The following is a 236,569-nucleotide window of genomic DNA, read 5'->3' as shown; positions in this document are numbered from 1 at the left end:
TATTTTCTTGGTTCTAGAAATTAATCACGTTTTACAATAAAACGAAATTTGTCTTCGATGTCACCGCTGTTATAACTTAACAGATTCTCTCAGTTCTCTCTGTGTTATTCAATGTTATTATATCTTCAATGTTTCAATGCTTATTTGATGTGATGATATCTTATTTTTGAAATTTCCTTTAAAATTCCAACGACCTTTTGGTTTTGTCAAATCATTTTGCAAGCAGAAATTATCATACAAATACTTGCATAAAGAACATTTTGAAGACGAATTATTTTATCACGTAACTGGCCTGTTAAATAATCTGATTTTCCATTCCCCTTATTGCCCATGGCATATCAAATTATTGAACTCGTTTGATGAATTTCATATCACATAGCCACTCGTGTTAGATCATCTATTTTCCCTACAGTCTTGTTTAAATACACCGTATAGTCTTGTTTGAATAACATAATAATAATACACCCAAAATACTTAGATGTTCTGAAGGATACATGTAATACATCTCTTCCATTGATGACACCATATAAATAAAAACTAATTCATCAGCTTTTAGCTCACCTGGTCCGAATTAAGGACCAAGGTGAGCTTGTGCAATACTGCACAGTCCGTCCAATCGACTTTCATAACCAGATCAGAGTTTAACCAAATTGGACTGGTAGCATCCTTATGGGAATGTCTTCCCACTCAAATTCAAATTCTTTTATTACCTTTGGCTTTACAACCAATTAGGTTTATACGGAAGCACGAGAATGTATTATGCAAATGAAATACATAATACATGAATTATGACATAATTTACTATACAAGCTACATGTATACCTTAACTTTCTCAATATCAATTTCACAAAATTTTAATGACAAAACAACCAATAACAAAGGTAGAAAGTATGTTAAGATTACCATGATATGTCTTATATAGCTGGCTAACTTCATCAGGGTAAAGGTATACATATGTTACATAGGAACCTGTGACCTGTTATACTCTAATTTGACTAGCTTCATATATGTATCCTGATATTGTTTTAATTTCAACAAACTTATTAGAACTTAGTAATTCGATAAGTTTAAACATTGATGGTTTTCGCTAGTAATATGGTTTAATATACTTAATTCTTAAATTATGCAATCAATATTACAAATAAATATAAAATGGTAGTTATCTTCTACATCTAGATTACATTTTTTTACAAAATCTTTGTTCTCTTGGTAAATTAACATATCTACCAGTCTCTATTGCTGAGTTGGCAGACGTAATTTTGAAATACAAATTCGATATTTGGCTGGAATATACTTAGTCAAATAAAACTGCTAAGTATGATTGCTAACTAGATGTATACTGTATAATGAGTGCGTTTTGAAGATGTATCAAATAATCCTCTTTAATATTGCTGATGTTGATAAAAAATTCTATGATCTTCCAAGCCTCACCAAAGCCTAACGAAAAAAGACAACGTTTAACATAAGACACACAATTAAAACAATGGTCTGTATAAATGTTACGTAAGAAGGAGTAAGATCTATTCAATAAGCCCGGTATTTATTTATTCTGTACTTTCTTATGCATTCAAATGGATATCGTCCAAGTTCAAAATAGATCATAGTAGTGCAGGTAGATGTTTTAACTTTAAGATTTTTTTGAGCTACAAGCGTAATTCATAATACTACAAACATATGTACCAAATAAATACAACTATGTAGTGGCATTAAAAATTATAACATATTGAAAGTAGTGCAAACATCTTCTTTCGGCCTTGCTCAACTAATTGCTTTTGAATGTCATTGAATTTATTACCATACTAATGTTTAACTCCTAGATAACAGAACTTGTAATCATCATCATCATTCTTTATTCCTCAAAAGTTGAGAGTACAGGGAAATGAAAAAAAAAGTTATGCATTGTAGATATATTGGAACAGATCTATTTACATTGAAAGTTCAGATCAAAGTTCTGTTAACGATAAAATCGCCCGACTACATGCATATTACTTTACATGCTAGTTAATACAGCTCATGTCACAACATCGTGAAAGTAGATTTCTGCTGACTTTTTGAGGAGATACGAGCAATCCTTTGTAAATTCATCTGACAGTTCATCATCTTCAAATTCGAAATTAGGAATTTTTGCTTTGAATATTGTCTGAAGCAAAAGTTCTTCAGAAAGGTTAGACATAATTACATATGGCTGGATACCATAATAATCAATCACTTTCGTCATAAAAGTATCTCTCAGTAGGAATGTTCTTGTACAGCTTGTTACAAAATGTCTTATAATGTCGTATAGTGGCCTATCACATAAATTACATATGATGCGTTGTTCTCCAGGAACACAGGTAATCATTTTGCAGATATACAGCACTGTTTTATTGTCGATATCCGCTGTTTGCAGTATGTGATATGGTTTATCATATGTGGAGTGAACATATTTAAATCTCACGAAATCACTATCGTTGTCCATTCTCTCATGAAGCGACCGATCTTCATGTATAGCTATAGCTCCTTTTACAAAAAGCTTCCATTGGATCTTTGACGGAAAATTTGCGGACTGGATATAGCATTGTATGAAGTCTAATAGATTGTACTTGGCTAAAATAGACACAATATCGGGGATAAAACCCATTTGCTTTGCTTTTGGTGTGTCTTTATACTTGAATAGTCTGCGTATAAAGATGCTTTTCGGAACACTAGTGGGTGTGCATTCGATAATATTACGTAAGAAGTACAATTTCCTCTTTTCGATTTCGCTCTGGATTCTGCGTACTCCAACTATACTTTCGCACATGTCGGATCGCGTAGATCGTCTTAGATTTAAAATGAGCTTAATAGCATAGTGCTGGAATGTTTCAAGCTTGCGGATATCACATTTAGTTAAGTTATTCCATAGTTCGCATCCAAATAGTATCGACGGAAGTATAACTTTCTTGTAAATACTAACAAGTGTAAGAGGTTTAGTGTGTATACAGTCAGTTCCCATGCGAGTGATAGAATGTAGCATGTTACGTCCTTTCTTGCAAGCGTTGTCAACGGCATCAAACCATACTACGATTTTCGTTTTATCAGTGTTTACCGCCAGCTTCCAATTACCTCAAAATTCATAGGAACTATCAATTTGGCTTTGTAGCCCTTCAACAGTTTCTAAAAAATTACAAGATCATCAGCCCGTATTCAAAGGCTGTAGCGCCACTCTGAATAAATGGAGTTTCAAAATCTGTAACGAAAATAGAGAATAATATATAGATATCCCAATGAATGATGATAAGCTGAAAAGTGTGCATCCGTTGGCGGCAAATATACCATAATTATCCGTAACTGATGATCAACTAATCTTACCTTAAAGGTGCTCCACCGACGACAGAGCATAAACGATGCTCATCATTTGAACAATAATTGCACAGGGGGCCAACTCAATGAAAATGGATGTTGTCATTCATTTTTGTATTTGGTGGATGGATTGATGAGTATATATGACCGTCATGTGATTTTTTTTTTTAAAATACGAGATTTGAAAAATTATTGAAAAATCGGGATATTTACTATAAAACAATATCCCGATTTTTAAATAATTTTTCAAATCTCGTATTTTTGGAAAACAAAATCACATGACTGTCATATATACTCATCAGTCCATCCACCAAATACAAAAAAATGTATGACAACATCCATTTTCATTGAGTTGGCCCCCTGTGAATAATTGGTGTTTAATCGTGTATATATATTATGTCTAATTAGCACAAAAAATGATATAAAATAATTTAGTTGGTTTTTGTGCATGCGCAATTAGTACTTCATTTTATATAGGTCATAGTGCCATGGATTTTTTTCGCTATGTAATTAAAGCGAATAGTCGGGCAAGTGACTGTAAAATCGGTAAAAATGGTATTAATATATCCGGTATAATTTCTTATGAATTAGAAAAATAAAACTTTCCGTCAAAATCGCTGTACATGCGAAGAAAATAATAATATCTATGGGAATCCTAAAAGTCCTCCCGACCGGCTATGAGTGCAGTTCAACCTTAACGCATGCGCAACATCCACCACTCTCCGTAGTAAACAAAACATGGCTACCGTAGTTTTGAACCAAAAGGTTTCCGCCAAAACAACCAACTGACTCACCTAAAATGCGAAAGGAAAGGCAATGGAGCAGCGACAATCCCAACAAATGACTCGGTAAACATTACGACGCATGGAGAGTGTTAATACAACTTGTTATAGTGAAGAGAACAGTTCAAACGAGCACGCGGCTCCGGACCGCTACTGTACGTACCTAGGCCTACTACCCGGTACTCCCTGCTCAGCTGATAGTGAGTGAGTCTTCGTATTTTGATCATTATGTAAATAGTCCCTAGCAGTATTTTTTCATAAATGAGTGGTCACATATGGTCACATGTTTCATACCTGTTCCCCAATCGCGTAAAACGTAACCCTGGGGTAAATAGCGGTTCTTTCGTGGGGCCTCTTTAGGGGTAATGAATGCCCTGTATATTTTATAAAATGTACCGTTGTAATGCATGTACAGTTAGAATGTAACCGCTAGTGCATTATCAAGCTAAGATTTGTTTCAATTAATCTATAATATTATGCTACCGGTCAATTCATACAGTTCTGATGTATATATTTATAAATTTTTAATTTGTAAATTTTTGTTCTGTACATGTTCTGGTAGTGTTATACACATACATTGTATATAGGATTTACATTGTAGGTTAATTGGTAAAATTGTATTGTATATGTCCTGATATACACATATACATATGTACATGTAGGTTTTAGCTTGTTCTTTAGATATATTTGGAGGACACATACAGTATTATTTCTGGTCATAATAATAAATAGTGTTTGTATATTTATTACAACTGTACCTGGTTCATGTGTATATGACAAACTTTACAGAGTTGAAATGTACTGCAGCCATGTATCATTTATAATTATTCTGAATTTTTGTTGGAACTATAGATAATGAATTTTGTATCTTTTTTGAAACAATATTTGATTCTATCAAATGCATCAGTGACACATTCACAACTTATAAAATGTTTTCTCTAAAATAAAAAAAAAAAACCTGTAGAATGAACCTACATTTATTCATTTATATATATTTGAAATTGATCATTTCAATTTTTGTCATATTCAACAGATATAAAAAATTGTTGGTTCTTTTTTTCAGGCACCATGCATGCATAGTGACATGAATACAGAAAGTTCATCCCTTGGACCTGTATACAAGTGTATGTATACATATACATACAATTAGCATCATATGAAGACTGATGAAGACTGAAAGTAAACTTTTCCAATATGGACCTAGAAGATCATGAACAGAACATTTAAACAGTATTCATTTATTAAATGTTCCTTTCAACTGTAATCCTTAAATAAAATTATGATGCAATACTTTTTCATTGTTTAACTTTGTAGAAATATTTGTTTATATTAGTCAGGCTTGTGAGATAGCTCTCAATTACTTTTAAAATATAAGGATTTTTTTTACATATAGCAATATAGATAGCATTGTCTTAGGATTTCTAAATTCTACTTTACAAGAGAGTAGACTCAACATATAAATAAAACCATAAAACTAGCAAGTTATCTGAAATGTTAAAAATCTTTTTGTCTGAACCAAATTTCACATTTATTGTCTATGTGTAACTTGTACATAGACCATTTATGTATTAATACTGTAGTAACAGTGATTACAAACACATAGACTAAAATGTAGTATGTAGTACTATGTACATCTGTCTTTGATTTTAGTTCTAAACAAAAAAGTGGTACCTATTGGGAAGTTGTGACTTGGGCGGAGGGTGAAATACTGAAGAAATAGCTACACATGGAAAAAAGAAAGATATACAGTACCATATGGATTCAAAGTTGCTCCAAAATCAATGAGACTAAATAACCAAAAAAAAAGCCATGTAAACCCCAAATATGCAATGACCAGATCAATGATAAAGCACCCTTCCACTTCCAGTTATCTGTAGCTATTTCTTCTATATTTCAACCCCCCACTCAAGTTACAACTTCCCATCCTCATGATTCTTCTGTCTTTTAGCCCCCCCCCCCACCCCCACCCCCCAACACACACATACCTGATTGATTGTCATGTTATTTCAGGTTCCTATTCAGGTATTATTCCTAAAAACCAAAAAGGGTATACACACTGTGTACTCTCAAAGGAGGGGAACCACTTCATTCAAAAATGGAATTTACAATTTCATCTTAATTTTGAAATTTTCAATTTAATTATTAATTACTGGACTATTAAAACAGTATAGAACCCCTCGGCTACAGACAAAGTACTGTGGTACACATTTCTCTTAATTAATTACTTTTCTTCAACTCAATCATCTTTTTCTCCAGAGCACAAAAAAGAACAGGAAACAACAGAAAAGGAAAGTAACATACATGTAGGCCTATATGTTTTCTGGAAATATATATGATGTGTTAATTCTCACAGCAAAGGCCTACATGAAGAATTAAATATTATCAATGTTTGAGAGAATTTCCTAGTTGTAATTCTATAGCAGCTACATGGAATGTACGTTTACATTGTACGATACATATACATCATAAAAGTTTCTTTCCTTCCAGCTGGACATTCATGTCATCTCTCTCCAGAACTCAAATATTGTTTACAAAAAAAAAAACAACCAGAGACATAGATAATTTAATTAAATCTCTGCAAAAAACTACACGAATAATTGAACACATATATTGTACTTGTAAAATATCTATGTATGAGCTAATTTATTTTCACATCTTTGACAGCTACATGCATGGACGTTCTATGGAACGTTTTCGTGTGGTTTTAAATGGGAAATTATGTTACGATTATTTGTATTTAACCTTCATGATTCGGTTGATGTAAAATACGACGAATGCGATGCTGCAATAATTGCCCCTTGCCGGGGCCCCATCTCTGCATCGGCCGAATAATTTGTGTCGATTTCCATGTACAAGATGCTTTTATCGAAAAATGATTACAAAGCATTGTCATTAATGTAAGAATACTTCATTTGCATCAAATGTATCATCTCAAAACAACAATTTGCATACCGCATTAGTGGTTTATCACACGAAACGAAACCGACACGACTGAGAAACACATGTCCATGTTGACATTTCCACGCAGCCTCGTTTTCAAAGAGTTTGGCGAATTTATATTTAGAACTGTGCTAAATTTACACGGGGCTTCCCCAAAATTTCAATGGTCAAAACTGGACACCGAAAGCAGAACTTGACCATCATTATGGTATACAATGACTTTTGGAAGGCCAAAGAACGCATTTAGACTGGTTTCCTTTGCCCGACTATTCACTTTAAGTATTTGGTTAGAAAATGGGTGGAGAAAAACAATAGAAAAGTTTTAATTAATTTTGTCGGAGATTTAGACCTGTTTATTATAGTTTCAGTTGGTAATCTATTAAAGCCGACACAAACACACTTATATGATGTTTTATAAACATTGGTAATAATATATCATTGGTTTTTAATGCTTTATATGTATATAAAATATAAAATATTTTAGAAGTCACTTAATAATGTAAAAATACCAAATAAAATGAGATTGAAGACTGTTACTTAGGGTCTTAACCATATTCATTTTAATACACATTATAAATGTTAATGTTGCAATACTGGCAAAATTATTTCAAGTCCATATGTTGTAGGTCTTGTAATTCTCAAAATGTTGCAAACTTTTAGTGCTCAGAATACCAAATTAACAGTTTTCTTATTTTTTTCTGTTTAAAGATTATAGTACATATACCAATTTGTATCTAGTAACAATGTTTGACCGAAAATCAACCATAGGAAAAAAATGTATATGTTATTTCTAACATGCAAAAAATATATCATTTTACTGGCTGTTAACGGACAACGGTTTAATTATTGGGTGCTCTTTTGTTATAATGACATACATCATTTACATTATAATGTAACATCACGCTGATCTAGAAATACCATCTTAGGATAAGAAAGCAGGAAAATTATACAATTATGATAAATGATGCATCCTAATGCAACTTTCAAAATATATTGTATGTTCTGTTAACTGAAAAAAAGGTCAGTCAAGTATCCCTTAAAACATTTTTAAAATTTGGAAATCATATTTGACATAAATTCACTTACTCTGTTGTAGGTAATTAACGCAGATGTTACATGTACATATAATTGATGTATACATGTATATAAGGTCACTTAACAGACATATATGGAAGACCTCGTTGAAATATATCACGTTTCGACAGGCAAAATGCTTATATTATTTCAAAGTTTTAATCGAATGGGTGTTACACTAAGTTGAAAAAGGATAATTCCTTTTTGATTTTACTGAATGGGAAATTAAGTTTCTTTCATATGAAATAAGTTTCAAAGAATCTAATGAGATTTATACCAGAGATTTTTGATATATCAAGGAAATCTTTAAAATTCTTGAAATCAAATCATTGTGAATTTAATTTCATTTCATTCATAGATTCTATTGTTATATTTTCATAGATATTAACAGAAACATATATTATGTATATATGTATCTGATATTAAATATGAACAATTATTGAAAGAAATATCAATCGATATACATTTAGATAAGTATCAACACAGGTAACTCTTACAGGTAAATTTACCTGTTGGCATTGGGACTGCTTTTAGGAAAAAGACTATAAACACTGTCACAACAAACTACCCTACAGGTAAATCCAAAATGTTGGCGTTCAGAGATACACCCCCTGGACCAGGATGTTGTTTACCTGTACACAACGCCATTCATCGAACTCACCCGTAATTTACCTGGCCGCGGGCAATTTGCTATTCGGTGGACTATATCGGGTATTTGCTATTGTCTTACTGTCAATCAGGTTAGGACATCCGTTAATTGGATTGTGATTTGAATTATGGAAACCCCGTACATCTATGCTCTAGGTTTTTTATTGTCACCTCCATTTTTAAATTGAAAATGTAAAAGCAAATGGAAATAAAATATCCCTGATCATACCTAGGAATATATATTACACATATATATGTCGTACACAGGTTAAACAATAATGGAAGTTGACTTATTCAGAAACAAAAATGGTTCTAAGAACTATTTCAACTAAAGATTTAACCTTAAAAATTATCCCACTCTAGAACTGTAATTACGAAATCGTGGCATTTAGAAATCTCGCGTAATTTCTAAGGTATTAGTAAAAATTCTAAGCATGTATTTTCACCGTTTAGAATCTACATGTATAGTCATACAAGAAGGGTTACAGTATTACCACACTAAATACACTTATTTAAATATCACTAAGTGTATTTTTGAAAAAGTACAAGATATTATATCTATTTTTAATGCCTGTATACAAGTAATTTCATTTTTCATTTGAACACTAAATGTGGTTACTTTTTGGATTATACGATAAATGTTCATATATCATACTATTAAATCTCGGTATGATATACAAAAGGATCGACAATGAATATACTATTTTAAGGATTTAATATAATTTTGAAATAATGAATTTAAATCTACACTTATACATATGTACTGTAATTTAGAAACATATATCAGAAATATCATTGATATATTTCTGCTTTTTAGTAAACGTTATGGATTAAGTTTCAAAGGCAACAATATAGATATACATATTATTTTCGGTTTAGTTCGGTACTGTTACTCCAATATAACATAACTGACAACCGTCCACATTTTATTTTAATTATAAACTGTGCCGTGTTTGCATCGTTATGGCAGAAGTTTGAAATAAAACACGCATTCTAGATATATTCATGCTTATTTTTATAAGTGTATAAATCCTTGCTTCAATTATAAAGTTAATTAAAAGATATCGACCATCATTCTATAATATGAACATGTACCTATTATGTACGGTGTTCTATTATTACTTACCAAAATACAACGTCATACCGATATAACACTCATCATCAAAATTTTAATTTTATTGCTAAATGAACCAAAACCTGTATCTAAATGGAAAGCATAAATGTTTATCTGTACAGTCGTACAACCTCGATAATCTGGATAATGCGTATTACAATAACCGTTCTAAAGTTTGATCCTATCGAATACCAATGTACTAAAACTGACTGCACACGTATTTTCTATATAACTGTTACATAATTGAATAGAGTACCGCTTTATTTTTCAATACATGTATAAACACATCACTGATACCTAGTTGCTAGTTGTAGTTCAATCAGAATAGATATCCTTGCATATCAATTGAGGTACATATATACGCGAATTTATAAGAAAATCCACATTGAACATTTTCCAAAAATCGTTTATGGTTATATGTAATCATACAGTTTATATTTATGCCTCTTTTCATTAATTAGAAATCACCTTTTGATAGTTCTACGGATTTATGGATAGTATTACAAAACTTTAGCAAAACGCTGAACAATTTCTCAGAATGATAGAAAACTTGATGATTATCATTGTTCGTCAGTTATAGTATAAGGTTCTCAATAGCATTCGCATTCTCACAATCAATTTGCAATCAGCAGAAGTCTATATTTTGTAGAAAAGTGATGCGCATTGATAAATATAGAAATGTATGCACATGACAAAAGTAAACATCACCAAAGTTTGCATGTTACAGATTTCTCTGTTACAGTGTAACATTTAAAACAAAATTTATCTCAATGAATCCAAATAATTACATTCTTACTAATAAATATATTTAATTGATTAATGTCACATATTTAGTAACTATTTCATGGATGATATTTTTGCGTTCATTAGGATGTTTCCAAAACAAATTGCGAAAATATTATCCTCTATGAAAATAGCCGGATTTTCTCAATGTCTAACATACAAATACAAACTGTATATGTATTTGACTTCCTTGTCACTGTAGAACTAGACTTTCGGGACATCGATACAGTTTAACTTTGGTATATATATATTATAACTGTATATGATATAAATAATTTGATAGATGAACAGGTCGTTACATGTATCATCCTATAAAGTTGAACAGTCTCTTGATGACATATTTTCTATATATAAGCATTATTAAATTGCAAATTGATTGGGTTCTCATAATCGCCAAAATGTAGAAGTTTTTATGATAATGATAGTGGTATATGTGTATTACTCTTGTTAAATATTTTGCAGCTTACATGTAACCTACAGTACCATGCAAAACGTATTCTATAATATCACGTATTTGTTTTAACCAATTTTTGAAACTGCAACAGACTGTAAAAAACAACTTGTTATGTTTACACTTCTCTTGGATGCAATTCTGTTTTTTAATCTTATTATAACGGTGAAATTTATAAAATATCATGAAAAAATATGCATTTCTTTCTGTCAAAATACATAATATATATATAGTACTGTATTATATATATATATATATATTTTCACTTTATTTCCCCACTTTTGACAAACTGAAGGTAGCTCAGGTAAACGAACAGAAGGTAAGCACAGGTAAGAATTAATATGGAACTGACTATATTGTTCTCCTATACTAACACTTTTCTTTGTTCTCTAAAAAGTGGGCAAATAGAGAACACACCCTAGGGACAACGTGATATAGTAACTATACAAATGTATATGGGGTCTTATTTGTTATTCGCTTTGCTGGTAGGCAGGCAACATACGACTATACCTAACCAGCCACATTTTGCATTATGAAATACCCTTCTCCAATTTACGCCCGTTCCTCTATTCCCTGGAAGTTCGGGAATCAAACTCATATTCAAGCTTATAACTGTCAAGGAATATTGCCCATTGAGCAGTGACTTACATTTTCAAGTGTTTTATATGATTCCTCAAGAAAATGTATAACCCTGTGGTGTATGGTTTTTATACAGAGACAACAAAAGTTCTCATTTCTATAGCAATATTTAATGTGCACAGTCTAAAGCAATTGAATTTTCTGTTTTTATCTTTTGATATTGACATCTGAAATTACCATGAGTCAAGAACATATCAGATATTTTGGATAGCATACAGCATGTAAAAATGTAAATGACCCTCAGGTATGTATCCTCTTATAAAATGATATGCTTGTATTAACAAAATTATTGATCAAGAAAACATTTCGCAATGTCAAGCCCACGCCACAGGTAACTTCATACAATAAACACATGTTCAATTAGGAGGTAACCACGGAATTCCTCAAATTCTCCATAGAAAAAAACATAACAGAAGTTAAGACATTAATGCAGCCTACCTTTAGAAATGATAAATGAATAAATAAACTGTAATCATTTATGTCAACAATAATGATGAAAGCGGTAAATGTTCATAGTGTGATGAACTTCAGTATTCAATAGATTGAGGTTATATACATGTATTTCAATGTAACCATTGGGCATAAAAGATGTAGAAGTTTCTTTTGAACAATATCAAAGCATTTCTTCTAATGGAATGGGATATTAATCTTATTTATCTTATTGTCATACACTATATATAATTTTACTCTACCCTTGAGTGAAAACATTGATTGTTACGTTGTCATTTTGTGTGCAAACAAACGTCTTCTCGAAAAATAAAAACTGACGTAACAATCAGTAAATGTTTTAAAGAGATAAAAATCTATTGATGCATGTATTATGATTGCTGAAAGCAAATTAAGAAAGCTAACGCCCTTATAATCCACACTTCATCCGTTCAGGTTTTCATGTCCAGACAATCCAGCGTATAAATATAAAACATATCATCTGGAGACAAACCGTGCGATGTCACAATCTGTTTATAAACACAGCTATCCAGAGGCACACGTACAACATTGAATCCCTCCAAACTTACCAATGTATACCCATGACGCCTGATACAAAGAGAGACATACACATCCTCAAGGTAAAAGAATGGCACATCTTTCGAAATTGTTAAAACCTTTTGCATTACCGCCATACTAGTAACATAACCAGTGCCTGAGCAGTATCCCGGGTACTCTTTCTGCGGATACTGTCGATAGGACGCGTACCATTTAGATCCACTTTCGCGGATTGGAAATGCGACGTGTTTACAAAACCCACCAACAGAAGTCTGAAGCTGTTTTTCATTACGTCTGACAGTTTTTAATAAATTGGTAACGTTGACGTACATGTCGTCATCCGTTTTCATGACAAATTTTGCGGACGAACAATACATGTTGGCCCATTTGAAACCCATCATTGTCTTTAACGTCAAATTGTTGTAGCTGTCTACAAAATCTTCCTGAACGATGTCAGAAAATTGGCTAACTTCGAGATCTACATTTTTTTGTTGTGCTATATTTGAATGTGAACCAAGCAGAAACACGTATCTTATGTTCGAAGTGTTATTGTTTGAAAGATCAAGCCACGTTTTTCGAATTGCTTCCCTCCTAAAATGATTGGCAGATGTTGACGATATCAAAATAACAATATCTATATTGTGTTGCTGACTACACACGGCCTTACTGACATGGATGGGTGTATAATCATGAAGGAAACAAGCTGAACAACTATCCGGACGAGCGAGAGGATCAACAGTGCTTGTAAAGGTTGTTGTAACAGTTCTCATAACTGCTTTTGTTGCTTTTGATTTTGTTGTTGATGATGCTGACGTTCTTGCAGCTGTTGTTGCTACAATATTTGCTGCCGGTGACGTTGCTGCTTTTGTTGTTGTTGGTATTGTTTCTGTTGTCGTTGTAGTCGTTGCATTTGGTGACGCTTTTGTTCTTGTCGTTGCTACTTTTGTTATTGCTGATGTTGCTGATTTTGTTACTTTGTCTATTGTTGTTAATTCTGTTTTTCCTTGTATCGTTCTCATCTTTGTTTTATAACTTGTGTCTGATAATGGCGGCAATGACGACGTTGATAATACTGTATTATTACCAGAAGCCCTTACAACCCCTTCATGTATATAAGTAACATTCCTTAAAAAGCGAGTAATCCTGGTGAATCCTTCAGGTGTGTTCGTGGTATGGTAGGTGTCTGAGATCCCGTTTGTTTTAATCCCACGGTAGATAATCCATGTATATACTAGTACACACGCACACAAAACCAGCATCATATTAAGAAGACATCTATTTCCTCTCATGACAGAATCGTGGAACAGACGTTACAAGCACAAACTATATATTTAAGATAATTTTCTTATCTTTTATAAGCATGGAACATGAAACAGTCATACAATATCACAGATAGGTGTTCTTAGTGTTCAAATAACATACTTTCAGATTCTTTCCTAGCACTTTAACACTTTGTACAAAAATATTTCACATTGACACCATAAGTATTGACTGTGTTTTATAAGCTTCCAATTCTGTCGAGATTTCTTCAAACATGTTCAATCTTTGTAAAATATGAGAAAGTCTTCATTCCTCAGTATAGTTATGCATGTCCTCTCTCGCTTGATACGACTGAGACTAGTCGCTTTCAGCGTAACACGTGTACGTTTATGTTTACACAAGCTTGATGTGTCTCGTTATCCAATACATTCCAATTACACAAAATGCTCTACCGCTTGCAATCATTTTAGATTTTAGGTGACATTTGATTAAACTGGTCAACATTATAAGGATTGTTAAACTTGGTTCATAGAGTTTGTTATCAGTTTTAAGAAAGTATATTCTAATTTAACCTGTTGTTGATGACCCGCGAAATCTCGAAAATATCCCCGCTAAAGAATATCTCTGGCGAATTCTGCTAAAAATTGTTTGAAATTCTTTGAATATTTTATGGTTTATTGCAAAAGTTATTTTTTTTCTATGAACTGCAAAATGTTGATGAAATAGAGATAGAATCAAGTCTTACTTCTTCGTGATTCAGCTAAATTATATTAATTCGTGTGTGGTTTCATTATTGTGATATAATGCTCCTGTCTCAAATAACATATAACGAACTACACTGCACATATCACTCTTGGAATTTAAAACAGATATTGAGTATTGATTCTCCCGACACCGACTTCATTATTTAATATATGATGCAGACTTAGTTGATGTTGCAGACTAACGACTTGAAACGTGTTTGTATCCAAGGTAATATCCGCTTCCCTTAATGTTCATTACTGTGGCGATGACCTACTAAGCTTAATCAGATTAATGTCTCTTTTTAAGCCGGACAAGGATATCCGCAATTTTTCGTTTTGTGTCCTATGAATTCTATCATAACAACAGTCCGAAAACAACCAAACAAACAACATGTTAATTAAATATTTGATTAAAAAATTCTGTTGTTTGTCTAAATAAAAATAACAGTCAGTCCTGGTAGTGATTCGCACACTGAACCTTCAGTACACGGTGCCATTTCTCAATCATCTGAGTTACAGAAACTTGATACTTTAATCTGTTCTTAGTTGATTCATTCGCAGTCTGGATGACCTATTGAATAAAACATTTTTACTAATCACATTTTTCTCAATTTTCGGTACGAGAACCTTTTTAAGGAATAAAATTAAAGCTGAATTGTACTACGCTGATTAAAATGAGCCATAGTAAAAGTTGATCATCTGATGCACTGCAATTAACAAATTACTTTTTCCCTAAGATAATTTATATATCAGATATAAAGTCTATATATTGAAAAACATCATATTTTGATATTTATTTTTTGATTTTGAAAACGGTCACTTTTAGATCAAAACGGGCCGATGGCACGATTTGCGCCATACCTCCACCTGTGCCATTGTAAAAAAAAATTCTGATACAGATTTTTAAAGGGCCAATTCAGTCTAAGAGAACATTAAAATTTGTACATATATCGGAAAAAAACCCAGTTCTAATGGAAATTAGATCAGTCGGTTTTACTTTGATATGCCAGAAAAGTCCATGGTGGTGAAATGTGTGTGAAATGTGCAAACTCGCTCGCTGTCCGCCATTACACATTGTGGTCGAACATCTTGTATGCCGAACCCTGTCCCTTGCTCGTAGAGTAAAGTTTCTTTTGTCTAGAACTGCTTAAATCGCTCTGACAGTAGTGTGTTTACCTTATTAGGTGTTTTATCTTGCCTCAAAATCATTTTATCACTTCCTCAGTGGTTGTGTAGTTCATTTATTTAAGGTGCGTGACTTTGGCTCGGGAATGGGTACAGGGTACATATTGTACCTGCTTAATCTTATTGATCAACGATTTGTAATTACAATGGTATCAATTAAAATACTAAGCATTGGCGTGGAAATTGTCAATATTTAATGTTATATGTTTCATAAGAAATGTAGAACAATACAATTATGCCATAGTTTGTTTTTTTGTTTATGTAAAAGAATTAACCGGAGTGAATTGTCTCTTTAAAATAGGAGTTCATACCGAAGTTAAAAATGGAATAAAAATGATATGATGATATGGCTATGTGCTTGATTTTCTGCTATTGTGAATCAAAGATGGTTGTATATTGATTGTAATTTTAACTATTATCATGATTGAATAACAAGCTGGAATGCTCATGAGGGCTTATTTGTGAATGACAGTCGAATTTCCTTCAACTACAATTTCAAATGTGACAGCTGACAACATACCAAATAAAGCCATAACATTACGTAAACACGACCCCAATGGATGTACGAAAGAAATTGCAGATACGACGGAACTTGACGATAAAACGCTATAAAAATTACAGAAAATAGATTACTGACATACTTGACGTTATCAATATTACAGCCCAAGATGTGTCTGACGCCATTTGTTTGATAAATGTATTTAAATAGGATATAATAAATGGCAAAAACTTCAAAGAAGGTAAACATTTAACAATCGATACATGTCTGTAGGACCCCTTCGTGAGTTTTTATATTAAAATCGCTGCAATCAAGGTTATCTCGATGCATGGGAAAATGTTAACTCTATTGTAAAAAAAGACGACCACGGTAGAGTTTTTAACTATCGTCCAGTATTTTAAATAAGTATAATCGGTAACGTTATCGAAAAGTACATTATAGATATGTTCATACATGTAACGTCCTGCGAGATTCACCTGACTTTGCTGAGCACCAGTCAGGTGATATTGCTAAAGCGTTAGACTGTGGAAAAGAGCTGAAAATCGTGTTTCTAAATATAAGTAAAGCTTTTTATCGTGTCAGACACAAGGAACTCATGTATAAACTATATAAATCTGATCTTAAAGGGGCAATTTTAAGGTAGTTCAAAAGCTACAATCGTAGTTTGTACCCCTTCAGTAATGCTAGGTTTACACTATGTTCCCGGCGGCCACGGCAGCCCCGTTTCAGACCACCGTGGACAAAACGTGATGACCGCAGTTATGTATGATGTACATAAATACATGTAGTTATGAGATAAGGGAGATAACTCCTATAGCTTTTTTTATCAATACATCCTATGAAGGTCATATCATTGATTTAGGTTATAGAACTTTCTAGAATTTAATCATGTATAAACAAATATGTTTGTAAACATGTTGATTTTAAGTAGAGATCTAGAATGATTTATTTCCAGAAAGTTATGTGTGTTTACTTGTTTACTGTTTTTAGTTAAATATTTCTAGAAGTAGAAGGTTCTCCAATATTCTTGAATTACGGTTTAGCTATATATACTCCAGCTGTCCAAGGCTAATCAGAACTGTAATGAGACCTGTAATAAGACATATTAAGAATTGTACAGCGCCATATAAGATTCTATTGGGAGAGCTATTGTGACTTTATCTGTGGATTATTACAACACTTTGTGTGGATTTATTCTTATTGCCTGGAACTTTACAAATCATCGGTGGACATTCAATTTCCTTGTGGATTTGTGATTATTGTTAATTTGAAACCTGGAAGGATCAAGGATTATACCAGGACATTCGCATACAGATAAGTAACACTTTAAATCATCGTACTAGTCTTGTACCACCACCAATTACTTTAGATATTGTAAACCATCTCTGTATAATATTGTATATATAATTAAATTGTGTTTTGAATTTAGCTGCTGGTTTCTCCTTTCTGTTATTCGTTAATGTAACAGAAATTGGGGGCTCGTCCGGGATCGATATTTTATTTGTGAATTCTAACTTTGAAAAATTAATTAAGAAATTTTCAAAATTTGTGTACAAACTTTGAGTTTACATTTGAAACCAACAGCTAGATAAACATGACTACTATGCAGGTAGAACAGTTTGTTAAAGCGCCATCCCTGGAAGTTCTTTTGCAAGTTAGTAAGAAGGATTTACTGTTATTGGGTAAACATTTAGGCCTTACTATCAAAACTAATTTGAGGAAAGCTGAAATTAGGAATGTAATTATAAGATATTTTGTTGACAATGGCAAATTTGACTCTAGTGCATTAGATAGTATAGAGGAAACAGTCAGTTCAGAAATCCAAATTAGACAAATGGAACTTGAACATGAAATGAAAATGAAACAATTAGAAATAGAAAAGGAGTTAAGAGAAAAAGAAATAGACAAAGAAAGAGAGCTAAGAGAAAAAGAAATTGAAAGAGAATTAAAAGAAAAAGAGATTGAAAGAGATCAGATGTTAGAGCTAGAGAAGCAGAAAATTCAAGCTGAAACAGAACTTAGAATGAAAGAATTAGAGCTAGCTTCTCAAGACAGTTCAAGTAATCTAACTTTTAGGGGTTTACAAGGAAACAGAGGTTTTGATGTCAGTAGAAACATTAGGTTAGTTCCTCCTTTTCAAGAGAAAGAAGTTGACAAGTATTTTCTGCATTTTGAGAAAATAGCTGACAGTATGAAATGGCCTGAAGATAAGCTTACAATGCTTCTTCAGAGTGTCTTGATTGGTAAAGCTAGAGACATTTATTCTTCTTTATCTGTAGATGAGATTTCAAATTACCAAGTAGTCAAGAAAGCTATTTTGAAAGCTTATGAGTTAGTTCCTGAGGCTTACCGCCAGAAATTTCGAAACTCGAGAAAGAGAGATGAACAAACTCATGTAGAATTTGCCAGAGAAAAGGAACAATTATTTAATAGGTGGTGTGATTCTAAAGAAATTGATGAGGATTTCGGTAAATTGAGGCAATTATTGTTGATAGAGGAGTTTAAACGTTGTGTCCACACAAACATAAAAACTCATTTAGATGAGAGAAAAGTTGAAACACTTAGTGAAGCAGCTACAATGGCTGATGATTACGCTCTCACCCACAAAGGCTCATTTGTTAAAAACAGTTCTCAAGACAAAAACAGTACCACAGGTACTAGTAAATTTGGTCAGCCTAGGAACCCAACCTTTAGTGGCCCTTCCAACGACAAACCTAAATTAGGTGATAAAACTAAGTCTGCTTCTAAAACAGATGATAGGGTAGGTGTGGGGTCTCCTTCTGGTCCTGTTTGTAATTACTGCAAGAAAGTAGGGCATACTATGGTTATTCTCTCCAGCGTAAGGAGCAAAGGCGTAAACAGTCAGTTCCTTCTGTGTTAGCTATGTCAAAGCCTAGTCAGAAACTTAGTGATATTGTGGAAGATTCTAAAGTGTCTGTTGAGATTAAGAGCTCAGAGTCTGATAGTGTCTTGGAGAAGTACTCTCCCTTCATTTCTGAAGGTTTTGTTTCACTTACTAGTGATATTACCAACTTGAAACCTGTGAAGATTTTGCGAGATACTGGGGCTTCTCATTCTTTGATATTAGATGGCGTAGTGCCTTTGTCTGAGGAGACCTCATCTGGTAGTAGTGTTTTGCTTCAAGGTGTAGAGTTAGGTTTTGTTAATGTGCCTCTCCATTGTGTTTATTTAAAGTCAGACTTAGTAACTGGGCCTGTCACCATTGGTGTTAGACCGGAACTTCCCATAGAGGGCGTGTCGCTCATTTTAGGCAATGACTTGGCTGGAGAGAAAGTTAGGGTAGATCCCTTAGTGTCCAGTATCCCTGATAAAACAGATGATGCTGAGACTATTCAACAGGAATTTCCTGGTATTTTCCCTTCTTGTGCTGTAACTCGTTCAATGAGTAAGAAGGTTTCTGATGTTGCAGTAGTTGAGGATCATTATAGTCCAGGGTTAGGTGACACTTTCTTGGCTCATGATAAAGAGGATGTCGGGAGCAAGTGTGATATTTTGAGCAATCCTGTAGACTTTGATAGTGATAGAGTTGTTCCTAACAAGGGTACTTCTTTGTCTGACATGATGAGTAAATCATCTTTGTCTAGAGAGGAGCTTATAGTAGAACAGGAAAAAGATCCTGAAATCTCCTTACTGTGTGATCGGGCTTTGAGTGAGGAAGACGCGGAGAAAGTCCCGGTTTGTTACTTCCGTCAGTCAGGTGTGTTGATGCGCAAGTGGCGCCCCCCTGATGTGTCTCCCGAGGAAGACTGGAAGGTTGTCAATCAAATAGTTGTCCCACCGAGGTATAGGCAAGATATTCTGAGTTTGTCTCATGATGTACCTATGGCAGGGCATTTAGGTGTGACCAAGACTTATAACAGGATCTTAGATCACTTCTTTTGGCCCAAGTTGAAACGGGATGTGGCTGATTTTTGTAGGTCTTGTCATACTTGTCAGGTGGTAGGGAAACCTAATCAGAAAATCCCTGTTGCACCTTTGCACCCCATTCCAGCATTTGAGGAACCTTTTAGTAGAGTCATTATAGACTGTGTAGGTCCTCTACCCAAAACTAAGTCTGGGAATGAGTATCTTTTAACTATTATGTGTGCTTCCACACGCTTTCCTGAAGCCATTCCACTCAGGAATATTAAAGCCCCTAACATAGTCAAGGCTTTGGTTAAATTCTTTACATTGGTTGGTCTTCCAAAAGCTGTCCAGTCGGACCAAGGTTCAAATTTCATGTCTGGTATTTTTCAACAAGTCATGTACCACAGCTCCAGATCAAGCAGTATAAGTCTAGTGCTTATCATCCAGAGTCTCAGGGTGCTTTAGAACGTTTTCATCAGACATTGAAGAATATGATGAGATCTTATTGTTTTGAAAACAAAAGAGATTGGGACGAAGGTATACACATGTTGTTGTTTGGCGTTAGAGAATCTGTACAAGAATCTCTTGGCTTTAGTCCCTTTGAACTTGTGTTTGGACATACTGTACGTGGTCCTTTGAAAATTTTGAAAGACAAAATTTTGGACGAAGATTCTAAAGTGAATCTCTTAGAGTATGTGTCTAACTTTAAGCAAAGGTTGACAAGGGCATGTGAACTGGCAAAAGAAAATTTGGCCGTTACTCAAACCAAAATGAAAACATGGTATGATAAAGATGCCCGTGCAAGAAGTTTTGATCCAGGTGACAAAATTTTGGCTCTATTACCAATACCGGGTCAGCCTTTGCAAGCTAGATATTTTGGACCTTATGTTGTTGAGAAAAAGGTCGATGATGTTAACTACATTGTACAAACTCCAGGGAGGCGCAAGAAAACTCAATTATGTCATGTTAATATGCTTAAGAAATATGTAGATAGAGAAGAGAGCAAGACCTCTCAACCTATTGCTACTTTGGCCTCTGTACCATCACAAAGTGAAAGTACAGCTGATATTTGTAAATTAGACTTAGATGGTGGTGTACAAGATGTAGGTTTAGACTGTGGTCTTAAGTTACGGAACTCAGATGTGCTCGCGAACTTGGACAAGAAACTATGTCATCTATCGGAAAAGGAACGCGATGAACTGAAAGATTTGATACTTGAGTATAAACATTTGTTTCCGGATACACCAGGCAAAACAGATGCTATCTATCACGACGTGGATGTAGGCGATGCGCCACCTGTCAAGCAACATCCTTACCGTGTCAATCCTTTGAAAGAAGAACACTTAAAGAAAGAAATTCAATACATGTTGGACAATGATATTATTGAACCAAGCAAAAGTGAATGGAGCTCTCCATGTGTTCTGGTGCCAAAGCCAGACAAGACATACCGGTTCTGTACTGACTTCAGAAAAGTAAACTCTGTCAGTAAAACAGACTCTTATCCAATTCCAAGGATTGACTCATGTATTGACAAAGTTGGCAAAGCCAAGTACGTAAGCAAGTTTGACCTGTTGAAAGGATATTGGCAGGTGCCATTAACAGAAAGAGCTAAAGAAGTGTCGGCATTTGTAACCTCACAAGGTTTGTACCAGTACAAAGTTATGCCATTTGGTATGAAGAATGCCCCGGCAACATTTCAACGTCTTCTTAACAGCGTGATATCAGACCTGGAAGGCTGCGATGGATACATTGATGACGTCATCAACTACCACGACACGTGGGAAGACCATCTACGCGGGATTCGTGAATTCTTCGAAAGACTCACTACCATGAAATTGACTGTAAACTTATTGAAATGTGAATTTTGTCATGCAACTGTTGAATTTTTAGGCCATGTTGTAGGACAGGGGCAGGTTAAACCTGTTCAGGCCAAAGTAGAATCAATTATAGATTTTCCAGCTCCTGGAGGCAAGAGAGAGCTGATGAGGTTTCTTGGTATGGCTGGATACTACAGAAAATTTTGTCAAAATTTCTCTGTTATAGCAGCTCCACTTACTGCTTTGTTAAAGAAAAATGTCAAATTTGTTTGGTCAGACGAATGTAAGTCTGCATTTGAGAAATTGAAAGCCATACTATCAAACTCACCAGTTCTGACTGCTCCAGATTTTAATAAACAGTTTAAACTGTTTGTTGACGCCAGCGATGTAGGTGTTGGTGCTGTTTTGATGCAAGAAGGTACTGAACAAATTGACCATCCAATTTGTTATTTCTCGAAAAAGTTTGACAAACACCAGAGAAATTATTCCACCATTGAGAAAGAATGTTTAGCATTGATTTTGGCCTTGAACCAATTTGATGTGTATCTCTGCACTACAGTTGTGCCTGTGTTGGTCTTCACCGACCACAACCCTTTGACATTCATTGGGAAAATGAAAAACAAAAATCAAAGAATTCTCAGGTGGAGTTTGACTTTGCAAGAATACAATCTTGACATCAAACATATCAAAGGGAAAGACAATATTCTAGCTGATGCTTTATCAAGGATTTAAATATTACTTGATATGTCAAGAAAGTTTCCTTTTCAAGAAAACTTTCTTTTCTTTAAGGAGGGGTGTGTTATGTATGATGTACATAAATACATGTAGTTATGAGATAAGGGAGATAACTCCTATAGCTTTTTTTATCAATACATCCTATGAAGGTCATATCATTGATTTAGGTTATAGAACTTTCTAGAATTTAATCATGTATAAACAAATATGTTTGTAAACATGTTGATTTTAAGTAGAGATCTAGAATGATCTATTTCCAGAAAGTTATGTGTGTTTACTTGTTTACTGTTTTTAGTTAAATATTTCTAGAAGTAGAAGGTTCTCCAATATTCTTGAATTACGGTTTAGCTATATATACTCCAGCTGTCCAAGGCTAATCAGAACTGTAATGAGACCTGTAATAAGACATATTAAGAATTGTACAGCGCCATATAAGATTCTATTGGGAGAGCTATTGTGACTTTATCTGTGGATTATTACAACACTTTGTGTGGATTTATTCTTATTGCCTGGAACTTTACAAATCATCGGTGGACATTCAATTTCCTTGTGGATTTGTGATTATTGTTAATTTGAAACCTGGAAGGATCAAGGATTATACCAGGACATTCGCATACAGATAAGTAACACTTTAAATCATCGTACTAGTCTTGTACCACCACCAATTACTTTAGATATTGTAAACCATCTCTGTATAATATTGTATATATAATTAAATTGTGTTTTGAATTTAGCTGCTGGTTTCTCCTTTCTGTTATTCGTTAATGTAACACCGCGAGACAACGTGAGACAGCGCAGAAGGACGTGATAGACAAACGTAAGCGGTCGTGAATACCGTGGATGCCGTGCGAGATTTTTAAACTGTCAAAAAAATTGCCACGGCAGTCCCGGTACAGATGGTGAACGCCACAGGACGTAATAAAACGAGATTGACGTAACAAAACGTAACAGTGCGTACGAGGCCGTAACAAAACTTCCAGACGGTCCGTGGTGGAACGGGCAGCAAGCACGTTCCCCGGAATCTCACGGTGATTTCAAGTTTTGTGACGTTCTGTTGAGTTTTGTCCACGTTTTATCACGGTTGATGCAGATTGGCTGCACGTTTTGTGCCGTTTTGTCCAGGTTTGTCAAGGTTTTGACGGTAAGCCAAGGTGGAAGATAGCCGTTTCGATGCGTTCTGTCAAGGCACATCACGGCTTGTAGCGGTTGAAAGCCCGACGTGATACGGCGTGTTGCGTCTTATTACGGTCTTACGTTGCAAGCAATATATGATGGAGTATCATTGCCTGGCATGGTACATATTTGCTACTTCATAAAGTTATTTGTATTAATAAATAGAAATAGTCATTATCAAATACATTTAAACCATCAAATTATACCAAAGCTATTATTGCGAAAGGCAGATTAAGTGAGAACCATTACAGAAAAAAAATTATTTGTGTAGAAACACTTGGATATAATAATTATAATTTTGTAATCAAAACGTGTTTGAAATGACATTTTCGGCAATAAATATTGTTTCATTTGCTCAAAAAGCCCGGCATCAGACTTTCATCCCTAGTAAGCCTTGGTGGACCGTGAAAAACGTATCGGAGCTTGATCAAAACGTCTAAAACGTAGCAGACCTCATCAGATCGTAACAGGCCTAGAGAGAACGTAGTGGAATCCTTGATAGACGTGCTAAAGCCGTAGTGTACCTGTAAGCTCCGGGAAGAGCACTTTCCCGTATATCCACGGTCCACCACGTAATCCGTAAAAACCCGTGGCAAAACTTCACAAGACCTAGCTGAACTTGAATACAGAGACAAAAATAGCCAAAATAACGGGGCTACCGTGGTCGCCGGGAACATAGTGTAAACCTAGCATTAGAAACAACGATTCACTGTAAGTAACAAAATTTCTAATTTCAGAACCATAGACTCTGCTGCCCCTCAGGGCTCTATCATAGAACCATTATTATTTCTGATTTTTATAACTAACATATGTAGTTACAGATATTAACAGTTAACAATCTTTCTGAAATCCATATATGGGCATCTGAATGGTTAGTCATGGGTAATGCTAATAAAATAGGGTTTTATAATACACACGTTCAAAGCAAATGTTTCGAAATAAGGTTGACTGATAAGTATGAATATTTACATAATTTATAACACCATTGTTTTAGTTATGTAAGAAAGTAATAAAAACATAAAATCAGCATAGTTTTGCTTAGAATAGTAGTAAATGTTACCCCTACCCCCTTAAAGTTCGAAGATGAAAATGCATTTACCCCATTTTTCAAAATGTTCAACAGATTAAACGCTTGACGGAAAAAGTTCAAACTTCTGATGCAGTTCAAACGAAAAACTTGCTATTTCTAAAATCAGCATAAAAATTGGAGTCAGTGTGTTTAATGTTTGTCCCGTTACAATATTATTTTAAAGCATTTCTTTGCTAAATATTCAAATTACTTGAAAGCTATATGTTCAATAGTTTTTCTTTAGTTATCTATTTATTGAAAACCATCAGGTTTGATGAATGAAGTTGTGAAAATCACTCAAATGGACAGACAAACATGTATGATGCCTTATAAGCATTAGTTACAACACAGAATCGGTGCACTAAAAAAACTGTTTTATGCCTTATGTATGTTTAGATGGAAACATACTTACAGAAAACACTTTACAGTTACAAATATCAATGTAAAACTGTGACATTGAATTGTAAACCACAACTACACGGTAATTTTCTTGGTCTGACCAGATGTACTCATCAGATGTACTCACCAGATGCACTGCTGCCAAAAATAATTTTCAGCTCTTATTTGTACTTGTAAAATTAATACCTACACATTGTTATTGTAATTTTCATAATGTTTGTAAGTTGTGTTGGTAAATAAAATATGAAAAGCTCTTCTTGATCCGTGAGTTTGAAAATTACGTCACACAAAACTTTAACTATACTAAAACGCAAAAAAAAAAAAAAAATAAAAAAAAAAAATAAACCAATTAGTTAAGATCTTACTTAAATGCTTAATATTTTCAACACAGTAAACGTTTAAAAACTACAGCAAAATAAACATGATGCTAAACAATAATAGTGTAGGCGATTTTAGTGAAGATTTTGCAGTAAGGCTTTCAAAATGCCGCCAAATTCGTCATTTTTAATTCGTGTATAAATTATTCTACCAACAATAGAACTCTATTGTTCTGCCACATTATCTATATGACAACATACTTCAAAAAGAGTCAATTATTTTTTGCAAAATAAATCCTTTTTATTAATGTTGAAACGAGACATCAACAAGAGAAGATTCTTAAACAACAAAATAAAACGAAATGAGTATGAAACTAATATTAAAGACAAAACTGAAAAAAAAATGCAACGAAAGTTCATACCCTGCAGGTAGGGAGTTCCTGCTGACCTCATCTCATGATCGTAAAAAGTGACCAAATTTGGGATCTTCTAAACCGACATTTTTACTATTTTGTCCATTATTATATATTTCAGACCAGCTTAATTAAGTACATGGATACGTTGCTCCCCAGACAAAGAGGGAAAATAAAAATGTGTGCGGTTTATGTTTCATAAAGTAAACAATTAGCAAACATAGACTTCGATCTCAAAAATTGAATAGACAAAATTGGACACACTCAAACATGAAACACAAAAACAAAGGAAAAATATCTGACACATGTGCTTATAGATTTGTATTTTGGATCTGTAGCATAAAACATGCTTCTTAAAGGGCTTCGTCACTTATTCAATTTTCATTGATTTCTTATGACGTAAATGGAAGGGGCACAACTGCGGTGATCCAGCAGGAGCAAAAACTTCAATTTTAACGTGAGATCCGCCGATGGTTCTAGGGAGAGAGTATAGCATGCTGAATACCTTTGGCTAGCGATGTTTCTAAGGTTCTAATAACAGCGTCACCGTATCATTACGTTTTGCTTTTATTTAACAAAAAGGACATAAATGTGTTCTAAAACATTTCATTTGTCTTACATATTTGTGTTTTATGGATGCTGAATCTATATAATATATGTTAAAACTAACTTGTAAAGGTTTGTTTTAAAAATAGGCAGATGTAGCCTGATGTCTAATCCGTTTGATGATTATGATATCAATTAGATCTTGTTGAAATTGCAATACTACTGTTTAAAGCTATGAATCAATCTTTAGACAAATCAGTTGGAGGGAGTTTATAAGTCGACATCAGTACGGGTCCGAAACCTCGCTCATATGGTTAGAGCCCGTGAGTAAAGAACTGAAGCTATCCATTTGGTGACCAAATACTTGGCCTAGCTAGGCGTCATGACAATGAATATTACTACATATGTAATGCAAGCATCCAATTATGATTATGAGACAGATTCAGTCAACACAGTAAATGATTGAAAGTAAACCTGCATGGCAGAGAACTAACACACAAACTATGTTGATAGTAAACGTAAGAATCCCAACCATCTGATAATTGTTTAGTCTGATGTACCCTGTTTAATACGCCTAGCCCTACCAGTATTGCGCATGTGCTTTTAATTATAAATTTCAGTTTAGATGAAAATGCCTTATGTTTTAATTGTTGATGGTAAAGTAAGCGCAGAATTTCGAATGCAATGTCAACGAACAAGAACTTCGGACTTGTTCACCAGCACGGAAGTAAAAGGTAAGGTGTTTTATTTACGTCTGCTAAAGTAATGAAATCTGGGTCATTGACCTATCACGGGGTGTAATAAGCATGACTATTTTATAGACCTGACATTGATCGCACGGAGAGTAATCTAGTCTACTAATAATATGATGTAAATAAGAAGCGAGCTGAGAGGCTTTCTCATTTGTATTCGAATGGTTGGCTGTAAACATTTTGAAATAAGAACAGCTTCCCATCAGAAGATCTATGAAAAACAACGAAGGGTCTTTGAATAAATCGCTTTATAATGTTCATCAAATGAAATTAAACTATTCCATTGCCATTAATGGCACTCGTACATTTATGAAATTAAAAATAAAATAATGTTATTAAAACCTATGAAAAGTGATTAGATTTTCATAAAGCTCGGTAAAAATTAACTTTCACATAATGATGTTTTGTGCTTTAATTAGAATCAACCATTAAATTAGATGACGTCATAGGAATAGAGACGAATGGAATTGAGTTGAATGCATCTACTGACTCATCAAAAGCTATAAAGCCAAATTGGCTGCGTAAGGTGCTCTATATTACTCGGAAGAAGCTGACATGGAAAGTGGAAACGTTAGATATATCGGAACAGTCAGGAGAGTGCCAAAGATTCATCTCCGAACTACAGACACACTTTAAAAAAAGTCAAACAATATTGTGTACATTGTACGTATATAATTCGAGTACTCTAGAGTTACATATATTTTCGATTTTTTTTCATTTTGTACTTTTCTAAATAATTGCTTACGTTAAGATTATGCCAATTGGATCGATTGGCCAATCCTAAAAGTAATTAATATGTTTGAACTCGTAACTAAGTACAGCAGAGATATAAAATCATACTCTTCTGAAGGGTGAGCATTTTGTAAATAATTAGTTCCTTTTTTGGGTTACTATATTATTAACTGGATACCAGCTATGTAGGATTGTAAGAAATGTAAATTTTGCAGTTTATGATCAGAGACCGAAGCGACTCCTGATGTTGGTAAACCCAATAAGTGGTGGTAGAAATGGACAAGACAATGCTAAACGAATAGTTCCTTTGTTTGAACTTGCTGGAATCACATGTGATGTAAAAGGGTGTCTCAAAAATACACGGACAGTTTACAAACTAATGACATAGGTTATGAGAGATTATTTGGAAATACATTTGCCATTTGTACCAAATTATTTTCAAATCTTTAATAGGCCGCACGTGATAATCTAAGAAGTTATTTTAAATCACATTTTGTTCCTGTAGTGTCATGACATCGAGATATCTCTGCGCATTTTACATCTGTCCTAAATGCTTAGGCAACACTATTGAAATAATAATGATAAAATAATGTCTTGTGTCGAAGACAAAATTTAACAAAAATAACATTAATTTCATTCTTTGTTGATATGATGTGATATCATTATAGTGTTTGCTGTAGTTTCAGAAAGAGTGAAACACCGAAAGACCGATAAAGGAACTATCTAACATTGTGCTTAACGAATGTGTTCAGAATGATTGAATAGTGTCGTCGGTATTTCGCGGTGCGGTGCGTTCACTGGCGATAATATACGTAGTATCAGGAACTGGATGTCTGCGATTAAAATAAGATATAAGATAATACTTTAACGTTACTTATGGGAATAGTATTGTATCTGGAAATGGTTGTAATTGGAACTAATTAGCATCCATTCTTCTAAACAGACGACTAAATTGGACGTGTCGTAAATAATGTCTGACATTATTGGCATTTCTTAGTGTGAATGTTGTTGCAATTACTTGCATGGAAACAATCATATATTTAATATTTTAGTAAAAAGTCAAAATTACATTTACAACTATGATGTTATCAAACCTCTTGACTTGATAATTTGCTGCAAAAAAGTTTCAAAACTGTACAGGCTGAAAGCCGTTCTTAAATATGCATTGTTATACAGTTGTATGTGTGTTCAGTTTAAGTACATGTATTTAAAACGGAATATTCCTTGATGCTTACTTCAATAAAACATGGACGTTTAAATGTTAAATTGAAATAATAAATATGAATATAAGTGTGTAAATATTCCTCAGAGATGTGCTCTTTAGAATAACTAGATATGATTTAATACAACACAGCATGTTCCTTATTCCTTAGTTGAGCATCTTTGAAAGCGATTACATAAATAACACATATTTGACGTCATAAATCAGGACAATATTATAAGAAAATTGAGAGGAAAAATTATATATAGAGAGAGGGAAAAATTCAATACATCAATAAGGAAAAATGATTAAATAGAAACTGACATCTTCAAAGACATCATGATATAAATGTAAGAATGTTTTCTAAATCTATAATTAGACTTAAAATTCGAAATTTATTTTGGATTTGATTGGTTGTGAATGTGTTAGCGTGTATTATTCAATTAATTCTGTGGATAGCTGTTTGACTTAGAATGTACGATCATTGCATTGCTCCCCTTCAAATATATATCCGTATACTTATGCGTATACGTATACCGCTTAATGAAAATAGCCCTATTGTAGTACCTGGAGAATGGCAGTTATAATGACATAGAAATGAAAGGTCATAAAACGTCAAACAAAATGTTTCTAAAAGGGACATCCCTTTGAAATCAGGATTGTGTGGAAATTGTTAACATAAAACGAATACTTAAAATCCATTAAACGTGTTATAATTCCTATCAGCATTTAAAATACTACCGAACGGGTTAAGGATGTAGTGTATGCTAGTATTTTTATTTGAATGCATGCTTATATTCGCGGATTTTTGCTGTGATTCGCGAACATGACGTATAATATCCATGTATATTTTATTATTCTAACTATCGGCGGAAAATGAGTTTGCTCCACGCCACGTGACCCTTGTACATGTACTATAAACATCAACATATGCAAACGATTGCCTATATAGTTAGCAGACTGTAATACGACATCATGTCGCTTGTTTTGACGATCAATGGTAAAGTAAACACTGACTGCCATATAAGTGAACAGGAACTTCGAATGTCTACACAAGGTCGGAGGATGTCAACAGGTGAGTAGAATCACGTGTAGCCTCTTATTTTGTCAGATACAAGAAAATTTGGCTCGATAGGACTTCAACACATATTACTTCGCACGGGGTGTAATATTCTCGTTTTAAAGCATAAAGAGCACTAACTGCTAACGCACGCCTAGTAACTTAGCTTTCTAATTATCAACGCATTGCTTTAGAAATGCTTCTTGCACTATTCAAAGGGTAAGCTGTTCGGACTGTCGGTTTTTGTAATGAAATACGAAATTGATAAGTATATATGGATCAGGTTCGCTCTTTCATCAGCGCAAACTCGATCACATAATGTAGAATGGACAGAAAATATAATCCACTAATCGACATACATATGTATTAATTTTCATGAACAACACTAATTATAATACGTTTTTAATTCATATATTATGCCTTTGTTGAAGCTTTTTTTCTGTTTTATTTAGAGGTCACCATTCGACTAGATGACGTCATAGGAATCGAGACGAATGAAAGTGAGTTGAATGTCTCTTCTGACCAATCGAAAGCCACCAAACTTAATTTACTGTGTAAGGTACATTACATTACGCGAGAAAAACTTATATGGAAACAGGAAACGTTGTTTGTAACAGGACAGGTGGAGGAATGTGAACGGTTCATCTCCGATCTACAGTTACACTTCAAGAAAGGTAAGCTACGTATATTATTATTATTGGTATGTTTTCATGGGTTACAATAAACAAACTTTTGTAAGCGATGATCATAATTTAACACCTTTTGTTATATCACACTGTTGGTTACCGTTATTGCATTCCCCTTTCCCCCCTTTTTCTCATAAATACATTTTACTGAGCTAATATTACGTTTGATTAATGTACAGTGCATGGCTAATTAGAAGTTGCTATTGGAACGACGAACCTTGAGATATCGTTTTTGTTTAGATTGTTTTGCTTTTCCAGGACAAAAACAATAATACCCTAAGACTAATAAAATTGGTTGCACTTAAAATGGTATTTAAAATGATAAAATTTAAACATTATAAAACGCACCATTTCGAAAAGGAGGGGAAGAGTTGGTAACATGTCACAGCTGATAACTGTATTTAATGTTGTATATTTCACAGTGCATGACACGCGACCTAAGCGACTACTGGTGTTGGTGAACCCGATAAGTGGTGGTAGATATGGACAGAGTAACTCTAAAAGAATAATACCTTTGTTTGAACTCGCTGGAATTACATGTGACGTAAAAGGTAGAATATTCAATTCTAAGTAGTTTAAACACATCAGGACATACATATATAGGCGAACATTGCATAATATCACCTATTTGCAAAAATATGCATTTTACACAACCTATTTATTTTCCAGATACAATACAATTCATTGAGGACTAAAATACCCGACTATACGATAGTTGTTTTCTTATTATGCACTTAGTGGGATATTTTTTCATTTTGTTTTGTATTTTCTCTCTTCTTTTCTTATTTGTATCTTTATTATTGATAATCAATGGTAACATAATGAATTCGACAATTGGACTGTTAAACGCGTTATCTGGTTAATTGCACGTCATACCAGTATCTGGTATGATAATATGAAAATATTTCAAAGTTACTGATTTATTTATAAATAATATTATTTTAGTGTCAGAAAGAGAAAAACATTTTCTGGAGATTGTTTCAAGATATGATTTCACAACCGTTGACGGGTAAGGTTCATTATCATTACATGTACTGTACGTCCTAACAAACGTATCTTAGTATAACTGCATATTGAATAAATATATTTTAGTAACAAAATAGTATTGATAACAGTGATATATATTTTCAATCTATATATACCATCATGCTCCTTCAATTGGAAAAGAATGTTATAAATGCGCCGCTCTTAATTTTAAATTACAATGCAAACTCACGTACATATCATTTTTCATACTGTAAACGTGAATATTTACGCGTGCGGAATATTTCTCTAGGGAAGCTAAACTGTTCGCGCTGCCATTTTCGCAATCTTCATCTATAATGAAATTATTCATATGTAAAATTTGCATTAAAATTTTGTTAACATACTCCATTGTGGAGATATTCGTAAAGATTTCTTTCCTACGTCATGATTAATTTCACTTTCACATTATGCATTTTAATCTAACTGATGCTTATTATCATAGAGAGAGCCGTCAATAAGGGGAGGAGTTGAATGCATTTCTCTGTATGATGCGTACTACACTAAAACACGGTTATAACGAACCTCTGACGACCAACAAAATCCCTTCGTTATAAGAATTGTTCGTGTTCTCATGATACAGACATAGAATAGGAAACTTGAGGAACGTAAATAACTACATTAAATCCACGAATTTGTTGTAAGCGTGTTCGTTAAAAACGTATTGTATTTGATTGAAAGTATCGTGATCTTCGGAGGAGATGGTTCGTTTTCGGAGGTCCTCTGCAACTTACTTAGAGTTACCCATGAAAAGGCGGGTCTAGACTACAATGATATAAACGGACCATTTACTACCAACCCTGTACCCATAGGTTTAATACCTTCAGGTGAGTCGCTTCCGTATAAGTCAAAAAAGATTTTTTTTTCTTCTAGAGTTTCTGATCGTTGATTGATTGTTCTGTATGGGAGTTATAATGTTCCGTGAATATTTCATTTTCACACATTGTAGTTATCCATTTTCTGTGTGATCAATTGAAATATATATATTGATATTTACATTAAGACCTAGCGTTTCAATAGACAGACCACAATATAGGGATAATAGTTTGCTAAAAATACAACGAAATTCTTATATCGTGGATCGCATCGTTCGAAATGCACTAGAATTGCTTACCAACAAACGATCAAAGCACAAGGAATATTGTAACATTAAACACTTAAAACTCCCAACAAAGTAAATGAATTTGTTTTCAGTGTAATTCCTAATAATAATATTCACACTGGAGTGATGTTTAAACGGAATTTGGGATAGAATCAAATCATATGACTTTGTTTAGTAAGATGTCTGATATAAACCTATTCTTTATGATATAATATTTCGTTAATTATCACAGTATAAGTACTTTCTCCCCTACATACGTTTGTTATCATAGAAGCTTCTTTTATTCATATATTTTAGGGACAGGGAATGGTATGTCTGTAATTGAATATGGGAATAACGATATGATTACTGCAGCTCTTCACATCATCAAAGGTACATAGACACATTTTTTTAATTTGGACCCATTCTTCAATTGACCGATCGCAAGGTAGCGTATATATGTAGCCACGCCTCGCAAACGCATGTGTCCCTATTCATTGTCGTAGCATACACAATACAAAGTGCATAGTCGTGTCCGTGACAAGGACGGTTTGATTGACAACTTTCAGCACTGGTGTTGAAGTGTCAACCTCATATGTTTGCTATATTGTATTTTGTAATTGTAATTTGAAATTGAAAGGCCGCGACGGATATGTGTCATTCACTTATGTCAATGCATTGTCGTACACATAAAGGGCAATCCTTTGATGTCATATCTTTTAAATGTTGAACAATACTTATTTTCAGTATACAGGAATCAGATTTCATATCCTGTTCATGTGTTTGTTGTCAGAATTAGAAGGTAATTTTGGTGAAAAAAATACACGTCATGAACATAATTATATTTTTAGAAACAAACCAGAGATTCAAATATCACCAGAAACCATTGTAGCGAAAATTGTTTCTATGGTTGTTTAATTGTCCTTGTTTTGTTAATTGTATACTGTGCCTTTTATTCGTTTCTACCACTGCTTTTCATTATACTTTCTGTTTTGCTGTCACAAGGGAACACGCGGAAAATCCCAGTAATGGCGGAGTACTGTGACGACGAGCTCTTGGGTTACGCCTCAGTGATTTCTGCCTATGGTCTGTTCGCCGACATGCTATACTACATAGACCAATACCGTTGGATGAGAAGAGCCCGTTACTTATGTTTGTATTGAATCATGAAAATAGTTCAATATTGACTCAAATATTGTCAACAATCATTATCTAGAGATCCCAACATAACCCCGAGGGTGAATTTAATTTTGATATTTTTTTTTTCGTTTTCTGGATATATTTCCTTTTATCCCGCCTCAGACAAGAATCTTGTATTCCTCACCCGATACAAGTTTATTTTCGACCCGATATTTTTCCGTATTAGGTCACTAACAAGCTGTGTAAATAATAGTATAGACTAAATCACCTCTATTGTTTAGACTTTTTATTACTTTCTTATTCTCTCTTTAGTTGGGATAATTTACTGGATGTTTATGAAATCTCAGAGACTATTTGACGCCGAAATAACGCTGACTGGCAGGTTTGTACATTCGTATTCAGATATTCTATTGTTCGGCTAGGTTGTAAAAATGTATTATGTGGAATTACGAAAAGCATACTAATTTTCTCCCCACTTATAAAATAGCTTGTTGTTGGCATTATCTCGGGAGTTGTTTATTTCATCTATGCATTTGATCGTTAATAAGATCGCATATAATAAATATGCATTCCATGTTTTATTTAGATTAGGATTTTTTATATACGAATGCCCTGGTTTCTTAAATAGAAATGACCTCTTGATTATTAGAAGTTTCTTGATTGAATAATGAAATTAAGCAAAGTTTATATTTTATGTACAACTTCTTTTATTTATTAACGTATTTGTTGTCTCATTCAGTCAGCTTTGTGAACGAAATGATGAAGAGGGGAAAACTACAGAAGGTATGCACGTCCGCCATCTTCTTTATCGATCTATGTAGGTCAGGGTAGACGAGTGCATGTTTAAACATTATGTTAACGTCAACGCGGTGATTTTTAATCTGCTCTGGAAATCAATTACTTTTTTTTAAACTATCAATTTACGTCATTTATGTACGGAAATAACGGGACATTTTGCTGACGAAGTAATGTCGTAGTTATAAAAGTCTTGGAAACTTGCATCATCTATCATCTTAGCTACAAGAACGTTTTAATAATGATATTATACATGTAGTGTATATGAATTTAACCCACGTTCTCTTTTATCAGTCAATAATATTGATATATGACAATATCGAAAAAAAATCCATGCCAAGCATCCTCAAATGTTCCATGTTCTAATAAAAAACATGGTACAATGATTACAGACGTACAGATTCCTTTCTTCACTAAAACCAAAATGATATTGGTAATAGGATTTGTTCAATAAAAAATAACTAAAATGTATCAGCTATTTTAACCTCTTCTTTTACCTTTTTGTTAGAAAAAATAGAAGGTGAGTTTAGCGCTGTAGGATTTATACCTGCTAAATCACTTGGAATATCAGCAGGTGAAGTGATTGTATTACTGTTCCATCAAACGCCAAAATCACACCTTCTTCGCCTTTTCATGACAATGGCGAAACGTGAAGCATTACGGGTGAGACAAATGCATGGTCAGAATCAGTGTGGGTGTATGTTCAGAATCATTATGTTCTCTCGTGAGATTTAATGAGTATTGAAATAAAAACACATTTCATCACAACATTGATATTATTAGAAAATGTACATTTCACTTTTTTGATCATGTGTCACGCTACGCAAAACATTTTATATAATATAATGTAAACCAACATTCTTTCGCCTGCGATTTATTTCCGCGAATTTCGCAATACAGGTAAATTCGCGAAACTTTATCTCCGTGAGTCGTGTTTTGTTCTTGTAAAAATGTAATTCAAAGGTATTTGCATTCAATTTATTTTAATTCTGCAAAACTTAATCTCCAGGATTTTACATGTTTAAAAACGGAAACCGCGAAATTTAGTAGCCGCGAAAGAAAGATGGTTTAAAGTATTCCTTTTTGTTCCATAAAACGAATGTGTTAACAATTTGAGGAACTGAAAGATTCTTTTTAATCAAAGTGAACACATGAAATTAGCAAACTTATCCATTTAAAGCCCCACTACATTTCCGAAACGGCTTTAATTTTTTTAAATCGAAATAAAAATCGATATTGATAATCAAAATGTTATTAGCTTACCGTTAATATTACATTTAACATCAACATCTGAACAATTTGATTAAAACAAATTAAATGTAAATTTTCACAACGCAGGCGTCTTATATTTCCCGCCGTCGTCCTAATTACCACACGTTATTTTAATATCACTACACCAGAAGACGAAACGGCGAAAACAACCTGTTTACATAGATTACACAGGGAATCTTAAATTGGTTTGATAGTGTAACCTTATCTTAGGCCATCATTGACATCCATTTTTGGTATGTTATTATTATTTTAAGAAACTTTTATTTTTTGTTTCGGAAAGGTAGTGGGCCTTTAATGATGTCTTTAAAAATAATTTAGAAATGTTCTTTAAATTTACCATTTACCGACTGATCGTATATGAGTTGTAGCAAGAAGATTACCCTACGATATTAATACGCCAACCCAATAGTGTAAGAGTGAAAGTTAACCCAAAGGATTTGGGGGATACCAATTTCCTTAATTACATCATGCATATTGATGGAGAAATACAAACGATGAAGAAAGCCGAATTGACAATGAAGTAGGTATTAACGTACATACATTTATGATAAAAATTTGATATCAACACCGATTCTAACTACCTATAGTAAATAGTCTGTGCTCAGATTTAAAGCAAATTATTAATTTCCCAATTAATGCAATATACGCAGACACTACATCATTGTGTCTACAATTTCACAGAAGTTTTGAGGAATATTTAGCTGAGATACTGTACACCAACTTCTATCGCGTTCTATCCTTTTTCGCGAACTTCGCAAGAAAGATATGTTCGCGAATGTTTATCTTTGTGAATTGATTAAGTTCCACAATTTTATTCAAAAGCGTTTGTTTTCAATTTTTCCAAAGAAATTGCTTACCTTACAGTATTCATTTCGTTTTAATTTTCATTTTGTTATAACATGATACTACAAACAAGTTTGTATAAAATCAGGTTGAACATACATGTATATCTCGTCTTGGGTTAATGTTTAACTTAATGAATACATGTACCGGGCATAATTCGGTTTGTTCTTTTTGGGACATGCAAATAAGTATGTATTTGACAATGTGTTAATTTAATCTTGGTTCAATTGATTTGGAGTTTAAAGCATAGTTTTGTTAAGATGTCAGTATTATATATTGACTCCCTCCCTTAGTAACTATAATATATTGCTTAAATCTACACCATAATTTATAATATCTATTCCTGACATGTGTGGTATTGAGAATGTTTCATTCGTGTTGACAGATCAATCCCAGATGCTGTGAATGTGTTTTCCTCCCTACATCTGTACTCCTACCCTGACTCACAACCCTCTGTATCAACAACAGAGTCGACGTCATCGTCTCGTGCATGTGCTTCAGACACCTGACGAGATGGACAGTACAGGTCACGTGGACCTTATCTGTACAATGGGTACAAACAATATGTCTGACGAAATAAAAAGACATAAATAAACTTCATAGTACCAAAATGATAAGCACTGCAAATATACGCCAAATATACGCTTATAAGTATTTATTCAAAAGAGAACAAAGGAGTTTGATTTTTATGACAAGAAAATTATGTCTTGGGCTCAAATTTCCCGCATGAAAAAAATTACTGGTCTAATGTTTATCTATAATAAATATTTAAGTCTTTACCTAAACAGGCGTATGGTTTTAAACTTTTGCGTCTTTATACTGTACCATTTTATTAGGTGCGATGTGGAATGAATGCATGTTGATTTAAAATACATAGGATCATTAATTAACATAATCTGATTTATCAGAAAGCATACTGATCACTTGCATACTTCAGTAGAACTCCATTTTTTGTATTTTCCTCAAGAAATTTTGCTCTAAAATATAATTGTGCAACTATTATTAGCCGCTCATTTTGTTTTTACATTTGCACTTGTTATTGCTTAAATTTGATTACGTGCATACAGAATTTTATTAACATGGTAAATTCCAATGACATTGAAAATGAACTACATTTGTATTTATATCAAATAATGGTTAACAACTCCATTTCAACCAACTGTTAATATCAACACAATTAGACCTTCAGGTAGTGCTTGTGTAACAACTCTTTAGTATATACATTACATATGACTATTAAAACTACAAATAAATGGAAATGCTTTGTTTGTTTTGTTTTTTTCAAAATCTTAAAAACAAAAACAAAAGTTGACACTTTATGGTAACAAATTGGTAAGCAATCCATATATATATATAGATATATGTAAGTAACACAATTAGTGCTTGTTGGGTATCATATTTATTTTCCACATGCCAGTTGTTTTTTGGGGTGTTTTTTTTCTCTATATTTCAAAAGATAAAAACGGGAGTTCTGAATGGTGTTTGGGGAACATCCGGTAGGAGAAAATGTTGATGAAAGCAAATTGTCCCACTTTCATCCTGAAATCAATGATTTATAAGTGACAAGAAATTGTCACTCGGTGTTTAGACGAATACGTCGCGAGCGCTTTTGTGTTTGTGCACTGACCGTGACGTTGTATGACGACTGATTTTCCTTTGATATCCTCCGGCGCTTCTTTTGTTTCGATAACACAAGTATTTGATAAGAAAGATGTTTTTTATTCCCAGTTCATAGGCGTCTCGCGTTGTGTTTTGTAGTGTGAAGAGACAGTAACCAATCCTTCTCACTTATAAATCCTTGTTGAAATGAAGAAAAAAATACACACGATATCAAACTTCCAATTTAATTTAAGCATGTAGCAAACCGCCGAAAGAGGTTGCATTATAAGTTTTTGGATGAAATCCCACTATGCTCTTTAAATTAATATCTACAAAGTTTTTCGAAATGCAATTTTAGTGTGAAGTTTCCGGTCACGTTTATGTTTTGTTTCAGTTTGCCTTTATAATGTGTGCTACTTCATAAAGATATTGCATATGTGGCAGTCTTTAATCTCTTTCATACATTTTATCGGTTATTTTACAAATGTGCGCTTCTTGCACCAGATTTTATTCAATATTCCTCTTGCTCAATCGATTTCCGATCTTGATTCAGTGTTTTCCTTTTAAACAATATGTCTCTATGCCGTTGGTATTATAATACTTCTATGACCAATTTCCTTTTTTGTACAAAAGGTGAGTAGAAAACAAAATTGATCACGATTATCATTTTTATGGTGCAAAATCGATCTACGATAACTATATTGTAATCTATGAAATCTTGAGTATATATATCAGAGTCGCAAGGGATGTACAACCACCATATCTTTTCTGACCTGGATAAATATCTTTAAAATTAGAATGTACATATTCGGGTGAACGTTTTTATCTATACATTAGTGAATCGACAAACAGATTTATTGCTGCGCAGGGATAGAATAGTGTTTACGCTACAGTAGTAGGATCGCCCTACTTTAACGTACGTGACATCGCCAGCAAATGGCTTCCGTATGTGTGTAGAGTTATCATAATAAACCATGGCGTTCACGTTGACTGTCAACGGTAAGGTAGACACTGATTGTAATGTCACCGAACAAGAAATTCGTACGTCTACACCAGGCCGGAAATCAAAAGGTAAGTATAGTCTCTCAAATATATTTAGAAGTCTACAGGACCATACAATCAGTTTCTGTTTTGACTCAGTTCATCTAAAAATAAGTCTTAATTTGACGCCGCACGGGGTGTAATGGATACGACTCTATTTATCCGAGCTAGCGCACGGATAGTAACCTAGTCAACTAACTCTTGATAGTCTATTCTAGATTTAGTTCTTGCTTCCCAATCGATAATATATTTGTTTGCTTCTAATATATTTTCATTGTAAGTGGTCAGTTCCAGAAAACGGAACTTGTCTAATAATTTATCTGATTAAAAGATGAAACAAACCACCCACTATATATTATATAATATGTTATAATTGAAAGGAAAGAAAATCAAAGAGAGGTCCAATCAAGCTACACGTATAAGAACATCCTTTCAACCAATATCACAGAGGACTCTGATATGAAATTTAGAACACGTTCATCGTACTTATCTCTGGTAGCAAAAGTATAAGCAAAGCAAATTAAGGCTCAAAAGATTTTTTTGTTTTCGTTTTTATTTAGAATTAATCATTCAACTAGATGACGTCATAGGAATAGAGACGAATGAAAGTGAGTTTAGTACATCCACTAACCAATCAAAGACTACGAAACCAAAATGCTTGTGCAAGGTACATTATATCAAGCGGAAGAAGACGGTATGGAAACAGGAAACCCTGAGTGTAACAGGACAGGCGGAGGAATGTCAACGGTTTATTTCACAACTACAGCCAAACTTCAAAAAAGGTAAACCAATGTAGTACCATGAATATATATTTTCATTAGGTACTGCAAAGGTAATGTTTTTGCTATAAGCTTAACCTGATTGTGCGCACAAATTGTATTACGTTAAAATATTTATAAAAGGAAAGGTTATAAAGATGCAAATAGCTATTTTTGCAGGTATCACATTGATGAAACATATAGCACGTTACAAACTTTTAAAAGTACTAGCTTTTTCACGCAAATTTTATTTCATTTTTTTTTGTAATTTTCCCATGAACAATGTTTTAACCAAGACTACATTTGCCACATATACATGCGCATTACTCCAATGTCCTTCCATTCTGACATTTTCCTCCCATGCACTAGAAATTACATTGTTTTTTATTATTATTTATGAAAAGGGGGCAAGGGGTATAAAAAAAAACAGATTGGAAGGGGGGAGGTAAAGGGGGATAAGGGTATGAAGATGGATGGTATATAGAGTTTAAAAAGCTGTCACATTAAATGAACCATGTAAGCATCTAGTTTTGTAAATATAATGTTTAATATAAAGAACAATTTCATTATCAATCCTATGGTGTATACAAGTTTGATCTAGTTTCCCAAAAATCACGGTTTTTTTCATTAATAGCAAAAGGAATAAAAAGAATATCCAAAAGGTTTTCAAAATTGGCTAAATAGTTCTGAGCTTCAGAGTATTTCCAAAAAAAGATTGTTTTATTTATTTACTTTGAAACATGTTTGCACATAGAATGATAAAAAGAATATGATAATTCGGAAGAAGTTGCATAGCATTATCAACAACTGCCACTCAAATCTAAGTCAAATTGTGTCTAAGACAGAATCTGTAACAGAGGATAAAACATATCGTTTCAATTGTTTGTTTATACATTTATTTTACAGTTTATGACACGCGACCTAAGCGACTACTGGTGTTGGTGAACCCGATAAGTGGTGGTAGATATGGACAGAGTAACTCTAAAAAGATTGTACCTTTGTTTGAACTCGCTGGAATTGCATGTGATGTAAAAGGTACGATATACTCTTAGTATACAATACTCTCTTAGTATAGCTTATTGGTGTCAGCAACAGATTGGTTTTATGATAAAAACGTCCATAATAACTAATGCAATGGCTTATTTAATGTTTTTTCCCCAATCGGCAATTTTGGATCTATGTCGACATTTTCAATTAAAATTACATTTTTATAAGACGCATGTAATTTTATGTTGTTAATGTAGTTGCAAAACAGATTTTACGATGTCTAGATGAAACGATTATGGCGAAACAAATCAAAAGTTTAATTTTTATTTTGAACAATGTTGTTGTAGTTTCGGACAGAGCAAAACACTTTATCGAAATGGTTTCCGAATATGACTTCACAACTGTGGACGGGTAAGATTCTGTAGTCAGTTTAATTTGTATTCCATTCCAGTGATGTATATACTTATTTTTAAAGTATTCTAAATCATGTTTTATCGTATAGAGATGAATAAGTGATTTTTATTCGATCATTCGATTCTTATATTGTGAGAAATTTTGATTAATAAATATTGATCAACAAATAAACTAGTATTATGTATATTATTAAAATGTCTGTATCACCTCATATATCTTTTGATCTCGAAATGTAACGAAGTAATAATTTATGTATTCTTAATTTGATCTAGACTTTTAACCCAACACGTAAGCAAAAAAGTAAAGAAATTTAGATCGGTTTTATCTTCTTCTCATTTAGTTCAAATATCTTATAGTAACGGTAATAACCTAATTTAATTGTTATACTACTTGTACTTAGTAATATGTAAATATAATTATTTTTATTGTTATATTCCCCGTGCCTTTGTTATGTTTTTATTCCAGTATCGTGGTCTTCGGAGGTGATGGCTCGTTTTCGGAGGTCCTTGGCAGCTTACTTAGAGTTACCCACGAGAAGGCGGGTCTAGACTACAATGATATGAACGGACCATTGACTTCTAATTCTGTACCCATTGGCATCATACCATCTGGTGCGTAGATCACATCGTCACATTAATTTGGTACAAGTTTACAATGAGGAGTTGTCGATGATGTAAATTGTGCTGATTTTGTACTACATACATATCTCAATTTTGTTTACAAGTTAGATCTTGCTTATGTTTACGAAAATCTGACGGTGTCAGGACGCTACGTTTGGATAGCAAAATTGTTTCATTGTTTCTTTCTCAATAAGTGTTGCATAATATTTTTCAGTGTCAAATTTTATTTCATTTTTTTTCAATTCTCCAACTAACATGCTGTACAGAGATATCCTTTTTATTTACATTTTGGTTTTTATCAAATTTATCCATCACTTTGAAAATATTTCCAAAAAATCCGCATGAAAAGTAAACGCAGCTGAATTGCACTTCAACTTGACATAGTAGTACTTTGGTAGTTTGTTTTACCTCCATGTAAATAGGGATATTGTGTAACGAATAACAATTTAGTTTGACAATAGATTAAACAAACTTTGGTATAATTGCAAATATCATAGAAATCAATACAGACTTGTCTATTCATTTCAGGGACAGGGAATGGTATTTCTGTAGCACAATATGGAAATTACGATACAGTTACTGCTGCTCTCCACATCATCAAAGGTACACCAATATTAATTTGGTGATTTGTATTACTGGTTTTAGTATTAATATTGCATGCTAGCTAGTAATTATTTGTAATACTAAGTAAGGATCCGGTATTTCTATTCAAGAACTGAAAAGGGGTATATCACTTCATTGAGTGCATCTATTTACATGGTCAAAGGTTCGGAGATTTTCTGTTCTTAATTTTTTTATGTTTAATTTTAAACCGTTTTAGTTTTGAAAATTATGTGTAATCATACTTTTTAAGTCAAAATATATGGACATTTAACAAGCATAAAGCATTGTTTGAATCAACATTCAGCCTTTGCCGTACACATTGTTAGTCAACATTAAGTATTCCATAGTAAAAGCCCCTGATACCTTTCAAAAGTTTAAATATATCACCTGGTCTTAATCACAAAACTACAATAAGCATCGCATTTTTGTCAAATTCTATGGAGGCTTAAATTCAATGGTTATGTAACAGGTCGTTTTAGATTTGTTCTTATCGACTGTCGCTTTAGTATTTCTAGGATTCAGAATTTCTTTAGTTATATTTAAATATTGTCTGCTAGACAATTTTGTTGACATTCATCGCTCTTTCACATTGACATTCGAATGTTATTGCTATGAATGTTATCATCACTAATGGTTATCAATATGTTATGTCACACTAAATGTTTTATATTTTCTCCAGGTAACACTCGGAAGATTCCTCTAATGGCGGAGTACTGTGAAGACGAACTTGTAGGATATGCCACAGTAGTTTCTGCCTACGGTTTATTTGCAGATATGATGTATGAAACTGACCAAAAACGCTGGATGAGAAGGGCGCGTTACATTGGTATGATTGCATTACTCAGATGTTTTTTTAATTCTTCATATATTTTGTATACCGTCGGAAAAATGGCAGTTTTTTCAGTAACAAGTATTATCATTTCTTAAATAAAATGAGGAAACGCAAATTCTTCCGGATATTTTGGCTTTTTTATTTAAGAAGTGGATTTATTTTCTCTATTAATTGATTTAATGTTAATTTTAAGTCAATGTTGCTTTTACTGTTTTGTCACCAGGGATATATGATTTAATTTATGTTTTCTTATAGTCATGCCGATCTACTCGATATTTTTCAAAACTCAGAGATTGTTCGAAGCTGAAATAACATTGACTGGGAGGTATGTATAACCCAAACAATGCTCACTTACGTCTTTGAAATATTTATCAATTCTAAAATGATAAGATGTGTATGAACAGATTGAATCAATATTTCAACGAAATATTTCAGAGTCGATACGGAATTAATTATCTCGCCCGGTTCCAATAATGTTTGATTTGTGTAAACATATCCTGACTTCGAATTCAGCACAATATGAAGTTTGGATAGTGTGTTCTTTATTTGGAGTGTTCTTCGTTCGTCAAATCAGTTATTGCTGCAATTCAGATAAAGTGCGTGTTCTTTTTTATTATTATTTTTTGCTATTATTATTTATCGTTATTCGCTTTCTTTAAAATTAATTACTTAAAAATCAACAACTATTTGAGATTCGTTTAGAGTATATCGGTAGCTACATAGTCCACTGACCTTTTCCGTTATCATTACTACATTATGTAGTTTTGACAAATTGATATTAAGATAAATTGTCATATTTGTCATATTGTATTTGAAATGGTAAACATGGCGTACTCTATTATAAGGCATATTGATATTGGTGCATGTAGCTATTAGTTCCTTTACTCAAGTTCATTAAACTTAAATCGCGGTATTAATTGATCCGTACTTATAGAAATCATAACTTGTATGTTATACACTAAAAATGAAAAATGGAAATGATGAAGAAAAGCAGTTGTTACGTTATGTTATTCCGTCTTTCATGTTACAGAGTTAGCTCCCTTGTGTATAGGTATCGATTGTTACGTCATTATTTTATAAGCTCAATTCACGACGTTGTCTTCGAAACGTATGACGTTACGCTCGCAAACACATGACGTCACAATCAATACCTACCTTACAGAGCAGATAACTCTGTAATATACAAATACGGAATAGCAAGTCGTTGTAAATATGTTCGTTGTAATCGTGTTTTACTGTATTCCTATTTCAATTACATTATGCATTACCTCTGAGCCCATTTTGTCTAACTCAGCCAGCTCTGTAAACCAGACGATGAAGAGGGGAAAACCAAAGAAGGCAAGCATTATTTTTTCATTTATATCCTTCAGACGTTTTTGTTGATAGTATGCATTACTGTTGTGTTCCCAGAGGAATGATTATACGGAATCCAGGACGGATGTCGTCCAGCTCCATAGAGCATAACAAATACATGTTGAATCCATATTGCCGAACTACTATATTACATACCATGTATAAATACACAGGGCGTGACTTATACAAAGAATCAAGTTCCAGAATTATCAAATATCGTCGTTTAAGTAAATACAATGTCACTGCATTAACTAACTACAATAAAAAACGTTCAAAACACAAAAAGCGTCAGGAAATGTCTATGTACTGACCACTCGCACGACTGTGTCATCTCACGTGATCACTCAGTTCAATTACCATATATGGAAGTGTTCAATATGTTTATTTTCTTAATGCGGTTGTATGTGTAAGTCATGCCAAGCCTTGTTCCAAACTATCCTAAATAGATTCGATAAAATGAAACTCGTTCAAAGTTTTTGTATCACCTGGAACATTGATCAGCTAAAAAATCCCTAGCTGCAATGTTATGGGTCTTTTTTTGTAAATTCAGAAACAATTAGCGGGGAGTTCAGCATGGTAGCATTTTTTCCTGCGAAGGTGTTTGGTATGACAGAGGGAGAAGTGCTTGTATTAATATTCCGACGCACACCTAGTTCACATTTTTTTCGCCTAATGCTGAATATGATGAAATCCGAAGTTGTACGGGTAAGATTTACATTCACTTCTTTGTTTATGTTTCTTATGATTTTTTTTAATATTTCCGAGAGCTTTAGCATCATTAAGATTAAAAATAAATATGCAGTTAATCTCGTTCATGATACGGTGTCAAGTGTTGCTGTGATGTCTTTGACATATCTCTTTGTGTCTGATAAACATTAGAATCTTATCAATAAAGATCTGAGAACACAACAGTACCACTTAGAACAAACACATTGGATTAGATTGTCTTCATTATGGTCTATTGTTTTTTTTAATTCAGAAGAGATGTACAACTCTCTCGAGTTACAGGAGTAACGATAATTATTAACCATTATGTTTAGGAAGAGGATTTCCCTACATTAACGATACGACAACCAAACAGTGTTAGGGTGAAGGTTAATCCGAAGGATTTAGGCGAAAACGATTTCCTCAACTACCTCCTTAACATCGACGGAGAGATACACACAATGAAAAAGGCGGATTTGACAGTGAAGTAAGTGTTGATGAAGATATATTATTTAATCTAAAATCAACTGACTGCCATTTCAAACATTAATACCAAGTTATATACATATGTTCCATCTCTCTTCAGTAATACTAAATAAAATATTTAATGGGGGAGTTACTGAAGATAAGAACTAAAGCATAATGTATTGGATTTAAACGAAAAATTATGTACAACTAATGTGCGTTTGCCATGAAATATATTTATATGTATCCATTAATATGTATCTATATGTATGAATCAGGATATAAATGATTCTTTGTTCCGAGAATACAAATTGTATGTCTTTTAGAAATATATGTTAGCATGGTTTGTCCCTCAATTAATCGACATTGATGTTTCTATTCTAGTTTTTCCATCGTGTCTGTATGTAAGCTCATCCTTTTTTCGTCAATTTAGTTTTCTCCTTGTGTTGACAGATCAATCCCAGATGCTGTGAATGTGTTTTCCTCCCTACATCTGTACCCCTACCCTGACTCACAACACTCTGTATCAACAACAGAGTCGACTTCACCGACTGGTGCATGTGCTGCAGACACCTGACGAGATATGAACACCATTGGTCACGTGATCCTTATCGAGTTCACACCGGTTGTGATGATTGGGTACGTGAAAGCAAAGAAGTGCAATTGAAGTCTCCAGATATCGGCGTATACATGAAAAATACGTTTCAATATACAACGGATAATTATACGATGAAAATTTTGACTTTAGGTTGTTTGATATGCCCAATAAGAAACAAAGAAGATGGCTGTCTTTCCCTTTGGAGGAAAACTCAAGATCGTCACAGGGATGGGCAACACGAGTCACGTGATCATTATCGATTCTCACCCGTTGTACCGATTGGTAATGCAATTACATTGTGGAAAGCAATGAATTGCAATTTATTGGCGTCCAAGAAAACTAAATTCCATTATACAACGGCTATTACGGTGAAAATGTTATTCTTCTCTTCTCTCCCATCAGGAATAAAGAAGATATTTGTCATTCAATTTGAAAATAATTCCATGCAGAAACACGAAAATAATATTACTGTCGGGATAGAAAAGGCATGATACCTGCCATATTATAGTTTCAATGTAGTTTACTAGTGCCATTTATCCAGATTTTTAATTCCTTATGCTTTACTTAGATATCGTGAATGGTATAGTTCAACAGAAAAATTACTGTAAACCAACTTTCTTTCGCGGCAATCATCGCGATTTTTATTTCAAAATAAGTTCGCGAAAATTAAATTTCGCTGATAGAAAAATTACATGTAAATGGAAATTCCTACCTGAAAATATGATGTACATGGAAATTTACAGAGGTATTTTATTTACTTTTCTAATTTTTAAATTTACTTGGATCGCGAATTTCGCGATGCAAGTAAATTCGCAAAGTAAATCCCAGCTGATATAAAGTTGCTTTACAGTATTTTCTGCTAACGACGTGATGAGTAGAGTAGAAGTTTACTATATACTTACTGTATTTATAGGCTAGATCAAAGGTTGTTACACAGTGTACCTGTTTTTCAATACATACATCCGATTTGAGCATTTTAACGATGAATTGATAAATACGCTAGAGTGAATCTGACAGCAATTACTGATTAAGTAATCAATTTTGATCTACAAATGTAGCTACTACTAATAATACCTCATTGGATTAAACAGCTGTACCAAAACTGATCGAATGGCATTTTTATCTGTGAAGTGTGTGTGTTCAGAAGAGGTGTTTTGTTTTAATGCTAGCATGCATGGCTTTTGACTGAGCCAGATAAACAGAAAATGTAATGTTTCACGTTTAACGCCAATGTTAGGTTAAAGATTACAAAACGTGACAATAGACATCATCGAAAATGGAATCTAAAATGTATCAGCCATAATATTTTGTCACCTAAAGGTTTTTAGTGAATCCCTTTATATATATATATATATATACAGTTGTATTGTATAAAAGGGGTGGTTAGATAGAGGACGGTTAAAACATGACGGTGCAATAGAGTATATAACTGCCAAAACATGTCTGTATAAGTACAATGTATTTTCTTTTAATATTATTTCTGTTTGTTTAATTCCATGGATTACTTTATCACTTGATTCCTGTTTTCCTGATGATTTGACTACCTCTAAAGATATCCTTACGATATAAATTGGTATATTTACATATGCCTCTATATAGTCAACATGAGGGGAGTTGCGTTCAAATTAGCGTAAACGCAACGACGTATGAATACAAACCCAAAGTAGGATCGGACTATTTCTAGTTCACGCTTCGGTAAGATTTTGCGTCATATGATAATCTAAATAAACTATAATTACTTAATTTACATTTTACCTTTTCACAGATGACAGATTTGCTTATAATTATTAATAAACTAAAAAACGATTTCGGTCTACTATTTGTCTCAAGACTGATCCTTAGGCGGCACAGCCTACTCGGTTGGCCTACTGTATGAAATGTAAACAAAGTTTCATCGTTATCGGATTCAAAATAATAATAAAGAGTTGTTATTAGATCCAATTAAAATGCATTTGACATCAAAACAGAATATGTATTCAAGCACTTTAACGGTAATAAACAACAAAAAGAATCGCTGGTCGAGTCTACAACCGGGGGCTTTCCTCAGGAATGTTCAAGGAATTCCATAGTTAAGTCAGTCACACACCATACAAACACTTGTCTATCATCCGTACAATAAAATAATAAGTCGTGACTATGAAATGTTTTGTCTATATCGCGTACGTAGACCGATACATACATTAGAAACATTCAGCATCTCAACAGTCATACCATTTGATCAACAGACTATTTCACAGTTACTTTCCTCGGTTGAAAATCAAATATGGCGGCTCGCTCCACTTCGGACCGCATCACTACCCTGACAACGATACCGGTAGTCGATCCGCCTCGGTTATCTCAATTTTTATTCAAAATGGACATTATTGATACATTATCAAATTGGAAAAAAATATACCAGGTAATTTAAAAATAATTAAAGGTGTCATTGTTATATTTCAAATCAAACTGCAGCTATAACATTCAGCAATCGGAACTATATCTTCGGTCATCCTGACTACCGTAGTTACCCAACTTAGCAACCATCACAGTTTTAAATTTGACGTAAAAGTAGACTTATTTATGTAAATATAAAGATTGAACAGTGTTTTGATTGCGTTAAAGGTGGTATGAACGCAATGGGATACAGACATATTCTACATGTAGCGCTAACGCGCTACATTGAATATGTCTGTATCCCATTGCGTTCATACCACCTTTAACGCAATCAAAACACTGTTCAATCTCTATATATTTACATATGCCTCTATATAGTCAACATGAGGGGAGTTGCGTTCAAATTAGCGTAAACGCAACGACGTATGAATACAAACCCAAAGTAGGATCGGACTATTTCCAGTTCACGCTTCGGTAAGATTTTGCGTCATATGATAATCTAAATAAACTATAATTACTTAATTTACATTTTACCTTTTCACAGATGACAGATTTGCTTATAATTATTAATAAACTAAAAAACGATTTCGGTCTTCTATTTGTCTCAAGACTGATCCTTAGGCGGCACAGACAATAACATGCTCGTCATTAGCCTACGCGGTTGACTTACTGTATGAAGTGTAAACAAATAGAGATTGAACAGTGTTTTGATTGCGTTAAAGGTGGTATGAACGCAATGGCATACAGACATATTCTACATGTAGCGCTAACGCGCTACATGTAGAATATGTCTGTGTTAGCGCTACATGTAGAAAATGTCTGTATCCCATTGCGTTCATACCACCTTTAACGCAATCAAAACACTGTTCAATCTCTATATATTTTAAACACGTTAGTATATGAATGCTTAGATGGCCATTGTCGACTTCTATATAAGACTCGTATGGCGGGGTGCTGCCGATGTAACGGAGAACGTTCATTCTTTCGGAACACCTTGTTTACTTAGTAAATTCTTCTTATGTAATGCAAAATTAAAATTGTTATTTATGATTTTATTATAGATTGTGCTTGTTAAAATGCTATTTTGATATACGCCTTTTTATATTTTGCTAGTGTTCAGCATATTCATTTACAATACAATATCAATCAAGTTCATTACTTATTTACCGTTTGATTTTGTTATTTAGTCCTATTGTTTTGAGTTTGTTACATACCATTGAGCTCGCCTAGATTTGTATGGCTGTTTAGATCTTACTTCAATGACCTAATTTCTTCCATTACCGCACCTCGGACAGAAAAGTCCCCAAATAATTGGCGGAGAGCCGTCACGTGGTGACCCCCTAACACTTTATATGGGGTCAGTAACTGACTATATAACTAATATTGTTTAATAAAACAAGTGTTTAATTATGTGATACTTAGTTACCTCAAATAATTTCACATTTCAGTCAGCTCGTTATTATACAAATGTACCTGGTATAAATATTACATTTATTATTGTTTATTTCCAATATAATTCCATCAGGAAATGTTATTACATTACTAATTATTAGTCTAGGAAAAGAAGTTCATATACATTTGTATCCCGTTGAATTAACGTCAAGGCCACGCCCCTGATGTTTTAAGAGAAATAATGCCATCAGTAATTTTCAAATGGGTCAAAGCTCGAGCAGTCATGGTTGTTTTGTAGACATTCAATCCCTATAGGTTTTCTCTTTAAAGCTGAAAACATGTAATGTAATTTTGGCATGCATGTGATTTTTGAGAATACATATGTCTAGCAAAGAATTTGTACCTAGATATATTTTAACGTTATATTAAAAAAATCATTTTTATTTTTATTTGGAAAAAAATTATTTATGAAAATTGCCAGAATAATCCATTGGAAAATCAATGGAATCGTACGTTTAAACGGATCTTATATTATCAAACAGCCTGAAAAATTAAGTATAAGCATTGACGTAACAATTTTTTTAACTTCATCGGGTTATAAAATCAATTTGTTTGCAAACTTTGGTGAGAATCCGGATTCACACAGTTTTTTCACAAAATTTCACAAATTTTCTTTCAAACCCCGATGAAGTTAAAAAATAGTGACATCAATGCTTAAATAACCTTATGTAGATTTTGTGTTTATACCCTGTAACTTACCTTTACTGACAACACAAAATTTATGATCATGACCATTTATCTTAATTCTGCAGTCATCATTTATATAATATATAACACAGGGACCTGGCACGACTTTTTTTAACTAACATATATATCTACTATATATTATAGTATCAAGGGTATGAACTCGACGGTCGAGAAAAACGGACTTACTTTTTTAAACCGTGAGTTTTTGTTTTTGTTTTATAATCGGACTCTATACTAACTAAGTTATTGCTCGAGGATACCTACGGAGTAATATACATTTGTATAGGCATACAAAAATCACTGGTATAAACAGAGTCTTAATCCTTGGCATATTTTTTTCTCGAACTGGTAGTTTTATATGAACAGGTGTATAATGCTTTTGTGGTGTTATGTAGCCGGTATGACGGCCCTTTAGAGAAGGCTCGACCGTATGATAAATTTCATTTGTCATTCTCCAAGAAAGTAATTATTGTACATCCAGATTCCGCCTTCTCCCTAACAACGGAAGTATGCTTGCAAAATCAATAACGCCCTTGACCCGTCTCATTGTAAACATAAAGCGTTCAGAAAGAGAGTCGGTGAAACTACCCAGGGACACAGGGACCTGGCACGATATTTTTACCCAACAGTATACATTATATATCAAGAAGCATTCCGAGAAAAAAATGAACGTGGAGGTGATGGTTAAAGTAAGTGAGCTACACGATGTTTAAATGGAGTTTCTACAAAGTGAGGGATGTAACACCTCCAAAGGAGATTGTGGATGAACACAGTTATGGCTACGGTTTACCACCACAAACGTGGATTTTGTGATTTCGGCTTGGTTTTTGAGGTACTATTAGAAAAGAGACGACATTTAATGTCTACCTAGCATATTTTTTTGTAAATTACTCGATTCATCAGGCCATAACTTGGCCAATTCCGTTCATCAAGCACTCATGTAAGACAAAGTATTAAGGTAAGGTATGCTTAAATGGTGTATAGAGTCCGTTTATTAAAAAAAATCACGGTTTTTAAAAAATATGTCAATTTTTCTAAACCGAGTTCATACCCTTGATACTATATATATATATATACTGTTGGTTAAAAAAGTTCGTGCCAGGTCCCTGCGTAATATAACATCTCTATTCCCTCGCATCTACTTTTTTATCCTGAAACAGATCAAAGACGAGACCTATATTTAATATATATTTAAAAAAATACATATTTTGAATTTAAAAAAAAAGTATCAAGCCCGCTCTTTATAGAGGGCAATGGACGATTTGCTATGCAAAATAGTTATTAATCTGATTGATTATCCTTTTATTTTTTGTTTATTCATTTATTTTAGGCTACTCTTTTTAATTAAGATAAGCGTGAAATATTGTATTATCTTTAAATCAAATTTTGAAAACGATTCGAGGTTGTGATAAATGAGGTAAATAGATCATTTTAAGCCAGCGCATTTGGAAGTTTTATTCATGTTATTAACTCTACCTATGATGACAATCCAAATCGCATGGATTAAACTTATGAAGCTCTGTTTTGAAGATGTGGGCTAAAAGCTGACGTCTTGCTTTGGTCCACTGAATATTTCCGCGAGTGTTTGTCCGCTGGCTAGACGACAATTTCGGTGGTGTATTGGATATATGAAAGGTCAGGCGTGGAAACGTAACAGGTACAATTCGTCATTCACATACATGAATATGATATTAATGTTACTTAAACTATTGCCAAAAATAAATCTGATATGATAATCCAAACTTTGTGAAGTCAACTTGAAATTTTTAAAATGACCTTCCAGTGAAATTTCAGATAATTTTCAAAGTAACAAAATATTTCGATATGTCGGCATTATTATCCTTAACAGGTTCGACTTCCCATCATGTAAAGTCGGTTTAGATTCCTGACGCTACGACGCCATGTGATGACCGATACCTGCCACCATACACCCTATTACATGTTCATTATCTATAGTAAATGTATATACACCTTGTTTGACAATTCGATAAGTGATGGATATTGTTCCTGCTAGTTTTTGCTTACATATATATCACGGTGGGGAATCACGTGGTCTGTAGTTGGTGTGTTTCACGAATCGAACTGGCGGCCACTAGCAGTTTTTCTAGAAAAGGAGGTAAGTCACTGAAAATACTCTTTGTATTGGCATTTTATAGTGACGGGTAAACATTATGAACGAGAGCACAGTAACCCATGAAATATTTGTTTTATTACATAATCATTTAATTACCTTTTTTCAATTGATTTTTTTATGAATACATAGTTGGAAATGTTTTATTCCCTCATGTATAGATTGGTGTAAACAAATCATGTAATAAATATAAATACTGGTGGTTAGAAATTAATGCCAGGTCCCCGTGAATTGAATATAACAGGTCAGCACCTGCTATATTGGTGGGATAAAGATAAGTTTAACAACCATGAACTATTCAACCAAATATTTTATTGTTCCAACATATGCAAATAAAATTATCTCAAAAGATCACCGATAAAATTAAGTGTATATAACTGTAGCTCTAAATCCATTTCTATGTTAATATGTAATCGTATTGCACTTAATATTCAAATCTGTAAATTATCAAGAAAGTACAATATGCTTATAATGTGCACTGTTACGCTTATATAAACTGTGTAATAACCAATATGTAAATACAAATGTACATGAAAATCTATATCTGTATTGCTTTGATGAAGTAACAACCGCATGACATTTAAAACATGCCATAAGCAATAATACTACAACAAAGTGTTTATCTGTAGGAAATACCAATTGTACTCTAGGTTATTCTTAGATCATGTAATGTTGATAACATAAGGCTCCTTTGTAACAAAATTTGTATAATAAAAAATGATTTTTCTTTTTTTTTCACAGTACAAATATTTTATTCCCCAGCTGTATATGATGTGTATGTATATACACATCAGTAATTTGGTGAGAGCTGCCAGGGTTAGGGTGCCCTGGGGTCGACTCCCCGAACAATAATGTCCTCGCACAGGAGGGCTCTCGCACAGCATGCATCAATTTAAACAATAAATATATTTTTTTAGAGCCATTATAGTTAAAGGGAAAAAAAGGAAAAACTTTTTAAGAAAATTACTTGTGTATTGAGTATTCTGTTCACATTAAGATTTGGAATTTAATTGTTTTGGATTAATGTTTGTAGTGGAGTGAATAAAATATTTGTATATACAAACAAAAACTAGCACAAAAAGACACACACACACACACACACACACACACACACACACACACACACATATATATATATATATATATATTATATATATAAAGAATTATAGACAATACACAAACAAAACAAAATTCAAATCATACATATTTAAGTACTACAACATAAAAACATCATACAAACATCGATTGGCATATTTCATGAACTATTCAAAAATATATTTCCAATTGATCCATATTTGATCAAATTTCTCAATACATCCATTTTTAATTGATAACTTTTTTCAACATTATATTTTGTTAACAAAAGCTCACTCAAACCTTGCATATCAATATTTTGTTTTTTCTTGATACAGAAAAAATATAAAACTTCATATAAAGAAAAATAAAATTGAAAAGTATTGAAAAAATTTCAGTCTCACCAAACAATATTGTTTCTAATTTAAATTCTACCACATCCTTAGTTTTTTCATATATTAAAATAATGAAATAATATAAAAAAAATGAATTGTCCCAGTTTTAAATAGTCAAATAAACAAAGGAAATTACTAATATTGGTATTCCCTGTGGTGGTACATTCAGGACACATGAAATCTTACCATACCTGCATGTCAAAACATCTCTTTACTCAACCTGGAGAGGAGAGACATGGGTAACAGTCTGTGTGCATGTCACAGCTTGGAAAAGCAGTGAAAACCCCATTTATCAACACAGTTAAACCTATCAAAAAAAACCTTTACACCTCTGATAATTGGATATTATTAAATAAACCTATTCCACAAATTAATTTTCAAAAACTGTCTTACATACCAGTCAACAGGGTAAAGCAGTCAAACAAAAGCATAACAACTCTGATAAATGTATATTATTACCGTAAATAAACCTATTCCACTAATTAATTTTCAAAAACTGTCTTACATACCAGTCAACTTGGTATAGCAGTGAAAAACCCTTTAACAACCCTGATAGTGGTTTAGAAATTGTGTAAATCACATACCGTAATTAATAATTCAATATAGAAAATACTATCTTCAAGATGGTATTTCTATGTCTTAAATGTACCACCATAATTTTCAAACTGTTCTAAAACATATTATTGCAGAAACTATATCCTTAATTATTGAAATTGTTTAAAACATTAATAAAAAAACACGCAATGATTCTACATTTGTCAATTTGATTTTTTCCCAACTACTACTGGCCAAAACAAATTTTCTAAATCCCTAGAGAACTTGTCATAATTTGCTAACTCCTATATATGTTGTCAATTCAGACTAGGTCCTTGAGAATGTTTTTTGCGGTAGGCTTCCATGTTCTCATCTGTCGGACGCTGAAGTATCCGTACTTGATAACGCTATAGCTTTGTTTACGTGTATGACCATATGCGATGCCTTCCTCATTCTCTTTGTGGGTGTGCACCAGTTTTTGTCCTGCAAGTGATAGTGGAAGAATACACAATGTATCTCAGATCTATATTAAAATGGGATTGATATTCAATGGAACATTGAGTTTTGTGACAACTACTCTTCATTCCAGAATGTTTCTAAAAGGTGTATATGAAAAAAACATAAATATCAACTACAAGAAAACAACATTAAATCAATGGGTTTTTTTTTTAAACTATCAATTAATTCTGATTGCAGTTATCAGTTACTTCAACCAGGAAATATAAAATATATATACAAATGAAGTAAATTTAATATGCCTGTGACAGGAAGAGTTATGAGCAGGACAGATATGGGTAATGGTATATCCCTACCCATTTCATAACAGGGCCATCACAAAAAAAGTAAATTAAACAATATGACAATGAAAACAACATGCACATTCAGGTTAAATTCTGCTGAAAAATACCTTTCTTGTAGCTGAGGTAGGCATTGTCTTCAGAACTGTTAGATACTAGAGCTTTGAGTGGTCGAGACTGTTCCAGGGGTTCACCATGTTTAGTGTATTGGGAAGGATCAATGTGTGAGATGTCCTGCTCCTTAATTTTAACTGAGACTTTTTCCTCTGTATTGTTAACCCATCCTTGCATGGTAACGCGAGGCGGTGGTGCATCATCATCTGAATCCTGTGGAGGACATGGAAGTTTCCTCCTGGGCTTTTTCTCAGGCTCAACAGGTTCTGGTGATGTTTTGCCGTTAAGTTTCTGCACTGTAGTAACTTGCTCCTCATGTAATACTGGCTTCCTTACTTTTCTGGCCTGTTGAGGATGATCCTGGCTTTCTACAACATCAGGTGTAGGGTACCTGTTTCTGACAACTCTTGAAGATTTCTTGTCGTCACCATCTTTATTTGTATCGTCCTCTGATTCCACAATGTCCCTGTAAACTGGTTCAGGTGCTAAAGTGCTCTGTGAGAATCCCATTTCTTTCAGCTGATACTGAAACCAGTAAATGTGCAGTGTTAAAAAATGACCATTGAAAGATATGTTTCATCTAAAAACAAATTTCATTCTTTCCCTTTTTCATAAAAATATATTTATTATTATATAACATTTCAATTATAATGTACATGTAATACCTTGTTTCAAATTTCCCATTTCAGCTATATCAAATTGTACTAGATCAATATAAGATAGCATTATATTTTGTGTGAACTTACAGCAATATCTGGAAACTTGAAAACATCCTCTTTACTCTTCATTGAGACTTTCCTCGGATCAATGAATGTTGGAGATAGCACAGACATCATGTCTAGTGTTGACTGCTCTTTGCCATTTCTGTAACCAAAACTCAAAACTTTAAAACACAGCAATATCAAATTATTTATATTGCATACTCATAATTTAAACCTAAACAAAATGTTTTTTGCAAAACTTTGAAAATTTAATGTTAATTTGTATCATATCAATGTTTAAGGTTCAAGATGCAATCCAAACAAACAATGTTGTCTTAATAAGTGATATTTCAAATACATTTTATATATAGTACCTTAAAAGCTCCTGGTGATTCAAGATTGATGCAAATTTGGATATAGCAGCGTTGCAAACTTTTACTCTTTCTTCTTCAAAGCTTTCAATTTCAACTGCAATCTTGGTCATACCCTGCAATCAGAACAGAAAAAAATGTATTAGTATGTATTGTATCTAACAAAGAACTTCACTATTTTACCGCAAGTTATATATATCACAAGAATTCTACCTAAGTGGATGTGTTGCCAGCATTGCCGTTTAAAACATTACAAAAAATAGTTATGTACTGTTGAAAATATTTTTAATAATTATGTGAAGTTATCAAGTCCCATAACTCTTGCAAATATTGACGGATTTTGAACAGTATCAACCCATCTGAAAACTCATTGATATAAAGCAATATACATAATTTGGTTGAAATCGGATAATAAATACAAAAGTTATTGTCCAGAGCGGAAACCAAATAATTATCTGTTTTGATGATTTTAAAGTCTCGTAACTCTTGCAAATATTGACGGATTTTGACCAGTATCAAACCCATCGTAGATCTCATTGATATCAATCAATACATTTGGTTAAAATAGAATAATAAATATTAAGTTATCGCAGGAAACCAAGAAATTGTCTGTTTTGACGATTTTAAAGTCCCGTAAATATTAACGGATTTTGACCAGTATCAAACCGATCCGAGATCTCATTGATATAAAGCAATATACTAAGTTTGGTTGAAATTGGACAATAAATACTAAAGTTATCAAGCGGACACCGTTTTTCCGAATACCGACAAAGTTATGCGTATGTGTCGCACTTGCGTTGCAGGCGACACAAAAATGGGGTTTGAATATAGAAATCAAGGAGGTGCTTACATTTTTCAATATCTGTGGGGCCAAAACAAGGATACAAGTTTTAATTGTCATAAAATATCACATAATTTAAAGAGATAGGGCAAACAGAACGGACTGTTTATATAAAATCCAAAGACGGAAGGTGGTAATTGAATGTCTTGAAGTTCAATGAAAATTGATATAAGACCAGTATAAATTAATTTACAGGATGATAATTGAACCATAACGAAATCTAAAGAGGGGTCAATAATACTGTTCATCATGAATGTATTTTATGTATCAGTTCAAATTTAAATTAGATTTAGAAAAAGTGTCTTTAAGATGTGACATTGAGTACTGACTTTTATGATGAAAATTACATCAGAATCTATGCAAATCAATTTTACCTTCAGAAGGTTTTTTCTACTTTCAGCTTCTTCTATGACCAATGCCTGGCACTGTTTGAGTGATTTGTTGAGCCGAGTAATCAGATCCTTTTCAACTCCTCGGAGAGTTCTCTGCTCCTTAATATCACGGGCTGATACTTCTACATCCATTCTAATGGTTAACTGTAGTGTAGCTTGGACAGTCTCAAGTTTCTTCTGGCAAGTTGTTTGTTGTTCACGTGACTTTGTCAGTGTCTATTTAAGATTAAACATTATAAGATAATTGCATCATCATTTGCATTAATTACATGCAGAAAATGTAAAATATAATGTTATCGTAAAAGTTTGTTATGGACATTAGTTTGGTGAAAGCATTTATTCTTTTTCTCCTTTTTTAGAAGGTGAGTTTACTGGAATGGTCATCACAAAAGAAGGAATATTGCTTTTTCAGGTCATCTGGTCTGGATTTGGTTGTAGTAGAGTCCAACCATCTATCAACAAAGAAAACAGTAGTAGTAGTATTATAAATATTAATTATAAATTGTGCATCATTTAAATGTGTATAGTTACAGTGTAAACATCATGACATATGGCATGCTTACACTGACCATGAGATCAACAAAATCATAGTAAAATAATTTTTATGCAAATGTTAGCTTCAATTTTTCTTCTCCTTACCTTTTGATCATTTCATATGGTCCATCAACTTCACGTAGTTTGGTAACAAAGTCCTGCTGGAGAGTGACAGAGCTTTTCATGTAAGCCTGGTATTTCTCAGTGAAGTCATCAAACATTGCAAAATTTGATGCTGCGAATAAAACAAAGATACATATATGTAGTGAATAAGTATGTAGTGATCAAGTGTAAAACATTTTTTTATATTAGCATCTTTTGCTCTTCAAACACTCAGTTCAAGAGTCCTGCACAAGTGTTTACTACTGTAGATACTAGATCATCATATACTGTATATCATGAGTATTCACGGTACATATTTTTTCACTGTCTGATAACAGTTAATATGTATGTATTATGACTAATCTTGCATTTCACAGGGATTTTATCACACAACATGTTTTCAAACACTTTTAGAACCATAATTGTTTACCTGCACTGTCTTATTTTCGCTTTTTTTAGCAATTTTATAAAACACTAGATAAGAATGTAAAAGTAACATACATTGTAGGCAGTACTGTAGAGACTAAAGGGAAGAAACTCTGGATAAATTTGATGAATTGTGAGAGTTCATGCACTCTGTCTGGTATTTTTTTTTCAGAGTGACTAAATGAATATCAACAATTTAGGTCTATCAAGACTTAATAGAAAGAAAAAAAAAAGTTAAAGAAATTAGGTCTGATATCATACAGTGACACCAGGTATAATCTGCCTATTTATTCATAAACCATTTTTAAACACTTTTTAGTCGATCATTATCTAAAAACCAATGTTTCTTTTTTTATCTTTTATTTACATAACACTAGGCAGAACGTAAAAAAATGATATAAGAAGTAGAGACTGTTAATAAAGGGAGGTTACTCTGTATGATTTGAAGAATTGCCAGATGCTTGGCATGGGAACTCGGAAGGACATACACAATGCACAACTGAGGTCTGAAGAGTAACACATAGTATGTTGACCCAGTAAAGGTCTTAGGCAGACGAAAAATTGATTTTGTTTTTAGAAATACCTCTTATAAATAAAGTTTGAAAACAGATTTTTTTCATGGAAACATACACGTTTTAAAGCACAGATGTACACTTACCACCATCATTTAGTGTTTTCAAAGTAGCATTGTTTTGTTTTTCCATAAGTTGCAGTTGGGATGATTCACATGCAGGTCTATCTTTGATAATGTGCTTTATCTCCACTGCTATCATGAAATGGTTAAGTGAGTAATAAGTTTAACACTAGACCATTATGTTGTCCTTTTCTTAAGGTCTTTGCTAAAATGTGCATGTGTAATGTAGACATGTAAAAGTACAAAATGTACATGTATCGCTACAATTAGTAACAAATTAAACTTCAACTATCATAATCCAAGATGGCTACCTATCGGCCATCTTGTAACCGATGTCTCCCAAAATGCATAATGCACAACAAAGATCCTAGGGAAACCTTCATGTGAAATTTGATACAGACTCCTTCAGTACTTTCTGATAAATAGCGGTACCAAGAATTGTTAACGGACGGAAGGACTGACGGACCACGGACGAAAGGCGATAGCCCACAGTCTGTTGATGGTGGGCTAAAAAGACTAATTTTATAATATGTCTAGGTTAAGCGGTTAAGATGAAAGCATAGCAGAATCCATTATACTACACTAGGGTTAATGACATTGTAAGAGGTGAAATGAAATGGTAACGTGACGCTACCCATATTGGAACACTTTTTTTAGGCCACAGCCTGGCTACAAAGTAAGGCAAAATTTACTGATTTTTGGCAGTTCCGCCAAGCTTCAATTTGAGATATTTTTTTCTATGTACATGTATATACTGTGCGTGCATACATTTTCCGGTTTCGTCCGTGTCCGCGATACCTTCTAATATTAGTGTCCAGAGTCCATTAAACGCTTGCTGAATTTTGATCAACGTAAATAGAATGCTTAACGGCAAAATGACATGGGTTTACTTGTAAGTCTGAAAAATGAGTGGTACGGGTAAGACATTTAAAGGTATGTAGTCTCCTATTTTGTGTTTAACCTCGAATTACTAAGTTTCTAATTTCTATTTAAAACGAATGGCTGGAATAGTCCATGCACAGGGCCTCGTTACTAATGATGATATATATAAGATAGGTCACGTCTGTTTACATACATTACACTATAATATGTAAACAGACGTGACCTATCTTATATATATCATCATTAGTAACGAGGCCCTGTGGTACTGTCGTATTCGTCAGCAAATGGACTTGGCTAATTCTAGTAACGTTCCTGTCGAACTCCAACATGTTAGTGGTAAAGCACGACTAACTACTGTTGTAGCGGAAAAGGTATCACCTGATTGAAAAAGGATACCAAAGGGATATCAGTCGTCGCCTAACGTCACGGTCAATGCGCAAACACAAAAGCGTTTGCCTGTTTGCGACCTTTTTGTCCAAATCCTAGCTACTGTTGTAGCGGAAAAGAGATCACCTTCTGACGGAAAAGTCAGTCAGAAGGTGATATCTTTTCCTCTACAACAGTAGCTTTCCAAAACCCCGAGTGGCAAATCCTTCTCACTTATAACAGGTTGGGGAAATCTGCCATATTCAGCTATATAGCTGATATCGGCTACTCTATCTCATAACAGCTACTATCAATAGCTCATTTCAGCTATTCGGAAACAATATGTTTGTCAACGTGTCAAATACAGAAAGTCGCACGTGCCCCACAAAATTGACTGTTTGAGTGATTTGCGAAGAATTTATCATTATGTTCAGATCAAAATTATGTGTCAAAAGTTTAAAGAGCAAAGTGCCAAATTCAAACACACCAAAATTTAACCACTCAATTTTGATGCAAAAGCACCAAAATATCCCGATTTACAGTATGTCCTGCACTTTTCACAGTTAAAAAATACATGTATCCCTAGAAGCACTAGCACAAGAATGAAAAAAGAGGACTATTATGATATTTAAAAGACCTATTCTTGGATATACATATAATATACAAATATCGACCTGTTTTCGGGTGGATATGGTGATTTATCAACTCGAGGAAGTGATATGACCCGAGGCCGAAGGCCGCGGGTTATCACTTTCGAGAGCTGATAAATCACCGTATCCACCTGAAAACAGGTAGATATCTGTTTTATTATATGGCATTTACATAATGTAAACAATTTGACTACATTTACTGGTATATGCACATGTATTTTCTCTTCATGATATTGAGCAACCCCTCTCCCAGATACTCAATAGTCCTGTTGAATAATTTTGAAGAGAAAAATGAAGGTTGATAATATCAATAAAATAGAGAAAACACCACGAAATACATTTTACTTATCATTTGAAAAATCTGACAAAAATGTACACACAAATATTGGCGGGGTCACATTGATTCCAGTAAACCTGCGGCTCCCCGATACATTTCCCTGAATAATGACGTCACAATAGATATTTGTTGTCACGGAAATTCCCTTTACGATATATTTGGGTACGACCTGGACCCATTGGAATCTTATATCAACCTGTGAAGTGATTTTAACGTCATTTTACATAACGTCACAATGCAAGATTTCTATATTTGGATACGACCTGGGGGTTTCGGAATCTTATATCAATCTGAGATGACGTCACAATGCATAGTTCTGAATTTTCTGGTGGATATTGTGTTGTATCGTGGCGGGAAAGTGTAGTTTCAGCAAATCAGGAGTGAGCAAAACACACAGCCATATAATAATATACAATTATGGCCCTCTGTGGAGGGATACAACTAGAATTGTCTCCCTGGAAAGAGTTATTTTCTCGATGGTGAATTAAGCCCAAGAGAAAATAACTCTTTCCAGGGAGACAATTCTAGATGTATCCCGACACATCAAAAAAGTAAGAAACAGCATTGCCATTGTTGGTTGACGTTGCAGATGACGTTAACTTCCAGTCACGTGCGGAGCTTCCAAGGTGTTATATCCCTTGGGTTATTTCCCTCAGGGGTTATTTCCCTGGGGTTATTTCCCTGGGGTTATTTCCCCGGGGAAATATCTAACTTATTCAATATCATGTGATCAAGTTTAATCCAATCAGAGCATTCTTAATGAAAGCGAGGTATAATAATATGGGTTATTAACCTTAAAAATCCTTTAAAATGTTGTTGGCTGAAGTGCATTTCTTATTACCTATAATTTAGTGGAAAAGGCAAGCTTAAGGCTATATATTAGCTAACCAATATAATCAACATAAGCTTGCTTTGTACATCCAACTTTAGTCATGTTATATCTGTCAATACCCTATTGCAAATAATAATTTCTTTTTTCTTTTTAATGCAGTGCTCTAACACTTGTATGATATCTGTATACAGTTTACTATATTTGTAGGACTTACCCTACAATGAGATCTAGTGGTGACCTCTTGAACCATTTCATTCATTAAACTTTCATTCATAAATTCCTTATTCATTGAATAATATTCCTTTGAACAAATTAGAAGGTGGCCTTTCATTTACTGCATTACCTGTAAAGCAGTCATGGGAAGAATGCCTTCTGATTGGTAGAATACACAGACTGTGTAAAGAATAAACAGACTTTATACCAGTACTCCTTGACTGTTGTCTGTGTATACACACAACCTTTGCACACTGGTGACTCCTCTGTCTAATTATAACTTACATATAATCTCTGCCCAACACTTTTGTTTCGGTTTCTATTTCACCAAATATTTGTTTTCCCTCCCTCTTGTTATAATTTGTTGAAATGATTTTCAGATAACTCTTAAGGCCCATGGGCCTCTTGTCATAAGTTTGTCCTCAAGCAAACAAATAACCTAAATCTTGTTTGGTTTTTCACAAAATCATGAATTTTGGTACAAATTTTGTAAATTTAAGAAACAAATGATGTCCTGGGAATCAAATCTATGGTTTATATAAGGTTGAATACAGTCTTCTTCAGTTTTTCACTTCAATAACTGGGATGAAGAGAAAAAATATTTTAAAAAAAACCAAAATCACTACCTGCAGACCCTTCATCAGATGACCTTATCATGCACAGTCCGGCGGAGTCTGCCATGCGTATACTTTTCATTAAAACGACTTCTTCTCAATAACTATAAGGCCCAGAGTACTCATATTTGGCCTATAGCATGCGGGGATGAAGGGCTATCAAAGTTGTGAAAATAAATGACCTTGACATACTTTCAAGGTCACAGGGGACAAATAGGCTAAAATCTTTCAACGACTTTTCCTCAATTACCATGCATATGAGGCCCAGAGTACTCATATTTAGCCTGTACCATGAGGGGGAAGAGGGCTACCTAAGTTATAAAAATGAACGACCTTGACCTGCTGTCAAGGTCACCAGGGTCAAATAGGCTAAAATCTTTGAACATCTTCTTCTAAATAACCGTAATGCCCAGATTACTCAAATTTGGCCTGTAGTATGCGGGGATGAATGGCTACCAAAGTTGTGAAAATTAATTACCTTGACCTACTTTCTAGGTCACAGGGGTCAAATAGGCTAAAATCTTTGAATGACTTCTTCCAACTAACCAAAAGGTCCAGGGTACTCATATTTGGCCTGTGGCATGCTGGGATGAAGGGTTACCAAAGTTATTGAAATGAATGACCTTGACCAACTATCAAGGTCAGGGGGGTCAAATATTCTAAAATCTTGAATTTTGAACTTTTCAAATTCTGCCAGTGTGATTTAGCTGATACTTGCATTGTCGTGACCAAGTGTTTTTATATCTTATGTTGATCTGAAATCCAAGATGGACACCATTCCCACCATCTTGAAATTATAGTTTGAACTTATTCTCAAGTTCTACCAGTGCGATTTTGCTGTAACTTGTCTGAATAATTTTAAGGATACTGACATTGTCCCAATAAAGTGTTGTTATTTGTCTGGTTGACCCGAAAACCAAGATGGCCACCAAAGCCGCCATCTTGAAAACACATTTTGAACTTCTTGAAGTTCTACCCATGCAGTTTGACTGAAACTTGCATTAAATTATCCTTACATGGTCATGACCAAGTGTTTTTATTTGTTGCCAAGGTAGTCAGATGACTGTTAAGGCCCTTGGGCCTCTTGTTAAAGGGTGTTACCGGAAACAAGAATTTTTTTTCATTGGCCTTATATAAGACCTGAGAGTTATAAAGTGAGCTAATCAGAGTTTCTTTCTGTGTACATTAAGATAATGTTTTTAAATGATTGTTGAAAACAGTTCTGAAGTAAATGCAATATAACTTATAAGGCTGCCATCATGTGTGCATGGTTTTACCTAAATACAATGTGTGTGGAACACAAGAGTCAAGAGTATAGGACAAAAACTCACTTTTAGCTCACTTGGCCCAAAGGGCCTGTGAGCTAAAAAAATGTCATGGTGCGGCCTCCGTCGTCCATCGGCCCATCAACATTTCCTTTTAATGGCTACTAGTCACAGAGTTCTTTATGGATTGTAACCATATTTTGCCAGAAACATCCTCTGGGGAAAGGGAACAGAATTTTTATAGATTTTGGTTCTGACCTCCTGGGGCAGGAGGAGTGGGGCACTATAGGGGAAAAAGAGGTATTTCCTTTATCAGTGTTTTTCCTGGGTATTTTGGGAAATTGCCACCTGGTGAAAATTGGGAAATTTTGTGCGATAAAAGTAGGAAATGAAAAATTGAAACGGTGTTTATGGAAATTTTGGAAAAGGTAAAAATAGACAATTATGCATCTCTAAGAATCAAATGTAAGAATGGATACTAAAATACGATGTTCAGACTTGGGATTTCAGGAATTTTTTAGTTTCGTCGCACAAAATACGCGTCAACTCACTGATTTGGGAAATTTAGACATAGATTTGGGAAAAAATAACAAGAAATACAATTGGGAATGGGGCCTTATTTCGGCCCAAAATATATAGACAGGAAAAATACTGGTTATATTGCTACTGTCATAGAGTTCTGCATGGAAAGAACCAAATTTGGCTAGAAAAAACCTTAGGGACAGAGTTTGTATAAATTTTGGCTCTGATCCCTAACCCCCCTCCCCCACATGATGCATTAGTCTGTCTTAATATACCTCTACTTTATTTACGCTATGTAAAAGTTACTTTGTTAAATTGACTAGCTCCCTACGTTTTTCCAAAACCCTCGCTCAGCTGTGTGCTAGTCTTCGAACTAGCACACCCCAGGAAGCTAGCACACACACGGACTCGGCTTTTTCCGTTTAACCAATCAGATTCGAGGTGGGCGGGACTTGTTTCCGATCACGCCATCAGTTGCTAGGTGACGTAACAATTGGGCGGAGCTAGTTTCCAATCACGCCATCTCCGTTGACGTACTCAGACGACGTTAGTATCGATCAGAATCTGTTACCGAACACGTCGTCATATTTATCTTGTAAGTGAGAGGATTGTGAAAAATGCAATGGGGTCAGAGGATTTACCTTTTGTATGTACATGTACAATGTACGTACAATTGTTATGTATATATATAGGCTACCTGTAAGTGGTTAACGTCTCGGAATTTCAACAATACTTGTATATTTTAGTATTATGCCTAGTGGTATAAATGTTGAAATATTGAGAAATCATAGCTGAATCAAATTTTAACCTGAGGTTTGAATAGAAGCAAAACAAGACGGACATGGAATCACAATATTATCATTTTGGAATAATTTGTATGTTTGAAGATAAGATTACGTAGATCCATTACAATGTTCTCTCAATCTCTAATGACCATTGCCGTACGCGACAGGAATATATAGCGTATGAGAGAAATATATTTTTAGTCTAATCATAGCTTTTGTATGTATCGGTATATTAAAACAGTTAAAGTATGGGATTGAGTGATATATCAAGTTTCCGGTTTCCCTCGAACTTGCCTATTTCTCTCGGCTCCGCCTCGGGAAATAGACAAGTCTCTGGAAACCGGAAACTTGCTATATCCCTCAACCCCATACTTTAATTGTATAACAACAAACATGCTTTAATTTCTTCCACAATATTATGAATGATTTAAATGATATTTGTTGGTACCTAATAGTGGTATTACTCACCAGTTTCCGGTAAGCATAGTTATACATCGCAATAATCTCAGAAAAGTGTAAAGTTCCAATAAATGAGCAATTGTTTCCTGGATTTGAAAACAGTTTACCGTATTTGACCCAATAAGCGCTCATGTCCCTGGAAGTGTCCCTCCCCCTCTTGAGGCCTCAATTTCAAATGCTTGTCCGGGCATAAATAAAGACCAAAACTAGATAGGTTTGCAATAATTTCATCTAAGCACCTTTTCATTTTTGAATTTGATAAATGCCATGGGCGTTTATTGGGTCAAATACTGCATATTAAATGGATCAATTTTGACATTCCAATTTCTGATTATCGATTTCGTAAATGAAACCGGTTCAATCAATGCATTTATAACTAGAAAAAGATGTACCATTAATGGATATATGTATATATGGCTCATGAACATTGAAACCTGTCAAATCTAACACTATATATATTAGTCCGCTAAACCTGCCTATATTATTAGGCTTTTTTAAAAAAAATTTTTTTTTTTTGCCTTATATATAGACTATATATTAGGCAAAAAAAAAAAAAAAATAAATAAAAAAGCCTAATAATATAGGCAGGTTTAGCGGACTATATATATATATGCCTGGCCGGCATGGGGAACAATTCTTTTGGTCAGATTAGACAGGATATCAGAAAAGTCTGGTGTCAGGTTAGACAGGTTTTGCTTTTCTATTGCATTATAATTATAAAGATAATTGTTGTATCATGACTAATACTGAATACTTTTGTATAATTTATAAAACCATTTTTAGGATGTAATGTAACCCATATTAATCAATATTCCATCCACACACATCTTACCATTAACCAGCATCCATCTTATAAATTGTAAATGTAAGTCAAGTTGTCTAGAATATTAACCCATGTAATTGGTGTTTGTTTATTCCGTACATAAACTTGTACTTCAGCTTTGTGTGTCTGTTTCGGCATGCATTATTTTCATTTGATTTGCTATTTTATTCATTGACAGAGAGAACATACTAATTCAAAGCAAGAATGAGGCGAGGTAAACGCCATTCTGGTAATGTGTGCAGTTTTGTGATTTAATATATGATAGTTTCATCCTCCACACAGAATGTGACTAACTGCTGCATGCCTGGCAATTATTGTGTTGCATGCTACGCAAAATTGACATATGTACTTGTACTGCTGTGTTGTTGCCTCGTAAAGATACAAGGGTTCTGTGATAACTCAAGATCCATTTTGGTTAAAAAAAAACATCATGGTTATAGCTTCCTTTGGGAAAGTGCTTGCTTGTGATTGTTGAAGTCTGAAGATCTTTTCTTGTCAATTATGATCACTGTTACTGAAAATAGAAATTTTGTTTCTGTGTGATAAATTAAGTTCTTATTTGGTGATCAAACTCGTAAATGGGACTAATTCATGTACCATGTAATACCCGATAACGTTTGTGCGGGGCTAGTATCCCAAGTGGTGATGGACTTAACTATTTGTAATCTTCCCGCTGAAATGAAGTTAGGGTGGGATATCATCTTTTGACATCATTCCATTACTAATAGAAACAATAGTCCCGCACAAACATTATCGGGTATCATGTGGTTCATGAATTATTCCCATTACATTGACACCATAGGTGACCTAGAGAATTTAATTAGCTTCCTTGGAAGGTGCTGAAATCTTTATTATGATTATTAATTTTGATGAAAACGATTGATATTTCCTTTAATTTGTGCAACCGTATCTAAAACTGTGTGCAAATGACACATCAATTGAAATTCTCACTAACGTACACTCACTAATAATTAATAATTATAGGTAATTAACATTGTTGGGTACTTGTTGTTGACAGAAACAGTGAAATTTTTGCATGATTATTATATTACCCTATTTTATATTGCTTGTATACCTTTTGATATTTGACCAACTAACTGTCCTGCCATTTTCTAACCCTCTTCCCCCTATTCCAGATGCCAAATTGCAGTACATTATTATAAGACCTTGTATCTTGTAAATGACATTAAGTTATTGGTCTATTGTAAAATGTGATAAAACACTCTAAGCGGTGTACTGTAGTATACATACTTTGTGATACATCCATTAAATTTGTAATCTTGGGGAATAACCCACAAATGGCAGATAAATTGACTGATGGTGTACTATATCAATTATAAATTGATATCATTTAGTCACAGCTGTTACCTTACAATTTTGATATTGGATTTCTATAGTGGTATGTGTTCTATTACTAAAGTATATTGGTTGTGTGTAACATGTGCTACATATTCAAAATCAAACATCCGTAATCTTGATCTTTTTATGTATGGATCAATTGAATCTTTATTCAAGGTGGCTTATCACCCATTGGTGGTGGTGTATTTCCTGTTCATGATATACTTGATCCATGATTTTCTGTCACCTGATGTAGCCGAGTTGTAGCTTTGTCCATAGACGATATTATGCCTCATTGAAAGTGCAGTACTTGTTGGAAGGTATCTTTTTTATATTGCTTGTGTGAGATGATGGGATTTTGTCTCCTTCTACAGTAGTGTGTGAAGACAAGCTTAAAATGGCTCATGGTTTACATGGTAGGTAAAATAGTATGAAACGAATCAAGTCAATGTATTCTTCAATTGGCAGTGTAGAATAATATCCTTTTATATATATCTTATGTACATGAAATGGTCAGGATTCAGTTCATAATATTAATTGTAATACATTGCTCGTCTTGAGCAGGTCCAATATGTTTTGACCAGGTCATATTACATGAATTGGAATGTTATTCAAAAGTTTAAAACAGTTTTCTTATTTTCTTTCACAATTGGAAAACCATATTTCTACATGTTAAAATGTTAAATCGTGCTTTAACTGGTTCTAAACACTAAGTATTGTTATTTCTGGCCATTTCTTCATCTTCGCTGCACAAATGATTATGCTATATTTTTTACTATACATGGTGTACATACTCGGTGTACAACTAGTTATGATCAGATGACCTTTCAGCATGTGACTGCGAGCCTCTTTTAAATCTGTTCACTTGTATTTCGATGGTGCATCGTTCCGTGTGCTGTTTCTAAATTCAGCTTACATGAGCTTCATTGGGATATCAAGTCATGATATATTTCAAAGAAAAAAATCAAAGAGTTCCTTTAACTTGTGCAGGGCATCCAGTGAACCCCTGAGAGTATATTTTTGACAAAAAATCAGATTTTACTCTTGAGTTTGAAGCACATGTCTATTTGTCATAGGCTTTGTGTTTAACTCTTCAGATTTCTGAGAAATGATGATTTGACTTCTGAATCTGCTAAAAGTCAAGGGTCAACTGGATGTCCTGTTGCACTAATTTGCATCAGAATGGGAAAAAAACTTGACGTGATAACTAGAAAATAGATCTCTTGTGGGTGAAATATGGAATTATATATCTCTTGTGGGTGTAGCAGAAAGATAGATCTGTTGTGGGTTTAGCAGAAAGATAGATCTCTTGTGGGTGTAGCGAAAAGAAAGATATCATGTTGGTGTAGCAGAAAGATAGATCTCTTGTGGGTGTAGCAGAAAGATAGATCTCTTGTGGGTGTAGCAGAAAGATAGATCTCTTGTGGGTGTAGCAGAAAGATAGATCTCTTGTGGGTGTAACAGAAAGATAGATCTCTTGTGGGTGTAACAGAAAGACAGATCTTTTGAGGGTGTAGCAGAAAGACAGATCTCTTGTGGGTGTAGCAGAAAGATAGACCTCTTGTGGGTGTAACAGAAAGATAGATCTCTTGTAGGTGTAGCAGAAAGATAGACCTCTTGTGGGTGTAGCAGAAAGATAGATCTCTTGTGGGTGTAGCAGAAAGACAGATCTTTTGTGGGTGTAGCAGAAAGACAGATCTCTTGTGGGTGTAGCAGAAAGATAGATCTCTTGTGGGTGTAGCAGAAAGATAGATCTCTCGTGGGTGTAGCAGAAAGATAGACCTCTTGTGGGTGAAGCAGAAAGATAGATCTGTTTTGGGTGTAGCCACACCTCTTTATGTGACCAGTTTGTTTAGACCTTATAGTTCTATACTTGTACATGTGATATGTGTTGACAGATGTTGCTAGCATGGTTTTGAAGACCAGAACTTTATAATTATCAAAGCCATACATAATAGCAATATCCATATATTACTATGTGCAAACATGTAGCAGTAGTAGGAATGAAAAAATAAAAGAAAAAAAACCCACTATGCATGGTTAATTGTTACAAGTCCCTGTATTAATTTGCATACCAGAACATATCCATGTATATCATGCACAGACAACAGGTAGATATGTAACTATTTTACTAACATCACTAAATTAAAGTAAAACACATTACCGCCATTTCTCAGGTACATGCGCACCCAAGTAATTAAATATTTACTAATAAAACAATAGCAGGGATTATCCTGGTTTAGTAATCACTCCCCTCCTCATTCCGTCTTTGTATGTTACAGAGTTAGCTCCTTGTGGGTAGGTATCGATTGTTACATCCTTATTTTGTGAGCACAATTTATTTCGTTTTCTCCGAAACATATGAAGTTTATCTCTCAAACACATGACGTCACAATCAATACCTACCCGCAAGGGCAAGTAACTCCGTAATTATGCAAATACAGAAAAAGCACATACTGAACTTAACTTTCTGGATCATAACACAATATGATACTTGTTTTGTTATTATTTGGTTTTACACTAAACTGAACTAATTTTTACAATGGAAAGTTGAAACCCTGCTCTAACACTAACAGTTATGATTACTTTGATTTTATTCAGTGATAAAGTTTACATCAATGAATTTGGAAACAAAGGTTAAATTTAAATTGATATTTCTCATAAAAAAAGTGGTATTATATGCCCAGGTTACTTATACCATAAATTATAGTTTTAAAGTATTAAGATATTATTTAATTTATAGTTCACATTATATTTTCCTGAGATTGAATTTAACATAATTTGTAGGGGGAAAAAATCATAAAAAATAATTGCTGCAAAGCATTGTTTGAATCAAAAATACAATAGAGCTCTATGAATTTAAACTGTGAATTTAAATATTTTTGAACAAATCTTCAGTTTGTTTGTTTAGAATGAAGTTTTCACTAGGGAAAGAAGTTGGTTTCCAGTATGCCTAAAATGCATTTGAATTTTAATGAATATTATATAACAAATCTGAAGTCAAGTACAGTATAGCAATAGAATCTTCTATATCAACAATGGGTATAATTTAGAACATTTAATGTTATCATTTTTAACCGTTTTCTATTGACTATCTCCCACAGGTTTTCTAACCAGTACTAGATGTCTGCTGTTAGGCTTGACCCTGGTGGTGACTGTCATCATCATACACCTGACCAGACTGGGCGGCGTGACGGACCAGAGTGGCACCAACAATGTCCGCTTCATTGACACGTATGGATCCTCACATGGTCTTATGTCAAAGTTCTTCTCTGGAGACAAACAATATGGCAAGGGAGACATTGTATATGAAAAAGCACCTCATAAATCGAATGAAATTCCATCAAAGCTTTATAGGGACCAGGAAAAACACCCTGAAGAAATTAAAGGCAAAGTACCAAATGCATTAGTTACCAGTCTAAATATAACAAAGCAGATTGGTTTGAATACTGCAGCGAAACGACCGCCTCCAACCCATTATATTACAATCAATTTCAAAGGAAGACTCGGTAATATACTTTTCCAGTATGCATCCTTATTTGGTATTGCGGATAAAAATAACTTGATTCCAGTGATCTCCCAAAACAATGAACTGAGAAAAATTTTCAAACTTACAACCAAGACCACAGAAAGCACTCATGTTCATTATGGGAAACAGTATGTGGAGAAAATTGGATGTGCATTTGAACCTGCTGCAATGAATCTCGGGCCAAAGACAAACGTGAAGCTAGATGGCTACTATCAGAGCTTCAAGTACTTTCAGGAGAGCGAGTCATTGCTGAGAAGTCAATTCACCTTCAAGGATAACATACAAAAGAGGGCAGCCGAGATATTTTCTGAACTAGTCGCCGAGAAATCCAAAACCGCAAAAGGTCCTGTGACCTATATTGCTGTCCATGTACGGAGAGGAGATTTCATACACAGTAAACACATCAGTAGTTATGGATACGTGTCTCCGGGACTGGACTATCTACAGAAGGGTATGGACATGTTTAGGAAGAATCACACTAACTGTATATTTGTTGTAGCTTCAGATGACCTAGCTTGGTGTAAAGAAAACATGAAAGGAGATGATTTGGTGTTTGTTAATTCTGGTAATTCTCGAGAAATGGACGTAGCTGTGATGTCACAATGTAACCACATGTTGATGACGGTCGGGAGCTTCGGATGGTGGACAGCCTGGATGATTAACGGTCAGACTATCTACTACACGGGCTACCCTCGTCCTGGGTCGGAGTTGGCTAAGCAGATAGTACTGGAGGACTACAGACCTCCTCACTGGATTGGTTTACCTTGATGGATATTATTTTATACTCATCTGCCAGATTGCAGTGTTGGCCATTCCGCAATAGAGTTACATCTTGAAGAGAATTAGGTCCTATTCTCTTTGTTTAATTTGGAAGCTTACAATTATGAGAATCCCTTTATAGTATGAAGTCCATAATTATATATATCGATACCATATAATATTTAGTCCCAGTACAGTAAAGTTGCTTTAGCAACAACCTCTGTATTAAGACTACCTAATTCATCAGATAATTTTTTGGGGGACCAAATTATAAATTTTAATATGATTTGACCTTTGTATAAAGAACACTTGCTATGATGATCGTTTTCCATTTTCCCCACAGATTGTCTTTTTAGACAGATTTAGGTGTACTAAACTAAGTGTATTCAGAAGGTAAATCAAGAGTATGTGTGCCCTTAATTGAAGTCCCGTATTGTCCTTGTAGTTAGAATTAAATATGTAACAATATTTATGATATAATATAATTTTTACCAGTATTTATGATTACTAGTAAGAACACTCTGCTTCTAGAGGTCAAGACATTAACAAGTCTCAGTATTTAGAAACAAACCTATTGTACAAGTACATATATAAAAGTCATCATTATAATAAATCCATTTGTATTGAAGCTAAATGTATGATTACACTAGCTATCAAGCATTTAGTATATAAGTCTCCCACATAATGAAATTCCTTTGTTATTTCTATTGAGGCTTAATTTATGTTACGACTACAAAGCATAATAATATTCTTGTGTTTTAAAGTTTGATAAGAAGATTTTGAATACCTGTGTCTTTTGTTACAAGTCAAGAAATCCGTCACAATGTTTGTCACATAGGGAAAGAGTCTATTTTACTTGTATATTGCTTATTTATTGCGATATAAATGTTACACTGTACATATAATGTAATCATTGGACCAGTCTTTCCCAAATCTAATGTTTTATACTGTGAGTCAACTGTATAGTAACCACAACTACATGTAATCCAATCATATTACATTACGATGTTGAGAAACTTGGGATATTGCCCATAGACAGATGTAATGTTTCAGAAGTGGACATGTCATGTGTTCGTCTAAACCTCTGACGTTGTTGCCCATAGACAGATGTAATGTTTCAGAAGTGGACATGTCATGTGTTCGTAGACAGATGTAATGTTTCAGAAGTGGACATGTCATGTGTTCGTCTAAACCTCTGACGTTGTTGCCCATAGACAGATGTAATGTTTCAGAAGTGGACATGTCATGTGTTCGTCTAAACCTCTGACGTTGTTGCCCATAGACAGATGTAATGTTTCAGAAGTGGACATGTCATGTGTTCGTCTAAACCTCTGACGTTGTTGCCCATAGACAGATGTAATGTTTCAGAAGTGGACATGTCATGTGTTCGTCTAAACCTCTGACGTTGTTGCCCATAGACAGATGTAATGTTTCAGAAGTGGACATGTCATGTGTTCGTCTAAACCTCTGACGTTGTTGCCCATAGACAGATGTAATGTTTCAGAAGTGGACATGTCATGTGTTCGTAGACAGATGTAATGTTTCAGAAGTGGACATGTCATGTGTTCGTCTAAACCTCTGACGTTGTTGGACTTAACTACATAATGATAGTATTATACCTATAGGATGAAATCTCAGTTTGTTTACATATTTTATAAAATACATGTGCATGTGAAACTATTTTCATATTTATACATAAATGTTTGGTGTATATAACCATTGCCATCTTCCTTGTGATATTGCTTATGTAAATATAATATTTTGTCAATTTGAGGCTGCTGAAAGACATTCCAGAATTAGTGGTACTTCCAACAAACCGTGATTGCATGTATTACTATACAAATTGTGTGTGTCTATATATTTTTATGAAATTTTCTTTCACATTCCACATCTTAAAATACGGGGCATGTTAATTTTAGACAAGATATGATTTTATATGTAAATATTTAACCATAGGTATTTATAAATTGAGTAAGACAAGACCCACAATACACTGATCTATAGTAAAAAAAAACTGTAATATAGTCTGTTATCAAAAGTGGGTCTTTGACTTAAAAGTTATTTGTGCCATAATTTTCATACTCGTGAAGCAAGAATTGATATTTTGTTCACCATAAAAAATTACCAGCATTTTGAGAATTACGATACTTGTAATCCATAGGTTTTAATTTTAAATTTTAAAATCAAGATTTTTTTTTGTGGAAAAAAGAATGTGTTGTAACTAATGTTTATAAGGCAACATACATTTTTGTTTGTCCATGCAGATGATTTTGCAGCTTAATTCATCAAACCTGATGATTTTCAAAAGATAACTGAAGAAAAAATAACATGTCAAAGTTTCCGTCCAGTTATGGCACATATAACTTTATCAAACAAGGTTCTAACTACCTATTATTTAACTTTTAATCAATATGAAGTCCTATCATGAAGAAAACATCATTAAAAGAGAAAAGTAGATTTTTGCAAGGACGTTGATTTTTGTAAAAAAAAAAAAAAAAAAAGACAGTGCTTATTTATTAACTTTTTTTGTTTGAGGAATCTATATGAATTAATGTAAGCGTACATATTTTAGTGGTAATCCCGCCTTTCACACTAGGCATTTTGTTCTAAAACCTGATCTCTATATTTGTCGTCAATATAGAAATTATTGCAGATGTGTGAATAATATGAATTTTAAGCTAAATTCTGATTGCGTCCAAAATCCATGTACAGTAGCAAATATAGTGTTTTAACTAACCAGTGTGTCAGTTTGATATTTGTCATGAAATACAAAAACAAGGATTGCCTCCCTTACATCGCACGTTTTATTATTTTGTATGAACAATTTTGTGCTGTGAATTAAATATAATGTGAAATAAAAGTCATTTGAAGATTGATAAAATGGGTTTAGGTTTTAAGTTTGAGACAAGATTTCTTGAGAATGGAAACATTTAATAACCGAAAAAACGAAAGAAACGTGTTGCCTTAAAACAGATACATGTACGAATATGAATGTTTTCATTGGAAACAGGAGGTTCACGGGCCTTAACGGTCATCCGACTATCAAACAGGAGGTTCACGGGCCTTAACGGTCATCCGACTATTGGTTACAATACCACAGTAGAAGTTTATAGTATCAGTGAAGTGGGAAAAATGAATAAAATACAAAAGACCAAAACTGACTGAAAATGTTAACCTTTTCTTTAAAAATGTTATACTGTGACAAATGATATTTTTCTCTATCAATACCAGCATCGGGAGATTTAGTATTTTTCTTCAGTTACAAACGCTACTTACATTACACCATTACCACCATTGAAAAGTTTGGGCTTCTAATTTTGCTTCAAGGTATAAAAAAAAACTAATTGCATCCCGAAAAAATTCCGTGGCACTATTTCGTATTTGAAATGAAGTACTGATTGCGCGTGAATCAAAAGCAAAATAAAATATTTTATATTAGTTTTCGTGTTAATTAGACACATATTTACTCGATTAAACACCAATTATTGTTTAAATGACGAGTATCGTGTATGGTCTGTCGGCTGTTGAGCATTTTTAAATTTTTATACTAAGAACTCATAAGTAAGTGTTAAAATATATTTGACCACTCTAACAATTGAAAGTAAATCAATATCATTCCTTTGAACAAACTTCATCCACAGCATGCTATAGGTCCTGTATCAGGTCCCTGTTGCCTTGAATGGAAGTCAAGGTCAACGTTATCCATTTGAAGAATCTGTGTTACCCTTCATTTCGGCATTCTATAGACCCAATATCGGGGGTCGCCTTCTAGTTATTGACAAGAAGTTGTTTTTATAGGGATTCATTATTTGACAATTGCAATCTTGAAAGATAAATACAATGTAATTCATTTGAACAAACTCGATAGCCCTTCATCCAAGCATTGCACAGGTCCAATATATGTTCATGGTTATTTCGATATCATTGGAATGAAAAGACAGGTAACGGCGTAGCACGATGACACTTGATGTTATTACCTTCACTGTCGTGGTTTCAGTGCGGTGATGACGCTGGAAACAATGTATTTATCAGGTAAGTAGTTTGTAGTCTAATCAACCTTACCTAGTTCATGTTTCTTTAGTACTTTTTAAAGGGAACGAAGAGGTTTGATCGATTCTATAAGATAACTGTTGAAAAAATAACGAAACCGCCATTAATCAATTAAAAATTAATAAATTAAAATTAATTACCATGCACTCTATCAAAGAACGACATAACCACGGTATTTCACATATCTTCAAACAATCAGCCATCCTCACCCAAGGGCTTCTATAGCTGGAGTACCAATTAGGAATGAAAAGAACAAAACATACCGCATACAGCGTCACAATTACCGTTTTACTAAGTCAATAAAAACAGGTAACAATATTACCACAGAAAATAAATATGTATGGAACTTTCACTCGCCATCACCATGCATGATATTCCTAAATGTTCTCTGTATTAAAACAATTGATGATTTTTAAAAAAAAAATGTTATTTTATTGTTACACAAAACAATATACCGAACTCGCCATTTGTAGTTGAGTTACAGAGACTGTCTAATTGCTGAAGCTTTCATTAATTCATTCACATTTTAAAAAAATGATGTATTAAAACATAATTCGAAACACAACATGAGTAATAATCATCGGTTATAAGACTGATGATGCCACAATAGATAGCACGAGACAACTTGCTATCATTTTATCCAATTAACATATTTAATATGGAGCAAATATCGATGACATAAATACGACATCAGTAATGGACTGTTTTGTCGATCGTGCATCTCTGGTCTTAGATCTCATTATGCAGAGATCCACTTTCAATGTCACTGTCGTTACAATTGAGAACTCATTTCAACGTTAATATTTGTCTATAGTTTAGCGAACTCCTCCGCGGCTTTGCTGACGTCAGGTGGCGGACCTTTCGTTCCTGTCTGAACCTAGAAAGTAGAAAATACCAAGTGTTAACTCCATATAACTCCTGATTAAAAAAACCATAATACATACTTAACGTACCATTGTTCAAACAAAGAAAAAATAAATCAAAATGAGAAACAAAGGGCAAAACACCAAAGACAGCGTAAAATCAAACAGCAAACACGAGATTTGCGGAGTGTTGAACATTTTATGTTTACATTTATACCGCAACCCTACTATGTCGTGCCAGTGATCACGGAAGATGATTGTTCAATTTTTGACGATAATGAATTCTTTATTTATTAGACATGATTTCATCATAAAAATGTTATTAAATATAAAAATAAGCATTGAACGTAGCGCACTTCATCATTTCATAATACTTTATAGTAGTATTATAATTGGGATTGGGCAACAGACTATGCCTATATTAGCCCTCTCCCTAACTTCATCCTTTTTGTCTATATCCAGTTGAAATTCATATTGGCTATGGATGCCCACTGAAAGACGTTCAATACTAAATGATTGATAATCTAGACATCAGGCAAACATTCAATGACGTCACCACAATAACATACCAAATATGGTAAATATATTTTCAGAGAAAAAGAAAAATAATTCATCTCCTTTGGATCCAGACAGAAAAGATTTCGACCAATGTGAGAAGATTCCCTACACCTATTGTCTTTTCAGAGGTCGTTAACAAATTTAGAATGTTTGACCCTGTGACCTTTAATGGAAGTCAATGTTATTCATTTGACCAACCCATGACTTCTTCATCTTAGCATTATTTCCAATATAAGGTTTTAGAACCTTTTGGTTATTGAAAAGAAGTTGAAATATAAACACTAACAGTTGACGAATGGACGACCAATGACGGAAGGCGGAACATAATTGAAAAGGTCACCTGATTCTCCTTCTAAGGTGAAATAAACCAAACGAAGTAAGTAACGCTAGACCAGTTAGATAATAAAAGGATGGAATGAGATTGCATTGAACAACCTTTCTGTCTTTCTAGGATTTACCAGTGACATGCATTGGGATAAAAGTTCACATATAAAGAGAAATGGTAAACTTGTTAGGCTGTTTGAAGTAAGCTATGAAACTAGCAGGCAACAAATAACCTGAAATACCAGATATATTACAATTTACATTTATTTACATGTGTATTTTTTTAATCTGCCAATTTATATACGTGTTCGTCATTGACAGATGTGATATCGCCGATAAAGTAGTCGACACTGAACATACGCCTGTTGCAGACGACATGTCAAATCTACAAAAAAGATGACAAATTTAGACGCTGTTGACACTTTCAAGGAGTCACGGTTTGATGTGTTGCTAACGTATCCGGCAAATAGAATCCAGGTGCGAAAATGCAATTAAAGACATCGCACCTGTTAGCCCCACTTAGAATTTCACATTTATACACTTTTTTTCGCCGTTACGAATCCTTAATCAGCGAAAATGGTTCTAAAACACATTCAAGATAAATATACACTATTGTAATTCATTTTTAATTATTCTAACAGGTCTGAAACACGTTAGCCTAATCGGTGTATATTGCCTTTATAACATTAACACATTCATATCATAATCATTAATGTAATATATGTAAATTTATAATTTTGGTTGAGATTGTATTTCGTAAGTTGTCCCCAGTGGTTGTATCTCGTAAGGTGCCCTTCGTCTAAACATTTAAGTTGAATGTGATGTGCTTTACACGCGGCCTAATGAATTAGATTTTAGGCAAATATGTCCCCACAGGTGTTATCGTATATAGTTTCCATTCTGCTGTAAGGCAATCCACCATAAAATGCGGTTGTTCGTGCGAGCCTGTTTCCTGATTTTTAAAACAAAAGTGATACGCCTATTGTGTTACATAACGATGAATAAAATCGTAAGGGAAAGACAAGTTCAAACGAAACTCTAATATTAGGTATTAAATCTATCGAGCGCAAACTGAACATGACCCCCATCTCTCTTCTATATTTAACAAAGTTGTTTTGGTATGGCGATGCGTGTTAGCATGCTATACAATGTGCAATAAAGACTAGTGCAGTGTGTTTCCTATATCAGGAAATGTCTAATGTATAAATCGTTATGTTCTGAGGAGTTTCTGTTATGTCAGGTTACTTGATGCATTGAAGTTTCGGTTTATACAATTATTAATGATGCACCTTGCAATACAACAGTCCTATTATATACCAAACTTTGTCCTGAAATCACATTTTCAGTTTGCGCCATTTATGTATGTAAGTAGTTTCCTCCGTGTACGTATCGGAGCGAACACTGATAGTACAGCGGTACACTTATGTCACATATATTCCCGTCGGGAAACCAGAGCTAACTACAATGAACATGCATACAATGAAGCACAAGTAGACAATAACAATGCCTTACATACAATAAACTGAGGATAAAACCCACGCAAGTCATATAAAGACATATACTTATACCAGGAGAGTATATTTTGGAAAAGAAGGAAAGCACCCAGATCGACAATACTTGTTTTAGAATCAGACGAGGTTTTATGAACTGACTTGTCTATAATAACATACAAAACGAAAGAGGCGAAAGACAAAAATTGGAAATTGCAATGATCACAATTTTGCTCCTTAAACACTATACCAATATCAAATCCCGCTGAAAAATTCTTTTTCTACATTGAAAATTTGGTCATCGACGGAATCTCCATTATTACGAAGGGGACGATTTGTAGATGGCTGATGCGTTACATTTGTAACATCTATTTTCAGCCTTTTTATAAGAAAATCATTCATAGAACAAACATTTTCACCAAGACCCTAGTCGACAATTAGTATCAAAACGGCCCGGCATCAGTCGTGGATTTCTGTAAAATTAAGTAGTACTCTTTTTTGAAGGAAAATATATAAATGGCTAATGTTAAAACTTAAGTCTAACTCTAATCCGAAAGTTTTTAGACCTTTAAAAATCGGATATATACAGGCCTTAGTATTAAGTCTGTTCAGAGTGTTAAAGGGCCGGCACACATCAGAAACATTCGGATTAGGACCATGTATCGTATAGAAGACAAAGAGATGTATCCTCTTACCAACGTCATAGATATTTGTTTACTTGTTTACCTTCTTTGTTGGTACTGTGACCTTTGTTGAGGCTAACGTTTCCTTCAGTCTGTCGAACTTTTTGTTGGCTTCTTCTGTCTTCGACTTCGTTTGAACATTCAACTGCAAAACATTATTTACATATATTCAAAGTTACAACAGGTAATTTTATTTGTGAATGGTAAATGTTTGAATGTAAATTTCCATTCGCATCCATTATGATTGTAAGTGGAGATATCAACATGTTCTTAAACACTTTAAAATACCCTAACACATTCGTCATATTAACAGCGAATTTATTCCACATTCCCTCTATCGTGATATCGTCAAAGGTTGTAACGTACATGTAATCAATTAATATTTGAAAGAAAATTGGCATGAGCCGGCAGGATCTTATCTTAAATTGCCTAAATCGAGTCATTATCAGAAAAAGGTCATGTAATATCATCAAACTGATGAATACGCGCGTTAAGTGAATGTCAATACCTTACTAACATCATAATTGAAAGGCTTATCGAATGAAAAGTATTCCAAAAATATGAAAGACATTCTAATTGAATATAATTGGTGTGAGATGTTTCAAAATTTACCATTTCGTCGGTTTTGTTAAAAGCATGTGTAAATGCATCATCATAATTACAGTTTCATGACGAACCAAGGCGTCTAAAGGTATCTCTTAATGATCCTATTCAGATATGTTGGAATAAAGGTAAGCGTTCCAAGATAAAAGGAACTTTAAAAAAATGTCGTATTATAATTCCATGTATCAGGCAAAACCTGAATGAGATAATATTGTATTTTTGTAGCGATGTAATTCATTATTTCAAACACATGAGGCTACAGACATTAAAGTTACACTTTTTATTTTAACATTAACCAAGATTGCTGCTTGTCGGACGAATCGGTGACTTTCATTCATATCATGAGTGTCCTTTTACCAACACGACAGCACATAACGATGTCCTCAGTACAGTGAGATACAGACTGATACAAACATCAAACGCCCGAAACCACAAACACAGGTAAAACACAGGTAAATCACAGGTAACAACGCAGCAAGACATGCTAATTAGGGAAGCAAGTAAAGCCAAACAAGGAAATTCGTCAGACAGGCATCGAAGGAAGTAGGCGGTTAAAAGTCGACAAACGTAATTCGCCTGTTATGCTTCTAAAGGCCAAGGTCATAGGAAGGTCAGGTCACAGTTGATAAAAAGGTCACTTTTAAAGTATCAAAGCACTCATTGTAATCAAAACTCATATGAAGAAAATTAGTAATTCCCAAAGGGATTTATTACGAACGATTAAAGGTCATTTGATGAGGAATGTTATATGCGTGACATAAAGTGTTCTATTTGAATCAGGGAAACACATAGAAACACCCGACAGTAAACATCAACATTTTGACCACGAGGTCGACATGATGGTAGAGGAAATAATACTAGAAGATGAAACTATAAATTTGTATCAATCTTATCTCATCTGTTTCATTATTATATGTTTCCTCAAGATATACATGTACAACAGGTTTGTAAATTACAGCATCTATTTCAGCAAATACAAGAGATGATTAATTAATGTAGTTGGTAAGTTTCCGTATACAATGCCCACTGTTCCGGGATAACAGCTTTGTGTAAATATAATAACGATTTGTGGTCTGTGTTATGCAATATAAGTCAGTTGTTATTAGTGTTATATTTCAATTATTTTTCAAAGGCAGCAAAGGACAAACAAGTTTTCTATTGTGACGACAGCAATCCATTAACCATAGCGCTATTGCCAAGAAAGTGTTTGAATAGTGTAACCTGAAACTTCTGAATTCAAACAAGTCGCAAGTTAAGACAAAAGGAGTAAGACACAACTTTCTTACATAAAGCTATAATAAAATAATGGTGACGAAACGTTTATGTAGTTATGTAATGATATTTTTATTTATCTTGGTTGGAGTATAATTTGGCAATCAAACTGAATGTTTTGCTTCAGAATGTTTCTCTAGATTCATAAGATAGAGAGTCAAATCCACGTACATATCACATCTAAATCTTCAAGATGTCGAAAACACATTTACCCTGTAACTGAACCCAAACACCCCTGTTTTATCAAAGACCATCCGATCGAATATCAACACACACATTACACTTCCGAGCAATACGCGGCATGCGAGTAACTCATTGGATCTAAAGTTTACTTCTGACGCTACTCTAACAACGGTGACAATAAAGTTAATGATCCCTAGTCTCTACCTTAAGAATAACACATCGACAGAACTGACCAGTATACACCAGATGAACCCGTTGTTTATACAATATTATTCTAATTCCTACTGTATACGGACATCAAATTCTAGCACATATTTCGAATATGTAGTGTTTTTGTTTTTTCATCACATTATAACACTGTTACAATGTTTTCAATTTTCCCTTTATTTATGTTAATTTGTTTCCCATAATTTTCTTTTATTTTTTATTTTTGAGGGAGTTTTATTGTTCATTATCTAAAACTTACAGATTAGGCTATTCTGAAAACCTCTTTAATTGGGGAAACTAATTACATGTACTACTAAAATAGTATTTTTATATTGTTTTCCTAGTTATTGGCACAGGGGAAGAAGTTCATGAATTGATATTAGAATACTGGTTTCTGAAATGTATCGTAATTAGAAGCAGCAAGAGAAAAATCGAGAACCATTATTGGCCGAATTTATAAAACAGATAGAATAAGTAGTATAAGTATGAGAATCAATGAAACAACGTCGGTACCTTTTTAAGGCTACTGCTAACCGTCTTCGTCTTGGCTTTTCTCACACCCGCCACTTTGAATACCGCAGTCTCCTTTTTCACCTTGCTTTTAGACTGAGCAATCGTCGACTGTCCACCTTGCTTTGCTGTCTTAGTCCGACCTTGTTTCCCCATATTGATGGACACTGGTTACAATTGCTTGTTAAGACGTTATTTATTTGCTCAGGTTCAGCGTGACTCTGGTACTGTTGCAGAAGGCAGAAGATGAACGTTCCTACAAAAAGACACAGCTCTTCAATCCTCGTTAACAGTCAATGTCTTACTAACATTACCTTCAAATCAGTGGCAGAGAATAGTAAATATCTCGGCCAAACACTTGTGTTCAACAAACGATCAAGTTATTTTGATTCATGTTTTTTTCATTGTATTGCCATGTTACACTTTTGGCATTGACATCATAGCCGGTCTCAAAGCCGAGAAACATTGGATTTTATAAACTAATTTACAACCGGTGAGTATATGTACGTGGTTTTACACAGTTTGAGTAAATTGAAAAACAACGTATATCAATGGGATATAAAATTACATATATATACACATAGTAATATAATTATAGTATATTAGATATATATTACAGGTTTTAGTTAACCATACGGTGTACGATTTCTGATAAACAAGTAACATAGACAATAGGAGAGTTCTCATCATAAGCAAAACTCCAAGAAAACTAAGAGCATATCATTACAAAGATTTAAGCAGGAGTCAACCATAGAAATGTAACATCTGGTAATAAAGTGACAAAAAACTTCCATCTTAACGAGCATGGAGAAAATTAGTTGTTTTTTTTGTGAAAGCAAGAGCAACATGATTGGTATGAGCAACTACGGCAGTTTTATAAGATTCATATATACAGAGGGACCACCTCAGATCATATTGTCCCGATCGAGTACCTAACAGGTGTCTATTTCTACGCGTATCAAAACATCTAACATGCGTTCGTTATTCTAGAAATTAGTGCCGTTTCACGTTTCAAACTTTGTAGCTTATCTATAACAAAACATAAGAAAATAACACAACCTCGATATATGTGTTATTGGAATAGGTTTGTGGTATTCACTAAATCCTATACATGTATCAGACTGCATCCAGACTAACAAGAAAGAGAACATAGCAATCGCGATGCTGTGAAAACCTGGGTTGCACTTCTTTGAAGTTATATGTAAGTGTACGAAAGAAAGTCATTGATACCTTGGTGTAAAATCGTTAATGCTGTAGGTTTAGTTGAACGTGATGGCGTTTTGTAACAAAGACAGTCATCAAGCAGTTATATGGAGCTTTGTGACCTTTCGTAATGTTGCATTTATGACAATGGTGAATGAGAAAACAGCAATAAAACAACAATTATGCTGATTTAACAGCGAGATGAATTTTATAACAGGTACATGACGCAACATATGTAATGCCCAGATACACATTCATTTTATTGTAGATAAAGTATATTTTCCAACAGTCCACATATTCTCTTTATCCAGGGTATTTGCCAGGCCTTAATATGGCCCGGAAGAAAGGACCCATTCCCAATTGAAAAAATAGCACTTTATTTTCCCAAATTCAGTCAGTATTTTCCCAATCACCTTTAAATTGACTTAAAACCCCAAATGATGTCTTAATGTAAATAAACTGATGCATCAGTAAAAAAACTAAGCATTCTTTGATGTAAATAAACTGATGCATCAGTAAAAAAACTAAGCATTCTTTGTTATCTTTATTTCTCCACTTTGATACGGTCAAAAATTATACTTATGATATTTTCCCAATTTTTGAGATAACACCAATGATATCTTCACAATTTTTGCTTTGGGTCCCTTTCACAAAATAGCTGGTAAAAACCCTGATCCTAATTCCTTCAATACTGTAAATAAGATAGTATTCTTCAGCAAAAACATCCAAGAGTAACAAAATTAACTAAACAAATATTGTATCGGACTATTTCGTAAATTGTAAAATATCCAACTGATAAAAATATTCTCTAAAACTTTTAAATAGCCATTTCTGTACACTTCAGTGTCTTTGCTGTGACAAGCATTATGTCCGATTTCCTAATTTCACTGTTCAACGTACATGTACATGTAGCACAATTATGCAGATTTATGTTCACAACATAGAATGGATGCTTTGTCCCAGCGACACACTCATGTATATCTAATTACTGTACTATCCGATAATTCCTGAGTCTTGTGTATAGCATTCATGTCATTGTGCATACGTTGTAGCTTTGATTTCAAGCCTAACACAAAAGCATTTATATTTTTGATGTGAGGCGATTTCTACATTATTAGAATCTCATAGCCGACATCAATAAATGAGCCAGTACAATTCCAATTTGGTCGCCATAGAGGTTGTTAAAATGGGGGTATCTCTACATGAAACATGTTGGGAATGAGGTATATCTGCACACACCGATCATCTCATGTATCAAGGCATCAATGGAAATGCTAAACTAATCATTAGTGAATATGTTCACACGTCTTCTTATTGCCCATAAACCTTGCACATTTCTATGGCTTGAATTTAAATGATTTTATTCAACAAGTGCTACGTTCCTGTGCCTAAGGCTCGAGGATAAATGACACCCGATGTATGGGTAAATCGCTGTTTTATTAATACTGTTTGACCTACGTGCTATTATCTATCCTACCGCACATTCGTCAATACTCTTTCATGTATTTTTTTTTATTAAAGTCGGGCAGACGACAGGGATATGCCATTCAGATATCGCCGTGTTTCGCACAGCCACCTGTGCAAGTTTTTCATGAATGAGTTTTCGTCTGAAACGTGTCTGTAAACCGTGATTATCGAGGTTTACATTACGGGGTAGTACATGTATATCGGCACCTGTAGAACACGGAAAACAAATACGAATTCAATAGGATTGTCCTATATACATGTTGATCCTTCTACATAATGGAAATAACCTGATGTTGACCACAACAATACTCTGAATCAAACAAAAACAAGAGATCCCAGAGGGATCTTGGCGCCCACCAAAGAATGATCTATGTCTGACAATGGAAAGAGGGATCTTTTCTCTGCTTTTCAAACTTTTGCAAACATACTACATATAAAATTTGAGACAGATCGCTTCAGTACTTTCTGAGAAATAGCAGTAACAAACTTCAACTATCAAAATCCAAGATGGCTCCTTGGCGGCCATCTTGTAAATCGATCGGTCCCAAATCGAAATATGCACAAACTAGGGCCATAGAGGAACCTATATATGAAATTTGAGACAGATTCATTCAATACTTTCTGAGAAATAGTGATAACAAACTTTAACTATCAAATTCCAAGATGGCAGCCTGGCGGCCATTTTGTTGACCGATCGATCCAAAAACGCATTATGCACAACAAGAGCCCTAGGGAAACCTACATATGAAATATGAGAAAGATCCCTTCAGTACTTTGTGAGAAATAGCGATAACAAACTTTAACTATCAAATTCCAAGATGGCAGCCTGGCGGCCATTTTGTTGACCGATCGATCCAAAAACGCATTATGCACAACAAGAGCCCTAGGGAAACCTACATATGAAATATGAGAAAGATCCCTTCAGTACTTTGTGAGAAATAGCGATAACAATCTTTAACTATCAAAATCCAAGATGGCTGCCTGGTGGCCATTTTGTTGACCGATCGATCCAAAAACGCATTATGCACAACTAGGGCCCTAGGGGAACCTACATATGAAATTTGAGAAAGATCCCTTCAGTACTTTCTGAGAAATAGCGATAACAAACTTTAAGTATTAAAATCCAAGATGGCTGCCTGGCGGCCATCTTGTTAACCGATTGGTCCCAAAATGCAATATGCACAACTAGGGCCCTAGGGGAACCTACATATGAAATTTGAGAAAGATCCCTTCAGTACTTTCTGAGAAATAGCGATAACAAACTTTAAGTATTAAAATCCAAGATGGCTGCCTGGCGGCCATCTTGTTAACCGATTGGTCCCAAAATGCAATATGCACAACTAGGGCCCTAGGGGAACCTACATATGAAATTTGAGAAAGATCCCTTCAGTACTTTCTGAGAAATAGCGATAACAAACTTTAAGTATCAAAATCCAAGATGGCTGCCTGGCGGCCATCTTGTTAACCGATTGGTCCCAAAATGCAATATGCACAACTAGGGCCCTAGGGGAACCTACATATGAAATTTGAGAAAGATCTCTTCAGTACTTTCTGAGAAATAGCGATAACAAACTTTAAGTATCAAAATCCAAGATGGCTGCCTGGCGGCCATCTTGTTAACCGATTGGTCCCAAAATGCAATATGCACAACTAGGGCCCTAGGGGAACCTACATATGAAATTTGAGAAAGATCCCTTCAGTGCTTTCTGAGAAATAGCGATAACAAGAATTGTTAACGGACGGAAGGACGGACGGAAGGACGGACGGAAGGACGGACGGACCACGGACAAAAAGCGATTTGAATACTCTGAATCAAACAAAAACAATCACAATCAGCATGGGAGGCTGTGATATATTGACATCATACTAGCCATCAAGATCAGGAAACAAATTTGTATGAGTAGAGTACAATTAAGCGAGACGTATTATATCTATTGAATAAAATTACATTTACTTGTAACCTATATTACCAAATTAATTTAATAGTTTTAGTTTTTTGTTGCCTCTAGATTCTACCGTCTGTCTGTATATCTTAACCATCAGTAATTAGTCCAAGGTCTCAACAGATATATGCATAAGATGTTAATCGACGATTCTGTTTTGAATTGTCCATTAATGTTAGATATTCAAACTTGCAGGTTCAGGATTGCGTGGACCGAGAACTCCAACTGGTTTACATTACTTAATGTGAATTAAGGTTTCTCTTTTGTGTTTTGATGTTAAGATACCTAAACTTGCAGACTCGGGAAATCAGGTTATGATTGTGACGACTTCATTAATCACCTAATCAGAACAACTAGAGCTGGACTGACATTGTTTAACGCCAAGACGTTTGACAAGGCCAACTACATAGCTTACTGTGTGGATTCAATGAAGTACCGTGCCAGGGCGTCGTGTACTTTTATATCTGCATTTAAACGTATGTTTTCGCCATTCATAATGTATGTAAGACAAGCTGATATTGGCAAAGGTAGTCTGAATGCCATATATGGCTAAATGATATTGGCAAAGGTGTGAAAAACACGCCCAGTCTATCACCTTCCACTGATTATCTAGTCAGGGAGACAGCAAATACACGGACTATCTCATTCTGAGTTTGAACCTATGACCCGAACCCTGCACTAAATCCGGTCCTGAAATTCACACCATCAGATAAACTGACCAACAATTGTTCGCAAATTACCTTTTGACAGTTTTAATAAAATTTTAGACAATACAAGTTTACCTGTGTGACAAGACGTAACGTAATCGGCCTCCACCCAGGGGAGTCCGACTGTGTTAATGTAATCACACTTGTAAGTTTGATAGATCAAATTGACACGGATTATCAGACCTATCAGGGTTATATACACACGATATGGCGATACCGTCAGGATGATAATGTACGTAGTAATTAAATACTTAACGAGGTGGTTTGATATCCACACGTAATGTAGGTATATGATATATACATTCAGCACATTAAGCACTAATGTAAGACACATAGGACATTGTACCTACAGATGCTGCGGACGTCATAACAATGTGATATATATTCTCGTGATTATTTTAGCTTGTTGGTATCACTCCCTCGCCAAACCTTGGTTCATATAAGGACAGATGTAAAGTAGTCATCACAGAAGCACTAAAGCACAAAGAAACTTAAAAGAAAACGATTAATATAAACAATACAAGGAACTCCTTATTTGAATATGTAAGTTTCTGAAATAGGTAAATATCATTTGTTGAACAAACTTGGTAGCCCTTCATCCATATATGGTTGTAACCCATTCAAGGATTAATATAAGGAGGAGTCAGATTTTAAAGCCAAATTTCAGCAAAGCTCTCATTTTGGACCTTCGCCGTACTATCCCCACTGTTCTTAGCTAGGTCCTTTATAAAATATGATTGTCCCCACCAAAAGTTCCCCCTTCTGAATCAATTAAAACCCCTATCGACCAATTTTCATTGAGATCGGAGACTGAAACCTGAAAACAGGAAGTGGGCCAGCGACCATCTTTGAATATCAAAATCTTTACGAAATGTTTGCATGTTGTTCGGCATCAATTAAAACCCCTATAGACCAATTTTCATTGAGATCGGACACTGAAACCTGAAAACAGGAAGAGGGTCAGCTAAAATTAAGGAACTTTGTCTTTTTGGGGCCCCACCCCTCAGCCCCTAGAGGTCGGACCAGACTCATTTATATAAAATATGATTGTCCTTCCCCAATGATGTTTCACACCAAATATGGATGAACTTCATCCAAGGATGAAAGAGGAGTAGGATTTTAAAGCTAAATTTAAGAAAATTTCCCCATTTGGGGCCCCCATCCCTCAGTCCCTAGGGGTAGGACCAGGCTCATTTATATAACATATGATTGTCCTTCCCCAATGATGTTTTACACCAAATATAGATGAAATCCATCCAAGGATGAAGGAGGAGTAGGATTTTAAAGCTAAAAGTAAGAAAATATGTCCTTTTAGGGCCCCACCCCTCAGCCCCTAGGGGTCGCATCAGACTCATTTATATAAAACATGATTGTCCGTCCCCAATGATGTTTCACACCAAATATGGATGAAATCCATCCAAGGATGAAAGAGGAGTAGGATTTTAAAGCTAAAACTAGAAAATTTGCCCTTTTGAAGCCCCATCCCTCAGCCCCTAGGGGTTGGACTAGGCTCATTTATATAACATATGATTGTCCGTCCCCAATGGTGTTTCAAACCAAATATTGATGAAATCCATCTAAGGATGAAGGAGGAGTAGGATTTTAAAGCTAAAATTCAGGGAAAATAACCCATTTGGGGCACCCACCCCCCAGCCCATAGGAGTCGGACCAGGTTCATTTATATAAAATATTATTGTCCTTCCCCAATGATGTTTCACACACAAAAAATGGATGAAATCCATCCAAGGATGAAAGAGGAGTAGGATTTTAAAGCTTAGATTAAGAAAATTTGCCCATTTGGGGCCCCACCCCTCAGCCCTTAGGGGTCGGACTAGGCTCATTTATATAAAATATGATTGTCCATCCCAAATGATGTTTCAAACCAAATATGGATGAAATCCATCTAAGGATGAAGGATGAGTAGGATTTTAAAGCTATAATTCAGAAAAAAACATTTGGGGCCCAGCCCCTCTGCCCCTAGGGGTCGGACCTAACTCATTTATATAAAATATGATTGTCCTCCCCTAATAATGTTCACACTAAATATAGATGTAATCCACTAAAGGGTTAAGGAGGAGTAGGCTTTTGTATAAATAGTCTTACGCACGACGCACGGCGCACGGCGGACGGCGCACGGCGCACGACGACGGACGAAACACGATGACAATAGGTCATCCTGACCTTCGGTTAGATGACCTAAAAAAATATTGACGATCCCCGATGTTGCAAGGAGACAAAATATCATATCAATTTTATTTTTTGTTTGGATCGAGTTTAACGAGCGCAATCTAGAGGAGAGAATTATGTCTAAAGCAGGTACTTAAGTTTGATAAATTAGGAAATATATTTCAATACATTAGTATATATAGAAGCATAGTTTTTTTTAGTATAATTTAGGTATATCAGGAAATGAACAGAACAGCTAAAGTTTTGCTAAGATATGAATGGAGGAAGGAGACGCCACCATGTGCTGTCATTTGTCAATGCCTCTTTTACAATTTTCACAAAAAACCCGGCTTTTATATATGAGTGATTAACATTTCATGGACAGGCAAAAATATGCGGGTTGTAACTCTGTTCACGTAAGCAAGACATAAAACAGATTACAAAACACATGCATTAAACCTGAAGCCATATTGTAAAATGTATTATTACCACTATGAAATATACCCATGTGTAAAGATGAACGGACTTGAATGGCTGGAAGTCTCAAACACAAGATAAAAGAGAAAATTTCCATATCTAAGATATTTTTTGTTTTGGAGATTTTTTTGTTTTCTTTCAAGCATCATTTTATCACTCTGCTGTTATCGTTAATATCGTATACTTTATTGTGATGCACTTTATCAATGGACGCAATCTTTCGTTGTCAGGATTCAAATGCAACGTGACTGTACATCCGAATGTCCGTTGTATAGTAACTGCTAATACGTCACATCTCAGAGATCCTCTAAGATGGGAGATAATTCTAAAGATAATTATCTGGGCAAGTACTTTTTTCATGTGTTTTAATGAAAGAGTTTTATCTTTTATACAATAAGTAACACATTATCATAAGCAGACGACACTTTGAAGATATTCACAAGGTATCGGTATGTTAAGAAACATATTTATGACAGAAGATTGGGCCATAAGAATTGTTGAAGTAAATCAATAAATAATTTTGTATCTATTTCAAACATCCACAGACCCTATGATAGTTTGTTAGCATGTCGAGGGCTCTAGGATAGTTTCCAGCCGTCTACTACGACCTAGATATAGGCAACATCATAGTATTACACCCTAAAAAGGTTTCTACTATGTGTTTAAATTGTGGTCCTGGATAAACACATGTAATTGTAGAAAAGTAGCCCGGGTATACGTTCGACAACAAGATACCCTATACAGAGGAATTTTCCACGACTTAAACTGCTTAAATTGCAGAAATATAATCTGCATGGTCCACAAGCAGAGGAATGCAAGACATTAATGTAACTTGAGTACGACTTATATTCCTCCAGATTGTGTTCGTAAACATTGCATATCCATGTGCTACATTAGAAAAGCGACCAGCCCAATGATCTTAACACCTTTTATCAAACACTTGACGACCATTACATCATTGAACTGGATAAAACACATTTAGTTATAAGAATTCGATAACCCATCACGCACCATATGCCAAATAAAACATCGGATGTTTAAAGTAGTCATTTAAACTATTTAATGCATTTCATAAAAGTAAAGTTCGTGTCACAAGTACACAGGACAGGCGATATCACAGCCAATCTTCGACAGTCAACAGTCTTCAGCACTTTTAACTTTTACCTTCTCCATCACTGGACCTTCAAATGGTCAATATTTTCTTTAAAACGTTAGCAGTCAAACAAGTTCGTTTTCCTAGGTTTTGTTAGAGTATCTTTGTTATTTCCTAAAACCAACTCTCAAAATGACCAATGTAAAAAATCTCACAATTATAATTTATTGAAGACGTTATCAGTAGAACGAAGCAGTGAAGTGAAGCATACACCCTTAATTGACGTTTTTGATCGTTTTAGGTAAAATTGACATTAGACATTTAACAGACATCGACCTGAATTTTCATCTGGAATCACATGAAGATATGTTGCTTATACTCATTTGAGTTTATATAGGAAGGGGATAGAAACTAGTATTCCTTTCTATCTCAAACGTGAGGTTTTTGGCCAATTTTCAGTAGCATCAGTCGCTGTCTAAATTTGAACAGAGGTCGCGGTATCCAAGTGGTTAAACTGTCTCGACTCATTAAAATAAAATACACAACAAAATCAAACAAACTGGTATTGACTATTTGTGCTTTGTACTGACGAGAAAACACCAGGTGTGATGCATGTAACAACTTAAAATCTCAAAAATCAATTTGTTTTTTATACCATCATACCGATGTCATGGTTTCCTCCAATTTATCTTGAAATGTATCTTTTGAGTAGAGTAGAATTCGAATCCTGCCTACACGGGGATATCGCTATAAGTGTCAGTTCGTGGTCACAAGTACATAAAACATCCATTACATTAGCACGCTTCCTGTCCTCCCACAATCACAAAGCTCAATAAGTTACCTATCTGTAGCAAAACTTCGCAGATCTTCAGCCATTCCCATGTATAACAACAAAACATTAAAATTGAAATATTTACATCTATAATTGATTTTGCCACTCAAGTACCACAGGTGTTCCTTTACTAACGCAGTCATTTCAAGTACTGATAATCAAATAAGGAGAGATGAGGAAATCAGATACCATAGACCATTACTGTAGAGCCGGTTATTTTTGTGGGATATTGAAAAGGTCGCTATAATGAAGTTAGTGAAACATTAATACAATACACACTTAAAATATACTCACGTTTTCAAAATTCAAATTATACCACTGAACGTAAAAATTGTTAGAACTAATTTGACAGTGATTAGTAATCCTAGAAAATATCTTCGCAAGACTGAAATTATTGCGACATTAGATGATTTCAAACCATACTGTTGATAATGATTTCTTTCATTCTTCCCTTCCCACAAATCTTTACCTATGAATGACACGTATATAATACTATTATACTCTGTATTCAATTGACGACAGTGTAATACATGGACGAAATAGCCTTTGGTGTCCGCATAGTTGTATGAGATCCATGCACCAAAGCTTGGTACCAAAAAGTCCTATCGGATACAAAGATAATAAAACTGTTTCCAGTTACTTGCAAAGTATTTGAAATTCTTAAAAAATATCAATTTACAGCTTGAGTAAAATTGGTTAAAATCATAGTACATGTACATCACAACATTTATAGGATCCATCATCTAATTTGTAAACAATTTGCGTACTCTTCATTAATGGCAGAAGGATTACTTATCACCTCTGTTGTGAAGTGATATACATTTCTATTTTAGAACTAATGGATGAAGAATACAATCCACCATGGAAATAAAATACATCCGGTATTTTATTTCTAAAGTAATATATCTTACAGCATGATAACCAATTGCTAACGTTAATTAACACAAATGGTACTACTCAAAAGATGTTTCTTGATGCTAATATAATGAACAGTGTATTGCTCTGATAAAAAGATAATCAAAATATTTTGTATATATAGATACATTATCAAGTTCCGTAAATAACAAACTAAAATATTGTATCATAACTACATGAAGTACTGCTTTGTGTGAGGGATGTGCTTTTCATAAAAAGCGTCAAAGGAGTGACAAGATCAAACATTGATTCTTTCTGTATGTTGAATAAGTATTCTGTATACAAACAACCTGAAACAATCATCTAATGAGCATCGTGCGTGGGAACAGTTGATTCATAAGAACAATTATATATATCCAGACTCCATGGACTACAAATACTTAATTGCACACCATACAACATAAATGAAGACCGCGAAAGATCGTAAAACACTTATTCTATTCTTGCCCCTGAATACATCTAAAGACAAAGACAACATTGTGCTTCTCATTACATTTGTAGATATCAAAGATCTTGAATGTATTAGGAGAAGCTCCCTGCCGTGTTAGAAGTCGCTAGTACAGAAAAACACCAATATGTTAAGAGAAAGGTTCGTTTGATTTTTTCCGCGTATACTGGTAACACACACTTGAAAAAGGGGGTGCAAGGGAATGAAAGAGGAAATAACTAGGGAGGGTTGATATAATTAACAAAGAGTCTGTATAGTTCTAAATAAGTCTGACATATTCCAAAGAAAGCACGTCTCCAATCATTATAAACCAAGTCCGCAAAATTCTTGCCTGTGCTGCTGTTATAGAGATAATTAACTTTATAATTTCATCACGCGTTTTAATTCCTTGGGTATGCACGTCATTTTCTCCCAGCAAGCCGTAATCTGTTACGCAAGGCCGGTTTAATTTCTGCGCCAACTGCTATAAAATCCTAACCTTTTATGCATTACCATAGATCTTCATTATACAAAGTTCTCTAAAACCCTTCAGGTACACAAGTATAATTCTGCAGCGTGTTGTCGTAATACAGCTAATGTATTCGGTTCAAGTAAGCACATGGAGGCACAAAAATCACTGCCCACGTATTTCCTCAAGGGGGTCTTTACATCTGAATTTATGTCAACCTAAGCAATGTACAAAACAAAGATTTTGATCAGAAACAGTTGCACACCTGTGCATTTTAAAAGTAGGTGCTGATTATTGTACCACAATATACCATTTCTTTATCAGGGGTTCTTTAGTTACAAACACAATACTTACAACACAGTGCACACTGATGATGTAGAATGGGTAATTGAACCAATTCAAATGCACCTCATATTTTGTAAAAAGGTAACACCAGATAAAATCTTGTTTTAAAAGTTTACCTATACTCGCACAGAAAGAAGATACTCCATTATACTAAAACACTATACAGTCTAACTACCTTCCCGTCACCGTTCACCATTTTAACGCTTTCAGTTCATACATTTATCACAATGTACCCGTCTAATAACATCTACGTATACTAGGATATCCGACCCGGGCACTAAAATTCTAAACAACCGCCATTTTGTATCGCCGTTCACCTGATCACATGACACGCCGGTAGAACGTGCGGTCTGTTGTAGAGCAGACGAAAGGTTTGCTATCATAAGAGAGCTCTGCTGTGATTAACCTAACACATAATGTAACACCTGAGCGTCTCTCTTCCACTGTACCTTGGATTTTACCTGATTTAATCTGATCCAATGTGAGAAATTAAACTATAAACGTATTGTTTTGGTACTAAGTGAACAAATTTATTCAAAATGTGGATTTACATGGTGACTTTCCTGGGATTATCTTGTGCAGGTGAGTAGCCGTACAGGTGACAAAATCAATTTCATCAATGGGCACAGGTGTGTCCTTAAATCTAACAAAATGATACTTCTCACACAATGAATGTCACAATTCATTCTTATAGTAGTTGTGCATTTTACTTCTTCAAATTTTGTATCAATGACACAGAAGTGATACAGTTTTCAGCCATACTCTATTTCTAGACTGCAGCAAGCTATTTGTAAAATATAAAAAAAGTATTTGCCGGACGTCTTAATATCAAATTAATTATATTGAATTGTTAAGTTAAGATATAGAATATATCTATATGCTGGTTTTCCGTGTAATCTTAGTTAAACGTATGCAATACTCGGCCATAAAACTATTACAATGGTTTTACAATGAGGGATGATTTCCATACAGGCAATAGATGTATGCATCGTATCCTTACATTGTACGTATAAATGACAGATTCCTTACAAGGCTAAATACAATGGAGACAATTTGTCATAAAATAAAGAGTTTTTATAAAGGTTGCATGTCCCAAAATTGCATAAATTGACGGTAGAGTCCGCGTGGGTCTATTTCCGAAGGTTGATATCATGGAGTTCCGTTATTTGTATTCATATGTGAACAGTTAACTTCAACAATAATAATTCAATATCTGTATGACACAACAACGGTCTTAATTTGGTATATTAAAATTGCTGAATCACAGTGTGAGCTTGATTAAATGGTAATACACATTTCCATGTAACAATAACATCGAGGTTGCAGAGGTGTTCATGCTTTATTCTTTTGGAAAACTGATCTTACTCTAGTGCCTTTCAGTTCTGTGAGGAAAAAGGCGTAAATAGTATCATTTTCAAGGTAACCCCGAACACATCTCTATCGGACATTAACATTAATTAACAGTTGTTTTGTAAATGAATACCCTTGAAGTTAACGTGATTATATTCCGCTTGTAAGAATATCTACTCTTACATCAGTAGCGAACAATTCCTTTATCTTTGGATTCAATTTAAGTCTACTTTACAAGGTAAACACAGACCACGAAAAAGGTGTGCTAGAATAAAGTCTGGATTATAGTTATAGTCTACATGATACCCGCCAAACAATAGAAGGTGTTTACAAATGGCAAATATTGTAACGATTGAACGAATATTTAACCTGGGTCAGAGTAAATATCACTAGAATAGTTTACTTATGGGGTAGTAGTCTACATTGTGAATTAAACAAATCACGGTAGTAGCACCCCGGCGCAGGAGGTCAAAAGTGAAAGAGTTATACTTTAAAATGTGTACTCAGGAAATACACATTGAGCTACGTGCAGCAAAGGTTAGAGCTTATATTTGCAAGCAAATACAAGTTTGTAATTACAAGCAAATACCTGTTTTCAGATTATTATATAACTGTAATGAGGAAAGATGAATATCGTCTTTTTATGGAACGAAATGAAGACAATTCAAAGAAAGTTCCTAAAGGAGCAGAGGAAACATGAAAGGAATGGTAAAATATAAAATACTCAAACATAATTGAATTGACAAGAGCCGGATTTAATCAATGTTCAAAGATTATTTCATTTGTCAATGGATAGTTATCAATCCATACTTGGTCTCAAACTCACTGCATTATTTTCCATCTCAATATTATCCATAGTTGTAAATATAGTATGGAATCAACTCACAAACGTGTATTGTTATAAACTATTGATAACTAAATATACTTTCACAATACAATGTGTACATGACATTTTGAAATGGTATGACGTCATCCTGTATTACGTCATTATGCCCAATCGGCAATAATAATACTGATCATTAGGGGTTGAATAATCTGTTGTTTAATTACACGATAGTTAATAAATGTTGTGCGACATCACATGTTCTGCACATATATGCCTTATCCTTTTAATGGACTCAATTGTCATATCAATTCTCCAATAGTAAACTCTTTCTTTTGTTCTCGTCTTTTCGATTACTAGTGATAAAAAATCTTCACGAGTTAATTTTACAACACGGAGTCAATTTCTCGACAGCTGCCTTGCTTTAACACAGTTATAAATACCAATACAAACCCACTTCAACAAAAAAAAATCTTGGCCTGAACGTCTTGGTATTCTGAAGTTGTCTACTTAATTGACCGAAGATCTTATGATAACAATGCCTCGGGTTTTGTATTACATTCAAGTGCAGTATTTTAAGACCTGGTAGAGATTGCTGAAAAGACAAGGAATGGGAACTGCCTTTGTGACCTCGTGTTGTGTACTTTAGGTATATGTGTTTTAACACTTTGAAGTCCCCACTCAAAGCAGGTATGCCCTTACAATGTTTTCATTAATAAATCAACTTACATTGAAGAGGTTTTTAAGCTTCAGAATAACAAAATTCCGACAGGCGTCCATGATGTGGAATGATATTAAGTCATGATGTGTTTTCTTTGTACGCTTATACCTTTAACCCTTACATGCCTGAATGGATGTGGCCTGTTCCTCTGTTCCTGGGAAGAACTAGCGCTATAACATAAAGTGACTGGTCCAAATCTGCACATTGTATTTTTACCTAGCATTGGAGCAGGTATACGTATGTTTGTCTATATTGGAAATAATATTACATGAATATTCAATTTGGTGAAAGAGTAACTAATATTACATGAATATTCAATTTGGTGAAAGAGTAACTTTTTGTGTTCTTGCATTTCAAACAAGACCTGTTTTAACAAATGATAATATATACAACACACAAGCCAGAGAGTCTGCATGTTTACTTACTTGTCAATTACATCTATCCGTTCGTTTTTGTTTCCCGTTGCTAAGTATGTGAACGTCTTTGTAAAGCCTGCAAGCAATAAAGAGCAGACATAGAAATATGGTTTGAATAAAAGAACACTAACTTAAGAGCTTACCAATTTTCAGTAAGACTCAATAAGACGAAGATATCACGACATTAGATGAATCCATCAATTACACTTTATGTTAAAGTTACATAACACTGGTTTTGAAACACGATTGAAAACACGTGGCATACATGCATTCTGACGCCAAATCAATCACCAATAGCGATGGAGTTTCACCCTTTTTACTTTAAAGATAAGACAGTTTTGTGGGAATTGTCAATATACATGCCCATGTTTATGTCAATCGACAGTCTCAAGACATAGCGAGATAAATCTGTATAGTAACGATAGTAATGACATCCAGCACTCATTAATACTGTATGGTTCATCGAAGTCGTTGTAGAACATTTCATTTGTGTTAGAAGAAATCAGTAGTGGGGAGGATATCAAGAACGATATTAGCTGAAGCCAGTATATGGTTCCTGGTACACGAAGTAGAGCTGCATCGCATTTCACTTCTGTAGCAGGAGGTTCACTTCCTTTCACCAGTCAACACAAGCAATAAAATATTGACAATCGTCTGTAAATAATTATAAATAACACTTTCATCTAGTAACAAAATTTCATGGATAAAACAAATTGTTTTATTTCAACCATAGATATTTTACTATTATCTAAATATAGCACTAAAATCTCATAACAGCGAATTATATTTCGGTGACCGCCCACTTACTGTCCAGCCTAGGGTGTTTTCGGTTTTGGCCTCCATAAAGCTGACGACTTACTCGTCATAAAGCTGGTCTGTCACGAAATATACACAAGCTTATCTTTCTGTTTTCTTCATCGCTTTAAGACAACTGCATCGGGTTTGTTTTATAGCAGTTGTATGTAAAATAGTGTTTTGTAAGCCCAAATTCAAAGGTAATCGTTACGTAAAAATTATACTTTTTGCAATCTATGACTCACTTCTTAAACTATATATATTAATTCAATTGGAGAATGAGTCATACCAGACAATGAATAAATAAAACTAATTAAAGAACAATTTTAAACAAACTTACGGAGATGGAGAATAATTTTTCACGTTAACCAGACAGGCAGAATTTATTATAAGGACATTAGTTGACAGATCGCTTAGAACATCATTCTAAATTGAGAAATATGACGGACACTAGCAGTAATTAATATGAAATCTGATGACATTGTTTCGCAAGGTTAATTAGATAATTACATTATCCTAGACTTATATTGTGGATGTCGGACCCCATAGATTAAAGGTCTGGATGACATAGGCGACTGAAAGTAAATGAAAATTTTGGTAAAATGCATCAATAGATTTTGAAGATTCAAGTTTTTACGAAATGAAACATAAAATTTTGAAACTAGGTTGTTATTTTCGCTCTACATAAGTGACATCGCTGCTATCCCTTTAACTTCAACATATATGTAATCATTTGGATAAAACCCACAAATGTATCGTATCTTTTGAGTGAGGATGTGTTACCATGACGATCGAATTAATATCTCCGACTGAAGTTCAACACAAAATGGGCAAATTCTGTAAAACAACCATTTAGAATTTCAGATTGTGAAGTGGAATGCTATAGATAATGTGAGGGGATCCAAGAACGTTCAGCATATATTTCGGTAGATGGGATAAGATAGAAATACTTTACATGATACGTATTACGTACGGAACTAGGTCGCTGGGTAGATTGATAGGTAGTATGTATATATACACACCTAAATAATTTACCCATCCACCAATTACGGGTACTTAGACTGTGTCGGCAACCCTCAAGTGGTAAAGTATCGGTAAGGCTGAATATTTTACACACAAAGACGCCATTGTGAACCGTCATCTCACACACATCATCACCAAGCTGTTACTCTCTTTCTACGATGTACAGAGTAGTTCTTTATATTTCTTTACTCTATAATATCATGTCACGGGCGGTTAAATTCGTAACATTTTCAAGGCGAAATAAAAACGATACATATGACATATCTGACAACTGATATTATCACGAATCCAATGCACTAAGTCCATCAGATAAGAAAGTTATATTACAATCACAAAAAGGGAATCCTTTTTTATAACATGTGTTAATTTTTTTTTCCTCGTTCAAACATCTTTCCATTTCCTGGTGGTCGTTGTGAAACTTACAGTCCTGAAATCAGATAGGCAAGATTCAACTCAAACGAATAGTGCAGATGCTACGCGTATAACTTCAAAGGAATATGCTTCAAAAGATAAACCGCTTTTTCAGATGCACTGGCTTTTTACATCAAAATGATACGTTGTTTTCAACGAGTATGTAATGTAAACATACAATACACGTACGTCATGTCTGTTTACATGGATATTTATAATTTCAATTACCCAACTACTCTGACAAACATTGAAACAATAGCACCACTTGAACGTAACCTCGAACATAAAACATTTCAATGAAATAAAATCATTCCAATATTTCAAGATATCTTGTATTTCAACAAATCTTAATATTTCAAAATATTTTTATATTTTTCAAATGTTGTCGAATGAAATATAAAAGAAATTGAAATGTTTGTATTCAATCTGTATATAACCATCTTAGTGTATTGTGCCAAGACCGCCCGGTGTGACCCTTATCATCCTCCATTTGTAAGCTATAAGATATCCTTTGATCCGTCGCCGATATCCCCTATCCTAATAACTCAATTTTATAGAATCTTCGACATTTCGAAAGTGTCTCGTGTGACACATTTAATGAGCCAGATAGACATTTATGACAATAAGGATATCATATTTCATTTCGTCTCCAGACCTAGACTCAATGGCACGAACGAATTCCGGATATATCTAGACCGTTGACCCTTCACAGAACACATACTAGACTCGCCAACTGTCTCCAGAATATCAAAATCATTAAGATTTGCCTAGATAAATTTTGTCTCTGCGAGATGTCTGATTCTAAGCCTCAAACTAGAAGCCATTATCTAGAATACTAATTCTACTAAGAAAATCTAAATCTTACTAAGAACTTTGGGACTGGATGCCATTCTAAACTTAAAATATAAGCCAGTACAATAAGTTTATAATGAATAAAAATATAGTTCCAGAAACTAGCTCGTCGTTAGTCTTTATGCAACGAAATGGTATATCACTCTCAGGCAATGAATGAATTATAACTTAAAATTTAAAAATTCAACTGTCTGACATCGAATTGAAATATGCGATCGAGACGAATGATATAAAAACAAATATACAAAGTTCATTCATGCATAAATCATTAACATACATCATAGCTTTTAGCAAAATAATTAACATTTAACGCGAAAAAGCCCAACTTTATTGCACTCAACGATCAAGGAGGCTTTCGCATCATTAATACGAGCTTGACATAAAAACCAATTTACTTTTAAATGATATCATTTTTCCTAACTAAAAATGTTTTCGTATCAAGACAATATATTCTATATTCTGTCACATTTACTGTAGCTTCCTCGTCGACACAAGAACATTTATTATTTAGTTTTTATAATGATTGATAGATAACACGTCACACACATTCTTACGGTAGTTAACTTCTTGCAAAACATTCTTACAACAACTTCTATTGTTATTTCTACATAACGAAATTCCTTCCTCGATAACTGACAAGTTATAAGCTCCGAATGATTGAGTATATCTTTCTCATACCTCATTTTCATCGCCAACAATGGAAGTCCGTATACAGTGAGCCTAATGACATAAGGACATTTTGATATAATCACTGGAATTTGGTCGTTAAGCGATAAAAAGAAATTTGATAGTTACGTCACTTCAAGGACTGATAGCACAACACAGAACAATGCATGTTATTTGAATTAAAGCCGTACTCTACTTAAGATATAGATCGCATGCATAAAATGATATTCTAACATTAATCATTCACTTGACATGTCTTTATAAAGGTACAAATTGTGTCGATAGTCGTTATACATTGCTGTAGTGTTAAATAAATACTGCTTTCGCGGACAGAACACGGAGCATTAGGGTTAAACCTGAGATCTCTATACAGGTCGTGTTCCAAGTCGAACGTACCTGCTTACCTATCTCATTTTTGTGCACTTGAGTGCAAATCTATTCTTTTCAAATGTTAACCTAAAATATTATTCTATAAGTTTATAAGTTTCATATCCCATTGGCATGTGCAAATAACAGATATTTCAATCAATCAAAAAAATACATTACAGTTTCATAGGTCATTTGAAAAGGAGATATTTGTAGACGTGAAATCTTTTTTGTGAATCCGAAACACAATATGACAAATGTAAAGCTATGAGAACTACTATAATCATGTTTATTCTAGTTAATAAACATACATTCCACTACCGCTAGCACATCACGTCCACATTGTTGTCAAACAATGCTTACAATTTTAAAACACTCCTGCAGGATATCCGTCATGTTTTACTAGACACCCTATTTGTTGGAGGGTAATGTGACATACAATTCTATCAAATTAGTTTCTATCTTTCAAGTACGTCCCTGTTTTGTCAATATTGAACCCATTCAACAGTGTAGGGAGCCGACTGGTGCCTTCTGTGTTGTATACCGTGAAATAATTCCCAACAAGGAGACCGCCTGGTTTAACTCTTATTTCATTTCAAATTGGAATATTTTAAAAAGTGCCTTTAGCTAATATCATCACAGTATGACACACATTTGATCTGATCTTCACCTCCCCTTCTTTACGGTACAGAGACTGTCGCTTCGCTTCACCTTTAAAACACACATAAACACAAGTATGTATGGTATACATGTTATCACAGCAGGGCTTGCTAATAAACTACGGATAGTTTAACAACACACAGATTACCAGGGAATAAATTTAACATTAAACGAGAAATATTTGTGATGACTCGCCTACCTCTCCCCGACTCAGACACAGGTATGAACGCGGAGCAGGAAAGTGCATCACACTTAACTAAGTAGTGAGGATCAAAAAGATTGGTGGAAAATAGGTCAAAGTGAACAGCATAGTATTTTCCATCAGCTTTAATATGCTTCAATGTACTTTATATATAAAACCTTCCCTAACAATGAAATGATGCTTATGTCAGATATTCAATGTAAACTAAACTTTACATCAAACGTCTCATTGATTAATTGCAAATGACTTACCGAAATGTTAGGTAATTTAGCTCGCTAGACATTCAAGCATACATTATATATACTCTTACCATGAAAAAGTATGAAAACCTTATAATCAATTAAGTCAATAACAGCCAAATGCAATATTCACAGCACTAGAAATGTCTGGTGATGATGACTATGCAAACTTGCTGCAAGATTTACTACTACAGGTGATTGCTATAGCCAGGTTTACCAGAAACACCATTTTAAATAATGCAAAGCGTTCTTTAATGTTTAGAGAATCAGGTTGTGGGAAATCATACTTTTAAAATACAGCAATACCTTTTTAGTCTACATCTAATGTTTAAGTATTGGTGGTTTTTTTTTGGTTTTGTTTTTGTTTTTTATATATCCAATAATATTAAATGATCATGCGCATGCCCTATGCTAGACTCATCGTCATTTTGTGTGTCGTTACGAACATCTCAGGTTTGTTTTCAAGTTCCTAACCTCCACCAAATCCACACAGGGGTTAAGGTTGTCCCCTGAGTCAAACTAATGTTGACACATTCCCCTCGATCTCTTCTTTTCCTAGGGCCATAATCAACTTGTCGTGTCAGCAGAAATAGGACAAAAATGCATTTATTCTTGTAAGGTGTCCTGTCTACCAACAAATTCTATTTCGCAATAATACAAATACTTCGTTGTAGGTGTGTTTTAGTATTTCAATAGCAAATAGTATCTTGAACTTTTTTATTTACGAATAACTGGTGCCTTAGTTACACATTATCTTAAATCTATTATTACTCCAACCATCAAAAGAAGTCACATAGACGATCCGCATGGTGACTGCCAATGTATAGCATATCTCAGCATGACTGTATTCTAATAACTTTCAAGTGCTTTGCTATATGGATGCCATGTTAAATCTATCTGACGTATTCATTTGATGTTAAACTGCTGGCAAAAGCCATAAATTGTTTTGGCGCAGACCGAAGTTGTACCATAAAGACGTAAAATAATGATATCAATGTCAAAACTTAATTATCAGATACGTACAACCATTAATATATTTCAGGTAAGTTGCTCCAAATGCTAGACCAACCATCTGTACATTAGAATATACACTTTAATATGCACATCTTATGTTTTAATGCCCACTACAGTTAACACATATGACTCACTTCAGGGGACACGTGTCTGGTTTAAAAAGGACACAAAAATAAAATCCAGGTCATACCTAATGGAACTTTTTTTCGAAACAGATGAAGAATGAAGATATGCATACCCCCTGCATTTTACAAAAAAATCGGTTAATATTTTAACCTATACCTTTAAAACTTGACGCATAAAAATTAGCATAGCCCCGAGCAAAAAGTATTAGATATGTAAATCAGCACTTAAGAGTGTCTGTGTCTTGTGAAGTATTTGTTATTCGCGTTCTTTATTTAGGAAGCCTTGTTAGTCTAGATATTGGAATTTATAATTAGTGTTCCAAAATATCTCAGAGGAACTTCATATAGTTTAATAAAACAAATCCTTCATATTCGATATTTATCTCTTATAGCTAGGGAAAACTTAATCATAAATATCAATATATGTATAAATTAAGTTAACAGCTCGAAATTAAATTACTAGAATTTTACCGAGTTTCCCCATATCACTATCATCATTCTATTCAGCAAATAAAATTCTGTACAATATACAACGTACATCAAAATATAATTATAAAAAAGCCTATAAATCATTTTATATGAATAGCCTCAACGAGAAATGAACATCTTTTGGGAAGAATTATTTGAACATAAAATTCGACAAAGATCACAAATTGGCAACATGAAGCCTACAGGAACTTCAAACCGCACTCACATCAAAGCGGCAAATAGATCATGTAATCTAGATAACGGAACTAATGCGAAATTGAAAAACAAAATGGCGGCCGATTGACTGTAGTTGATTTGACTATGGTATATCTCATTTGAATTCACTACATTCTTGCATGTTTAGATTGCTTCGAACATCTGCGAGGGTTAGTAAATATGTGACCCGGTAGAAAACCTAAAATGTAAAATTCCGTTTATTCAAATATTTGGAATATGTAGTAATAACAGGTATGGATAATGCATGATAAAAAAGTAAAATGAGTTCAGAATGTCATTAGATCTTTCATAAGTATAGCATGAAATGTATTGACATTTGGATCTAATAGTTTGTTCAGTGGTTAATACCGAAACCGTTTATCCGCCGCAATAACATCACGAATCCCTTTCATCATCTGGTATTCCAATTATGTATTCGGCTTATAAACCTCCTATATCTGAAGAAAAGTGTTCAGCATGAAAATGTGAAATACCAATTAGGGGGGAGTTGAAGCCCTCTGGTGATTAAATTACAGATAAACATTGTAATTTATGTAGCATCCGTTACAAAATATGTAGGTGTACTTCGTAAATGCGTGATCTTTATTAAATAAGACAAATTGACGTAAGAGGTACTAGAAAAAATGTGAAGGCTAAAGGTTATATAAATATCTTGTGTAAGTCTGGTAAGTCGAGTGCGTATTCTCTCACAGCGAAATGTGTGCAAAATATCATTCATCTTGGGTAAAACAGTTTCAAGACTGAATCATTCAGCTCATCAGTAAGACGAACTATGATTTAAATGTATATTTAGATTTTGTTAGATAAAGATTCTGTTAAGATATAATATGACGACAAAACCCTAAATTGGGTTTACCTAAAGCAATTTTCTAAGGGTTTACACAATCACTGTTACCAATAGTTACTACCAGAACAACGATACACTATTTGATAGAAGAACACATTGCGTCATTTTAGGGGGAGATAACCATAGATCGTTAGAAAAGAATATGACATCATATTTACACTACTTATAAAGATTTTCCATATGAATATAAAGATGTTTCTGGGAAAAAACATAAAGCAACGACAGAAATCGCAAAGGTCTAATGGTATTAGGTTTGCAGGGCTATGTATGTATGGAATGAAGGCGATGTAGTGCGCCGGATTTTGTCTCAGTTTTAGTGTGGGGGTTCACGAACTGATTAATTCATATGGCTCACTAAAGGTGGCGGAAAACCTGCTTCCCCTAAGCTGTAGGTTTTATAAATAATATAGACTAATTACGGACGATTTAAATGGAACGTGCCGGTATCCACGAAATGTTCACGTTTTTACATCCCAGACAGTTGTGCGTGGGAGATGGATGATGACACGCCCATATCATTACTGTACCCTCACTTCCTCTATGTCTTAGTTAATTGAGGTTTAATTATACGATTATCATCAATTTGCACGTGTACAGGTTCATGTAGAAGTATGGATCTTATGCGTAAGGGCTATCTAGAAAATTGATGTCATGGGATGCGTTTAATTCGGCAACCCGACCAGTACTCAGGATACATATTACCCTCATCAATCAATGATATTTGTCAAAATCTAGCAAGATAAAACATACAAAGTGGGTGCATAATGAGAGCTCTGTGTGATTTTAAAAGACAATGATTGATACTTACGATGACAATTTCCCTAATATGAAATTGCATTTTGTATCGTATACCAGATATATTATTCTTATACGACCCCGAAGATGTGGGTACTGTTCGTACCTTTTAAAACATCGATTTGCCCTATGACTATACATGTATAAACTTCGTGCTTTGACTATATAGTAACTTCGTCATTTGATATCATTATACCTTCAAGTACATTATGGTCCAGGTGTGCGCACAGTAAATTCATTCATGTCAAGCCAATTAACGGCATCAATTAACGCTTAATACATTAAATTACCCGTGATGTAATTACTAAACGGTTGATCGCATTATTTTCCGATTGAATGTGACTTTATAAAAAATAATATCAAACATTGTGAACTACTACTATTTTGAATCAAACTTAAATATCAAATAAGGTCTAACACATGTTTTCCAGGTGTTTGATTTCGTGATAACAAAAGCTAGACTATCGTCATGTAATATTTAGGTATATAATATACATTAATCTTCTCTAAAATTTAACATGGCGGTGTTAAGATTATGTTTTAAATCATCTTAGTCAAAACACTGTATATGTTTTACAATAGATAATGTATCCCAGAAAACACCATTGTATAATCGCCTGTCTTTAAAACTTCATATATCAACTAAGTAAATAGCTAATTTGCACGTGAACTGAAAAATCCTTATACGTTTGTGAACAGAAGCATAATACCAGAAAATCCCTATTCCGGTCCAAGTAAGCCCAAAACAAACATATGACGCACCGGTTTATTAGATGTCTAAGACATTTAAGCTTAAAGAACATCGTTATGAAAAAATATTTATCTTTTTCAATGGCTCGGAACTTAAAGCTAATTTACAACCCTGACACAGTATGATAAAAAGAACAAGATAAAGGTATCATTTTCTACTGCTATCAGTGCCGTACTAGAAAAATATTGATTTGGAAATGATAACACTGTTTTATATATTAAATGTCAGGGGTTTGATGACACAGAGACTTTGGGATTGTCAAAATTCCTTCGTTGATGTCGTCTGTAAAATTGAGACGTTAACAGTGTCGGAGAAATAATTAATACACAAAATATACCGCTACATGACAAAGCACAAATACTTTAATGGTTTCTAAAGCTCCATGTATCGATAACTTTCTGTGTAGGAGAGAAAACCGCAGAAATTTCTTCCTGACAAATCACAATACTATTAATCATTTAATGAAAACATTCGTTCAACATTCAGGAAAACAATTATCTTTCATGTGGTCTGTGTAGGCCCTGGGCAAAGTTTGATATCAAAGGTGCTAACCTAAGCATGATTTATCTATTTCTACCAGTACATCAGTTATAAACTAGGAGGAAAACAGTAGGTTGAATATTGTCACTGGTAGATGTGAGTATGGAATTGCTCATTCAGTTGTAGATTGAACCAGTAGGTTGAATATTGTCACTGGTAGATGTGAGTATGGAATTGCTCATTCAGTTGTAGATTGAACCTGTCTGTCTATTGTACTTTATTCTTTGTCCGTCCCTTACAATAAATATCGGTAATCCAGATTATGAAGTTAAATGAATTCATCTGTATCGAATGCTGCTTCTACCGTTCTAATTAATGTAGTCTGATGTTCTGCTCACTGTCAAACACCCTTTTAATAAATGACTGTCTTTTAATATATTGAGTACTTTCATACGGGTAACGAGACTATGTTTTCATTAAATGTAAAAATGACTCTTATCTAACATCTGGCTATAATTATTATTCCCACCCCACTTTTTAAAGCGTGCTGATTTATAGAATCCATTATTTTGCTCTTTCTTGTCAAACTATTCAATACTACACGGAGTTTACGGAGTAGATAATGAACATCGAATTTCCATTAGATTGCTTTCTTGTTTTCCACAATTTAAAATTGTAATTTAGAAGTCAACCATTTTATAAGGTTATACATATCATATTCATATTTTTTCTGTTAATCAAAAAAATATTGGATGTAACATAAAACATTAAAATCAATAGAAATTTGCTTGACTGTATTTTTTCAAAACATAAATTGTAAAAAAATAGGTCGAACTGGTAAAAGTAAATGAACGCGGATACAACTGGGTCCTGTTATGTACCTATCCGAAATAGTGTGTAAAATATCGTATCAATCTGTCTCAAATTGTGTAAAATATCGTATCAATCTGTCCCGAATTGCTTGGAGTTACACCTCTAGTCAGTGATGGCGAGACCCGCCCACTTCAACAAATTAGTAAAGTGTTGTTACGAAAAACCAAAACCGGATCACAAGGTTTCTTGGTGCTCTCTCACACTGTGGGTGTCCTAACATCCGATATATTACATTTTAGAAAGACAAATTAACCTTGGCTCTGCAAGGGGGAAACGACTTGGCAATTCCCACCTATTCTGTTCAAACTCTACACAAAAGCACTTCATTATCTGCCGTTTTGGAATCCACCCTCAAATGACTTAGCTATTTCACTTAGGTTCCCGTTCAGATTTGCCTACCGTGAAGAAGTCAGTAGAGGTTATGGTGTTCCGTATAATTACCAGGTTTTGTGATGTTCACTTATAAATAACGGTGTGTCATTCGTCAATCCCCCGTCTCGCAAGGGTGACGTCATATGTTGTCAATTCTAGTGTCTACTTAGTGTTTGGCTATATATTTTTTCATTCAGATTTTATTGGCATTTGTGATTTAGCATTAATCAAGTTACAACTGTGTAGTTTATCAACACATATCTTTCTAGGTCGACTACTATTGTCATCCAAGTTTTATTGACTCGCGCAAAGATTAATTTGATATAACTGGGTATGGTGTCTGCACACCTATACATTACACAGTTAATTCTATAACGACCACAAACCAATAAAATTATGATAATAAGATGATAACAAATTACAGTTGTATACCTTTGTTTTATACACTTCAAAATTATTCCTACTCGCTTTTACAATTTGGCGTATCAGCTGTTTTCTCTTTTTATTTTTGCAAACCTAAAGTTGTTGACAAAATACCAAGAATTGTAGATATGCATTAAAAAGGAGAAAGAAATACGTGGATCAACAAGATTACTTCGAAGAACATGTCATTGTTATGACGTCCGTAATTTCCTTTGCCTTTTATAGGACATCTTGTATATGCCTCACTTAAATTTATATTACGATATGCAACCAATTAAACAATCTGAGTGAAAATAGATTATGAAATAAACCATTCAAGCACTATTGGCAGAACATTTCTTATCTAAAGCAGTCGTTACCCTAATGTATTATGGTGCACTTGAAATTCTAAAACGATTACTTGAACGATATATGCATTTCGATGTTACTATATCTTAAATCCCGGCGATCAATTTAGTCGATGCGATAAAGGAAATAGAATAGACAAGCACTTCAGACAATGAGCTGATTTAGTATCGGATACCAACCCAAAGTCATCCGGTGTAAACCAATACAAAAATACGGCAGTTATCTAATGACGATTTGTTTCACGAGTGGCCACAGTGATTAGTGATGTATTGAGAAATCTTTATTTACATTACATACAAATCAGTACGAGATACAGTATACTAATGCTATACCAATAGCGATGTGTGATTTAACTTTGGGGCAGAAATGTTAGTTTTGTATTGTATAAGCGGCGGTCCAAAAACAACAAATTTTCCACCCTAATTCATTACTTTAATCTTAATATTTTTATCTTTCCTCCCATCCTAGGTGTATTATGTAAATGATGACATTGTGTATATGATCGCTGTATAGTCCTCACTACACCTGTGCCCCAGTGCACGTTTACGCTACATGTGACGTGACTTTTGTTTAAGAAACATGTGAATAATGAAGGGCCTATCATTTTGACATCTATAAGGACCATTATGGAGAAACAAAACCTTAGTTGCTATATTCGATCTCAGAACTTTGTGTAACACTCCGACACCCTTTAGACACACGGCTAAGTACATGTCCTCTACCGGTTCAAAAGGCGCCGATCCAAACAGATTGTGTGTTCCTGCTGATTGTTAAGTCTAAAACAGTGTCTCTGATTTAAACATATGAACTAGGTGAGGACTCCTCCCGCTGGCGGAGACAAACGAAGGTCGGCTAACCTTAGTTCAGATACGAAAATGAGCCCAATTTTCAGAACATTTAATACTCGTCCAAAACAAGCCTCATTGAACACATTCATACCGTTTTGCATACATCACCACGGTGTATGAACAAGAATGCAGCGACACTGCAGTGTCTTAAGGATGTATTCTTCTGAGGTTTCAAATTGTGTCTTTTTTCGCTTCAAGTAGAGCCACAGTTTTACCATTTTTTCCTGAAATTGTTTTTACTTAAATCATTACTGCGCCATCATTAAAGGGTTAAATTTGGCAAAAATGGCTGCAAATGATGCATTTTGTAGCTCAAAATTAAGGGGTAGGGGTAGCATATGTTGTTATTCTGAAGTTTAATACAAGAAAATTTTGACTTCTCAGAGGTGTACATCCTTAATGTCTAATGCAGTTGAAATTACACCTAAATGCACGATTTTGTGAAAGCATTTTCGTTTTAAGAATACCTCCTTTACATAAGCAAGACATCTTTATCCGTCTAAATTGTTCAGATAAAAATCTACGTCAAATGCAGAAATATGCCCCCAAGTTAACATTAGCATAGAACTCAAAGAGTGAATATTTACTTTGAGACCATGTCCGGCTTTGCATGCATGTGTAGTCAATGTGAATATATGGTGTTATTATCATCCATTATTTGACTTCACTGGGCTGTAACAATAACGCTCCACTAAAAACACGATAATTGTCCATAAAATTAACAAAAGTGGTGAATGGCGCGAGAAATGTTGGTCTATCATAATGCTGCATTTAAGGACAAATCGCTTTCCCTCAAATTATAATGTCGGCTCCTATATCCATCCACCCCATGCACCATCAACCATATCTGCCCTGGAGACATACTCGGTCTTAATTGGATGCCAGAAGGAGGTCGTGTCTAGTTTTCAGTGTGTTCTCTGCTTTGAAGCGTATTCAGGATGAATGCCAAACGTACAGATGAACCTAACACTATAGCTTCAAATCAGATGTTGGTAATACGAATTATTAAGATGATTTACTAGTATATCATAAACTCAAAATATTACCAATGAATTTCAACTACTAATAAGACAAATGTTTTGAAATACTTGACAAGCATTTACGCGTTTACACACCCAAAATATCCCTAAACCTAGACTGAGCATCAAAGCTGTGAGCTTTAAAACTGGGTTAAGCTTTCTTTTATGTTTGAAAGAAGATTATCCAATTATCAATCCATCCTTGGATTATCCAAACAGTACGGCTGTCTTCTGACCTAAAACTCTTTGTACAAACTTAAACAACCAAATATGGGCAAAGCGATGACCATGAAGTATGTCCATTATCATATTGGTCAGACTCATGCCCTGCTGTTTGCAAACATAAACCGAACAACATTACCCCAAATATATAACCTTGGGATTTAAAATGATTGTATCGTAGTGAAATAAAAAGATAAAGAACTTGTATTTAATTACATCCAATATCATATTCTTTATCTAGATAAGAAATGTGGTGTATTAAAGCGTCGTAGTTTGACTAAAGGACATTTGACGTGGCATGAATTGTTCAATCTTTTCATAGAGCCACGTTGTTTTGAATTTATATTAGGAAGAGTTATTTAGCAATAAAATGAAGATAAACTATCCACTGAAACGCGATATCGTATTTCACGATCGTCCACACACGTTGGTAAAGAGTTAAGGTGTTATAAAACGTCTAAAGCTTGGCAACAATGTACATATAACAGCTGGAATTCCCATTTCTCATCCCAAGGATGGCTTATCCGTTAGTTTAAAACTCCATAAAGACGAACATTATATTTAATAGAGCAGTTATAGAATTGTTCATGACTGATTTGCGAAATTCGGTACCGTCCTTTGTCCGGCTCACTCAATTTTGTACTTAGGAAAAGTTATTGCATACAAGTCCTTTTCAATTTTCACTAGGCAGCGTATTTTTTTTTTTTTTTTTTCACCGGGGTGAAAACATATTGATTATATATAAATGAAATCTGCTCAAACATCAAAGAGAAGTAAGATCAAATACAAACAAAAAATAATATCACTAAGAAGCTTACAAGAAATATAATCAATATCGACATGACGTTTTTTCTTCTGTTTATTGAAAATATTCTTGAGATTTCAAACTCAATCAACAAGTCTACTTTGTGCCTCTACTCAGCCAATGTTTGCTAGGAGGTACTACATCGATTTAATATAAAAGTGTATTCTTTTGCAGTTTCTCGTCTCCTTTGATATGCTTTGCAAAAGGAGATGTTTATATATAACGATATGGAGATATAGAGTATAAAATTGTATCGGTATCGATATGAATAATCACATTGTTACATATTGCTACATCTTTTATAAAGGTATATGCAGACTTCACCTATACGAACGCGGCATGTAATCAAATCAGTCACCGATTTGTATGGATTAGCTAGGTTTAGTGAATTGAATGATTTTATTTTTCCATATCGGTTCTCGTTTACCTGGATTGCAAATTATCAACGAGAGCGTAAGGGGCGGTTTTCATTCATAAAATGCACTACGTTGGGATACAATATACCGCACACGTAATCTCAAATAAATTGAACAACGTATTTGAATGAATTACTTTTCGTTTGCAATAATGTCTATGCTAGAGAGCGACGGAGGTATATGAGGGGAAATGTCAATTCATATTTTACTGATTATCAGTGTCTTCAAAGTATATTATCGCGTTTTTACATATCAACTACTTTTAAGTTAAAACATAATTATATTTGGTAATACATGTGTGTTTTATGTTATATCATATCGATATTGACGGCCATCGTATTAAAAATGTAAGTCATATTTATTTTCTTATACTGTATATCATAAGGGTTCTGCAATGTCTACATCATAAATGTTGTTTAAGACAAAATAAAGGTCGTAAGACAGTGAATTACCCCTTAAAGAGCCCCACAGTTTGTATTGTGCCACCAACCATCACAGGATCAAACAGACTGAGCTCACACAGCGAGCAGAAAAGCTTATTCAGGCTTTGAATACTTATATGACACTTGAAATATAAATATAGGGAAGATCAAAGGACAAATCGCCATTAATCTCCCATACAAATCACTTTTTATTAAACCTTGTCAACATCGCAATATCTCATCTGTATGCAGGCTTGCAGACTCGCTGCCCTATCTCTCTCCTCTCAGTGAGTAGGTATAGTATTGGGGAACAATTATATTATCAATTGCCAGGTAAATATGACACTTAAAATGTTATCCATCTTTGTATATGTGCATAATTATCTGCACTTGTAAATCCGGTTATGCAGCCAGTATACAAAACAGGTATCGCCAGAGTAGACGTTTATGTGAATGGACTAATTACATCGTGCTGACATTGCAACATATTGCAAATCTCATTTCATTCAGTGACATTGGTCAAAGGATAATACATAAATCTTTAGCTTCGACACAAAACTCTTTAAAATTCAGTAAAAGCACTTTTCTGAAGTTCAATTTAATATGTAACCTACTGAATGAGAAATGTTATATGAAGATATATCTGTTACATAAGGCTGTTATTGCCCTTCCGTGTTCTTATTTGCATTATTTTCCGGGAACCTATAATTTGTAAAGAATTTCACAAACACCTGTTTGCATAAATAGAGTATGGTTCTTCACGGGATGGAAAGGTCAGGATTGAAATACAATCACTATATAATAACAATTTTCACTGTCATGTGAATCCTATTTGCAGTAGAATCTATATACATCATCTAATAACAGTTGTTTCTAATTTGAGAAATGTCTGGGTATTACATCTGGATTCTGGATTTTCATTGATATATCCTCTTGTCAAACTAGACAAAGACAAATAAATTGCACAATCAGTCAGAAGTTTTACTCCTTGTCGCTGGACATGAAAAATATATTGAAAAAGTACTATCAACAGACCTATTGAATGACGTACTTTGCTAAAAACTAAATATTGATACATTCATTCAAACATGATTTGGTTTGCTTTGCCTCGCATTCTTTAAAATTTGAATTATGTCAACGTTAACACTTTAATTAAAATTCGCAGACAGTTGATATTTTCTAAAACTGATTTTAAAGCTCGTAAAATCGGGTTTCAATTACGTGTGTATCTTTTCTCGCCTGACATGTGTACGTTATATATTCTTACTACCCGACATTTGCTGACAGAACCTATTTACGTTAGGGTGTAGAGGTGATGAGTTGTTATCTCATCAGAGGCCTGTAGTCGGATATACTATATGTGGGAATACCCTACATAGTCACCCGACTGTGTCACAAGGAAAACATGTAATCAATGATCACATTCCGTACATGTCTCCAGCCGGCTGTGTAACTGCTACGGAAGACATCCTTCAAGCTGGACACAATCATACCGACCTTGAGGCTGCCTCTTTCATGGCCTTTCGCTCGTATCTTAAAGCTTCAGATTTTTTAATTAAGCTTAATCTAGACTCCAAAGGATGGATAACTATGGGCCAGGATTTGTTTGGAATATGGATGTTAAATAATGGGATGCAAGAGTTGTAATTCATTTAGACAAAGATGCATGATCCGCATATGATATCTGAACTTTTATTAAAGATATTTCTCCCAATCAACATTATTTTATGCCTTTAATAACGCTTATTTCATCTTTCTGGATAAGATGGCGTCTTTGTGTTCCAGGCTAAGCCATTATTAAAGTTTACATTGAAAATGGTGATATTTCAATACTTGATATGGGCTGGTTCCATGTTCTTTGTTGGTTATGTTATAGAGTGTGTTGGTAATATAGTAAAACAACGGTCCCATCACTTTGCTAAATACTATCTTAAAATGGACTTTTGACCTAATGTCTGGTAAACACAGTGTAAACAGATAGCATCCTCTAATTTCTTATAACATCACAAACAACTGGTCTTTCTTTACTGGAGCCGTTTCTTACATAGAACACCAACATCCATCACCCGTTCTACATGTGATGTGAATAGCTGAATGTCACATAGATCTATGTATTTTCAAGTCTGTTATTATAAGTCAGTAATATCTTATAAATACGGTAATTTCTATTAGGAATGGCTGGTAACCTAAGTCATTTGTAAATAGCGTCTGTCAGTCAGTAAGCCATCAGGCCATATCCCGTACAAAGACTCCACAAATACCAATGGACGCTCACAAAGGTCCCCATCATCTCCACAATACGTGACAAATTGTTGTCGGGGGATAGGAGTGAGTGTTTTGCGATAGTTACAGAGATAAATACCCTAATTTAGGATCTGTGTATCCATCTACACGGCGTGGCATCTCTGTGATGGAGCAGTGATAGGGCAGCCAAGGTGTACATCTTAACCTAGGGTTTTATATATTAAATTGTTTAATAGAAATCGTTTGCCTGAAATTAACTATCATTCAATTATACTAAAACCCTTTAATATAATATCAATTGGCTTATTGGTGGCCGAAGCAGCTGGTTTCTGAAATGGTTCTGATACATCAGGCTTAACCGTAACGCATCCCTTTTCAACTTGCATCTTATAGAGAAGACTAGTTATAAAGTAGATTAAGGGTAGTAAATTTTAGATTAAGAATTATATAAACATCATATCCCTTGATCGGGATTATATTGAAGACGACTACGTATGCTAATCAAATAGTTAATGAGATTTGTTTTATCTTTCCAGCATCCTTGTCAAACGAACAAAGGTTCACCTTCGAGAGGTCGTTTCAAGAGTTTTACCATGGTAACGGTTACTCGGGAGCCCAAGTAGGTGTTTACGTAGACGGACGACTGGCCTTCCTCCGGGGGTATGGACACGACCACACCAGGACTGACATCCTTCCTGAATCTGTCATGTCAATAGCAGGGGCTTCAAAAGCCTTCACTGCACTGGCAGCTCTAAAACTGGTAGAGGAAGGTCAACTGGACTTGGGAGCTAAGGTGTTCGGAAAACACGGCATCCTTGGTACGTATGAGCCATGGAGGGCCGATCACGTCGATCCGCGGATATATGACATCACTGTCGATCACTTATTACGTCATAATGCGGGTTGGGACTCACAACGATCAAACATATATGACCCCGTGTTAAACATTGCTTTACTAGAGCGAGGATATAAGGTGAAAAATATCGCTGATGAAATGGACCTGCCACAACCCATTGAACCTGATGACGTCATCAGTTATATGATGTCACGTCGCCTTGACTACACGCCTGGCACTGACAGCGTTGTGTCAAACCTGGGGTACATTATCCTGGGTAGAGTGATCACACAGGCTTCCGGTTTAGAGTACTCCCTGTATGTTAAGGACCGCATCCTCGAACCGTGTGGACTAATGCACACGCGGATCGGACGTCCACGTGTTTATAAACGAGAACACGGAGACATGGAGCCAGTTTTCCAGGGATTTGGCGACGTGCTACCGATATTTGTGGATTCTGCACTCGGATGGGAGTCTAACTCAGCAGATTTGCTCCGTTTGTTTATGTGTATGGATGGCTCGGGTGATTTCCAGCTCCTAAACAGGACCTCTATAGAATCGCTGATCGCCAAGCCTGAGGGCGCACCTGTCCAGCACAAAGATTCGTGGATTGGCGCAGGATTCCACGTGAACAACCATGGCGCTATCTGGATCAATGGCGAATACTATACGGATGACCTCGTCTTTTATCATAAAGGCCCGTTACTACGCCCGACTCATGGTACTCATGACGTAGACACTGGCGGAAAGGCACGTGCATGGGCGATCATCATGCATGGCCAAACATTCATACCTATTCGCCATATCATCAAAGGTATGATGGATGCTAGTGGAACCAACTGGTCAACAGACGATTACTTTACAAACGATATTGTTGATGTTTCCGCCAAGTACCAGGGCGTACACCGTACAGTCAGGTTCAAGGTCAATGAGCACCATCTGACGTCATTTATTAACGCCGCAAAACAACTCCGCTATGATATCATTTGGCTGAACGGCTTATCGTACCAGAACCAGACATGGTTCACGGTCATAGCCGAGAAAAAGAATCATTCTGTCTACAATGAGTTTATGATCGAGCATGGGCTGACGGAGAAACAACTGTATCACCGTAAAGTCGTACAGGAAAAACGAGGCTACAATCTCACATTCTTTCAAAACTATCGAAGTCGTTCCCATCGTGATAAAAAGGTGTTCGTGGCTAACTTCCGAAATCATGCCTACAACAACCACACGAAGATCAAGTATGGCCTAGAACACTTTACCCAGCCGTATGACAAACTACTTCACCTATTTGTGGAGAATGGGTACTACCCGACTTCACAGTCACTCATGTACGAAGGCTTCGACGGTCTTGTCTCATTCGTTCTGGAGAAAGACGTTAACGCCAAGGAGCAAAAGGACTTCAAATCCTATGATGACATCTCGTTATACCGCCTGACAAAAATAGTCCAAAGCAACGCCAGATACAGGAGGAAGTTGGCCTATCTGGATGCGTCCGATTACTTCGGAAAACCGATGTTCTCCGCCGTTTTCATCAGAGATACAAATAGAAACATGGTGTTTAACGCTGAGCTGACTGAGAACAGCATGAGGACAATCATTCGGAGGAATGAAGAGAGTGGCTTCTTGCCTAAGATTATTGCCGGATATACGGACAAAGATAAAACCCTTAAGTACGCAATGTGTCTCGAGAAATGAAAAGGAAAGAGTGATCCTTTGGTAACTATGCATTATTCCACGCGTAAAGAAACTTGACTTTGCATGCAGACAGTTGTTGAAATATGACTGTCGCCGTGATCGAATCGCGGTCACTAAGAGTTACAGCTCTAGTGTCGATTACAGTTTAAATGATTTTAGACGTTTTTGCTATCGGCGGATTTGTGCTATTAGACATTTGTACATTTCGGCGGACAACAGACACTGGAGTGGTCATTCAAATACATTGTGCTAAAAATACGTGAACAAGTGATTTATAGTGCTAATACGCATGCATATCGTGCTAGACACTACTACGCACAGTGCTCACAAACACTTGGATTCCGTGTTAGGAACAACATAGTGCTAATCGTCAAGTGATGGATGTCACGTGATGCGGTAACGCTTCTAGTTTACATGGTGCTTATGTTCAAACTCTAACAACGGTCAACATCATCTAGAGTGAAAATGTTAGCAAGAACTAGCCAAAGGAAGGTGACTGAACAAAAGTGTCGTTGGACCATATCATACATCAAAGAACTGTACATACTCCAGACTAAATCGGCGCTTGAATATCACGAGATCCACAGACATGAAATGATGTTACAGCATCGACATGACAAGGGTTAGTAAAATAAGGAATCCACTCGCCAAAAGAATCAGATGCAGATACCTACCGTGTATAAATAGTGAGCTGTCAGCTAGGAACTATATTGACTTCATGTGTACTAAGTAACCAAATCATAGCAGTTCAAAGTTAGTTAGTGATATGTATACTCGACATTTCAATCTTCTAAACCAATCGGCGATATCTTTTCGAAATTGCAAATAAATCAGAGTCCAAAAATGAAAACGTTAGACGGTTTTTCAGTGTACAAGCTACGTTTAAAGTCAATAAATGTTAATTCACCTACATTATCGCGCAATTAAGTTTTTGTTTGAACGCATATCTGCTGATGCTTATGTAATATGCATCTGTTAATCTTTACATGATAAGAATCTCACATTCTCAACCAGAAGTCCACAAATAGGTTTATCGACTACTGTATCCATGACATCAAGTAAAGTAAATCCATGAATAACACATTCAATATTAGTGTCCATGCTTGCGGTTCAATGGACAGTATCAAACATTTTCATAATACTGACATTGCTTATCATTCTGTTTGAACAATTTTCTGGACATTACAGATTCCGCTTCGTGCACTATTACATACATGTAATTGATTTGTGTTAATTTAGTCTCACTTAGTTATGTTTAATTTGCATAATAAGATGTGCCAGTACATGTATGATTCTGTGTTAAAGTCGGCATATCACTACCATGGCAACAAGTTTTGTATAATAGTGTATTTGTAATTTGCGTTAGTTTGCATTTATTATATGTCCTAATTATTAGGTGTGTATATAAATTATATATTTATCTTTTACTTTATACATGTGTTTCCATGACTAGACCACCATTGTGATAGAACTCTACTGTACAGCCGTTAATGATAGACTTAGATTTTACGGATATACAAGCGGTAGAAGTTTGATCTGAAATCGTGGACTAAATGTCATGCTGAAAGCGGGGACGAAAACTTACAGTTTGTGTACTTGAATTATTTGTATGTAGATGTAAATACTTAGAAGGCCTTATATGTTTATACATAAGAGTGTTTAGTTACAGGTTTTATACCAGCTAACACTTGTTTATATTTTTTATTTTGTTATAAGACCTTTATCTCAACAATAGTAAACCCTAAATATAATGCCAAAATTCCACAGATAATTCGGCTGTATATCGAATTCTGGTCTATCAGAGTTACTTCCCTTCGTTTCACTCCGTATGACGGGGTGAAACAAAGCGAAGAAACATTGAGAGTTCAGAATAGTATATCACTGGAGAGGTATGTGAAACTTTCTGAGAAAGCACAGAAACATGTCGGGGGATAGTGGGGTGGCACGTGACTGATTTGGTGGCATTATATGGAGGGTTTGCTGTAGTATTACTGTAGGCTCTAGTGGTACTACTGTTATTATTTATAGGTTTTGGTATAGTTCTGACTTACATTACGTAGTTCCATATATGCCTTCCTATTTTGTCAGTATAGTGATAACCAATGCATAGATCCAATATTTAACATGCACTTTCTATCAAAACCATACCAGTCAAATCATAGATGTATTCATGTCTGAGGACACAAAGATTTAATTCATGTACCAAGGATCCGGAAAACGGGAAACGCTTTTAGCCAATCAAAAGTGATGACACTTTTTATAACTTCATTTTTGTTTTGACATATTAATTAACTTTAATATGGACTATAACATAACCATATTGGGTCTAATTATAAACCAATGGATATTAGGTACTCCAACAACCATGGAAAATTTTGTGGTCGGTAAACGATTTCCAATGTATTTACAATGTATGGAAATTAATCTAATGGTGAATTTGAATATCTGAGATCCACAACCATAATTTACAACTCAAGATTCTGGAGTTATGGCGAGTTTGGCTTCCTCTCACTTTAGTTAGTATAAATGCTATAGATTCCATTGTATATGTTGACTTTATATCTGTTAATAAAAAATGTGCCATTTATGAAGGGTTTTTATTATTTTGTTGAACGAAACATTTTTATCCACAGACAATTACAAAGGAATATCAATTATCTTAAACATTATTTAAAAAAATTAATGGACAAGAAGAAGAAATCACAACAACAGCCCACAAGACGAATAAAAATACAACCGGTGGCTTGATACAGGTACGTGTTTTAATAGATATTTCTGTAGGATATGCGTTCTGTTTCATGGACGACACATGCAATGTCAATCTTGCGAGTGACGTTTGAGTCAACAGTAAAGCGATCATGGTTGACTCCACACCAGACAATACGTTTGGCGCTATACCACAGGAAAATACCAGGCACCAACTTAGTTTCGCATCATCTTAATTTCGGGTTTCCATAATTTATGATTTTCACTGCCATCTATTTTCGCGGTTAACTTATAAAAAGTTTTATTTTACTTGTTATTGAAACTTTTTCGTGATGATTTATTGTCGCGAATTCCAATCGCCCGTGAAATACACGCGAGAGTAAGTTGGCTAACAGCACATCTATACTCGTGTAACAGTGATATGATGATGACTTGTATTAACGGTAATAAATCCTACAAGAGAGACAAAACCTCGGTACAAAACCACGGTAAGATGACCATACACGTTAACTGAATCAGTTAGGAGTCAATACCTCTTAACTCGCCCAACAGACAATTACGTCATTGTTACAGTGAAGGGAAATTCCCATGAAATATGCAGGATTCCAATTACGGTCTTACTGCACCAATCGACACATTCCAACCACGTGGTGCTAAAATTAGAGACCCTCAAAGAGATCAACATGCTGGAATTCACCAAAACGGGAGGAAACCGATTTTCAAATTACAACCTCCTGCCGTCTTGCCCATAAAACCTGGATGTTGAACGTTCCCGACGGGCGTATAGGTCCGCCTTGACATCCTGTTTCCAATCCTCGCCAATTAAACTAACAGAGTAGGTGGCTGTGGTATTTATAGAAGAGTAACGAACACCAGCCATGAATTTTTTAGAAATAACAAATTAGTATCGCACGTGTTAACATGCATTCTTCCCAGCAGGACACAGAAAACCAAGTGCAATATACCAGAACAACAAATACCAGTACCAATAGACAATCAGGGCTGCAGACGCAGACAATCAAGTACAAATTACCGGAACTACAAATACCAATACCAATGGACAAGCAGGACTGCAGGCACAGACAACCTAGTATAATACACCGGAACTACAAATACCGGTACCAATAGACAATCAGGGCTGCAGACACAGACAATCAAGTACAAATTACCGGAACTACAAATACCAATACCTATGGACAATCAGACCTGCAGACATAGACAACCAAGTACAAAACACCGGAACTACAAATACCAGTACCAATAGACAATCAGGGCTGCAGACACAGACAACCAAGTACAATACACCGGAACTACAAATACCAATACCTATGGACAATCAGACCTGCAGACATAGACAACCAAGTACAAAACACCGGAACTACAAATACCAATACCAATAGACAATTAGGGCTGCAGACACAGACAATCAAGTACAAATCACCAGAACTACAAATACCAATACCCATGGACAAGCAGGACTGCGGGCACAGACAACCAAGTACAATACACCGGAACTACAAATACCAGTACCAATAGACATTCAGGGATGCAGACACAGACAATCAAGTACAAATTACCGGAACTACAAATACCAATACCAATGGACAAGCAGGACTGCAGGCACAGACAACCAAGTACAATACACTGGAACTACAAATACCAGTACCAATAGACAATCAGGGCTGCAGACACAGACAATCAAGTACAAATTACCGGAACTACAAATACCAATACACAAGGACAAGCAGGACTGCAGGCACAGACAACCTAGTAAAATACACCGGAACTACAAATACCAGTACCAATAGACAATCAGGGCTGCAGACACAGACAACCAAGTACAAATTACCGGAACTGCAAATACCAATACCAATGGACAAGCAGGACTGCGGGCACAGACAACCAAGTACAATACACCGGAACTACAAATACCAGTACCAATAGACAATCAGGGCTGCAGACATAGACAATCAAGTACAAATTACCGGAACTACAAATACCAATACCAATGGACAAGCAGGACTGCAGGCACAGACAACCAAGTACAATACACCGGAACTACAAATACCAATACCTATGGACAATCAGACCTGCAGACATAGACAACCAAGTACAAAACACCGAAACTACAAATACCAGTACCAATAGACAATCAGGGCTGCAGACACAGACAATCAAGTACAAAACATCGGAACTACAAATACCAGTACCAATAGACAATCAGGGCTGCAGACACAGACAACCAAGTACAAATCACCGGAACTACAAATACCAATAGCCATGGACAAGCAGGACTGCGGGCACAGACAACCAAGTACAATACACCGGAACTACAAATATCAGTACAAATAGACAAGCAGGACTGCCGACACAGACAACCAAGTACAAAACATTGGAACTACAAATACCAGTACCAATCGACAATCAGGGCTGCAGACACAGACAACCAAGTACAAAACACCGGAACTACAAATACCAGTACCAATAGACAATCGGGGCTGCAGACACAGACAACCAAGTACAAAACATCGGAACTACAAATACCAGTACCAATAGACAAGCAGGACTGCAGACACAGACAACCAAGTACAAATTACCGGAACTACAAATACCAGTACCAATAGACAATCAGGGCTGCAGACACAGACAAGCAAGTACAAAACACCGGAACTACAAATACCAGTACCGATAGACAATCAGGGCTGCAGACACAGACAACCAAGTACAAAACACCGGAACTACAAATACCAGTACCGATAGACAATCGGGGCTGCAGACACAAACAACCAAGTACAAAACACCGGAACTACAAATACCAGTACCAATAGACAATCGGGGCTGCAGACACAGACAACCAATTACAATACACCGGAACTACAAATACCAGTACCAATAGACAAGCAGGACTGCAGACACAGACAACCAAGTACAAAACACCGGAACTACAAATACCAGTACCAATAGACAATCGGGGCTGCAGACACAGACAACCAAGTACAAAACATCGGAACTACAAATACCAGTACCAATAGACAAAGCAGGACTGCCGACACAGACAACCAAGTACAAAACTTCCGGTGTTTTGTAGTTGGTTTTCTGTGTACTAAATCAGGGCTGCAGACACAGACAAGCAGGACTGCGGACACTTCCACCAGAAACCATCCTACATAATATCATGACATAAATATTCAATATGATGTGTTTCCGTAAGAAAATATCTATTCCTTCTACCGTGAATAGTATTTGACTAAATTTTTAATTCCTTAATTTTAGCGGGAAAACTTTTGAGTCGGCTATATTTGCATGCATATTTTGGCACAAGCAGTTTTGGACATTCACAAATAACTTCAATTTATGAATTATGTGAACGTTAACTATGATTGAACCATTCTCCAAGAAACTCAACAGGTATACTCCCCTGTACTGGCCAACAATCTCTAGAATATAAGAAATTTGATCACTACTTTATGTACGATTTTAGCCCTCAATCGAAGGGGGTATAATCTGGTATTTGATTCAGCTGAAAAATGGCATTAATTAATCTAATAAAAAACAGGAATAATTGCTGTTACAATCACTCATCAGCTACACACAGAATGTTAGTTTCGAAGAAATATCATAATCCAATAATTTGTCAATATCATGTTTACATTTTTGGATTGATTTATGATATTGAAAAAAAAATGTGGGTTGTAACGATCAAATTCATTAAATCGTATAAGCAAACTTTCACACGCCATTTCAGAGATAGATATCAGTCGACCTCGAAATTCTGAAGAAAAAATTAAAACAAACCACGTGATTGATACCAGATAGATGTTAGGTACGACAAGGAACTGGTACAGTCGGTACAAAACTGGGAATATTGAAACAAGCCGTAAATCGATCTCCATTTATCTTGTTATCTATAGAAGGAGCAAATGACAGCTGTATAGTGCTAGGGTAACTCTACCGCCTTAATTAAAACCGGTATGTTCCTAGCCCGGCAATGTACGCATTAAAACCTGTAATCTGGAAATCAGTACCCCGACATAATGTACAGTCTGTATGAGGGACATACGATACAATGATAAATGTTTAATATCGGGTGTAGAGGACGTACAACGGATAGTTTTCAGATTTCCACATAGCCGTTGAGACACTTATAGCTAGTTGTTCCAAACATATTTTTAACTATTAGAATATTTATATTTTCATAACTAAAGTCGCAAACATATTTTATTGGTATGGTTCATCGGGCTTAACGTCCTAAAAACAGCTAAGGTAATTTAAAGACAGCTTCTCCTAACTGTATTTGTGGTGCAAGGTGTATGAATTATGTTTCTGTGATATATCGTGTTGCGTCTCCTTGTAAAAGAGGAACTCTTACCATTTTCATAATGTTATCGCACTGAAAAGCATGCCGCCAAAGACATCGAACAACACACCCCACTCGCGATTGGTCACATTATACTGACAACGGACAAACCAGTCGTTCCACTCCCTTTATGTGAATCGACAAAAAATTATAAGAAAACTATTGCAGAAAAGAAACGTTTACTATTCTCCTAAAAATTATAGATTCAGTTTACATAACGCTCATATATAAATATGTCTAGTGATTACTGAACATCAACATTTTGTTTTCGGTTCAACATGTGGAAACGTCATAATTTGATTGGATAAGAAGCATCATACTCGAAAACCACAGTGTCTAAAATCCACTACGCTTCACAACCAAGTAAAGGAGTAACATTTCTACAAACCAAAGTTTGAAATAACATTATAGAAATGAGTTTGGTGCTATTTTTAAACTTCGATTGGTATCTATCATAAAAGTTTGTTTAAAGAAGCAAAGTATGACTTAAATAAATTTTCTACATTCCTTATGAAACATATAACAATAAATATTGACAAATTTAACGACATTGTTAAGTAATTTAATTGATACTGTTGGAATTCCAAATCGTTGATCAATACGATTAAACAGGAACATCACGTACGCTGTACCCATATCCGAGCCAAAGTCACGCATGTTAAACAAATGCAACACGTAACCACTGTGGAGTTGATGAAATTGTTTTGAGACAAAAGCATGCATCTTATGCATCTTACTACTGTAAGAGCGATTTGAGTAATTATATACCAAGAATTCTTTACTACACTGGCAAGGGCCAGGGTTCGGCATACAAGACATCTGACCACTATGTGTACATTTCACATACATTACAGTGGACCTTTCTGGCATATCACAGCAAAACCAACTAATCTAATTTCTATGAGAACTGGAGCCAGCTTGTTTCCGAAATATGTGCAAATTTTAATGTACTCTTGGACTGAATTGTCCCTTTAATACTTTAATAATTTTTAATATGTTGTAACAAAACATATCAAATTTCTGTGTGAAAGTTAATTTGGTATGACTTCGTTAAAGTATGTATATATACGCATAAAAGATGTTTTGTTTAAGTGTCCGTTTCTTGTATCACGCGGATCTTAGGAACGTAAAAATAATGACTATAATAAAAAAACGAGCTCATTCTGCTTTGTCATGCATATACAATTACACTGAAAATTAATATATTTGGTGTTGTTATTTCATCATGAAATCTAACACTTGTATGCCTTTAGTTCTAAGATGTCATTGCACATGCACACGTATGCCCGTGTACCAACATATAAAAATCTACAAATTTGATTATTTGTACATTTCACTCAAAACTTTCGAAATTCAATTTAGCAATAATTAAAAGTGTTCATTAAACAAAGGGATAATTAACTTTTGAATAAGATATTTAATCGTGGTTAAGTATATGTTAGAAAAGTACTGTGTTACTGTAATTTCAATAGTCGAATCCCAGCAACAATCTTAAGCTTGTCAGAGTTACCTTTCTTGGCTGCTATATGCTTAAGGTACATGTATTTACCGTAACGGTTATCAATCACCAAAGTTGAGAATGATTTGAGGTTTATGTATAGATCCGCATTCAGTTGAAAACTATATATACATTTCTGCATTACACGAATACAGTAGTGAATGAATAAACATCAGAAAATACATGTATATGTATAGAATACGACAAACAACAAGTCTGCAAGTTACATACATATCTTGAAGTGTCTTCTATAGTTCATAAACAAGTGTATTAAATATTTTAAATGCGCTAGCAACCATATCCGATCAAAATACCAAAATGCACAGTAGGCCTAGTGGTAGATTTCTTGAAAAGATTTGCAAACATTGAAACAACTTAAAAATGGACTTGCTCGCCGCAGCACTTCCGCTTTTGAAACACACATGTTATATAATAATAACGATATCTTATGATAACAAGGACATAAATGTGAAGTTAACAGTGACATCTTGTAAGCTATGTATAATATAGCTGTACGAAACAAAAATGAAAGAATTTCACCTACCTGAGTCTCACAACACGTGTGGCGGAAGTTTTGAATGGGTTAGTAAACATTGAACCGTTTTCCGGACTATATTTCCGACTAACTTTCACATATATATATATATATATATAAATATATATATATATATAAATGTTGTCATTTACATAGTTAGTTTCTTATATCTAAAAGTTTGAATTAGAAAATAAGATTCATATTAAAATGATATACATATTCCAATAGATCAAATAGATTTGATTTAAAGCAGTTTCATGCTAGTGTGTACACATGCAGTAACAGTACTGTAACTTAGAATTCGGAAATAATAACTTAGCGAGAACAAAATTGAATATAAAACTTTGTTGATGTTTCTATTACGGTTTGTATATGTATATTTTTCTGTATTCATTATCTAAAAGTAGTTCGTGTGGAACGTGGCAGTGTATACATGCGTACCCATACAGTATGCATCATTTGTGCTGCTAATTACCTGTTCATATTTTATTTTTAATGAATAATATAAAACAGATCAACGATTTCTTTTAAAATGCAATGAATTTTACAATTTTTTTTTTAATCTTGCTTATGTGTTTATTATAGTCATTATTATAATCAGAAATTTAAACATATACGTATTTTGTACATATATATGTTATAATGATCATTCCATTTGTGACGTAAATGAAGAACTAAAAGTTCAGAAGATATCTCAGCTACCCGGATTGAACACGTAAATTATTTGTCATGTAATGCACATATGTACGTAAGACATAATGTATATGAACATATACACCGGGTCTGGGCTCAATCAACCAACAATCTACACACGTGCACCGTGTGTGTTATCTAATTTACCTCTGGGTAATCCCACCTTCGGGGCCAGTCCAAAGTTACAAGGAGTCGCCATGACAGTTACTTACATTTTGTGATTTGATTAGGACAGCAGTTGTTTTTAATGACTTAAGCCATGGCGGGTATAATGCCCATCAGAAAAACCGGAATGACTAAATGTTTACACCACAAACAGAAAGATGTCATATTTTATTGTGCGACGTGCACAAATCTTATCTGTGCAACATGTGGGATCTCGAACAGGTATTGCAAACAACATGACCTCCATGATATCGCGGATGTAGCTGTAGCGAAAACGGAAGTGATCAGGACATTTGTGGACAACGTGGAGAAACAGAAACTTCCAAATCTGAAAGTGGAAATTAAATCAATAGACGAGAAACTTGAAGAAAACAGTAAATTATTTCAAGATCTATGCAAGAAAATGAAAGTACAAGCTAACAAGTGTAAAGCGGAAATAGACAATTTGACATCGGAATTCGTTACCCATTGTGGCAGTATAGAAAATAGCAATGCAGCACTGCTTCGGGACTATCAGAACGAATTAACACGCATACACGACAGTCTTGTTCAGAAGGCAAACGGATGTAAGAAAACCCTCCAAAATGGCACCAGAGTACAGATATTCGATGCTGCAGATGATCTACCGGATCTTGAAAATGAGATAATGCCAACAGTTCCGGAGATGGAAACTGCAGCGTTTGACCCACAAGAAATGGTCAGTGGACTGCTGAAACGAGCTTTAGGGTTACGTGAAACGATGTACAAACTTTTGGACGAACCCTTCATTCTGACAAGGTTCACACTTAGAGACAAGGTACCAGCCTTGTTGGGCTTGTTCCCATCAGAGCGAGAGCATGCTTGGGTTGCATGCAGGAACAATTCTTTTCTTGTAGACAGCAATGGCAATACCGTACGAGAACTTTCTGTTGACATGGTGAACATGGCTATTGCTCCCCAAACTGGTCATATTTGGTTCACATCTGTAACGGAGAACGTCTTCACTGTTCATGAGCTTTCGCTGTCGTCAGGATCGCAGACCACAAAGTTCAAACTCAATGTCAAGCCTCGACGTCTTTGCATCACCCGTAGGAACCAGATTATCATTGGCACCAATGACAAGATTGTACTTTGTACGACATCTGGACGCGTTCTACGTACTTCTATGAACACAGCTGTCGTCAATCCATGGAAAATTGTGGAGTGTCCAGTCACAGGAAACATAGCTATCGGCAACGACGAAACCGAGACTGGAGAGGATGAGAGCAACTCCAAATGTCACGTGATAGTCTTTGACCAGGATCTCATCGTAAGATTCTTATACAGAGGAGAGGATATCGACGGGGCTAAGAAAACCACATTCGCCCCTGGATCTCTTGTTTACGACAACATGGGGAACTTAGTAATCGCTGACTACAACAGAAACACCATAGAACTGGTCAGTGGTTCGGGGTCCTACATCAGGAGGATTCACACAGCGAAAGGGTACTGGCAAGGCAACCTGGGAATGCAGCCTGGCGACGTCTTATGGGCGCTACAGCTCTCCGAAACCGACCAAGACGAGATACTGAGGATCAAATACTATACCAACTGACAGTCTGGGCTTCAATATTTATTGACAAATAATCGGATTGTCCAAATAAAAATATAAACACCACAAGTTCATTTATTAAATGGACAATCCTCACAAGACATTAGGAAATGCGCCACGCAGCGAAAAATTTTCTAAAAATGAAGTATGAAAAATGTGGAAGATCCTTTTTTTCTTTCAAATGTGCATTTTTAGAACATTTCAGTCAGAGAAAATGGGGGGGAACAAAAAGACATGTCCTAGGGACATGCCATCCCCCTTACTCTCTTTATAAACCGCTTCGCTGTTTATTTAGTATACACTCGGAGAGTTTTGTGTTTGAAGAAATCTAGTCAAGTTAATCCTTATTATCATAAATCGGCCCAGATTTTTTTAGCATCAGTAACACTTGGGGACTGCATCATGCATTCTTACTAATTTTCTTTGATTATTGATAAATGGACAAATTGATAAAAACACTAAAAGAAAATTAACGATGATACTAATAAAATATTTGTTATAAGTGGTTTGCACAACGTTATATTGTCTGGTTTCATAATGATGGAATAAATCCAAGTGAAGCATAATATGACAGTCTGCACACGTACTGTTTTACCTTCCATGGGACATCTTCGCTATCCAAGTTAGAACGTGTAACGTAAACGGAAGCCATGGCTAACTAAGATGTCCATAGGGATATATATGCAAAATAAACCTCAGTATTTCAAAATCATTTTCTACTTTCGGTTTTAAAATGCTTTATTTTGGAACCATTTTATTTGTATGACAGAACTGACAAAGAGAAAGCGAATTAGCCAATGGAAATCTGAAATCATCCACGACTTCTAAATTGGCAATAGTGGTTTGTGTGGCGACATGAAAATTAATGATAATGGGAAATTCATCGTGTACCAGAAAAAAAGTACAGTGAATATTTGTATTTATACATACACACAATTGTTAAGGTTTCTATCGTATATATATTTATTATATTGAAATAATCATTTATATATATATATATATTATATATATATATATATTTTTTTTTTTTTGAAGGGGGGGGCAACATAAATTCATAAAGAATCAAGATACAGTGATATGACAACAGAACAAACTTGTTTGAGCCATCAGCAGGAATCTTCAAAGAGAACTAGTAATGCTTGCATACAGTAGGAATCATTACCGGCAAGTTAGCACCCTATATTAGCAATGTTTAAAGGATGAATACACACTTTCCAGTTATATACAGTTTATTATCAATTTGAATATCTGTATGACCCATGTTACTTTGTAAAAGATGTGCAGTTTGAGCATTTTCGCTAATGAGCAGAAGACGTTCACGACTCACACAGGCTATTGTAGTTAAGTGTTGTTTATGTATCTATGAATTAAGCGTTCTTTAAAGGCAAAGTCATTTTGAAGTGGAGTCATTTCACAAGTAAGAAGTCATTTTAGCTGCCAAAAAAACCTAGATGTTGGAAAAAAGTTTGGAATTCTTTAAATATCACGTCCTGAAACAAGAGGCCAATGAGTCTTAATATATAGTAGAACTGAATTTGATTCCTGTCACTTTAATGAAGGTCAAGATCATTCATCCAATCATGCTACAGACCCAATATCAGTACCCTGGGCCTCTTAGTTATTCACAAAAAATTGTTAAAAGACCTTTTTGACTCATGTGTTCTTGAATTAAGTTTAAGATTGGTTGCCCTCAATCCCAAAATGCTACAGGGAGTCGTTTAAAAATTTGAGCATATTTGACCCCCCTGACCTTGTCAAGGCCATTTGAACAATTTAGTAGGTCAAAATCCCAACATGCCACAGGCCCAATATCACATCTCTATGGCTCTAAGTAATTGACAAGAAGTTGTTTAAAGATTTTAGCATTTGACCCCTGTGACCTTGAATGAAGGTCAATGTCATTCATTTGAACAAACTAGGTAGCCCTTCATGCCAGCAAGCTAAAGGCCCAATATGAGTACCCTGGGCCTTTTCACTTATTGAGAAGAAGTCGTTTGAAGAAAATGTTACTCCCTGTGGACGGCACACTATGACAGACAAAGCATGATGACTATAGGTCATCCTGAGATGACTTAAAAGTAAGTTATGATCATTATTTTCCATACTTAAAAGCAAATTCCATCATCTGTCTATACAGTGATATGAATGACCAGATTCAAGAGTTGGTATTAAAGTCTCTTGTCTGCATCACTCAAGACAAAAAAAAACAAAGAAATATATGTAGGCATATAAAAATAGAGAACAAACCATTTGAATGTTCATTGTACAATTTATTCAGAACCAGATAAAGCAAATATCTGTCTCCATACCAAACCAACACTCGCTCAACTCTCAACACTTCATCTACAATCTCAGCCAGACACATTCATGATAATTGCACATAACAGTTCATGTATCTTACTTGTGACACATCAATACATGGAGACTATTTAATAAGTTCAATCACTAGGGAGATCCTGAACTGTTTATTATTCGTTCCAGGTTATCCTGGCAAAGTGTTAATCAGTAATGCCTGAAGGTGGGCTCATTAGTCAAATTAATTGGTCAAAGGTTTAATTGCCATAATTTCTATTTGTGTTCTCCTAATCAATGACAAGAATTTAGCAAATGTGTAAAATGCTCAGTATACTTGAATCACATTTAGTCAGTAGTGTATATGTGTAATGAGTATTTAAAATTTCTTGTCAAAATAAGTCATTTCATACAGTTTTGACAAAGGTGGAACAGTTATAATTATGCATTTCAACTGAAATAACATCAAATTAACATACAGTATTTATTTTAAGACTGAGAGTATGAAAAGTTGACAAATTTTAATATACATCTTTAAGTATCCCTCATACAGCAAACAAAAATACCAGGTAGACTTTGATCTCAAATAATTAATTTGGATTATATCGTGTTAGTTCATTTAAAATTACATTTAAGATTTATTGTTATGTTATTAGTTTTTGTGGAGAAATTACGGCGTTTTCTCCAGACAACATGACATTATGCTCACAATAACATGATGTCATATTACCTACCTGTAAGAGCAGATAACTCTGTAATATGCAAAAGAAGAATGAAAATAAGAGTAATCTGAAACAAATTTTTGACAAAAGTTACTGAGAAGAAAACCTAAGTTTTTATTTAAGTCTGTACTTTATTTCAAACAAGAGGCCCAGAGGGCCTGTATCGCTCACCTAGTTTTTTTTGTTTTTTTTTTATTATCACAAAGACATTTACAATTAGAAAAATTAGTAAAATTGACTCCAAAATTTGTTCAATTTTGAAACACACCCACATAATGATGTTATAGATACCATACAAATATGCTATCCAATACAAAGCTCAGAGAGGAAGTAATTTATATGAAAATAGTAGCCTAATTAACCTTTTTGGCCCCGCGTCTAAGGCCCCAGGGAGTCAGTCCCATCATTTGTACAATTTTGAATCCCTTACCTATAAGGATGCTACCATTGCATTATGAGTGCTTAGTTGCAGAGAAGAAGTCGTTTAAATGGAAATAGCCAAATTAATCCATTTTGACCCCGCCCCTCAGCCCCCGGGGGGGTAAGTCCTATCATTTGTACAATTTTGAATCCTCACCCTATAAGGATGCTACTATTGCATTATGAGCGTAATCCCATGTTTATAGTTACAGAGAAGAAGTCATTTAAATGGAAATAGTCATATTGACCACTTTTGACCCCATCCCTCAGGCCCCCGGGGGGTCAGCCCTATCATTTGCACAATTTTGAATCCTCACCCTATAAGGATGCTACCATTGCATTATGGGTGCTATATATATATATATATATATCCCATGCTTAGTTGCAGAGAAGAAGTCATTTATATGGAAATAGCAAAATTGACCCCTTTTGACCTCGCCCCTCAGGCCCCTAGGGGGTCAGCCCCATCATTTGTTCAATTTTGAATCCCTACCCTATAATGATGCTACCATTGCCTTATGGGTGCTATCCCATGCTTAGTTTCAGAGAAGAAGTCGTTGATATGGAAAAGCCAAATTGACCCCTTTTGACCCCGCCCCTCAGGCCCCCTGGGGGTCAGCCACATCATTTGTACAATTTCGAATCCCCACCCTATAAAGGTGCTACAATTGCATTATGGATGCTATTCTATGCTTAGTTTCAGAGAAGAAGTCGTTTATATGGAAATAGCCAAATTGACCCCTCTTGACCCCGCCCCTCAGGCTCCCAGGGAGTCAGCCCCATCATTTGTACAATTTGAATCCCCACCCTATAAGGATGCTACCATTGCATTTTGGGTGCTATCCCATGCTTAGTTTCAGAGAAGAAGTCCAAATGAAATAGCCAAATTGACCCCCTTTGACCCAGCCCCTCAGGCCCCCAGGGATCAGCCCCATCATTTGTACAATTTTGAATCCCCACCCTATAAGGATGCTACCATTGCATTTTGGGTGCTCTCCCATGCTTAGTTTCAGAGAAGAAGTCGTTTAAATGGAAATAGCCAAATTGACCCCTTTTGGCCCCGCCCCTCAGGCCACTGAGGGGTCAGCCCCATCATTTGTACAGTTTTCAGTTAGTAGCCCATAAGGATGCTACCAGTCAAATTTTGTTGAAATCTGACCAGCAGTTATGGAGAAGAAGTCGGTTGTTGACGGACGGACGGACGGACGACGCTGGACGCCGCGGTATGGCATAAGCTCACCTTGGTCCTTCGGACCAGGTGAGCTAAAAATCGGGCCCAGGTCTTATCCTTTTTACATTTCCTCGGTCAAGATTTCTTCCTCGTACATGTGCTTTTGTGCACCTTTCAGAAATGATGAATTTATATGGGTAGTACCCAAAACAAGAGTCTGCAATAGGATTGATGCTCTACTAGAAACATACTAATAAAATCATCACTTTCTGATAATTATCAATATCTTAGAATTCTGTTTCACAAAGGAAAGTAAATGTACATGCCAACATATCATGCCATGTAATATACAATAAAAGTTTTTAATGAATAATAGCATGACTAGTTACGATATTAATGTAATCCTACACATATTATTTGTGTACTAGGGTAATATGTCGACTTGCTGTTTAATAATCTCCTGCATATGCTGTAGTTATTAGATGGACAGGTTAATAAGTAAGAATATAATTTACAGTTTAAATGAAATATCAGAGATTAAGGAATAGAATGCTTCAAATACATTTCAACTGGGTTTTTTTCAGCAACAAAAATACCTCAAACTGAACAGGTGTTTTAGTTATAAAAGTTATTACAAGTTTCAACTACAATTTAAATCCAACTTAGTAAAACAATTGCTGTTAAACCTAGTAGTTGATTACAAGTTAGATACAATTCTCACATGATTTAATCTTTTTTCATATATTTGGTTAAATTCTTTGCATTTTCAGTAGTGGTAAAACAAAATTTATTTTGTATAGCGCAAAGGTCAGTACACAACATATTTAGCACTTTTAGATATCACATTGGTTTTGGGTTCACAAGTTACAATTATTTTGATTCTTAATGAACTTCAGAAGTAGTTTTTGAAAAACAAAATAGTTTTGACCAGACAGCATAGCATCCTTACACAATTTTCTAATTAAGTTCAATTATCAACACATTTTCTGGCGATTTTTCTTAAAATAGACTATTAAACTTAATGCTATGATCTATTCCTATTAGGTCCATAGCCTATATATATGGAATACTTTATATATAATGAGCAAAATACATGGTGCTCCGTTATTTGTAAACCCTAACTATATAATCTCATACATGCATAATAAAGTCAAAATCTGATTAGCTCCTAGATCATTATTTCTTGAACAAACAGCACTTTAATAACTAGAACTTGGGCATATGGAGATGTCTTGCATTATGCAAGACCCAAGCTGACTTATCTCCCTTGAATATTTAATGCAGCACAAAAAATAAACAATAACAGTAATTTCGTAAATAAAAACAATGAATTAATCAGTTCCCAACTTGAATCAGCAAAATAAAAAAAATCTGTTAATACGCCCATAATACACGCCACAAAACTTGTTCTTAAATTTCAAAATAGCAGCTTTTGAAATTGTTTCACACTTATTAATTGTACAAGATTTTAAACTTGTCATTATGATTTAAAGAGTCACAAACAAAATTACCAAACCCTTTTAGCGTAAAAGCATTAGCTCACTTCGTAAAAGAATATTAAGCTGTTTACATACTTAAATCAATCAACAATGGGAATAATTCATGTACCATGTGATACCCCCTAACGTTTGTGCGGACTTTTGTTTCTATTGGTGACGGAATGACGTAATAAGATGACATCCTGTGCTAATGTTACTTCAGTAGGAAGATTACAAAAAGTTACATTCTATCACCACTGGAGATACTAGTCCTGCACAAATGTTATCGGGTATCACGTGATACGTGAATTAGTCCCTTTCTAATGCAGCATGTTATCCTGATGAAAAAACAATCTGCAAATAACAAAACATCAAGTTTTAATTCACAACCATAGGCATCGTCACGTGACATCTTCGTCTCTGTCTTTTTCAGATTTCGTAGAACCTTTATGTTGACTGTTCTCGTTATCTGGAGACTTGGCTTTTCTGTGCTGTGATTGGCTATTTTTATTTTTTTCTGATTTGCGACTTTTACTCTTCTCTGATTGGCTGTTTTGTTGTGATGGACTTTCTGGATCCTGTTGTTCTAATGGTTCCTCTGTGATTTTCTCAACTGATGATAATATCTGCGAGAACTGCCTGAGGCTCTCAACTCCTTGTAAAAGTTGTCTAAAATAAAACATCACACATTTTAAAACAAATCCCAATCTCATCAAATTAACATAATTTTCAAGTCATAGTTCAAATGGACAGGATGAGTTTTTTTCTGTATATTAAGATTCATCTTTAAACTATGACACATTGGCCAAAAAAAGCTTTCTATTGGGTTTTTTCAAATGTAAGTATGTTACACCATGCCATATATCTCAATTTTTGTCATTTATGCTAGCTGTACAGGTCTAATATGAAGTATTAGTCATGACAAGTTATTTTCATCTTCATACAGAATTACTTATATTTTTTCTTTCATATACTATATGTACTTTCCTTCTGTAAGGATCATTCTCAATTTATATAAGTAGAAATAGAAGTAGAAATAGAGAATAAGATGCATTGCAACAAGATGCTACACAAGTGCATGTGATAGAATGGTCAAAGGTAACACAATATGTCCTAGTCCAAAGTCAGTGTCAGTGGCCTGAATGGTGTCCTCTGTCCTGTAACTAACCTGACATTTTGTTCGGCGGCTGATGCTGCTGTAGATAACTGCTGGGATACATGACTGGTTCTCTGTCTTATATCTGCCAACCCACGATCTCCTGACCGCAGTATCTCATTCTCTGCACGCATAGTGGTCAACTTACTCTACAAGCAGCAAAAAGTCACATGTCATACCAATAAAGTTACATTACCCAAGTATCAAATATGTAACTGTTGTAGCATTTTTATACCTAATTTAACATTTCACCTTAATCAGATGTGAGAAATCACTAAATAGATCTGTAATATTTTCACCTTAGTCAGACGTAAGACATTCCTTCCTGTAAAATTTCATCTCAGTTAAGTGTTAGTATTCTTACCTGTAATATTTTTACTTACCTGGTAAGTCAGGCGTAAGACATTCCTACTTATTACGTCTAGTTGTGTTCATACCTGTAATGTTTTTACTTCTGCCTGGAGTCGTGATACTGTATTCTCTGCCTTGACAGCTCTTTGCTGAAAGTTTAAAAATGAATAATCAGTATTTGGTATCTCGAAATTTTTAACTAAAAACACATTTAGTGTCTTGATATTATTTGGCTGTACATTTACATGTATATTGAAACATGTCCTTACTGTGTAGTTGTGGTTTAGTTGGCCTCCACCCATTTATCACTTTAGATCTGTAGACCATATATAATATTATGCCCTTACCATACTTGTGGTATAACAAGTAATTTGGTCTCCACCCATTAACACTATTTATAATGCCAGTCATTATATAATTCATATATGATCATATTACCGTAGTTATTGTTAAGTTGGCCTCCACCTGTTGTACCATTCTCTCCAGTGCTGCTGTATCTTCAGCCTCTTTTTTCTGTAATATTTCCATGTCTTTCTTCATTTTATGGCACCTCTGAGTCTCCATTACAGCTTCCTGTCGAGCTTCTGCAAGCTGCTGGCGTAGTAAATTGTTCTCTTCTCGATACTGACAACACAATCAAAAAATAATTTATCAACAAAATGAATTTTCTGTTTATTAAAGCACACAAGTAATTAATAGTTAAAAAAAAATCCATTAAATAACACCGAATTGACATTTATGCAATGTTCACTTCAAACGTTTATACTTTTTGAGTATTTATTGATTTTCAATTAAATAACTTTGGTCAATAGTAGAATTCCGAAGTATAAAAGCATTTGCCAGTAAATTCCACTTATCAATTCAAGCATTCTTCTGCACATAAAAGACATCATACCCTTCTCAGTTCTAGCTCGAAATCCCCATTAATTTCTAGTGATGCTATCCCTTCTCTCACAGAGGACACACCATGGCTGTTACATGAACTTGGATGGTACGCTGTGTCCTCACTATTGTGTATACTGTCTGAACTATTAAACACTCCATCCGACAGAAAATCGGGCAAACTTGTGGGAACTTGTGATGACCTATCCAGCACCAGGTCGTTCCCACCGTCCATGACACCTTCCCCCTGGGGGGTGACCCTACCATGACTAGAGGTACGACTCCTGTTACCCCCTCCCAGTAGGTGGGAGGGGGGCACTACATCTCCAAGCCCATCACCGGAATTTGAAAATTGATTAAGAGTAAAGTCTGGAAGTTCTAGATCTCTTGCTCCGAGTCGCTCTCTTTCTAAGTCACTGAAATGATCTTGTACAAAATCTGGCAAGTCACTGGCAAAATCAGGTGTGTTCCTGGACAGACTAGGGCTGCCATCAACATGTCTTGGTGCTGGTGGACTGGTACTTGCACGGTTACTAACAGATTTTGGTCTGGCTCCATTAGTATTACTACTAGATTCCAAAAAACGTTTAAATGAAAATGGATTTTCATCTCCTCCCTTTTTCTTAGGTTTAGCACTTTGTTCTCGATCTGCAAAGGAAATGGGAAAGGATGGACTCAATTTTTTTTCTTTTAATTTTAAATTTAAACCAAAAGGTACCCTTAACAAAATGCAGTTGTTGTCAAGGGCCCCAGTCTTAAAAGAATAAAGGAATATAGGAAAACTGAAAATGATTTCCTCTAGATCTAGGAAGCTCCAATCTAGCTGAAGTATACATACATTGTAAATTGTGTTTGCTCTTGATTACCTTCGAATTCTATTGCTCAATTGTGGAAGGAGCTTGTCAATACCTACGTGCTTATATTATGTTTCTGTTTAGAGTTTCTTTCACTATCAAAAGTTATATTTCTAGTTTGGGCTCTTGACAAAATTAAAATAAATTGCTACCAGAAAAAAAGTTTAACATGTGACCTCTAGACACTAGATGCCCTACAAATTAAACTTCATGATTACTAGAAATCTGTAATCAATTCTAGGTACTACATTGATTACTTACTTTTTTTATCCTCTGTTCTAAAGATTCGAATCACAATCCTGGTTTAGGAACCTAAATATCCCCTATAGTCTGAATTTTCTGACAATCTTAACAGCTATATTCTACAGACATAGACAGCAATACAGGGGTTTTGAGATCCCTAAAAGACGTGAGTAACAAACAATTTACTGTTGATTAGTCCCATCATCTGGTGATTATGACGTTATCATTTGGCATGATTTTTGTGACATCATAAATGCCGAAAGGTGGGACTAATCGACTGTAAATTGTACTTAACCAATGTCAGTTTGGGATCTCAATACTATAGCTATACTTATTTAGCCAGTCTAGTATTCGAATCCGGGACCTCCGAACACTAGCCGGATTCTCTAACAATATTGAGCTACCTGGTCATGATCAGCAATGGTCGACCAAGTCCAATACCACTATATGTATCACTAGTATGTTAGCATCATAACTCTATACCAACAACTTAACTTGGATTGACTCATTCATCCTAATTCATGATCAGTTGTTCCAGCTTTTCATCTAATTATTAGAAGAGTGTCTCCATGGGTTAAGCAAAAGAAGTAGCTAGGCCTCCTAATGTTTATAAGTCACAATTACATGCCATCCTGATTATGTGGACTAGGTGTTTGCTTTGATCGGTAATTTTTTAGACACCAATACCTAAATTAATTTGCCTTACATATGAAATTTAGCAGATGTTATTTGACAGTCTCAACACATTTAATTAAATAGGCCTATCAACATTTTGGAAATATTTGACATAATGGACAGCTGCAGGTGCACAATCGCCTTTGCAGTCGACACAGTATTTTGAGATTGCAGATTTAGTTTTTAAAATTATATACAATAATAATAAAAATAATGAATATGTGAGGAATTATATTATTAGGAAAAATGTAAAGATATCATTCGATCAGGTGAACAAAGATCGCAGACCCGATAACCCAGCCCACCTTCCTTCACAACTGACGTCTTTTCTTTGATTTGACTTGATCGACTTATATCCGGAAGTGACTCAACGTCGAAGTCGTCGTTATTGCTTTCCTTTTCTTCTTCTGTGTCCTTTCTTTCTTTTTTATCGGTTTTAGACACAAACTTCTTGAAAGAAAAGGGGTTTTCTTCTTCCCCTCCACCTTCCGCCATCTTTGGAATTTCGTATGTTCTCTTATTTTATAAATCAGCGAACATCAAATGACACGAGAGGTTCCGAAAAGAGGGAGGTCTCATTATTTCATCTCGGTTCTCCTCGGTTGAGAAGTCATTTATCGACCAATAAAAAGTTTCAACACCAGACTTTTCAAATGTTTTGAAGACTTATAAAATTCTCATAACTTATATATGAAATCGGAACTTTGAATAAAGATTAAAGTTAACGTATAATGAAATATGCATTGTAGATATGTATAACCTTTAACTAACACGTGTATAAGTTACCTTTATTTTTAACAGTTATATTAATTTGAATAGATTTTTTTTGTTATGGAAATATAACACACAATTATGAGTGCACTCTCACCATAAACCGCTTTGCGGTTTATTTAGAGTACACTCAGATTTTTGTGTTATATCTCCATAACGTAAAAAAAAATATTAAAGTTAATCCTTAAATATGCGTTTTATATTTACTGAATATGAGTTTTATAGATGTTATATACAAGAAAAATAGAATCTATTTGTTCACCATAAATCAACAACAGAAGATAGGTTTAACTCATTCAGACATAAATATGTTTGAAAATTTGGACAACGTATACAAATTGTGATTTACCTGATCTTCAGTCTGTTATTGCTTCCCTGTCTCCTATAATTCCACATTCTTGTGGGTCTGGATTAAACTGTGCCTTAGACAAAGTGTCTTGCTAAACTTAGTTGACACATACTAAAGTTTTTGTGTCATTTGTTAAAAGAACCTTTTTTTTCAAGGCAGCCTTTCAGTCCAGCATACAAGTCAAAATGTTCATAAGTCTATGATTTTATATCTTCAAACTTTTGATTTTGGGGTTTCAAGTATATACCATGTATACAACCTGAATTCAAAGCTGTCCTATGAAAGAGTGTACGTGTACATCTAACTACATTGTATAGCTTGAACAATTTTGTAAGAAGTCAACCTTCCCAATATGCTACAAATCAATTAACCTTAAAGGGCCACTACCTTTCTGAAACGGCTTTTAATTTTTAAAATGGGAATGAAAAACGAGATCGATAATTTTGTAGAGTCACAAAAGTAATTAACTTACCGATAATACTACACGTATCATCACCTTCTGAACAATTTTATTAAAATAAATAAAATGTTAATTTTCATAACGCGGGTCGTTTTATGTTTCCCACTTTCAGATTTGTTGTTCTATAGCTTGCACTCCTGGGCTTGGAAGATGGTTAATCATAATAATCATTCATTTCCAGTGTCAATGCAGTCAATATATTTTTATGTGCATGACCTAGAGAAATTTTTGTTATTTTCCCAAATTCTTATATATTTTTTTCTGAATAGAGACCAATATTTCAAGGGATATTTAGCTAATTCAAAAGACACAGGCCCCTGAAATTATCAAGTATGATAATCAGGCATTCATCCCAAAGTACATATCCAATATAAATATTAGCCTGACCATTCCTTGTTAAATGATAACTCTATCGCTACCCTTAATGTCACTTACACTAATTGACACACCTATTTTCAACATTATGGTCTCATATAACCATTGGATGTCATTTTAAAATTGCTTCGTGGTCAGTTGTTCTGCAGTTCAAACAACATTGTAACTGTTTGGATCTGACATAGACGAGACAAACAGAATTGTAGCAGAAATGCATCATTAGGACCCTGCTGAATGTCATCTTGATTTACTCTTCCATCTGTAGTAAAATCCTGTGCTAAAGGAAATATAAAACAGAAAGCAAAGACAATTTATTAGGTTATTTTCTTTATTGAAACAGTTTCACTCTTTCTTAGTTCATTACTTTCATTGTTCTATCACACATTTACATACTATGTTAATTGAAAATTTAAGGTGCATTATTTGAAGATGAAACAAAATTAGAATTTTGATGAACAAATTCCCTTAAAAATTTAAAAGAGATAAATTGTGCTGCAGTAAAATTGAACAGAATACACAGTAATTTCCTGTTCTTTTCTTTAAGGATGTTTTCCTTATTTGCATACATAAACAGTACCAAACCACTTTGTTAGTAGAACTAGAATAAGTATACATGCCATCCAGGTTATCTGTATGATTCCTACTGTCTACCTGTTATTGACCCTACATTATAGAGTTATCCGCTCTTAAGAGTAGGTATTGATAGTTGTGCCTTTAGATACAGTAATGATAGAAAATTAGAGTTTTTTTTTATAAAATATATGATGAATATATATAAGGTTACAATCTCTACCTTTTTAGCAAGAACAGATAACTCTTTAATATACAAATAAGGAGTAAATGGTGTCTAATATGATATAACGTCGTCAAATTATACCTATGTATTTATATCTTTCTCTTCTTTGGCTTTGTTAAGTCTCATTGCGTATACATTAGACAGAGATGTAAATATTAGGATTGGTCTTCATTTTGACTGTGTAACGGCTGTATGAACTTAATTGACAGCGAACATATTCATTTATATTTACATTATGACGTCATTATCATTGCCAAGTCACAATTTCCATGCCAGTGATCATGGAAAATGGCTGTTCAAATGGCTGTTCCATCCTTGACAATAATATAAGATATATTCATTTGAGATGCAAATTCTCTTGGGAATTCATCATAAAATTGTAACCAAAGGTAAATATTGAGCATTGAACGTCTTTCAGTTGACATTCATAGCCCATATGAATGCTATGAATGCCAACTGAAAGATGTTCAATCCTTAAATGGCGCACTATGTTCGTTGCCAACTGCTGTCAAACTACTATATACTCAAATCAAAATAAAGATCAAGCCTTTAGTGAAATGTTTCAAATACAGTGCATGTTTGATGATAATTAATTGAGCAATTGTTGACATTAATATTTTAGAATATGATATTGTACATGTAAATGTAGATGTGAATAGGAAATGTTTCTAATGTGCAAAACTTGCATGTAAAACTAGTAATTAATTATAAAACACCAATAACTGTATCTCAGAGTTTGGAATTTAAAAATAAATACATAAATTCCTATAACATGTATCCTTATAATGTACAATAATAAATAAGATAACAAGCAGTATAACCCTAGATAAACACATGCCTGCAATTTGTCTAGGCATCCGTAACAGAGGAAAACCATTTAATATATTCCCTTAGTTGTATAACTTTTATCACAACTAACAGTTTTGTAAATAATTTTAAAGATAATTAGCCTACAATATAGGGTTATATATAAGAGTAACTGGATTTCTAATATCACACTCAACAAAACTAAGATCTTAAATGAAAGTGACAAACATTTGGTGCAAGAACATTTGAATATCACTTGTTAGGACAGACCCAATAAAATGCACAAACAGTATATTATTACATTAATTAGCATATCAACAGTATTCATTGTACAATGTTATTTGATCAGCTTTTAAACACTTTGGTGTAGTAAAATATATTTGATCATTTGGAATGTACCTTGGAGGTCTGATGTCTTCCTAATATAATTAAAACACAGTACATTAACATACAGAAACTGTTATATACATCCATATGACCATAAAGGATACAATGGTACAGGTTTTGAGGCATAACCAAATGAGTGTGTACCACTCCATACATGAGTATTGTCTGAAAAACATGGTATACGATGGTATGTATTGTAGAATCAATGTAATCCTTAGCAAATTTAGTGCCAACACATTAAAATAAGTTTTATTTCATCATAATGCATAGTTACCTACTCTTGTAAGCTGATGCATTATTCCCAAACTAATTCATGATGTATTAACTAATAAATCACACATGGAATGTAGAAATTGACAATGATACCTTCATATAAATCTGGATGGGATGGAACAGGACGGACATGGGTAGCACCATATATACCTTCCCCCATTTCATGGCCGGGACATTTATCATCATTTCTATAAACAATTTAAAATACCACGTGTACTTGAAAGAAGGCAATGCAATGGCTTACAAGCGTAGATAACTTTGTCTTACTCGTACATTGACGGAGCATTTGGCTAATTAACAACAAATACAATGATGATGTGTCTCAGTCGAGAAGGTGCCATTGTTCACTCTCTAATAGATGTTAAGTATAGGTACATAAAGCAATGTCTTCTGCTGGCAAGAGGCGTGGTCGGGAAGAACAGATTTGGTTTTTACGTAACTTATAACATTTAAACAACACTTAAACATCAGTAACAAATGAGTAAATGTTCAACACTTCGGGGATTACATTGACATCAGTTGTGTTTTAGCTACAAGTTTCTTAGTCATCTTGACTTTAATATTGATTGAGTAAATTAATATCTAGACTATGGGAAATATCAATATCAAAAGGTATCAAGGTAATATTTCAAATAACGGATTAAGTGGATTTGGATAATAAGACTCTAAGCTCTCTGGTTTAGCAGGGCAAAGTGAGAAATTCAGTCAAATGCATTATATTGTAAAATGTGATATCTGGTATTCGGAGATTCTTAGCTGTGAAAAAACAATGAAATTTGATAGTAAGGCAGTGGAAAAACTCTATTATAGAGTAAATTCATCAGCCCATATTATTGCTTTGAATATGAATACTTATCTTCATTAGATTCTTAAATATGGAATATCTAAACATGTACAGGTAAAAAATGAGGCAGTGATATTTAAAAGTATATTGCCACTGAAGTTTGATCATGAAATTGAATTTTTCAAAGGTATAAAATATGAGAAATGTTTGTTTAAATGCATTTTCAAATGAGTAACCACATGAACTAAAGTTTGAATAAAGATCTTAAAATTATGGAAGAAAATAATTTGTCACATTAAAACAAATTGTGGTATTAAAACATTCTTCAGATTTAATACTGATCAAGATGAACAATAAATAGGTCCAATAAATGAGATCCAATTACATATGAATATGATCTGGACCAAAAATATCTTAAGTTAGTCCAAGTCATCAGCTATATGAACAAATAAATAAAAAAGATAACATTAAACATTAATACTTGTATTATATTCATATATAATATACAAGCTGTAATGATCATATATATTTAACTCAAGCTGTTATCAGGAATTTCGTAAGAATGAACATTATAAATCAATTCTGTTTTAAACACATATGTAGTTCATCAACAATTATACCACAGTCATTATATATAATTATGCAAACTTTTGTAAACCAGTATTTTATTTCACAGCTAATAATGTCATTTTATTGGTGTAATCAGTGCAAGAAAAAATGTTGAAAAAAACATTGCTAAAATTTGGGCACAAACAACTGCCAGTTATTTCCCTTTACCCTATAAGCACTCAGCTAACATGATCATAATTATATAGTAGTTTTTTCTTTAACAGAGATTCATGAATAAAAATAAGACTATCACTATGGTAAAAATGACAAGAAAAAAGAAAGAAAATTATGATACATATATATTTAATATAACGATAGAAAAATTGTTCTAAATTTTCTGCCAAAATCCTTCAGCAAATTATGACTACCTTGTATAAACTGAAAATTCTGAAAAGAATTACTGCATTATTAAGGCTAAAACACTCCTGTTTTTTTATGTTTATAAAACAGAACCATATGATATAAAAAGTTGTTCTATCCACATAAACTAAAATAGCAATATTATCCACAAAATACAAAAACAATGTAATTCTATATAAATCATACATCAAGTGGAGCAGTACACGATGCAATGTTGTGATGAACTGATAACATCTAACAAACCAAAGGTATAGAACATCTGGTTACAATTAACAACGGTGACAAAAGATTTATATTATAATTGGGTTTATTGAAACTGTGACCATTACTTAAAATAACTCTAGCAACTGCAAACATAATAGGCACCTAGCATGAAAAATAGATCAGATAAAAGTTTTTATAATAGAAGGAAATATCAATCTCAATACATTCCTTTTATTCTTTTAGCAAAGACCCAACATTTAATGACAATACATCTAATGCAGTCACAAAATAGATCAATAACGAATTTCATATAAATGATAAAAAAAAATTAAAAAAAAAAATAAAATAAAGGCAGTTTTGGGCAGTGATTACAATGTACTTTCTTATGCTACTGAAGAAATCATGTAGTAACACAAAAATAAATATCGACATATAATTCCAAACATATTAGATATCACAATCAAAATTGCAACAATTACGAGTCATATTGCAAAATCTCAAAAATTAAAATCTTTTAAATATGCATATGCATAACATAATCAATGTAGTGAAATTATAGACAAATGAAGAAAAGAAGTGAATGAATGAATTAGAACTATTTGAAGTATTGAACCACTTTTAAATAGTTATGATTTTTTCTTGAATAGATGAGAAAAGAAATTTTCATTAATTTAAAAAAAGATTACAATACCTAAAAACAATTTACCATCTGCACAAGTCTTGAATGAATTAAAATACATACAAATGCAAACAAATTATAACATCTAACAATGACTTTGACATAAATGTTTTTTAAAGCATTATGGAAATTTGCATATAAAACATTTCAAGCATTTATTAAGTGATCTGACATTAACAGTTAGGTAGTTGTTGACTATAAAGATTGGAAATGACATGAGATACTGTTTATCCACTTATTGTGGTGTTTTTCACACCAGAAACAATGTCATCCTCAAGAATAGAAGTATCATTTGGTCATTCAAAACCATAATATACAAGAGATCCCAGAGGGATCTTGGCGCCCACCAAAGAATGATCTATATCTGACAAAGGAAAGATGAATCTTTTCTCTACTTTTTAAACTTTTTCAAACATACTACATATAAAATTTGAGACAGATCACTTCAGTACCTTTTGAGAAATAGCGGTAACAAACTTCAACTATCAAAATCCAAGATGACTCCTTGGCGGCCATCTTGTTGATCAATCGGTCCCAAATCACAATATGCACAACTAGGGCCCTAGGGGAACCTACATGTGAAATTTGAGAAAGATCCATTCAATGCTTTCTGAGAAATAGCGATAACAAACTTTGAATATAAAAATCCAAGATGGCTGCCTGGCAGCAATTTTGTTGACCGATTGGTCCCAAATCACAATATGCACAACAAGGGCCCTAGGGGAATCTACATATGAATTTTGAGAAAGATCCCTTCAGTACTTTCTGAGAAATTGCGATAACAAACTTTGAATAACAAAATCCAAGATGGCTGCCTGGTGGCCATCTTGTTGACCGATTGGTCCAAAAATGCAATATGCACAACTAGGGCCCTAGGGGAACCTACATATTAAATTTGAGAAAGATCCCTTCAGCACTTTTTGAGAAATAGGGATATCAAACTTTAACAATCAAAATCCAAGATGGCCGCCTGGCGGCCATCTTGTTTTTCCTATCAGCCTCAAAATCGGTATGGCACAAAAAGGGACCAAGGGTAACCTCCATGTGAAGTTTGAACAAAATTCCTTCAGTAGTTCTCAAGAAATATTGATAACAAACTTCAACTGCCAAAATCAAAGATGGCTGCCTGGCGGCCATCTTGTTTTTTCCGATCAGCCTCAAAATCTGTATGGCACAACTAAGGACCAAGGGTAACCTTCATGTGAAGTTTGAACAAAATTCCTTCAGTAGTTCTCGAGAAATATCGATAACAAACTTCAACTGCCAAAATCAAAGATGGCTGCATGGCGGCCATTTTTTTCCCCGATCAGCATCAAAATCTGTATGGCACAACTAGGGACCAAGGGTAACCTCCATGTGAAGTTTGAACAAAATCCCTGCAGCAGTTCTCGAGAAATATCGATAACAAACTTCAACTGCCAAAATCAAAGATGGCTGCCTTGCGGCCATTTTTTTCCCCGATCAGCATCAAAATCTGTATGGCACAACTAGGGACCAAGGGTAACCTCCATGTGAAGTTTGAACAAAATCCCTGCAGCAGTTTTTAAGAAATAGTGATAACAAGCATTGTTTGCGGACGGACGACGGACCACGGACGCAGGGCGATTTGAATAGCCCACCATCTGATGATGGTGGGCTAAAAACTTAAAAACCTAAATCTATTTATCAATTAAGAATAATTTTGCAATAACTTTATGTTTACTTGAAAATAAAATAACAAGAGGCCCAGGAGGCCTTGACGGTCACCTGAGTGCTGCTACAGAAAGAGCATTGCAAAGTTAGTTCAATCTATAAAAATTATTTACGAATTATAATCAACTTTAAAATTGATCTTTTGTATCAGAATTTTTATTTTTAGTTTTTCATTTTGATAGTAAGAGTATTACGTTTCCAAACCTTATGCTTAAAATTCCAATTTGCTTTGCTAACGTTAAACAACAAAACTAGAAGTCAGTCAGTGTCAGTGATTTTATAAATTTCACTTTTTAATCTATGGAGATAATTTGGTTCCATCAAATCTGTGAATTCAGAAGAAGATTTTTGAAATTTTAGCCATTTTGACCCATTTTGGTCCCTCCCCTCTGGTCCCTGGGGGTCAGCCAGGACCAATAATGGATATGGTGTTAAAATGCTATTTCAGGCTAACAGTTCTAACCCAGTTTGACTCATTTCCTATTAAAACTAGAACACTGACACGTCAGAAAGGGCCCCGCTATGTGTCTGACGTGCTTAAGTAGAAAAGTAGTATTTTGACAACGAATTCTTCCGTGTTAGCTATATGTTGCTAATAAATAATTAATGTCAACATTAATTGGGAAACCGATGATGGTACATTATTATAATTCTTTGGAAAAAGTCTTCCAAGTATTTAACTTGAATCCTGATTCCAAGCTAACATTACATTAAGAGCATACAATTAACTCAAATACCCCTTTTAAACAAGGTAAACCTCATAGTTTGCTGAAGAAACACATAACAAATGTGAAAGGAAGGGAATAAAGGTCTTGCTCAAATATTTTAATCATATAAAAGTGCATTAAGCAGTCAAAACTTTGGTGAGTTGACTTCTTGTTTAATTCTGAACAACTCTGCTTCATTATAAATGTTGTAGCAAAATGTTCATGAGAAAATAATTTTTTTAAATTTGACCTTGACCTTTGACTTAGTAACCTTGGCCCATGACCTTACCTTTGGACAGTCAACTCCTTGTTTAATTCTGAACAACTTTGCATCATAATGTTATAACAAAATGTTTATCAGTTAAGAGCAACAACATTGTGATTTTTTTAAATGTTAAAATCCAAGATGGCCGATTTTTTAATTTAATTTCAGCCTGAAAAATTACCAAGCAGATCTAGGATGGATGGGGAATCATCGAGATGCGGGGCCCTAACTAAGCAAATAATGTTCATAAATGTGTTTTTGTTATATAAACTATTAAAGTAAATTTGACCCCCTCCCCAAGGGAAAATCTGAGATCCCAGGGCCAGAAGATTTTTGAAGTTTTAGCCTATTTTACCCCTTTTGGCCCTATCCCTGAGGACCCTGGGAGTCAGTCATGGAAATTTGTTAATAGCATTAATAACATTTGACTCATTTCCTTTTACAAATGACCAAATAATGCTCAAAAATGTGTTTTCCCTTTATAAACTATAGTAAACTTAACCCCCTCCCCAAGGGGAAACCTGAGACCCCAGGGTCATATAATTCACAATTTTTGTAAAGGACCTTTAGACCTTTCTATCTGTGAAGAGTATTTTATTCCATCACATTTGTAAGTGGAGAAGAAGTTTTTAGAAATTATAGTCATTTTTACCCCTTTTGGCCCCTCCCACAGCCCCCAGTGGGGTGGGGACCATATAATTCACAATTTTGATTGGCCTTATGCCTTAGAAGGTTTGTGCAAAATTTCATTGAATTTGCTTCCGTGGTTTTTGAGAAGAAGTCGAAAATGTAAATTGTTTATGGACATACGACGGACGACGACGGACAAAAGCCAATTAGAACAGGTCACTTGAGACTTCGTCTCAGGTGACCTAAAAATAACATTTGGTAACAAGTTGTAGAAATTAACATGTATCAGATTTGGAATTTGATCACAGAATGTAGCTCCAAATAAACACACGAAATGAAATCTAACAAACTCCAAACTACAGCTATAAACCCATTGTGACAGAAATACCATAAATTATGAATGACCTTTGTCCTTAGCTGGTGAAGTGATACAAATAGGAGTATTAAACAGTGCAATTCCATTTTACAGCTGTGTATGTTGATGTAGGCGATCCCTACAATCTATTATCACAGGGTTAGTCTTCTTTCAGTTCTTCCCTGACACTCAAGAACATCTTTTGTGTTAACTTGGTGAATTTTTCTGAAATGAAAAATAAATAACAAGTCATAAGCTAATGAATACAATCTTTTTCAATATTATCTAAACATAAGTCTAATTTGACTTCATTCCCAACTGATTCCATTGCTTACAATTTGACAGGACAATTTTGTAAATTACTGTCTCCAACCAGTTGTAATCACGAGCAATGAAAACTTTTTCTTTGAGGAAGAAAATAAAGATCGTCGTGATCAATTCTTGTAGGCGACGCAAGATGCAATACAGGAAAAACAGTAGTTTTAGTCAGAAACAGAGAAGAAGATATAAATTTATGCTATACACTGACTACTTACAGAGGATTCTGGTTATTTGAATATGCAAATAACTGGAGTATTCGAATAGGCGGAGATGACATTTTGCACCTTCGTTTGACCCCACACATATGTATACGTGAACAGGCAAATAGATATCGCTTCGTTTACTTGATAAATACGTAAATTATTTACACTTAAAACGAACAACAAGTAATTATTTTCGAAGTTGTAAATCGATTTTAATTGTTTAATAACAAAAAATATTCCAATATTAGATTCTTGTTTACGTTAGATCGACATGTGAATCTTTGAGAAACAGCTAAACGATCGATGTCAAATGCAATAACTAAACAGGATTGAATTTGTGTCTGCAATTCTGAACATAAATAATAAATAAATTTACGTACATTTGCTTGGCAAAATGATCTTACGATCGTGATTAAACTTCAAAGTGCCAATCAACTAGATCTAGTAGTGTTGTTTTTACACGTGTCTGAATTTGAAAATGGCGGCAGGTGATGAAGCCATACGTTCACTGGACCTAAATGTGTTTTGAGAATTCTTCCTGTATTGTTGATCGATACGGCGAATAGCTTGATAACATTTCAGAAATTAATGCATATTCAAGTAGCAATGAAACAACGTAGCAAGTATTTTTTGTATCCTACATACTATACGAAACTTGTGGTAGTCATTGCACGCCGACTTTGCATGCTTTTACGTCTCGTTCAACGAGACGCTTGATACGCACATGTCTGTCGTAGTCAACAAGACTCTGGTTGAATGAGACTACGAGAATGGTGATTGTTGTAAGGAAGCATGGTTTCTCCAACCGATCGCGAACTAAGGTACGTTACGTTAATAAATAAACATATTTGAAAAAGCAAATGTTTTAATTAGATGTTTGAGTCAGTGATTATACTAAAGTAATGATCAACCGCTGCTGATGTAAATCGTAACAGCGTCAAATACCAAACTTATCAGATTCATGCATAAAATAACAAGCCATACGATAACGTTAATCTGTCACCATGATGATTTCTAGTAAAAGCGAAGTATCTTGAAACTTATATTGGCAAATTTCGCTAAAAATTTATAGCAAAATTGAAAAATATTCGATTTTATTTTAAGAATTTCCCAAATATCTTATTCAAATAACCAGAGGTCATGTAAAAGTCTATTCAAATACATCGAGTTGAAAAACAATGATAAAGAAGGAAAAAATCGGGACCACAGGATTTTATGCAAATAACCAAAATATTCAAATAACCGTAATTCGATTATGTGAAATCCTCTGTAGTAGTAAAAAGGACTTACTGATGGAGAGAAATGTCAGAAATTATAGGATTTCAAATACAAAGCAATAAAGATAGGAATTCAAATTACTGTGTATAAAATCAACAATAGTCTCATACTAACAAACTATATCTATACACAAATTGATCTATAACAATTAATTCATTTGCAGGTCTATATTCAGTATAAATCATTCTCGTCTTGGCTATATACGTACCAGTTAGAACTTTAAAGGCCTCTGGTTTCTTTTCCCACATGACTCCTAGGATGTAGACAGGGATTCCTGTAGCGACCATTAATAGACCCATAAAACATTCCATAGGACTGGCCGTCAGGGGCATGATAAACAGGAACAGGCAGATCACCATGAAGAAACAGGGGAAGAATATATGTACCTTAAACAGAAAACATAAATAGATTTTTAATATCTCATCCTACCAGTACTATCTATACACATGTACATGTATCTTGATATATATTTTAAATGTGTTCAAAAGCTGGGTCCGTTGGTTAAAATGTTTCCACATATTGCTAAAAGCTCCCACCTCTCGGTCCCAAGTGGGGCAGTTGCCAGGTACTGATTGCTAGTCAGTGGTTTTTCTTTGGGTACTCCGGCTTTCCTTCACCAAACAAACCTGGCGTGTCCTTACATGACCTTGGCTGTTAATAGGATGTTAAACTAACAAGATGCCCAGAGGGCCTGTATCGCTCACCTGGTTTGTAATGCCAAGTAATGTTCTAAATACAGGTTCATTGTTTCTTTTCTGAAGGAATTCAAATATTTACCTCTAATTCCCCTATTGGGCCCCGCCCCTCCTGCCCCCCGGGGGTCAGAGCGAAAATTTATACAAGTTCTGTTCCCCTTCCCCCATGGTTATTTGTGGGCCAAATTTGGTTACAATCCATGCAGAACTCTAGGACAAGTAGCGATTTATAGGATTTAACTCTATTTCCCCTATTGGGACCCGCCCCTCCTGCCCCCGGGGGGTCAGAGCCAAAATTTATACAAGTTCTGTTTCCCTTCCCTCATGGATGTTTGTGGCCAAATTTGGTTACAATCCATGCAGAACTCTAGGACAAGTAGAGATTTATAGGATTTACCTCTATTTCCCCTATTTGGCCCTGCCCCTCCTGCCTCTGGGGGGTCAGAGCCAAACTTTATACAAGTTCTGTTTCCCTTTCCCCCAAGGATGTTTGTGGCCAAATTTGGTTACAATCTATGCAGAATTCTATGACAAGTAGCGATTTAAAGGAAATGTTGATGGACGAACGGACGGACGACATGTCATGACATAAGCTCAACGGCCCAAATCAAAAGCTGGGATTTTTTTTAACTGGACAAACTGGCTAGGTCTTAGTGAAGCAACCACTTATTTTTCAGGGTATATGGGAGAAAAATTTTTGTAACAAGATGGGAATTTTTAATCGCAAAAAGAGCAGTTTTGGGGAAAAACCGAACCGAACATGGTATCATAGGTGATTAGATATTGTAAAACAGTAAACTGTTTCAATTTATCAAAAGGTGACAACCATCACAGCAGTTTCAGAGTAGTTTATTTTTAGAGGGGAGAGATTTCCAGGTTTTATTTGTTTTTCAGTGTTTTTCTTTTTTTTATTTGGGAATTTTCATTGTAATTGGGATAAAAATAGGGAGGTTTGGCATTTGGAATGGGGTCGTTTACCAACCCCAGTTATATAAAGAGAAATCACTGGCAACATCAGCTAGCTTATATAATAGCAGCTGGTGTCTAATTCTACTAACAACCAATGTATAGTATATACGTAATACAACGACCAATGTATAGTACATACGTAATACAACAACCAATGTATAGTAATACAACAACCAATGTATATTATGATACATACGTAATACAACAACCAATGTATAGTACATACGTAATACAACAACAACAATGTAAGTTAGTACAAAAAACAATTAAACAAACCATGTATGACTAGTAATACAACCAAGACCAATGTTACATGTAGTAGTACATACGTAATACAACCAATGTATAGTACAACAATACAACAACCAATGTAAGTACATACGTAATACAACAACCAATGTATAGTACATACGTAATACAACAACCAATGTATATACATATAACAACAACCAATGTATAGTACATATAGTACATACGTAATACAACAACCAATGTATATATACAACCAATGTATAGTACATACGTAATACAACAACCAATGTATAGTACATACGTAATACAACAACCAATGTATAGTGCATATACAACAACCAATGTATAGTACATACGTAATACAACAACCAATGTATAGTACATACGTATACAACAACCAATGTAACATACGTAATACAACAACCATGTATAGTACATACGTAATACAACAACCAATGTATAGTACATACGTAATACAACAACCAATGTATAGTACATACGTAATACAACAACCAATGTATAGTAATACAACAACCAATGTATAGTACATACGTAATACAACAACCAATGTATAGTACATACGTAATACAACAACCAATGTATAGTACATACGTAATACAACAACCAATGTATAGTACATACGTAATACAACAACCAATGTATAGTACATACGTAATACAACAACCAATGTATAGTACATACGTAATACAACAACCAATGTATAGTACATACGTAATACAACAACCAATGTATAGTAATACAACAACCAATGTATAGTACATACGTAATACAACAACCAATGTATAGTACATACGTAATACAACAACCAATGTATAGTACATACGTAATACAACAACCAATGTATAGTAATACATGTATAGTACATACGTAATACAACAACCAATGTATAGTACATACGTAATACAACAACCAATGTATAGTACATACGTAATACAACAACCAATGTATAGTACATACGTAATACAACAACCAATGTATAGTACATACGTAATACAACAACCAATGTATAGTACATACGTAATACAACAACCAATGTATAGTACATACGTAATACAACAACCAATGTATAGTACATACGTAATACAACAACCAACCAATGTATAGTACATACGTAATACAACAACCAATGTATAGTACAAGACAGTAATAGTACATAGTAATACAACAACACAATGTATAGTACTACATACAACGTAATAACATACCAAAATGTATAGTACATACAAACAACAACAATGTATTACATACGTAATACAACAACCAATGTATATGTACATACGTAATACAACAACCAATGTATAGTACATACGTAATACAACAACCAATGTATAGTACATACGTAATACAACAACCAATGTATAGTACATAGTAATACAACAACCAATGTATAGTACATACGTAATACAACAACCAATGTATAGTACATACGTAATACAACAACCAATGTATAGTACATACGTAATACAACAACCAATGTATAGTACATACGTAATACAACAACCAATATAGTATAGTACATACGTAATACAACAACCAATGTATAGTACATACGTAATACAACACCATATTAATACAAACAACAACCAATGTATAGTACATACGTAATACAACAACCAATGTATAGTACATACGTATACAACAAAATGTATAGTACATACGTAAACAACAACAATGTATAGTACATAACGTACAACAACCAATGTATAGTACGTAATACAACAATACAACAACCATGTATAGTACATACGTAATACAACAACCAATGTATAGTACATACGTAATACAACAACCAATGTAAACGTACAACAACCAACACCATGTATATACATAAACAACAACCAATGTATAGTACATACGTAATACAACAACCAATGTATAGTACATACGTAATACAACAACCAATGTATAGTACATACGTAATACAACAACCAATGTATAGTACATACGTAATACAACAACCAATGTATAGTACATACGTAATACAACAACCAATGTATAGTACATACGTAATACAACAACCAATGTATAGTACATACGTAATACAACAACCAATGTATAGTACATACGTAATACAACAACCAATGTATAGTACATACGTAATACAAACAATGTATAGTACATACGTAATACAACAACCAATGTATAGTACATACGTAATACAACAACCAATGTATAGTGCATACGTAATACAACAACCAATGTATAGTACATACGTAATACAACAACCAATGTATAGTACATACGTAATACAACAACAATATACCAATGTATAGTACATACGTAATACAACAACCAATGTATAGTACATACTATACGTAAACAACAACCAATGTATAGTACATACGTAATACATGTATGTTACTACATACGATAAACACAATTTTGATAAATGATTCAACAAGGACAAAGTAATGAATAAAAATACATGTATGTACTGTAAAACTTTTGTACAAATGATTCTAACAAGGACTAAATAGAAATAAATTTTTACAACACTTTATTGTACAGAATTTTACACTGTTATTGTACAGAATTTTACACAGAATTTTACACTGTTATTGTACAGAGTTATTGTACAGAATTTTACACTGTTATTGCACAGAATTTTACACTGTTATTGTACAGAATTTTACATTGTTATTGTACAGAGTTATTGTACAAAATTTTACACTGTTATTGCACAGAATTTTACACTGTTATTGTACAGAATTTTACATCGTTATTGTACAGAGTTATTGTACAGAATTTTACACTGTTATTGTACAGAATTTTCTAATAACTATTGTACCTACTGTAAATGTACAAGATTTACAAATGACGAAATTGGATACTGTAATGTATCATTCAAAGAAAAAACAGATGAAATTTCTTTTTAATTATTCAGACTGAAAATGATACTGTAATTGTATCTTGATTTAGGCTCCAGAAACATTATACACCATTGTAGCGTTTACAGAGTTGGTATGTATTTTGCATTCTGCAACAATTACAAAGCAACATGTGTGACGACAGTTTATTTAATTATTTTTTTATACACATTTTTATCAACAAAGGGAAGCTTTTAAAGATTTGGATTCAGTTAGTCACAATGTAAAGCTGGAAATCTTACAGAAATGACTTAGTGTTTTGTTGTGAATTTGAAGGGTTTGTATTGGCAAGCTATACATCACTTTCTAAACTCTGTAGTAGAATGATAAATGTATTCCAATAAACACCATGGGAAGAGGAAAATTTTCAAAGAGGAACATTTAATAGAACATAAAATCTAAAACTAGGAAGAGGGCCCCAGGGGAGGTGTTTCCTCAACTAGTATATATTTGAATATATATTATATGTATAATAATTATAATTATTTCAGCTATTTATTTGTGCTGCTACGTTGTCTTATATTGCAACTTAAATCTACCTTGATGTTTTGATGAACTCATTAAAAAAAATTGATGCTAGCAGCTGTATTGATATGGAAATTTATTTTTGCAACATTTTGAATTATTTTTTCCTTCTCACACACACTAGTGTTACACTGTATTAGCCATACCTTGATGGGCCGCTCCCAGTCTGGGTGTTTATACCGCATGTACAACATGCCTGCTATACTGATTCCAATAAAGGATGACTCCACAAAACTGGCGTAGTTTATTAATGCGTAAATGTCATTCCAACACAGCATAATGAGCGACATGATACACTACAAAATAGAAACAGAATTTTGTACCGTCTACATTCTGTTTAGGTATACACGTAGAAAGTACACACATACATAACAAACTTAATCCACAAAATATTGCTTTCATATTTTTTTCATAACCATATAATTTTAATTTAACATGAAATTAAAATGCATTTATGGATTAATGTAAAAACGCTTTAACATTGATCAGAAAGCAACTCTACAGTAACTTTATTGGAAGCAGTACATGTGCATGGGTCAAGCTAAGGACCTAAAACACCATGGAGTATTTAATGCATTAACTGTTCTCTTTATTCAAACCTGTTCTGCCATCTTATTAAATCTGAAGAACACAGTGACAGCATTAATATCTTAATATGTTTATTACATTTCTATTTTTCATACATACTCCAAAAACTAGCGCAGGAAGAGGTGTGTAGAATTTGTAGTTAATTGTCGCTAAGAAACCAGGCAAATGACCTTGTCGAGCACCAACAAAAAACAACCTGGAACCATGATTAATAACACAGAATGAGAAAACACAGACTCTACAATAAAGCTAGAATAGAGGCAATGTAGCCAGTGACTAATATGTAAAGGTACAGATCATATGTAAAATCTGATAATATCCAACAAATCTAGTCATCTTGGTAATTTTCACACAACCCTCAAGCTACTGTCAGATATATATACAGCAGTTCATCATCAGCCTACACCAGGAACTGCTGACAATACAATGTGCTTATTTTAGCACATTGAAATACAAGAAATCCCAGAGGGATCTTGGCGTCCACCAAAGAATGATCTATGTCTGACAATGGAAAGAGGGATCTTTTCCCTGCTTTTCAAATTTTTCAAACATACTATACATATAAAATTTGAGACAGACCGCTTCAGTACTTTCTAAGAAATAGGGGTAACAAACTTCAACGCTGAAATCCAAGATTGCATCTGGTAGGCCATCTTGTTCACTGATCGGTACCAAAATGCAATATGCACAACTAGGGCCATAGGGGAACCTTCATATGAAATATGAGAAAGATCCCTTCAGTGCTTTCTGAGAAATAGCGATAACAAACTTTAACTATCAAAATCCAAGATGGCTGCCTGGTGGCCATCTTGTTGACCGATTGGTCCAAAAATGCAATATGCACAACTAGGGCCCTAGGGGAATTAACCTACATATGAAATTTGAGAATGATACCTTCAGTACTTTCTGAGAAAGAGCGATAACAAGAATTGTTAACGGATGGACGGGAGGACGGACGACGGGCCACAGACAAAAAGTGATTTGAATAGCCCACAATCTGATGATGGTGGGCTCATAAAACGTGCAGTCAAATTCAAACTATGAGAGTCACAAAGTGTTGCTTTAAAAATGATCATCTGAGATTCAAATCCATGCATCAAATATAATTTTGGAACTTCTGTCATAGCGGACGAAGCGATGGAGAAGACTGATGATCAATCAATTAATGATGCGATAGCTATGTCACAATTTTATATGCACATATTTTATGTTTATGTGAATACTTAACTTCTTTGTACTGATTGCAGATTAGCATAAGACTTTCAATCCATATGCTGTATTAATTTTCAAATCAATTCATATGCCACACACCAGATTTTTCAAATCAATTCATATGCCACACACCAGATTTTAAAATCAATTCATATGCCACATACTTATATAAAAGCATCGGATAAAGTTTGCTGATTTGTTCACAGATTTTCAATCTAACTCTACTTTAAACATTTATAATACTGATCTGATTAAACAAATTACTCAAAATTGTGCTAGGTTCTAGGATATATATACAGGAATGTTGTCACATGAGTAATCGTTAAATGTCCCCTCGTGAGTACCTCAGCTGTTACCACTGTTTATGGATCTATAATCAGATTAGAGAGAATCTATAGGTTTATTAAAGTCATAAGGAAACCTGTAGTCACTGACCCCAGTCTGATCTGCTCCATCAACACACTGTCTATCCAGATTACATATCTTATTTACTCTAAATTCCCAAGGTGAAGTCATACGGAAAATGTTTTCTCTGTATGGACACATTATAAAATTAACTATTTACCTGGTTTATGAAAAGCTAAGATATTCTTGTCTCACAAACACAATGAAAGTATAACATCAAGAAATGTCCCTGCATTCCTATGAAATGTAATCAGAACGAAACAGGACTGCATGAACAGCGGCATATAGAACTCTACATCCCCTCATCCATATTTCACAGCGAGACATCACAAGATAGACTTACCAATTTCTAAAAGTAGGCTGTCATGGATAATCTCTCTAATGTCTATGAAAATTTACCGATATGTTTGGTTGATATTTTACCTAGCTGAAGTAAAGATAGCTCCATTAAGGCCTCCAAAGGTTGAACAAGCTACAAACACAGGCATTGTCCAAGCCATCACTCCCAGAGTTCGATCAGCAAATGTCTGCAATGAAGAATGTAACTAATTGATAACACCCCCAATCCTTTATATAATATATATTTGTCCTCATTGACTGACCATCTAAAACAGCCTCTCAATATATATATATTTCATCATCATTGACCGACCAGCTAAAACAGCCTCTTAATAAAGATCAGAATACAAAATAGACTCTTCTCATTATTGAAAAACAGCATAGTTAACAAAAATTTAAGATATTTCTGGGGGGATGGGGGAAGAATAAGCCCTTTCAATTAAGTTCTATTTTCAGGAAATTAATATGGTGACATTTTAAGATGCATACACTGCTACATAAATCACATAAATATACTTTAATTAAATATATACAGTAGATATCAATATGCAGTTTGCTGAAAACTTGACCATTTGATATGACTAAGAATGTTTTCAATTGCAATAACAATATTGATTGCAGCTTGTGATGAATGTTCCAAAAGACTAGGACTGAGTAACTAACATTGACAGATACAACAATATATAATTATGATTAATTGTCATTTTAAAGGAAATTGAACTTGAACTTTGATACAACCTTGACATAACCCACATATCACCAATGAAAATAGTTGGAGTATGTCTGATCTTAACCCTAGTCATCACCTGAAATCCAAAGATATTTGGAAATAATTGTGAAATGTGTTTAATACATAACCAAACTTACCACAGCTATAGCGTCAGATTTCAACATCTCCATAGGTGTAAGTACTGCAAAGTAGGCAATATTGGCCAGGGTATAGATAACGGTCACCAACGGCAACGAAATACCAATGGCTCGGGGTAAATTTCTGAAAAAGTAATACATGTACACATACAATTGCAATGAAACCTTTTTAAGTGTTTATTAAGACCAACTTTGGGTCAGCAATGAAAGTTGATGTTTAATACTGGGTGGTCACAATACTGACTTTGTAAACACCTCTGTATAACAACCACCTGCAAGACCACTTTCTTAAAAATACTTGACCTATGTATAAAGATTGCTTGGCTGTAAAGACACTTTAGGTGGTCTTTATTGACAGGTTAGACTCGTACAATGTAATCTTCACCATTAGGAATCAAAAATGTATTATTGTGCATACTGTCTCATTTTGATTTTTTACATCTTATATAATTGATAAGCCGAGAATTACGATAGTTTTACTTATGGAACATGTACATTGATCAAATATGATGGAATGTTCTAGATCTTAACACATGATGAATAATGGGCTATCTAAACAACTATGTTTTAAATACCTATTTTTGTGTAACTATCTGTTTTAACTTTAAAGGCCCACTACCGTTCCGAAACGGCTTTAAATTTTTAAAATGGGAATGTAAAACAAGATCGATAATTTTGTAGAGCCGCAAAAATTATTAACTTACCGTTAATACTATATTTATCATCACCTTCTGAACGATTTGATTAAAATAAATAAAATGTTTATTTTCATAAAGCGGGTCGTATTATGTTTCCCGCCGTCGGCCTAAATACCGGGCGGTAGTTGACTATCACTGCGCCAGACGGCAAAACAGCGAATTGACTCTCCACTGTTTTCATATATTACGCAGGAAATCTTGCATATGTTTGGTGTCGTAACCTTATTTTAGGTCATCGGTACGCATTTTCTGATGTTATTAATGTTTTTTAAAGAAACCTTTATATTTTGCTCCGGAAAGGTAATGGGCCTTTAATGTTTAAATTACATTTTTGCAGTATCTATACTCATGAATTTCTATTTTTATAGCATGGAATATATTATGTCAATGTAATGTTGATGATACATGCTCATCACATAAACTATATATTATGACCGTTACTTGCTAAGTTCAAGCTGTGTGTTTTATCTTTAAACCAGCAAGTAGTCGCAGTGAAAATGTTGAGACATGAAAATGTGAAATAAGGTTGCCGCAAAAATAAGTTGGTTTACAGCTGTATACTGAACAAATTATTTTGAGTTCAACAGTCTATTCTTTCATCACAAACTCTGTGATCAAATCTTGTTCACTTTATTTAATTACAAATTGTTATAAATTCCCCCATCCCGCCACTCACCCTAAATTAGATGAAGTTATCATCCGGAAAATAAAAATTGTGAAACAATATATTTTAGTAACAGTGACCTTTTTAGTTGACCTTTTGACCCCAAATTCAATTCTTTTTTGTTTCTTTTTTATTTTTTGAAACAACACATTGTATCATAATCTTTTTGAAATACATATTACACATCATTCATCTCATTCTTTCATTATCAATTTTTATCTCCCTGGTTTGTGACTAATAATCATTCATATAGCCCATTCATCTTCAATTTCAGTTTCGCCTCTAGCACAAGCATTACTATTACTAGACATCATATTTATAAAAAAAAAAAAAAATTTTAAGTGCGTCATCATAATTACTTTCTTTCATTCAAATATTCATAATCTTGCGATCGACTCATACATACTTGTAGATTCTTTCATACTCAAGTCTAATTTACAATATAAACCTGACATGCATTATATATATATGTTATTTTGAGATTAAGTGATGAGGCATCATACATTATCAGTTATTTTTTAAAAGGAAAATACTGTATTATTTTTTTTCTAAAGAAGAGGAGAAAGAAGAGAGATTTGGTTTGATTAGTTTAACGTCCTATTAACAGCCAGGGTCATTTAAGGACGTGCCAGGTTTGTTGGTGGAGGAAAGCCGGAGTACCCGGAGAAAAACCACCGACCAGCGGTCAGTACCTGGCAACTGCCCCACATGGGATTCGAACTCGCGACCCAGAGGTGGAGGGCATGTGGTAATATGTCGGTACATCTTAACCACTCGGCCACCGCGGCCCCTGAAGAGAGAAAGCGAGAGAAAGGGTTTGTATAGTGGATAGATAAAGGGGGTTTTCAAGTTATCATCTGGAAACCAAATCCGGACAGACAGACAGACGGGAACAAACACTATATAGTACCCTACGGTTTCACCAGCAGAGGACTACTAATTTGACAATAGTTATAATTAGTATCTAGGTGAACCAAATGTGACAAACATTTTTAAGAGTTTATTGTAAATTAATTGGTGAATCAATAATTTGACAATAGTTATAATTAGTATCTAGGTGAACCAAATGTGACAAACATTTATAAAAGTTTATCGTAATAAATGAATCAATAATCTATGATCGTGACACCAGAATGTTTACTGTACAACGAAATCAGGACACAGAATTGTGTCTGATTAATTGATCAATTAGGACTTCATAGTATCGTCCCAAATAAATTAATTATGTGTCAAGTTCCCACACCACAGGCATAAATATACCTGGAGTAAAGCCATCTCTACAACATCCACATGGTGACTGTGGTCTATATTTTATCCCAACTTTATTCTGTTCTACATATAGGTCATTCTCATCATCCAGCTTTAAACATAGCTTACAAATTCTTTAGGAAAGTGTTTCATAGTGGCATATCATATCACTTATTATTTCATTACTATCACTTTTTTTTTAAATATTTTCTTACAGATTGTTACTAGCTTCAGTTGAATCATCATCATGTTGTACATGTTTCCTTCTTTCCTTTTCTTCTAAAAATTATTTAATTAATTTCTTGAAAACTTTGAACAGGAAAAACACTAAAGCACTTTTTATACCACTGTTCAAATACTAATAACCTAAACTCAAGAACCAATTAGTTCAGATGAAATTGAAGAAAGTCCACAAGAAACTCAATTACTGTCTTGAAAATAGTTGAAAAATACATAAAAAAAGGTTAAGAAGTTGATAATATTCTTATACATAAAAGCTGAACAACTGACAGCTATGATAGAATAAAATGAATTAGAGAAATTAGGGGTTGAACATATTTGTCCTCAACAGAAATCAAGTTGATCTATTTTCCATATTTCTTGTGAGTAGTGTAATGAAGCTTTTCCGATTATGTAGCGATTTGTGAAATGGTTTTTGTCACTCCAACAAGCAAATACTTCTCCAAAATTAAATTGGTCTTAGTGAGCAATCACGATAACGGCAGCTTCATGATTTGTAATAAATCTCTGTCAAAGTAAAACTGTCATGGCAATTCAATTGGCCTGATTTGAACTGAAGTATTTGATGATGTTTATTTGCTCAATATGAATTGGAACTCTCGATTGGTTTATTTGAAGCTTAAGGCTGTTTTTTCAGCATCTGTAATATTCAGGCAATACACACTGACACTGACATATGAAACAATTAACTACTAATTTGATCTTGTTAACACAATATTAGATAATCTGCATAATAACAGTGCATGGTATCAAAAGATATCATTAGATATTGCAATACTGTAAACCCCAACATTCTTTCGCCGCTTTGCGGCTATTTATTTTTGCTTTTTCAATTTCAAAAGAAGTTTGCTAAGATTAATGTTTGTGGAATTGAAAATGAAATGAAATTTCCAATCAATATAAATCCTATAGAGATCTATTCATGAAGATAAAATTTCATGATTTTACTTGAATCGCAAAATTTGCGAAAGTAAGGAAGGTAGTTTACCGTGAATCCCTTGAACTAGTAATCTACATTACCAATTAAAGCATCTGCTCCAAATGTTGCTGTCAAAACACTAGCTTTTTCATGTAAATTAGGAAAATGATACTATCTTATCTGCAAATGAATACTTGGGTACTTATAATAATTTACAAAATTAACATTACAACGTATCTTTTATTACTGCACCACATCGTACAAACAGAACTCCACACATACACTCACAGTCATAACGAAGCACGCACACCCTTGCAGGGACATACTGCTAATTAGGGAACTGACAGGAAGTTACTTTAACAGCACACCAAACACATTTTCAATAAGTCATATAATATATGTAGTGATAGTCACATGCCATACTGGATCTATGGACAACAAAAGATGACGTAAACTTTACTTACTTGTATGGATCCTTGATTTCCTCGGTCACAAAGTTCAGGTAGTTCCTGGAGAAATAGGCAAATTAAATGAATAACAGATTCTCTATTTGAAAATATTTAGTCATATTTCATGATTTAATTAAGAAAATGCAAAAGTTTTCTTTTATTACATAGACATTTTTCATTTATTGAAGATAAATTTACAGGAATCTGAATAAGTCTAATATATATTAATTATCTATATGAACCAAATCAATAATCATAGCAAGACATGTCAGAATTTATTGTAGATAACTTATATATGTTTCGAATTCTATGGTAAGAATTTTTAATGACAATGCCTGGAAAGTTCTTTCAGTTTCATCACAAAACCAGAGAAAGGTGTATTAGTATTAATAAAGCATAGCTGATTGGTGATAGCCTGATATCAACACTTATCTTAGGTCACAACAAAATCACCCATTTTAAGTTTCAAACTTGGAAGAGATAATCTGGTATTAGAACTTTGCTGAGAAATTTGCATCAAAAAATGTATGGCCTGTGCTGGTAAATAGTGCCAATTGAAGGAAAACTGCTTTAATTAATTATATAGGCATGCGAGTTGGGTGGATGGTATAATACAAGACATTATCCTTTTAACTTATCCTAACCCCAGCAATGGTCCATATGTAGAGATTATCTCTTCATTCAGTATACCATATGATAATAACCACATGGTCATCCTGTCCTAAATATTTGGTTGTGATTAAAAGTGACCATCATCTAGACAGATGGTCATAATATCCATATATAGTCCCCTTGTGGAAAATCTGTATTTGCTTATCTTAGTCACAGTATCTTATAACTTGTGGTTTAAATTTGCTATTGGAATTTTATTCCTGATTGAAACATTACAGTGAAATTAAGATGGACTATTCTGCTAATAGTGGTGATAATATTTTTAAAACTTGAATCAAAAGTATCCTTTAATTTGACATCATTGTATTTTCCACTTTAATTCTTTACAGAAAATATATGTACGTATGTAAAGTGTTGAGGGTGATGAAGTGTTTTCTAGAACTTATACCTTATTAACAAGTCAGCATGTTACAAGCTACATGTATATATTCACAGGAATGTACATTATTATATAGATGAACATGTTAGGAACACAATTTATGGAATTATTTGAGAAACTCCATCTGGTGTCTACTGACATTGTCTAATTTCTATACTAAAGTCACCATCTGGTGTCTAGGACTATACACATGTCGGATTCGTGAAATCTCAATATTTCTCGTTTTTCATAATTTCTTTTTAACAGAATTATCTGTTATCATAGTTTGAGAGTATTTTGTGTGCTGCAATTCCAACAGTAATAGTTTTTTGCACTTTCATAAAAGAACTTATCATGACATGACCGATTTTTAATTTTCATGCCATCTTTCCAAGTACCTGGTATTTATAATCAACAATTCCTGTTTACATGCATATGCCATTCATGTTACAGTTTACTCTCGAATCTTTATCAACTTGTCCTTATCATGAACTAACTATACATAAAAGAGCCAATATCCCGTGACCCTTCGGTCACCCGGATACATTTGTAAAAGCTTATCTCTAATATCTGTCCAAGCGTTTTTTTGTGTTCTGAATAATTAATTGCCTTGTTACTTTGTAAGCAGTGCTCCAGGTAACTCAATCGTAGGTATGAAATAAAGTCTGGTAAATCCTTCAAAACATTAGCACAGTAGATATCATAACAAAAACAAAATACCCCAAAACAACTAGACTGTATTAACATACCATCTATTCTCTTGTAAACAGAAAGTACACTAAGGCCATTCACTATAATACGTTTACTACAAATGGTAGGACTAAACACATAAAACAACAGATTAAATATTAAATAGGGCCACGTACATTTTAGTTGCAGCTGACTCTTTTTTTATTGGCTAAATTATTGGACAAACAGACCTAACCTTGAGCATGGCTCAAAATTACTTGTAATTTGTAATTCATATAATTCAATACGATATATCCCAAATTGACCTAAGTATTTAATTCGGAGAATGAAATACTTGATATGGGACAAGAAAACTTAACCTTCCTACAGTGTGAATATACTTAACCTTCCTACAGTGTGAATATAACTTAACCTTCCTACAGTGTGAATATAACTTAACCTTCCTACAGTGTGAATATAACTTCATTTCAACCAATTTTATTGAATCAATCCAAAGGATTGGGCAACAGGCTATGCCTATATAAGCCCTTTCCTAGGAATATAACTTAACCTTCCTACAGTGTGAATATAACTTAACCTTCCTACAGTGTGAATATGACTTAACCTACCTACAGTGTGAATATAACTTAACCTTCTTACAGTGTGAATATAACTTAACCTTCCTACAGTGTGAATATAACTTAACCTTCCTACAGTGTGAATATAACTTAACCTTCCTACAGTGTGAATATAACTTAACCTTCCTACAGTGTGAATATAACTTAACCTTCCTACAGTGTGAATATAACTTAACCTTCCTACAGTGTGATTATAACTTAACCTTCCTACAGTGTGAATATAACTTAACCTTCCTACAGTGTGAATATAACTTAACCTTCCTACAGTGTGAATATACTTAACCTTCCTACAGTGTGAATATAACTTAACCTTCCTACAGTGTGAATATAACTTAACCTTCCTACAGTGTGAATATAACTTAACCTTCCTACAGTGTGAATATAACTTAACCTTCCTACAGTGTGAATATAACTTAACCTTCCTACAGTGTGATTAAACTTAACCTTCCTACAGTGTGAATATAACTTAACCTTCCTACAGTGTGAATATAACTTAACCTTCCTACAGGGTAAATATAACTTAACCTTCCTACAGTGTGAATATAACTCAACCTTCCTACTGTGTGAATATAACTTAACCTTCCTACAGTGTGAATATAACTTAACCTTCCTACAGTGTGAATATAACTTAACCTTCCTACAGTGTGAATATAACTTAACCTTCCTACAGTGTGAATATAACTTAACCTTCCTACAGTGTGAATATAACTTAACCTTCCTACAGCGTGAATATGACTTAACCTTCCTACAGTGTGAATATAACTTAACCTTCCTACAGTATGAATATGACTTAACCTTCCTACAGTATGAATATAACTTAACCTTCCTACAGTGTGAATAGAACTTAACCTTCCTACAGTGTGAATATAACTTGCATCAGCTGTGAAACATTTTTTTTTAATAATTGTGTAAGAAAATAATCAGACATCACCTCAAATTAACTTATATTAGAAAACAGCAATCAATTATTACGGTATGTATATATATATATAGATATGATGAATAATTATAAATTCAGTTAAGTATATAGGACTGATGTAAAATGCTTTGTTGACTTTATAGAAGTTTTATACAGGTAGTATATATGCATGAATCTTCTAATCCATGCATGCAACAGCAGTGTTTACATTTTAACTTCACCTTGATCAAGGAATTCCAAACATTTTAAATATTTGCATTCTTATTCACAAATGGACAAACTTGTAAATCACAAACAGTAATTAAAATACTAAACCACATTTATTATTAGAATTTTATCATATATTCACACTTCTTAAAACATTTATCCACCCAACACTCATATAATTGCATGTCAGCGGGATTTCGGGGTATCAAATCTACGAAAAATGTTTAGATTTACATAGAGATTCATGGTAATGAAGGAATTGACAAACTTAACAAACACAGAGAAAACCTGAGCTTTGATACATAAATCAGGATCACAAAAGGCACGAGGATGATTATGCTATGGCCATAATGTGTGACCGCTGTCTTATCACGCCACCATTGTGCAGACCATTCAACACAATCAGTCATGTTCCTCTGTCACAATAGATTCCATCGAGTGTATATCCTATGAACGGTCAGCCAATATCTCACAGAGGTTATCATCTTTTAAAATCTTTTCAGGTCAGTTTTATTTTTCGAAAGTCAACAATTTCAAAATGTTTATTACAATTGACTGACGATGAGAAGTCAAGTGAATAGCTAGAAATGAAAAAAACAAAAAATTCCTTTCTTTCCAGCTGTCTGAAATACTAAAAAACAATTCCTTTAAAACTGAAACATTATAATTAACTGATGTTTACTTTGGTAAACATTATAATTAACTGATGTTTACTTTGGTAAACATTATAATTAACTGATGTTTACTTTGGTAAACATTATAATTAACTGATGTTTACTTTGGTAAACATTATAATTAACTGATGTTTACTTTGGTAAACATTATAATTAACTGATGTTTACTTTGGTAAACATTATAATTAACTGATGTTTACTTTGGTAAACATTATAATTACGTCCTTTTAACAGTTAGGGTCATATAAGGACAGCTTCCCATGGATGTAGCATCTTGCAAACAAAGTGTGAGGTGCGTGTTCTGGGAGACTGCGGTATATAAATGTTGTTTCTTCTTGTATAATGGAACTTTTTCCCTTTTGTAGCAATAGAGTAATTGCTGAAATCTGTCTTGAATTAGCATAACTTCATGCTGTTTGCAAAATTAACATCAAATCGACATCATCTAAGAATTATGATATTGATCAATTCATTGTAAAACAGGTTTAAAACTCAAGACATGGTTGCCTAAGAAAGATGAATTTTTTTTCAAATCTGAAAATTTCAAATAACAAATGCTTAGCTTCATTATGTAGTCAATGTGACACATATGCATCAATAAGCTGAAAACTGTATAACACGATATAATTGTAAAATGTTCTATTTACATTGTGTTCATGTATATGTACCGTATTCGACCCAATAAGCGCCCATGTCCCTATAAACGCCCCTCCCCCTTTTTGAGGCCTCAATTTCAATTGCCCATGCATAAATATTAATAAGGACCAAAATTACATAAAACGGTATAGATTTGCAATAATTTTGACTTATTGGCACCTTTTCATTTTATTATCTTTTTAAACGCCCTCGGCACTTATTGGGTCGAATACGGTAGCCCTATTTTTCCTAACCCGAGAGTGACCTCTTTAAAGTGTTCTATAATCACGGAATATAATTCAATAGGCAATAATTGCATTTATACCAGAGTACTTAAACACAGATTTTACCTATAAAGTAAGACCCACTCTACATCCTACATTTTATAGTTGTGTATAAGTAACATCTGTTGTTTTACTTTTACTTTTGTAGCTCCTTATCATAATTAGTCCTCCAACAGCTATATATAGTATGACCTCATGATCAGTTCTGTAGATATTGAAGGTATTGAATATTTTAATGCTGATGGAAACCCAGAATACATGGCAATAAACAACCACCCTATGTCCTTACATGGCAACAGTCCTACATGTGGGCCTAAACCTCAACACCAAGAAAGGTGCTGATAGAATTGATATTTCAAACCAAATTACTTGAGTCAACAATTATATTTCACATTATAATTATATTATACAGCTACAGCAGCTGCAGCAATATTGACAAATTAAATAGCAAATTAAAATTGCTGTTGATTAGACTTGGAAACGTGAAATTAAGTCATGGTGAAAAATTGTTGGTTTACATTACCTCAACCATTCAATCATGGTGCCTTTCAATTTTCTCTGAAAGTCAAAATCTGCATTCTTTCTTATTATGTTAATGAGTAAGTGTTAAAGAGTTAATTACCATCCTGCATATGAGAAAAGGCCAGAGTAGAAAGCTAGAGCAAAGTTCCCAGGTTCAGTGGTAGAGCCCTTAAATGGATCTTCATAACTTTCTCTGTCACCTGTAAAAGTTAGGTTGTGTTAAAATTAGTAATGTAAGAGGTTTTAATGGGTCATTTCTTAGTTTCATATAAACATGATAAGCTCTTTTTTTTATTGAATACATCATACTTTTAATCTCTTGCTTCAGCACATACAGCAATTAGAGACACAGAATTTAATTTAGAATTAGGAATACATAATTAATTAATTTAGCAAAGACGACGTGACAATATCCACATAAATTGCATACACAATGTACAAGTATACCTGTATATATTACATAAAGATATAGTTGCATAATATAACTGGTTAATTTGAATCAACGGATAGTTGGAACATGCAGTTTATCAGTGGACATATATATAACCAGCTGTTTGTGTTCATTACAGTATGCTATTACTCTACCCTGTAACAGAAACTTTACCATTACTATTATACAATTCTAAACATTGCTACACTAAATGACCTGTGCTGTACAGTATTCATATAAAATGAAATGTCAATTTATACATGCAGTCAAACTAAGATTCTATGAACATTGATCAACTTTGGACCAAGAAAATAGAAATTAACCAAACTGTCTGGTGATCAAAAGAATTTCTTTATACGTGTGCAGCCTGCATGGTATATGTGATTATTAGAAAGAAACAAGGAATTAGGTAAGTACCCCAAAGTGATGTCAACTATAAAGGTCTTAAATGAATTATGATCACTTTAAATATACCTTTTATCATATAAAAAGGTCACCATAAACAGAGCGTACTTCAACATTCATAGATCGTCAGCCCCTCAGAATGGACAGATTTTTCCCTCCTAAAATTTGTTAATCTTCTCTATCAATGTAATTTGCGCACCCCCAACTTCAAATTGTATTTTTGCACAGAAAAAGTGCGCAAATTGCACAAGTTTTTACGATAAACAAACCACTTCATTTTAAAATGTCACTCATGATTTTTTTTATTAACTCCAATTAGCGTAAAAACTTGTATAAGTTGCGCACCAGTTTACTTTAAGCAGGTACTTTTGGGGGCTGAAAATGCTATGGGATCCACAAAATTGATGTATAAAGGTGACAATTTCAATCAAAGACATTCACAATAAATGCTTGACTTGTATTTAGGAGAAATAACATATTAAACTCGCACTGTGTTCATTTTCTTTTATTGGCTACTGAAACCTGAAACTCTGCGATATCTTGCAGATGTCCAAAACACCAGCAGTCCGCTACATATACGTACTCTGTGCACATGTCAATGTCTCGAAATATTAGTAATAACATAGTACATGAATAGTTATCAGAAATATTTGAAAAGATAAGAATCTAGTTACTTAGTTGGGAGTCATAACTTAACACTTTAATTAACCTTAGACAATCCATTGTAGCAGGTGAGGCATTATTTTTACAAAGATCAATACATAACATTCATATATAGATCATCAGCCCCTCAGAATGGACAGATTTCCCCCCCTAAAATGTTTATACCTCCTCTTTCAATGTAACTTGCGCACCCCCAACTTCAAATTTTATTTTAGCACAGGAAAAACAATGTGCATATTACACAAGTTGTTTCGGTAAAAAACAAAATATATGGAGTTTATATCCTAAATGAAACAAACTTTCTGACAATGTATTTTAATTAGGAAATCTGAATAGGCAATTCTGATGCTGTCTTTCTATTTAAACATGCATATTTGTTGATAAACACTTTCATACAATTATATATATATTAATGCATAATTGTGTTATTTTTTTCTCTGTTTACTCAATAATATGAATATGATGCATACTGTATACAAGAATTAATTGAAGCATGGGAGTACAGAGGCTGAACCCAACATATTGAGGTTAGAAAAGGAGTGAGTGAATTCAGGTTTTCGGTGATAATTCCACGGCCTTCAAGTTAAGGTTCCAACAACAACAAAAAGTTATTTACCAGCCAGAGTACGAAAATAGGCCAGAATAAAAAGCCAGGGCTATCCGGCCCACACTCTGGGGCTCAGATGTGTGGTTCTCAAACGAGCCTTCAAAACTCTCTCTAGTTCCTGTACATGCAAACAAAAATATTCTATACTGAAATGTAACAGCAATTTTTCTAGAGATTCTATAAATATTCAAGTATAGCCAAATATTTTAGTGAAACCTGACTTTACCACCACAGTATGAAACATTGTAAATTACGTATGGGACATTGTATAGAATTGTAAATTACATATTGGACATGTATACCTTATTCCCCGTAATTAGCGCTCAGGGTGTTCAAAAAAAGTAACAAAGAGAGTCTTAATAAGGGAACCAATAGATAAAGATACATGTAGATAATAAATATGAGATAACACATTATATATATAAGTTGCTGGTGAAATTAGGTGTCACTTTTTTATAACTGTAATAAATAAGCAAAACTTTATATTTACCCTTCCACAAAAACAATACATCAATGATATTTTGGTAAACATTAACATATTCTCCCATTGAAATGTATGTAACGTCGTTGAGACTTGTGACTTACCAATATAAAGGTAGACCATTCCTGTGATGATGATAATGATCAGAGCTGCGATTTTTGTAACCGTGAAGATGTCTTGGACTCGGGCTGCCCATTTCACATTAACACAATTGATGAATGTAAGAAGTGCTGAAATGGAAATGAAAGGAATTTTTTTACTGAAGTTTTATTAATATGCATATATGAAAATAGGACATATACCTAGTTTCATTTGTTTCATTGTATACTAAACATAACTGCTATCACTATCTACCTCGCGATTATTTATCTCTTCCCACATAGTTCTGTTCATCAAGTCAATAAGATATGGTATATATACTCCCATTTTGTTTGAAACAACAAATCAAAATCCTAAGACTTTTGGATTTGGTTTTGATGGTGTTTTTTTCCATTGGTAAACACTGTACTGCTTTCAATGTCAAAATGAAACCCGGGCCAGTACTGGTATACATAATTTGTGTTGAAAATTGAAATTTTAATTGTTTTAAAATTTCATTCTAAATGTTTCTTTTAATACTTCCCTAGACCTAGCTTGTGTGTTAATATAAGAAATAAAGCGTTAAATTAAAATACTTGGAATAAATATATGGGAATTATAACGTGTTAGTAATGGTATTAATCATAATTCACTGCAACATGTTCGTTATATTATAGACAATAATCATAACAATTTAGAACCATAAATTCGTAAGGTAGCTTTTGAAGACTATTAGACTATACAGGACAAATCAATCAACTGTATATCATGACCTGATAATTTGCAGACCAAAACCATATGGCAGGTATAATTCACACAGAAAACCACTAACACCCTTCCTGAGATAATTAATATATATAGTAAATATACAACAGGAAAGAAATATGAACCTCTACCAGAAAAAATATCAACTTCCAATTGGATCAGTCATACTAAGTAACGTACATGTTTATGATTCTGATCAGATGGTTGTCGTCGTACAGTATTTCTAGCAGTTATATATTTGTAAGTACTTGGGATGATTCTTTAATTATGATTTGCATAGTAGTCCTAAATAATTACTAGTTTACAAGTAGTAGCAAAGACAATGTGGTTGCATGACACGTGTGTATTTATATGGCTGTTATTGTCAGTAAACAAATACACGTGGGCCGTACATGTGAACACGGCGTGGTGATAGAATGATGAAATCTTGCATCATCACAACAGACCTACCGTTAGTCATACACCGATACGGTTCTTTGGCAACGAAGTGGAAAATGGTTAACCATCTTTCTGTTGCTAAAACAGTGATCTATTTATATATTTTTACATCAGACAAAAACTAAATAAACAGATTTATTAAAGATTTCATTCATCTTTACAGAAATATTGGTGTAGAAAATTTAACAACTGTATTTCAAGATACTTACTTATACATAGTGCAGCTAATACATAGTGCAGCTAATAGTTGAATGGCATATTGTGGCGATTCACATGGAAACAAGGGTTCGAGTATATACTCGGCAAAAGTCAATGCCGTTATGGCGTTGCCTGTGGGTAAAATAATTATTATTGCCACCCAAAGATACAGAAATGCCGGCAAATTACCAAAAGCCGTGCGAATATATGCATAGTCAGCACCAGATTTCAAAATCATGGTTCCCAGTTCGGCGTAACACATAGCCCCAATAAGAGAAATGAGACCACACAGTACCCATATTATCAGAGATAGGCCGACAGACCCAGCCTCTTGAAGCACGCCTTTTGGCGATATAAAGATACCACCACCAATAATGACTCCGACAATGATCGCCACTCCATTGTGAAGACCGAGCTCCTTCTTTAGTTTCACAGTATCTGAAGCATCAGACGAAGAAACGGACGCTGTTTCCTCTTTCCCCATTTTCACTCGTGTCTAACACCGATATGATACCGTAAAACAGGCCAAGTCTCTGTAACACGTGTTTCTTGTTCCGGCAGGAAATGTTTTTGTCCTAAATCCACGTACGTCACGGACTTCTATTTCGAATGTTTCATGGATTTGTTCAATGAATGATAGGCTGTTGGTTACTTAAACTGAAGAATGATGCGTCCAAGTGTCCTGTCGTGTGTAACTGATACCAATGTACATAAGCTGACCATCCGTTCATCGCTTCCATATAAAGACTGTGTGTGTCTAACTGTGTCACGCTTGTGTATACTTAGCTACAACAACAAGCGCGGGAACGGTACATGTTTCCGGTAGTCTAAGGTTAGGTCAACTTCAAACGACCAATCAGAATGTCGCAAGTTGGAGGGGCCATGGAAGGGGGATATGGTGGGCTAGAGAACGCACTGCTTTAAATAAGACGACGCTGAAAAAGTTTTCATTCCATATTTTTCAGTCGCCTTAAGAGGATGTTTAGAATACATATATATAAAGTAGACATGAAAAATGAAAAAGATAGTTTTCAGGAGGAAAGAAAAAAATATATGTAACTGTTAAAACACAAGTGTAAAACTATTGATTTAGAAATTGAATTAAGCTAGATATAAGCTTACGGAAGTGTACACCAAGGATTTATAAGTACACGGACGAGAATTGTTTTATAATTCAAATGGCGATATTTTGCTAAAAACTAACTATACGTGTGGGAGCAAATGTGATTGTCACATGACAAAGAACCATTACTGAAAAAAGATGAACAAAGAAAATATACATAACGCAGACGTTGCAAAAGATTTGTATTAACGTCACGAAATGACATCACTATGTTCTAATATATCATTACTTTGTTTACGAATACAAACTATATGATACAAATATTGGCCGTTACACTAGTTGATCTGGAACTGACACTGACATCGAGTGAAAAATATACCTTACTTAAAACTGTAATGTAGACCAGCATCTCTGTCTTATGTTTAGATTTTATTTGTGGTTACAAAAAAACACAGTACAGTAAGATGGAGCATATTGTTACAGGTTTGTGGCAGGTCATTTTTTTAAGAATCATATACTTTGTATATAAACAGAAACTCTTATATTATGTAGATATGTTTCTGCCTTAAACCACAGGCGTCTGCATCTGGTTTTGGAAAAATAAAATATCCCTACTATAGTAGGGGTAGGTTATCAAACTAGAAGCAGACGCCTGTGCATAAACAGCAGATATTGAAGCTATCCGACAAGATCATTGATAAGCCATCCTCGATATTTCAGGGGTTCCGATCCATTACGACCTCTACACCCCTGGACTATCTCATATGGTAAAACTGAAGGCAACAGAATAGAACAGGTAATTTAGTCATTTGATGTACATCAAAAGAGCCGTATAACGATGTATATAGTCTTCAAAGAAAATCTTTGCCTGTGATTGGTCATTTTTTTTTTTTTCTACTGAGCTGCCTTCAATTTCACTATGAGATTCTGTAGTCCAGGGATGTAGAGATCGAAAGTGATCGGAACCCCTGGCCCTAGAGTATCGTGGATGTTGATAAGCAAGTATTTCGTGTAATCTACACTTTGGTGATAAGTAATAAGATAAACATTTCTGAAGCAAGTCCTTTACTCATTAACGTCTCCCACCCCAACAAAGTTTATTGTAACAATGATAGCCTAAGATGAAGTTACAATACCAAAGCAATGCAACGTTCTATTGTGAACATCTATACAATGTGTATACATGTAAGCTAATGAAGATTGCCGTGTGGTTTTGCCGTGTGGTTCAGTTCTAGTCTATAGATAACTGAGCATATGAAAGACAGTTGCGAAAAAAAACCACGAACTTACTCTAGTCTTATTTACGTAAACGATATATCTCGGTATGGCATATCATTGAAAGGCTGTGTTTATCGGAAAGGATTTGTCGTACCGCATGCAAAGATTGAAATTACACTATCTCGCCATTATGTTTCGATCTATCATTCAAGACAGATCACTCTGTTACTCCACTTTACTTACCAAGAATAGATGCTTTCGGATTGTATTTGTGTTTGTATGATACTTTTTATTACAACTGATTCCATCGTAACAGAGATTTAGATATAATTACTATTTAAATACTATTTAAATCTCTGATCGTAATGGACGGACCATATGGTTGTTATTTAAATCAGTGAAGGACTAGGCCTAATGGAATCACCCTGACGTATACCAATGAGCATTTGAAATTCTACAATGGAGACATCCGATATCAAAAGTAAACATACTGGATCAAAGGGAGAAGTGTCTTAAAATTAATTTATTTGGCTGCTGACCTTGAGGTCACTGTGGTGTTATCAGGTGACTTTCGAAAGAATCTAAAACACGGAAGCACGCTTGAGGAACTAGGAGTTTATGCTTTCATTTATCTGGAGAACTATCGAAAACGGGAGGGAATAGAATGCATACATGTATCACAGGACTGTTTCTAGGCTGGCCACCAGTCTCTAGAACATTAAAAAATCACTAAAATTTGGCTTGATTAATTTTGCCTCTACTGCATGCCTGATTCCTAAGTTTTAAATTAGGGGGAGATAATCTAGTAAAGAACTCTGCTGAGAAAGTCTTATCAGCAACTTAGGGTCTGGTGGCCAGTCTAGCCTGTTTCGTGCAAAAATCATTTGGTCTGTTTCTTTTTATGACCAGGGGAAATGTGATTTAGATGTCATAAGGACAGGGTGGTAGTTTGTTTTCGGGTACTCGCCTTTCACCCATGCAATCAATTTCAAAACATTGCATTTTCTGAAGGTCCGTCGTCACAACCCCTGTACTTGCAAGCACGTGCACTTTGGCTTCTCGAGAAACGCGAATTATTATACATGTTTATGACATTGGGTGAGAAAAACAAAAACAAACAACAACAAATTATTGGTACAGAATACACAACGGTACCGACACGTGCGCGCCGCGTACGTAAGGCACATGTGACACATTTCCTTCCTACATTTAGCTGACAATAGCCACTTTTCACCTCGTCTTCATAAAATCGAGACAATTGCAGCTAGTCTACTCCATTATCTGAGAATTAGTTACAGTTTCTATAACTAAGGACCCACTAGAGTGTCAATAGACCATTTTTAGACGTTTTAGGGTCTGTGGTTGTTGTAATGTAATATAACCAATTATTTTACCATTATCAAACCACCCCTAACTACTTTTTTTACAGCAATATCCGACCAACATTGTATTTCATTCGTTTTAAATATGATGCTTATATTTTTTTTAAATAAAACATGAAGGGAGCTAAATCTTCCATCCTTCAGTCTAGCTCGGGCTGGCTACCTGCAGTCGTCCAGAGAGAGAGAACTAAACTAAAGGGAGAATCCAACAGGAAGGGAGACAAACATTCAGAGCTTAGAGAAATCATATACATCTGTACTACATATAATGTTATATGTACATACGAATCGTAATGAAATAACTAGAAATAAATCATAATATCAGAATATAACGTAATGGTAATAGTCTGGTGACTTCATGATATGCTGCGCATGTCACAATTTTTATCTTTATCTATAACTTCCCCATTTCAGAAAAAGGTGATATCATTTCTGTGAAAATGACAATCTTGTGTGTACTTATGTTCCCGGTTTGGGTTTAAAGTATGTTCTTTGTAGTTCAACGAACTGTCGAAGCACTTGTAGTCTTGTAGATTTCAAACAAAAATATAGTGTTAACTATTCGCAAAACTTAAACCGCATGTTTTCTTTATTGTTATTAAAAAAATAACCCCACTGTATTTTTCAGATATGAGTGATATACATTGTTTCCATAAGTTTAAATATTCGTAAAGAAAGCGGATAATGCATAATAAATGTTAATTTTGTGGCTTTCTGGAAATCATTTTGATCTTCTATAACAAGTGTAAATGCATTTATCATTAATCAAAATTAAAGCGTTTTAAACAAGGCATCCAATATAAGAATTATGCCATCCGATCAACTTAATCTGGTCTGACAGAAAAGTGTAAGTGAGATCTAAATTGACGCGAGAATAACCGTTTGAGCAAAAACTGTTTCTGCCACAGTCTATTTGAACCTTGTCATATCATAATCCTTCTGAAACAGGAAAAAGGGAAATTGAAATCTTGATGTACACCCCCTCCCCTCCTTTTGTATCCGGGTACAGTAATTAAAAAATACAAGTAATTATTAAGAACATCAGCAGACGATACTGGCATTATCACTAGGTACATGATAGCATGTTCAGTCGTTTCCGTTATGACTGTACTTGTAAATAACGTTCCTTTTTCCTTTTTGTGTGTTTGGTCTGAAATGATGATGCAAGATATTATTTCACTGCAAGGAATATGCCCGTACATCACTGCGTTAGATCTTGTAGAATATGCTACATCATTACACAGAGTAATATTTTTCTGGTAAGAGACAGGGTCAAAGTGATTGTTGTATGATATATACAGTTCACTATCGTGAAACTTACATACCATTGCACTAGACATGGGAAGAAAATTAAGTAAACCCAAAATATCCCATACAGTGATCAGATGATGCAAGAGTAGTAAGTGTGTAGTATAAATGGGCGGGGTTTAACTCGACAACCAATCAAATCATCGCTTTATTTCAATGAATGAACCAACCACTACATTGTGTCACGTGACTTGCCGTTATCAACACAATATTTATAAGTGATTCTGGGCTACCCTTCGGTTCGAACCACGTGTGTGAAGACGGGTTTATGTTTTAATAAACGAAACCATGGCGAAGGACAAGTATGATGTTAAATCAAGAGCCAAGGAAAATGGCGAAGATTCCAACCTAACTCAGAATGGTGGCGAAAAAGTGGAACTAAAAAGACGGATCACGCTTTTCAATGGCGTCGCAATCATCGTTGGGTCGATAGTAGGAAGCGGTATTTTTCTAACCCCTAAAGGTGTACTGGAAGGCGCTGGATCGGTAAGTTTTGTATATATACTTTTACTTTAATTCCATATATGGTTTCCTATCTAAAAGTATAACGTTAATTTTGCTGTAATGCCTTGTATTGTTGTAAAACATGTTGGTGTTTACGGGTAGTACTGAACAATCGAGCACGTGTTCGCCTCTGTTTAGACAGTATGGCATCCAGTGTAGTGACCTATATTCGTACCGGTGTCGATTTCAGTGGCTGGGCAAGGCTACCATATGTGATCGTATTGACACTGTATCGTTCAGTAGTACAATCGCGTATTTTGATTTAGATAATTGTAATCGATGAATAAGTCTGGTTGCATCGATTTTGTGGAGGCGGTCAGCTGAATACAAAGTGAGCCTAAGTTGTAAACTATTAAAGCTACCTAATTTTATAGAACGTTTTTGAATGACGAGGGTGAGAATACTCCATACATCTAGTCACGAGTTTTTCGTTCTAAAGAACGAAATGTTTTGAAAAGTACATTAATCGGAATCATCTCTGGGCATATAGGCCTAAGTTCATCACCTGAACATATATATATGATAAAGGTATTATCCAGTAGTTACCTAAATGATTATTTGTCCATATCTTAATTAATATGATTAATATGTTGTTCTTATAAGTTAAATACATGCATCATCCATTTATGTGTATTTGCATATAATAAAATTTGTTGAAATGAAATACATGCAGTACTATACTGTGGTAATGAACAGATGTGATAAGATTTTTTAAATAGTTAAAGGGACAATTCAATCTAAGAGAACATTAAAATTTGTACATATATCGGGAAAAAACCAGTTCTCATGGAAATTAGATCAGTCTGTTTTACTGTGATATATGCTAGAAAAGCCCATGGTGGTGAAATGCGTGTGAAACTTTCAAACTCGCTCACTGTCCGCCATTACACATTGTGGTCGAACATCTTGTATGCCGAACCCTGTCCCTTGCTCGTAGAGTAATGCAACTTTTGTCTATAGAACTTAATCGTATTGATCAACGATTTGTAATTACAACGGTATCAATTAAAATACTTAACAATGACGTGGAATTTGTCAATATATTGTGTTAAATGTTTCATAAGAAATGTGTAACAATACATTTATGCCATATTTTGCTTCATGGTTATGTAAAAGAATTAGCCTGAGTGAATTGTCCCTTTAAGTATCTTACTGTTATCATTTTTACCTTGTTAAATAGTCGGTTGTAAATGCAGCAATGACTTGCGTTGATGTTGTACCACATGTACAGACTCTAAATAAAGATTTCTGACTTGACTTGACTTGAGTAGTATATAGTATGCACCAGCTGTGTGTCCTGTCTTGCATACCGGTATGCTAAATAAGTCTCTTTAATACCTAGTGTGCATATTAAGGTTGGGAAATATATATGTGCAAACATTCTGAACTTGGTCCTATATCAATTAGACCTTAATCCACTACATATATAGATCTAGAGTAATGTGCACAAAATGACTTGATTACAGGATTATAAATAAACAAATTAAGAACTTAAGTGTCCTCTTGTACAATTGTTAGTGGAAGGATACAGCACTAACATTGTATTTCTTACAAAGGAAATTGCAAAATTAAAAACTCACAATGAAAAGTGACTGAATTATCATCATTATCGAGAATTTCCAATTAGACTCAATTCGCAGCAGCAATGAGGTTACTTCATTAATTCATTCACTCTTAAAATTTTGTAATGGGTTGGTCTGGCCTTTGATTTAGAAGAGTCTAAATGTCTTTTCAGGGGTAAAAGAGTTAATGTAAGAATATAGTTATATTGAAAGATATGCAAGATTTATTTCTTCTCATGAGTGAGTATTTAGAAAGAAAGAAAAAAATGTCATTCATAAAAACATCATTAACTAGTTTGAAGAGCTAACAACATATGTCAGCATGTGAATAAATCTTTTTTCTATGCAGCAATCATCATTGTTTGGCTACAAAGCCTGTATTAACCCATTTAACCTACCATCATGATTCATCCCATATAAAACACAACAGTAATGTAACAATGATAGTGACATTGATTATCAGGATCGTAAATTAGTAATGTACATCAACATCCAAACTCCATAATACAGCTAGCCAGGAGGGAGAAAGACCAATGGCCACTCTATGGTGACCAGGTCATCATCAAATTGTTTGTCAGATGGTGTTTATTTATTGTGTCAACAATGACCAAATCTTGGTCTTCCATTTCCTCTGTGTGGCATTTAGCACCTTTTGTAGGTTAGAAATAATGAAAACATTCTTTGTTGCCTCACCAAGTATGTTGTGGATATAGTCTTGGTAGAAGGTGAGAACAACCACAGGCGATCAAATAGGTATTAGTCATGAACTACTTAACTCACCCAAATTAAGCATGGCCAACTTCAATTATAATGCTTTACCAGAGCTGAAGACTGCATTTGTAGTTTGCCAATACCAGGATCATATCCTGTATTAAGTTTGTCCTGGTTTAAACCCAGGATTATATGGCTTAATATAACCTCTAGCTGAAGTCCAAGACTTGTATATAAACATTCCAGTATACACAGTATTAGCTATATATAGGTCTATGTTAGTATTTTAGTAGTGTAGTATTGAAATATTTGAGTACTGTGGAGGATTAAAATACATGTACAGTATATAAAAAGGAATTGAACCCATGACCTTTTCACTTTAGTGACCACAGCTTGCATATTAAACTATATTTGAACTGTTTTGTCTGTCAAGGTGTTAGTGCTAATACTAATGACTTACTTACATGCCGAGTTTTGTAACACACCCATACAAACTTTGTTATTAAATATACCGATATGTATTACTGTTGAGTTGAAATCATTCTGACAGTCTGAAACATAATTAATCATCAAGAAATAATATAGGTAAGAAATGGCAAGAGTGATTCTGACAAAATAACGGTAGTAAATATTGAAAATAATTAAGCCTAAAGTTGGTGTGGTTGAATTGCATGGCCTGCACTTAAAACCTTACCGCTATATGTTGATCATGATCTTCATGATCACTAAAAAACTAGAGTATAAAGATTAAGAAATGTTTTGGACTTTTTGGTGATGGGGGGGGGGGGGGGGGGAAGCCAGAATACAAAGAGAAAAACCACTGACCTGCTGTCAGGATAAAGTTTGAAATTAGAAGTTTGAAATTCACAATCAAATGGCCATTAAGATTGATCTGGTGGTCTTTCAGATTAAAATGTTGGAACATATGATTTTACCATTTACATATATACTTCATTGTATTGCATTACAACCATTTACATATATACTTCATTGTATTGCATTACAACCATTTACATATATACTTCATTGTATTGCATTACAACCATTTACATATATACTTCATTGTATTGCATTACAACCATTTGCATATATACTTCATTGTATTGCAAACTTAATCATTTTCTATATTGCTTAAATTTTTCACTAACATAAACTATTCATTTGACAGTGTGATGCAGTAATGATCGTCTTTGATCAAGTTTTCCATTGTTGAGAAAGAAAAGAACTTTTGATCAAGATAAAAGATACTTTCTGAAAGCCTTGGTCTGAGTAGAGATCTTCTGATGAACATTTTGAAGTTTTAGGTTCAGTTTGGTACACGACTGCTGTCACCAGTGACCGGAGTGTCATTTGTATGGGTACTGCTGTCACCAGTGACCGGAGTGTCATTTGTATGGGTACTGCTGTCACCAGTGACCGGAGTGTCATTTGTATGGGTACTGCTGTCACCAGTGACCGGAGTGTCATTTGTATGAGAAAATAGTTTAAATTCACATCAATGCTCATTTGTTTCTACAATTAAGACAAGGTGCCGGATTAGTTCTGGAAGCATGGCTGCTAAAATTGTTGTTTTTGAGAGAAAAGACCCAACTGTTTAAATGTCATGGTTAAATTGAGACTTGAATAGATTCTAATCTAACACTATAGACTACTCAGCTTGAGAAATACAGTTTTAAAAAGCTTCATTTTAGTATTTTTCGTCAGTGTATGTGCATGTACTGCCTGAAAACTAATTAACATCTAAACATGAAACTAGAGCTGTTATCGTAGAGAAAATGTGCATCGCGATATCGTCAAAATTTGACGATATCGTCACGATAATATCGCGATTTTTGGCGAGTAAAATATAAAAGGAATTTATGGAAATATAAGTCATGTTTGGGGGATCAATCATGAAAGTACAATATAGAGTGTAATTTGTAAATAAATAATGTGAAACATTCATTAAAACTAGGGCTGTCACGGGTACTAAATTTTGTCCCTGGGTAACCGAATTTTAGTACCCGACCCGTACCCGGGTACTCGACACAGATCGACTGCTTTTGTAACAAATTGGGTTACGTTGTGTTTGTTGTTTGGAAAGATTGGTTGATCGACGGAGATTCGATGAAATCATATGTGAGTTCAGTAAAGATAGCTTCAGTCGTTAAGTGTCTACTTCATTTCTATTTGACTTTCATAATTGCTAATGAGCTGCAGTAAAGTGTCAGTCTATCCACCGTGTCTGTAGCTATATCAGTCCCAGAGGTAATGTTTTTGCACATGCGCAACAGGAAGTACTACATTCGGACGGTCTCTTGTGTTATCTGATATGGCTATAGTGTGACCTATTTAAGTGCACATGTCCGTCAAGTAGATTGTTCTTGCATCAAAAGACGGTAATGAGAATTAAAATGTATTGAAAAGATAAGGTTTCATCCTTGGTGAGTGAAAACAAATACAACTGAGTTGGATTTTGCAATACTTTTAATATAAGTTCTAGACTTGTTAACGTACATCCAGACGAATTGTCCTATTTTGACGGGTATATGTACCCGGGTACACATTTTTTGACCCGGTTACATCCCCAACCCGACCCGTAACCGGGTACTCGTAACAACCCTAATCAAAACAAACGTTTATTTGTGATACTTTTAATTAGATGTTTGTTTACAAGTCAATCAGATTCTGTCCGTGTCCGACAGTGCAATGTTTTTGTTTCCTTTCCAACTAACACATGATGGGTTACGGCTGACGACGATATCGTAGATATAATTTTTTTAACGATATCGTCGTCTCTTCTCTACAATCGTGATATATCGCGATGCCGATATATGATAACATCTGAATATGAAACTCACACTGAATATTGTTATCATAAACCATATATATAGATATGTAGCATCTAAAGTAAAAGATATTAAGATGAGTATTTTAACCAGTATTTCTATTTCTACTATAAAGTCAAAAGAAAAAATATCAGGTATCTTTCATGGTTACTTGAGTCTATATTGAAATCCCAAAACTTGATACTCTGATGGATATTCATTCAGGTATGTCCTCTACAGAAATGCCATACATGTATATATATATTTGCATGATATATTATGTGTAGTCTCTGGAATTTAACATTAACAGCATGTCTGCTGGTCATTCGGTCAACTACCGTAAATAAGTCACCGTCCACCAATCTTACCACATAATATTTATGCCAGGCCAAAAACCCTTGACATAAATATCTTCAATGCATTTGTGAAAAAAGTATTGACTTTTTCAATAGCTTCAATTTCTTTTGAAAATTTAGTATCATCAATTTAAAAAAATTCGATAGTTTTTAAAAAATTCTGAAATAATTTTGCCTGGTCTCTATTGTTAGATTTGAAAAGTTCAAAATGTTAATGCTTACAACATTAAGGAAACGGGACAAATATTGATCTATTATGAAGGCTGACTGATAGTGCGGATCAGGAATTATTTTGTTCAATTTTCTCATAATTCCCAACCTTTCAACGACAGCAGGAAACACATTTTGAATTACTCTGAAAACAAGTTGAATTGAAGGATTAAGACTTTTAATCTACTACAGAAGCTTAAATACTAAAGCTATCTATTATACAGCTATTTCGGGTAGTGGCGGTCTTGAAAAGTCAGTTTTTAAATTAGAAGCTGAAGTAAAGGGATTTTTTTTTCTATAGGAGAGGAACAGGAGTTAAATTCCTTGGTCTAAATAAGGAGGCCTCTAGATTTTGCTCCTTTTGAGAGAAGTGAAGTAATAAGTAAATACATCAAAGGTACTGTCTGGTCGTGGTTCATTTTTATTATAACCTGTGTTTTCGAGGAGTTTAAATGTGTTTTCAGGGAGGAGAAGGTTATGGGTTTATTTGTACCTTCATTCACCCCTGCAGACTAACTATGTACAGGGCATGGGAGGTGGTCCATGATTCCTGGTCATGGTGTCAAGGTTCCCTAGGGTTCACTGACCCCATGACCTCAGATACCCTGGGGAGTCAATTGGAGGGGGGAGTCAGAAACCATATGGATGGACATCCTGTCCACTGAAATGAGACTGAATTAGTTAGTTCAGGGTATTGTGTTTCTTTGGCTATATATATATATATATAATTTATAAATAGCCTGTCAGAAGAAGCTGATGGCTTTGATAATTTTAACCAACAATGGCCGTCTTGTTAGGAGTCAATCATATCACCATAATTTAAATTAATAACTGTGATTACATGTTTCATCCACAAAAGTATATGGTACTTTGAAGGCTTTTTTTTGTAATTTTGTTTAAATGATATTATATACCCAAGGATATTTTTTTTTTAAATTTGACCTTTAGAAATTATATATCTTCCTCTTTCATTTCTTTTTTCTTATGTCCTTTTGAAAGTGATACTGTAATTGTTTTAAAATGAGATACATGCATTTTCATCCTCCAAAGAAACGTGATGAAGAAATTGAAATTGTTATTTATTAAAATAGTCTATAAAATTTGTTGAAAATAAAAATTAACTTATCGGATTACTGAAAGAAAAAATCAACAAATGGTGAAAATTGTTTGAAGTACATTGTAGGCATGCTCCTGTATTAAATAAAGCAGAAATGTTTCTAAAACATAAATAACATGTGCATTGTACAAACACATAGTGATCAGGTCAAAGGAGGTAAACATGTTGTTGGACTTCCCAAAACAGCTGTGGACGACATGATATACATATACCTATTAAGTGTATAGTAATTCAAGGCCATGCAAGGTCAAGGTCACTCATCACAATATATTTTTCACAAACGTTTAATTCTTTTGTGTCTATTTTTTTCTGACTTGTTTAGAGTATTTTGAAGTGATAATGAATTTTGTAGATTTCTCGCAATAATTATTGCTCTAAGGTTAAACCTATAACTTGAATCGGGAACATTATTTACAATTTGTATACAGATATATATGTAATATAATCCGTCTCTAGTCTCTACTCCAACTACATATTTAGAAGTTAAAGTTTCTGTTCAACGTGTTTAGAGCATTTTAGAGATTGTGTGAAGACGTCATGTTTTTGATGTTTTGTCGCCCTTACAATACACAGGATCGTCTGAAGACGGTCATATGGATATGTTAATTAAATGCTGTCATATATGGTTGTGCAGTTGTAATTATATGTCATAAGTTGTGGGAAATTATGCCATCACTCTGAAGGTGAATGAACTTATAAAAATATATACACTTTACTAATTGTTATTTCATGCAATATAAGATGATGAATCATGTTTTTACATACCTGTTGTATATACATATACATTTGTTAATGGAGTATTACGTTGGCAGTAAGTTATGTGGATTTTAATTAGCAACATTACACGGTTGTCAACTTTCCATCTATGGAACGTTCAGTCCACAGTGAAGATTTAATTATCTGTGTCATATATTTCAACAGGTCATTTACATACTGCACTACGTATTTAAACTACCGTAATGATATTAAAGAAATAGAGTCTTTAAATTCATATACAACGTCACAACTTTAGGAATTTCAATTAATACTGTACATAGAATCAAATGCCCTAGTAATAGATAAACAGGGGACGTTTTATGTGTTTAAGTTTCTGTCCATGTTTGTGTTCAAGTTTTAAGACCATAAAGCTATTCTAAAGACATGTACAGATGTGGCATTGATGAGGCTATAAATGCCATTACTAATGTGTGATCTGACATTAAAGTGTAATATGAATATAATGAGATCAGAGTACTAATTAACCACACATAAAACTTTGTGAAGATATATATAACATTTAAATTACCTGTTAAATTGTAATCTATAGATCTATATGATATTCATGATGAAATATTGATTACAGCATATTGCTTTGCATGTACAAATTAAATACGTAATACAATGTTAATATTATCTCTATATATAGCAGTAAGGGAGGGATGTACATGCATGGTGACTGTTGGTCAAGGTATAGTGCACTGCCATCAAACCACAAGCCCTCCATCCCTGGGTGGAGAGTTGATTGAACATGATCAGCTGACTGTATAGAGTGGTAGTTTTTCTCCAGGTACTCTCGCTTTCCTCCATCAACAAAACCTGGAGCATCCTTTTTTAGCATGAATACCTTTTCTGTAATAAGGACAAAAACAAAATACAATATGAAATAGAAAAAGATTAACTTGAGATATAAATATATGTAACAGTAACCAAAAGAGCTTAGACCGATCCCTTTTTGATTTAAGATTATATAACCTATAATTCCACAGAGACTCTGAGCAGCACAATGTGTAATACAATTAAATATGTATTAATAATTGTGACTACATTTCACCGGCATAAACAGCTTTACCTTCTTGTACTTTTTGCACTGACTCTTTGTACCACTGTTCTTGTGATTAATTTGTCCATTTTGTTTTGTGACACAGTAAATTACAGTAGACATATATATTTATGTGTTTATACATACCTAGATTTTTTTGCGTTTTTTAGCTCACCTGGCCCAAAGGGCTGGTAGGCTTATGTCATGGCGCGGTGTCCGTCGTCCGTCCATCAACATTTCCTTTAAATCGCTACTAGTCATAGAGTTCTGAATGGAATGTAACCAAATATGGCCAGAAGCATCCTTAGGGGAAGTGGAACAGAGTTTGTATAAATTTTGGCTCTAACCCCCTGGGGGCAGGAGGAGCGGGGCCCAATAGGGGAAATAGAGGTAAATCCTTTAAATCACTACTTGTCATAGAGTTTTGCATGGAATGTAACCAAATTTGGCCAGAAACATCCTAGGGTGAAGGAGAACAGAGTTTGTATACATTTTGGCTCTGTCTTCCTGGAGGCAGGAGGGGCACGGCGAAATAGGGGAAATAGAGGTAAAGCCTTTAAATCACTACAGTACTTATCATAGAGTTCTTGGAATTAAATCAGAGTTTGTATAAATTTTGGCTCTGACCCCCTGGAGCAGAAAGAATGGGGAAATTAGAGGTAAATCGTAAGATTCCTTCAGAAAAGAAACAATGATCCTGTATTCAGAACATTACTTGGCATAACAATAAACAGGTGAGCGATAGAACATTACTTGGCATAACAATAAACAGGTGAGCGATAGAACATTACTTGGCATAACAATAAACAGGTGAGCGATAGAACATTACTTGGCATAACAATAAACAGGTGAGCGATAGAACATTACTTGGCATAACAATAAACAGGTGAGCGATAGAACATTACTTGGCATAACAATAAACAGGTGAGCGATAGAACATTACTTGGCATAACAATAAACAGGTGAGCGATAGAACATTACTTGGCATAACAATAAACAGGTGAGCGATAGAACATTACTTGGCATAACAATAAACAGGTGAGCGATAGAACATTACTTGGCATAACAATAAACAGGTGAGCGATAGAACATTACTTGGCATAACAATAAACAGGTGAGCGATAGAACATTACTTGGCATAACAATAAACAGGTGAGCGATAGAACATTACTTGGCATAACAATAAACAGGTGAGCGATAGAACATTACTTGGCATAAACAATAAACAGGTGAGGCATAACATACAGATAGAACATTACTTGGCATAACAATAAACAGGTGAGCGATAGAACATTACTTGGCATAACAATAAACAAGGTGAGCGATAGAACATTACTTGGCATAACAATAAACAGGTGAGCGATACAGGCCCTCACGGCCTCTTGTTATATTACATGTTTACCAAGAAACTTTAAATTGTAGTATTGTAAGTAATTTTGAAAACAGATTTGTTGTTTTCTAGGGACTGGTAATTGTCTACTTTTAGTAGGACAGTCTCCTAGCTATAGTGTTTGATAAACATGTTATATTTACATATTTGGAAGTTGTTCATATGACATTTCTCAAAAGTCATTTTCAGTACCAATGTTACCTTAAGCTTGTTGTCGTGCTGCCTGTAAGAATTCAAAGCTTTCTTGGTATAGGTTTGGCATCAACGTTTATTTCGTACAAAAATTAATGCCACCCTAATGTCCCATTTCCTTACAATTATACATACAAAAATACCATGGTAATTTCATTTCCTGTGCTTAAAACAATATATCTAGTCTCTGGTTATGTTTTTCTGTACTTTGCATAGCCAGTAACCTGTTTTCTTTGATTCTTGATGTTTAAATCCTTTTGGTTGAAAATGTTTATTGTTTTCTTATCATAATACTTCCCATTGTTTGATGGTACTGTTAATTAGCTTACCTGTCTTTATGAAAATTTTTAAAATTTTCATTTGGAATGTAAAGTGAAAAGAATAGTAATTTTGGCCTGTTTATCTTATCAATATCATATGCTCTAGTAATTGTATGTTTTGTGTTTTAGAAGATGTCATTTGTTTTGGGATATTTGAATGATTCTGTTTTAAATCATTTTCGTTGTTTTAGGTATTGGGATACTTGTATGTAGGTATATTAGTCTTTACATGTGTTTTAATTTTCTTCTCTTTCATTTTAAACCACACATGGCCATGTACATGCAAAAATGGAAAATGTATTTGATCCATCAACATATATATTAGCTTCCCTAAAACTGAAATGATTAGACTTATGTTAAAAGTTTGAAAACAGGAGATTCAGACTTGAGGTTATAAATAAAGATATCGAGATAAAAACAGACTTAAAGAGTAAAATAAAACAGGAAGCTGGCTGCGGATATTAACCCAGCCCACTTCATACAAGTCAGATATATAGTATCAGATGTACTTCAACAAGGTATGGAAATGTTTATAAGTGTCAAGTCGACCTCAGCTCTGAAAGTGCATATAGACGTGCATGCTTTGCAGTACTTTATCTATATATATGGTGTTCCCATTTGTCACTACGTATACACTCTCTATCTATCATCGTAAAATTTGATAAAGATGGAATGGATATGATTATACACTAGCTACAGTAAAAAAAATTTGTCAATGACAATGTAAATGAATTATACAAACATCAATATGTATTTAATTTTTTTTTCTACACTAAAAAACACGACCATTATAAAGCTTTATAACTACTGATCATGTTTCTACTGTGACATCACATGTACATTTATGACTATATAGAGATATGTATTGATATAGTTACCATGTGTTGATGTCAATAATATGATTGAAGTTTGGGGATTGAATAAAAGCTATATACGGTCAATCAATTCATGCATGTGTGATGAGGAAAGAATTAATTAAAACCTCAAGTGAAAATGTTAATACCAAGGCAAGTCCCTCTAAACATATGCCTCAATTGTTTAAAATTGTTCACCGTAGACGAACTGTTATGACAGAAAAATCTATGAAAATCATTAAATGTTAAGACATGTTTAACATGTATGAGTCAAAGTTTACCAAAACTATATCTAACAGCAGTGTGTCCCACAGAAATGATTGCTTGTCAAATTTAAAAATTTTATCATGAAAACACTAGTAGCCGAGTACATGTACCGTTATATTTATAAATTTCATCATGAAAACACTAGTAGCTGAGTATATGTACTGCTATATTTAAAAATTTCATCATGAAAACACTAGTAGCCGAGTACATGTACTGCTATGTTAATAAATTTCATCATGAAAACACTTGTAGCCGAGTACATGTACCGCTATATTAATAAATTTCATCATGAAAACACTAGTAGCCGAGTACATGTACCGCTATATTAATAAATTTCATCATGAAAACACTAGTAGCCGAGTACATGTACCGCTATATTTATAAATTTCATCATGAAAACACTAGTAGCCGAGTACATGTACCGCTATATTAATAAATTTCATCATGAAAACACTAGTAGCCGAGTATATGTACCGCTATGTTAATAAATTTCATCATGAAAACACTTGTAGCTGAGTACATGTACCGCTATATTTAAAAATTTCATCATGAAAACACTTGTAGCTGAGTACATGTACCGCTATATTAATAAATTTCATCATGAAAAACACTAGTAGCCGAGTACATGTACCGCTATATTAATAAATTTCATCATGAAAACACTAGTAGCCGAGTACATGTACCGCTATATTAATAAATTTCATCATGAAAAACACTAGTAGCCGAGTACATGTACCGCTATATTTATAAATTTCATCATGAAAACACTAGTAGCTGAGTACATGTACCGCTATATTAATAAATTTCATCATGAAAACACTAGTAGCCGAGTACATGTACCGCTATATTTATAAATTTCATCATGAAAAACACTAGTAGCTGAGTACATGTACCGCTATATTGATAAATTTCATCATGAAAACACTAGTAGCCTAGTACATGTACCGCTATATTAATAAATTTCATCATGAAACCGGTACATGTACTAGGCTACTAGTGTTTTTATGATGAAATTTATCAACATAAACATGTATTAGGCTATGAGTGTTTTAATGAGGAAATTTATCAACATACCACATACTTGTTCATGTACCCGTATGTTGATAAATTTCCTCATAAAGACACTAGTAGCCGAGTACATGTACCAGAAGGCACGTGTGATACATTTAAATGTCTGGTGAACAGGAACATTTGCTATAGAGAAATAAAAGTGGAAAGGCTAGCAAGGGCATTCTGATGCAATATTAGGCTGTCAGGGTTTGGTTTTCTATTTCCGCCAAATGCATTTTAATCAATAATTTCCTTAAATGTTCCATTACAGAGTGTAGCTATAGGTACATGCATGATTGAGCTGACTGGTTTCCACAATTTATACAGGGTCATTAGAGACAAAGTTCATGTGATTTCATCATCCATACGCAGGTGGGAAGCATTGGAAACATGAGCTTACATGCGTACATTGAAGTATTAAATAAATAAAAAAAAAAGCAAAAAACCGACATCAAACAAAATAACACATAGTTAGGTTGTTTTAGGTGCATTTAAATGTGATGTTATAATGTCTGAATTACGTAATTATAACATTGAATAGAAGATATACCAAAAAGGGGAGACAACTCTGGGGTAGAGATCTTGATAGACCAAATTTAAAGGAGAGACAACTCTGGGGTAGAGATCTTGATAGACCAAAGGAGAGACAACTCTGGGGTAGATACCTTGATAGACCAAAGGAGAGACAACTCTGGGGTAGAGATCTTGATAGACCAAATTTAAAGGAGAGACAGCTCTGGGGTAGAGATCTTGATAGACCAAAGGAGAGACAGCTCTGGGGTAGATACCTTGATAGACCAAAGGAGAGACAACTCTGGGGTAGATACCTTGATAGACCAAAGGAGAGACAACTCTGGGGTAGATACCTTGATAGACCAAAGGAGAGACAACTCTGGGGTAGATACCTTGATAGACCAAAGGAGAGACAGCTCTGGGATAGAGATCTTGATAGACCAAAGAAGAGACAACTCTGGGGTAGATACCTTGATAGACCAAAGGAGAGACAACTCTGGGATAGATACCTTGATAGACCAAAGGAGAGACAGCTCTGGGGTGGAGATCTTGATAGACCAAAGGAGAGACAACTCTGGGGTAGATACCTTGATAGACCAAAGGAGAGACAGCTCTGGGGTAGAGATCTTGATAGACCAAAGGAGAGACAACTCTGGGGATAGAGATCTTGATAGACCAAAGGAGAGACAACTCTGGGGTAGATACCTTGATAGACCAAAGGAGAGACATCTCTGGGATAGAGATCTTGATAGACCAAATTTAAAGGAGAGACAACTCTGGGGTAGAGATCTTGATAGACCAAAGGAGAGACAACTCTGGGGTAGATACCTTGATAGACCAAAGGAGAGACAACTCTGGGGTAGATACCTTGATAGACCAAAGGAGAGACAACTCTGGGGTAGATACCTTGATAGACCAAAGGAGAGACAGCTTTGGGGTAGAGATCTTGATAGACCAAAGGAGAGACAACTCTGGGGTAGAGATCTTGATAGACCAAAGGAGAGACAACTCTGGGGTAGATACCTTGATAGACCAAAGGAGAGACAACTCCCGGGGTAGGTACCTTGATAGACCAAAGGAGAGACAGCTTTGGGGTAGAGATCTTGATAGACCAAAAGAAAAGATATTGATCATGACTCTTGTGTACAATATACTTTTTGATGATCGATCAAGTTGTACTACAAAAACCGAAAGAAAATTCATCTGATTTGACTGTCTTGTAAACCCATAGACCATGTATACAAAGGCCTATTTCACATGATGTTCACCAAAACTGTAGTGAAGCTGATGATTGTTTATATTATTGACCATGTATCTGAGAAACAGGTGACATGCAGCTAGCTGATGCAATCCCTGGCAGACATTGAGCAGCATTAACATGATTAATTAATACTGGGAGACATCAGACAAGTACAGCATGCAAAGTTTCCATGTCAACCCTGTGTAGACTGTGTGACCTTCAACCTTTTGTTCCCTGGCTGTCTCTAGGGAACGCTTCAACATATGTTCAGATACTTTTTACAGGCGACAGGAAGCATGCATTCTGTCTTGTCTGTCCACCTGTTCAAAGCTGTAATCAGGAAATATCGGCGTGACATTTCTAAACTTGGACAGAGAAGGTTTTGTTTTAGAATTAAAAATGTTGTAGAAAGACCCCTTGAAGGTCTCCTTAATCTCCATTTGTCTGATTCATCGTTTTAAGTGTTTATGAAAATTTTTATTTAATTCTTTCAAATCTTAGATTTATGGTATTATTGTTTGATAGTTGGTCCAGCAACACAAAATCACATACATTGTAGTTCGGTTTGTCTTACAAAAAATGTAACTGATACTTGTGAAGCAATTTCAATTTGGAATAAGAATTCTTTATTTCATTAAGAATCAAATGGCAGGCAATCTATTTTAAATATAAAAATATTTTTTCTGTTAGGATAATTAAAATGCATACATTTATTTAACAGTTTGCTGAATTTTCAAAAAATATTTTTAAAATGTATTAAGTCATTTTTTACGCTATATATATTCAAGAGACTTCCAAAGTAAAATTTTTGTTCAGCTTTATGATTTGCCTTGATGGAGCCCCAGCTGGAGGGATCAAGGACACAACTACCACAGGTATAATAAGACAAGTATTACAAGGTAGTTATCACTGGTGAGAGATACATGTTGTGGTGCTGATACTGAGTTAGTATACCATGATCAGCTGGTGATAAGGATGCTGTGCACTAAGTCAGTACACTGGGCTACAGTTATATATAGGTTTACCTGATGCCAGGGCCTCTAAAATCTTAGTCAGCCATATCGTCATGTGTTAAAATTATATCTGATTTACTCATAAATAGAAAAATTCAAACGAAATTCAAATGGTTATAAAATCTATATGATATATGATTGCAAATCATATGTTACAACATAAGGGATTTATTTTTTAAGTTTTAGATATGCTGTAATTGCACATTATTTTAGATCTATCTCATGATCATATGAAATAATGGTTTTAGAAATAAATTGAAGTTTTAAGATACTACAGTAAAACCTCTCTATTAAGACCAGAGGGTCTGAGTGAAAGTGGTCTTAATAGCGGGGTGGTCTTAATACCGAGGTGCATCGGATTGACTTCTAATCAGTAAGAACCGTAACTCTGCCACATTATGATTAAAAATAGTATATATAAACATGTACTGTACATGTATATATACAATGTATGTCTTATATGTATACAGTAACATAATAGACGTGTATATTTTTATTTAGTTGAATAAACATAAAAGAAAATAAAGAAGATATTTTGTTTTTTATTAAATAATCTAATTAATAAATTCTAATAAATTTTAATTCACATAACATACACACATAGATTTCCGCCTTTCTCTTCAATATCGACTGCACTTGTGTTTTACCGATGCCAATCTTGTTCGGCGAGTTGACTACGGCTTTCTACAGTTATATAAGGAGTTCAACTTTCTTATTCGTTTACGTGGTGTACCCTTCTTGATTTAAAATGCATATAAATTTAAAGGAGGTGGAAATATTACATACAAATGTTTGAAAGTTATCGTGTTTGTATGGAAATTTAATTGAAGTTTTGTCAAAACAAAAATACGGCGACATTCTTACCGGATTAATTTCACAATCAGAACGAAACGCCTTGGATCCACGATGTTTATTTTACTCACCCGTGAAGATAGGGTTTTAAATACTGCTACTGTAAAATCATTAGAGCCCAGGTTAATGTTTTGATTAGTAAACAAAAGATCGATTGCTACACGCGCTCTTTCAAATGATCCGATAATTGGTCTAGTTTCACTTTCAAAGCGCCACCTAGCTGCTAGGTCAACAGGTGACAAGGGCGACGACCCGTATCGGTAAACAAAAGATCGAAATCCTCACATACACACGTGGTCGTCTTGGCTAAATAATGGGGACCATCAAAAGCCCTATGCTTTCTTTTGGTCACATTTATTATGCGTATGTATCGGGTAATTAATTTGATTATAATTGACCTCGATTCCGTCACTCCAATACCCCGCTTAGTACACAACCGACCGTACAGGTAACGGTCTGTCACTTGACAAGCGATGAAGGGGGCAATTAGTGTTGGCTACTGGTCTGAAGGAAAACAAGGTAAACTGTCACAGGTGAATGGTCGTAATTATGGGGTCAATTACCGTTGATCAGTGGTCGTTGGGACTGCCTGGGCTGGTCGTAATACGGAATAGCGGGGTGGTCGTAATACTGAGACGACCAGTACAAAGATATAGAGGGGAAAATAACGGGACTGAAAACAAGTGCCCGTAATAGCGGGGTGGTCTTAATTCTGAGGTGGTCGTAAGGTCAGGATGACCTATTGTCATCATGCACCGTCCGTCGTGGTGCGCCGTGCGTAAACTTTTCATTCAAACAACTTCTTCTCAATAACCAAAAGGCCCAGGGTACTGATATTTGGCCTGTAGCATGCTGTGATGAAGGGCTACCAAGTTTGTTCAAATGAATGACCTTGACCTTCATTCAAGGTCACAGGGTTCAAAAAGGCTAAAATCTTTAAACGACTTCTTCTCAAGACCCAGAATGCCCAGGGTACTGATATTGGGCATGTAGTATGCTGGGATAAAGGGCTACCAAGTTTGTTCAAATGAATGACCTTGATCTTCATTCAAGGTCACAGGGGTCAAATAGGCTATAATCTTTAAACGACTTCTTCTCAAGAACAGAAAGGCCCAGGATATTCATATTGGGCCTGCAGCATGCTAGGATGAAGAGCTACCAAGTTTGTTAAATAAATGACCTTGACCTTCATTCAAGGTCACAGGGTCAAATAGGCTAAAAATCCTTTAAACAATTTCTTGTAAATAACTAAGAGGCCTAGATACCTGATAATTGGCCTGTGACATGCTAGGATGAAGGGCTATCAAGATTGTTCAAATGAATGACCTAGATCTTCATTCAAGGTCACAGGGGTCAAAAACGCTGAATTCTTTAAACGACTTCTTCTCAAGAACCAAAAGGCCCAGGATACTCATATTTGGCATGTAGCATGCTGGGATGAAGGGCTACCAAGTTTGTTCAAATGAATGACCTTTACCTTCATTGGAGGTCACAGAGGTAAAATAGGCTTAAATCTTTAAACAACTTCTTCTCATGAACCAAAAGGCCCAGGATACTCATATTAAGCTTGCAGCATGCTTGGATGAAGGGCTACCAAGTGTGATAAAATGAATGACCTTGACCTTCATTCAAGGTCACAGGGGTCAAAAAGTTGAAATCTTTGAACGACTTCTTGAGAATAACTAGGAGGCCTAGAGACCTAATATTGGGCCTGTGACATGCTGGGATGAAGGGCTACCAAGTTTGTTCAAATGAATGACATTGATCTTCATTCAAGGTCACAGAGGTCAAATATGCTAAAATCTTAAACGACTACATTGTGTTGTGCTAATAGTCAGATGACTGTTAAGGCCCATGGGCCTCTAGTTATATTATAAACCCATTTTCTCCAATGTTATAATTAATTTATATGCATATGCTTTGATATACTCCCTCAGCATGGCTCTTTCTCTGGACATTCCTGACTAGGACCAGTACTCAGTGGTAACACAATGGTTTTCATAGTACTGCCCGGTCACTAGGAATCGCTTGTATGGGAGTGATATATTGAGGGATCCAAATTCAAATCAAATTCAAATCAATATCAACTGATTTAAATCAAGGAACTGTATGTATTGAACTGATATGAATCTATTAAAAATTTCAACTTATAATTATCTGGCGATACAGTATCCACGTTTTAACTATAAACAAAAACATGGTATGCATACATATATATATATATATACTTAACATGCTTTTTATACCTGCTCATTATTGGAGTGTTCTCATAGTATTACTTACAAGTGTAACATAAATATATATTTAATTTCAATATTGTCTGTAAAATTACATATATATATGACTTTGAGATGTAAATGTATGTATACTCCACAGAGGGCTTATATAGGCATAGCCTGCTGCCCAATCCCTATTAAGTCAAATGATTTAATAAAAATAGTTTGAAATGAAAATGCAACAAGCACTAAATCACATGATTTTCATTTATCAATATGTTCATAAAAATTCATTATAATCATTTTGTTTACTCTTTTCCATAGTAGCACTCCATTTTACTTATTTGTTGTTTATTACCATTGATGGTAATTAGTCACTAAAATCTCAGTCTCATCTCTAGTACCTCATCGACATGAACAACAATCACAGGTTAACTCAGCAATTTCTGTCATGCTGTGTTACCATAAATAGAATCACTTTTGTGCGGAGGTTTTGTTCTATTGATTAATTGATTGGAGCCAATGAATATTTTCAAATCCGTGCTGGATTTAGACAAGAGTGAAGGCAATATTTCCATTTAAAAGATTGTTCGTCTGGGAACTGCCGCATCAACATTCATAGAACAATATTCATGAGAGAAATAGTCTTGTCCTGCTCTGGTAGGAGTGGTAGCACATGTACATGTTAAATCTGGGACAGAACTAGTGTTGATGGTTATAATAAAGGATGGAGGAGACTTTGTTGAAAATCAACGCTTCGCTTCATGATTTAGATTTTAATGTGAGGGCGTACTACATTGATGGGACTCAATTAAGTTTTTGAAGATGTATAATGTTGTGCTTAAGTTTGGTTTGATTTGAAAAGCTTCTTCTTAAAAACTGTACTGCGCTTAAAGTCATGGATCATGAGATTTAGTAAAGAAGGCTCTAAAGCTGTTCATAATAACTTCATATAACCGTACATGTGCAGTAACCGATGTATAAGGCATGAACATTCTAGCTTACACTATGGTCCAATATGTGACGTTCGTTAATGTTTCCTTGTGAATGCGATAACTTGAGTAAATATTCACTGAGCTTAATGAAACTAACATTGGAAAGATCTGGGATGAGATTGAAAATGAGCTTGATTCGACCGTAAATTAAGGAGTTATTGCCCTTTGCACTAATAATTGTAATTGGACCTTGTGAACACGATAACTTTAGTAGATATGAACTGAACTTAAGGAAACTTTGTATTTAGATTCTAATTGGAAAGATTTCAGACAAGTTCGAAAATCGACCTATTTAGATCGTGACTTACAAAGTTATTGCCCTTTGCAATCATAATTATTGTATTTTGTGATTATGATAACTTGAGAAAATATGCACCAAGCTTAATGAAACATTTTATGTAGACTAACTGTAACATTGGATAGATCTCGGACTAGTTTGAAAATTAGCTTGATTCAATTGTAACTTACAGAATTATTGCCCTATGCGATTATAATTATTGAATCTTGTGAACATGATAACTTAAATATAATCTGAGCTTAATGAAACTTAAATATAATCTGAGCTTAATGAAACTTTGCATATAGAATAACATTTGAAATATTTCGAACAAGTGTGAAAATAAGCTTGATTCAACTCTTAACTTATTTATGGAGTTATTGCCCTTTGCAATAATAAATATTGAACCTTGCACGTGCACCAAGCTTAATGGAATTTTGTATGTTGACCTATTAGATGTACATGTGTGTTACTATTTCGTGAACAAAAATCATCAGTTGGCTTGTAAATTACATAACTAATTTGTATCAAATATCAGGTGACTGTTAAAGCCCATGGGGCTCTTGTATGTTGATGAGAACAACACCATTGACATGTGTGCATCTAGTGTAGTGACATTTGGAGCTTTTTGTACTAAAATTTTGTTCAATCTATTCTAAGGCTTTTTGTAATCCAAATACAAAAAATTTAATGGCCTCTACCAATTTTGAAAGTTGCATTATAGAAATTTGACCAATTTTGAAAGTTGCATTATCAAAAAATCTATGACAATGACACTCACATATCACAACAAATAGAACACCTGGTCATCGGAGGTCGTCCTCGACCCAGCTGTCTGTTTAAACTAATCTGTGTAATAACAGTAAATCCTTTCAACAAAAAAGGTGAAAAATATCTATGGTACAGTTACCAGTAAAACATAAAAAATATTGCATGCTTGCAATTTTGAAGAAGTTGAATTAATTGTAACACACTTTATCTATGTTATACAATTATATAGTATTATTAAAGCCTATCAAACAGTGGAAGCCTAGTGATATATCAAGCCTTTGTGACTTCAATGTAATATATGTACACCAATATAACAACAAAGAACAATCAAGCTTTAAAAATAGATTCAATATCAGATATACAATGTACTGTATGTACATTTATAATGACCAAACATCATTTATAGATTTATTCTGTATACAGTGTATTAGTTCACATTTGAAAACAAGGTTATATATGGAATTCAAAAATACAACTCGGTGTCTACTTCTAGACATGAGAAAAACGTTTAGAAACTAAATACTCAATATTCTGTTACATGAAAATGTTGAGGCGGATTTCATTTGGATTCAGAAATTTTCATGAAAATCAGATAGAATTGTTTACAGATTCCTTTTTCTGTGAAATAGAATGTTTAAACAGTTTCTGTATGGGGAAGATTTCTAGATATGTAGATACAAAGTGAAGTTGCTGATAATATGAATAAATCATTTCCACCTACGCCTTTAATCAAACCAAAAAGACAATGTCCTAAAAAAGGAATAAATCCTTCTGGATAAAGCTATTACTAGATGTTTGATATCAGTTTTTTATTCCCTTAATGAATTATCAATTAAGATCGATGACACTGTGCTGCAGCTGCTGTGAAATTTGTATTGACTGTTGACGATAAATTTGTCCTCAATAGTCATCGCATTAACCAGAAGTCTGGGGTCTCTTTGCCCGTGGGCTTTCAAGCATGCTTCAACATAACAAAGCAGAAGATCGTTGACATTTACACAATACTGTTGCTCTAGATCTCTAGTAGCTGTCCTCCCCAGATTGGAGAGTTCTGTTAAATTCAGGACAGTATGGCGCTAATCAATTGGATTATATGATGTATTTATCAGCTTTTTAAACACAACAGATTGAAAGTTAAACACTCTTTTGTTCTCAACTTCATATATATAACAGGTGCTATTTGTCCTCATTAGACCTTTTAAGGTCTTAAAGGTCATTTTTAGAAACATATTATATAGCTAGTTACAGGTGATCCATTTTCAGAAAGAAAATGGATTGAACAACAGGCAGTGCCTTTGGTTTATTAGTTAATATTCTCTTTAAGTATTACACTGTCCAGAATACTAAGTCATTTCTATCTATTGCTCTATACAAGTATGAACATGTTGGTTTGAATACAAAAGTAACATCCTGGGAGCAACTGAGTGCAGATGAATTGCAAATATACATGTTAAAGATGCTCCACCGCTGACAAATGGTATTATTTCACTATCAAAAACAGGAGCAGACGATGTAGTATTTTTCTTCAGTTATGAAAGTTACTTACTTTACACCATTACCACCATTGAAAAGTTTGAGCTTCTTATTTTACTTTTAAGTTAAAAATATGAAAAATAATTAATTGCATCCCGAAAAAATTTTGTGGCACTATATCCTATATGGAATGAAGTACTGATTGCGCATGCACCAAAAGCAAAATAAATTATTTTATATTATTTTTTGTGTTAATTAGACATATATATACACAATTAAACACCAATTATTGTTCAAATGATGAATATCATTTATGCTCTGTCGGCGGTGGAGCATCTTTAATAATATGATGTATACAAGGTTATTTGTCCTCAAAGGGACTTGTCTCTTGTACCTTGGTGATTAAATAACATGTACATGTATACCCAAAACTATATCCTTGTTTTTCCACAAAGAGAACAAAAAATGTAAAATATAAAAATAAATTCTTTGCTTTTAGTTAGTTTACCACTAGATATTTTAAACTTCTGAATAAATAAATCATTGTAGGTTATAATGAATAAATAAACCAATATAGGTTATAATCAAAGTTATTATTATCCAGAACTAAATAAATCATTATAGGTTATAATCAAAGTTATTATTATCCAGAACTAAATGAATCATTATAGGTTATAATCAAAGTTATTATTATCCAGAACTAAATGAATCATTATAGGTTATAATCAAAGTTATTATTATCCAGAATTAGTTTCATCTTTAGAATTGATTAAAGCTTGAAAAAAAACCAATTGATACATATTCTTGAATTTTAACAGGTTGGTTTATCTCTAGTAGTATGGGCAGGATGTGGAGTTATTTCCCTTGTTGGAGCTCTTTGTTATGCAGAACTTGGTACCACTATCACACGATCTGGTGGAGATTATGCTTACATGTTGGAAGCATTTGGTCCTTGCATGGCGTTCTTACAGCTATGGGTAAGTTCAATTTTAAACATATTGAAGATATAGTTTGCCTTTGTAGAAAAAACAATATGTTCAACAACAGCTTTATTTGTTACTCATTGACACCAAGTTTAATGTGAATGTCTTTCACGCTTCCTTTTCCAGTTACAATGAAAGTCATGTGACGAAAAAAAAAAATATGGAAAGTCAAAAACTACATTTTCAAAAACAATTTCATGTGATAGGTGATAAATACAGTAAAATCAGATGATGGTTTTTTTTTTGTTCTACATGGACATTTTGTTTATAGTATTCTGTCCTGTGACACGTACATAACAAGTGGATATCTCATGACTTAGCGAACACAAGATCTAAAATTTACAATGTCAAATTGTTGAAGCAGAAAGTAAATTATGAAATAATGAAATTTTTTAAAATCTCCTTTTTCTAGCCATTGTAGTTCACTTGTACTGATTCAGGGTATTTACACTAGGTCTGTCATATTATTGTAATCTCTACCCACTGTGTATTGGATTTGATTGCATGATCAATGGTAATTAGAACAATTTACTGGTAGACTAAACATGTATATATATACTTAATGATGGACATCGTTTTAGGTAGATTTACACCTTGATAACTATAACTTACATGACATACAGATTTTAGGAAATACTTATTTACTGTTAATCTTCACAAAGTCATCCCCAGCTGTCTACTGATGAACATATATAAATAAATTCATCGAAAAAATAAGAGATGCAACTCCTGAGCCAGGTACTAAATGGTATATTCTAGGTTCATCTGGTGCTACTGGTTGCCGACATGTTTACACAGCTTACATGGTGTACAAAAAGTACAGTATGACAATAGAGGTCATGTGATAATAACAATGTATTATGACATCATAGATCAGTTGCTAAGGAAGTAATGGAGGAAATGATACATAGCTAAATGGTGATTGGTCTGAAATCTAGGAATATGAATGCAAAAGCTTAATGAAATTTTAAAGATGAATGTTACAATAGAAATAATGAATTAGTTTGATGAGGATATATGAGTAGAAATAAATTAAATATGTATAGTTCATAAATTTTATATAGTAAATGTATTAAGCTGTATGAGTATCTCATATATAGGGCTATGTGAGCAAGCTTAAGGGCTAATTCTGAAAAAGTATTGGTTGTGGTATTTGAGTAGGAAAGTTCTTTGAAAGTTTATAGAGGAAGATCCCAGAAGAAGAAAAGGTCCTTGCATCAGAATAAACCGTTGGGATTCCTGCTGTTCCATCAATGAGTCTATAATTATTGTTCATCTGAAGGACGGCATCAATATGTGGTGAAGAATGGCATCATTGAGTGGTTTGCATGTAGTTTCAAAAGTTTGTTGGTACACCTCTATTCAGTTTCCTATTGCCAGGCAGTTTGGTTTGGATATAAATATATAAATAAATTGTTCAGATTTTCATTTGCTTGTTTATTTGTTAAATTACATTATTTGTTTTCAGGCAAACCTAATTATCATTCGACCTACAGCCCAGGCCCTTGTGGCCTTGACCTTTGCGTACTATGTGCTACAACCAAGCTTTTCAACATGTGACCCACCACTAATGGCACTCAAGCTTTTGGCTGCATTGTGTATCAGTAAGTTTGACCCAAGGATTGACTGAGTGAGTGAATGAGTATATTAATGTGAGTGAGTGAGTGAGTGAGTGAGTATATTTGTACCTACCATGAAGGGGGACTTCAGTATTACCTATTTCAACCCCTCCCATCCCGTCCTGTCACATTCCACTTTAATATATGCCTTCAACTATTCTAGTTAATTTCATCACCTGAATTAAAGTGTTTGCAATATTTGTATTAGGATTGAAACAATGCTGGTTTATAAATTTGGTACATTGTTGTTATAGGTTTGGTACAATGTTGGTATAGGTTTGGTACATTGTTGGTATAGGTTTGGTACAATGTTGGTATAGGTTTGGTACAATGTTGGTATAGGTTTGGTACAATGTTGGTATAGGTTTGGTACAATGTTGGTATAGGTTTGGTACAATGTTGGTATAGGTTTGGTACAATGTTGGTATAGGTTTGGTACAATATTGTTATAGTTTTGGTAGATTGTTGGTATAGGTTTTGTATAATGTTGATATATGTTTGTTAGATTGTTGGTATAGGTTTGGTACAATGTTGGTATAGGTTTGGTATAATGTTGGTATAGGTTTGGTACAATGTTGATATAGGTTTGGTAGATTGTTGGTATAGGTTTGGTACAATGTTGGTATAGGTTTGGTACAATGTTGGTATAGGTTTTGTACAATGTTGATATAGGTTTGGTACAATGTGGTTATAGGTTTGGTACAATGTTGATATAGGTTTGGTAGATTGTTGGTATAGGTTTGGTACAATGGTTCTACAAAGAACACCTGTGGGAACCTTAGAACTAGTGTAATCACATGTTAAACAATATAACAGATACAAGCAGAGTATTATTTCAATTAGTTACAAATGGATGATGGATTAAATATCATTGAAATACAAAATCATCAACAATATTTAACAATAAATTAACCGGAAGTATTTTTAGTGCTAACTTTAAAAGCAATGATAATTAACATTTTTTTTAAATATTTATTCTGAAAATTAGATTGATTTTCCTTTATTTGCATGTTTATTAAAACCTTGCATCGGAGATGTGGTTGCTATATATAATAATCGCTGTGTTCGTCTGTCTGTCCACAGTTGGTTTACAGAGATTTTCTTGAAACCTAATATAGTGGTGGTATATATTAGGTTTAATTCTACTGAAAAATCCAAGATGTCTTGAGTCGAGATCACCTGATTTTAATGACAATGGTATACAGGGGGGTTTTGAAACACTGACTATCATGTTCATAGTCAGAAAATAGAAAATGGCCACATTGTTCCCTATATAAAAAGGTCAACATATTCAAACTGTCTGATTTCAATGAACATTGGTATTTAGGTGTTTGCGTTCATTTACTGCAGCCAATAGTCATATTAGCAGGGCCTTTTCTGACGGCTGACAGAAGTTGGTTTTCTTGGTCTGAAAGTTAAGTTGATTGTAAATATGGTATATACATTAAAACCTGTCTATCCCAGCTTTGACATGTGCCCCTATGGACAGACCTATTGGTTCCTGCTGTAAAATTGTAAAATATGTATATGGGAGATAATATGCTTGACATGAATTAATCGAAAATGACATTCCAAAGCGTAAGAAAAATCTTCAAGTTATGTAAGATGTGATATTTACATATTGACATGTAAAAATGGAAATAACAAAATGTATCGCCCCTAAAATCACCACATCTACAATCTATATGGCAATCAGTATGGAGCATCAGTAACGCCATTTTGTTTGACACTTTGAGTCCCTCTGTAGTGTAGTGTCACCCTGTCTAACTCCAATGATAACATCAGTAGATAATGCAAATTGTCTGCGGTAGTTGTTGCTTCCTTTTGTGTGGTGAGGCGAAATTTAACGGAAATGTCAGATTTCTGTAGACTAAGCTTTTTGCATTTTGGTTAAAATATACATTTTTCACCATCATGAAGATATGTTTCATGTTGATGTCTTTTTCTTCTGACATATGTTTAGAATGGATTTCAATTCTGAATTTACACACAGAGATGTATTTGCAATTTAACTGAATCCAGAGATTATAAGAAATTAAGGTAAAAGATCATAATTTTATATCATGGAAACATCGGGATCATAGAATTCAAAGCTTGAAATTGCTTTCTTGGAAATTAAAATTCAAACACATTTGATAGTTGCATATGTAATCAATTATCGGTTACAAATTGATATTATATGAGACAAAATTTCCATTTTGTTAGCCATTATGTTTTTGACAGCTTGTTCATTGTCAGCTTGTAAGATATATGAATGGAATTTTTCATGCCATATGTAAAACAGTTTTTAATAATAAGTAAGACTTTACTTAGGTATGCTAATACTTCGGTGTGTGACATTATGTATGAATAAGACTAATACAGATATATTTCTCGTGTAACACTAAACTACATATACGAAGATTATAAAGTATCCAACAGGCTGAAAAGTTACAGTAATAGGTGTGAGACAGTGAAAAACTGGCTATCATTATAAAAATGGGTAATACTAACCTAGTGAGCAAGACAATGCTGTAAATTCAATTAAACGACTTCAGGTAACGTAGGTATAGGGTTCTGTCCCCAGGGACCCCAAGGGACCCCAAGGGAACATAATAAGTTACGGGTACATTAAACATTTTTGGGGAAGATCCGAAATTCAAATGTGTCATGTGTTCGACAATTCTGCACAATTTCATTTTTATCAGTCGTAATATGACTTTGTGTCTAGCTAAAGTAATAAGATTTATTGAATGAGGAAGATGCATTTATTTCATTTCATAAATTTTATGGTCAATTTAGCAATGTGATTTATTTTTCATTTGTTAAAACCTTTAAAAATGTTTTAAAAAAATTGAAGATTTAAATACATTTACCTGGTATATAACATGGTTGTATAAGGTTTTCCATGACAATGTTTTATTATGCTTTTAACTGACAAGGTAAACAGCAACCATTCAGTTTAACAACATATCAGCTATCACTTTTAGGAAATCACTTGTCATGTGACTCAGTCATGTGATCTGAGGAAGGTCGACCTATTTAATCATTCACATGGTGTCATCTGTTGAACGTAATTTTGTCAAATGATTGCCACAAAAAATAGAGATCATGCTCAGCTTCAACATCTCCCTTCCCCATGGTTACACACACACACACAAAAAACAGATTAAAAAGCAATAAAAATATGGAGTTGTGCGTCAACTCTCTTCTCAGGTACATTTGTCATCTCATCTTGTTAAAGTTCAAAAGTTTAATTTAAAGTTTGTACTGGTACGGGTACAGGATCTTCCTTTCATTTTGATAACACAGTAACAGATGTATCTGGTATCAATTTTTAGCTCACCTGGCCTGAAGGGCCGGTGAGCTAATGTCATGGCGCGGCGTCCGTCGTCCTTCCGTCCGTCTGTCCGTCAACATTAATATTTCCTTTAAATCACTACTAGTCATAGAGTTCTGCATGGATTGTAACCAAATTTGGCCACAAACATTCTTGGGGAAGGGGGAACAGAACTTGTATAAATTTTGGCTCTGACCCCCCAGGGGCATAAGGGGCGGGGCCCAATAGGGGAAATAGAGGTAAATCCTATAAATCGCTACTTGTCCTAGAGTTCTGCATGGAATGTAACCAAATTTGGCCACAAACATCCTTGGGGGAGGGGGAATAGAACTTATATAAATTTTGGCTCTAACCCCCCGGGGGCAGGAGGGGAAATAGAGGTAAATCCTATAAATCGCTACTTGTCCTAGAGTTCTGCATGGAATGTAACCAAATTTGGCCACAAACATCCTTGGGGGAGGGGGAATAGAACTTATATAAATTTTGGCTCTAACCCCCCGGGGGCAGGAGGGGCAGGGCCCAATAGGGGAAATAGAGGTAAATCCTTTAAATCGCTACTAGTCCTAGAGTTCTGCATGGATTGTAACCAAAATTAGCCACAAACATCCTTTTTGAAAGGGGAACAGAACTTGTATGAATTTTGGCTCTGGTCCCCAGGGGCAGGAGGGGCGGGGCCTAATAGAGGAAATAGAGGTAAATCCTTTAAATCGCTACTAGTCATAGAGTTCTGTATGGAATGTAACCAAATTTGGTCACAAACATCCTTGGGGGAAGGGGAACAGATCTTGTATAAATTATGGCTCTGGCCCCCCGGGGGCTAGAGGGTGGGGGCCAGTAGGGGAAATAGAGGTAAATCCGTTAAATCGCTACTAGTCATAGAGTTCTGCATGGAATGTAACCAAATTTGGCCAGAAATATCCTTGGGAGAATAAGAACTGAGTTTGTATAAATTTTGTCTCTTGTCCCGGAGGGGCAGGTGGGACGGGGCCCAATAGGGGAAATAGAGGTAAATCCTATAAATCGCTACTTGTCCTAGAGTTTTGCTTGGATTCTGACCAAATTTGGCCATAAACATCCTTGGGGGAAGGGAAACAGACCTTGTATAAATTTTGGCTCTGACTCCCTGGGGGCAGGAGGGATGGGGCCCAATAGGGGATTTAGAGGTTAATATTAAAATTCCTTCAGAAAAGAAACAATGAACCTGTATTCAGAACATTACTTGGCATTACAAACCAGGTGAGCGATACATGCCCTCTGGGCCTCTTGTTACAGTTTTCTAGTAGGTGTTATACAACATAAGTTTTGTTCAAATATTTTTACATTTGTTTTTTCATACACAGTCGTTTTGTATTCTTTTTAAACAATAGCATACTGCGTGCTCTACAGACTTACCTTTATTGCAAAACATCACAATGTGTAACACTGGCTCATACATAACATCTTGTTTAACATACAATCTTATTTTACTGATAAAAGAGACTTTTATACAAACTAACGGAAATTAAACAACCTTACTGAAGTGCAGTGCTAAAATATATTTAGATATATATAATCTTGTTATAAAATATTGAAGACAAATCTGATGCTTTTAGTGAAAGGTTGATTGGAAACAGCAGAATACCAAATCCAACTAATGATATATAATGAGTCTTTTTTTTGGAACGATTTTAAGTAACAATGGTTAATTTTTAATTTTGGAGAAGTTCATTGAACTTTTAAATTTATTCCTGATTTGTTTTGACATAAAACCATAATTACCTGTACATGTACATACATTTGCTATTCAGTAACACCTGTTGTAATATCGTTCTGACATTGGCCTACAAAAATGGACATTTTGACAAATTAGTCTGGCAGTATGACGTCTCCACTGTTGTATATACCCATATATTTATGTATTACAATGCATAATTCACTTTTACACGGGACAGTGACATAATATTTTTTGTAAAAAAAAAAAAAAAAAAAAAACTGTCCTCGTGATTCTTCAGATTTGGCACAAGATAGCTCACAAATGTTGTAGTGTATACCCTATATCATTTTTAATCTTTCTCCTTAATTCTGCTGGTACTCTTATATTGGAAAAAAAAAAAACCCTGTTAAATTGTTAACAAGACAAAATGTAACGATAAATACACTTGATTTACAACTTCTGTGACAATTTATGTACATTTTTGGTTGATTTTTTCTGCTTTTTCTTTATAATTATACTACTATAAATAACATTAACCATGTTTAGCCTCATGATCAAATTTCTATCTTATGACGAGGCCTAAGGGGTATGACATCCCGTCCAGGAAATATATAGAACTTTTTTTACAGAAGATTTCAAAAGCAAAATTCAAAGTGTCTATGGACATGATTTTCCCACTTTTCCCTTTATACTTCTTACCATTTCAAGTTTAACATCCTGCAATTTCATTAAACTCAGATCTAGACCTTGGACACATTTATGACTTTTTAGTGCAGATTATATTGGTACGTTATCTTGTGTATGGGTGATAAAGTTGTTACTTTATTAACCAAGCAAATCTTAAAGTGACTTATAACTTAACCTTTGAAATAAAACACGACTTTAAAGATCTGTAACTAATTTTGATGGTTATCATTTCGAGATTTAAACATACTTCTGATCACTAATGGGACTTTGAGTGTTGGTGTTCCATATGTATTTGAATGTAAGAGTAAAGAAAAAGTAGGGATATTATACTGATAGGGTTCATAAACTGTTTTGTGTTTTGAAGCTTGAAGATATATATACCGGTACATTCTGTTAACGTGAATGTTATTGCAAAGATATATACAGGGGCCATATGCATGATGGTCTAGTGGTGTTGAAATACATGTAGTCCTAAATCTTATGGCTTTTCAAGATAGAAGCCCACACTTTGTAGTTTTAAAATACTGACTGCAGTGTAGTGACTTAGTTGGTGTTTTCTTTCCAGGTATCTTGACCTTTGTGAATGTGTACAGTGTACGGGCAGCCACAAGGATACAGGACATCTTCACTGTGGCTAAGATCTTATCTCTGATAATCATAATCATCACAGGCTTTGTTCTTATTGCACAAGGTAAGTAATCTTCACCTCGCTAAGATCTTATCTCTGATAATCATAATCATCACAGGCTTTGTTCTTATTGGACAAGGTAAGTCATGTCGTCAGCAATATATGTCATCGTCAGCAACATTAAATAATAACACCAAAGCAATGTTTAAATGTTTTTAATGAGTCTATTTTTTAAATATTTGATAATTTATTGTTTGATAATGATTTTTCATATTATTTTGATATTCAAATATTTTTGTGTTTGGTCTTGACCTATGAACTCATAGATATACCGGGTATTGGGACTCGTTGATTCTGTGTTGGACTCACCATTTTCAAAAATGATGAAATGGTGAATCTATATGACTTATCGAGGTAAATATCCTACTTAAATTACTGTTTATTACAGGGGAAACAGAATACTTTGAGAATCCGTTCCAACCAAGCGCAGGAAAGGGAGGTGATGTTTCTGGTATATCTCTGGCTTTGTACAATGGACTGTTTGCCTATGCTGGGTGGTAAGTACAAAACAAATGTAATCATGGCTGACAATGTGACAAATGTTTCTGTCCCTCGATATCCCTTCGTGATCCTAATTGTCCCTTCTAATGCTAACTACTAACCTCTTTGTCCTGTTAATGACAAGGGTCATTCAAGGATAGGCCAGGCTTATGAGGTATAGGAAACCTGGAGTACTGGGAGAAAACACATGACCTACGACCAGTACCTAGACCTACGACTAGTACCTAGCAACGACTAGTACCTAGCAACTAAAAAAAATTGGTTTTATTGGAACTCTCAACCCAGAGTTGTAGGGCATGTGGCAGACAAAACCTTAGCTATATAGGCCCAATGGTCAGGTCATGATTGATTTTAACTTTGTGAAACAAATAAGTTTGGTTTGTCAAATATGTGTCATTTAACTTGTGTTTTGCCATAAGCATTAATGTATTAGTTGGCAATAAGACTATAAATAGCTACATGCAGATTACGTAAAATCTATGTGCCTATGACCTGTTACATTTATAACAAGAGATTCTGGTTAGAATATTCTGTGTACAAAATTCTATTTTGAAATAAATACTTCAATTTTACCAGCTCCCGTATATTGCATGTTATGGCCATATGTCATCAGACGATTTACTGGTAGCACATTATACAAATTCAACAATCATGTCCTGTTACTTGTTTAAGACATTCACACAGTGAATTGTGTTTGCTTGATTAACATGAAACTTTGATCTTAATTGTTATATGATGGTAATATGATGAAACTTTTATTTGAATAGGAATTTTTTGAATTTCGTCACAGAAGAAATGATTGATCCTTTCAAGTAAGTTATCAATGAAATATTTTGGTTAATATGTATTGTTGTATGTTTTTTAGCTCACCTGGCCCGAAGGGCCGGTGAGCTTATGTCATGGCGCGGCCGTCCGTCGTCCGTCGTCCGTCCGTCCGTCCGTCGTCCGTCTGTCCGTCTGTCCGTCAACATTTCCTTTAAATCGCTACTAGTCATAGAGTTCTGCATGGATTGTAACCAAATTTTGCCACAAACATCCTTGGGGGAAGGGGAACAGAACTTGTATAAATTTTGGCTCTGACACCCCGGGGGCAGGAGGGGCGGGGCCCAATAGGGGAAATATAGGTAAATCTTTTAATCGCTACTTGTCATAGAGTTCTGAATGGAATGTAACAAAATTTGGCCACAAACATCCTTGGAGGAAGGGGAACAGAACTTGTTTAAATTTTTGCTCTGACCCCCCCGGGGGCAGGAGGGGCGGGGCCCAATAGGGGAAATATAGGTAAATCCTTTAAATCGCTACTTGTCATAGAGTTCTACATGGATTGTAACCAAATTTGGCCACAAACATCCTTGGGGGAAGGGGAACAGAACTTGTATAAATTTTGGCTCTGACCCCCCGGGGGCAGGAGGGGCGGGGCCAAATAGGGGAAATAGAGGTAAATCCTTTAAATCGCTACTTGTCCTAGAGTTCTGCATGGATTGTAACCAAAATTAGCCACAAACATCCTTTTTGAAAGGGGAACAGAACTTGTATGAATTTTGGCTCTGGTCCCCAGGGGGCAGGAGGGGCGGGGCCTAATAGAGGAAATAGAGGTAAATCCTTTAAATCGCTACTAGTCATAGAGTTCTGTATGGAATGTAACCAAATTTTGGTCACAAACATCCTTGGGGGAAGGGGAACAGATCTTGTATAAATTTGGCTCTGGCCCCCCGGGGCTAGAGGGTGGGGGGCCAAGTAGGGGAAATAGAGGTAAATCCGTTAAATCGCTACTAGTCATAGAGTTCTACATGGAATGTAACCAAATTTGGCCAGAAATATCCTTGGGGGAGGGGAAAGAACTGAGTTTGTATATAATTTTGTCTCTTGTCCCCCCGGAGGGCAGGTGGGACGGGGCCCAATAGGGGAAATAGAGGTAAATCCTATAAATCGCTACTTGTCCTAGAGTTTTACTTGGATTCTGACCAACTTGGCCATAAAACATCCTTGGGGGAAGGGAAACCAGACCTTGTATAAATTTTTGGCTCTGACTCCCTTGGGGGCAGGAGGGGTGGGGCTCAATAGGGGATTTAGAGGTTAATATTAAAATTCCATCAGAAAAGAAACAATGAACCTGTATTCAGAACATTACTTGGCATTACAAACCAGGTGAGCGATACATGCCCTCTGGGCCTCTTGTTACAGTTTTCTAGTAGGTGTTATACAAACATAAGTTCTGTTCAAATATTTTTACATTTGTTTTTTCATACACAGTCGTTTTGTATTCTTTTTAAACAAATAGCATACTGCGTGCTCTACAGACTTACCTTTATTGCAAAACATCACAATGTGTAACACTGGCTCATACATAACATCTTGTTTAACATACAATCTTATTTTACTGATAAAAGAGACTTTTATACAAACTAACGGAAATTAAACAACCTTACTGAAGTGCAGTGCTAAAATATAATATTTAAATATATATAATCTTGTTATAAAATATTGAAGACAAATCTGACGCTTTGAGTGAAAGGTTGATCGGAAACAGCAGAGTACCAAATCCAACTAATGATATATAATGAGTCTTTTTTTTGGAAGGATTTTAAGTAACAATGGTTAATTTTTAATTTTGGAGAAGTTCATTGAACTTTTAAATTTATTCCTGATTTGTTTTGACATAAAACCATAATTACCTGTACATGTACATACATTTGCTATTCAGTAACACCTGTTGTAATATCGTTCTGACATTGGCCTACAAAAATGGACATTTTGACAAATTAGTCTGGCAGTATGACGTCTCCACTGTTGTATATACCCATATATTTATGTATTACAATGCATAATTCACTTTTACACAGGACAGTGACATAATATTTTTTGTAAAAAAAAAAAAAAAAAAAAAACTGTCCTCGTGATTCTTCAGATTTGGCACAAGATAGCTCACAAATGTTGTAGTGTATACCCTATATCATTTTTAATCTTTCTCCTTAATTCTGCTGGTACTCTTATATTGGAAAAAAAAAAACCCTGTTAAATTGTTAACAAGACAAAATGTAACGATAAATACACTTGATTTACAACTTCTGTGACAATTTATGTACATTTTTGGTTGATTTTTTCTGCTTTTTCTTTATAATTATACTACTATAAATAACATTAACCATGTTTAGCCTCATGATCAAATTTCTATCTTATGACGAGGCCTAAGGGGTATGACATCCCGTCCAGGAAATATATAGAACTTTTTTTACAGAAGATTTCAAAAGCAAAATTCAAAGTGTCTATGGACATGATTTTCCCACTTTTCCCTTTATACTTCTTACCATTTCAAGTTTAACATCCTGCAATTTCATTAAACTCAGACCTTGGACACATTTATGACTTTTTAGTGCAGATTATATTGGTACGTTATCTTGTGTATGGGTGATAAAGTTGTTACTTTATTAACCAAGCAAATCTTAAAGTGACTTATAACTTAACCTTTGAAATAAAACACGACTTTAAAGATCTGTAACTAATTTTGATGGTTATCATTTCGAGATTTAAACATACTTCTGATCACTAATGGGACTTCGAGTATCTCATTGGTGTTCCATATGTATTTGAATGTAAGAGTAAAGAAAAAGTAGGGATATTATACTGATAGGGTTCATAAACTGTTTTGTGTTTTGAAGCTTGAAGATATATATACCGGTACATTCTGTTAACGTGAATGTTATTGCAAAGATATACAGGGGCCATATGCATGATGGTCTAGTGGTGTTGAAATACATGTAGTCCTAAATCTTATGGCTTTTCAAGATAGAAGCCCACACTTTGTAGTTTTAAAATACTGACTGCAGTGTAGTGACTTAGTTGGTGTTTTCTTTCCAGGTATCTTGACCTTTGTGAATGTGTACAGTGTACGGGCAGCCACAAGGATACAGGACATCTTCACTGTGGCTAAGATCTTATCTCTGATAATCATAATCATCACAGGCTTTGTTCTTATTGCACAAGGTAAGTAATCTTCACCTCGCTAAGATCTTATCTCTGATAATCATAATCATCACAGGCTTTGTTCTTATTGGACAAGGTAAGTCATGTCGTCAGCAATATATGTCATCGTCAGCAACATTAAATAATAACACCAAAGCAATGTTTAAATGTTTTTAATGAGTCTATTTTTTAAATATTTGATAATTTATTGTTTGATAATGATTTTTCATATTATTTTGATATTCAAATATTTTTGTGTTTGGTCTTGACCTATGAACTCATAGATATACCGGGTATTGGGACTCGTTGATTCTGTGTTGGACTCACAATTTTCAAAAATGATGAAATGGTGAATCTATATGACTTATCGAGGTAAATATCCTACTTAAATTACTGTTTATTACAGGGGAAACAGAATACTTTGAGAATCCGTTCCAACCAAGCGCAGGAAAGGGAGGTGATGTTTCTGGTATATCTCTGGCTTTGTACAATGGACTGTTTGCCTATGCTGGGTGGTAAGTACAAAACAAATGTAATCATGGCTGACAATGTGACAAATGTTTCTGTCCCTCGATATCCCTTCGTGATCCTAATTGTCCCTTCTAATGCTAACTACTAACCTCTTTGTCCTGTTAATGACAAGGGTCATTCAAGGATAGGCCAGGCTTATGAGGTATAGGAAACCTGGAGTACTGGGAGAAAACACATGACCTACGACCAGTACCTAGACCTACGACTAGTACCTAGCAACGACTAGTACCTAGCAACTAAAAAAAATTGGTTTTATTGGAACTCTCAACCCAGAGTTGTAGGGCATGTGGCAGACAAACCTTAGCTATATAGGCCCAATGGTCAGGTCATGATTGATTTTAACTTTGTGAAACAAATAAGTTTGGTTTGTCAAATATGTGTCATTTAACTTGTGTTTTGCCATAAGCATTAATGTATTTGTTGGCAATAAGACTATAAATAGCTACATGCAGATTACGTAAAATCTATGTGCCTATGACCTGTTACATTTATAACAAGAGATTCTGGTTAGAATATTCTGTGTACAAAATTCTATTTTGAAATAAATACTTCAATTTTACCAGCTCCCGTATATTGCACGTTATGGCCATATGTCATCACACGATTTACTGGTAGCACATTATACAAATTCAACAATCATGTCCTGTTACTTGTTTAAGACATTCACACAGTGAATTGTGTTTGCTTGATTAACATGAAACTTTGATCTTAATTGTTATATGATGGTAATATGATGAAACTTTTATTTGAATAGGAATTTTTTGAATTTCGTCACAGAAGAAATGATTGATCCTTTCAAGTAAGTTATCAATGAAATATTTTGGTTAATATGTATTGTTGTATGTTTTTTTTTTTTTTTTTTTTTTGGTGGGGGGAGGAGGGCAATATCAGAATAGGTGATCCTTGTACATGTTATGTCAAACTTTTAAGATTATGGGATGTTTATCAGAAAACTTTTCCATACTTCCTACACATCAAGAAATAAATACCCAACATGTACATCCATCAGTTGATTAATTCTTCACGAAACTCAATACAAATTAAGTTAAGAATTATGAATCCTAAGAATATTTATGATGTAATAGAAATCAATATAAGAAATTCAGAAATTGTAATACTTCTGTATACTAAGCTGTATCCTACAGGTGTTGTAAATTCTGTGTCCAGAATCAGCCTTTTTCATGTAACAGATGCTTATCATATTGAATACAGATATCTTTATATATCTTATAATATTTTTCACTCCAGTACATATTATTGCTTTACTTAATCTATACTGAAGGTACTTTAAAAAGAAAAAAGAGAAAATATTGCAACCACAAATTGATATAGAAACAATGTATAAAACTGCTGTGGTCTTTTTTTTTTTAATAAATCTGTTGATTTCCTCCAGAAACCTACCCAGGGCCATCTATATCTCCATCCCCATAGTAACTGCGGTATACATCCTTACAAACATCGCCTACCTCACTATTATCTCCCCTTATGAGATGCTGAACTCCAATGCCGTTGCTGTGGTGAGTAATTATAAAATTTGTTGATGGTGTTTCATCTGAAATATACCTGCAGTGACTTTTGTAACATATGAAATAAAACTATTTATTTCTAAATAAAACTGTAAAATTAGAATTTGAAGTTTGTTATATTCTCCTTATGTATTCGATCAACTAACAAGAGGACTTGCCATTGTAGACCTTCGGATACAAAGTATTCAGTGTGATGGCTTGGATTGTACCAGTATTTGTGTCGCTCTCCACATTTGGAGGTGTGAATGGTCTACTCTTCACATCTGGAAGGTAAATTATTTTGATATGTACACAAATTCCACTGTCCAATATATTGATATGATAGTCATGTATACTGATTCATGTTTAGGTCTTGAAGTTGGAAACAGCTGTTGAAGTTGTATAATCATTGGTATTTGGATATGGAATTTTATTCCACGCCAGTAATTTTTTAAAAGTTATAAAACAGATATATAGCCAATCGGAATGTGTACGGATCAAGAGTTTAAACATTTTTTAATCAACAGCTGCAATGATTTTTTATACCCTGATATTTGAGGGGCAGGAGGGGCGGGGCCCAATAGGGGAAATAGAGGTAAATCCTTTAAATCGCTACTAGTCATAGATTTCTGCATGGATTGGAACCAAATTTGGCCACAAACATCCTTGGGGGAAGGGAAACAGAACTTGTATAAATTTTGGCTCTGGCCCCCCAGGGGCAGGAGGGGCCGGGCCCAATAGGGGAAATAGAGGTAAATCCTTTAAATCGCTACTAGTCATAGAGTTCTGCATGGATTGTAACCAAATTTGGCCACAAACATCCTTGGGGGAAGGGGAACAGAACTTGTATAAATTTTGGCTCTGGCCCCCCGGGGGCAGGAGGGGCGGGGCCCAATAGGGGAAATAGAGGTAAATCCTTTAAATCGCTACTAGTCATAGAGTTCTGCATGAAATGTAACCAAATTTGGCCACAAACATCCTTGGGGAAAGGGGAACAGAACTTGTATAAATTTTTGCAATGATTTTTTATACCCTGATATTTGAATACAGCCCACTTATTAATTGTGGTCTAATTTAGTGTAGTTGTTATCTAGAATAGTTCAAATTCTGAATAGCGATGAGGGGACGTTGAATACAATGTAGTTCTCATGTTCTTGTGATATGAGATAGTTACCTGTTACCCGTCGTTAGGGACTTTATATATATATATGTCGTAGGCATCTCTGATCATTTGAATATTGAAGTGCTTGAAGTCTAGGACTTTCGATCACTCATCCTCTGTTTCTGGTTCACAGTTGCCTGGTATTATTAATAAGTATTTAATTGCAAACTCGAAACTCCTTTTTGCCACCAAAACCTTCATCTGAGTTCAGGTATACAAATACCATAAAGAATACTTCATACAGTAAATTGAGATGTCTTTGAGTAATATTTTAGTTACAACACATGTTTTATTTTGTTCAAAAACCACTACTACACATCATAACAACTAATTATTACAATGATTAACCAACGGTATAAGATAAATGGGTTGTGATCTATTGTGATCAGTCAGGATACAATTAGCTTACATCAAAACCTGTCACCAGTGAAGAAATTGTCCTTTTTTAAAGAGTTGTGATAATAAGACTCAGGACTATAGAGAGATCAGGATGGTGTAGGCAGGAAGACTGGGTTTAATCAAACATTATAGACATTATATAAAATAGTAACATCAAACTTGCCCATGACAAGTTGCACATGTCTGAACCGAACTACCTAGAAAATGTATACCTATCATGTGCATGTCAGTCCGATCAAGTGTTTTTCATCCTTTGATGCTTGTACATTTAATGTAGCTGTAATAAGTTTAATGTGCAATTAGTTGTGGTTGAACATTTCCTGTATGATCTTAATGAATTAGTTGTGTCTGAACTGCATGGCCCTCGTAACCAGAAAGTTAGAAATGGCATCCTGATAAAAGTGACATGTTGTGATGTGTTCTGTGGTCAATGTGAACTTCTATACTGTAATTATCTACACTGTCAGCTAGACCTCACAGATATTGTACATATATAATTAGTCATCTCTCAATTTAAATATAGAAATTACAGATATAGCCATTTGCCTGTTACAACATCTGAATATTTCCGTGTGGTTATACTTATTTTCTTAACATAAATCATAAAATTGCATGTCATTATATGTAGGAAACACTTATAAACCCCTCTTAACCCCAGCATTCCTTATCCTTATGTAAATTAATGCATGACAGCTCAAACTCCTATTCCTGAAATACTCTTCATTAATTCCTTGAAGAGTACGTACTACAGTATATCAATATTTCTTCATATATTGGTATCTTAAATCATCTTATATTATCGAACAGATCAATGAGGTTGGGTATACATTTCCTGTTTACAATTTAGAATTTCTGGGTTTCTACTATCAAACCTATGTCCAGTATATATGATAATACCTGGTAGTTAAACTGCAAAACCAAAATTTGTGATAGTAAGGTTTCACTGTACATGGTTAAATCCTTTTTATTAGCTCACCTGGCCCGAAGGGCCTGTGAGCTTATGTCATGGCGCGGCGTCCGTCGTCCGTCCGTCCGTCAACATTTCCTTTAAATCGCTACTAGTCATAGAGTTCTGCATGGATTGTAACCAAATTTGACCACAAACATCCTTGGGGGAGGGGAAACAGAACTTGTATAAATTTTGGCTCTGGTCCCCCAGGGGCAGGAGGGGCGGGGCCCAATAGGGGTAATAGAGGTAAATCCTTTAAATCGCTACTTGTCCTAGAGTTCTGCATGGATTGTAACCAAAATTAGCCACAAACATCCTTGGGGGAAGGGGAACAGAACTTGTGTAAAATTTGACTCTGGTCCCCCGGGGGCAGGAGGGGCGGGGCCCAATAGGGGAAATAGAGGTAAATCCTTTAAATCGCTACTAGTCATAGAGTTATGAATGGAATGTAACCAAATTTGGCCACAAATATCCTTGGGGGAAGGGGAACAGAACTTGTATAAATTTTGGCTCTGGTCCCCCGGGGGCAGGAGAGGCGGGGCCCAATAGGGGTAATAGAGGTAAATCCTTTAAATCGCTACTAGTCATAGAGTTTTGAATGGAATGTAACCAAATTTGGCCACAAACATCCTTGGGGAGGGGGAACAGACCTTGTATAAATTTTGGCTCTGACCCCCCGGGGGCAGGAGGGGCGGGGCCAAATAGGGGAAATAGAGGTAAATCCTTTAAATCTCTACTTGTCCTAGAGCTCTACATGAATTGTAACCAAATTTGGCCACAAACATCCTTGGGAGAAGGGGAACAGAACTTGTATAAATTTTGGCTCTGATCCCCTAGGGGCAGGAGGGGCGGGGCCCAATAGGGGAAATAGAGGTAAATCCTTTAAATCGCTACTAGTCATAGAGTTCTGAATGGAATGTAAACAAATTTGGCCACAAACATCCTTTGGGGAAGGGGAACAGAACTTGTATAAATTTTGGCTCTGGTCCCCCGGGGGCAGGAGGGGCGGGGCCCAATAGGGGAAATAGAGGTAAATCCTTTAAATCGCTACTAGTCATAGAGTTCGGCATGGATTGTAACCAAATTTGGCCACAAACATCCTTGGGGGAAGGGGAACAGAACTTGTATAAATTTTGACTCTGGCCCACCGAGGGCAGGACGGGTGGGGCCCAATAGGGGAAATAGAGGTAAATCCTATAAATCACTTCTTGTCCTAGAGTTTTGCTTGGATTGTGACCAAATTTGGCCATAAACATCCTTGGGGGAAGGGGAACAGAACTTGTATAAATTTTGGCTCTGACCCCCTGGGGGCGGGAGGGGTGGGGCCCAATAGGGGATTTAGAGGTTAATATTAAAATTCCTTCAGAAAAGAAACAATGAACCTGTATTGAGAACATTAATTGGCATTACAAACCAGGTGAGCGATACAGGCCCTCTGGGCCTCTTGTTTATTTATACAAAACTGATTTTCAAATTATTTCTGACCCTGTTCATTTTCAGATTGACCTTGCGTGATTTGAAATGCATCGCTTAGATGAAATATGACATGTTATGAATAAAATAAAAAATAAAAATACAGAAATACATATTCAACGTCTAGACAACCAGCATACATGTAGAAGTGACATATTTGCTGTAACATGTGTTGTGCATTATAAAATCTTGTGTATCTGTAATGTTAAAAAATTAATGGCGGTTTTGTTTCATAGAAATTTTTATTCTTTCATTATGAAATGACATGCATAAATTGTTTTCTGTCCATCATATCGTGACATTTCTAGTTTGTTTTTACATTAATAGTCAATAGCTTTTCATAAAAATGACAATAGTTCAGTTTAAACCTGTAATCTAGATTTCTACGTCCTTAACTTATCCACACCTGAAGACAAATGGCTGCCACCGCTAGATTTTCGCTATGCATTCTGACGTGAGATTCTTCAAAATGTAGTAGGTTGTGTAGTTATGTGATAAAAAGTATCTTAGTTTTTTGCTCGCCAAGGCTCACAAAAATTTAAACTAAGATTAAAAGACTCATTTCCTAAAATCTTATATGAAAATGAACTGTCATTTAAGATATATATATACAGGTGCATCATATTAACTTAAGTTAACACTAAATTTGACAACTAGATTGTAAACAAGTGAAGTTATCACACTGTGTACCTGTATTAGTATTCAGATCAAGGTGACTTGTAATAGGTTTTGATTGGGAGGGTTCACATAGGAGAACAGTAGCTCTCTTCCATTTAATTCCCATTTGTCATCATCAGGTTGCCATGACAGTAGACACTTTGATGTATACTGGTGCTGCCCCCTAGTGGCAGTAACAAGTGTAATTAGACAGTACATATGGGAGAGGATACTGAATATATTACTGGTACCCTTGTGAACTTTGTTGTTTTGAACACCAATCTAGCTAACTGAGATATCATCCCTATATGCTGTAGGAGCCAACTACTGCTGTAGATCTAGAAGACATTCTGTGAGAGTGGAGTCCATCACCAGCTCCCACAGATATCTTCTGCTTAGATGAAAATATCTTTAATGACTCAAAACTTGTCTTTTTCTTTTCTTTTATTTGTTAATAAGTCTAGCATAGATATTAGTCTTAAACATGCCATACATCTATGTCACTTTTACACAATATGTATCTTTAATACTCACACAATCATTTGTTTATATACTTAAAGGTGTCAATGAACATCAAATTCTCAACCCTTTTTATAAGATACAAAATGCATCCTTTTCTGTAGCACTACAAAATGAGCTTCATGATATTTCATAGACATTTTGAACATCAGTGTATACATAGGTGCTTACCTTATACTTACTCCTGTGATAAAATCACTTCATACAGTAGCTATGTAGCAATTTGGTGTGAACCCTTGGAGGAAAACTGAATAAAAGAAAGCGTGTGATTGATAAAAACAAGTGATTATTTTATTAACGGAAATTTTTCTTGACTTCACAGATTGTTCTTTGTCGGAGCACGAGAGGGACATCTACCTGATTTCCTGTCTATGATCCATCATCGTCGCTTCACACCCATGCCTGCTATGTTGTTTACTGTAAGTCTCCAGGCTCATGGAAACATTTATATGCAAGACATTCTAATTCATATTCACACATTTTCTGGACAAAAGACATGATTGAGTAATATAAGACATTCTATCTAATTAATATTCATACATGTTCTAGACAAAAGCAAGATTAAATAATATAAGACATTCTAATTAACATTCTCGTATGTTCTGGACAAAAAACATGGTTACAAATTGGACATTGCATTCTGAATAATGATGTTTCTGGTAAAGGCTTTAAAAATACATGGAATAGATAATATATTTCACTTCAACAATGAAGTTTTTATTGACACATTGATTTTACAGTCAGAGAGATCAAATAACTTAAAATATAATGATAAATACATAGCTGGTATATGAATATAAGTGGTGTCTAGCCATGCATATGATTTGATGCTATCATGAAGGGTACGTCACTTCACTGATTTAAGTTATTGATAACATTTTGAGGTCACTTACAATTAATACATACAATCAATCACAACTTTTTGTATTATAAAACCTCAATGAATATTGACTCCATGTCCACAAACTGTGCTCCTTCATCAGTAGAGATTTTACATCAGGATAGGATTCTGAATCTCTGTGAAAGTGCCACATGAGGGGTTTTATTACTAAAACGTTTCTGATCAGATAAACATCAAGGTTGGCGAGATGTAAAAAAAACATCTTGCGCGACAAACTGATCACGTGTGTGTCCAGATCAATAGTGACATAGCCACACACTGGGGCTGATTATATTGGGAGCATCTGTGTTTGTAAAGACATACAGAGACAATTACTAGAACGCATAAAGTTAACTGGACCAGAAACACAATGCACACGATGGCATGTTATGGGTTAGCATATAGAGGCTTTTAGTGGTTATCATATGTATGACTATATATGGTAACCATTTTCTCTTTTGATCATATTGATCCTTTCTGATAGGTTTTAGTCTACCAAGCTCTGATTAAAGAAAGACAAAATTTGCTTTTTTGAGGTGCAATGTCATGGAATGCTTCATTTTAAATCAATATTCTGAAATAACAAAACAACCCAAAGTGGCCATGCATCTCTCCCAATATATTTATTGGTGCTATTAGTCTTTTGTCTTAGTAAATTCAAGAACTGCTGATAATTCCTTTCTCTTTTGAAATAAGTTTAGATTTTACTTAAAAGTGAAAAACTGAAAATTTTGAGAAAATTTAAGGTTTTCATGAAGGCAAATATATACACAGTAGTTTCAAATAAATAAAGAACAAAGGCTCAACACCTAATTCAAAATAAGGAAGAAAAACTCCATTCCAAATAACACAAAAAGATTACCGGTAAATCTAAAATTTCTCAAAGTGGTAATAAGCACATGTGACTTGTCTATCTATGATGATTATATATTACCGGGTATTAGAGTTCACCGAAGGGCAAAGTCAAAAGATGTGGTGTATCTCCAGCAATAATGTCCAATGATTAATTTAAATGTTTTGATAAATAACCAATGGGCATAGGTTAATAGTATTGAAAGGATGGGCACATCAGCCAGTATTGTGTGAGGGTTTTAGGTATGAAAACTGTAACTTGTCCACCCCTGAAGTCACACATCAGTCAGTATTGTGTGAGGGTTTTAGGTATAAAAACTGTAACTTGTCCACCCTTGGAGTCACACATCAGTCAGTATTGTGTGAGGGTTTTAGGTATGAAAACTGTAACTTTTCCACCCCTGAAGTCACACATCAGTCAGTATTGTGTGAGGGTTTTAGGTATGAAAACTGTAACTTGTCCACCCCTGAAGACACACATCAGTCAGTATTGTGTGAGGGTTTTAGGTATAAAAACTGTAACTTGTCCACCCCTGAACACACTTTGGAACTCTTCTGATTCAAAGACTTGAACAGTTCACTATAATTTTCAGGGGTGAATGAGATAAGAAACTGAGAGGGAACTTTTAAAGCCAAAGTTATTAGCGATTCATGTCTTTTTTCCAATTTCATTTTTGTCAATGGTTACTCATGTATACCATGTAATGTAATTTTTTTATCATGTATACCATGTAATGTATTTTTTTATCAGGGCGCTCTTTCACTGATCATGTTGATAGCTGATGATGTTTCCTCTCTTATCAACTACATGAGCTTTGTCCAGTGGTTGTCTGTCGGAATGTCCATCGTCAATCTCATCTACTTACGATTCACACAGCCTGATAGACATCGTCCAATCAAGGTAACTGTTTCACTTCCATGAAACATAACCCAATGTGAACCGTTTAGGTGTCTTAATGTAATGAAATTACATACATATATGTCAAGAGTATAAGTATTATTTAAATTTCAAGATTTGGAATTTATTTTTATTTTGTGTGATTTCATTACTCTGTTTAATTAGTTTTGTATTAATAAAGATAAAAAAAAAATCAAGGTTGTTTTGATACAAAAGATAAATATGTCAATGATTCAGAAACAAATTAAACATTGATTTTGATAATTAATTGATATTATATAATTGTTTTATTTTAGTTCCAACTGTTATACTATAGTATATGATACAAGATTTGATAATTAATTAATATTATATAATTGTTTTATTTTAGTTCCCTCTGTTATACTATAGTATACGATACAAGATTTGATAATTAATTAATATTATATAATTGTTTTATTTTAGTTCCAACTGTTATACTATAGTATATGATACAAGATTTGATAATTAATTAATATTATATAATTGTTTTATTTTAGTTCCCTCTGTTATACTATAGTATACGATATGATACAAGATTTGATAATTAATTAATATTATATAATTGTTTTATTTTAGTTTCCACTGTTATACTATAGTATACAATACAAGATTTGATAATTAATCAATATTATATAATTGTTTTATTTTAGTTCCCTCTGTTATACTATAGTATACGATACGATACAAGATTTGATAATTAATTAATATTATATAATTGTTTTATTTTAGTTTCCACTGTTATACTATAGTATACAATACAAGATTTGATAATTAATCAATATTATATAATTGTTTTATTTTAGTTCCCTCTGTTATACTATAGTATACGATACGATACAAGATTTGATAATTAATTAATATTATATAATTGTTTTATTTTAGTTCCCTCTGTTATACTATAGTATATGATACAAGATTTGATAATTAATTAATATTATATAATTGTTTTATTTTAGTTTCCACTGTTATACTATAGTATACAATACAAGATTTGATAATTAATTAATATTATATAATTGTTTATTTAGTTCCAATGTTATATATGTATAGATACAGATTGAAATAATAATATATATAATGTTTATTTTAGTTTCCACTGTTATACTATAGTATACAATACAAGATTTGATAATTAATTAATATTATATAAATGTTTTATTTTAGTTTCCACTGTTATACTATAGTATACAATACAAGATTTGATAATTAATTAATATTATATAAATGTTTTATTTTAGTTTCCACTGTTATACTATAGTATACAATACAAGATTTGATAATTAATTAATATTATATAAATGTTTTATTTTAGTTCCCTCTGTTATACTATAGTATACGATATGATACAAGATTTGATAATTAATTAATATTATATAATTGTTTTATTTTAGTTCCCTCTGTTATACTATAGTATACGATACAAGATTTGATAATTAATTAATATTATATAAATGTTTTATTTTAGTTCCCTCTGTTATACTATAGTATATGATACAAGATTTGATAATTAATTAATATTATATAATTGTTTTATTTTAGTTCCCACTGTTTGTACCCTTCTTGTTCCTTGTATTTGTGCTGTTCCTGTTAATCGTACCACTGTACGCTGCTCCGTATGACACTGGAATGGCCGTCGTCATTGTCCTCTCCGGTATACCGGTCTACGTTTTGGGTGTCGTGTGGAAGAGCAAACCAAAGATCGTCATAGAGTTTATAGGTAGGTTGCTATTGCAGGTGAATTTAGTAATTGTTGACCACATAGAAGCTGGTGAGATTTTGATTATCTGTTTTATAGATCTCTGAGGGGATGGGTGGGATACAGGTTGTATGTTTATGAGAAAAATGACAGATTGTCAGAACATGTTTTATCTGTATGACTCGTTATATTTGGTTTATGAAATTTTAGAATAAAAACTTGTGTCAGAAATTTTTAAATGAATAGTATATCACTCGCTGCAAAAATGGATGTACATAAAAACACATCAAGGGAGGTAACTCTTGTTAAAATTTGCCTGCTACTACAATGTATACAAGCTTTGTCAGTATTTCCTTGTTTCTTTGCTTCATTGAATCATTCATTAAATCACTTCTTAAATGCATTGATTGGCAAAATTCTCTGTTTATTTTTCAGAGAGTTGTACAGTACTAGGACAGAAAGTATGTGAAGTGACAAAGCAAGAAAACTAATTTGTTCTCTACAGACATGAAATTGTGGTCATCTTATATCTTAATGGTTCAACTCCGCCGTAGCCGGTCTCAAGCCCGAGTTGAGAAAGGAGGAGGCTGCTTTAACAAGATCACTGCCTAATAACTATACTAGCCCTGCAGTCTGACCACACTGACTGGTGGTCAAAAACCTTTGGTCAATCCACAGATATATGTAAGTACCATATTTGCCCTAATAAATGCCTACCAGTATGTCCCTATCGATTAATGCCCATGTCCCTGTTTGGTCTTAACTCCCCTTACACTTACAGATGTTAATGGTTTTGTGGTGTAAATCTGTACAAGTTAGTCCCAATAAGTGCCCCTCTCCTATATATTTTTGTCATAGTGGGCATTTATTAGGTTGAATATGGTATATCTACCAATAGTAGAAATGCATCTGCATCATGTCAAAATTGTTTTCTTGGTTCCATCTACCTTTAGAAGGAGGTTTTCAATGTTGTGTCATCATTGATATTATTCACCTAAGTTAATGACATGCAATTTTAATTAACAATACCATTAAGTCATTTACCCCTTAAATTTCATAATGGACCGATCTTGTCTTAGATTTAGAATAGTCCAAATATGTCTTCAGGGGTGAATGAGTTACATTAGAAAATTCTGCATATAAAACAAATGATCTTTACAGTTGTCAGTAGTTTGGATTCCATTAGCTTAATACAAAAAGAGTAATGGTTGAATTTATATAGATGTATGAATAGAGAAACCAAGTGCTTGTCTGTTAATTCATACTGTTTTCTAGTAAGTATGTCTCACAAAAGCATGGTTACTCTAATAAGTTAAGTACCAATTCTGATGTGTTCAAATTCTTGTAAACAATTCTGTTAACGCCATTTTGTAGACTACACTCACTTAATTCATAATGATCGTGACATTTTGAGACGATCACATATTCCCCATGGATATTATGAATAGACTAGATATGGTCTTTCATGTTTAATTTTAATTATGTTAATAGTAAGAGTAACTTATGAGAGACCTGTAAAATCTGTGATGACAGAAAATTAGATTTTCATCTTATTAGTAATAGTTTAGAGACTGAGAGAGTTGTACATGTAAAACCCATGGATACAGAAAATGACATTTTCATAATGTTATTTATGATTAAGCTTTGAGAGATTTATAACTATAGACGTTTTGGCTAAGAATGACATATCCGTGATTCAGCTTAATGCTTAGCAGGTGATGGGCGGATATATCTGATATATCGAAAATTGTTAGCAAAAAAACCATGTCGTAAAATTTATCTCAAGTGTGATATTTTTAGCCACCATCATCAGATGGTTGGCTTTTCAAATCACTTTTCAACCGTCGTCCATCCTTCCGTCCGTCCTTTTGTCCATTAACATTGAGATTGATTAGTCGACAAGATGTCTGCCAGGCAGCTATATTGGATTTTGATAGTTAAAGTTTGTTACCGATATTTCTCAGAAAGCGTGTAAGGGATCTCTCTCAAATTTCACATGTAGGTTCCCCTGGGATCCTAGTTGTGCATATTGCATTTTTGGACCGATCGTCAACAAGATTGCCAACAGGCTTGGAGTTGGACAATTGAAGTTTGATACCGCTCTTTCTCAGAAATAGAGAAGTGGTCTGTCTCAAATTTCATGTGCTGGTTCCCTGAGGTCCCTAGTTATACATATTACATTTTTGGACTGATTGGTCATTAAGATGGCCGAAGCCACCATCTTGGATTATGATAATTGAAGTTTGTTACCGTTATTTATCAGAAAGTACTGAAGGGATCTGTCTCAAATTTCATGGGTAGGTTTCCCAAGGGGTCTAGTTGTGCATATCGCATTTTGGGACTGATTTTAACAAGAGGGCACACTCTCTAAGGATTTTTTGCAAATTTCATATGTAGTAATATGAAGTAAAAGTTTGAAAAGTAGAGAAAAGATCCCTCTTTCCATTGTCAGACGTAGATTATTCTTTGGTGGGCGTCAAGATCTCATGTAAAATCATCAGAGGTCACATGTTTGCTTGTTGTAAAAAAAAAAAAAAACCATCATAAAGATTGCAACCTTGTTAGTGTGTGCGTGTATGTGGGAGCATGCAATGATGTGTGTATTATGTACACCAAATTGTTGTTCATTATTTATTTTTTTATGCTCACGATGCCAATGTTTCATATGAAAGAAAGTACCTGGTAGCATGAAAATATTTGTTAAAAGTTTGCATGTATGCGAGTTTGATTGCTAATATGAATAGAACGGTATTTATTAGTTTTCAGAATCTGTTTAAACATGATCCCAATCCCAAATAGAATATATAGAGATTAAGAATTGAAATTATGTGTAATAAGTAGTAAGTGTAGTATTGTTGTAAACGGGGAAATGAATACGAGCAATGCGATCATTTCATTTTTTTCTTGAAAATATACCTGTTAAATATGTATTCAAACTTGCAACTTAAATCATTCTAGTACTACATACAGTTTGGTTTTATTTCTTGGAAAATATTTATTATTAAATGAATACCAGCTTAATTTGGGTAATGTAACTTTTTTATCATATGCATGTGAACTATGCAACTATCTTAAAGATTTTAATTATACTGATTGTATTAATAAAACAATATGTTTCAGAGTTAGAAATCTAGTAGGAATAGATTTACACTGAAGACAAATTTAGAGTAAGCCATATCTAGTCTTTAACGTATATGAATTTTGAATTGGTAAATTGGTATATATCGGGGGTATGTATACTAGGTGTAATATATAACAACATTTCTCATATACAAATTTTAAACCAAGTGTATTACCAAGTCATATTATTAACTCAGGCATGTATTTAGATTTATATTCAGTATACAGTTATATTGGTATATATTTTTAATGTATCATATAAGTTATTGTAAAAGTATCTTACCAATATATACTTATACAACAATCACCTCCATTGAATACATTCCTGTCAGTATAACTACACGAGGATTTGGAATTTGTGACAGATGATTGTACTAACAATAAATATAATAACAAATTCTGATGCTTCAATCTACTCAACGTATATACACCAAAATCTTTCATAGAGACCAGTGGCGTCGCTGCCATTGACGCAAAAACGCAACTGCATGCACATCAATCAATTCTAAAAAAAGTCATGCTTGTTTTTTGTAAGTCATAGACCTAAATACACCTAGAAAAAGAGACTAACATTTGTTATCTGGATCACATTTTATTTTAAGGTTTATTTTTTCCGGAAATTTATGTTTCGGTTCCGTTTCCACTCGGAACGCTTTGGATACAACTCTCGTACATTATGATTTACATCTGAGGAGTTCCGATTGAAAAAGTTGTTAACACATAAAAATGAAAAGGGCCGCGAGCATATGTAAGAAAATACGGGTTTTTTAAGCCGAAAGAAGAGAGTAAGAATGATGATGGTTGTGCTTCATGTAGTTGGCCTAATTTTGATGCGCAGAAAAACAGGAGGATGCTATTACATTGAACTATGATAAAATTGTATGTCGTCGCTATCACAGTAAAATAGGTGTTCAATCTTCATTAGTCTCCCTTGAACTTACAGCCATGCGTTTTTTCATGCGTACAGATAATCAAATGAGGGTGTCAGCACTTACAAGCATAAAGAAATTAACATGTTCCCATTTAAGCATTGATGTTACTATTTTTAAACTTTATAGAGGTATGAAAGAAATTTTGTTTGCAATAGATAATAGATTATTTTTTTTCAAAATACGCAACATCTACGTCTCTATTGTGACGTCATGAATACGTCGGATTTTCGCGCCATTCTCGGAATTTTACTTCATAGTATATAATGAAAAAGAATCTGCCAATCAGAGAGTTGAATTCATTATAAAAAAAATTATAATTATGTGACGACATTTACAATCATGATTTCAAAACGTAAGTAACTTTCGATTTGCAATATGTAATCCGTTCTCGTGTTCTTTCATCGAAAAATTGCCATGTTAAGAGCGCTTTAAAATCATCAAAATGCATTGTAAAATTCATCTCAGCCATTCTTGATCGTATTGTTTTCCCGGGGGAGGAACCCCGGCCCCCCCCCCCCCCTCAATTTTTTTTTTTTTCGCGCCTTCGGCGCTGGATCAGTATTAGCGTGCACATTCTTCAACTGCTAGCGACGCCACTGGAGACATATAACACATATCATTAAAAAGTATTTGATGTAAGAAAAATTTAAAAAGAAAAGTTTCAGAAATTACCTGTTTGTAAAATACTTTTTTTAGTCAAAAAATATCAGTACATTAGTTAAATGTCTTAATCCACTGCCATTCAAAATCAATATGGGCATTAATCTATGTATTTGGTAATTTAACAAGATTAGCCCCTATACAATTTAAGAAACTTACACCAATAAGAACTGCCGTGATCTTATTTTTTTTTTTATAAAATACCAGGTAAAGGAAAGATTATGTTAAGGGATGTTTTTATTGACCTTTTGATATTGTTTTCTATTATTTGTTTCTGTAATTATACATCACTTTCACACCGTATTATTTGTATGATATTACTGCCACCTATTTATGCACTTATTCTTATATTTATGATTTTATTGCAGGCAGCCTATATTTATATTGTTCTATGTTCTCATGTACACTGAATATATATCTTATATGCATTCGAAAGGAAACAGGTTTGTTTTTTTATATATGAATTAACTTCCAAAAAGTTTTGTTTTATTTTTGATAAAAATAAAACTGCTATCAAAGGTAGGATTTTGGGATCATGATGTATACACTTGTCAACTGTAATCAACATTCTCAACATTTTAGCTGATACTCCACATCCCTAGATATTGCACTTACTATATAGTTATTGCTTTTAAAACACCATATAGATAGCAAGCACCATGCTTGCATGTGCTTGCTATTACAAAATGTGTGCTATAGTGTGTATGGTGTCAACCCTGTCTTTGTTGAGATACAACAAGCAAGAGCATCAGTATTATGTTTTGAGATTGAAAACATCTTTTTAAAAATAAAACCTGAAATTTTTTGTTTGTATGTGTTAAGATAAAAATTCCTGTATGTAATATGTTAAGACAATACAGTATAACTTGCCCAAACTGGCCCTTGTCTTATCCAGATCCCTGTGTATTCTGGCCCTTGTCTTATTCATATCCCTGTGTATTCTGGCCCTTGTCTTATCCAGATCCGTGTGTATTCTGGCCCTTGTCTTATCCAGATCCCTGTGTATTCTGGCCCTTGTCTTATTCAGATCCCTGTGTATTCTGGCCCTTGACTTATCCAGATCCTTGTATATTCTGGCCCTTGTCTTATCCAGATCTGTGTGTATTCTGGCCCTTGTCTTATTCAGATCCCTGTGTATTCTGGCTCTTGTCTTATCCAGATCCTTGTGTATTCTGGCCCTTGTCTTATTCATATCCCTGTGTATTCTGGCTCTTGTCTTATCCAGATCCTTGTATATTCTGGCCCTTGTCTTATCCAGATCCCTGTGTATTCTGGCCCTTGTTTTATTCATATCCCTGTGTATTCTGGCCCTTGTGTTATCCAGATCCCTGTGTATTCTGGCCCTTGTCTTATCCAGATCCCTGTGTATTCTGACCCTTGTCTTATCCAGATCCCTGTGTATTCTGGCCCTTGTCTTATCCAGATCCCTGTGTATTCTGGTATAATTGAATGTAGAATTTTCCTTTGTAAGTTATAAAACCTGTATAATTTGGAAACCTCGTTATACCGACCAAATATACTGGTCCTGGTGACGTCCAGTTTAAGACAGGTTATACTGTATTGTATCATCAAATCATATACAATGTATTGTGCAGTGATCTAAGATAAGATATATTTACATGTCATGCAGTACTGGGGTATGTGGGAAAACTCTTTGTACCTGACCTAATGTTATTAACTTACCTTTATAGCATCTTAAATGACATTACACATGGATTTCATATGTGGTTTTGTGTATGGGAACAATACCAAGCAAGACTAGAAGTTCGGGACAAGTTTCACAGAATCTCACAAGAAAGGAAAGGAATGTTATTTTTTTAATCGCATAATGAAAATGTCTTGCATCTTAATGTATATTGTATCTTTAGCAAATCTTAATGTATATTGTATCTTTAGCAAGAAAGAAGAGAATATGAGAAAA

General features: G+C 34.3%; 12 protein-coding genes across 20 annotated transcripts; 6 read left to right on the top strand and 6 right to left on the bottom strand.

Moving 5' to 3' along the window:
- Positions 1-11,492: 11,492 nt before the first annotated feature.
- Positions 11,493-14,337, bottom strand: LOC138315587 (beta-1,3-galactosyltransferase 1-like). The gene has a single exon (XM_069256718.1). The coding sequence runs from the start codon at positions 14,023-14,025 to the stop codon at positions 12,631-12,633; it is 1,395 nt and encodes a 464-aa protein (XP_069112819.1). The 5' UTR covers positions 14,026-14,337; the 3' UTR covers positions 11,493-12,630.
- Positions 14,338-30,182: 15,845 nt separating this feature from the next.
- Positions 30,183-38,603, top strand: LOC138315585 (ceramide kinase-like). Its single transcript, XM_069256715.1, has 12 exons — positions 30,183-30,519; positions 30,957-31,178; positions 31,613-31,741; positions 32,136-32,199; positions 32,895-33,040; positions 33,613-33,687; positions 34,300-34,446; positions 34,747-34,816; positions 35,174-35,217; positions 35,738-35,892; positions 36,870-37,021; positions 37,730-38,603. The coding sequence occupies exons 1-12, from the start codon at positions 30,420-30,422 to the stop codon at positions 37,851-37,853; spliced, it is 1,428 nt and encodes a 475-aa protein (XP_069112816.1). The 5' UTR covers positions 30,183-30,419; the 3' UTR covers positions 37,854-38,603.
- A 149-nt stretch (positions 38,604-38,752) lies between these two features.
- LOC138315586 (ceramide kinase-like) lies at positions 38,753-48,425 on the top strand. Of its 2 annotated transcripts, XM_069256716.1 has the most exons (12): positions 38,753-40,014; positions 40,545-40,766; positions 41,649-41,777; positions 42,077-42,140; positions 42,609-42,754; positions 43,292-43,366; positions 44,046-44,192; positions 44,454-44,523; positions 45,493-45,536; positions 46,102-46,256; positions 46,592-46,743; positions 47,175-48,425. In XM_069256716.1, exons 1-12 carry the CDS (start codon positions 39,918-39,920, stop codon positions 47,296-47,298), a joined length of 1,425 nt encoding a protein of 474 aa, XP_069112817.1. In that variant the 5' UTR covers positions 38,753-39,917; the 3' UTR covers positions 47,299-48,425. The 2 variants fall into 2 exon arrangements, with proteins under 2 accessions (XP_069112817.1, XP_069112818.1); XM_069256717.1 differs by lacking the exon at positions 47,175-48,425 and having other exon boundaries at positions 46,531-46,667.
- A 6,568-nt stretch (positions 48,426-54,993) lies between these two features.
- On the bottom strand, positions 54,994-58,191 carry LOC138315588 (uncharacterized). Its single transcript, XM_069256719.1, has 4 exons — positions 57,952-58,191; positions 57,623-57,740; positions 56,873-57,401; positions 54,994-56,448 (listed from the first exon to the last, which is right to left on the bottom strand). The coding sequence occupies exons 1-4, from the start codon at positions 58,059-58,061 to the stop codon at positions 56,288-56,290; spliced, it is 918 nt and encodes a 305-aa protein (XP_069112820.1). The 5' UTR covers positions 58,062-58,191; the 3' UTR covers positions 54,994-56,287.
- A 3,511-nt stretch (positions 58,192-61,702) lies between these two features.
- LOC138315583 (galactoside alpha-(1,2)-fucosyltransferase 2-like) lies at positions 61,703-77,132 on the top strand. 4 transcript variants are annotated; one of them, XM_069256707.1, is made up of 3 exons: positions 61,703-61,810; positions 68,804-68,839; positions 73,068-77,132. In XM_069256707.1, exons 2-3 carry the CDS (start codon positions 68,830-68,832, stop codon positions 74,258-74,260), a joined length of 1,203 nt encoding a protein of 400 aa, XP_069112808.1. In that variant the 5' UTR covers positions 61,703-61,810; positions 68,804-68,829; the 3' UTR covers positions 74,261-77,132. The 4 variants fall into 4 exon arrangements, with proteins under 4 accessions (XP_069112808.1, XP_069112805.1, XP_069112806.1 ...); XM_069256705.1 differs by having other exon boundaries at positions 61,711-61,810; positions 68,804-68,854; XM_069256704.1 differs by lacking the exon at positions 68,804-68,839.
- A 1,436-nt stretch (positions 77,133-78,568) lies between these two features.
- LOC138315584 (ribosomal biogenesis factor-like) lies at positions 78,569-130,797 on the bottom strand. 5 transcript variants are annotated; one of them, XM_069256710.1, is made up of 5 exons: positions 130,744-130,763; positions 100,358-100,424; positions 84,998-85,250; positions 82,263-82,364; positions 78,569-79,178 (listed from the first exon to the last, which is right to left on the bottom strand). In XM_069256710.1, exons 3-5 carry the CDS (start codon positions 85,148-85,150, stop codon positions 79,110-79,112), a joined length of 324 nt encoding a protein of 107 aa, XP_069112811.1. In that variant the 5' UTR covers positions 85,151-85,250; positions 100,358-100,424; positions 130,744-130,763; the 3' UTR covers positions 78,569-79,109. The 5 variants fall into 5 exon arrangements, with proteins under 5 accessions (XP_069112811.1, XP_069112809.1, XP_069112815.1 ...); XM_069256708.1 differs by lacking the exon at positions 130,744-130,763 and adding an exon at positions 129,913-129,948; XM_069256714.1 differs by lacking the exon at positions 100,358-100,424 and having other exon boundaries at positions 130,744-130,797.
- LOC138315580 (uncharacterized) lies at positions 97,217-123,394 on the top strand. Its single transcript, XM_069256700.1, has 2 exons — positions 97,217-97,620; positions 118,808-123,394. The coding sequence occupies exons 1-2, from the start codon at positions 97,578-97,580 to the stop codon at positions 120,805-120,807; spliced, it is 2,043 nt and encodes a 680-aa protein (XP_069112801.1). The 5' UTR covers positions 97,217-97,577; the 3' UTR covers positions 120,808-123,394.
- On the top strand, positions 130,570-133,040 carry LOC138315582 (uncharacterized). The gene has a single exon (XM_069256703.1). It carries the CDS (start codon positions 130,856-130,858, stop codon positions 132,332-132,334), a length of 1,479 nt encoding a protein of 492 aa, XP_069112804.1. The 5' UTR covers positions 130,570-130,855; the 3' UTR covers positions 132,335-133,040.
- A 2,217-nt stretch (positions 133,041-135,257) lies between these two features.
- On the bottom strand, positions 135,258-143,077 carry LOC138315581 (endosome-associated-trafficking regulator 1-like). Its single transcript, XM_069256701.1, has 6 exons — positions 142,881-143,077; positions 140,817-141,451; positions 140,360-140,545; positions 140,008-140,070; positions 139,583-139,719; positions 135,258-139,083 (listed from the first exon to the last, which is right to left on the bottom strand). Exons 1-6 carry the CDS (start codon positions 143,068-143,070, stop codon positions 138,816-138,818), a joined length of 1,479 nt encoding a protein of 492 aa, XP_069112802.1. The 5' UTR covers positions 143,071-143,077; the 3' UTR covers positions 135,258-138,815.
- A 1,763-nt stretch (positions 143,078-144,840) lies between these two features.
- LOC138315579 (Y+L amino acid transporter 2-like) lies at positions 144,841-178,549 on the bottom strand. Its single transcript, XM_069256699.1, has 10 exons — positions 177,510-178,549; positions 176,108-176,233; positions 173,518-173,617; positions 167,854-167,898; positions 163,621-163,744; positions 162,838-162,941; positions 160,897-160,993; positions 160,356-160,505; positions 155,089-155,266; positions 144,841-153,303 (listed from the first exon to the last, which is right to left on the bottom strand). Exons 1-10 carry the CDS (start codon positions 177,964-177,966, stop codon positions 153,239-153,241), a joined length of 1,446 nt encoding a protein of 481 aa, XP_069112800.1. The 5' UTR covers positions 177,967-178,549; the 3' UTR covers positions 144,841-153,238.
- A 4,088-nt stretch (positions 178,550-182,637) lies between these two features.
- On the top strand, positions 182,638-233,145 carry LOC138315578 (large neutral amino acids transporter small subunit 1-like). Its single transcript, XM_069256698.1, has 12 exons — positions 182,638-182,939; positions 205,760-205,918; positions 207,393-207,528; positions 213,808-213,933; positions 214,319-214,427; positions 215,199-215,243; positions 220,319-220,442; positions 220,618-220,721; positions 225,912-226,008; positions 228,073-228,222; positions 229,780-229,957; positions 230,372-233,145. The coding sequence occupies exons 1-12, from the start codon at positions 182,742-182,744 to the stop codon at positions 230,425-230,427; spliced, it is 1,482 nt and encodes a 493-aa protein (XP_069112799.1). The 5' UTR covers positions 182,638-182,741; the 3' UTR covers positions 230,428-233,145.
- A 1,404-nt stretch (positions 233,146-234,549) lies between these two features.
- LOC138316649 (apolipoprotein E-like) lies at positions 234,550-235,939 on the bottom strand. Its single transcript, XM_069258322.1, has 2 exons — positions 235,519-235,939; positions 234,550-234,584 (listed from the first exon to the last, which is right to left on the bottom strand). The coding sequence occupies exons 1-2, from the start codon at positions 235,937-235,939 to the stop codon at positions 234,550-234,552; spliced, it is 456 nt and encodes a 151-aa protein (XP_069114423.1).
- Positions 235,940-236,569: the final 630 nt, after the last annotated feature.

Source organism: Argopecten irradians, chromosome 2 (assembly GCF_041381155.1).
Source record: "Argopecten irradians isolate NY chromosome 2, Ai_NY, whole genome shotgun sequence".
In the NCBI taxonomy this organism is placed as follows: Eukaryota; Metazoa; Mollusca; class Bivalvia; order Pectinida; family Pectinidae; genus Argopecten; species Argopecten irradians.
This window is presented reverse-complemented; position numbering and strand designations above follow the sequence as displayed.

Bases quoted from the DNA above. Each gene is read 5' to 3' on its own strand.
- LOC138315587 (XM_069256718.1), bottom strand. From the start codon at position 14,025: ATGAGAGGAAATAGATGTCTTCTTAATATGATGCTGGTTTTGTGTGCG.
- LOC138315585 (XM_069256715.1), top strand. From the start codon at position 30,420: ATGTCGCTTGTTTTGACGATCAATGGTAAAGTAAACACTGACTGCCAT. The intron at 34,817-35,173 runs GTTTGTACATTC...TGTCTCATTCAG, and splicing joins GAAATAACGCTGACTGGCAG to TCAGCTTTGTGAACGAAATG. The intron at 35,218-35,737 runs GTATGCACGTCC...CCTTTTTGTTAG, and splicing joins AGAGGGGAAAACTACAGAAG to AAAAAATAGAAGGTGAGTTT.
- LOC138315586 (XM_069256716.1), top strand. From the start codon at position 39,918: ATGGCGTTCACGTTGACTGTCAACGGTAAGGTAGACACTGATTGTAAT. The intron at 40,015-40,544 runs GTAAGTATAGTC...GTTTTTATTTAG, and splicing joins ACCAGGCCGGAAATCAAAAG to AATTAATCATTCAACTAGAT. The intron at 46,257-46,591 runs GTAAGATTTACA...CATTATGTTTAG, and splicing joins TGAAATCCGAAGTTGTACGG to GAAGAGGATTTCCCTACATT.
- LOC138315588 (XM_069256719.1), bottom strand. From the start codon at position 58,061: ATGACCAAGATTGCAGTTGAAATTGAAAGCTTTGAAGAAGAAAGAGTA. The intron at 57,741-57,951 runs GTACTATATATA...TTTTGGTTACAG, and splicing joins AATCACCAGGAGCTTTTAAG to AAATGGCAAAGAGCAGTCAA. The intron at 57,402-57,622 runs GTAAGTTCACAC...TACTGGTTTCAG, and splicing joins TCAAGTTTCCAGATATTGCT to TATCAGCTGAAAGAAATGGG.
- LOC138315583 (XM_069256704.1), top strand. From the start codon at position 61,783: ATGAGTGGTACGGGTAAGACATTTAAAG. The intron at 61,811-73,067 runs GTATGTAGTCTC...TATCTCCCACAG, and splicing joins TACGGGTAAGACATTTAAAG to GTTTTCTAACCAGTACTAGA.
- LOC138315584 (XM_069256714.1), bottom strand. From the start codon at position 85,150: ATGGGGAAACAAGGTCGGACTAAGACAGCAAAGCAAGGTGGACAGTCG. The intron at 82,365-84,997 runs GTACCGACGTTG...AATGTTTTGCAG, and splicing joins TTAGCAGTAGCCTTAAAAAG to TTGAATGTTCAAACGAAGTC. The intron at 79,179-82,262 runs GTAAACAAGTAA...TCTACTTTCTAG, and splicing joins TCACAGTACCAACAAAGAAG to GTTCAGACAGGAACGAAAGG.
- LOC138315580 (XM_069256700.1), top strand. From the start codon at position 97,578: ATGTGGATTTACATGGTGACTTTCCTGGGATTATCTTGTGCAG. The intron at 97,621-118,807 runs GTGAGTAGCCGT...TTATCTTTCCAG, and splicing joins CCTGGGATTATCTTGTGCAG to CATCCTTGTCAAACGAACAA.
- LOC138315582 (XM_069256703.1), top strand. From the start codon at position 130,856: ATGGCGGGTATAATGCCCATCAGAAAAACCGGAATGACTAAATGTTTA.
- LOC138315581 (XM_069256701.1), bottom strand. From the start codon at position 143,070: ATGGCGGAAGGTGGAGGGGAAGAAGAAAACCCCTTTTCTTTCAAGAAG. The intron at 141,452-142,880 runs GTGGGCTGGGTT...TTTCCTTTGCAG, and splicing joins GACGTCAGTTGTGAAGGAAG to ATCGAGAACAAAGTGCTAAA. The intron at 140,071-140,359 runs GTAATATGATCA...TTAAACTTTCAG, and splicing joins CCAACTTAACAATAACTACG to CAAAGAGCTGTCAAGGCAGA.
- LOC138315579 (XM_069256699.1), bottom strand. From the start codon at position 177,966: ATGGGGAAAGAGGAAACAGCGTCCGTTTCTTCGTCTGATGCTTCAGAT. The intron at 176,234-177,509 runs GCTGCACTATGT...TTTCCATTTCAG, and splicing joins ATTAGCTGCACTATGTATTA to CACTTCTTACATTCATCAAT. The intron at 160,994-162,837 runs GTAAAATATCAA...TCATGGTTCCAG, and splicing joins GCTATCTTTACTTCAGCTAG to GTTGTTTTTTGTTGGTGCTC.
- LOC138315578 (XM_069256698.1), top strand. From the start codon at position 182,742: ATGGCGAAGGACAAGTATGATGTTAAATCAAGAGCCAAGGAAAATGGC. The intron at 207,529-213,807 runs GTAAGTTTGACC...TTTTCTTTCCAG, and splicing joins TTTGGCTGCATTGTGTATCA to GTATCTTGACCTTTGTGAAT. The intron at 228,223-229,779 runs GTAACTGTTTCA...GTTTTATTTTAG, and splicing joins ATAGACATCGTCCAATCAAG to TTCCCACTGTTTGTACCCTT.
- LOC138316649 (XM_069258322.1), bottom strand. From the start codon at position 235,939: ATGAATAAAACAAGGGCCAGAATACACAGGGATCTGGATAAGACAAGG. The intron at 234,585-235,518 runs GCAAGTTATACT...ATATGTCTCCAG, and splicing joins TAAGACAAGGGCCAGTTTGG to TGGCGTCGCTAGCAGTTGAA.